This window comes from Peromyscus maniculatus, chromosome 1, assembly GCF_049852395.1.
Source record: "Peromyscus maniculatus bairdii isolate BWxNUB_F1_BW_parent chromosome 1, HU_Pman_BW_mat_3.1, whole genome shotgun sequence".
Classification (NCBI taxonomy): domain Eukaryota; kingdom Metazoa; phylum Chordata; class Mammalia; order Rodentia; family Cricetidae; genus Peromyscus; species Peromyscus maniculatus.
In genome coordinates, this window is record NC_134852.1 from 57,941,862 (window position 1) to 58,230,219 (window position 288,358).

General features: G+C 41.4%; 4 protein-coding genes and 1 non-coding gene across 17 annotated transcripts in view; 3 read left to right on the top strand and 2 right to left on the bottom strand.

Annotated features, from left to right (window-relative positions):
• The window catches only part of LOC143266994 (STAM-binding protein-like), an 86,730-nt gene extending 37,761 nt beyond the window's left edge, over positions 1-48,969 (bottom strand). Inside the window, exon 1 of one of the 3 annotated variants that reach the window (XM_076543178.1) lies at positions 48,446-48,969. The gene's annotated coding sequence lies outside the window, so the exon portion shown is untranslated. Of the gene's footprint in view, positions 1-8,176; positions 8,687-48,445 lie in introns of those variants that run through there. The other 2 variants (XM_076543180.1, XM_076543181.1) reach the window with 2 other exon arrangements.
• Positions 7,691-7,822, top strand: LOC143271222 (small nucleolar RNA SNORA13). The gene has a single exon (XR_013048446.1). It is a non-coding gene; the product is annotated as a small nucleolar RNA SNORA13 (small nucleolar RNA).
• On the top strand, positions 48,894-55,887 carry Svip (small VCP interacting protein). Of its 2 annotated transcripts, none has more exons than XM_042276889.1 (4): positions 48,894-49,121; positions 51,194-51,244; positions 51,695-51,805; positions 55,698-55,887. In XM_042276889.1, exons 1-4 carry the CDS (start codon positions 48,909-48,911, stop codon positions 55,710-55,712), a joined length of 390 nt encoding a protein of 129 aa, XP_042132823.1. In that variant the 5' UTR covers positions 48,894-48,908; the 3' UTR covers positions 55,713-55,887. The 2 variants fall into 2 exon arrangements, with proteins under 2 accessions (XP_042132823.1, XP_006990272.1); XM_006990210.4 differs by lacking the exon at positions 48,894-49,121 and adding an exon at positions 49,248-49,454.
• A 9,051-nt stretch (positions 55,888-64,938) lies between these two features.
• Gas2 (growth arrest specific 2) lies at positions 64,939-208,145 on the bottom strand. Of its 10 annotated transcripts, none has more exons than XM_076543205.1 (9): positions 206,794-208,145; positions 205,824-205,930; positions 175,435-175,599; positions 165,428-165,549; positions 136,790-136,931; positions 126,351-126,414; positions 119,824-119,965; positions 112,824-112,931; positions 64,939-66,154 (listed from the first exon to the last, which is right to left on the bottom strand). In XM_076543205.1, exons 3-9 carry the CDS (start codon positions 175,580-175,582, stop codon positions 65,936-65,938), a joined length of 945 nt encoding a protein of 314 aa, XP_076399320.1. In that variant the 5' UTR covers positions 175,583-175,599; positions 205,824-205,930; positions 206,794-208,145; the 3' UTR covers positions 64,939-65,935. The 10 variants fall into 10 exon arrangements, with proteins under 10 accessions (XP_076399320.1, XP_042132791.1, XP_015863998.1 ...); XM_042276857.2 differs by lacking the exon at positions 206,794-208,145 and adding an exon at positions 95,650-95,703 and having other exon boundaries at positions 205,824-205,912; XM_016008512.3 differs by lacking the exons at positions 205,824-205,930; positions 206,794-208,145 and adding exons at positions 95,650-95,703; positions 184,270-184,307.
• Positions 208,020-209,531, top strand: Fancf (FA complementation group F). The gene has a single exon (XM_006990213.4). The coding sequence runs from the start codon at positions 208,025-208,027 to the stop codon at positions 209,042-209,044; it is 1,020 nt and encodes a 339-aa protein (XP_006990275.4). The 5' UTR covers positions 208,020-208,024; the 3' UTR covers positions 209,045-209,531.
• The last annotated feature ends 78,827 nt before the right edge of the window (positions 209,532-288,358 follow it).

Genomic DNA, 288,358 nt, shown 5'->3' on the forward strand with positions numbered 1-288,358 from the left:
ACAAATTTTTTAAAAACATATATAAAACAAGGTTTTATTAACATTAATCAGACAGATATCAGTTTGCAGGGAACACTGAGACTGTTGATTATTGAGTTTAAGAGTGAACCTTGGCCCTGGGTATAATGACTTCAATTTTGCTGTTACATACACTTACTCATTACTGGTGATAGTTCTATCACATGGTATGTAGCAATACCTTCATTAGTAGGTTCAAAATACACATTTGTTTAGCTTTATGCAGGGACTTTGGAGCTGGAGCCTGGATATTGTTCATTTCTCTATTTAGGTCATTCCTCTCTGTGTTCATTTCTTAGTTAGGTCACCAATTCTTGTTGGCATTCCCAATTGCCATTCTCTGACTCTTGTGTGTGAATTTGTGTGCTCAAATATGTTTCTTAACATCACCAAACTTATTTCTAACAGTAACCACTAATACGTACATAAACATCACTCTGGACCAAGCACTACTCAAGACATTTTAAATAATTCTAATATTATAAGTACTTTATTAGTCAGTGCTACCATTTCCCCATTTAAACAATAAGCAATTGCATCTATTTTTTGATCAGTCAGACTCTATAATTTCATGCAATTCTATATTTACTCAATAAGAATTTTCTAGGCCCATTCCCTACAGAGAAAAAAGTACTGACTATGAAGGACACAGTAATGAACACACACTCTCTGCCTTCACAGAGTGTGTGAAAGAAAGCAAACCAACAGACACAGAATGAGTCACAGTATATGTTTGCAGAGAGCACATTCTGGTCACAGAGGGGGTCAGACACAGCCACAGGAAGTCTAGAATACCTTGGGCACAGGGAACATGCGATCTGAATCTAGACAGACCATGTAGGAGTTACTTTTTAAAGTATGAGGGGCAGAGCTTGTGGGTTTTATGAAAGGAAACATAAGCAAGCAGATGGCATTGAAGCCAAATAAGACAATGTGTGCAGCAGTGATTTTACTTATCTGTAAGCAAATTTTAGATCTATAACAGTTTGTGATGTTGACAAAGTAGAACTGATAATCGAAAAGCTAGTGTGGTGGGGTGGGTAGTTAAGTAGTAAGAAAGCCTAACTTAATGTTCAGATGCCTGCATCAAAGATGTGATGTTTCACCCAAGATTGTCTGTGTATCATCAGTCTTCTTGTGAAATAAAACAGTATTTTATAAGCTGATGAAAACCGTAGTAAAAGTCAGGGTTTTGTGTCAAGGGCATTGACTTAGTAAATTATACATTTTAGAAAATGGAGAAAGAGGGAGAGGAAAAGAGAAGTTAAGAGAAATAAGAAGAGGCTAGAAATAGAATCTGGATAGATGGAGATTTTATTTGGAATTATTTGAGAGTTGAGGAACACTGTGCTCATCTTGTTGACAGGGAAATGTAGCTGGAAGTGAAATCTCTTTTCCAGTTTGTTGAAGTGTTAGGATCTAACTGCGTCTCACAGATAGATTCTTTTCCTGATTGTCTCTGGTTACCAACAGCAGGCATAGAGAGGTGTCTGTCGTTGAGTAGGCAGGTATATTTGTTTTGTACATTTTCTCACACAGAGTCTGCATTTCAGGATCCTAGCAGTGTTCAGGACAGAATTCCATGGCCCTCTACCCACTCTTAGCATTTCAGTGTCACACCAACCAGCACAGCCATGTCCCTCACCAGAAGCCTCCTGAGGAATCCCCTCTCTCCTTCTTTCCTTTCCCAGTACTGGAATGGGGCTAAATTGACTTTATCAAGACTAACTTGTATGTCTATGCTCTATGATCTACACTAAAGCTCTCAAGGAGGATCTTCTGATGGAACTTAGCCAGAGGATATCACACTGTCACTCTTCATCTTGGAGGTCAGCAGAACCCCTCCAAGCCTGAGGAGAAGATGCCTCTCAACAACAACCTACCCTGTCTTCATCCATCCAGAGTGAGTAAAGAGATCCATATTTGATGGGTCCCTCACCATTATAAAGGGATTCTTGTGTGATGGGTCTCCCCAACATTATGAAGAGACCAATATGTGATGGGTCCCCAAACCTTTATGAAGGGACCCATGTGTGGTAGGTTCCACCACTTTTATAAAATGTGTATGGCTGTGAGAAAAGTGTTTGGTCTTAAACTCTTTTTTATATTCTCAAAGTTCATTTTCTCCATGGTATTACATAATATTTAATACCAAAATACAATTCATCCAAATTTTAAATAGCATTTCTAGAAATCTCTAATATTGTTAGATTTTAAAACAATATTAAATTGTTTCTCAGAATGTATCCTCCAAATATCACCAATAAGTTCTTAATCCTTTCTGTTTGGCAAAATCAACTGCTTGAAATACATTGAATAAGAAGTCATAAGGAAAAAGCATGTTTATAAATGAATCCTACACCAAGGAGACTCAAAGTCATCTGATCCTCACAATAAATTGTTAAGGCCATTATCAATATATCCTGTAAAATGTGGTCATTCTTTTGAAAGTAATTATAATCCATTTAAAATTGTTATTAAAACAGTTAATCAGCAAAATTACAAGTTATTTATAACAGTTAATAACTTTAAACAAGTAACATAATCCAATATGAAAAATAAAGTTTCTTGCTTTTGTAGATGTCTAATCTTTGGCATGAAATCCTGGTTTATAGTTTTTATGACTTTCAGCACTATAGGTCTTGGGGATGGATGATGGTAGGCAGAGTTCTAGAATCTCTCCTGGAGTTACAATGGCTGCTAAGACTATTCACAATCTGTGTGGCAACAGAGAGGGTGGATATATTCAGTCTAGCCCAAGTTTCACTTTGATGAAAGTTACAGAAGTTTTCAATTGTCTAACACTGAGATTTCAAAATTGTTTACATGTAGCTGTGGTTCTGAAATAAAGCATGCATATCCATCTTGCTGGCTTAAAAACACAAGAGTACCAAAATTCCAGGAGCTAATCACAAGCTTAGCTCCATAGTTACAGGAACACAGGCAAATATAGGGCCAATGTTGTAGTAACACGGGCAGTCTCAGAGCAGAATCTACAATGATGTAGGCAGTTTCAAGGCAGAAGTTACAGGGACCTGGGTGAGTTCAAGGCCAATGTTACTGAGGTAAATGTAGATTCAGGGCAGAAATGAAGTCACTCTCTAGACATTAGTAAGTATCCAGGCACTGCTTGAAACTTAAACTTCTTTACTGATAAAATTGTTAAATGATGTTATTTAAGGGAGTCTTAAGAAAGTGCAAGTTCAAACCAGCAAAGCATGGGCCGAAAAGAATGAGAAAACTCTAGAAAACTGAAATCTCTACAGCAGTTTATTCAATAACCTAGTATGAGAATCCCCATTTTTAATTATTTAACAAGGAGTAGAACACAGTTCCACTTGAGGCCACGGATGTGAAACGTTGAGCTATCTAAGTGGATTTCACCAATTTCTCAGGAAAGAAAAACAGATGGAAATTAACATTGTGGGTCTTTTCTGTCATCACATGTTTGGGTACATCAGTAGCACCCAGATCATTTCAGTTACCAGCATGAAGTCTTTACAGCATGGCTCAAACCCTCATTAATTAAGCTTGATATGATTAATTTTAAGTTTATTTCTATCACACAGACTGGTTACAAAGAATTCCACAGCTGGATCTCCATTGCCAGAGCACACTGATTCTACTGGAGACTTCTTTAGGCCTTACCCACCTCACTCCCTGCCATGGAGATGCTCCTCATTTCCAAAGCATCTCAGGTGGAGTGGAGTTAGATGTTTAAAACAACTTGGGTAAGTTGTATCTTGTCATATTCCAAAAGAAATTGATGCTTGTAGCTGGAAGTTTTCCTGTGTCTCTCCCAGTCCACAGCTGCTCAGACGCAAGTAAAAACACACGGAGGCTTATATTAATTAAAACTGCTTGGCCATTAGCTCAGGCTTCCTACTGACTAGCTCTTACATGTAAGCTCAGCCCATTTCTATTAATCTATATGTTGCCACATGTTCCATGGCTTTACCTGTGTGCCATTACATCATGCTCCCTGGACAACAGGCTGGCAGCTCCTGACTCAGCCTTTCTCTTCCCAGAATTCTCCTTGTCTGTTTATCCTACCTATACTTCCTGCCTGGCTACTGACCAATCAGCATTTTATTAAACCAGTATACATAAGCATTATGCCACAGCAGATGCTTAAGCATCAGAGTCCAGCCTGTCAAAGGGTTCTTGGGGTGAGGAAAGAGGAATGAGAAAGTATTAGATAGAAATACAGACTAAGACAACAAGAAAGACAGAGTCACATGATAGTTTTGGAAGGGCCCTGGGTCAATACCCAGCCACCCAGAGTATTATTCTAGTGGGCTTTGTATACACTACCAAAGGGAGAGGCAAAAGACATCCCCCTTTCAAGATTAAAGTACAGTCAAGTGTAGACCCTTCAAAACACATGGTACCCACACCCCTGGCCAAATTATCCTATTATGCATCCCTGCTGGGTAAAGCAAGCTCAGATTCTCTGACCTTGAGTAAGGCCTTACTAGGGAGGTTCTGTGGGTAAGCAAAGTAATAATAGACCCAACAATAGTTCAAATATAAACTTGGAGTAGGAGATATGAAAATCAATATTTGATTATTCTCTCAGAGCAAAGATGAAGTAACTAAGTCTAACAGCACAGCCATGAGCTTCTAATATGAGGAGAAAAATGAATACAACTAAGGGTTTTCATCAAATTAAGATCAGACTCATTAATGGAAACTTCACTTATTTTATAATTAACAGTGATTTGGTTGCACTACCTTTGGCATGAGATGTTTGCCTCTGTCTGAAAAACATACCTCAGCAAAGCAGGTGTGGAGAATACAATGGGGTTCCTGTAGGACACAACCTTCTTAGTTTTTATGTTGCCCCAAAATTAAGCTTTTAGGATATAAATCTGGATTTCAGATAATTGATAGTGTCAGTCCAGATTAAAATGATGATTAACAGTAAGATTAAATGTATATCAAAATGGAGAACAGTAGATGCAGTGCAGTGATTGACATCATTTGTGAAGTATACTATTGATGGGCTGGTAACTTTCTATTCACTGAAGAGGAGGTTTTCTGAAGAAGCAGCACATTCTGGAGAGTGTGCCAAGAGAGGTGCCAAGAGCACGTGCTGCTCTCTTCCAGAGGATCGAGTTCAGCTCCTCTGCAGGCATGCACATATGTGCTCACATCCACACACAGACACATGGAGACACATAAACAGATGATAAACATTGAAAAAAAGCAAACGAAGCACAAACATACTTATTTCACGCAAGTGTGGTGACACACACACCTGTAGCATTTAGTGGGATGAGATGGGAAGATCATGTGTTTGAGCCCAGACTAAACACAGTAAGATCCTGTATCAAAAGCTTAAACAGCCACGTGCTTTAGATATTCCAAATACTGAAATTCAGATGAGATACAATTTAGCCTCCAAATACTACAAAATATCAATAAAGGTGACTTTTAACTTGTATAAAATATTAATTAGCTTTTAGAAAATACATTGTTAATCATTACAGAGTTCATTGCTCTCCTACCTGTGTGAAGCTATCATGGCCAGCATGTGCACATTTCTGTACCTATGTTTATAGAAACCTAGAAGCACCCTGAGGTATTTACTATTATAAAGTCATCCTTAACTTCATTTACACTGGCTGTCAACACTGGGATATATTGTGAGTAACCATAAACTGGGACACAAAGAGAAGCAAAGGGGACACTGGGAGTTACAGGGAACACATAATCCTGCATGGAGAGCTGTCTGCGCTCATGGTGGCTTTAAGGGGGAAAGAAATGTCAGTTTAAGTAATTTGCATTTACTCCTAAACAAGCATGTCTACCTTTGGAGCTAGGCTTGTTCAACAAAACAGTGTTGTTTACAGGACAAGCCAGGAGAACTGTCAGTGCACAGGCCATTGTCTCTTACATCAAGGCAGATAGTATCTAAAAGTGTCTCCCTTCAGGAAGAATGGAGTTATTTACATGCATGTTTGTCATACCAATCAAAGGATAGCTACAATTATCTTCACTAAATATTAGAGGTCTGTGGCACATAAGAATATTCTTTTAGTCAGGGTCTGCTTTGCACATTGAAGACTTCCTAGAATTTCTGACACTCCCTGCTCAATACCCATTGTGCTCCAGTTGTATAGGTGGTGATATATACTCCAACAGAATAAGCACTCCCTGGTGGTTATGAAATTCCAATTGAAAATAAATACCCTTATAGTAAGTCCAGTTAAAGCTTAGAACCATGACAATTCAGATATCAATATTAAGAAGGCTTCATCAAAATGAAAGCTGCAAATTCACACCTGGTTTCTTTTTTAGGCATTTTCTTGGCACCCCAACTTACATTGAACTCATTGATCTTCCCATTCTGGTATTCAGTGTGTCCTTCTATTTTAACACACACCTGCCTTTTATCCCTGTTCTTTCCTGGCCTCGGAAGGGTTTTTATTTACAAAATCTGAGAACTAATAGGCTCTAAATGTAGTCTTGCATGTTGTGGACAGACCTGAGGATATGTGCACATTAGTGTCCAACAGTAGCATGAATATTATGGAGGTAACATGTGCTTTCTCTTTGGGTTTGGGGTTACCTAAACAGGAAGGAACTCATGTCCGATATAAACTTGATCAAGATCTGGTGCCTGGGAAGATAACAGAGTCTAGAGGGGAACTCGTTACTATTATTTTCTAAATGGACATGTGAACAGTCTTCTAACTGTAGCCCAAGTTTATATAACATAGAGCTACTCTTAGCCTTCACCTGAGAAACTTTGTATTATGGAAGGTAGCAGTCAACACAAAGAGTCCTAACCTATCAAAAGGCTAAGAACAGAGAAAGGTGGAGCCCTCAGCCCTAGATTGGTTCTCTCTCTCTCTCTCTCTCTCTCTCTCTCTCTCTCTCTCTCTCTCTCTCTCTCTCTCTTCTCTCTCTCTCTCTCTCTCTCTCTCTCTCTCTCTCTCTCTCTCTCACACACACACACACACACACACACACACACACACATTCTAAGGCTCAGCGGTGAATGAACAACAAAGCTAGAAGATAAGGATGTGTGCTACAAAACAACATTTTCCGGACATGACGTGGCAGTTATACTTATGAACCTACCGTACCTGTGTATACATGCAAAAGATTGAGCCTGTCAACATTTCATTTTGGAAGGAGGAAGGGTGCATGAGGCTCCACTTTCCTTCCTTCCTTCTTTCTTTCTTCCCTTCCCTCCCTTTCCTCCCTCCCTTCCTTCATGCACCCTTCCTTGAGAGACTATGGACAGTTTGTTGTGGCTAGTAGAAGGGTTGTAGCTCCTTAGTAGTGCAGCCCCTGACAACCTGGCCATGCTGCAGTAAATAACTTCCTACCCATTCTCATGTTAATACCCTAATTAGGCTCATGGGATCACACACACATATAAAGACACGAAAGCAATAGAGGGACTGGGTAGGAAGAAGAAAATTTTCAGTGGTAAAGGGAGGAGTGAAGGAGAAAAATGGGATTGAGAATGGATAAAATTCACTATATACTTGTACAAAGCTACTAAAAAATAAAATTGTAATTATTGGTATAGTTCTGCTGCAAAAAATTCTTCATTAAAGAGTTAATAGATAAGATAGTCACTTTTAGGGAAAGACTAAAATAGGTTTGAATGTCTTTTATACAAAAATAACTTAAAGAAATAGTGATTATTATTAGCCTTTGTGCTGCCCATTCACCTTTTGTCACTAGTGAAAGTGGTGTCAAAAGAGGCATAAGTTAATGCTTGCAGCCTTTTCTTACCCTGGAGTTTGGTATCTTGGAAGTAGGAGCTGCCTAAGTAGCAGAAAATCTACCCTAACTTGTTTATGTAAATGAATTTACTGCCCAGTGCTGAGAACGTTGTTTCTTTTAATTGGTTCTTATTCATAAAAAAAGGAAGGGAGGGAGGGAGGGAAGGAGGGAGGGAAGAAGGAACAAAGGAAGGAAGAACAAATATAATATGCAGACAATGGCTTGTCTAACATCAAAATCTAAATGGGCCATGAAATACTAAGTAGCCTGAATGAATGAATGAATGAATGGATGGATGAATGAATGAATAAATGAATGAAACTAAAAATCTCATTTAGAGTAAACTCTCTACCTTTCTTCCACCATTACAACTATTCTATACAACTATTCTCCAGGTAGGCATTATGACCTGCACTCTCTAGGTAGAAATTATGACCTCCACTCTCCAGGTAGACATTGTGACCTTCACTCTCCAGGTAGACAGTATGACCTCTACTCTCCAGGTAGGAATTATGGCCTCCACTCTCCAGGTAGACAGTATGACCTCCACTCTCCAGGTAGACATTTTGACCTCCACTCTCCAGGTAGACAGTATGATCTCCACTCTCCATGTAGACAGTATGATCTCCACTCTCCAGGTAGACATTGTGACCTCCACTCTCCAGGTAGACAGTATGACCTCCACTCTCCAGGTAGACAGTATGACCTCCACTCTCCAGGTAGACAGTATGATCTCCACTCTCCAGGTAGACAGTATGACCTCCACTCTCCAGGTAGACAGTATGACCTCCACTCTCCAGGTAGACAGTATGATCTCTACTCTCCAGGTAGGAATTATGACCTCTACTCTCCAGGTACAGTATGACCTCCACTCTCCAGGTAGACAGTATGACCTCCACTCTCCAGGTAGACAGTATGATCTCCACTCTCCAGGTAGACAGTATGACCTCTACTCTCCAGGTAGGAATTATGACCTCCACTCTCCAGGTAGGTATTATGACCTCCACTTTCAGCTGATGTAACTGAGGCTCAAAAATCTCATATTTTACATCTTTTTTAATAGGACTTGTGGGAAAATAAAATTGGCTCTTTCCTAATTATTTCACTTCCCTCTCTTACACACTATCTCTTTCTGGTTTTTCTTGTAGCTCTCCTTCCTCGTCCTCCCCCTCCTTCATCACAATAGTATCATTACATTGCAGACAACTAAAACAACATATTCTTTCTGCAGATGAACTATAGTCCAACTGTAAAGTATACCATGCTGGTGGGTCAGAAGGCCAAATGAAAGGTATGAACCATATTTAATATTGAAGAAAATCGTTCCTCTCCCCATGTTCCCTGTCACCTTGGGTAGCTGACTGAGGAAGCTGAATGAATGATATATTCCCAGCTGACACAGCTGATGTTTCCCGGTGGGTACAGGACTAATTTCCTCAACTCCTTGACGAAGAAGAAACAAAAGGAGACCACTTGCTGTTAGGATTCTGTCGTGTGCAGATTAGGGGTCTTGTCTGTTGCCTTACATCATCAGCGGGCGACTGCATCCCCACCTTAAAAAGCCACACATGGACCCCACTCTCTCTCTCTCTCTCTCTCTCTCTCTCTCTCTCTCTCTCTCTCTCTCTCTCTCTCTCTGCCTCCCCTTCCCATGTTTCCTCTCTGTGTCCCTGCTCTGTCCCCTCCGTCAGGCCTGGCTTCTCCCTCCTATTCTCTCTTCTTTCTAATAAAGCCCATTCTAACTCTGGTAACCATGGCCTGTGACTCTTCGGCCAACCCACCAGCGCATTTCATGCTGTTGCATGGAAGTTGTCAGACTCTCAGCTACTTCTCCAGCACCATGTCTAGTTGCACACCACCATGTCCCACCATGATGACTGAACCTCTGAAATGTAAGCAAGCCACACCAATTAAATGTTTTCCTTTATAAGAAAAAAGGGAAAGACAAAAGAAAATAGAAATGATGTGAACAATTCACAAAAACAAATCACCAAAATACTCTAGCCTCTTATATACTGTGAAAAACAGCATGTCCTGACTCAGGTGGCTCAACAGAATGACAGTCAAACTTCATCATGCTACACAGGATTAATTAACATTGTAACCATCAGATAACAATATAGCCCAACCAACTAAATTCTCTTTATGAGAAGATCATTACTAATAAAGTGAGGCTGTGAATGAAGGTATGGAATTATCAAGATCTAACCTAAAGCAGGCTATTATATAATTTGGACTTGGCCAGGTGCCACATAAAGGTCAACAGAAAAGAGCACATATAGCAACTGGTCCGTTCCATGGCATGCAGGAAGTTGAGCAATCACACCCACCCACAAACGGAGTAAACTAGAAATGAGAGAAGGCTATAAATTCTCAAGCCCCCCAACCCCGCCGAAATACTTCTTCAACAAGGTCATGCCTGCTGAAGGTTCCATAACCTTTCCAAACAGCATAAACAGTTGGGAATCAAGTATTCAAATATGTGAGGTCATGGCAACATTTATCATTCAAATCACTACATCACTTAAAAATAACCAAATGGTATGTGTATTTACTACAATAAAAAAGTTAAAAGGCACATGTGTACACATGTATGTATGCACAAAGGACTTCATGAATAAGGATGTTCAGATGTTCATCCAAAGAAAAAATAGGTATTGGGCAATAAAGCTTTCTAATAGTACTTAGGGTTGGGATTTCTACCCCTACTACATTTATTATAATATCCCTTGATCATAAATCTCACATCGTACAAAAATAAATTCAGTTCCCTAACTATCATTCTGAAGCTTTTCTTACAAGATTGATCTTAAGAGAATATAATCTCTTTTTAGTATAATCAGGGGAATGTTTTCATATATGTGTTCTTCAATTTAAAGTATCTAAATAATTTTATATTAGTTTATACAGATTACATTTGGGGTCATGTTGGTAAAAACATCAAAAAATTATAATAAAAGGTGGTAGAGCTAATATGTTAGTTTATCAATTTCTTAAAAAACAAGTTTAATTTTATTGTATAACTATGTACTAGCAAAAAAAATGTATATTAGATAAAGGTCTTGGAGCAATCAGGAATACAAGGAACATACCTAAACATAACAAAGACAATTTATAGCAAGCCAACAGCCAACATCAAAGAAAATGGAGAGAAACTCAAAGCAATTCCACTAAAATCAGGAACAAGGCAAGACTGTCTGCTCTCCCCATACTTATTCAATATAGTACTTGAAGTTCTAGCCAGAGCAATAAGACAACATAAAGAGATTCAAATACAAATTGGAAAGGAAGAAGTCAAGCTTTCCCTATTTGCAGATGACATGATAGTATACTTGAGTGACCCCAAAGATTCAACCAAGGAACTGATACAGCTTATAAACACCTTCAGCAACATAGCAGGATACAAGATCAACTAAAAAAAAAATCAGTATCCCTCCTATATTCAATTGACAAACAGGCTGAGAAGAAAATAGAGATACATCACCCTTACAATAGCCACAAATGATTAAAAAAAATACCTTGGGGTAACAGTAACCAAGCAAGCGAAGGACCTATATGACAAGAACTTTAAGTCCCTGAAAAAAGAAATTGAAGAAGATGTCAGATGCTCATGGATAGTCAGGACCAACACAGTAAAAATGGCAATTTTACCAAAAGCAATCTACAGATTCAATGCAATGCCCATCAAAATTCCAACACAATTCTTCACAGACCTAAAAAGAATAATACTCAACTTCATATGGAAAAACAAAAAACCCAGGATAGCCAAAAGAATCTTGTACAATAAAACAACCTCTGAAGGCATACAATCCCTGAGTTCAAGCGCTTCTATAGAGCTACAGTAATAAAAACAGCTTGGTACTGGCATAAAAACCGACATATGGACCAATGGAATCGAATTGAAGACCCTGACATTAATCCACACACCTATGAACATATAATTTTTGACAAAGAAGCCAAAAGTGTACAATGGAAAAAAGAAAGCATCTTCAACAAATGGTGCTGGTATAACTGGATATCAACATGTAGAAGGCTGCAAATAGATCCATATCTATCACCATGCACAAAACTTAAGTCCAAGTGGATCAAAGACCTCAACATAAATCCAGCTACTCTGAACCTGCTAGAAGAAAAAGTAGGAAGTAGTCTTGAATGCATTGGCATAGGGGATCACTTCCTAAATATAACACCAGTAGCTCAGACACTGAGAGAAACAATAAATCAATGGGACCTCTTAAAACTGAGAAGCTTTTGTAGAGCAAAGAATATGGTCAACAAGGCAAAGCGACAGCCTACAGAATGGGAAAAGGTCTTCACTAACCCCACATCTGACAGAGGACTGATATCCAGAATATATAAGGAACTCAAGAAATTAGACATCAAAATGCCCAACAGTCCAATTAAGAAATGGGCTACAGAACTAAACAGAATTCTCAACAGAGGAAACTCAAATGGCTGAAAGACATTTAAGGAATTGCTCAACATCCCTAATTATCAGGGAAATGCAAATCAAAGCAACTCTGAGATACCACCTTACATCTGTCAGAATGGCTAAGATTAAAAACACTAAAGACACCTTATGCTGGAGAGGATGTGGAGCTAGGGGAACTCTCCTCCACTGCTGGTGGGAATGCAAGCTTGTAAAACCACTTTGGAAATCAATATGGCGCTTTCTTAGAAATTTGGGAATCAATCTCCCCCAAGATCCAGCTATACCACTCTTGGGCATATACCCAAGGAATGCTCAATCATACCACAAGGGTACTTGCTCAGCTATGTCCATATCAGCATTGTTTGTAATAGCCAGAACCTGGAAGCAACCTAGATGCCCTTCAACTGAAGAATAGATAAATAAAATGTGGATGGAATGGAATACTACTCAGCACAGAAAAACAATGACATCATGAGGTTTGCAGGCAAATGGATGGATCTAGAAAAAAATCATCCTGAGTGAGGTATTCCAGACTCAGAAAGACAAACATGGTATATACTCACTCATAGGAGGATACTAGATGTGGAACAAGGATAACTGCACTGCTACTCACATCACAGGGAGGCTACTTGGAAAACGGGACCCCAAGAAAGGGGATCGCCCAATGACAGAGAAATGGATGAGATCTATATGAAGAGCCTGGACGTGAGTGGGGGTAATGAAGGGCGAGGGTCGAGGGAAAGAGAGCTTGGGGGAGGGGGAGATCCCAGCTGGATCAAGAATAGAGAGGGAGAACAAGGAATAGGAGACCATGGTAAATGAAGACCACATGAGAATAGGAAGAAGCAAAGTGCTAGAGAGGCCCACAGAAATCCACAAAGATGCCCCCACAATAGACTGCTGGCAATGGTCGAGAGACAGCCCAAACTGACCTACTCTGGTGATAGGATGGCCAAACACCCTAATTGTTGTGCTACAAACCCCATCCAATGACTGAAGGAACTGGATGCAGAGATCCACAGCTAGGCCCCGGGTGGAGCTCCAGGAGTCCAATTGGCGAGAAAGAGGAGGGTTTATATGAGCGAGAATTGTTTAGACCAAGGTTGGATAAAGCACAGGGACAAATAGCCAAACGAATGGAAACACATGAACTATGAACCAATGGCTGAGGGGCCCCCAACTGGATCAGGCCCTCTGAATAGGTGAGACAGTTGATTGGCTTGATCTGTTTGGGAGGCATCCAGGCAGTGGTACCAGGTCCTGTGCTCAGTGCATGAGTTGGCTGTTTGAAACCTGGGGCTTATGCAGGGATGCTTGGCTCAGCCTGGGAGGAGGGGACTGGACCTGCCTGGACTGAGTCTACCAGGTTGATCTCAATCCTTGTAGGAGTCTTTGCCCTGGAGGAGATGGGAATGGGGGGTAGGCTGGGGGAAGGGGAAGGAGGTGGGAGGGGGAGAACAAGGGAATCCATGGCTGATATGTAGAACTAAATTATATTGTAAAATAAAATAAAATTTTTAAAAAATCCAAAAAAATGACAAAACATCATTAAATTTGAAGATGGATGTAAAAAAATGTATATTAAAAAATATAAAGCCAGGCGGTGGTAGTGCATGCCTTTAATCCCAGCACTTGGGAGGCAGAGGCAGGCAGATCTCTGTGAGTTCGAGGCCAGCCTGGGCTACCAAGTGAGTTCCAGGAAAGGCGCAAAGCTACACAGAGAAACCCTGTCTCAAAAAACCAAATAAATAAATAAATAAATAAATAAATAAATAAATAAAATAAAGCATATAATTTATAATAGCATAGAAATATAAAACACTAAAACTTAAGGTATAAATAAATCTGTCCCTTGAAAAAATACACCTATACGTGGAAGTATATAAATGGAGTAAGAAATTATTTCATGTAGAAAATTCAATATAGCTAAGAGGTTAGTGTTTCCAAAGTTTATTTCTGAATTCAGTAAAGTCTTTGTTTCAACCCTAACAAACTTCTTTAGAAATGCAAATTTCTAGAGCACCTAAGCAATTTTTTTAAGTTCTGTCTTGGTCAGGTATAGTAATGCACACATTTACTCACAGCACTCCAGAGGTAGAGGTACATGGATCTCTATGAGCCAAGGCTAACCTGAGCTACATAGTGAATTACAGGCTAGGCAGGGTTACACAGTAAGACCCTGTTTCAAACAAAGAATCAACACTTTAGACTTATTTTTATTTAAGGATATGTGCATGTGCACACACATCTATGCAGGTGCCAGGAGAGATTAAAGTGGGTATTGGATCCTCTAGAGTCTAGAGCTAGAGTTACAGATGGTTGTGTGCTGCCTAGGATAGGCACTAAGAATCAAAAGCCTGTCCTCTGAAAGAGCAGAAAGTGTTCTTAACTCCTGGTCCATCTCTTCAGCCCAACCTACAAAGTTTTTTAAAGAACAAAATTGAAGACTTCTACTTCATTTGTACGTTTCTGTTGCAAGTGTATCCATATACAAACATATTCTCTACACAGCACAATAGATAGTCTAGAGGTAAGCATATATGCAATGCCTTCATGGGATGCCTTGACATTTGCAAAACTAAAGCATGTCTAGTGCCATGGTCCCAAATATTACAACCAGATTTATTCTCTCCAGAACCCATGGATGAATGGGGAAATGTTTCCATATGCAGTCAATAAAGCAACAAAAAGGGTCTATGGGTATAAGAGATATTGTATCAGTCTCAAAAGCATTTTGTTAAGTGAGGGAAATTAGATACCAAACTGTTTTATAATGTTGAGTTAGGGGCTTTTTAAAATATAGTAGTTAAAGACTGATGGTTTCTGGCGTTTGACGAGTAAGAAGGGGCTTGCCTGTGAAGGGGTGATTTGAAGTGATAGAAATGTGTTACACCAGAATTAAGACAATGGCTGTAAGAGTACAGTCATTAAAATTCATTGAGCTGGACACTTAAAACTTTTGTTGTGTAGATTACATGTTAAATTTAGCAGTTTTTAAAATTATATTCACTAGTTCTATGGTTTAAATATAAGAGCTTACATATTAATAGGAACAATTTAAGACAAATCTTTAGTGCAATAAAGAGTCATTAGACAGACTGGAGTCATTAATGTCCTGTGATATTTTTCAAAGTAATTGACTTTCCAATATATTGGGACTATATTTCTTATGCTAACAAGCATCTGTTTCTAGTTACTGCCAGATGTTCTAGGTGACTAGTGAAAATTATCTTTTATAATTGGACTTTGGTATATACTCTATTTTATATGTACATATAATTGATCTTCCATTTTCAAGTACTACATTAAATATTCCAGTGAGTGTTTGATATGTGCAAATCTCCCAAAGGCTCTTTCAGTGGTAGCTAACACCATAATTAACTCATTAGAATAATGATGTTTGTTAATGTTAAGGAGATTTTTATTAGACTCTTATGGATATTATTCTGTCTCTCATTGCAAAATAGCTATGCATTCATTATAAAACATAATAAGATGACAATTATTTATTTGCCCCTATGACTGTACTTGAAGTTTTATGTATGTCTGTGTTCATCATATATACAATTTTGTCTGTTTAATTGGGGACTGAGATTCTTTCCAAGTTGTAAAATTACTTTGTAAATGGTAATTAGCCTATGATCACATTAACTTTCTTTTACCATACAACATAGAATAGCTATCTTGAATCAGTCAAGGAAGTACTGCTGAACCTGACCTCTGCCATCAAAGAGTCTCTTGCTGTTCTTACACACCACAGTTATTAGACTGTTATGTAGAAAAACACACATTTATTTTTGTTAAAGCAGTTTTGTCTTACTGTGTCATTTTCTCTGTGGAAATGGTTCTGAACTTGTGCCTTATAAACTTTATTTATGCATTAACCTCAGTCAACCCAACACATCCTGTGAGAATGGCTGGGGAGGAAGCTAAGCCCTGTCTTGGGAGCAGAGCCTCTGAAGAGCTCTGAGAAAAACATCCTGAAATAGCCTCTCTCCTCCCCTGGAGGACACAAAGTTTGTTGTCACCTCTAAATGTGTTTTATTGGTAGCAAGGTTCTATAAAAAAATTAAAACACAAATGGGAGACATAGTGAACCCTGATTGCTCAGGCTTCCAACTGTAATGCAAAGTATTCTCTTAATGATGGGAATGCTCAAGCCTGTTATCTGAGGCACATCTTCTTAGCTGAAAGTTACTCACAAAGGGAGACTTCTTATTGGAAGAATTTTATGAAATGCTCAGAATTAGAAAGGATGTAGGGGGATATGTGTCTTATGTTGGAAATCACCAACAATCTATTAACAGATCTGGAGAAACATCAACTCTCTCTCTCTCTCTCTCTCTCTCTCTCTCTCTCTCTCTCTCTCTCTCTCTCTCTCTCTCTCTCTTTCTCTCTCTCTCTCTCTCTCTCACACACACACACACACTGTCTTTCTATTGCTCTGTCTCTGTGTCTCTGTGTATCTGTCTCTGTCTCTCGCTGTCTCTGTCTGTCTCTCTCTTTCCAACCTCCTTGAAAGGCTCCACAGCAATATTCTTTCTCTGTCCTCTATTCTTCTAGTATGACTACTCACTCCTCTTCAACTCAATTTGCCCTCTTTTGATTAGTCAATGTCATGGTCATTTTGGGGTGGGGGCTTGCACCACAGATCTCCTGCTAGCTTAACTGTGGGTTTTGACCATGAGACTCATAATGAGAAATGCATTTTTCATTTATAGTTACCCTCATATTACATCAATGAAAGGGAAAATATTTCCTATGCTATCCCTCTTACTGGGTGAGATATGCTCAGCTCTAACTCATTCTCAGTCAGTTCCTTTTGTTATTATTGAAATATAATTGAGTTTAAAATACTTTAGAAGGTCATGATAATTGTAAAATTATAATAATAAAAGATCACTTTGGGTCTTGATGGAGCTCCCAGTTGAATGTGACCTGTGTACCCAGCTGCTAAGCTCACTCAACTTATAGGCTAAGGACAGAATATAAGTTGTGATGTAAAGCTAAGAAATGAGAAACAAACATGTGGCTTGAAGAGGCTAAACTTTGTTCTCTATTGATTTTGTCAGACTTCTCTCAATTTTGAGGTCTCCCTAATGGTTTCCCCAGAGAGTAGCTTTGATTCCAGTGTGAGGAATCACTTCTAAACGCATCAAAAGATCACAAAGTGGAAAGACAACAGACAACTTTCTGATATTCTCAACTGTAAGGGAAAGGACAACAGCGGATGGGCAGGCAGCAAGAGATAAAGCTTTTAAGACTGGATTTGAAATCATGGAGCTCTAGGTGCAAGTTTTTCCCCACTATATTACAATGCCATACTAGCAAGCACCCACAATCTGCACCTGTAACTTATACCAAATGGATATCAGAAGAGCACACTATCTTTCTTATAAAATATTTTTGTAATAATGAGATTTTTGTTAACTGAAATAATATCCCTATATCTAACTTCTCACATGAAAATCAAAATTTCTCAAAACACAGCCGTGTAAGTGTACACTCTCTGTTTATCAGAGTCCTACAGCTCTTACTACTGTGTACTTCCCCAGATGTAATACAATTTCTTTTACCTATGCTTGTCCCCAAAGCATGTTCTCTCTCTACATGCCTCTGCAGACAGAACTCAGATATTCCCGTGGATCCCAAGAGGTTCTAAAATTGCTTTGGTCATCAAAATATCACTCTTGCAGAACAAAATATAATACACTATGGCAAAGCCGCCAAAGGTAGATTGGCATGTCTCAGTTTCCCTGAGACAACCCCCAGAGGTCCTCTGTGTGCAGTTGTGTATTAAGAAATGGCTCCCCTCTTCTCCACCTCCCAGTGAAGGAAGAAATGCTTGCTCCATGTTACCTCCTCTCTTTCCTGTATGGGAGAACACCACTCTCACAAGTCTGTGTTCAGCAGCAGAGTTGCCCTCAGGTACAGAACAAAGAAGACACAACATCAAAGTGAGTAAAGGAAAGAGAGAGGACAGTGTCCCTGCACCACTCTCCAGGAAGGTCATTGCTGGTTGTGGTGGTTTCAGTGAGAAATGTCTCCTATAGTCTTGGGCATTTAAGTACTTGGCTCCCCAGCTGGTGGTCCTCTTACAGCAGGTTTAGAAGCAGAGCCTTGATGGAGGAAATGCATTACTAGAGTGGGCTTTTTAGAGTAAAATCTCCACCTACTTCTAGTTTCCTTGCTTTGCTTTGTGGTTGTGGTTCTAGACATGAGCTCTCAGCTTCCTGCTCCTGCTGCCTCTGCCCTACCATCATAGACTCTAACTCTCTGAAACCATAAGCCAAAATAAATTATTTCTTCTATAAGTTGCCTTGGTCATGGTATTTGTCACAGTAACAGGAAAGTAAATAGGATCCTGCTCTAGCAGCACACAACTTTCAGGCCCAGGCTTGAAGAAACAGTCAGGAGCTAGTCACTGCATTAACTATGTGTCATGTTGGCTGTCTGTGCAAGAAATAGGATGGAGTCCTTGTAAAAGCCGTCCAGGCATCTCTGAATCTTCTAGAAGCATGGACTCAGGAAGAGAATAGCATCAGCAGCTAGCTATTTTTGGTGAAAATAAAATATGTTCTTCTAGCTCATCTATATATCATGCATCTCAGTTTCTTTAAAAAGTTCCTGACAGAAGTGGTGTAAAATTGTTGGCTATGGTCTATGAAAATAAAAGAAATAGGGTAAAATGTCAGGGACTTTGACATCCCTGCACATTTGAGCAGTGATGCTGTTACTTATTTTTGTTATCTCTGGTAACTACCATTTCTCAGAGCTAACTTTTCTTGCTGGTGATGTGTGTTTCATCTTGTCATTTGTCATTTCTCACAAAAGAAAAAGAGCACTGAAGCAATGGGTGAAAACTAGGACACAGCAAATGAAGAGCAAAGTGACCATCTGCTGTGAGGTGGCCCAGGTTGAACCTGAATAAAAGGACCCTTATGTGCTTGCATCGGAAACCAGCTCCTTGGTGGCCTCTGGGGGTTTTGTGAAACGGGTGCAACACTAGCAGTTTTTGTTGCAAATTTTCCTGGTTTTTTTCTTGGCTGTAGCAATAACAGACCTTCTAAGCAGACTTTCTGTGATGTTCCCAGAGTCTAAGAGGATGTGGTACAGACATGCTGTTTGTCACTAGGAACCCAACACTCTTTCTCTATACTTGACCAGTTATGAGTCTCCACAATTACCACGGACCACTACAAAAGAAGCTTCTTTGATCAAAGATGGCAGCAGCACAGTTTTCTGCGCCTTGTTATCTAGAAGGCAATGTGACAAACACATGACGTCCATTTAGCAAAACAACAGTGATAGCTTCCTCATTATGGTCTAGGGCCTCCCTAGCCACAGGCTTTGGGCCAGTTTTGCAGTGCACATGTGACTGCTCTCCTGTGGAGTGAGCATCAAATCCAATCACAACGTTGATACATTGTGAAAGACTTGCCACTGTTACCCCAGTTGCCTCACCTGGTGAGACTTATGAGTAGCTGTCACTCAGTGGCCCCAGAGGAGTAAGACTATGGAAAACAGTTCATCTCAGCAGTCTGCATAGCACATTCCAGCACTGCGAAATCTACCCAGCAGGAGGGAAGCCTCCAGCCCAGTTCCTGCGTGATTTCTCTGTCCTGAAACCAGATCTATGGCACTTTCAGCAATAAGGTCTTGCTGGGAGGGCTATCACCCCTACCTGCTTGCCAGGAGACCATAAACAATGCAGGCAATTGCTACCAAAACAGGATCTCGTGTAGCCCAGGATAGCCTCAAACTCACTATGTTACTGAGGATGACCTTGAACTCCTGTTTCTACCTCCGACATGCTGGGATGCTGGGAGAACAGGCCTGCAGCTTGTTTCTACAATGCTAGGGATCAAATCAAAAGCCTTGTACATGCTAGGCAAGCAAGCACTCTACCAACTGAGCTACATCTGCACCCTCTGTTTAATTTCTTAAAAACCAAAGTTAGAAAGTGCAATAACCTACTTTGAGGCTTAGCAAACAACATAGGAAATATACTATTACTGGCCCCTGAACTTCCTGCTGCTGTACTTTTATGTCTTGTCCCATTACCCATCTTCCCTCATCCCTGAAGATACTATCCTGCTCTTAGTTGTTTGCCAATATCTTCACTTGCACTGTGTACCTTTCCCTTCAGCCTACAGTCTTCATGAGAAATTGCATCACATGACACAGTGCCCGAGCTCAGAGGGGTCCCATCACAACAACAGAACTCTATAAAGCAAGAGCGGCCAGTTCCTGGGATCTGACAAATACAGCATGGCAGGGCTACTCAGCTGTGGGGGAACTGCCAGAACACACATCCACACAGAAAATTCAAGGATTGAAGCTTCTCAGAAGTCTGGAGCTTCGTCAGACTGTTCATGGGAACAAGAGCAAAGAGGACTTGGAAGCAAAGGCACATGCCCTGATCTTTATGCGTCAGTCATCACTAGTCTCTGTCTGCAAGACCTGCACAAGAGAAATGGGAGCCACCTGCTCTTTATCTTGCTATGAGTCATCTCCTCCCCCTGCTCCTCACAGAAGAATGTTAACATAACTTTCTGGTTTCATTGCATTTATTCTTTTTAAGTAAGTGCATGTGACCTACAATAACTTATCAAAAGAAACTTCTAGTCCTCATCCTTTTAACTATCTGAACATACAATTCCACTGGCCAATGGCAACTGGCTCTGACAGTCTGACACAGATGTTTTGGTGTGTTTTAATGCATTCACACGGTCTTCTTTACTCTGTAAGATGGTAAAGTGTTGCACATGATGTGGCTACTTGAAGCTTCCTTCAATGAAACACATACAGTGCGCACATTTTAATATGTTAGGTTACTCCCTTCATCTAAATGGTCACACTTCACTGCATGGATTTAGTTTGAAACTTTATTTTTTTAGTTGGGGTGCACATGACACAGATAAACATAGAGGTGGGAGTCCATTCTCTCATTCAACTGTGGGTACAAGGAATTGGACTTGACCTCAAACTCTTTTATCCAATAGACATGCTCACTGGCCTTGAATTATTCTCTTATTGGCCATCTTTATAAATGTTCCCTGGTTTAGATTTTTGAAATAATGAAGCTGTCTGTATTTTTATCTAATTTTGAGTTAGTACATTCTAAAAAAGAATGTTTCAAGGGTACACTTAATTTGGTATTTACATTTTTAAAAAAATATCCACAATCTTCTGACACAGAAAAAACAACTCTAATCGATGAAAATCCAAAGAACTCATTAGTAAAATTTGGAGCAGGAGATAGTCCTACTCAGGAAGGAGCATACCAACTGTTTCTCCAGTGCCAATAGATCAGTCCTGAAAACATATTAAAATAACATTATCTGAACTCAACAGGTTATATTTAGGAATATATTTATATATGTATATTTGTGTATATGTGTGTCTGTGTGTGTGTGTGTGTGTGTGTATACAATAATAATTGACTAAAAATAGCCATGAATTTGAAGGAGAGTGGGGGAGGAAAGTGAAGGCAGAAAAATTTTACTTAAAATACAATATGAGAAAATACTTTCTAAATGTTATGTGTGAGAGAATACAAAAGTACCAGAAAGAAGCATAAAGAGAACAATGAAGTCAGCATGAGTTTGTTGCAAAGAGCCCAAAAGCAAATGGACCACATCAAGCTAGAAAGCTTCTGCAAGACAAAGGAAACAAAGAATGCCGAGGCAGCACATGGGATGGGAAAGCTGTTTGCAAATACTGCATCTAACAAGTGGGTAATATCTAGATTGTACAAGGTAGTCCATCAACTCAATAATAAAAACAACCAAAATCCGATTTAAAATGGGCAAGTCTACACCTCAATGAGATACCACCAAGCTGCACTTAAAATGGCTAGTGTCAAAAAGACAAACGATAGCAAGAGTTGGTGAAACAGGAAGAAAGGAAACACAGGCTGTGGTGGGAAAGCACTTTAGAAAACCCATTATGGAAAACACAGCACAAGCTCTTGAGAAATCCCAAGATAGTGTATAGAGCCAAAGGAAATAAACTAGTACATTGGAAATCCATCTGTCCCTTGGCCATTGCAGCACAAACAAAAAGTGCCAAGTGAGAACAATCTAGGTGTCTGATGACAGATGAGTAGATAAGATGATGTGTTGCACTTACAATCACATTCTTGCATACAATGGATAAAATTCGGCACTAACAACAAAGTGAATCTAAGCCGAAGTCATGTTGTTAAGTGAGATAAAGAAGACACAGAAACACCAGCTTGATAATTCTCTCATACCTGGAATTCTAAAAAAGCCAGTCTTACTATAGACAAAAGAAAAAGGTTTCCAGAGGCTGCAGAGGATGGGGGGGGCTCAGGAGAGGCTAGCAGATGGCTGCTGAAGGACCTATGGAAAAGAACAAAAAATTGTGATGGGTCTGTCACACAATGGAAGGGCTAAAAAGAGTACATATAAAAAGTACATATTTACGCTCTAGGACCCAGGTCCTGGGACACATCCAGTCCCCAGGAACCCCCACCCAACTCTGACCCAGTTGCCAGCCAGCAGGGAAAACTCCTGTGGGAAGGCTCCCACACACACCAAAACCCCCCATCGGACCCTGCAATTTATAAGTTCCTTGCCCCACCCCAATTCCCATCCACCTGGGACCCCAGTTACTTCTTGAGACACAGAAACCCAACTGCCAACTCTCAGTGGACCAAGAGGTGAGTGACTCTTCTCCCACCCAGAGAGTCCTGCCTCTAGGACCCAGGTCCTAGGACACAGCCAGTCCCCGGGAACCCCCACCCAACTCTGACTCAGTTAGTTGCTGGCCAGCAGGGAAAAATCCTGCAAGAATCCCTTCCCCCACCAAAACCCCCCATCGGACCCTACAGTTTACAAGTCCTATGCCCTACCCCAGTACCTATCCTCCTGTGACCCCAGTAACTTCCTGGGACACGGAAACCAAACTGCCAGCTCTCATTGAACCAAAAGATGCTTCCTGAGACACAGAATCTATCAGCTCTGACTGGACCAACAGCCCTGATAATACCAAGAGCAGCTCCGTGAGCCACAGAATCAGCTATCTTGGATTGGACCAAGAGCAGCTCCCAGAGATGCAAAATCTGACAGCTCCAATTAGACCAAGAGCAATGATTGGACCCACAGGGGCCCCCTGATATACAAACACAGCAAGCACAGATTGGACCAATAGCAGTTCGCTCAGACACAGGCACCTTTTGTATCTATTGGAGGAAGAGATGGGTAGACACCAGTGCAAAAATGCATACAACACATAAGGAACAATATGGCATCACCAGAACCTTACCCAGACAAGCCCTTATCCAGACTAACCAAAAGGCAGAGAGAGCATCCGATTAACAAAATCAGAAATAAAAAGGGAGAGAAAACAACAGACAACAGGAAAATCCAGAGAATCATCAGGTCATACTTCAAAAACCCGTACTCCACAAAACTGGAAAATGTAAAAGAAATGGACAGTTTTCTGGATAGGTACCACATACCAGAGTTAAATCAAGACCAGATAAACCATTTAAATAGACCAATAACCCTAAGGAAATAGAAACAGTCATTAAAAGTCTCCCAACCAAAAAAAGCCCAGGACCAGATGGTTTCAATGCAGAATTCTATCAAATCTTCAAAGAAGAGTTAATACCAATACTCTTCAAATTGTTCCATAAAATAGAAACAGAAGGAATATTACCAAACTCCTTTTATAAGGCTACAGTTACTCTGATTCCCAAGCCAAACATAGATACAACAAAGAAAGAGAATTACAGAACAATCTCCCTCATGGACATTGATGCAAAAATACTCAGTAAAATATTGGCAAACAGACTCCAAGAACACATGAAAAACATTATCCACCATGATCAAGTAGACTTCATCCCAGAGATGCAAGGATTGTTCAACTTACAAAAGTCTGTCAATGTAATACACCATATAAACAAACTGAAAGAAAAAAACCACATGATCATCTCACTAGATGCTGAAAAGGCATTTGACAAAATCCAACACCTCTTCATGATAAAGGTCTTGGAGAGATCAGGAATAGAGGGAACATACCTAAACATAATAAAGGCAATTTACAACAAGCCAACAGCCAACATCAAATTAAATGGAGAGAAATTCAAAGTGATTCCACTAAAATCAGGAACAAGACAAGGCTGTCTGCTCTACCCATATTTATTTAATATAGTATTCAAAGTTCTAGTTAGAGCAATAAGACAACAAAAGGAGATACAAATTGGAAAGGAAGAAGTCAAACATTCACTATTTGTAGGTGATATGATAGTGTACATAAGTGACCCCAAAATTTTGACCAAGGAATTCCTACAGCTGAAAAATACCTTCAGTAATGTGGAAGGATACAAGATTAACTCAAAAAAATCAATAGCCCTCTGATACAAATAATAAATACAAATAATAAAAGGGCTGAGAAAGAAATTAAAGAAACATCACCCTTTACAATAGCCACAAATAATATAAAGTACCTTGGAGTAACTCTAACTAAGCAAGTGAAAGACCTATATGACAAGAATTTTAAGTCTCTGAAGAAAGAAATTGAAGAAGATATCAGAAAATGGAAAGATCTCCCATGCTCATGGATAGGCAGGACTAACATAGTAAAAATGGCAATCTTACCAAAAACAATCTACAGATTCAATGCAATCCCCATCAAAATCCCAACACAATTCTTCACAGACCTGGAAAGAACAATATTCAATTTCATATGGAAAAACAAAAAACCCAACATAGCTAAAACAACCCTGTACAATAAAGCAACTTCTAGAAGCATCACAATCCCTGACCTCAAGCTCTATTATAGAGCTACAGTAATAAAAACAGCTTGGTATTGGCATAAAAACCGACATGTGGACAAATGGAATCGAATTGAAGACCCTGACATTAACCCACACACCTATGAATGCCTGATTTTTAATAAAGAAGACAAAACTGTACCATGAAAAAAAGAAAGCATCTTCAACAAATGGTGCTGGCATAACTGGATGTCAAAATGTAGAAGATTGCAAATAAATCCATATCTTCACCAAGCACAAAATTCAAGTCCAAGTGGATCAAAGACCTCAATATAAAACCAGTTACACTGAACCTGATAGAAGAGATAGTAGGAAATAGTCTTGAATGCATTGGCACAGGAGACCACTTCCTAAATATAACACCAATAGCACAGACACTGAGAACAACAATTAATAAATGGGACCTCCTGAAACTGAGAAGGTTCTGTAAAGCAAAGGACACAGTAAATAAGACAAAATGACAGCATACAGAATGGGAAAAGATTTTCATCAACCCCACATCTGACAGAGGGCTGATCTCCAAAATATATAAAGAAATCAAGAAACAAGACATCAAAATAACAAACAATGCAATTAGAAAATAGGCTATAGGGCTAAACAGAGAATTCTCAAAGGAAGAATGTCAAATGGCTGGAAGACATTTAAGGAATTGCTCAGCATCCTTAATTATCAGGGAGATGCAAATCAAAATGACTCTGAGATACCATCTTACACCTGTCAGAACAGCTAAGATAAAAAGCACCACAGACAATTTTTGTGGGAGAGGATATGGAGCAAGGGAAACATTCCTACACTGTTGCTGGGAGTGCAAACTGATACAGCCACTTTGGAAATCAGTGTGGCAGTGTCTCAGAAAATTGGGAATTAATCTACCTCAAGACCCAGCTATACTACTCTTGGGCATATACTCAAAGAATACTCAATCATACCACAAGGACATATGCTCAACTATGTTCATAGCAACATTATTTGTAACAGCCAGAACCTGGAAACAACCTAGATGCATCACAACTGAAGAATGGATACAGAAAATGTGGGACATATACACAATTAAGTACTACTCAGCAGAGAAAAACAATGACATCATGAGGTTTGCAGGCAAATGGATAGAACTAGAAAATATCATCCTGAGTGAGGTAACCCAGACTCAGAAGGACAAACATGGTATGTACTCACTCATAAGTAGATACTAGATATAAAGCAAAGGGTAATCAGGCAACAACCCACCACTCCAGAGAAGCTAACTAACAGGGAAGACCCAAAGAGGGATGTATGGACCACACTGGAAAGGGGAAATAGATGAGATCTCCATGAGTAAACTGGGGGTGAGGGGTGGGCAATGGAGGGTAGAGAATAGGGGATAAGAGCATAAGGGGATGGGATGATTTAACTGAAAAAGGGAGGGAGGGGGAATGCAATGAAAGAGATACCATGATGGAGAGAGACATCATGGGGATAGAGAAAAACCCAGTGCTAGGGAAGTTGCCAGGAATCCCCAAGGATGACCCCAGCTTGTACTACTAGAAATAGTGGAGAGGGTGCCTCAACTTAGCTGGCTTGCCCCAGAGATCAGACCGGTGAATACCCTAACTGTCATCACAGAACTTTTCTCCAATGACTGATGGAAGAAGATGTAAATACACAGCCAATCACTAGACAGAGCTCTAGGAGTCTAGTCAAAGAGAAAGAAAAGGGATTCTATGAGCAAGTACTTCAGAATCATGGTGGGGAAGCATGCAGGGACGACCAAACCAAACTAGTGGGAACTCATGAAAGTTGGATCAATGGCTGTGGAGCCTACATGGGACTGGACTAGGCCAATTGCATGGTGAAACAGTTGTGTAGCTTGATCTGCTTGGGAGGGCCCCTGGAGGTAGGATCAGAATTCATCTCCGGTGCACGAGTGGGCTTTGTGGAGCCCACTACCTATGATGGGATGCTTCGTGCAGCCTTGAGGTACGGTGAAGGGTTTGGACTTGCTTCTACTGAATGTGCCTCCCCATGGGAGGCCTTGCCTTCTTGTAGAGGGGAATGAGTTAGGAGGGGAGGCTGGGGGCAGGAGGAGGAAAGAGGGGTGTAGCTGGAGTTTTCTCCAGTCCCACCTGGGGTCAGCAGCTGCTCAGAACCAAATAAACACATAAGAGGTTTATATTAAAACTGTGTGGCTATTTGTTCAGGCTTACTACTTACTAGCTCTTACATTTAAACTAACCCATAATTCTTATTTATGTTTAGCCACATGGCTTGGTACCTTTCCTAAGTTCTGCCTTCACATCTTGCTTCCTCTGTGTCTGGCTGGTGACTCCTGACTCAGCCTTCCTGTTCCCAGAGTTCTCTCTGCTTATCCCACCTACATTATATTTCCTGCCTGGCTACTGGCTAATCAACATTTATTTATCAACCAAATCAGAGTAACACATTCACAGCATACAGAGTGATATCCACAGAAAAGGGAGATCTTTGATTGGTGTGGAAAATAAATGAAAATTTTTTCTTAATAAAAAAAGAAAATAGATATTTTTCTCACATAATATATCCTGATTACTATTTTCCCTCCATCTGCTCTTCCCATTTTCTCCCCACCTACCATCCCACCAAGATTCACTACCTTTCTGTTTCTCATTAGGACACTAACAGGCTAATAAGGGATGGTAAATAATATAATAAGACAAAACAAAACTAAGACATCTAAATTGGACAAAACAAACAGAAGAAAAAGAGCCTAAGGGAAAGCACAAGAAGCAGAGATCCAAAACACTAAACTGGAAACCATAAAATATACACAGAGGACCTGATACAGAGCCATGAAGTACCCTGTGCATGCTGCTGCAGTCTCTGTTAGTTCCTATGTGCTTTGATCATGTTAAGTTAGAGGACATTGGTCTTTTGGTGACCTCCAATCCCTCGGGCTCTTATACTTTCTGCCTTCTCTCTTACAAGGTTTCCTGAGTCCTGGGGGGCGGGGTTGATAGACACATCCATTTTAGGGTCAAGTATTCCAAGGTTTCTCGCTCTCTGTATAATGTCTGGCTGTGGGTCTCTGCATTTGTTCCCATCTGCTCTAGAAGAAATTTCTCTGATGATGTCTGAGTAAAGCAATGATCTATGTCTAATACCATTAGGAGTCATTTTATTGCTATGTATTCTGTCTTAGTTTGTTTTGTTTGTTAAAATAGCAATATTTGGGTTTACTTTAAGTGTCTTGGCTTTCTAGTCAAAGGTTATTGGTCACCCAAACAGTGTCAGGTATGGGTTCTATTTCATGGAATGGGCCTTGGGTCAAATCAGGCTTCTCAGGGACATCCACCAAACACAAGCAACCTGAAGGAGGAGAAGGGTCACACAAGTAGGCAAAAGAGTAAGAGACAGGCCCTGCTCCCACAGCTTTCTTTTTTCCATTGTATATTTCTGGCTTCTTTATTAAAAAAAATTTTTTCAGGTGTTAATAGGCATGTGGACTTATGCCTGGGGCTTCTATTTGATTCCATTGATCCACATGTCTTTATGCCAATATCATGCCATTACTAGAGTTCTGTAGTATAGCTTGCAATCAGGAATGGTGATATCTCTGGAAGTTCTTTTATTATATAGGATCGTTTCTTAGCTGCCTTGGATTTTTTGTTTTTCCATATGAAGCTGAGTATTATTCTTTCAAGGACTGTAAAGGAATTTTTACAGGACTATTGGAATTTTTAATGGGGATTTCATTGAATCTGTAGATTACTTTTGATAGAATATCCATTTTTACTACATTAATCCTGCTGATCTATGAACATGGAAGACCTTTCCATATTCTTGTGCCTTCTTCAATTTCCTTCTTCAAAATCACTCACTTACTTACTTAAAGTCACTCACTTACTTGGTTACAGTTATCCCAAGATATATTATTTGTGGCCATTGTGAAGGGTGTTGTTTCCCCAATTTATTTCTCAACCAGTTTGTCATTTGCATATAAACATTTTTAAAGCAGTCCAGACAAGAACAGTTTCTTGCCCAAATGGCTATTTTTGCCAAGAAGAAGATAAACTCCATATGGAGTGTCTTCAATGCCCATTTACCTCTTTGAAGTAAATCGGTGCTGCCAGGAGCAAATGTGTCTCATTGTCCAGAAAAATCTAAGTTTTTAAAACATTTTAAATGCCATATTCTGTAGATCTTTGAAATGTTTGAAGATTACCTACCTAATTGAAATATATCTATGTATATCTAGAAAACAAGCCAGCCAGGACAAATCTCTCCCACTTGCATCCCCCAAGTAGCACACAGAGGCTTGTATTAATTATAACTGCTTGGCTATTAGCTCAGGCTTATTACTGACTAGCTCTTACACTTAAATTAACCCATTATTTTTATCTATGTTTAGCCATGTGGCTTGGTACCTTTTCTCAGTTCTGCCTTCACATCTTGCTTCCTCTGTGTCTGGCTGGTGACTCCTGACTCTGCTCTTCCTCTTCCCAGAATTCTCCTTGTCTGCTTATCCCACCTATACTTCCTCCCTGGCTACTGGCCAATCAACATTTTATTTATCAACCAATCATAGCAACACATATTCACAGCATACAGAAAGAAATCCCACAGCAGGTAAGTGACTGGTCTCCCAGCTAAACTGCCCCAGTCCCTAGGCACTAGGCACTAGGCTCCTACTCCCATCTCAGCCCCAGTAGGTAGCCAACAGGTAAGAGCCCTGCAGGCAGGCCACACCACCATTGCTACCACCCACTGGACCCTGTAACTTGTAAGACCCACCAAGGCCATCATCCTCCCCCTGGCCAACTATACCCTGAAAAGTCAGCAGCCTCTAGAGGCATAAGAACCACCTGCACCAAATGAAAGAAGAGCAGCCTCCCCATAAACAGACCACTCCAGCAGCATCAGCAGATCCTGTAGGTACAAGCACCACTCACACCAGTTGGAACAACAGGCACAGGCACAACCTAAAGAACAGACTCCATAGGTACAGGTACAATCCTACCAGTTGGAAGAACAGACCCCCTAGGCACAAGTAAGGCCCACACCAGCCAGAAGAACTGGACAACATACTGGATCTAGGAACCCAAATGCCCACAAACCTCAGCTGAAACAACCCTACTTGACCTGACAACCAGCCAATCACCAGAACTCTTGGCCATTCAGGCCAAAAGACAATAAATGAAACAGATAATAAAGGAACAAAAGACTCATAGAACAACGATAAAACAAGAGTCAACAACTGTTCCTATAGTTATCCCAAACCCAGATGTGTAAATAGCACTGTAAGGATACATTCAACAACATAAAGATCAATAAGGCACCACAAGAACCCAGTTTTTCTGTAACAGCAAGACCTGAACATCCCAATGCAGATGAACCAGTAGAAAATGATCTTTAAGAAATAATTTTATGAATATGATAGAGGCCCTTAAAGAGGAAATGAAAAATTCTCTTGAAGAAATTCAGGAAAAGATGAAAAAAAATTGGAAGAAATCAATACATCCCTTAAAGAAAGCCAAGAAAAAAAACCAATCAGACAGGTGAAAGAAACAGTTCAAATTGAAAACTGAAGTAGAAGCAATAAAGGAAACACAAACCTAGGGAATTCTGAAAATGGAAAATCTGCATAAATGAACAGGAACTACAGAGCCAAGCATAAACAACAAAAAGAGAGACTCTCAGGTATTGAAGATACAATAGGGGAAATAGATTCATAGGTCAATGAAAATGTTAAATCCAACAAATTCTTAACAGAAAACATCCAGGAAATCTGGGACACCATGAAAAGACCAAACATAAGAATAATTGTGATAGAAGATGGAAAAAAATTCAAGATCAATGGTACAGAAAATATATTCAACAAAAATCGTAGAAGAAAACTTTCCCAACCTATAGGACATGCCTATAAAGATACAAGAAGCTTAGAGAACACCAAATAGACTAGACAAAAAAAAAGTCCTGTCACCAAATAATAATCAAAACACCAAACATACAGAAAAAAAAGAAAGACTATTAGGAGAAATAGCAGAACTAACAGATATAATGATGCAAAAGGGCTTAATAGACATCTATAGAACATTTCACCCAAACACAGAAGAAGAAACCTTTTTCTCAGGACCTCCTGGAACATTCTCTAAAATTGACCATATACTGCTGTGGGACGGTCTGTATGTCAAATTGCTCTGATTGGTCAATAAATAAAATACTGATTGGCCAGTGGCCAGGCAGGAAGTAGGTGGGAGAAGGAGAGAGGAGAATTGTGGGAAGCAGAAGGCTGAGGCAGAGAGACACTGCAGCCGCCGCCATGACCAGCAGCATGTGAAGACGCCAGTAAGCCACCAGCCACGTGGCAAGGTTTAGACTTATGGAAATGTATTAATTTAATCTATAAGAACAGTTAGCAAGAAGCCTGCCACGGCCATACAGTTTGTATGCAATATAAGTCTCTGTGTTTACTTGGTTGGGTCTGAGCGGCTGTGGGACTGGCGGGTGACAAAGATTTGTCCTGACTGTGGGCAAGGCAGGAAAACTCTAGCTACAATATACTCTGTCAAAAGGCAAATCTCAACGGATACAAAAAAGTTGGAATAACCCCGTGTATCTTATTGAATCACCTTAGATTAAAGTTAGAATTCAACACCACCACAAATTACAGAAAGCCTACAAAACTCATGGAAACTGAACAACACTCAACTGAATCACCAAAGGGTCAAGGAAGAAATACAGCAATTAAAGACTTCCTAAAATTCAATTAAATGAATGAACAACATACCCAAACTTATGAGACACCATGAAAGCAATAAATGTGTACATAGAGAATGTGGAGAAATATCACACTAGCAACTTAACATCACACCTGAAAGCTCTAGAACAAAAAGAAGCAAATGCACCCAGGAGGAATAAATGACAGGAAATAATCAAACTGAGAGCTAAAATCAATAAAACAGAAACAGAGAACAATACAAAGAATCAATTAAACAAAAAGTTGGTTCTTTGAGAAAATCAACACGATAGACAAACCCATATCCAAAATAACCATAAGGCAGAGAAATAATATCCAAATTAACGAAATCAGAAATTAAACAGGAAAGATAACAACAGACACTGAGGAAATCCAGAGAAATCATTAGGTCATATTTCAAAAACCTGTACTTCACAAAATTGGAAAATGTAAAAGAAATGGTCGATTTTCTGGATAAGTACTACATATCAAAAGTAAATCAAGAAAAGATAAACAATTATAACAGACCAATATCCCCTAAAGAAATAGAAACAATCATTCATAGTCTGGCAACAAAAAAAGCCCAGGACGAGATGGTTTCAGCTCAGAATTCTACCAGAATTTCACAGAAAAGCTAATACAAATACTCCTCAAATTCTTCCACACAATATAAACAGAAGGAACATTGTAAAATTCTTTTTATGAGCCTATGTTTACACTGATACTCAAACCACAAAAAAGGCAACAGAGAAAGAGAATTACAGACCAATATACCTCATGAACATTGATACAAAAAATACTCAGTAAAATACTGACAAACCGAATCCAAGAACATATCAAAAAATCATCCACCATTATCAAGTAGGATTCAACCAGACATTCAGGGGTGGTTCAACATACAAAAATCTGTCAATGTAATACACCATATAAACAAACTGAAAGGAAAAAACACGTGATCATCTCATAGATGCTGAAAAAGCCTTTGAAAGGATCCAACACCCCTTCAGGATAAAAGTCTTGGAGAGATCAGGAATACAAGAAACATTCCTAAACATAATAAAATCACTATACAGCAATAAACACTATACAGAAATAAAACAAGACTCTCCACTCTCTTCATATCTATTCAATATAGTACTCAAAGTTCTAGCTAGAGAAATAAGTCAATGAAAGGAGATCAAGGGGATACAAATGGGAAAGGAAGAAGTCAAACTTTCACTTTTTGAAGACAATATGATAGTATACATAAGTGACTCCCCCAAATTCTACCAGGGAACTCCTATAGCTGATAAACACCTTCAGTAAGTTGACAGGATACAAGACTAACTCAAAAATATCAGTAGCCTTCCTATATAAAAATGATTTTTAAAAAAAGCTGAGAAAGAATCAGAGAAATAACACCCTTTGCATTAGTTAAAAATAGTATAAAATATCTTGGCTAACTCTAACCAAACAAGTGAAAGACCTATATGACAAGAACTTTAAGTCTTTGAAGAAAAAAATTGAAGAATATATCAGAAAAATGGAAAGATCCCCTACGTTCAATACATACAATTAACATAGGAAAAATAACAATCTTATGAAAGGCAATCTACAGATTCAATGCAATACTCATCAAAATTCCCACACAATTCTTCACAGACCTCAAAAAAACAACACTCAACTTCATATGGGGAAAAAAACAGGATAGATAAAACAATCCTGTACAATAAAGAAACTTCCAGAAGCATCACCATTCCTGACTTCAAGCTCTACTATACAGCTATAGTAATAAAAACAGCTTGGTATTGGCATAAAAACAGACATGAAGATCAATGGAATCGAATCAAAGACCCTGACATAACCCACACATCTATGAATACCTGATTTCTGACAAATAAGCCAAAATTGTACAATGGAAGAAAGAAAGCATCTTCAACAAATGGTGCTGGCATAACTGGATGTTAGCATGTTAAATGAATGTAAATAGATCCATACCTATTGCCATGGACAAAACTCAAATCCAAGTTGATCAAACAACTCAACATAAATCCAGTTACACTGAATCTGATAGAAGAGAAAGTGGGAAGTAGCCTTGAACGTATTGGCACAGAAGACTACTTCCTATATATGACACCAGAAGCACAGACACTGAGAGCAACAATTAAAAAATGGAACCTCTGAAAACTGAGCTGCTTCTGTAAGGCAAAGGACATGGTAAATAAGACAAAATGGCAGCCTACACAATGGGAAAATATCTTCACCATCCCCACATTTCACAGTAGGCTGATCTCCAAAATATATAAAGAACTCAAGAAACTAGACAGCAAAATACCAAATAATCCAATTAAAAATGGGGTAAGGATCTAAACAAAGAATTCTCAATAGAAGAATTTCAAATGGCCAAAAGACATTTAAGAAATTGTTCAACATCCTTAGCTATCAGGGAAATGCAAATCAAAATGACTTCTGATATCATCTTACATTTGTTAGAATAGCTAAGAGAAAAAACACTGATGACAGTTTGTGCTGGAGAGGATATGGAGTAAGAGGGAAACTCCTCCACATCTGGTGGGGGTGCAAAGCTTTACAGCCACTTTGGAAATCAGTATGGTATTTTCTCAGAAAATTGTGATACAATTTACCTCAAGACCCAGAAAAACCACTATTTGGCATATACCCAAAGGATGCTCAATAATACCCAAAGGACACTTGCTCAGCTATGTTCATAGCAGCATTATTAATAGTAGCTAGGACCTAAAAACATCCTAGATGCCCCTCAATCAAAGAATGGATAAAGAAAATATATATTTACACAATGGAGTATTACTCAGTGGTAAAAAAAAAATGACATCATGAAAAGATGGAAGTAGAAAATATCATCCTGAGTGAGATAACCCACACACAGAAAGAAAAACATAGTATGTACTCACTCATAAGTGGATAATAGATGTAAAGCAAAGGATAATCAGGTTACAATCCACAACCCTAGAGAAACTAGGTAACAAGGAAGACTCTAAGAGTGACACATGGATTGTCCTGGGAAGGGGAAATAGATGATATCCCCTGGGTAAACTGGGGGCTGGGGACAGTGGAGGGAAGAGGATGAAAAATGGGAACATAAAGGATCAAGATAATCAAGTTAGTGGACAAACAGAGAGAGAGAGAGAGAGAGAGAGAGAGAGAGAGAGAGAGAGAGAGAGAGAGGAGGGAGGGAGGGAGGGAGGGAGGGAGGGAGGGAGGGAGGGAGGGAGGGAAAGAGAGAGTGAGAGAGAGAGAGAGAGAGAGAGAGAGAGAGAGAGAGAGAGAGAGAGAGAGCAATGAAATAATTATATGGATAGAGGGGGCCATTATGTGGTTAGAGAGAAACCTGGTGCCAGGAAAACTCCCAGGAAACCACAAGGATGACTAAGACTCCTAGCAATAGTAAAGAGGGTACCTGAACTGGCCTTCTCCTGTAATCAGATTAGTGACTACTATAATTGTCATCACAGAACCTTTCATCCGGCAACTGATGGAATCAAATATAGAAATCCACAGCCAAGCACTGGGCCAAGCTATGGGAGTCCAGCTGAAGAGAGGGAGGAGGGATTATATGAGCAAAGGGGAGTCAAGATGATGAAGGGGAAACCACAGAGACAGATGACCCAAGGTTGTTGGAGCTCAGGGACTCTAGGCAGATAGCTAGGGAGCCTGCATGGGATGGACCTAGGCCCACTGCATGTGGGTGACAGTTGTGCAGCTTGGTCTGTTTGTGGGACCAGGATCTGTCCATAGCACCCAAGCTGGCTTTTTGGAACCTATTCCGTATGGTGGGATGCCTTGCTCATCCTTGATGCAAGGGGGAACAACTTAGTCCTGCCTCAACTTGATATGCCATGCATTGTTGACCCCTCTGGATGGCAGGTAGAAAGAAGGTGGGGGGAGGAAATGGGAGTAGAGGAAGGAAGGGAAACTATGCTTGGTATGTAAAATAAATGTAAAAAGTGGTCACAGCATTAGGAAGGTTGAGAACCTCTACACTAGTTTATCTTGCAGGCGGGACACCACTGTAGATGACAGGGTTATGTTTGGCTTGGTGCTTACATTTCTCTGTTAGTAGTTTGCAGAGTATCTTTAGGTATCAAAGATGCTAGAATGTAGGGGTGAAGGCTCTACGTAGACACCAGCTCAAAATCTACATGTTCAGTGAGTTGTTTAGGTATTGTCTTTAGCGGCCTTGCTGTCAGCTTGTGGAGAAGAACCTATACTTGTTCTAATCCTGGCAACAGCCTGGGTTGTTTGGGAGCTAGCAAGGGACTTCTGTGGCCAACTCAATTAGATATAACCCATTCACAATATTGGAAGCTTCATTTGGTTACAAAAGGTGGCCAGTTTGGACTGTCTCTCTCATTATTTGACAATTTCAATTAGATTGCCTTCATAGATATATATATTTTAGGAACCTTTTACTTATTAGGGGTTTTTTTGGAAACTTATTAGGAACATTTTTGGAAATGTTCAATTTCTGGCTATTATGAATAGAGCAGCAATGAACATGGTTGTGCAAGTCTCTCTGTGGAAGAATGAAGTGTCCTTTGGGTATATACCCAAGAGTCTATATGGATCTTGAGATAGATTGATTCCCATCTTCCTGAGTAAGCACCACATCAATTTCTATAACTTATAAAGCATGAGGCTTGGGGTGATTGATATGTTTGTATTTGAAAACTCTGGGTTTTGGTCTCCAGGTCAGGAACTGGTCAAGACTTAATAAAAATCCTTGCCCTTTGTCCTAAAGTAAACTAAGAATGAAACCATGAAACAGAGATCTCACTGGTACTTTACATATATATAAAATTGAACAAGTTAATATATTTGAAATATAAAATGTACTCTACCACTCAAAAGCAATTTGAACATGGTTTATGAACCAAGCCCAAAAAATACTCCTATTTTATGAATGAGGCAGAAAAATTTATAAGAAAATGGCAGTCATTTGAAGTGAACAGTCTCAGTTATCAGAACAACATAGCTGAGCAAAGGCTCGAGTTATCACTCTCTCAGATGATGTCCCATCGGAGCAGATGGCACTAGCAAACCAGAGGCCTTCAAAGTCCTAAACGTGTTAATTCCAAGGCTCTGCAGAGGCTCCCCTCACTCAGCACTGGCCTCCGCAGAATCTTGAAGCACAAAGAGACATTGACATTCACCTGATTGTCCCTCTGACATCAAATGCAGCATTAATTACCCTTGAACACCTGTCATTACAATTCCTTCTCCATTTATCACAGTTTGTTCTATTTTTATATATTCAGGTTTCTTTTTTTAAATCTTGGGTTAGTTCTCCATATAAACTCTGATCTTAGACAGCCCTTGGAGACAGGAAAAATAGACATCATTGCCCTTCTGACAGCCTTACAGGTACCTGCTGACAGCCACCATCTGATACCTAAGCATTCTTGTAGGGAAAACATCCTGCTAATGGGAGACAGCCTGACTCCTACAAATCAGTAACATGCCAGTGTCCTCTCAATATTTCTTTGTTTATCCATTCCATCAGGTTACCAACATTTGTCAGGGCCAGTAAACCTATCATGGAAATGTGACAGCTAAGTATATACTTAAGCATAATGTTTGAGGAAGAATTTGGACATAAAGATTGGGACTCATTTTTTACCATAAACTGAGTGTATTACAAAAGGATGCGCCACTGAGAGTTTCATGGAGCCATAGGAGTACATGGCATGGGCTCTGCTACTGACCTCAGTCACCTGGTGGATTCCCTTGGGGAGATGCCTGCATCTCATATGAAGAATATAAGATCCAGGAGGGAAAACAGCTTCGCCAAATCAGAGTATGTAGAAGACCTGTACATTCACAGAGCAGCCTGAGAAAGGTCCTAACCCAGAATGTAGACAATGGCAAGAGTGACATGAAATAGGCCCAGAGAAGTGTCTTTGGTGGATACTCTGAGCTGCTGTGTTTAGGAGCATTGGAAGTTCTTAAAGTGGAAGATCATGGATGAGATTATCACCTGTGCAATTGTGAAAATACTTCTCAGAACTCATGACAAGAGGTTGGAAGTTGGGGAATATAGCAGGAATAACCTCATAAGAAGGCACTCTAAAGGCAGATCAGGTGCCCAACTTAGGGAAATAGGGATCCATGACTGCTGACAAGGGTACATCTCAGAGGTGCTTAACACAAAGGTATTGAGAATTACAAGATCTGAAAACTAATTTCAGAAAATAGAGTTTCTGCTGCTAAGTATAAAGCTTAGACAATGTTATGAGCTACTTACATATTTCCCTACTGATGTGAAGTAAAGACTTGCATATGATCTAGAGAAAGAGCAAAGAAAATAAAACTGGGTAGTTTTTGAAAAGATTACAGAGTACAATAGAAAAACTTTCCAAGACATTTTTCCTATTGGGACATGTCAGAAAGTATAACTGCAGGCTCTCATGGTCTCTAAAGACTGACTTGTCTCCCTAAATGTCCTCAAATAAAGAGTGGGAGGAAGAGAGAGGAGAGCAGAGTGCAGTGTCTGATATACACCTTTAAAAAATACAATCTTAAATCATATGAAAGTACAGAAAAGTTAAATAAGAAGGTTTAAATTTTTTTATCTTTAAAAAGACCATTGATGATAAAATTTCAAGTAGGGAAATATTTCTTTATTTAATGAGGTGGATGATTTAATGGGGTGGACTTCATTTATTGTAAAAGTTACACATTCAAGATGCTGAAGGCACATTCTGTTTTGATACTCAGATGATCAATTTGGATTCAGAAGAATTCACTTTCTTCTAATGTGATGCTATATTTATATATTCTTCTCTCAGATACTACATTTGAACTACTATTTCCCCTCCCTCCACTCCTCCTTTTCCCCTTCCCAAGATCTACTCCTCCTCTGTCTATAGATATGTTATGGTTGTGTAGCTTGGTGTTCTTATAGGACTCCTAACAGTGGGAATGGGGATGTCTCTGGCTCTTTTCCCTATGCTAGGGACCCAATCCTCCTACTAGGTTGTCTCTTCCAACCCTGATATGAAGGTTTGTGCCTATTCTTATTGTAACTTTTTATGCTATGTTCCGTTGATGTTCCTGGGAGGTCTGCTTTTTTTTTTTTTTTTTTTGGAAAAAGAAGGATTCACCTTAAAGATGGATCTTCTAGTGCCACCTTCTGGCTAAATAATAATATTTATTCCTTCTAAGAGTACAAAATTTTACTTTAGTAATTTTTGTGGATTTGGTGCCATCTGCTGGAAGCTCTAAGAAGACACACTAATCAAGCTAAGTACTTTTATGTCACCTTGTTAAGGAAACAATGTAGTAGCTTCCAAAATAGGTAGATTCTGGCTTCTAAAAGTTTTTGAAAATCATTTACAAACTTTCAGGAATTATTTCAGAGAGGCTTTGTGCCCTTGGGTGACTCTGTCCTGTCTCTATATAAACCTAACCCACATGAGAAATCACCTTCACATAGTTTAACAAGACAACAACCAACATTTGTGCATGCTTGAAAAGATCATTCCTGAGTCCTACAATTCTATACAGCAGTATAAGCTCCATATCATCATCTAAAATTGGAGATGCAGGGTATCTATCTATATCTAAAGCAGAGCACAATAAAATCCTTAAAGTAGCTGGAGAGAAGGCTCAACGGTTTAGAGTACTTACTGCTCTTGTAGAGGATGTGAGTTCTACACACACACAACTGCCTATGACTCAAGTTCCAGTGCACTGAACACTCTCTTCTAGCCTCTGCAGGCTGCTGCATGCACTTGGTGTACATGACTTATAAACAAATACAGATATGTAAATAAACTTTATTTTTTAATTTTTGAGCCAAGAAGACTGTTCCATACTGAAGGACTGGCTTCTCCACATTGTCTATTTTCACTGCTACTGAAAACTCGGATAAGAGTAGATAGCATATAATCACAGTGCTGTGTAGGATATGTAGACTCTGCACGTTTTATTCCTGTTATTGAAATTGGAACTTAGTGTAGAAACTCTATGATAATAAAAATTAAATAGTATATAAATTTTTAAAAAATATAGTCTCTACAAATGTGAGTGGAACTGTCTGTGACACATGAGTTTGAGTACATACACTTTTTTTTTGTCACATCTCCCTCACAACTTGAGGTTTTAAGAATTATGAGTGTTGCCAAAAGGAGCTCTTTCCATCACTAAATCTTAATTAAAAGTTGTGCTTTTCTCAAATAAATTCAACACTGAAGTGGATAGGATTTGGGAGGAGTTAGGGAAAGGGAAAATATAGTCAAAATATGTGAAAATTTTAAGTAAGGCAATCTATATTGGAAATACTTAGCAATAGCATCTTCAAATGAGTCCAGATTTGTCCCCCAAACTGACAAAATCTCCCATGAGTAGAGCACCAGGTGCTGTGATGTCCCACAGAGGACAGTGGATCTGAAGCACTGCCACTCCTCATGTCAAGGCATACCCCACACTAGTCCCCAAATGCATCTGCCTAATAAACACACACTTCACATTTAACACTGAAGTCATACCACATGCAGAACGAAGAACTCAACACTGCAGGACTGTCCTGATTCATTGCTAATTCTACCTTTCCTTGATTTTAGCTTATAAAAACAAAAGCTAGGTACTGAAATTCAGAATAACTCTCCCTGCAAGGTGTTAATCGTCACTCTAATTAAGTCACCCACCAGTGGTCTGTCCTTAGCAACACATCATCCCTGAAAGAAAGTAAAAAAAATGTAGAGAAATCCAACAAAACTCAAACTTCCATCCCATTCTTTTGCATCTGGTTATGTTGTGTGCAATATGAACTCTAGAATTCATCTAAGTCATCTTTAATGTTACAGTAAAATTAGGTTGCAATTTTTTGACATGGAGTGTAGCATAAAGCAAGACTAGGTTTCAACAGGATATCTGAAAATAATCTGTTATAATAAGGATGAGATTCATAGGACATAATTACCACTTCCAGTGGTAATACAAATTGGTTCAATGTGTAACAGAATAAACAGTCAACCAAAGGCAAACTGATTGTGATCAAGGTAAAGGAGCTCTCTGTGCTATGCTCCAGAGAAGGAAATCACCCATCTCTGGTCCCCATAGACTTCCACCACAAGTTTGGAGGATGATATGGCATGCTAACCAGTCACCATGTGATCTGGAGGGGAAGAATTGAAACATTTTCTAGGGTAGGGAGAGAGCTCAGTTGCATACATGGAAACAAGATTTAAGATCCCCAGAACACATATAAAAATCTCGGTGTGACAGTGCATGCTGGAGAGGTGGGGACATCCAGATTCCAGAACCTGACTGGCCAGACAGTCTAGCTGAATCAGTAAGCTGCATGTTCAGGGAGATTCTATCAAAAACTTAAAGGTACAGAATGATAGTGGAAATATAATAGAGATTACCTCTGTCCTCCACACTTCTGAGCATACATGAGCATATTGATATATGTGTACACACACACACACACACACACACACACACACACACACGACAGGATAGAATAATGAGCTGAATCTAAACAGGTGCAATTGAATAAATATCTGTTAAATGTTCTGTAACCTAGATTCCATAATTATCTCTAGGTACAGATAACAGAAAGTCATGTCATACAACTCTTACATGGCAAATTATATTGCAAATAAAAGATACTTAAGATATTTAGCAATATTACATGCCAATAGTTGATAGAAATAGAAACATGAAATACCTACATACCTAGGCAATTTCTTACAAGGTTTGTAGAGTGAATTGAAGACTACCAACCTCACATATAAGTCTAGTGTAAATTTAGAATTCAGTGGCAATTGTTCAACAAAAATTATGAAACTGTTTACATCACAGCCCAAGCAGTAGTGAAGTACTTGCCTGGCACATGGCACATGCTGAAGTATGCTCCCCAGCATGGAGGGGGAGATTTTATTAAAATACTACAGTAACAAAGCACTAACCCTTCACTTTTATGAGTCCCTGTGCAACACACAGGACATACACTCACAAAGCCATTCCTCTGCTAGCACTACTTTACATGGGATCCATTCCTATAATTCTGTTATTCAGAGAAACTTTAACATAACACACAGCCTAAAATTAAAAAGGCCCACGGTTGACTTATATAATTACAGAATGCACTGAAAAAGTAGTAATAAATCTATTCACAAATGGGAAATATCAACACAGAAAGAACATATTTAAATATAAAAATGGGTATGAGATATTTCAACCTCAATACTTGGGAAAAATTATTTTTCTAAGCTCACTCATCCAAGAGAAGTTCTCAGCAGTTACTAACATGTTACAAAGGCCATGCGGTACAGAGTCCAATGACTATTGCAGAAAGAGAGTCAATAAATGTTTTGAGGCAATAACCAGTGTCCACTGAGGGCTGAAGCAGCTGGTATGAGACACGACTTAAACTGAATACAAGGAAAAGGAAACAAGAGGTGCAGACCAATTTACTATTTACTTAAGAGACAGGATAAGTGACCGGGAATGTTGGAAGAGTGCTTGCCAAGCATGCATGAAGCTCCTGGATCAACCTCCATACCACATAAGACCAGATGTGGCTCTCACGTAAAATCCAGCTGGGAGGAAGAGGCAGGAGGATCAGAGTGCAAGGTCTTCCTCAGCTACATCATGAGTTCTAGGCTACCATCAAAGGAAGGAAGGAAGGAAGGAAGGAAGGAAGGAAGGAAGGAAGGAAGGAAGGAAGGAAGGAAGGAAGGAAGGAAGGAAGGAAGGAAGGAAGGAAGGAAGGAGAAAATGATAAAATTGTTACTCAAAGGGGTCTTCTATCCATTGTTAGTATGAAAATGAGATCTGAGGATGGGGGTTTATGTGTTTAAAGAGATGATGGTGAAGAGAATGAGCCTTCTGTCCAGTGTAATCTCTGAGGGAAGTTCTGGGCAGAAATGACATAGAAACAGAAATGAGATGTACCTGAGACAGAGGGTCAACAGTGTTTTCCGCTTCAATGAGACTACATGGAAAAGGACGATTTGGACACAGTCGAGGTTACAAGTTCATAGATGGCAAGAAAATTAGATGGATCCAATCTGGGCCCAGAGCAATAGACAGCACACACTCTGAGACTGACTCTCACCTGCTTGCTCGCTGTGAACCTCAGGTACAGTATTAAGGATGCCACTATGTCTCTTCCCAGACAACACTAACCAGGCACTTAATCCTTTGACATGTCTAAGGAACTGATCTGTTAAGAAGTATAACCAATTCTACCCCTGCTGAGCACAATGAACTTTTCCCATGTTTCCACTGTCAACATGAAGTTCTATCTTGCTAGAAATGGCTCTGAGGTGGAGGTCCAGAGACTGTAACAGAGAAAAGACAGCATGCTGCTTGAGATTCTATTGTCAAGTTGACACAGCCTAAAGTAATCCGGAAAGGGAAACTTCAATGGAAAAACTGTCTTTATAGAACTACTCTGTAGCGATGTCAATGAGGAATTATTTGCTGTAGCATGCCTGGGAGGGGTGACCCTGGAAGAAAGCAAGCTGGACATGAGCCAGGGACCAAGCCAGTAAACAGCATTCCCCCATTGGTTCTTGTCTCTAGGTTCCTACCAGAGTTTGTGTCCTGATATCCCTCAATTGGCTGTGACATGAAAGTGTAAGCAAATAAGCTTTTTCCTGCCCAAGTTGCTTTTGGTCATGGTGTATCCTGGTTAGTGTTCTACTGCTGTTCAGAGATACTATGACCAAGGCAATTCTTCTAAAAGAAAGCATTTTATTGGGGGTCTTGCTTATAGTTTCAGAGGGCTAGTCCATTATCATCATGACAAGGAGCATGAGAGCAGGCAGGAAAGAATGATGCTGGAGAAGTAGTTGAGAACTTTACATCCTGAAAGTAAGTTAGGTGTAAAACTTTGAATTCACTAAGATAGGATCAATAATGCATTATTTTCTCTAAATATGCTAACTAAAAATGGACAGAATATTGTTGATAAATTAGTTCTTACTTGATAACTGTTTTTGTTGTTCTACTATGTTAAAGTTAAAACCTTTCATTTCAGCCAGGTAGTGGTGGCACATACATTTAATCTCAGCACTTGAGAGGCACAGCCAGGCAGATCTCTGTGAGTTCGAGGCAAGCCTGGTCTATAAAACGAGATCCAGGACAGGCACCAAAACTACACACAGAAACCCTGTCTCGAAAAAACAAAAATCAAAAACAAACAAACAAAACCTTTCATTTCTGTTTAAACAAAAAGGGGGAAATGTAGTAGAATATTATTTTTAAGGTGTGTTACTTTTGTTTATGTTGCATTTGTTTAACTCTGTGAAGCTGTGTTACTATGCCTGTCTAAAACATCTGATGGTCTAATAAAGAACTGAATGGCCAATAGCAAGGCAGGAGAAAGGATATGCAGGGTTGGCAGCAGAGAGAATAAATAGAGGAAGAAATCTGGAAGAAGCAGCCAGAGAAGGAGGAGGACATCAGGGGCCAGCCAACCAGCTACACAAGGAGCAACAAATTAAAAGTAAGATTTATAGAAGTAAGAGAATGGGAAAAGCCCAGAGGCAACTTATTCCAGTGGGATAAGTTAAGGAAAGCTGGCTCGAAACTAAGCCAAGCTAAGGCTGGGCATTTTGTAATTAAGAATAAGCCTCTGCGTGTGATTTGTTTGGGAGCTGCATGACAGATCCCCCAAAAGAGCCAAAAATAAACAACAACATTATACTCTAGTCAGAAATTTAGTAAAAGACTCAGTAGGTTCCTGTCTTAAATTTTTGAAACTTGTTATGACTCTGAAGAGGACTCAGCCTCCCAAGCTCTTAGGGCACATAGATAAACTTGGTCAAAATACTGAGGAGGTCCAGAAGCCTGCTCAGCAGATGATGAGGTGCTCAACAGATGATGTTCCTTCTCCGTGCAACATATTTATATTCATATTCAATGGTAAGCCTCAGTTTTGATTTCTCTCAGCCTGAAGTTCATATTGATCATAATTATGTACCTCCCAAGTCAAAAATGCTGAGAACTAGTGTATACTCGGGACAGCTGCTTATAATCATCTGGCTTATTTAAATTCATGTCTATATATTCTAATATTGTATTACATATGGAAATCAACATCTTTCATCTCGACAAGCAGCCCCAAACTGCTGAATAGTTTTAAGTTCCTGCAGATACCATACTGAAGTCTAAGGAGGATAAGTCACTGCAAGAGCCAAGACTTTGGATTGTTCATTCAGCCAGCAATCAACACAACTTGCACAAAGCTCTGAAAAAGAATCTGAATGTGGTGATGGCTGAGATTCACTTTCTAAGCTATATTGGTCAAGCAATGCATTCAAGGATGGGTAAAAATCTGACACCAAGAGGATGTCTTCACACTGATCACCTTCTGGTGCCTTACTGACTTCCTCCTTCTTGTCAGATGCATCCTCTTTTGTGGCACAGCAAGAATTTATATCAGTGCCTTGATTTCTGCCCTGTTCTTATTTTCCATTCTATCTCAAACTGCCACTAGAAACACTTGTAGTGCCTTAAGTATTTTCTCTCCCCTAGGTAGGCACCCATTATTGCCGTAATAATAAAATAGAAAGATTCAGACAAGGAACGTCCAGTTCTGAGGGGTATGTTTTCCAAATACAAGTGTTGCAGCTCTGAAGGGAAATGTTTCCCTAGTGGAAGTGTTACAACTTTGAGGGGAGAGGTTTCCTCTATGTAAGTGTTACAGCTCTGAAGGGAAAAGTATCCTGGCAGCCTAGAGCCAAGAAATACCACAAAGTCACACTGCACAACAAATCTCACCCATAAGGGTGGGTGCCTTTGCTCAGAAGAGAAGTAGCAGGGAACTGAACAGGAGACAGACTTATACAGTTTCTTGGGGGAGGAATTTTCCAGGATGAAGATTTCCAGGGTGGGAATTGGTGAGATTTCAAGTCAAGCCCAGGGATTGGTGGGATTTTGAGCTTTGGGATGGGCTTTTGTGCTCAGGAAGGTATGTTTTGGGGCTCAGGGATTCCTGGGTTTGGGTTGGTTTTCAAACCCAGAAATGGGTTCTAACCTTTTAACCTATACTAACTTCCTACCTCCATGTGTTATTCAAAGCTCTCTGCCACAGCTCTAGATCAACGAGCCCCTCTATAGAAAACCAAGGATTTATTTGTAGGAACTCAGACAAAAACGTTTCTAACTCCAGCATTTGCACTTTGATTCCTCTCTTTTTCGGCAGGCACTTTACCACTTCTATCTGAGTTACTCTCTTACAGACAGAAAATTTCCAATTCTGCTCCCTGGTTTCCTTGACTAGGGGGTCCCGGGACAAGCACCTAATAGGAGACCACAGGAGTGCAAACTCTTTAGCAGGCCAGCTCCCCGGCTACTCGCACTACTTCAGAATTCAGTGTTCTCACTTTTGGCATACTCAGGAACATGGTGTGCCATGCTTCTGATGTAGAAGCTCAGTGTGCCAGGTAGGTTGGTTGCCTGGTCTTGCCTTCATTTTCTCCTTTAGAAAAGATTGATAAAACACACTTCTAAGCAGACTTTCTTAAGCCCATAACAGCAGACAATATCAAATGCAAGTGTAGTCTTTATCTACTCTGAGTTGGGGGTGTCTCAGTCTGCTTTCTGTTTCTGTGTTAAACACACGACCCAAATAACTTGAGAATGAAAGGGTCTATTTCAGCTTACAACCCTCAGGCTATACTGTATGACTGAGGAAGTCAGAGCAGGAACACAAGGCAGGAACCTGGAGGTAGAAAGGGAAACAGAAGCCATAGAGGAGTGCTGCTTACTGACTTGCCCCATTGGCTTGCTCAGCCTGCTTTTGTAAACACCCCAGGACCTTGTGTCTAGGGATGGAACTACCCACAGTGGGCTAGGCCCTCTTAAGTCCATCATCATCGGTCCATAACATGCCCCTTAGACTTGTCTAAGGACAATCTGATGGAAGCATTTTCTCAATTGCAGTTCCCTCTTCCCAGATGCAGTGTCAAGCTGACAAAACTCTAACCAACACAGAGAGTGAAGCAGTTGTGTCAATGAGGACATTGAGCACACAATGAGCATGTGTCACAGCTAGGCAAAGCCCCATGTTACCTAACAGGAGACTAGCCGACCAGCCCAGCTTCCACTCTGGTGCATCATTGTGTTCCTAGATAATAAGCATATCCACTTCACAGAAAGCTTCTCCAAGTTCTCCACCAGAAAACTGTCACAGGATCCTCCTGCGGACAGCTTCATCTGAAGGAGTGAAAGGGTTGGAAATACAATTACTTTGCATTGCAAATTGTTTCCCTCCATTTTATAGTAAATCAATTGAGAACCTGATATCAAAGAAAAACTGTAATAGAATTAAACAAGGAAGTACTTACATTAGGAAGGAGACAGAACGTAAGTGCATTGCAACACAAGGCTGAAGTGATTACACACCTTGAAATTACTGTGTTAATTTGCTTTTTTTGCTGTGATAAAACACTGACTAGAACCAACTTGGGGAAAAAAGGGTTTACTTCATGTAACAGCTTGTGGTTCATCATCCAGTGAAGCCAAGCCGGAGCTCGAGGGAGGGGCTTGAACAGAAACCAAGGAGGAAAACTGTTTATTGTCTAGTTCCAGGGCTGAAGCCCAGCTACTTTTCTTGTATAACCCAGGCCCTCCTGCCTAGGGGTGATAGTACCACCCACAGTGGGCGGGGCTCTCCTACATCAACTGTCAATCAAAGAAATGTCCCACAGACGTGCCCACAGGCCAAAATGAAAGAGGCACTTGTTAATTGGGTGTGAAGCTGGTAACCAATATTAGCCTTCACAGTGACCCAGGGAAAAGGAGCTGGAAGACCTTAGGATACAGGATACACCACACCCTTGAACCACCTGCGTCTGCTGACTGGGACTTAAGCCAAACACTCAGGGTTCTACAGAGATGGGGAACTAGAGGTGCCAACCATTTCTGAGTGTCGTATTTCAGACATGACACTCTGGTCCTTGATAAAGGTCTGTGCTATAGAAGTGCTAAGAGGCTAGGAGGAGAACACCTGAAGGAGACAGGGGGCTAATTTAACATTTAAAGATTTCTGACGCAAATTCTCTAAGAATAGGGAGGTCAGAGATGAGCAGTTAGGAAGAAATAGGAGTTTAGTCAAGGTGAAGCAAATGTGAAAGCCATGGTGATCAGTAACCTTACACATGAGATGAATTTGTGTTAACTGTACGTTGTAGTTCTGTGAAATTTATCAAAATATGAAACCAACAAAATGTGAAAATTCTTGAAAATGGAAAAACTGAAAATTCTAAGTCGATATTGTGGGGGTAAATTCTCACATGTACCTATAATCAATAGAAATATGAAATACATTTGTACTATTTTGAAGCACAGCAACTTCAAATAATAGTTTGTTTACCAAAATAAGTGGAAGCATTTGTCCACTTGAATGTAGTATGTGCGCGTGCTAATCCACGAAGAGGCCAGAAAAATAAAAACGGATAGAGAGAGAGAAGGGGGAAGGAGGAAGAAAGGAAAGAAAAGAATGAAAACAAGAAAAGGAAATGTCACCCCTTTATAGTCTGGCAGACAGAACCTATACATACCATGTCCCATCTAAATACACGTGCTTTTTTGAGGGCACACAGCTGCATTTTGGAAATACTGGCTGTCAGAATAACCGCAAAGCCTTGGTGTGGGGAGACAGAGACATACATTTGACACGAATGTCAGGCCGGGGCCTAGCGTTTCTAAATCTAATTTTAACCAGATGCTAGGAGAGTCTTACGGTTATTAAAATCTGAGCCGCTCTTACTGAAGTGTTTCTGAGTGTCCTTGTCCTTGGACAGAAACGTGGGTCGCGAGCGGCTGCCTCTGAGACGGGAATCGGTGGCGGTTTTCTCACCCTGCTGGCTCAGTGACACAGTACTGACCCCACTGAGAGGCAGACAAGGTAGCTGACAGCAAACTGAAATGCCGATTTCAGGGCCTCAGAGGCCAGAATTCCTACACTCCCAACTGCAGTTTCAGCAGGTGCTGGCCAACGCCTAAGCACGCATGCGCAGAGCTCCTGGGCCGGACTGGGCTCTGCACAGCCGCGGAGGGTGAGAAATCAGCCCCGCCAGGAGGGGTGGAGCCTCGAGAGCCGAGGGTGGGGCGGGGTGAGGGTGGTGAGGGTGGGAGAGTGAGAGTGTGGGAGAGGGGCGTTTTCAATTGGAGGGGCTGACAGACAGCTAAGTGTGTCAGGTGGAGCACTACTGGAGGGGCGGGGCCTAGCGATGGCGAATGCACTGGGGGCGGGGCTTGACGCAGATGGGTGGAGCTTTGCCATAGCTGGGTTTCAGGGCGCAGAGAGAAGTCCGTGTTTTCTGCTGCTGTTAGGCCCTATTGGGTGGGAATTAATACAGAGGCGGGGCTTGATGCTGGAGTGGATGAATGGGGATTGCCGCCGGGTCAGGTGTAGCAGGTTCGCACTGGAGGCGGAGCTTGCGGTAAGCCTGGAGGGGCGGGGCTTGTTGCTATGTTGGCTAGGGCGGGGTTTGCCAGAGGCCGGACAGGGGTGGGGCTCGAAGTTGGGCGGAGCTTTTGGGGGTGCTTGCCGCCCGGTGGATCTTGACCCTAAGGTCGGGACCGGTCTTGCTGCCAAGCAGATCTTGTCGCAGGGCGGGGCTTTGCCTCGGGTCAGGTGGGGGTGGGGCTTGTCGCTGGGAGGGGCCTGCGCTAGCCCCCTGTGAAGATCTCCGAACCAGGCCGGGGGTGCCAGCGTCCCCATGGGGCTGTGCTTCCCATGCCCCGCGGAGTCCGCACCGCCATCCCCGAGCCCGGTGAGTAGCCAGCCTCGCCTTGTTCCAGCTCGCGACGGCCGTTGTGCAGCCGGGAGGAAGGTGCACCTGCCTGGCCACTGGCCACTCCCCGAGGCTGTCCTGAGTACCCGCCTTGGAAGGGACAGGTGGGGGCTGGCCTGTCCCCGGGGGCTCCTCCAGACATGTGCATCATCTCGTGTCTGTACCAGCTGTACAGAGAAGGTCCTGGACGCGCCGCTCCCCGTGCCATTTAGTGGATATTTTATGAACTCGAGTCTTGGTTTTACTCCGTTTGTAACAGCTGGGGCCTGACGAGCTTTGAATCGCACATAAACAAGCAATACGTTTTAGGTGTAGACGTTGCCAGGTGTGCTGTATTTGGGATGTATTTCTGTGGAGGCAGTCATTATTTCTTTGAAATTCGAATATAAGCAAGCTTTATGTTGTACTCTAACAGTACGTTTGTGTTAATATTTTTACCTGTATTTCATAACATAACGATCTAATTTTTGTCTCTACATCGGTTCGTGGTGTAGCTAAAAATTAGTTGAAGCGATGAGGGGTTTATATTCCTTAAGCCACTAGGTTATAGATACTAAAGTGACTGTTTAGTCAATGTGGGAAAGTTGAGCTTTCCTTTGTGGCTGCTGTTGATTTTAAATGCTAATTTTGTTTAGCTCATGAGAAAAATACCATTCTGCCAGCATTTGTTAAGCCATCTGTCCCCGGCACCATCGTTTTCCCTTAACCACAGGGCACACTGGTGCATTTCACTTAGCACCTAAGACGTCCCTGACCACCTGAATAAATATGCTGTAGTCCAGCAACCTCCCTGCTATTCCTCACCCACCATGGTCATATCTCTTTCTGAGTAGTTACTTTCTTCAGACACTCATGTGTATTTGCTTACAGAACTCAAGCTTTGTGTGCATGGGTGTCTTCATTTCACTGCTGTGTTCTTAGTGCCTGGAAACGATGGTGGCGATCATTGGGATGGATGGATGTGTGTGCTTCTTATGGAGAAGAGATGGTGAAAATAACACCCCAAGAGAGTGCTACTCATCTCAATGTATTTAAAGACTTTTTAATTAGGAAGTAAGGGGCATAGAAAACAACATGTGTTTCCAGAGGTGGGACAAGTGCCCCTGAGTTTTAGGCTGTATGTATCTCCCCCATCCAACACAGTGAGATCAGCCCATTGGTTCTAAATGTTTCAGCAAAACTCCAGCCTGCTGCATCCTCCTTTTTATCTAACTTCCAGATTATGTTTCCATCCCCATGGTTTAAACACCATTAAAAAAATTGTCCCTGCTGGCAGTCCATTTTTATAAGAAGGAAATATTCTGTAGGCCAACTTATATTGATTTCCACATGTGCTAATTTGGTATGTTGGTCTAGAGAATGAAATTCAGAAAGGCAAATATTTAATATCCTAATACTGATAGACTTCATGATTACTTTGTTTTGTTTGGGTGAAGGTCTAGTCTTGCCATGTTGCTCAGGCTAGCCCTGAACTGGGCTCCAGCAATCCTACTTACAGTCCCTCACATGACTAGCATCTAGGAGTGTAGTTCCAGGACACCCTAGTGGACTCTCACAGTGACTTTCTTTGTGAGGCTTTTGCACCCATACAAAGTTTCTACAAACTGTTTCAATGTACACATTAATATTTATTTTTGTTGCCTCTAAAGTAAAGGTGAGTAAGGGGTCTGTGATGTCTGGTTTTTCTCTTGAAACATGATATGTAATTTTTTTTTTAGGAAGAGAAAAGAGCAAAGCTGGCAGAGGCAGCAGAAAGAAGACAGAAAGAGGTGAGAGCAGAGTAGTGCGCCTGTTTGATAAGTGATTTATTTCATTTCCTACAGTCTGTCCTGTTCCTGTGCTGGAAAGTGCTCGATGACATGCACAGTTTTAGTCTCGAAATGCTGTCCAAGTATCCATGCCCTGCGCACATTCACCTCGTGTACCATGAAAGCCGCCCCAGATGACTTTGGCACGTGAGCCTGTCCTGGGATAGCATTTTTCCTCAGGATCAACCCGTCATGCTGATGAGTGTGAATGAACTAGGTTTCGGGAGGAATTCTGTGTGGTTGAAAAATGACTTGGGTTCTATGCCAGGCTGGTGTAGCGTAAACGTCCTGTTACCCAAACCAAACCAACTTCCCACCCCCAAAGGAGAAAGCGAAAAAGCAAAACAAGCACCTTTGGACCCAGATACTTTTGGTTTTTCCTGGAATCTGCCTTTGTTGAATTTCTTAAAGGCAGCATCTCGAGGGATTTTGGATATTCAGTCGGTGGAGGCAAAGAGGAAGAAGAAAGAACAGCTAGAGAAGCAGATGGACACGCCGGGGCCGCCAGCAGGTGGACTTAGGGTGAGTGGCACATGGCAGTTCATGCTCTAACCCCCTGGAATTGCACTTGAGAACGACTCCAAGTAACTTGAAAACACACAAAGCCGAGATGAGAGGAAGTGTCAGTTTGTTTTGATACTGGAATAGATTTGCTTTCTTCTCTCCCCGCCCCAAAGATAATAGATTTCCTTCTAAGCACAGTATCTTAGGTTTTATATGTAATGCTAATCATGTGTCAAAAAAACAACAAGCAATTTAGAACAGTATTGAAAATGTAAAGCTCCACCCAACCTTGCATTTTGACAGGTGTGAAATGTCTACTTGTACATAAATGATGAAATTTGGTTCTTCTGAAACTTCTGATGTGTAGATTAAATGTCCTTACTCCAAGGTTTAGGATCTTTGGTTTGTGCTTAGTTTTTTGAGACATGGTCTCCTGTAGCCCAAGCTAGCTTCAAACTCACAATATAGCTAAGGATGGCCTTGAACACTTCAACTCCCTGCCTGCACCTTCTGTTGAGATCATCCAGGCTTTAGGAGCCTTTGATCCCTCTGTTGATGCTAATTATCTTAATTATGCAAATGTGAATTTAGACTATGTTGTGGGCAGCAGCAGTGAATGGTGCATGTTCCTCCCAATGTCTGTGTTTCTGAATCGACCCTGGTTGTGTCCTGGTGGAGAGGCTACGTGGTGGAGGCCCTTCAGCTGGAGACTGTAGTCTAGCAGGCGTGTAAAGGTTTTATCGTACGTGTTGCTGCCCAGGAAAACAGCAGTTCAGAAACTGTGATTTTATAAATGCCTTTCACAGGAACACTACCTTCAGCATCAGGATAATTGTGAAAAGCGTAGTGCCCTCAATTGCTTTCAGCTTCTTGGGTAATTACTCTCTGAAATTTCATTTGGATTTGTCTCAGGACCACATGCATCCATACTCTCAAGCATCTATGTCTGCATGGCCAGAACTGTGGGGTAGGAGGCTAGGACCACCCTCAGCAGAGTGGGTTCTGGCCCAGGAATGCCTCTTCCAGAGAGCAGTTACCCCCGCTGTCCACCACAACAAGTTGCTTCCTTAGTTTCAATTACTGAATTAAATGAAAAGAAAAACCGCATTTCCTTATGGCCTGCTTTTAATAATTTATAAAATAATTGAGTTCAGTATTCAGCTATGTCATGTGGCCATTTTTAAGGATGTCATTTCCTAGATTTGAAAAGAAGACAGTAGTACATCTAGTGTAATTTTGGTAGATAATGAGATCAAATCATTATCAAAAAACATGTTCTTTCTTTTTCCTACTAAGATAAAAAGCTGCCACTGAGCTTAAGTCAAATAGCGTTCTCAAAACCAAGAAAGGTAAAAAGTAAGTCAGCACTAGAAGTGACGTGGAGATCCACTCATTCCTGGTAGGAGCGAGCAGGGGGGCTAAGTTCAGAGTGTTGGCCACTGAGTTTGCTTGAGCTAGCCATCGTTCGTGCAGTCAGAATGAAGAAAACGCTTATTTCACATATTCTAGCCCAGTAAGCCTACCATTGGCTCTTCAGGTCTGTGAATCAGGCTTTCTTCATTAACTCTGCAGTTCCTCACTCCGAGGCTCGCAGATTGGAAGGATACTAGGCTTCGTGTTACTCCTGGGCCTCATGTTACTTCAGGCTCTAAAGAGCTTCAGGCTCTAAAGAGCTCAGAACCAAAAACATGTCCGTGGTTACCCTTTCTCTCTTTGTGCTGTTTCTTTTACAAAATCTGTCTGACTTCCCTAGTTGTGAGCATCAAGCTGAGAGAAGCTGCGGGTTGTCTTAAAAGGGATGACCCGCCCCCATGCTCTGCTGCTGCCCATTGGGTGGTAGTCCTGGCCACTCTTAACCAGCAGCTTCAGGGAATGTGTCCCTGTGCCTGTGCCACCTGACCAGCACTCAGAGCAAGAAGGTCAAAAGGAATGTGTGGGGAGCCCCGGAATAAGGAGAGGAGAAGTAAACCGTAGACAGTGGCTCGGGCCTCTTGCCTGGGTCCTCCAGTACCGTCTTGGTCTATCACAGCCTGGACCCTATAGACTAGGAAGATTCTTGTCATGAAGAGAACGTTTCCCCCCATTATCATATATCCATCATTTGTCTGTCCCCTGAGGTGGCATGGATAGTGTTCACAGTCTTACAGAAAGGGGCTTACTGGAAGAAGCCCTGTGACGCCCATAGCAGGGTCAACGCCCATGTTAGGGTCTATGACCCCGCCAGATCCATAGTGGACATGGTAACAAATGGCCAAAGTACAGTCGTGAGGTCTCAGCCAGGGCTGTGCCTGTTCATTTGAAGCATCACTGAGGGTGGAGTGGTACACAGGGATGTTTATCTTCCCACTGTAGTTTCAGTTTAAAGCCAGAGTGAGATTTTCCAATGTCGTGTTAACACTATTTGTAAAAGAAAGTTTTGAATAGAGACATATATTTAAAAATCTTTGATAGTATAGAATAGATAGTATAGAACATATTGTAGGCTGTTCCACGTCATTTTTGAACGGCTTATTTTTATTATTTTTAACTATATATGGGGGGTATGTCCAATTGAGTTCAGGTACCCTCAGAGGCCAGAGGCATTGGATCCCCTGGAGCTGGAGTTACAGGTGGTTGTGAACCACCCAGTGTGGGTGCTGGGGATTGAACTCGGATCTCTCGGAGAGCAGTGTATATGCTCTATACCACTGAGCTTTCTCTCCAGCCTGTGCTTTTCTTTTGCAGACTACAAGACATGATATTGAGGCCTCAAAGAAGTCATGTAATAAAGAAAAGAGAGTTAACTCCTATCAACCTTAAGTTTTCAAATGTATTTAAAGAGTGTAAAAACATCTTTAGCACTCAAATTTCTCGGACACAGTTTGAAAGTAATACTTAGACAACTGTGAATATTTATTGTCCTTACTTGAAGGATTTTCTAGAACTTATTGTCACAGATTTTATAGACTTGACTAAACAAACTGACACATAGATTATTTTCTCACTCAAGAAAGGGAAAGATCTTTTTTTGTTGTTGTTGTTTTTGTTTTTTGAGACAGGGTTTCTCTGTGTAGCTTTGGCCTTTCCTGGATCTCGCTCTGTAAATCAGGCTGGCCTCGAACTCACAAAGATCTGCCTGCCTCTGCCTCCCAAGTGCTGGGATTAAAGGCCACCACTGCCTGGCAGGAAAGATCTTAACACAAAATTATTTAATAAGTGCTCTTTCTTGGGTCCTGGCTCAAGAAGAGAAGAATTCTTTTTTGGTTTGGGTTTTCATTTTTGGCCTCACTGATGCTGTTTTCCCCTTCTCTGGGCTGAGTGTTTTGCATGGAGCTAATGAAGCAAGCTCAGTGTTTGCCAGCTTCTGAGTCTGGTAAACAGCCACTCACATATATGATCAGGTATGTAGCATGGATTTATTACTTAGGGGCAAGCTTCCTGGGACAACAGAAGCCTGGGGATTACTTCTGGGTCAGGACAGCTTTTCAGGTCAATGGCATCTGCCCATTGCAAAGCAGCCCATTCTGGGCCCTATTTCTGGGGGACAACATGACACATGTAGTCACAGCATTAAAGGAGACCCAGGGTACTGGCTTTTCTGTCCAGCTCCCACCTCCATTCCAGGATATTAACATGCCCAGCACAGACTCTGGCTGCTCATGAGGGAGCCTTGGGCAGAGACCAAATGTATTCATCCAAGAGAACTGGGTTCTTCCAAGGTGGCCCTTTTATCCACTCCAAAACATTGTCTTGCCTGTATTTTTAAGCTGCCCTCCTGTTCAGATTTTTGTGTAATATAAAATTGTATTACTCTTGGCTACTTGCAAAAAATGGTTTTGTCCCATCATTTTCTTTTTGTTTGTTCATTAGAATATCATTGCACAGTCTAAGTCAAAATTTGCTGATGCCTGTGTGTTTTGACTTCCTCTAGTGGACGGTGTCATGAAGCATCTCATCCTGCAGGAGAGTCCTGCAGCCACAGCAGCTGCAGTCGGATGGATTTCAGCTGAATGTCTCTTCTTCACACTGATGAAGAGTCAGACTTTGTATTGTTAGTGCCCTTGAGAGCAGTGCGAAAACTATGCTAAAAATTTTGGTAAAATTTTTGATTTCCAAACTTACCGAATGACTCATCTTTTCATTCAATTTCACTTTCTCTATATTTATTTTCTCTTCTGCCAAAAGTAACTTTCCATTTTCTTTGTAGTTTAACTATGGCTCCAAAAGGTATATATGCATGGTGTGCTCTGGTTCCACACATATCTTCAGTGTTGGATTTGCTGTGTAAGTTACCTTGCCACTTAGGGCCATGCGGCACAGCCTTCTGTCTGTTTCTGTTTCACTGTATAGAAAGACTGCCTTCAACTTCCAGACTTAGTGCCTTTAAGTTGATCATCAGGGACAATTCTAAAGATGCATTTGAAGGACTTTAGGTGAAGGAATTCTTTATTTTTTTTTTTTTTTTTTTTTTTTTTTTTTGGTTTTTTTCGAGACAGGGTTTCTCTGTGTAGCTTTGCGCCTTTCCTGGAGCTCACTTGGTAGCCCAGGCTGGCCTCGAACTCACAGAGATCCGCCTGGCTCTGCCTCCCGAGTGCTGGGATTAAAGGCGTGTGCCACCAACGCCCGGCGGAATTCTTTATTTTTATAACCCACTAAGAAATTAATATTTGCAGGCAAATGTTGACTTTATGCTGATTTATTTTCTATACCCATGGCATATCATAGTAACTCGAAGTTACATGTCAGGAGTACATCACAGTGTGGAGACCTTCTAATGTGTCCTACCAGAAGCATGGGCATCTGTGCAGGGGCTGAATGAGGACAACTGAGAAGCAGGTTGGTGATGAGTGATAATATATTTGTTAAAGTTCTATGAGCATTTTTATTCTTTTGTATTTTTAAAGGATAATTGTAAGATGTATATAGACATGACATTGCCAATGAAAGTATGAAAGAGAGACGCATAAGTTCTGTACTTGGGAAGGTCGTCTTCAGGTGTGCCAGGATCAGAGACAACTTGGTGTGATAGTCAGACAAGAGGTCTGAAGATCTCCCTTCATTAGACTTGATTTATGACATTGCGGCTTGTTTTCTTCTTACTACACAATAATTGAAGATGCAAGGCTGCTGCTGCTGTGGTTTGCAATGCCAACACCTGATTCCCTACCTTAAAATTATAGATTCTAAATGCCAGTCAGGAATCTGAATGAGTTAGGCCAGGTCAGGCCACAAAAGGAAACTGAGCCTCCAGCTCGCCTGTCCCTCCGACAAGGTATTGGACAGTGTATTGAGCATGTTCTTTTTAAAGAGTTGAAGCTATGATATGGGCCTCATGATGCCTGAAGAAGTACTTTTCTATTGTTCAAAATATTTTGTGAATTTCTAGGCAAGACATATAATTGTATCAGCTCAGTTTTCTTCATTTATAGATTAGTGATATGTTCCTTCATAAGGGATAGTGAAATTCATAAATTGAATTTTGGAAATCATTTTTAGTGTATTTTGATATTAGTATTTGTAGCATAGCTGAATGCAGCACACACCATCCTTCGTTATTAGAAGCCTTCTTTCTTTTAGCACAGACGTCACGTTCTCTTCACTTCATCTTCAGGAATTAGAACTTGGGTTTTGCAAAGAGAAGGCTTGCTTTCTAGAGGTAGTCCTGCATTTGTAACCAGCTGGCATACTTACCTGCTCTAGAGGCACACCTGACATACAGGGATATTGCTTGCTTGGGATACGTGGGATGCACTGCTTTTACCAACTGTCGGCTGCCTCTGCCTTTCCAAGGCCATGTGCATGGCTATGGCCTGCTCCATGGATGTGATGATGTGCTCAGCCTTCCCAAAGGCTACACATGCCATAGGTACTAAATGGTGACTTGAATTTCATGAATATGATTAAAAAGAGGAAACAGGATGCTTGATAAGAAATGATGAAATGGTTATTAAAAAGCACATAAACATGTAAATATTTTGCTTAGACTATGGATAGTGGCATAGAGGCAAGATTTTTATAATTTAGAGACTAAATACCAAAACATTATAATGTTAACATCTTCCAAATGTTATAACCAAATTACTAATACATAAGAGAAACTATCAGATGGAGAAAGATAACCAACATATACAAGCCATAGTCTTAATTCTAATTCTGAAACTGATACAGCTGATAATAAAAGAGTTACATATATCATTACAGAACATCTCTGTGACACATTGCATGTTTTGGAGACATCTGTAAGTGGCTCTTTTATCCAGTTTGTGTTATGATTATATCTGGAATGTGATTTATTAGTTTTCTAATATGTTACGAGTCTACATGTTATATATTCTGTATTGTCTTTGAGTATATGAATATACACCTTTCTATATAAAAGTTCTCTCTGGACATCTCTTTAAGTAAGTGTCTTTACTACATCTTAAACAAATTAGGAGTTGTCTTTGCAGTTAGGGACCCTTCTGTGTTTCTTGGATTAATGGAAAGAAAACTAATGACTGTCTGGAGGGGGCATGTTTCTTTCCTCATCCTGTAAAGAAGAAATGTTATTATATTGTTATTATTCCTGCCTTTTTAGATAAAAAGCATTGTAAAAAGGCTCTGTGCATCATTTCCAGAATCCTGGGAAATTGATATGAAATTTGAATTTATTCTTTATACAAAAGTTTGACTTATTTTCACTGATAAGAATTATACTGTGACCTTGGAAGATGAAAGTATATCTTGTCAATTTTGAATAAAGTATAATTTAACAGATTGTTAAGAGTTAGGTGGATGTGCCTGCCTCCTGTTTTGAGAGAAAAGGGATATTTCTTTTTAAAAATATTGTATTAATTCTATGAGAATTTCACACAATGTATTTTGATTATATTCACCTATGTCCCCTGAGATCCACCCCCATCTCCCTATCCACCCAACTTTATATCCTGTTTTTTCTTTTCTAACCATGGTGTCCAGTTTGTGCTACCCCAATACTCTTGGTTATGGGGCAAGGCATGGTTGACCTACCAAAAGTTACACTTTTAAAAATGACTCTTCCTCGCCCAACATCTCTCAAATGCCGTTAGCTGGGTGAGACTTTGTGCTCACCTTCTACACTGTGCTCGCCTCCCACACCGTGCTTGCCTCCCACACCGTGTTAGCCTCCCACACTGTGCTCACCTCCCACACTGTGCTCACCTCCCACACTGTACTTACCTCCCACACCGTGCTCACCTCCTACACCGTGTTAGCCTCCTACACCATGCTCACCTCCCACACCATACTCACCTCCCACACCGTGTTAGCCTCCCACACCATGCTCACCTCCCACACCGTGTTAGCCTCCCACACCGTATTAGCCTTCTACACCATGCTCATCTCCCACACCATGCTTGCCTCCCACACTGTGCTCACCTCCCACACCGTGCTCGCCTCCCACACTGTGCTCAGACTGAGCTTGCACGGGTCTTGCTTAGATGTGCAACTTCCCTGCTCTGTGCAGAAAAGCTTCCTTGTCCTCAACACCACCTCCTACTCTCACAATGGCTCCACCCATTTCTTTCTTTCTTTTTTTTTTTTTAACATGGCTTAACATATTTTTTTTATTTATTTTACAATACTATTCAGTTCTACATAATAGCCACAGATTCCCTTGTTCTCTCCCTTCCTGCCCCCCTCCCCTTCCCCCCAGCCCACCCCCCATTCCCACCTCCTCCAGATCAAGGTCTCCCCCGAGGACTGGGGTCGACCTGGTAGACTCAGTCCAGGCAGGTCCAGTTCCCTCCTCCCAGATTGAGCCAAGTGTCCCTGCATAAGTCCCAGGATTCAAACAGCTAACTCATGCAACGAGCCCAGGACCTGGTACCACTGCCTAGATGCCTCCCAAACAGATCAAGCCAATCGACTGTCTCACCTATTCAGAGGGCCTGATCCAGTTGGGGGCCCCTCAGCCTTTGGTTCATAGTTCATGTGTTTCCATTCATTTGGTTATTTGTCCCGGTGCTTTGCTCCACCCATTTCTAATGGTGAGCCATGAGCCATAGGGGGCAGTGTGGAAGAGAGATCCTATTTACAGCTGAGCATTTTGTGGATTTTGTTAATCACCATCTATTTCCTTAACTACTACTACTACTACTTCTTTTTTTGGTTTTTCGAGACTGGGTTTCTCTGTGTAGTCTTGTAGTTTTGATGCCTGTCCTGGATCTCGCTCTGTAGACCAGCCTGGCCTTGAACTCACAGAGATCTGCCTGGGATTAAAGGTGTGCACCACCACCACCCAGCCTCCTTAACTTCTTTTCTAGGTCAACATCTCATATTCCCTTATACATACATGTACACGTGCACACACACACACACACACACACACACACACACACACACACACACACACACACACTGTATTCAGATATGGTTATGAGCCCTGTGCATCGGTTTTTTTGAGACCATCCAATCAAACCTAAAAGAAAAAACAGCGTCACCAACCAAACCCCACGTATACCAGCCCGAGAAAGTCTGCATAGCAGCTTTGGGAAGCAGCTTTGTTTTTGTTGCAGAAATTTGTGTCATCAGCCCGAGCCCTCAGTTCTTCTTCAGTGCGGCTTTTTACTACACTCTTCTTCCCTTTATGGCTTAGTTTGCAAATATTGTGCCACGGTTCAAGAACTAAATGCACACAAACTCCTTGGCTCGAGTGTGACATGTGAGACCCTGAAGAGCACTGGCTGCTTTCATGGTACAGCCTTTGACTTGTGTTTGAATTTTAAGGGAAGAACGAGAAATTTTTTTCATAGTGACACTCTGTCCAACAACTTATGAGTGAGCATTACAACTTGGGAAATTTTTCTCATACTGTTCCTTCCTTTGAGTTACATTGATGGGTAGAAATTTCTGCTCATTTACCCTGTGTCTATTCTTTTGGCTAACCATAAAGCAATAGCTAACCAAGCTAGCAAAGAATTCCACAGCAGATTTATTGATGGTAAGAACGAACACCTGAAATCATTCATTCTCAGTCGCCAATTACTCAGGTCTCTTTGCCATCTGACCTGCAGGGCTCTACAGGTCTGCCACCCTCCTGTATTTCTGCGACTCTCTTGAAGGCTGGCCATAGCCTTGACTCCACTTGCTTACTTGAGTACTTCTTTCTATAGGATTACAGGAATATTTGGATTTTTAACTCTTTTTCCTTTTCCTATCATCTTTTCTTGGATGTTACCCTAGCTGAGAAATTGATACCAGACCTCTTGAGTCTTCCCATTCATGTAAGAGCCACCTGTATTTGGTCAAGTCCTTATGGGTACAGTCCTATTTTTCCATACCCTCCTTGGTATGGATTAGTTAGCAGCTAGGCAATGTCAGTCTTGAACATGTTCTTAGACATACTTGAATGACCACAGTGGATATTCTACAAATCTAGTAATCTTCTAGGTCTCCCAAGTATGGTCATATCCTAACCTTAGCACTCGGAGTTGTTTTGACTTATTAAGGTATTTTAAAAGGTTAACCTAGGGAGAGTTGATCTAATCCAGAGTCTTAAGAACTGAGGACTTTTCCAACCACTGGCCATAAGAAGAGATGATGAAAAGAGAGAAGAAGGGTCTGAGTAATGAATGCCATGCCATGTTTCTGACCTTACGCCAAAGATTGCAGGTCGCCTCTGCAAAGTAGAAAAGGCAAGAAATGAATTCTCTCCTGAAGTCTGCAGAAAGAAATCCAGCTTTGAGGACACTTTGGCTTCAGCTAAGCAAGTTCATGTTGCTTCTGACAACAGAATTACCAAATGATAACTAATACTGTAGTGGGATTCATAGTCTTTTTTGTTAAGATACACTTATTCCTAAGTAAATTTTCATTTTTAAAAGAAAAATTTACACATAGAGGAAAGTTTTGAAAGAAAGATTGCCAATGACAATGAAGAACTTTAATTAAAATATTGATTTTAATTGATGAAGTAAATATTAAGTTACTAAGTGTCATAAGTTTGAAAAGACACTAGAGTTATTTATTACACCAAGACCATTTTACCTGGCACAAAAGCTGTAGGTTTTTATTTATTTTTAGTTTTGCCCTAACATGCTTTTCTAGACCCACACACGACACTTCCCAGCACCATAGCCTGCACATGCCTGCTAAAAATTTCCCCATAAACAGGCTGGATGTTTGACTGAGTTGGTCCCATGACATACAGATGCTTCCTCAGTGAAATTTTGGAGCAAGGAAGATGAATTTTTCTTATGGAAAAAATAGTGAAATAATGAGTTAACTCTACCATTGAAAAACAAAATTCAGCCAGGCAGTGGTGGCGCACGCCTTTAATCCCAGTACTTGGGAGGCAGAGGCAGGCCTGAGTTTGATCTCTGAGTTTGAGGCCAGTCTGGTTTACAAAGTGAGTTCCAGGACAGTCAGAGATGTTACACAGAGAAACCCCGTCTCACCCACCCCAAATTAAATAATAAATAAAATAAAAATTTTCATGGTGACACTGTCTTGGGGTTTCCATTGCTGTGAAGATACCATGATCACAGCAATTATTTTTTTAATTTCTTTTTATTTATTCTTTTACATCATGTATCTTGATCCCTTCCATTTTCCCATCTGCCTGCCAACCCCCCCCCCCCCAAATAAAAAAAAATTTAAGAGGAAAAAATAAAATATCTCGTCATGGAAGCTGCAGTGTGCCAGTGAGTCACAAAGGAAAGCCCTTTGTCCGTATATCTTTACTTGCAAGTGTTCGTTGCCAAGAGTCATTGGTCTGATTCAAGGCCTCTGGTTTCTACTACACTATCAGTGCTGGGTCCTCACCAGGGCTCTTCCTGGGTATCCTGTTGTTGCCCTGTGTAGTGGAAAATCCTGCAGCTTAGGGTCTGCAGGTCAGGCCCCTTCACATGCTCCAGCAGGTCATAGATGGGGTGGATGCTGAGGTGGGCTAACTCATAACCCTGGGTCTGAGCCTGGGGAGCTGCAGGGTTGGTCAGCCCACCAGCTCTCCCCTGTCCTCCCCACCAGGTGGGCTCTCCAGCGTTTGCCCAGGCTAATCCACCTCATGCAGCAATGAGTGAGGGGTGGGGCCGGTTCTCCTTTTTCACGCTTTCAGGATTGGCTCTCCCACACCTACACCATTAGGGCCAGCTCTGTTGTGTTGGTCCAGGGACCACTCCCCGGAGTGTGTTGCAGCTGATGAGGGGTAGGGATAGCTCTCCCACTCTTAAAACCCCAGGGCCAGCTCCTCCACCTGTCTCAGGTGTTGATGGGCAGGAGGTGGGGGTGGGGAGGGCATCTCTCCTCTGCCCATGCTACCACATGTCAGATGAGTAATGGGGACAGCTCTCCTTTGCTCATGACATTGGGGCTGGGTCATCTTCACCTCCAACATCCAGGCAGCTCTGCTGTGCTGCCCATGTGAGCGGCAGAGCCTGTTTCCCGAGTGCTGTAGCGGTTAAGGGGGGGGGGGCGGCTTTCCCATCTGTTGCTGGTGGTAAGAGGTGAGGGGTAAAGAGGAACATCTCTTACCCCCACCCCCACATCACCATGTGACAGAAGAGTAGTGGAGACAGCTTTCTCATGCTTATAACTTTGGGGCTGGCTCCCCACTCCTCTGCCAACAGGGTCAGCTCTATTGTGTTACCCAGGTGAGGTGCAGGGTCTGCTCTCCCAAATGTCGCAGCCGGTGGAGGGCAGGGACAACTCTCCTGCTCTTGTGACCTCAGGACCAGTTCTCACACCTGCCTCAGGCACTGATAGGGGCAACTCTCCCCCACCCACCCATGCCACCACTGGAGAGATGGGTGATGGTGACAGCTCTCCCTTGCTGGCTTCAGGGCCGGCTCACCCACACCTGTGCTCACAGGGCCGGCTCGCCCACACCTGTGCTCACAGGGCCGGCTCGCCCACACCTGTGCTCACAGGGCCGGCTCGCCCACACCTGGGCTCACAGGGCCGGCTCGCCCACACCTGGGCTCACAGGGCCGGCTCGCCCACACCTGTGCTCACAGGGCCGGCTCACCCACACCTGTGCTCACAGGGCCGGCTCGCCCACACCTGTGCTCACAGGGCCGGCTCGCCCACACCTGTGCTCACAGGGCCGGCTCGCCCACACCTGGGCTCACAGGGCCGGCTCGCCCACACCTGTGCTCACAGGGCCGGCTCGCCCACACCTGGGCTCACAGGGCCGGCTCGCCCACACCTGGGCTCACAGGGCCGGCTCGCCCACACCTGGGCTCACAGGGCCGGCTCGCCCACACCTGGGCTCACAGGGCCGGCTCGCCCACACCTGGGCTCACAGGGCCGGCTCGCCCACACCTGGGCTCACAGGGCCGGCTCGCCCACACCTGTGCTCACAGGGCCGGCTCGCCCACACCTGGGCTCACAGGGCCGGCTCGCCCACACCTGGGCTCACAGGGCCGGCTCGCCCACACCTGGGCTCACAGGGCCGGCTCACCCACACCTGGGCTCACAGGGCCGGCTCACCCACACCTGGGCTCACAGGGCTGGCTCTAATTGTGCTGCCCTGGCAAGGTGCAGGGGCAGCTCTCCTGAGTGCTGCAGCTGGTGGGAGTCAGGAACAGCTTTCCAACTCTTAGGACCACAGGGCCAGCTCTCCCGTCTGCCCCACACATTGATGGGGGGCAGGGGGCAGGTGGGGGTGGGGGATAACTCTCCCCAGTCCGTGCATGGCAACTCTTATAAAGGAGAACATTTAAGTGGAATAGCTTGCTTAGAGTTCAGAGGTTCAGTCCATTATCATCATGGTGGGACATGGCAGCATGCAGGCAGACACAGTGCTGGAGAGGTAGCTGGGCATACTATGCCTTGCTTGCAACAGGAAGTGGTCTGAGACACTGGGTGGTATCTTGAGCATATATGAGACCTCAAAGTCAGCCTCCACAAAGTGACACACTTCCTCCAGAAAAAACCCACACCTACTCTACAAGGCCACACCTCCTCAGCGCCATTCCCTTTGGGTTTACAGGGGCCAATTACATTCAAACTACCACAGACACTTAAGGTCCTTCCCATGGTCTAGTTCACACTCTTTGCTACTGAGAATAAACACTACCTCCATTCCCCTTCCCCATGTAAAGGTATTCTACACAGCCACAACCTGGCACTCTTCTTATTTGCTAGGAAATTAGGAGTTTGAAGATTAACTTTATTTTAGGTTGAAGCACTGATACAGAGACAGATAATGTGTGTTTTTTTTTAAATTTTTCATTTTTAATTCTTAAATCAGTGTGGACAATATCTTGCTGTTCATTGGTACAAAACAGCCCTGTCCTGGGTATACAAGTCTGTAACATCATTCACTACAGTGAATTTACTTCATGAGACAGCATAGCAGAATAGGACTAACTAGGATATATTTTAATAAGAAAATGCTTGAAATAAACAAAATCACAAAGCTGATGAACATTTGACTGTGCGGTCTGCACATCAACATGTGAATGTATGCCAGCTTATACATGTGAATTTCACTAAGTGATCCTAAACATAGCTCCTGTGTGTGTGTGTGTGTGTGTGTGTGTGTGTGTGTGTGTGTGTGTGTGTGTGTGTCGGTGTGTGAAAGATACCTGCTATTCCTAAGGGGCTGCACAGGCAACATCCAAAGCACCCCAGAGGTTGGTTTGGTCAGGGATCAGAGATGAACTTTAAGGCAATCTTGCAAGTGAATGTAAACATCTCTGAAGTGGCCCTTCCAGTTAAGTATTATGGCTGTGAAGACTCTCTGTACTGTATAGTGCTGCTGGACAACTTTAGTAGCACATTATCACATTGTCATCTTGTAAAAAATAGCTATAAAATCCCATTATAAAAGTGTCTGGGGTGCTTTAGCTCATAGACATACAGCAGGCACTTTCTGTTGACCTATCCATACATGCTAAATACAGTCTCCTAGGCATGTTCACCTCCAATGGCTGTAACTAGAACGGAGTTCCTAATACGGTTTGTTCTAAATACTATGTTCACATATTGAAAAATAATGATTTGCTTACAATTTGTCTGATTTTGTTCTGAGTTTAGAATTTTGTTCCCTTAGGCGAAGTTCTACAGATGCATTAAAAATAAATAGTGCTACCTTTTGAGACCTTTCCTGCCTGATGATGTGTGTGGCTCTCAGAGCATGTGAACTACATTGGCTACACGGTAGAATGGACACAGGCCATTGCATGGGTCCCCTTTCAGGGACCAGTTTCATTTAATCTCCTTCTTAGCCTTGTAGCTGGCAGAGACCACCAGGTAGTTATCTGGATTCATGTCCTTCAGGGTTGGGGATTTGCTCTGGACAGGGGATGTTTTGCCGTCCACACGGGAGATCTGCAGCATGCGGCAGGGGTCATGCTTGAGCAGATAGCCTGCGAAGGTCTCCCAGCCTCCTCCCACGCGGACCATCACATGCTTGTTGTGCAGCATCTGGAAGGAGAGACCGGTAAAGCAAGTCAGGTTTTTGAGCGTTTGCACCAGACCTCGCAGCAACCCCAGGTCTAGTAAAAGTAGCGTGGCTTGCCTTACTTCCACGACCCTTGTTTATTCATGTTGCGCACAGGGTCTGCTTGGGACAAGGCTTGTGAAAGAAACCTTGTGTGCAGATGAATCTTGGGAAAACATCTGGAACCTAACTTTCATGTGTCACAGAGCACCCATGGATATTTCTGACTAGATGTATATGAAAGCTTCTCTGTGATACACAGTGGACCACTACTAACGCTCCTCACTGCCTCCACTCACATCCGTGTTCTGTCCTTCCCACTGGGTCATTCTCCTCTCAACCAGAACCTAAGAGACCAGGGAAGTCTCTGGTAGTGAGTTAATGTTAATAGATGATGTTAACAGCCACACACATTTGTCTCTGGTAGTGAGTTAACGTTAATAGATGATGTTAACAGCCACACACATTTGCTGCAAAATACAAATGAAAACATACTCAGAAAAAAATAAGATATGTTCAAGTCATTGAGCCTTCCAAGGAGTGATATATTCATTTTCCATTGACACTAGTCTTCCCAATTACTTCAGAATACACCTATTAAATCAACTAAGCCAAAACAAAAGTAAGTACACACACACACACACACACACACACACACACACACACACACACACACACACACACGAAAAAAAAAACCCTTAAAAACCCCAAACAACAACCAGACAATAATAAGCACAGCAGAAACTGACCTCCAGTCCGGGAGCCATGCAGAGCTCCAGCCTCTACCTCTGCAGTGCTACACTCACAGAAAGAAGGTGCCATCACATCTGGGGACATGGTGCTGGGGCCTGAACCCGGGGCATCTTGCACGCTACCCACCTCAACAAACTCAGCTCCATCCCCAGACCCAAGAGAGTTTCTAACTCTGGGAAAAAGTGAAAAGTCCTTTTCAGCCCGGAGTACTTGCATCATGCAAACATACTCTGGAGCTTTTATAACAAATCTGCAGAAGCTTGCAAAGTGGAAACATGGAAGATGAGCTACTGAGCATGAGGAACATGGGAAGGGAAAGAAACTGTCCTCTTCTGCAGCCTCTGTAAATGGGGATCTGAGCACAATATTGCTGCCACAGCCCACAGCTGAGAGTTACCAGGAAATACCTTGCAACTCGTCTAGGTTGGCGTGGTCGGGGAAGAGTGCCTTCAGCAGAGGAAAGTGTGTTAATGACACCACAATTGAAGCAGTCAGTTAGGTTTTTCCAGGGTCTAAAAGCTTTGTTGATGAATGATTATGAGGATTGGGGTGGGGTCCATATTTTCTCATGTTGAAATCTGACCCTACATTCCTTACTGATCTCCACCTTTGTTTTTTTATTGCATTCTGAGGGCAATCACAGGAGAGGTGACTCCAAAGCCTGACTGGCCGTCCTCCTGCTCCTAAGCCATTAAAAAAAAAATAGTGAACAGATGCCATCACACATGCCTCTATTTAAACTTGCTTACCACAAAATTATAAAAAGATTTCTCCCTTTTAAAAGCAGCCTATTAAATATTTGTATGGATCTACATCAGAAATTGAGGTACACTTGTCACCACAAGAATTAGGGCATTGTTCACACAGGGGTCAGTAGCTTTCAGCTGCTTTTGTTTTCTTTTCATTTCTCGGAACTGTGAAATGCTTCTCTTTCGACTTGAAACAGGGTGTGTGTGTGTGTGTGTGTGTGTGTGTGTGTGTGTGTCTTCTGCCACTGACCCTAGCTTTATCACAAGTAACAACAACAAAAGGAATTAATTCATAAGCAAACAGCAGCAGCTCTGAAAGCTTCCTTGTGGAAGTTTCATTAGAGCTCTGAACACACATTTTTACCTAGAACACTTCACACTTCAGAGAATCCTGATTCACACTGAAGAGGGGGAGGAGGCCTTGAGTGCATTATCTTCTCTCAAGCCTCAGTTTCACCACACCTGGGAGTTAGAGGGTTTCCCCACAACACTATTAGGTTTCTATGACAATCCCCACCATTATATATATATCCCAAAGTCTGTGAGATAAGAGGCTCAGGACTGTCTTACGGGAGGTATTCTTACATTTAGACCTTACCAGAATGTGCTAAGAAGTCTGTGGGCAATCCTGGAGTTTCAGGTATGGGATTAAGATTTTAAGGTCACAGTGATGGATAACTGATTACAGATATTTAAATTCCACGCCCCCTTTAAGTATCTGCTCATTTTCAAAAGCGAGTCTTGTGCCACTGCCTCTCCATGAACAAAACCCCTATGTTTCAACCGAAAAACAAATTAATCTACTATAAGCCCAATTACTCTGAACGTGTTCGTCCTGGGAGCTCCGGCCTAGTCCTTTGATGGATTCGTCACATGACGGCATTATTGAGAGGTGATCAAATACAGGAGTTGGGCCTTGTAGAAGAGGTGGGCCACTAGGGGCCCCTTCCATATTTCCTCTCTGCGTTCTGTCCCCCATGAGTCCAGCAGCCATGGCCACACACCCCGCCCTCCATAGTGCTCTGCCTCACAGGGGCCAGTTCAACAGACCAAGGACGTGACTGTAACATCTCAGGCTCTGAGCTAGAGCAAGCCCCTCTGTGGTGCTTTTCTTTGCTGTTTGCTGGTGTGTCAGGAGGGCAGTTAGCACACAAGTTCCCTTTGTAACACCTGGGCTCTCGGTGTGGGGATCACATTTACACACTCTTACAGACTGCCAATAGCATACTCACATGATGCTCTCTCTCATAGGCTTTACTCACTTTGCTTAAATAATGATGCTGTCGGCAGAATGCCTCCTGTTTCAGAGATGGGAAAGCCAGGCTTTTAGAAAGCAAGCAACCTGTGCAAGGCTATGAAGGAGTGGGCAGCAGCGGCGGGGGGAGCAGAGGGCCCTCTCTTAACCACTCACTGTTTCTGCAGTCCAGACTGGTTTACATGCCCCCTAGTCACTAGCCACTGAAAGATATTAGCCCATCACAAGCATCGTCCATATCAGAAATAGCAATAAGCGCTTTGAGCAGATTAACTGAGCCCCCTTAAAATAATCTATAGGGACACCCAATAGACCAAGTTTAATTTTAGAGAACTGTGTGGCTATGGCTCTAATTATTCCGAAACAAGCGTCTCAAGGTTAGTGACAGGATGAAACACACTCACAGCCAGGTGTGCACATGTCTCTGCCCCTCCAAAGGGCCCAGGCTAGAAACGAAGCTTCTCCCTCTCTGATTACCCAGCCTGGAGAGCAGGCAGGCAGGCAGGCAGGCAGGAATCACATTATGCGTAGGTACCAAGAGCTTCAACCAAAAAGGCCCTTCTCTTCTCAGAGACACTAATTAGTGCTTAGAAATAGAAACAAACCAACTCACTTTTCCTTTCAAAGGGAAAGCCTATATTTATGTAGATCACAGATAATGACATGTTTCACTAAGTGACAAAACCAATCACATGAAACATCTAGAGAAGTATCAGGGTTTACTAGTAACACACTTGTGCTTCAAGGTGACCAGGCTGTGTGCAACTGGTCAAGGTGACCAGGCTGTGTGCAACTGGTCAAGGTGACCAGGCTGTGTCACACAACAAACAAAATGGCCTCAGAAAAAAATGAAGAATACCAAGTGGGAAACAGTTTTCAATGAGCAAAATTTAACATTAAAGGCTTCATGCCCATATTTGATACATTCGTTTAGTGATACCTCTGGCAGAGGTCTGCATGAGTGACCATGTCTGTCCCAGCCCCAAATCCCTATGAAATGCTTCTCCTCTTGGGGTCAACTGCCAAATGTGCTTTGCTCCACCTCTGCTCCTGTCAGCGCCTAGCAACATCACGATCAGCAGTGGTACAGGTCGAGTGCTCAGAGCCGTTCCTCAGGACGCTCCTGTCCTTGCTCTCACTAATGCACACACTGCCCACACGCTGCCCCAGAGGCACGGGAGTCTTTCCAACAGGAGCATCTCTCCACTCCACTGCTTCCCTCGAACCTCGGAGAGTGGTTCTGTTCTCCACTGTCTGCTCTGCTGCCCCGGAGGCTGCCGCTCACCCTCCTGAACGCAGCAGGTGTGCTGCCAGGCAGGGATGGAGTGGCAGCATCGGTCCAGGCAGAGTTAGCCTCTGCAGGGTGGCAGAGCCTTGCAGACCTTTAACAACCTTCTGCCCATCCTGATGCCGCCTTCCTCCCCTTGGCCTGCTGCACCTGGCACGTGGGTCACCTGAGGCGCCAGCTGCCAGTTCTCTCATCCTTCCTCACTGCTTCAGGTCACCACAGCACAGCTGGTGCTGAAAGTCCACATTTTCTGTATTAGTCTGAGATATCCAAAACCTCACACACCTTTCTACATACACGCAAGTTCTCCACACTCTCAAAGAGAAAAAGTCCATTCCTCCTTAGGCCATCCAACAAATCTCATTGAAGGACTCAGTGAAGCCCTTGGGACTCTTCACAGCGTTAGGAACACAGTGCCGATCAAATGCATTTTAAATGCATATTGAGTGAACAATGCTTATCCAGTGAGTTAACAAGGTTGGCGTTCAATACTGCTCCATCCCAGGATCACTCTGCCTGTTTGAAATATACCTGGATTAGTCATGGGATGATGGAAAGGGGGACGGTGAAAAGATCTGTGTCCTTCTTTTGCAAAGTCTGGGCGTGAACAGTAATCCATGTCACCCTTTGTGTAGAGAGCACTTCGTTGAGGGAAAGACAAATCCGGAGTCTGAAAGTGAGACATCGAGGGGCTGAACAGGGAGGAAGGAGTGGGATGGCCACTCAAGATGGCTGTGGATGGAAGGAAGAGAAGGCGGAGAGGGTGGGAAGGAAGCATCATGACGGGTGCAGAGAGCATGACGTCACTGTGCTTTGGGATGATCCTTCAAGAATCCTCCTTACCGCCGGGCGGTGGTGGCGCACGCCTTTAATCCCAGCACTCGGGAGGCAGAGCCAGGTGGATCTCTGTGAGTTCGAGGCCAGCCTGGACTACCAAGTGAGTTCCAGGAAAGGCGCAAAGCTACACAGAGAAACCCTGTCTCGAAAAAACCAAAAAGAAAAAAAAAAATCCTCCTTACCTCTAACACATTTTTTTTAATGACAAACAGTAGCAATAAATTGTTCAACAAAGTTTCCATACACATGCCCTCCGTGACGCTTAAGTGGGCAAGTGCCATTTAGCCTGGCTACCCAGCACCTCTGTGGCTCTCACTGAAAGCCTTTCTCCTCTTAATGGATCCCGATGCTCGATTTCAACATGGTCTGTTAACTGAGCTCCACTGGCATGGGAGGCAGCTAACTGACTGCCTACAGGAGCTGAGTCACCAAATTTAGAATCCAAGATATCATATGCATGCTAACACCTAGTCAACCCTGTTCACTGTGTTTCCACAAGGCATCCTAACATGAACACAAATATTGTTTTTAAAAGGCAGTCATCTGTTCTCCAGAGAAAGATATCACATTGATTTACAGGACTGCAGACTCTCTCATAGTTTCATATCACTCTGAAATGGCATATGTTCCAATGGGACAACTGGGAATTCAGCTGTCTGCCTCAGTTCCCCGACACATTTAGGGACAAGACGGCAGATGCTCAGCAGATGGCTTGACACCAGGATTTTCAAAATAAGTGATAAGGTTAGAAGTCTGCCAGGTAAACTGAGGCTCCAGTGACAACACGTGGTATTTGACACCCTCCTTGTGAGAGCTGAGGCTTTCACCTTACGTTTTCATAAAACAGCTCATCACAGCCCAGATAAAGAGGCTCCTGAAATCAGCCCTCCATGTTTATCACCTCCATCACCTCCCCAGGGTGCCTTTGATGCACCCCACCCTTTCTGTCAGAAACTTCTGAGAGGTGAGTAACAGGAACGTGAGAGGGAGCTATTATATGCCCCCTCTCTACCAGGAGTGCCAACTGTAACCACCAGTAACCGTGACCTTGACAACTGCACGCATTCTCTCGTGCCTCAGTTTTCCTTCTGAGCAAGAGATATTTCCTCCTAGAGTCACTGAGACAGAGATACTGATGTGTAAACGTGAAGACACCATGCCTGGAACATGGCGGGTACTTAATGACTGCAGGAAGCGGAGTGCTTTGTTCTGGCAACTACAGAATCACACCTTATCAAGACACCGACCTGTTTCAGACCTGTTTCATTCCGTTATCACAAGGGCTCCACCTTGGCAGGCTGGTATTACTGCTACCTCTATCTGGAGGGACCTGGAGCCTCAGGCATGACTTAGGACTCACAGCACACTTGGCTTCTGATGACCAGTGGTGTGGCCCAGCCTCTTCTGTAGAATTATACATCGGGGTAATATAGCCCCCCATGCCTTTATTTGAAGGCTGAACTATTGCAATGTCCCAGATAGTGAGAGCCAGTCCCCCAACAGGAATAGGGCTTGTGTCAGAGATTCTACTGAGGCTTGAAAGGAAATATATCTGGCCTGTTGTTGTTGTTATTATTATCTCCTTCTGAGAAGAAATGTAAATTTCTGAGGCTCATTTAGAGACACATGGCTCCAGAAACTTCTTTCTGCCAGCAAGTATGAGACAAGCAGCTCACAGAAGACATATAAGTGATTGTTGGGAGAATGTTCCAGCCGCAGCGGCTGGAGACTGTGTGGGAGCACTGAGCACCAGCTCCTGTCATTTCCTGCTGCCTCCCTATGTAAGGCATCCATCCTTCTTCCCAGCTCTGGCCCAGATGCAATTATGAGGGCTTAGCTGCAATCTAATTACAGCTACAGAGAAGACAATGTCATAATACATATTTTATAGGACAGTCAGCACAGTGAAAGCAGAGAGGTGAGAATATCACTGGTGGGAGGGGAAGGGTTGTCTAGAGGAAGGGTTTGTAGCCAGTTTATTCCAGAGTAGACAGGAATTCAACTGCTGCAAAGATAGAAATCTATTCAAGGACTGGAGCCAGGCTCCAGCAGCAACATAGACAGACAGACAAACAGACACAGACACACACACACACACACACACACACACACACACACACACACACACCACAAAACAAAATATTCCCTGGATAACACCATATTTTGCTGATACAACCCCAATTCCATAATGTCTTCTAAACCCAGCGTGAGCCAGGGAAGAGCCAAAATTCAGTGCTGGGCAACGTTGCTGCTCAAGAATGGTGTACAGTTGGCACCTGCTGGTTCTCGAATGGGAACAGCAGAGTCTGTAGCACAGATACTCTGAAAACACGATGGACTTGTCAGTGGTTTCAGTTACTAAAATGGAAATTTGAGTATTTCTAAAAGCATCTAATTCTTTGCTTTGACAAAATGTTTGAAAGTGTCCCTTCCTTCAATGACCCATCCAAAAGAAAGGCAAAGAATAAAATGCTATAAAACCACAAGGAGAGAGGGAGAGGGAGAGGGAGAGGGAGAGGGACAGGGACAGGGACAGGGACAGGGAAAGAGACAGACTTTGGGATGATAAAATTTCAAATTAGAAAATGGACACATTTTCAGAACACAGAAGCCAGAGGTAAAGCTACAGATGTGGGCAGTGGTAGGGTGCTTGCTCAGTGTGCACGAGCCCTGGGTTCCACCCTCAGAACTGCAGAAAGAGTTTAACTTAAAGAGGATGAGACAGGTGGTGCTACAAGCCCGCAGGGGAGACTTTCCAAAAGAAGCTAGACAAATATTCCTGGAACTACTTAGGTTTTAGAACGGCCTGCTACGTCCATCAGATGAGGACGGAAGAGTGGCTGAAAAGATAATGGCATGGCACTCTGTGTAAGGGCTGTTTGTTCCCACAGACTGAATGTGCTCTGCCAAGCAGGAAAGAGAAGGGCGACATCTGCAGAAATGGAACCAGAGTTACTCCAACTTGAGATTGGGTGAGTGGGGGAAGGCAGAACACAGGATGGAAGATGGCCTGGGGATCCAGAGAGTAAATGCAGTCAAATGCTCACTGCCAACCCAGACAGTGATGATGTGGGTCTTCACTGCTTAGGACGTGAGGAAGTTTTTCACATTGCGGGTTGGAGGGAAGATTCCACAGTTGTGCTCCTCTCGGGCCAAGTTTCTCTATCTTCCCTGAGCTACCACAGTCACCCCCTTCTTCCTGAGTATATTCTCAGCTTGGCAGTGACAGTTAGGATGCAACTTCTCCTGAACTCACCATGAACTACTGACGCTGCTGGACCCCCCTTAACACACTTGAGTTTTGGATCATGGAGCAATCTGACCACCTAACCACAAATTTATTTATTAACAGGTCAGTTGGAATTTGTGGTTACAAATCCTTTCTGATACTGCTTATTTTAAGATTATTTTTAATATTCTTATCATTTGAATTTTCCCATCAGCACAGAGACCATCTCAGAACCCTTGGATAAGTCCTTGGCATGGCTGATCCAGTGCTTTACCCTCCCATTTTCTGGAAGATGCATCTTACATTATACCTCCAGGGCCTCTCTTCCACCCACCTTCATTCCAAGACCAGGATTCCTATTTCTCCCTACTGTATCACCATGTTTTCTTTAACCCTATTAGGTACCAAACAAGCTTTCTCAGGGTCAAAGTTTTCTTTTCTGTTTACCTCCATCTCTAAATCATTTTCAGCCTAGAATATTTTTTTGGCAAATTCTTCCAAAGTCTTAATGACTAGATAGTCCATGAGATTAGAAGAAATTTATAAACCATTCTCATTAAGCAATGAATAGGTAAACAATTCCTTCATATATATGGTCTTTCAAAAGTACTTTTATTTTTTATATTTTCTAACCAGCTGTAAAGTCTATGAGCCATAACCACAGCCAGAAGAGCAAGATATGCCCAAGGATGGCATTCGTTTCTTAGGGGTAACCAGCGGCTGTCTAATTGGACTTAAGGCCCACTCGATAGGAGGGAAACCATGCCTGGCACCGTAAACTTGGCTAACTACCCGTGGCTGGTGAGAAGAACCTACTCTTGCCATTCTGCCACCTTCCTAAACTAGCATAGTTCCCAACTGCATTCTAAATACTTGTCCTTATACCCAGAGAGAAGTGTGTCTCACACCTCCTCAAAGAAACTTCTTTTTGCAGCAGGTGGAGACCATCACAGAAATCCACAACTTGGCAACTGGTCAAATGCCTAAAATGATTGACCACAGGGTGTCCAACCCTAGATGACAGATGCATAACAAAAATCCTTTGTTTTCATCTTCTACACAGTCCAAATCATTGTCTCCTCTACAGAGTTTTATCGGCTCTGAATCAAAAGTCTATTGAATAGTCATATCTCACCATTCATTCTCCAGAGGAGTAGGTAGAGATTGGAGGCCTCTCCACATTGTTCTGTCTTCTTGCATCTGAAGTATAGAGAACTGAGAATTCATCCCTGTCTGCTCTCACAAGGCTGGTCACATGTTAGCGTATAAATGAGACTTCTGTTCCACATGGTCACTCAGTCTCCCACAGGGAGAAAGGCACAGTCCTGTTTATAATGCTGCATATAACTCAGGCCCTTAGGAGGGAATGCCCAGAAACCCAGTGCTCACTTTTCACACACAGGCTCTCGGAACTGGCGCCCTGACATTTTTGCTCTTGAATTTATCTTCACCTTTAGAAGTTCTAGTCAATATTGTTATTTAGAAGTGTGCACTTTCTGCCAGGTCTTCTATTTTGTGAGTCCACAATTTTTCATTTCTGTATTCCCCTGTCTACACTTTTGCCCATAAACTCCTCAAGTCAGCAGTCATGTAACACACATGTGTGCCCTTACAGAAATGCTCCACATACATTCAAATTCTCTACAGTAAACATGTACATATATGCAGACAAGACACCCACATACACACAATAATAAACAATTAAATGTCCATCTTATAACTCTTTAAAAATATTTCTTTTCATATTTAATCATGGGCATATACGAATGTGTTAGTGTGTGCATGGATATCTGAGTACAGACACCCTCAGATGCAGAGAAAGGGTGTTAGATCCCTTGCAATTAGAGTTAGAAGCAATTGTTATCTGCCAGAGGGTGGTGCTGGGACCCAAACTTGGGTCCTCTGCAGAAGCAGTACTAGCTTTCAACAGCAGAGCCCTCTTTCCAGCCCCCATGTTACAAATCTTAAGGCATGGTTTCCCCACCCACTTCCTTTTTCTCCCCAACAACCTACTCCATGCAACAAAAAGTACGTTTCTGTTTGCAACAACTCAGGAACTTGTCAGTGAGAAACTCCCTGCAGGACTCTGTCTTCTTCAGTGAGTGAAGGAGCTTTCCTGTGTCCTGTTCACTGTGATAATGATCAGGGGGAACACTCATGTCTCCACGTGACTGAGCATGTTAGCCATTAAGCTTTCCTTCCCACTCAGCTGGCCTCAGCAATGTGTCTGTTCACTTAACAGCCTCTTACAGAGACTCATCCTGGCTTGCTAAAAGAACTCTCCCATTGTTACTGCAGGAAACCACACCCTTGTCTGTAGCAGAAGCCTTGGGTGAAGACAGCATTGGGACCAATTCACTTGGATACGTTCTCCTATTATCTCTTTACATTTATTATTTTTAATTATGTGCCTGTGTACAGGTACATGCATATGAACACAGGTGCCTGCAGAGGCCAAATTAATTCACCTGACTCCTGGAGCTGGAGTGGCAGGCAGTTGTGAGCTACCCAGCATGGGTGCTGGGAACTGAGCCCTGACCCTCTGCAAGAGCAGTAAATGCTCTTAGCCACTGAGCCATCTCTCCAGCCTCCCTCTTATTGTCTCAGTGCATTCTTCTCTTTAATTTAGTGTCTTTAAGTTTATTTATATAACTTTGAGTCATGATGTCTTAGTATCTAGCCAGCTCATACAACAAAATTAAAGCAAATGTTTTATAATTATGTTAAAGTCACTTTAATAATTTTCATATCTAAGATCCCCTACTTTCTTCTTTTGGGCATGCTACTATTAATAGAGATTTCTTTAATGGGCATGACTGTTGCATCCTTGGGCCACTGGTTCTTTTACAATTAACATCATAGCTGTTGGTCCACAAGACCTCAGCCATGAGATCTGGTGGCTGAGATGCACCTTCAATGGACACCCATAGGAAGGGCCTTCATCCTGTGACACTAGCAGCTATACGCTTCTTCACTTTTCTGGTGTCAATGCAGAGGATGCTTCCTTTCTCCACCTCTCCCCCCTCACACAGTTCCACAGAAATCCCCACTGTGGCCGGGCGGCATTGTCACACGCCTTTAATCCCAGCACTCAGGAGGCAGACGCAGGCGGCCTCTGTGAGTTCTAGGCCAGCCTGGTCTACAGAGTGAGTTCCAGGATGGGCTCCAAAGCTACACAGAGAAACCCTATCTAGAAAAACAAACAAGCTAACTAACTAACTAACTAACTAACTAACTAACTAACTAACTAACAAAAACCCACGGTGTAGTCTCTCAGTGTCTTCTTCATCTATGCATTCTCAAAGGTCAACCTCACCACCCTTTCTTCCACATCTCTCCTATGCCCCATGAGGCCTTTGGAAAGGAGGTTAATTTTAACTGATCCACCTTTTGTCCCTTTTCATCTGGAATCTATCTGATCTCTGGCAGTTGTTATTTCTGCCTGAGTTTCTTCAGCACTATAGTTTTGTTATTACCTCTGCTCTGGATGCTATTTTTATTTCCCTTCTGAAGTCCATTTGTATAGCTGTTTTATTTCCAATTTCCTTTGATACTATACAGCAAAAGTAGGTCTCTCTGTATGGACCATATTTTAAATTTCTTTTTATTATAACGTAATTTTAACCATCTCCTGCATACATGTGTCGGGCTTGCTCCGATAAACCTTTGCACAGGAGGACACTGGGAATATATTCAGATTAGTCTGTGAGGGTGAAAGGTCTTGTGTGTAGAAGCTCCAGAAAGGAAGGCAGATCAGTTGAAAAGGGGACACCAAGGATCCAACCTGAGCTATGACAGCAGGAACGTAGAAACCTGTGGCAGAGGACTGAAGTCCACAGGGCTTGATAACAGCCCAGCCTGAGGTGGCTTCTTGACTTCTCTGTCTTCTTCCCAACCTGTGCAAGAGCCTTGTTCAGGTACATAAGTTGAGACATTCCACAAAATCCCTTCATTCTTTACTCAGACTCCTAATTATGCATCTCCAAGAACAAACTTCCAAATCCTAGGATTCCATAAACCAGAAGTGGGTGCTGGTGGTATTTCAAGGTCAGGATTTGTAGCCAAATGCTTCTAATTTTAAGTTGTCCCTGTGACAGCCCACAAGGGTCAGTGAGTGGATAGGTGGCTTACGCAGTTCCTGGGAGGGGACGGCACAACAGGAAGCCCTCTGAGGGCCATTCCTATCTTCCAACCCAAGCCTCAGCTATTTCCTCCTCCTCCTCGGCTGTACTGTGAGGTAGAACTGCCCTTCCCTGGAAAACCTTCCACCGCTGTCTCTACTTTAGGAAAGCGTCTCATCACGACTTCTCGCTTTCTTCCCTCTGTGTGACAGTCTAACGCAGCATCAGACAAACGACATGATTTCCTGGTCACTGTCATTCCCCCCTGAAGAGAATATAATACTTCCAAGGACATAGAGAATGATTTGAAACCTATTTATGCTGTATTTATTTATTTATTTTCCTCTATCTCCTAAAGGACAGTGGAGACCACAAAAGACGTACTTATTAGTACAAGACCACATATGTCTACCTATCGAATGCCCAACGTTCGGTGTCTCTCTCTTTATTCACTCTTCAAACAGTATTTACTAAGCAACTATTGCCTAACAAATAGTATGTTAACTCCTGGGCCTATCACAGAGAAGATAGTGACTCCATCCTCATCTTTATTGATTCTAACAGTCCATTATGTAAACAGACCTCAGCAAGTGGACACACATGAGTAAGACCATGGGTGGCAAGTCCAGGAGCCGAGAGATGGAGACTCATTTTGAGTCTTTGAAATGCATTTTAGGGTCACAGACTCACACCTGATCTTAACGTCCTCTCCTTTGGTTTCCATTCTAAAGGAGGGGAAGTGAAAGACTCAGCTTCTCAGGTTTCTTCGCAGCTGGGTAACCATGTGGCACTCCTCACCCACAAGCCATATGGAGATGGCTAGAAGGAAGTCCTGGTCATCTCTATTCCTTTTTTCCATTCTGAAACTCAGATGTGGTGACTCCAGCTCCAGCTTGCAGCAGCCACATAATGGAATATGTGAAGCTAATATTATACTAAGAATATGAAAAATAATATACTAGGAATATGAAGAAGCTAACATTATACTAAGGACAGCAGAACAGAACGCAGATAGGTCCTTTGTCTCTAATAGGTCACTATATCAAGGAACCATGGTAGCCACAACTGATCCCTGAACATTAACTGTGTTATACATTTAACCCACAGCAAAAAAAAAAAATCTGTTTCATGCAATTTCATGAAGTATGTCCAATGGAAACTAAAAACTGCAGTGACCACCAAGCAGCCTGTGCAAGAGGAATCTTTTTCTAGCAAGCTTTGTGTGGTGTGTGTGTGTGTGTGTGTGTGTGTGTGTGTGTGTGTGTGTGACAACCAGGCAGTGGGAAGTGACCACAGGCATGTGACCGAAATATAACTCTAACATGATGTGTTAGGCTCCCTGAAGATGGCACAGCAGTGTGCATGGTGATGATGGCTAAGAAAATGAAAGAGACCTTGTCATCAGAGGCGCCCAGAGACTGGGTGGAACCCTGCAAACCTAAACTCATCACCTGCTATCATTTGATTCCAACTCCACCACATACATGAATCCTTGAATAATTGAGTAGACTGATGGAATTTTCTAGCAAGTCACTGGATCATACAAGATGTGTCCCCAGTTACTGCAAACCTTAAACTAGTTGAAATATAGAATTACTCTTTATATATACTTATCACAGAGAGATTTTCTATTCTAGTTCTCAGCCAAGGGGGGCAGTTAGAAATCAATCAATTAATCTCTCTCTGTCTTTCTCTCTCTCTTTCCCTCCCCCTCTCTCTCACAGCCCAGAGTGTCCTCAAATTTGCTATGTAGTCAAAGAAAACTTCAACTCCTGATCCTCCTGCCTCTAACCCAATCTCTGTGATTATAGCTGTGCACCACCATGCCCAGTTTCTACAGTGTTAGGGATGAAGCCAGGGCTTGATGAGTGCTAAACAAACACTCCAACAATGAGCCATAGCCCCAGCCTGGCATGTAGCGATGTCTGCAAACGTTTGACTCTCCCAGTGGGGAGGGGGGACGACAAGATATGTACTTGTCCAACAAGGAACCATCTGTACGTCAATAGAGTTTCAACTCCCAGTTTGGCAGCAAATGAGTGAGTGCTTCATATGGAGGATTCCACTTGTGTGGAAACCTTTCCTGAAAAGCATGCACAATCTACATCTTAATCTTCCCAACCTCAACCATCATTTTGTTTCTCATGCTTCCTCATTTCTCTTTGAGGGTCACTCATACTCTTTGAGATAATTATCACGCAATACTCAAAAAATAACATTTCAACAATATGGAAACAGAAAAGATGTAATGGCACAATCCTTTCTGAGGTAGAGCAGGTGGGCCTTGTTGGAAGGAGGCCTTCTTTCTAGCTGTAAGGAGATGCGTGCTGTTTCACCTTAGAGACACTTGGACTCCTTACAGAATGAGTCTCATAACCAGCAAGAAGCCAATAAATACCCTGAACCAGCTGCAGATTCATTGTTGCATATTTTAAAAAGAAAAGCGAGTCAATACACTCTCACAGACACATCCACCAAAGTAATGGCTGTTTCAAAAAAAAAAAAAAAAAAAAGCAAGGCAAGTCCTGGTGTAGTGAGGATTCAGAGAAACAGGCCTAGTGTGATGAGTAAGTATCTAATAACTGGCTTTCTGGCTTTGGTTTTGCTGGGTCGTGTGGTGTTTTGTGGTTTGCATCTACAGTAAAATCCAGGGCCTCACATCTGCTAGGTGAGAGCTCTACCAATGAGCCACATCCCCAGGCCTAATAAGAGACACTTTGCATTTTAGAAGTAAGGGGAGGGGGTGGCCCTGCTGAAGCTGAAGGGGGAGGGGGAAGGTTGATTATGATCAAAATGCATTGTACTCATGTAGGAGATTCTCAATGATGAAATTAAATTAAAGGAAGGAAGGAGAGGAAAGGAGGGGAAGAGAGGGGAGGAAAGGGAAGGGAAGAGGAGGGGGAGGGAGGAGAGAGGAAGGGAGGGAGACAAACAGGTACCCATAAGCTTTCTAAGAGTGGTCACAGCAGAACTGTAGTTACTGAGTCTAAGCAGTAGGGGGCAGCAGCACATAAGTATGCGGGTTTGTCCATGCGCAAAGAAAAAGAATTAGTGCTGCTTTGTTGAGATTCTGTCTACTCAAAAGAAGTCAACAGTCATCCCTCAACGCCTCTCACCAGTGCATCATTGTTTGTTTTTACTGAGCTCAAACGCTTAAGCTATTATGCTTTCAGAGTGAATCTAGTTTTCACTCCTGAATACTTCTTTGTGTGAAAGCAAATGTATCTATAAATAAATACAAAATATGTAGTTTAATGATATATGTGCACATGTATGTAAACTGTACACATAACACATAATTAACTCTATGATTACAGTGAACGCAGTACCGTAACTGCAGCATGGGTTGCTTAGTACGGAGCACTTTATCCCAGCCGACGCTTTGGTCAACATCAAGGGAAGGTGCTCGCTGTTTCGTTTGTGGTTTAGTAGCTAAGGGTCAGAGTTATGGTGCAACTTGATCAAGCTCACATTAACTGCAGCACTGGAATTCATGGCTACAGTTCAATGTTCCGTCCGAGTAGCTGGGGATGTGGCTCAGTCCCACAGAACTATCCATCATGCATGAAGGCCTAGGGTCCATTCTCAGTCCTAAGAGGCACAGTGTCTTAGACATATCTTTACATGTGAGTTATTAATGCTAACTTTACCTATATTACTCTTACCAAATGCCAACCCTTCTGCATACTGGACAGGTGATTACTTCTTGCATCATGAGTAAGTGGTGTCTGTCTGCGAACCAGCAGACAAGGGCTTGGGTAACTTATGAAGTGACGGGACACAGGACTAATCTGATTGCTTAATCCTGAAAACCCACTTCAAGGAACTCTTAGACTATCCATAGGTGTTTCTAAGGCTCGTGCTTAAAAATAACCTTTATAGTGTTAACTTGAAGTTCCTTTGTGCCTTTTTTAACTCAACCAGTAGGAATGCAGATGTGCTTTCAGAAACACAAACCAGCAAGCATGGTGATTGCTGTAATGGGACTAAGATGAAATGATGGGTGTTTTAAACTGCTGAGGTAGAGCTCTCACCAGCAGGATCTATCTTTGGGAAGACAAGACTGTAAGTTTCTGGGGTTGTGGTTTGGCCTGCTTTAATTTTAACTAAATCTCTCCATGGAAAACTACCTCCCGAAAGTCTCAGGGAAGTCTGACATGTATGACTGTAATCCTCTCTGTTAAGACTCAGTTAAGGTCAGCACACACAACATTCTCTGTATTACCATAAAAATCAGTTCCCATTGTATGATATCTCCCCCATAACAGTAAATCAACCCTTCACAAGTTCTTGGCTGGTCACCTTCCTACAGACTCTTATTCCCCGAAGAGGGGAACTGGAAGGCTTTCTGAACACCCGTCAGGTGGAAGATGGCCCTTTGTCCAGTACTTTAGGTAGCAGAAATCTGAGCCAAACACCCAAGCTCTGCAAAAGCAATCACAAAGCCAGGGTGGAGGCCTCTGTAGCAAAGGACCTTGTAACTCATACAATCTGCCAAGGCATAGGTGTGGAGGTGCCTAGGCATTCCTGACCCCCAACATACCAACAAAGTCCTAAAATCAACAAGTCCATTGCTGTATGCTGGCCTAGCTCATTCCTGAAGATTATACATCTGTGGTTCAGTGCCCTCTGGCACTCCCTCTTTATCTCTGCTCCAGTAGAGTAAGATGTATCAGGAGAGAGGAACAGCATTTGCCAATGGGGTCATGCGTCAGAGTGAGTCAGAGAACAGACTCCCTCGTCCAGGATGAGGAAAATGAGGGGGTGGCAGAACACCACAGGCCGTGTGCACTTGACCTTCATTTCCTATGCAGACTAGAGATGCACTTTGTGAGCTGAGTGGAGGTTTTTGTTGGTTTTGTTTTTCTGATTGATTTTCTTCTCCCTTGGCGATGATGTAATCACCAACACAGGCTGTACTTGGATGAGAAAGCACCCCCAGCTCACATGAAACAAGGCATTTTTGGTGTTCATTCAATGGAGACACAGCATTTAGAGCAGTGGTTCTCAACCTTCTTAATGCTGCAACCCTTTAATACACTCAGTTCCTCCTGGTGTGGTGACCCTCAACCATAAGATTATTTTCATTGCTACCTCATAACTGTAATTTTGCTACTGTTATGAATTGTAATGTAAATTGTTGATAAGCAGGTGGTCTTAGGTGACCCCTGTGAAAGGGTCATTTATTTGATCCACCCCAAAGGGATCACAACCCAAAGGCTGAGAACCACTGGTTTAGAGTATGATAGAGCTCTTCTATTTTTACTTTCCTCTTTTCCTCTATCCATGAGGGTGTTCTCACAGTGTGACACGGAATTTGTTATATCAGGCTTACAGCAACCTCTTAGTCACCCTAGAAGATAGAGTAGCCAGCAAATAAGTCTAAACTGTGACCCCAGTCCTAGCAGTCAGAGGCAACAGTGAGTTTAGGAAATCAGGTGTAATGGTTAAAGGTCTAAAATGGGAGTAGAAGACAGAAGACACACGGAAGTTCTAAACAACTTGAGAACATTTTAGATGGAATGTTACTCTGAGATTAGGACTGAAGAAATGCTCCAGAACATGAGCATACACAGTTGGGGCTACTAGCATGTGAGTAACTTAGCAAGCTTTGACTGGGAAGAAGGACCAAATGAATCTAAAGTTTAGATGATGCAGCATGAGCAATTTCTCTGACATGCTTGGCTCTTTATGCCAAATAGTCTGAAAGAATGCTATTTTGTATCTATTCTATAAATAAGAAAATTTAGGTTACAGAAGATCAGTAGTCTGCCACACACCACTGTGTATGGCTGAGCTGAAGAGATTGAACATCAAAAATGTAAACTCTCCGAGTGTGAAAGTACCTTAGATACCTTCAATTCAATACCAACCCCTTGAAGTTGACTGTAACTGTATATATAAGGTTGAATGTAACCTTACAGGATAATATTCCCAAGTTGGCTTTTTAATAGAGACTGTAAACCCAGACCAGCTGGGTCTTAACTTTATTGAGCATTAACAGTGGTTATCGATTGGTTAGGAACTAAAGGATCCTTCTACTTTTTCAACATGGAGGTTTGAAGAAATTAAGAAGATAGTGATGATGGTGATGGCAATTATTATGATGGGGATGGTGATAATGAACATGAAGACAGTGATGGTGATGACGATGAGGAGGGAAATAGAAGTTATGGTGGTGATAATGATGGTGAAGGTGATAATGATGGTGATAATTATGAAGGGATGATGATGGTGATGATGATGCTCACTGTCCTTTATAAGAGTCTCCTGAGTAAAGCTACAACCTAGCGTCTCCTCTGATTTTCACAACAATATATCCTAGATATCATGAATCCCGCTCACAGAAGTTTCAGAACTTACTCAGGTTGACAAAACAATGCCAGGTCCACATTACATTTTAGTAAAAATAATTGTGTTATTCTACATTATCATGGTGAAAGAATTTCTCAGCCAAGTTCACTTCTTAAGAAGTAACATAGTCCTTAATCAATCAAAAATGTGCACAATGTACACACCATGCAGAATACCAACTGACTTGCATTAGGAATCAATTGCTGTTTTAATCTGACCCAATTTTTTTTTTTTAGCCAAAGCATCCTTATCATTGGTGAAATACAAATGCGCTTTATTTTCTAACCTAGGGTCCCTCTTTCTCCAAGCTCAAGACCAAGAATTATGCAACTTCAATGGGAGACGATTATAAAAATGATTTCCTGCTGATATTTTGTTTTTGACTTGATCAATAATGTATTATGATGAGTTCAAAATAAACCTTGATGCTTATAATTCCCTTATCTTCTGCTCCGAGTCTGCCCACCGATTATGATTTTCTTTCTTTTGAGATTCCCAGTACAAACCGACAAGTTATCGAAGGATCGCCGGAGCCCTCCTACAGAAACAAAGGCAACACAGCCACACGAGAAGGGCTGCACACCATGCTTTTTTCTCTGACAGAGAAAAATAACAAAATAGAAATGATAGACAGCTCTTGCTAGAGATTTTAATTAAAGCTTGAATAAGAAATTCTAGGTCAGGCCAAGCGGCAGCTGCACCCATGTGCCTAGCTGTAACAGCCGCACAAGGACCTGTGCCAGGAAACATTCTGTGACAGGGGCCATCGTGCCCTTCCATGTCATTTAATCTTGCTCTCTACCAGGGCTAGTTCTGAAGAGCCTTCGCGGAGACCCTCCGCCTCTGTGAATAGCTCAGAGTTCAGAGCAAGCTGCACCTGGTTGCTTGGTGACACCCCAGGGTAGACCACAGGGTGGTGAGTGCAGGGTTTCCCTTACTTATCAAAGGCAACATGCTCTGTCACCCTGCCCTTCTGTCTTGTGTAGTTATTAAGCCAGACTCCCTTTATAGCCTGCCTGAGAACTAGCTATGCATGTAAATCTCACAGACACGTTCCCTCCTGAACTGCCTGCTTCCTAAGAAAGGGACAGAGGAGAGGCGTCATTTTTTCCCTCCACTCCTCTACACTCCCCTCTCAGGCTCTGATAGGTTCCTCAGGTCCAAAGAAAGAACGGGGAGTTAATACCACGTGAACATGGTTCAGTCTTGACCCTGCCACTTACAGATCATCTGTCTCTAGGCTGATTGTTCATGTCTCAGGCTCCCATATGTCAATCTGCCTAGGCTGCAGGACACACTGTAAAATCACATGCTCTAGTCTGCAGTGCCTTGAAAACCACTAGATATTAAGTAACAGTAAATTTTTTGTGAGAATTCTTTTATTATTTCTCAATCATACTTACTATTTCATTAATATCCTATTTAAAAATTATAGACACAGATAGCTGACCAGATTTAGCCTTGAGTCCAAGTTACAATTAAGTTGCTTAAAAGAGAATACATTTTACCATAAATACATACCAATCCTTATTAAAACCATCCTTGACTGGTATCTCTCCTACATGTACTCCCCCAAAATAGCAAAACAAGACAAAAATAAAGAAATAGAGGGCACTCAAGGGGCTAGAGAGATGGTTCATGGGTTAAGAACATGCACTGCTCTTCCTGCTCCTCCAGAGGAGCCATCTTTGGTTCCCATTACCCACAGTCAGCGGCTCACAACTGCCTGTACCTCCAACTCCAGGGAAGCTGCCCCCTTCTAGCTTCCGAGGGCACTGCACTCACATGCACAAACACACACACACATACATACACAAAACTAAAAATAAAACCTTTAAAATAACGTTCAAAAGAAATTGGTTTGACTATTATTGACTCTCATCCTTTTCATTTCTGTCACGAATCATAGAGTCAACACCTTAACTCCAGGGTTGAGGTAGTGTTTAGTGGCCAGCCACATAGTCATTACAGGTACCTAGTCACTGTGGTGTCCTTCCTGGACTTCTGGTAATGATCAGGCAACTCCTGGCATCATTTTTCTTTCTCCAGATGCAGATCAAAGCCTACTTTTTACTTTTAAACTTTTCCCATGATGTCAGCTAGATATGGCCACAGGCTTTGGTTACAGTGAATTAGATGGAATCAGAAAAGTGACATTTCCAGAACCTTCTTTTGGGGTCCACATGTGCTCTTCATCTTTCCTCCTAGACACTGCTACTCTGGACCATATATGTCTAAGACCCACCAGCTCTATAGAGTGGTGAAGGGAAGAAACTGAGTTCCTGGATTCTCTGGAGAACAGTGTCACAATCAGAAACTGCATGATAAAAAATACATTTTATCTTCTCTAAGTCAATAGTACTTCATTCATTTATATCTGCCAATCCTGGCCCTAGTCATTGACATGATCTTGCCACATCTTTATCTTCACAGTTCCAGAACTTTCTAAAGTTCTCTATTGCATCAAGTACATAAGTACATATTGCTTCATTTTAGCACAACTCATTTAATATATGATTATGAATTGGTGTGGTGCAAAAGCCGGGGTGCAGTGAGGAGACACTGAAATAGAACAGAACATTCATCAAGTGCAATGAAGACTGAACCTTAAATTCTGCAACACTGAAAAACAAGACCACACCATCATGCATTGCAGCATCATGAATGTCTTCAAGAAAGGGTGAGGTGTCCACTGCGAGGAACCCTGGAGCAGAGGCTCCTCTAATGAAGCCCCAACCCAGAGAAACTGGGGCTTGCTGGAGGAGAGACAGGTTGAAATAACAACAACAGCAATACAAATAATGTTGATGACATTGGTATATGGGTACATGGGCAGACAGAGGAGACCCACTGCGGAAAGAAGAATGATTTCCCCAAGGCACTTCACGTGGAAACAGCATGGTATGCTGGATGGAGGCACCTAGCTCAGAGCCAGGGTCTGGAGGGCTAACCCTCACTCTTCTCTGCCTCCCCCATCACTTTCTCCACTAGGGGGATGGGCTCCACAGAGAATGTGGATCAGGGTGTGGGACAGAAAGCATTCCGGGACTCATTTTTCAGAATCTTTTTGTGGGTGAGGAGAAAGAATTTATACCCACACCACAGAATAAAATTATTCTCTGAATCTAAGGTGGTTTTTTTTTTATACTGCCAAAGAAACAATACTAAAGTGAAAAACAGATAAGCCTTAATGGGACCATTGTCTCCCCTAGTTTATATAATGAGCAGACCGGACTGAAACATGCAAGTCATCTTGCCCAACAGAGCAAGCTCTGTTCTTGCTTCCAACTCCACTCGGCTACGAAAATAAATATATTTATCCTCAGGAAAACAGTAGCCACCATCCCAGAATTGCTTCTCATTCTTTTCCCCTTCAGTAAAGAATATGAATGCATTTAACAGAACGTCACTGTGCTCCTTGGTATAGGCAAGGGGCAGAGACCCGCCTGTGAATGTGTGTAGTGACCGCTGGAGGCCACTAGAGGGCAGCATCACTCCTGAAGCAGGGATTGTTAACCTCAGACCGAACCAAGTGTTCACAGAGTGGGTTTGTGTGCTTCAGTTGGCAGCGTTGTCCAGAGATGCTCAAATACAAGTGGCTGTTTTCAGATAAACCAACCCTAATCTTTATTTTTCTTATTACATCTGAGCTGATTTTTTTCTTAAGACAAGCCCCTCCTCAGCAGATGACACTTGTCAGGGAGAGGCCACCGGTTAGGACGACTGGGTCACTCTAGAGCTCCTATCTAGTTGACGAACTACTTCCTCTGACCTCATCAGAACCTTAGATGACTGTCTGTGTCTGCCCCTCAGCTGCATCTCTATTGGAAGAGGACCTCTTAAAGGCTGGGGTCCTGTCTTTTCACAGCTCAACTCTTAGGAACCAGAAGATTAATTTGTGGATTGTCGCTGATGAGTGGATGACCAGCCCTCTGAAAAAGGGGTGTCACAGTTTGCAATGGAGACAAGGCACAGACAGAATGAAGAGCTTGATCAGGGTCATGCAGCAAACGATTGGAAGAAGCACACGACCTCAGAAACCAGCTGCACCAAATGTCCACGTCTTTACTTGTGTGTAGGGAGTGGGCACGTATACATGCCATAGCGTACACTTGGGAGTTTGAGAAGAATGTTTAGGAGATGGTGCCCTCCTCTACCACGAGAGTGTTGGGGGTGAACACAGGTCATCATGTTTGTCTTGGTGACAAACATCTTTACCTGCTAAGTCGTCTTGCCACCCCTGAACTATAATTTATACACACCTCTGTCTGGTTATTTTCTTTCAACTTAATCATCTCTCTAATTGTGGTGTAAAATCCACACATCAGAATGTCATTTTATTGGCTTTACATCAAGTTCCTCCACACTTATCTCTAATCCATCTTTTTCCTTGCTGTGGTCCGTTCTCTCCCAAACTGATGCTGAGTTCTGTCCCTACCGTATGTTATAAATATGGTGGAATATTAACATGATGGCAGTGTTTAGAGGGCAGTCTTTTCGAGGACAGTCAGGTTAAGGTCATTAGATGGAGACCTGGGAGTCAATACTGGTGGCTTTCTAATAAGGAGAGAGAGGAAATGACACACATGTGAACTTCCTGTTCCACGCGACACTGCACCACCAGAGGTGACTCCCCGACCCTGGGTCTCCAGAGTTATGAGTGACAGGAAACAAGGCTGTTTGCATTATACTCCCCTTCTTTGTGCATCTACAGAGAACCGACGGAGACACAGCGCCCTTCTCTGAGTTCTCCCCAGCTTCACTAAACGGGCCCCCCACTCGGACTCCGGCGGGCGGCACTCTCCCCAGATTCACCAAACAGCCCCCCCACTCAGACTCGGGCGGCACTCTCCCCAGATTCACCAAACGGGCCCCCCACTCAGACTCGGGCGGCACTCTCCCCAGCTTCACCAAATGGGCCCCCCACTCGGACTCCTGCGGCACTCTCCCCAGCCTTTGCTGCTTTTGAGTTTACCCCATTCCTTAGACATACATACTGCACTCCTTTCAAAAAGCTCTCTCCTGCATCAGATCTCAAGATACTGATAGATTCCGAAACCTTTTTTGGGAAGGCTTTCCAGACGAATCTTCTATACTTTGGTCTCACAAGTCTACGTCCATTAATATCTAAAACGTGCCAAGTCTATTCTAAGCACTCAGCAAATTCTGTCAAGAAAATGAATGAATCTAGTTCAAATCAGCCGGGCACCTTCACTTTCGGTCTTATTTCTTCTGTGTTCATCTTGAGTCTCTTGCAGATGGGTCCGAGTCTTCTAAAGTCACGGAGCTCACGCAGCTCCTTACACTCAGGAGATACCTCCTGCCTTCGGACGTCAGCCTCCCAACACAAACGCTGCACACCATTGTTAAATGTGAACCCTCCCTCGGCTTTGCTTATGGATCAGCACTTGACGACAACTGCACCCACAACAGAGAGAACCCCACAAATCTCGTCAGAGAGATGTGAATTGCAGGAGTATGTCCTTCCTCTCCCTTAGTTAATGTGGCACACATGCCCAGCCGGCCTGGACTGATGCACTGTACAAGGCAGCCATGACTCTGAGCTCTTCTTAGAATCCTAGCAGTACTTCCTTTGAACTTTCCTGATCCTCACAAAATGATGACATGATAGTCAGAATGCATGAACAGCAGGACAACAACAAATGAGGCAGCCAGGACAGAAACCAGACCAAGCGCTCTCCACAGGTCCACCATGATAGAGCGGAAAGAGAGCCATCGTGGTAAAGGTTGCGTGTCCTCAGTGATGGTGAGAACCTCATTCTGAATGCAGAGGTAAGCACGGTTAGTGATGACTGAGGCTGCCTAGAGGGCTTGTTTATGAAATTCTCTGCAGTTACAGAGTAATACTCATTAAATCACTGACTTTTCCACATTCCATGGTTCCTGCCTTCTCCTAATTCTGTAGTGTCTAAATTTCATAATTTTACCTACATTTTAAGGGAAAAATAAATGAGCAATGTTGACAAAACTTCTTTCTTCATGCACCCAAATTGCAGACCTCCAACCATCAAATTAGTGATCCACAGTCCTCCAAACCACCCATCAGGGTGTCCCAAAAACCTCCAAAGCATCCAATTAGAGCACCTACACACCTCCAAATCACTAAATCAGAACACCCACACACCTCCAAACCACCCAATCAGAGCACCCACACACCTCCAAACCACCCAATCAGAGCACCCACACACCTCCACACCACCCAGTCGGAGCACTCACACACCTCCACACCACCCAGTTGGAGCACCCACACACCTCCAAATCACTAAATCAGAGCACCCACACACCTCCACACCACCCATTCGGAGCACCTACACACCTCCAAATCACCCAATCAGAGCACCCACACACCTCCACACCACCCAGTCGGAGCACCCATACACCTTCACACCACCCAGTTGGAGCACCTACACACCTCCAAATCACCCAATCAGAGCACCCACACATCTCCAAACCACCCAGTCAGAGCACCTACAGACCTCCAAACCACCTCCCAATTAGAACAGCCCACTGATCTCCAAACCACCCAATCAAAGTGACCCACAGACCTCAAAATCACCCATCAGACTGACTGTGGTTGGTTCTTCTATTCCTGTGTCTTCTTTCTTACTGGCATTTAAGATGACATTGGTCAGTGATCTATGATAGAACATGAAAGACCATGGCCAGAGGACAAATCTGGCCCATCATACTGTTTATAAAATATTATTGGAACATGGCCATGCTAACTGATTACCCATTATAGTTAAAACAAGAGAATGGAGCAGTTGTGACAGAAACCATGTGCTTTGAGTTAAAAATCAGTATATCTGGACTTTGACTCTTTGGCCATCGATCTGGGTGTTGTTTGCCTTTCTCCCACTCCCTGGAGATGAAGACATGCCTTGTTCACTACCCTGTTCATAACACCCATGCCAGGCACATAGTCAGTGCACAATATCTGCAGGTTATGAACAGTTCGCAGACTTTCTAAGAGGAAAATGTATCAACTTCTATGTGAAGCTCTCAATTCAGCCACACATCTGGAATCACTGCTTCTGGGTATGTGTATAATGAACTCATGTTGAGAAATTTGTAAATGGCTGGAGAATACTCCAGAGAGGATTTTTGGCACAAGGCAAAGTTTTAATATAAATGCCATGGGCTTACTGTGGAGCTTAGAGGGGGCAGAGCAGCACATTTTTTATAGCCATGTTATGCTAAGCGAAACACATGCTAAATCACCAGGCAAATTGGGACTGCATGGTCTGGGCAACATCTGGAGAAAAAGAACTTGGAGTAAGAAACTCCTGAACACTCGTTGATAGGAACGTCACTTTATGATGATTTCTGTTAATTTATTTGACTCTTGTCAACTGATGTTACCCAGAGATTAAAAAAAAAAAAAGTTCTGGTTCTATAAAGAATAAAAATGCTATTTTCGACCATTCTTGTTTTTAGTTTCTGTGAGTAGTCAGCAACTCTATTTTGTGTAAAATTTTCACCAAAGCATCTCCTTACTGGAAATCACAACCTACTGGAAACAGCCAGTTACAACCTGCCAAGCAGATGGGTGCAGGAGCAACCAGTGCCAATATGTTGTGTCTCAGGTGTTGGTGAGGTGCAGAGATGGCCCCAATGGGTTCCACATTGAGGAGCCCCCATGTTTAGGGGGAAAGCTGAACCTATGGGATTGTGACACCAATTTTAGTGTGTGTGTGTGTGTGTGTGTGTGTGTGTGTGTGTATGTTCAGGCATGTGGATGGAGGTCAGAGGACAAGCTGGTTCTTTCCGTCCACCTATGGGTCCTGGAGATCAAACTCAGCTCGTCAGCTGAAACTCAGGTCATCAGTCTTGGCAGCAAGCACCTTTACCCACTCAGTCATCCTGCTGCCCCTAGAGAGGGAACTTTTATCGGCAGGAGATCCTGGGTAAGAGGCCACAGTCCTGATACACACATTACCCAGCCCAATATGGCTGGCTAGCATTTCTCCAGCCTCCACACTTCTGGTTCATTCTCTACAATGCGACCAGACTTATGGACAATCTCACCTGTTCATATTTTTCTGATTCTATAAAGTTCTCTAAACTCTCCATATGCTTCAAAAGAAAGTCAATGTTCTTATGGCAAAGGAAGGCGTTTGTGAGTTCCCATGTGTGTCTGCCGGGCTCTTATCTCCCTTCCACACTGGTCTCTCATCACCCCTCCTCCCCTGTGCTCTGGGCTCAAGGCTGCTCTTCAACAGGCTTGATAAGGTCTGATTGTATCTTCGTATCCCTTATTCCATCTTTTCTGTCCTGATGGGTCTTTCTACAGGACCTTTCCAGCCCTGATGGGAACTGTCTTTTCTAGGTTTTGACTGCCATCTGCTTTTCCCTTGAGCATATTTTTAGGCTTTATCTTTTCCTAATGGCCCTTCCAGACTCCTCATAAAAACTCTTCTGGGACACCCACCAGGAATCTAACCTCAAGAAATGCATCACATAAAAGACTAATGAAGACACATCTCAAGTTTAACCCTCAGATGTTATGTTGATGTCTCTCCCAAGGAAACCCTGGTTCCTGAAGTCAATGCACCAAATACCACTGTAAGCACTCTCTCAAGAACTTCAACTGGGGGCCACTTGGTTAAATACTAAAATGTTCTGCTTTCAAATCATTTGATTAAAGTACTTCTTATTTTGATTTAAAACACACCTTGTAATGAAATCAAAATACATCTTGTTATGAAAGCCATTCATTTAAAGAAAGTCAGAACAATATAAAGATAAGCCACATGGCGTGGCTCTCTGTGTAGTAGGCGGAAAGCACAAGAGACTCTGAAGGACCATGTGAAGCATAGAAAATGGACCACTGATATGCTAACTGAGAATGTCCAGGCAGCAAGAATTCCGAGACGGGGCCATGCCCTGCTGGGTCAGCTCAAGGGAGGGTTGCTGCTCCAGCCCTGTACAGACACGGCAAGTTCATGGTGGCCCAGACAGGAGGAGTGGATGCTGAGGGGGCACGGGATCTAAGCGGCAAATGAGTGGAGTGAGTTCAGTCTGTGGAAAGTGGTTTACCATGAAGCATAGAAAACAGGCAAGTAGGCAGAGATGTAAGGAGACCTAGAAATGAAGAGACCCTGATGAGCCTTCCACGGAAGCTGGAAAAGTTCAATGGTCAAGCCAACTCCAGGCCACAGTGCAGATGCCCACAAAGGACAAGCTGCAGTCCACAGCTTCCAGGACAGGAGGAAGAAGAGTCAGGTGGCTGATCCTGTGCAGAGATTGGAAAATTAATTTCATCCTTGGGCTCTACAGTGTGCACATCTTCATAACCATGTTTATTGCCCACTGTGTAGGAAGCTCATGGCATTCTCTTAGCTTCAGGTTCAATCCAGAGAGAGCTGACCCAGAAAGGAGTGTTGTAGGCCTAGAAGAGGGCCAACTCTTGAGTCTCACCCCCACACACGTTTTGAGCATAGCATGGTCTCTGGAGAAGAACAGGAAACAGCCTTGCCTCTGATCTTAGTAACTTCCATAAAACACTACTGGGATCATCATTCGGTGTCTGTGCTTAGACAAAACAGTGCGCAAGGCATCCAGGTCAGGGTGGAGCCCTTCTGTCGTCATCTCTGGGGGAAACGATGGCAGAGAAGCAAGAACAAACAGATCCTGCACATTGCTTAAGCCCCAAAGGGATCCAGCTGCTGCCAAAGAACCAAAATGCCACCTCCACTACAAACTTCCCATACACAATCCTGCTTTCTTAGAATCCATTCATTCAAAGGCTATCTCTAAAAAGGGAAAAGTCCTAAGTTTTCATATTACATTCTTATCTCTCTAGTTCAATATGCACATTGTTTAAAAAGATATACACACACACACAAACACACACACACATATGCCCTCATACATGTACTACTCATGCACACAGCCATGTGCACATGGATATGGACAGCTAGGCACACACACATGCATGCACACACATGTACACATATGCACATGTGCACACACATCCAATAGCACATATGCATGCACACACATACATACATAAGCATGTGTACATGCACACATACATACGGTAAGCAAACAGAGGAATGTGTGATGTATGGAAGAGGCATTTAACTGTTCTCTCTAGAAATTAGTTTTCTCACAAATTAGTTCTGAGATACACCAACTGCCTCATGAAAAGAAAAATTACAAGAGTTTCTTTAAGAAATATTATGTATTTCTGTGAATGAGACAGAGCTCTTTGAAGTTTACTGTTCTTTTTAGATCATATTCTTGTCTAGAAAAAATATAGAAAATGAGTTCACTGGCAAACTCAGGACTTCAACCTAGAACCTGTTCCTTCTGAACCCCAGAAGCAACATGACAGTCAGGCCAGGGCATGTGTGCGCTGGGAGAGCATGGTGGCAAGTGTGACGGCTGCATCCGAACTCGGAATGGTGCTGGACAGAAATGTGACAAAGCCGCACCACGTACGTTAGGGTATAGAAGTGAATTTGTGTACACGCGTGGAGTAGAAACATTCCAATTAAATGGTGTCTGTTGCAAAAGTCTGTTATTTAAATGTCAGCAAAAAGTAAAACGATACAGTGTACAGAAGCAAGCCCCAGGCTTACACTTCCAGATGACTTGAGTAATAAGGTCTCTAACTAAGAGCATCTGAGTGAGGAAGTCTTGCTGAGAAGACAAAATGTGGCCATGCTATTACCTTCCACCTACCTACAGTAAATTTCTAAAAATTTACCAATATGGAAAATCAAGGAAAAACAATGTTTTCTATTTGACTGAAAAAAATGTATGACTGTCAACCCTGCATGCCCAGCTGCCCTTGTCTGATTGGAGGTCAAGGCTCTACAGTGAACGCAAAGGGGAGAGGTGCGGTCTAACCATCTAGGAGATTACCTTCAGGGTCTGCTTCGCTTTGGCTGTGGAGACATAGGCACAACTATGCAGACCCTACTGAAACAAGAAGATACAGGTTCATCACACACTCCCCATCCCCACTGCAGACGGTGAACCAACAGCACCTAAAAATGCAAACCGGTCCTTTGGGACAAGATTAAAGAAAGCTCTTGGTTAGGTTCAGTAAGAATGACTATCATCTCCTTAAAGCCTGCAGTGGAAGATGTTTTACAGCACTGGGGGTCACAGTGGCTGAGGAAAGAGAGGCACTCCTTCTCCGGGGAGCACACACTACGTTGAATCTCGGTGTTTCAAGTGCAATGTCAGGACAGCCCCTTTTCTGGAGTCCCATGGTCTCCTGTTCCAAAACAAAGGAAGCAAGTGAGGATAGAATTTCCCTGGGGGCTAGACACCAGGTGTAGGTCTCAGTTCCACACACACCACCACAGCCCAGAGGATGCCTATAAGAAGTCTAGGAAAGACGTTAGGCAAAGGATCATGCCACCATGGTCGGATTTCCTGCCCCACCATGTCAGACTCCTGCTCTTTGAAAGGCCCCACACCACAAAGCTGGGTGCCATGTAAGTGTTATCTCACTTCTTGCCCTTCTGTCGTGACGCAAATGTATTTTGGGACAGTCCAAGGTCATAAGGGCTATGAGGAGACATCTGTTCTATCTGAAGAGCAATTTGGTGACGAGTTCAATGGGAGTGGGAGTTGCAGTTAGCAGCCCAGGCTTTCTGCATAAGCACAGTGTGGGAGGAAAGCTGAGTCACCTCTGGGAAATGAGACTTTCCATTCCTATGACTGGATATGAACGGGCTGCAGTTCTATTGGTCGGCTAGCTGTCAAGGTCACCTTCCACTTTACTCTCTGAGCATTTCATCTTTAGTCTTCCCTCAGTGGAAACAGGCATCTGTATTACTCAGCAGATCCACCAGAGTTCGGCACCAGCCTCTGAAGAGCCTATTCATATCTTTGGTGCCAAGATAACCTTGAGATTCCGGCTCCTCTGGAATGCTAAATGAATAATAATTCTGTTGTTGTTACAACATGTTGAGAAAATGCATACAAGAAGAACGTGATCCCTGCGTGTGGAAGGAGATCCTCCTTGCTGAAGACCCTGAGTCACGTGTCACGTTAGCTGTGAACATTTGTGAGTGGAGCTTTAGGACATGTGCCTGGTTGTCTGCAAAGCCTCCCTCTGTGAAGCTAAAGTCTGGCTTACACTGAGTCCTTCAGCACATGGGCAGTGGTGCTTATCCTGAGTCCTCTCAGGTAGTGAGGCAATGTGTCACCAACAAAGCCGCATGCCCAAAGAGAGCCTACATTTCCCATAATAATCCAGAACTTTAAAGCACCATGAGTAGCCAAAACAACTCCTGGGCTGGTAACAGCCCTGGATGATACATATGTAGATGGAGATAAGTTGGCATAGTGTTGTATACAGTATTACTGCTGTGGTCTGGAGCTTTGGAGACTTTCTGCCCACTGCAAAGGTTTTGAGACAAATAAGAAACCTGGTCTGCCCTTTATCTGCTTTTCAGTGAAGCCTGAAAAAGAGTCTATTGTCTCTGCCCTCCATGGTCTGTGAGAATAGATTTTAGGGAAAATGTGGTGAATGCCAACACACAAAATAAAAGACAGAAATTTTAACCAAGATGGCTGGTGGGAAAGAAACAGAAACATTGGATGGGTTGGCTTAAAAAAAAAATCTAAAGAACCCTTTAAATGGATGCATCTCAAATGCAATTTCACACTGAATTCATGGTTCTCTTAATGTTGTTTATATCATAAACTATCCTGTAGGAACTCTGGGCTAGAAAAAGGCATTTCTGTGGCATTGGCAAGGGGCGTAGCCAGTGTGCAGCTGCGGGATCACAAGCCTCTGGGAGAAGCTAACTTGGGGCAGCTGGCACCACCAAGGGAGCTGCACTCAGCAGAGGATTCTTTACTACAGTGGTTACCCTGTAGTGCTTTCTCGGGGAAAATGGGAAATACTATTCGTAAACTTTTTGTTCAATGTTATAATTTCAGAAAATTTAAGCGACTGTTGATTTCTCGTATGGACAACTGATAGTGAATATAATTGTCACCTTGACTGGTTTTAGAGTCACCCAGGAGATGCACCTCTAGGCACATCTGTGAGGGCACATCTGGAGGTTTAACTGGGAAGGGAAGGCCCACCCTGATGTGTGCAGCGCTGTCGCGCTGTCTGGGGAATCAGACTGAGGGCTGAGTATAAGGGAGAGCAGAGACATGGCTCTGACCCCCAGCACGGATGCCTGTGCATCCTGTCTGCAGACACAGTGTAACTGCTGCTCCCTCTCCTCCACGCCTTCCCCCACAGGGAGGACTGTCCTCCTAAACTGTGCCAGAAGAAACCCTTCCTCACCACAGTAACAACAAAAGGAACACACAGATATCCAACTCAAAATTTTATACCCGTCCTTCCCACAGTCTACAGCAGTGGTTCTCAACCTATGAGTGTTGATCCCTTTGGAGGTCACCAACCCTTCCACAGGGGTTGCATTTCAGATAGTCTACATATCAGATATTTATGTTACAATTCATAACAGTAGCAAAATTACAGTTATGAAGTAGCAGCGAAAATAATTGTATGGTTGGGGGTCACCACAATGTGAGGACCTATATCAAAGGGTCACAGCATTAGGAAGGCTGAGAACCACTGAAGAGTTCCTCAAATTCTTGCCTCTAAGACAGTGGTAGGAGACTACTTTGTAATAAGATATGCAATGAAATTTTAAATGATTACTACCATGTATTGGTTGCTGGCAAAGTTAAAAATATCAATTAGTATGAATGATATTGATATAAAAATATCAATTAGCTAAGAATATTGGAACGGGCCCCTCTAGCGAGCTGCACTGCAGGGCTTTGTGACTTAAGGTGAAAGGCACCATCTGCATTCAGTACAAGATAGCCAGGTTTTATTCTTTTTTTTTTTTTTCTTTTTTTTTTTTTTTTGGTTTTTCGAGACAGGGTTTCTCTGTGTAGCTTTGCGCCTTTCCTGGAGCTCACTTGGTAGCCCAGGCTGGCCTCGAACTCACAGAGATCCGCCTGGCTCTGCCTCCCGAGTGCTGGGATTAAAGGCGTGCGCCTGGGTTTTATTCTTATTCAGGTTGTAGAGGAAAATGCAAGGCAAGGACTGAGGGACCAAGCCAGAAAGAAATTTGACTTTTTTTTTTTTTTTTTTTTTTTTTTTATCTGCAGAGGAAACAGCATTAAATGGACATACTGTTACTGATTACTGGAAATACTGTGACACTTGTACCACCCCCAGTCTGTCTGTGTTCACTCACTACAAGCTCTAAGATGGCCCAGGCTGAGTGTATTTCTTCATGGGTCTCCTGTGTTCTGTATATGCAGCCTAAGCCCACCCCCCACCACCCGAAGGACTATTCAGGACTTATAGAAACAGATAATTCACGATTTCCCCCCTCAGGCTAAGCGAGTCTCATCAATAATTCAACAACATAGAACACTGTATGTAATAGCTCCATTTCCTTCATTCCTCTCTCTTCTACACAATTCACATTTAGACCAGCAGAGATGATTAAAACCAAAAACTATTGTTGTTGGAAAGACCACAAAAGGAAGAAAAAAATACCAACTTGTAATTTCATATTATCATGTAATGTTCATTTTGTTGTTTAAAGCAAATATCTGACAATTTTTTGTTCTTGTTTTTGTTTGTTTTGTGTTTTTGAGACAGGGTTTCTCTGTGTAACAGCTCTGGCAGTCCTGGAACTCTATTTGTAAACCAGGCTGGCCTCGAACTCACAGAGATCCAAATCCCTCTGCCGCCAAGGATTAAAGGCATGTGGCACCATGTCCAACTAAGTGTTTTCATCTTAAGGAAAATGTCAAAGAGAAAATTTATTATGTAGATTAAAATATATGAAATTCAGATATCAATTTTTTTTTTTTTTTGGTTTTTCGAGACAGGGTTTCTCTGTGTAGCTTTGCGCCTTTCCTGGAGCTCACTTGGTAGCCCAGGCTGGCCTCGAACTCACAGAGATCCGCCTGGCTCTGCCTCCCAAGTGCTGGGATTAAAGGCGTGCGCCACCACCGCCCGGCTCAGATATCAAAATTTTATACATGATTTAAACTGGGTTTACTGCTTCTGGCTGGATTACCTCAGCAAGGTCACTAAACCTCTGTTAGCTGCCAGTGGGATATGTAAATCAAGGTTCACATTGGCTTTTCTAAAAGAGTGGTAACAGTACTAAAATGAGATCATGTGTAAGCCAATGTCTTTGATAAGTCCTATCAAAATGAGATAATTTTTTATTATTTTATTATAATAAAATAATATTTGAAATTACTGAAGTAAGATGTATAAGTCATATCACAGTGAGCAAACCTCTGGAAAGATGCTACACTGTGGAGGGATGCTACACTGTGGAGGGATGTTACACTGTAGATGGATGCTGTGCTGTGGAGGGATGCTGCACTGTGGAGGGATGTTACTCTGTAGATGGATGCTACACTGTGGAGGGATGCTACACTGTAGATGGATGCTGCGCTGTGGAGGGATGCTGCACTGTGGAGGGATGCTACCCTGTAGATGGATGCTACACTGTGGAGGGATGCTACACTGTAAATGGATGCTGCACTGTGGAGGGATGTTACACTGTGGAGGGATGCTACACTATGGAGGGATGCTACACTGTGGAGGGATGCTACACTGTAGATGGATGCTGCACTATGGAGGGATGCTGCACTGTGGAGGGATGTTACCCTGTAGATGGATGCTGCACTGTGGAGGGATGCTACACTGTGGAGGGATGCTGCACTGTGAAGGGATGCTACACTGTGGAGGGATGTTACACTGTAGAGGGATGCTACACTGTGGAGGGATGCTACACTGTGGAGGGATGCTACACTGTGGAGGGATGCTACACTGTGGAGGGATGCTACACTGTGGAGGGATGTTACACTGTGGAGGGATGTTACACTGCAGATGGATGTTACACTGTAGATGGATGCTACACTGTGGAGGGATGCTACACTGTGGAGGGATGCTACACTGTAGAGTGATGCTGCACTGTAGAGGGATGCTACACTGTGGAGGGATGCTACACTGTGGAGGGATGCTACACTGTGGAGGGATGCTACACTGTGGAGGGATGCTACACTGTGGAGGGATGCTGCACTGTGGAGGGATGCTACACTGTAGAGGGATGCTACACTGTAGATGGATGCTGCACTGTGGAGGGATGTTACCCTGTAGATGGATGCTACACTGTGGAGAGATGCTACACTGTGGAGGGATGCTGCACTGTGGAGGGATGCTACACTGTGGAGGGATGTTACCCTGTAGATGGATGCTGCACTGTGGAGGGATGTTACACTGTAGAGGGATGCTACACTGTGGAGGGATGCTACACTGTGGAGGGATGCTACACTGTGGAGGGATGCTGCACTGTGGAGGGATGCTACACTGTGGATGCTACACTGTAGAGGGATGTTACACTGTAGATGGATGCTACACTGTGGAGGGATGCTACACTGTAGAGGGATGCTGCACTGTGGAGGGATGCTACACTGTAGAGGGATGCTACACTGTGGAGGGATGTTACACTGTAGATGGATGCTACACTGTGGAGGGATGCTACACTGTGGAGGGATGCTACACTGTAGAGGGATGCCATAACTACTACAGGGAGATGTACCACAATTTTTTAATTCCCCTTTCAGGCGTGTGCTACAGAAGCATAAGCTGTTGTGCTAAAGGCTGAGTTTGTACTCAGTAATGAGTTTACACCAGCTCTTTACTCTAGTATAGAGAGGTGTAAAAGGCAGCATTTCCTCTCTACCTTAGAGAATCACTCTGTACAAAAATAGATTAAAGGCATTTAACCCTTATGAAGCCATAGTCAATTATAAATGCAAACATACAGCTATAATAAATTGAGACTATTCCTAATTTTTTTTCATTCAGAGGATGTATGTTCGGTTTTGAGGACTTTCCAATCACAATAAACACATTGAAACAAAAATTATTTAGCTTTGTGGGACGTGTAAAATTCACTCCTTTGGGATGCTTTGTTTTTTATTACTCTTTTGGGTTCTTTTAATAGAGTCTTTAAGGAGTACTGGCTATGACATTCTGTGATTTGACAGATCACACAGGTAAAGGAAAATGAAAATGCTAGATCTAAATAAGGACTAGTTGCTAACAGGAGGCAAGGGGTTGAGTGGAAATATATAAAACGGTACATGGTGACCTAAGGATAACCTTGCTGTGACAGATCTGAGAACTGTGGACTCTGAGCTAAAGTCCAGGGTTAGACAAGGGCTTCCACACTTAGTACTTGTGTGATCCTCACAAGTAACCAGCCCTCTAGGAAGTAACGTCTGTGTTTTTAAAATGAGGGCAACAGTGGGGTATGGACCAAGAAAAGTGTTTACACAATTAACTAATACACAGATAATGGTCACTGGATGCCAAGTGTGTGTGTGTGTGTGTGTGTGTGTGTGTGAGAGAGAGAGAGAGAGAGAGAGAGAGAGAGAGAGAGAGAGAGAGAGGAAACATTTTTCACACAAATGTCTTGAAAACTGATTAAAATGTCAAATTATTAGACTAAATTGTCAACTAAAGTACTTTTAATACATGCAAATGTAGGTATATATACCCACACACGTAACGTATAAACACATTCTCATAAGCTTCTTCATGGCAGGGAGGCTAAAGTATGACAGAAATTGGGAGTACAGAGCATAAGCATTGCATTTCCTCAGTGAAATAACTAGATTTTCCAGGATTTCCTAAAGATTAAACAGTCCTGGGGCTGGAGAGATGGCTCAGCAGTTAAGACCACTTTGTTAGCTATCCCAAAGTGACAGATCTTTAGTTTCAGCTCTAACTTACTCAGTTCCCATTAGATTTACATTTCAAGTCAATGGGAAGAGAAAAATGCTATGCATTAAGGATCCAGAGACCTGTTTAGACTTATTAGCTATTCTTTCCAGCCTAGCAATAAATATTAAACTTCATTTCTCTCATTTTAAAGGTGATCTAAAATGTATATAGTATCGGGCTATAATCCTGGAAAAAAAACTGGTTTGAATTTTCCATATTTGAAGGTTTTCAATCTCAAAAATACACTCCCCCCCAATAATGCCAAAATGTCAGCTGAGTTCTTTCAGTTGGGGCACCTCCTTAAGTAATTATTTTGCATTTCTCTACCATACATTACTTCCTCAGAAAGAAAAGGCTAACAGGATGTATTATTGTTTGTTAAGTGCTCAAGAGACATTTTTACCAGAGTGCCATCTACACCCTGTTGTTAGCCCCAGTGAACATGGGTAAATGACGAGTTAAAATTCTTTAAAGGAGCAAACACATTATCTAAAAGAAGGGAATTGAAATGCTGGGTTTCCTGCATGCATTATAAATATTTGGGGTTCCTTTGCCTAACTAAACCAATGCTGCATGGGGACAAATGAACTAGAAAGGGAGGTGTTCATAAATGCTCACTGTCATTCCCGCCCATCTGAACACTGTGGCCATGTTCTGGGATTTTACAGACAGAAACGAGGCCTAAAAACAAGCATAACCTGCCCTCTCGTTCTGAAAACATAATCGCCACTCTCACAACTTTGCAGGTTGGATGGAGGGATACAAACGCGGGTTTCCCGGCCCTGGGTAATGGCTGCTCCTGCGATGCTCGCGGTAAGACAAACGGAGGCTTTAATCTCGCTCCCTACTAGTCACTACTCCGTGTTTTTGCACAACAGTATGGTGGTATTTTATTTGTATTTGTATTCTTATTTAATAAGACGGTTGGTTACATCTACACAACAGTCCATTTTTTAATCACCAGGAGGTCTGCAATTTGAGTCTGGTTATTTGTTACTCCCAGTAAATCGATATGTGTCAAAACAGCAGCAGGTAATAGGACTCTCTCATTGGACCTTCCCTCAGAGTCCCAGAAGACACTGCCAGGGGCGGTTACTATGGCAACGGATCTAGGCACCTCTCTGGCTTATCCAGCCATAGTGAGTTGATTTTCACCACACAGACTTAATATTCTGAAGAAATTTTAGGGCAAAGAAAAAATTCTCACAGAGTCAATAAGAGCATGTGTGACCTTTCTATTGATCTAAGATGAGTCAATTCAAAGACAGTTTGCAGAAGGTGCCTCTCTACAAACCTCTCTCCTGACTGCCAGCTACACTATTCATTGTCTCTTTCTTAGGGTTCCTGTGTATTTCTTAAGATGAGAAATAAAAACCTGGAACGATGAGACTCTTCAGGATGGAAGAGCATTAAGTTGTACCAACATGCAGACATACGTTATGAAGATGTCTCCAAAGAAAACTCTTGGACTTTAAAGTTTTCCGAAATTACCATGGGAGACTCAACAAGATGATTCAGGCAATCAGAGAATTTTCATTGAGTTCTGTTAAGGGACTCAAGCAGATAACGGCATATCTTAACTGCACAAAGCTCTCTTCCATTTTGACAGCAGAAAGAGACAATTTTGAGCAGTGCCATTTGGTTAGCGTCTCTGGTTGTAGTAACGGTGACTAAGGCAGGCCGGTGATGGATGAGTTGCTTTAGACGGAGTGAGCCCTGTTGGCCGTGCAGCTGAAACCCTGTATACTGAGGACTTCAAGGGAAAATGGCAGAGGGTGATTTATTATAGCCGAATTGTAAATGTGTCGGAAAACTGGACAGATCATTTTAAAAAGGTTAATCTAATTTGAAATAAAGTCTCACATTTTCTCAGCTAAATAGCAAGTCTGAGGATAACCCCCCTACCACCTTCTGATCCTTTTGCCTCCACCTCCCTCCCAGGTGCTGGAATTACAGGTGTGCACCACCTTAGCCACTTTATAGACGACTAGCATTTGACAGCCCTTCTCTCCAGAAGGCTTGGAGTGGAGTGTGCTCTCCCAGAAGTCTGGACTTGAACTTTGTATACAGAACACTTACTTGAAATAGTAAACACTCTTTTACCTACAGACAAGATTAAAACAATTTCCCGGCTACATGAAAGAGGTGAATCTCTTAGACACAGTATGTGAAGTACTTGGGAAATTCCTAGCACAAATGGCACTAATTAAACTTCAGTTGTCTTTCCTACACAGTTTCTCTGCTCGGTTCCTTGGGAATCACTTCCAGACCAAACTGAGCACAGACTCAGTACTTACAGTAAGGGCCCTGAGAAACATGTATTTTAAAACTGTGGTAAGCAAGTTCTAGACAACTTGCATGTCAATACAATTCTGAGTTTTAAATAATTTAAAAATTTTGTTTCAGCTCATAATGTCTTTCCTAAAATGTGTTTTCATTTAACTTGTCACCCAAGATGACACTCTGGGAAAAACACGGGATGGGGAGCAATTCTAAGGTTGACTATACTTGGGAAATGCTACTGAGGACTTTCTCTCTAGAACATTAAAGAACACACACTGAGTGCCTCAAGGAGCAGTGGGTAAAGAAAGCAGCGTCACTTACTGGTAAAGGGTTGGTACAAAAGGTGAGCTGCTAGGGCTTGGACCCCAGTTTCACCAACACTAATCAGCAATTTAGGAAGGTCTGAAACAACTGAGACACAGTTTCCTTTTGTGCCCAGGCACTTTAGTTTCACTGTGTATCTCAGGCTGGCCCTTTAACTCAGTCCTCCTGCCTCAGTCTCACCAGCACTGGGTCTGCAGGCATGCGCCACCCTTGTCAGGTTGTGTGACGTCAGAAGTCACTCAAGTCCTGTGTCTTAGCTTCCTGGACTTTAAAATGGGAATGGTAACAAACAAAATTTATCCCGCTGTGGTGAGGAACTGCGGTGAGATATGCTAAGTGTTCAGAAAAGGCGAACAGAGTCAGCTATCAATATTTAGAGTCATTTAACAGGCTGGCTAAACTCTTTACTGTCCATCTCTACAGATGTCTTGATCAGTTTTCAGAGTGGCTGTTGTTTAGAATCTACTTTGAACAGCCCAAGTTTACTATGTTAGATATGGGAATGCATTCTGGTCAACTTTGAAAACTCTCATGTTTATGCGGTGTTATCTCAAAGCATATGATACCCTGTTCGCACACAGCGCTACAGGAATGTTGTTAGGTGTGGAGATTTCACCCCATGGGAGTTCTACTGGCTTAGCTGTGCAGTTTGCAACCATTTCATACACCAGCAGAGATTCTTCATACTAATCTGTATCGTGATCTATTTCCATGTTGCTAAGTTTTATAGGGATGGGACACCAAGTTACTAAACATTAATGATCAAAGGGATTCTGGATATAGCTCACTGCTGGGATCTGCAGAGACAAAACACAGTAGTCAGAGAGGGAACTAATATTTGAAAGTTTCCTAGGGATAATCATCAACAAAGTAAGATTTCAAAATAGAGAGGGTACATCAAACATAATCAGATAAGAGCTTTCTCCAGGATTTACATTTGCTGTCAACAGGAATAGATTTGGAATCACCTAGGAGACACACACCTGGGCATGTCTGTGAGGGCATTCCCAGAGGTAAGACCCAGCCTGAGTGTGGGCAATGCCATCTCCTCAGTCGGAGGTCACATCCCCTGCCACCCCTGCCACAGTGGGCCTCATACTCTTAAACTCTAAACCAGAATTAATCCTTCCAATAGGCTGTCTTTTGCCAGGCATCGGTAATGAGAAAGTGAACAGCCATACCGGACAAAACATGTAAGAAGTTTTAAACAAACTGCATACTCCTTCCTGGCTAAATAACAGTAACAGAATTGCAATGCAGTCTCTTATCTTCCTCCAGGAGACGAAAGCTCAGAGAAAGATCCACTTAAACCAACAGTCAGCTAATTAAATGATAGCTTTCAAAGGATCTTTAATTATTTTTAAATTTATAATTGTACCAGTTTGCTGACTTCTCTTGGGTCATATTTTAATCATCTTCATCAGAAAGAAGAAAAAAATTTCACATTCATAATTCTATATTCTCAGTAACTAAAAAGTGCTTTCAATTTTTACCATTCTATTCTCACTTTGCTCATATGTCATTTCTACATAAACCGTTTTGCATAACTGAAAAGCTTACTTTGACTTTACCATGTATGTTAACCACCCCCACCAAAAAGACATAAATGTCTTTAAAATTGTCCTTTTCTGGAAGCTGGAGAGATAGTTCAGCAATTAAGATCACTGGTTGCTCTTCCAGAGGACCCAGGCTCAATTCTCAGCACCTTTAAGGTGGCTTACAACCATCAGTAACTTTAATTTCAAGGAATCTGATGCCCTCTTCTGGTTTCCATGGGTACTGCACAAACACGGTGCACAGACAAACACCCAGGCAAAACACCCAACCACATAAAATGAAAATAAACGTTCAAAGAAAAGAAATGATAATTTTCTGTATCTCAAGGTTAATGTTCTTTTGTAAGGAGATGTGTGTGTGTGTGTGTGTGTGTGTGTGTGTGTGTGTGTGTGTGTGTGTGTGTGTGTGTTTCTGATTGTGTAGCACTTCAGTGAACTTCTTCCTATAAGGAACTCTTTCTCTCTAAAGATTCATGGTTTTTGAGCTCCAAGACATACGTTTACCACTCACAGACTTGTGGAAACACGAGTTGTTTGACCCTAACCTTAGAGTTCCTGTTTCTCTCTGAGAAGGTCCAAGAGTCTGCATTGTACAGGGTTCCCAGACATTGGTATGTCTCCCCTAGGGACACATTCCAGGTCACAGTAAGACTGCACACTGGCTATCCCATGGGGGTCCTGAAATCCTCCCCCTGGCTTATACATTGTGCTACAGATGAGTTTTCAATGTGGGAGGCCCCATTAGACAGAGGTGATGGAAGGGAGAAGGGCCATGCAGGAATCCAGGCAGCAGCCAGGAACCTTTGGCTCGCATTTCAGTGAAGCATTGTCTGGCTGACTAAGTATCTCTGTCACTGTAGAAATTGTTAGAGATTTTTTTTTTTGTCATGAGCATCTAAATCCCAAAATCAATGAGATTTACCTTGGATGACAGTAAGGTTCTACCTTCAGAATAGATGCAAAGCTGCTTTTAATGAAAAAACAAAGCACCAAAAACTCAATTGAGGGCTTCTGGCAGGGGTGTGGGTGGAGAAGGGTTCAGTTCTCTTTAAGGGGCTGGCTGCTGGGAGTCTGACCATGCTCCAGTGAGCATGTGGGTAAACATAAATTGGACTTGTGTTCATCTTTTTTTCTTCGTGTTTTTCAGGGGTCAGGGAGTCACGGGGGCGGGGGGAGGGGGCAGGCCTGAGAGGAATGGGAAGTGAGTGTGAACAGGGTGCATGATGTGAAATATCCAAATAATCAATAAAAATATTATGTTGGAAAAAAGTACTTTGTGCATATATGCCTGTGTGCATGGGCACATAGGTTCCAGTGTGTGACCACAAGTGCACATACCACCGTGCACATCCAGAGGTCCCCGAATGACCCCAGGGGCCTGTCCTTGTTTTCTACTTCATAAACACAGGTTCTCCTTGGCATTCTGCTGCTGGTAAGCAGGCTACCTGCCCTGTCTCCACCTGCTGAGGTTATAGGCACAGGCTACCAGCTGCAATTTTACCTGGATTCTGATGGACCTAGGTCCCCATGCTTGTGTGGCAAGTGCTTTACTTGGTGAACGAACTCCCCAGTCCAAATCCCCAAAACAACCCCAAAATTCTGTTCATGAAAAATACAAGGGAAAATCTGGCTTTGAGAAATTGTTGTTCATCAGCTAGAGACAATTTCTTTTTTCATTTGAGAGATGATTACTAAGATTTAGATTAACACCAGAATAAAAAGATTACAGAGTTTGTTCTCTGTACTAAGGGTTTCATTATATTTATATCTGGGGAGAGACTAAGTCAAGCCTCTAGACCAGAGGGTCTCAACCTGTGGGTCATGACCCCTTTGGCAATCCTGTATCTCTAAAAATATTTACGTTATGATTCAAAACCATAGCAAAATTACAGTTATGATGTAGTAATGAAATAAATTTATGGTTGGGGGGGGGTCACCACACCATGAGGAATTGTATTAAAGGGTTGAAATGTTAGGAAGGTTGAGACCCACTGCTCTAGACACTTGCACATATGAACAAAGATGTCTACATAAGCATCCAGTGGCATCTACTGAAACGTGCATTAGTTATGCTGTGTTCTAGAAGTTCACAGATAATACATATACTTAGCAGAGACACTGTATAAGGCACCTTCCCGGATCTTTCTCTGAATGCCACACACATTCTTACCTATTTTTTTTTTTAAAATCTACTATAACATTATTGTTTTTCTTTCAATGTACAAAGAGAAAACATGCTCATGCATATATCCAACCACAAAATGGTATGAGGGAAGAGTTACTGCACTGGGTATAATTATCCCGTGTAGGACTTGCTGATTCTTTCTGAACCTGTGCTTTGATCACTCAGATACCTTGAAGTCTGATGATTTCACCGGCCTTACATGACTCTGCATTGTTCTTTGAATTCAGCAGGTTCATTATCTCCTTAGGAAAACAAAGCTGCTCTCAAGATGGGTGAATAATGGAGGATGAAGCCTGAGATAGCATGTTTCACTGTCTGTATATTTTATACAATAATATTCATAAATGTATCAAAGAAGTTGTATTAGACAGCTTCAGGCGAAGTTTAAAAGTTTAAAATATGTTCATACAAAAAATGCAACTGAGCTACTGGAAATGGTCACCTGGCTCCTGTGTCTGAGGTTTCCACTATAAACACGTGCCCTTTAATCAAGTGTTCAGAACCACAGTTAAAATACCACCTTCTACAGCCATAAGATCAACACCACTGATTTCCGAGTAATGACTGCCACTTCCTCACACAATCAGAGCGCAATGACAATCCACCATGTGAGGCCCAGCCAGACACAAATCTAAAGCATTAGTCAAAGCACATGTTTATCAACGGGCTACAGAACATCTCCTCATCCAACACAGTGAGAAAATAGAGAAATATACAGTGTGGGGTGCCTCAGACTTCAGTTAGGAAGTCTCTAAGGACAAGCAGAAGTTGTCTCAGATTCCAAGAGCACTCTATCATGGTGGACACAGACTCATAGGACAAATATTCTGTCTTTGAAAGCTGTTCTGTGCAGTAGATGGCAGTCATTGCAGGGACAACTGGTCACAGCACAGAGAATTAGCCTGTGTGAAGTTCTTAGCCATAGTGGGTCTCTAGATCACGACCCCTGACCCTCAGACTCAGGAAGCATCAGGGGGTAGAGAGACGGGAGGACGGAGAGGGATGCTGTGAAATGGTGTCTGTTGGACACAGTGGCCACTGCACTCGGGAGCTCCCGACAGCTGTGGCTGCATGCACACAATCCGTCCAGCCAGCAGTTCAGCATGGCTGAGGGAGCGGAGCGGAGCAGCCACTGGAAGCCGATGGACACTCAGGGAAGGAATGAGTTGTTTTCAGGTAAGTGGCTCTAGCCAGGTTGACCACGTTCCGCTGATGGCCCCACACGTGTGTGTGTGTGTGTGTGTGTGTGTGTGTGTGTGTGTGTGTGTGTGTACAGGCAACACTAATGTGGCCCAGTGGGTTGTTAAAAAAACGAGACATGAAACCGGAAGGGGGTGCAGGGAGGAGTTGAAAGGAGAGTAAAGTGGATACGGTGAAAATATGAATTCTCAAGAATAAAAATACTAAAAATATCTGTGAGTATATGGTCATGGCATTTAACTTCGTGAAAAGATTTAGTTTTGCTGGCATTGGTGGCGCACGCCTTTAATCCCAGCACTCGGGAGGCAGAGCCAGGCGGATCTTTGTGAGTTCGAGGCCAGCCTGGGCTACCAAGCTAGTTCCAGGAAAGGCGCAAAGCTACACAGAGAAACCCTGTCTCGAAAAACCAAAAAGAAAAAAAAAATTTAGTTTCCAGTTTAAGCAGTGATACAAAGTTTCCTTAAAACTATACCATTTGAAAAAAGAAAATCAATTTTCACATGAAAAGTGTTATAAAAGAGTAAAACTATGTGAAAGTACGAGATTCATGGCTAAGTGTCACTAAAAACTGCTGAAAGCGGGCAGTGGTAGTGCATGCCTTTAATCCCAGCACTCAGGAGGCAGAGGCAGGCAGATCTCTGTGAGTTCAAGGCCAGCCTGGGCTACAGAGTGAGTTCCAGGACAGGCTCCAAAGCTACACAGAGAAACTCTGTCTCGAAAAAACAAAACAGACAGATAGACAGATAGATAGATGATAGATAGATAGATAGATAGATAGATAGATGATAGATAGATAGATAGATAGATAGATAGATAGATAGATAGATAGATAAACAAAACAAAACAAAACAAACTGCTGAAAGCATGTCCTAACAGCCTGTTGCTATACCTTGCTATCAGTCAGTGAGAGACAGTTCTGTGGGTCACAGTTTTACAGGCTTGCCTGAGTGTGAGCGATACTAAGTGTAAACACTATCACTCATGATAAAAGTCTGGATTTTTCTATAAATGATAGAATAAAATTAGCAGGAAGGAAACGTTTCCTGAAAAAAGAAATGACCGTCAGACACTAGCTCACCCGATAGCTGCTATAAAATGTTACGCAGTTTGTAAACATGGAAACCAAAGTCTGACAACTGAACACACATGAAGATCAGACGGACACAATTAAGTATGCACACTGGATTCTTTTGCCTGTAGATCCTAGGTGACATCTGAGGAAACAGTGTCCAAGTTATTAACATTTCTATCACAAAAAGGGAAGGCTGTTTAATAAGGCCCTTTGTTTTGACTGTAGGCTCTGGGGTCTCATATTCTAATGGAGGCTGATTCTCAACTGAGCAATCAGCCTGGTAAAATGTTAATGCATCCATAGAGACTCTAAAGCATTGTTGTTTAATGTGGTGATGGGAAAGCAGGCAACGGAGCTTTAAAAATGCATGTTTTCCTTGCAAGAAAGAGCAAGGCAACAATAGTGACCTGGACGCCTGCCTCTCCAGCTGAGGCCCTGGACCCAGGGTGATCACCTCTAACACTGGTCTATTTATGTCACAAGGCTGACATTCCCAAGCAGAAAAGCCATTATTACCTGGATTTGTTTTTATCAAGTAAACATTAATCTGAATATAAGTAAAAAAATCTGAAATGATTGACATAGTTTAAGATAAAATTAAGATAAAGATTTGTTTATTCATGTTGCAGATTCTTAAAGAGGCCTGCTGTATTAATACATTTCAGTTGCAAGTTAAAATGAATAAAATTTCACACTGAAAAGTCTCCTATGGGTCATCTCAGATGGTGTCTGGTGTTCCACGATCTCACCTGATACATACGTTAAGATGCTTCTGTCTACGAGGAGGCAACCAACAGGATGCTTTCACCAGGTTCAAAGGAGAAGCGAATAAAGCGTGCTTTCTTTAGGAAGAACACAAAAGGACACAGAAAAAGTCCTTTTCTGAACCAAAGCTTTCTAGGAGTAGATATATGTAGTTATATTTTCAGTTTTTTAAAGAAGATTTTTCGCCCTTAGCAAACATCACAAACTTGTTTTGAGACACAAAACTCTCTTGACTTAGCAAAGCAGATTCTGAGTGAAAAGCTTTAAACTCAACCTTCCAGAGCCCTGTCAGCCCCCAAGGACACTGGCGATTTAAGTTGAGGCCATTCTCTCTCTTCTAACCCAGGTGGGAAGTGTTAGTCACTGTTAAGCAGAATACTGTAATGAGGTGATTTTTGTGCAGTTTTGGGGATCAAACCCAGGACCCCACAATGCAAGGCAAGACTCCTCCCATCTGCACTCCATCTCCAGTTCCCAGACAGAGCTTTTCAATCTCATCACATCCGTCCTTAATCCAGACTTGTGGAAAACCCTTGCTGAACTAATTTGTCAAGCTGCCCAGAACCAATAGGGCGATAATCTATTTCCACACTATGATATATGGAAGTCCTGGAAGGGCACATTTTCATTCCATTCTACTGAAATGAAATGAATACAGGAAACATAAATGGCTAACTTTTTCCATGGGAGCTGATACCTCTGTATGTATAAAGACATGCTCTGTTCACCCAGCCTTTGGTAGCATATTATCATATCTACTGCTCTGCACAGGTCCACACCCTGCAGCCACAATGACACCAGAGGGCATTCCTGGCCAGTTACATTCCTTGACATTTTCTCTGACTCAGGTTCAGAAAATGCTCATGTAGGACAAGATGAGAAAGAGAAAGTGGACTTTACCCTGATGAAGAGGATCTTCTCTCCCACTCGATATCGACCTTGAGAGAGCCGCTCCACACAGAACTTAGTTGGGCACTTGCAGGGAGGGTCTTCAGAGATTCGTTTTACCTGAAATAGAGTAGCACATTCATTGCCCCCAGTAAAATCACATGTGATTCCTCTCCAAGATTTCAAACATGGCTGAACTGCTCATCATGTAGACTTGTTCTTTATCAGAAACGATGTGAGCACAGGGACTATGGTGGTTTGAACAGGAGTAGACCCCATAGACTTGTGGTTGAATGCTCGGTACATACGGAGGGATACAATTAGGAGGTGTGGCTTTGTTGGAGGAAGTGCGTCACTGTGGGGGTGGGCTTTGAGGTCTCCTAGGCTCAAGCTAGTGTGGCAGTCTTTCTGCTAACTGCAGATCAAGACGTAGAACTCTCAGCTCCTCCTCTAACACCACGTCTGCCTTCATACCACCATGTCCCGTCATGATGATAATGGACTGAACCTCTGAAACTGTAAGCCGCCTCAATTAAATGTTTTCCTTTATAAGAGTTGTGGTGGTCATGGCGTCTCTTCACAGCAATAAAACCCTAACTAAGACAGGGTCCTGGGGGAAGTGTGAATACCAGGGTCTGGAAGCATCTTCTGAGATTCTGAGCATATGGCTGACGATGACCCTGATGAGGAGGGAGGGCATCAGATAAGATTAGCTGTCATGACATGTGTGTGGGGTCCACACAACAAAGGCACTGAATGGTAAAATAAAGTGTGCCTAGGCTAACCACACTGAAAGCTGGGGCAAATTCATGTGACACAGAATGTTTCTTCAATACAACCCCATTCCACTAATCTATTTAGGTTTGAAATAAATGAAAAACAATTTTTTTTTGGAAACTCTTCTCTTTTTTTGTTTGAAACTCTAAGATTTTCCCCTGAAATTTTACTACTGGATCACTCAAAATCATCTGCATTTCACCCCATCTTGGGTATCAACTATTGCATTAGCTGACATTTAAAATGAGTAATTAAAACACGACTTTGATTAATATTCTTTTGGAGTTCTCATGAACATGCATGAACACTGCAAATCTTAAGAATATTGCTAGAAAATTCACTTGTTTCATAATCCATGCAACTTCTAGAATGTTTTTAAATGAGAAAGTATTTTTCAGACAATCCAGAGTAACCCAAATATATCATATGTTCAATGTCAAATACTTCAACCATAATTTCCTTGAACTATAATCAGCTGTTAGTAGCTACCATATAAAGATAAAATTAATTCAACAGATAAGAAATTTAGGATACATACAGTGGTCATCAAGAAATCCAGCCATTGTTCATTTACTTATTCATTGACTCTGTTTATAAGTATGTCAATGTATGGTGTATGCACACATATGTTTGGTGTGTGTGTGTGTGTGTGTAGGAGGACACCAGGTGATCTCTTTCGTTTCTCTCTGCCTAATTCCCTTGGGACTGAGTCTGTCACTGAACTAGGGAAGCTAGTGGAGCTTGTGACCGGCATTCTCTCCAGAGAGCCTCCTGTCTCCACCCCCATAGCACTGAGGTTATGGGACAGTGTAACCAGGTCTTCCTTTTATGAGGGTCTTCATGCATCAAGAGTAAGCATTCTCAACCCCAGGCCATCACTTAAGACCTCAAACATTATTTTTAATGATATAATGACTGGAATTCAATCACTCTTTTACCAAGCAAAAACTACAAGGAAAGTAATTTATGAACTCCCTTAATTTTTGTTACAAAAGAATTATGCAATGGTTTTGTTAGAGTATGGAAGATTCCAGAAGTATGAAAGCAAAACACACCAGAGTAAAAACCACGAATGGTAGAGGAATGCAAGGAAAAAATTATCCTAAGAACAAGCAAACTGTGCCTCAATGACACAAACAAAATAACACTGTCTTGAAAGTGAAAGAACTAACTCAGGACACACACGCCCATCAGTCTCTTCTTCCATCCTAAATTTTTCCAACAACACAAGCCTAAGATTCTGAGTCGTTACTGTGACAGAAGCCTAGTGAATCAATAGTGGTTAACCTAGGAATCTCCTTGATGGGTTTAGTTCCCCAAAGGCTAAGATAATATTTTATTTCATCTTGAACCCAAACATAAAGCCTAACACCCTAATGGAATAGAAAAGAGTTCAACAGATGGACACCGGACACATACATAAAATAATCATACTAACAATGGAATGGATCTTCACAGGAGACACAGGGAAATCATTGGAGCAGAGGAAGCCTAGATCCAGACAGCCTTAAAGATGACTTTCTCTGTAGAGTGAGGGAACATCTATCATCCAGTTAGTAATCAGGCCACGGATTTGAAATCTGAGCTTTTGCCATCTTGTTATGGTAATGTTAAAGCAAGTGACCTAAATGATGAGAAATAGTGTAGCAATCCCTTACAGAGCAGACTCGCATTCTGAACTAGCCATGAGGTCAGGGGTCTGGAATGCACCTATGCACTATTTTTAGTGTTTTCTGTGCATATCTCTTCCTACAGATGTTTGTAAAATGTCCATAGACATATAGCATCCTACCATAGGGGCTTTGAAAAAAAGAGTGAGGATAACATAAAGGAGCTAGGAGACAGGGATGAGATCTTTGTCACCTAGGAGACTAGAGAGCAACAAAACTTACAGCCTAAGGCACCAAAACTTACTGGGCAAATTCTCTACTGACAAAGGGCAATCCCGAGTCTGTGTGGGCAACATCTCCTCCATCTTGCAGGATCCTCAGAAAAAATACAGACCCTATTAGTGTCAAATTAGCACCAGGAACATTTTCTCAAGTGGCCTGCCCTTTCTTCATGCCTTCCTCACTAAAAAATAGACTTATTTGTTTGTTTGGAAAGCGAGGCCTTATTTTTCTTATTTCATTTATGTCAGGGGCAGAGGAAAAAATAGAAGGGAAAAGGCCAGACCAGGGGCATTGGAAACACATTGTTAAGTTAATGGTGAACGATGACAGCCCTGCTTCTTACATTACCAGGAGGTAACTCCCTGCCAGGTGCTCTGTTCTTGGCTCGGAACCCAGCCAGTTTGGGGCTGAAATGTGATTTCAAGAGGGGCCTGGTGACTCAGAATTCCACTATCTTTCATCCCCAGCCCGAGGAAGTTGATGAAGAGAAGGCAGACAGTAAGAGCCATTTCTTAGAACTGCATTCAACTCCCCGTGAGAGCAGAGCGGGCTTAAGACAAGGGAAGGTAAAGAGGTGCACTCAGGCCGCCCCCGCCACCGCGCCTATCACAGCTGGATCTCTGCATCAGGACATAGGGAATAAAGCGATCCGAATGGACACCACTGTGTTTCCTCTGTGCGATCTTGATTAAGGAAGGGGGGTGGTATTGTCCACAGAAAAGGTCGCCTATTCCCCTGCAGTTCCCCTAAGACTCAGACTAGAGCATGTGAGCAAACAAAGGTGCTTTCAGTCCGGCTCTTTCTGAAGTCCTCCGCTGGAACGTGATCCTCCCGGCAGGCTCCCCTTTCCTTCTGTCTCCTCTGTTCCTGTTTCCTCGGCTTCTTTCCTTTACTCTTCCGTACCCTCATCGTTCTTCTGTTTGGGGGGAGGGGGTAGCGGACGATAACTTTGTACGAAACAACCCAGTGCTAATTACACACAGAAACTTTTAAATTCCTTTCCTGGCTACTTTTATTGAGTTACATCAAGTTCAGTTCCAAATGGCTACATGTGCGTGGTGTATGGTGAAATGGTTGTAATGGTAACTATTTCCTTTTTACCTTAGACAAAAGGGGTCTGATTTAAGCCATTAATGAGATTCAAATTACTTTTCCTTCTGTCTCACTGTCTTTGAGATAAAATACTTCAGTGAGAAACCATCACTTAAACACAATGCAAAGAATTCAATGTAGTTTACAAGACTGAAGAATGTAAGAAACTATCACAAAAAGGTTCATGTTCTAGTATATTTGAGAAAGTCCAGGTCAACTAGATCTTTTAAGGGAGCTCAGCACAGTCTGTGTGATGTTGGCAAACTCTCTGAATGCCAGGTAGAGACAGCACTACTTTGAATTTCTTACACTAACCTAATCTTTCCCCACAGGGTATTGTAGTGGTAGTATTTCTTCAAACATTCCTTGAGAAATGCTAGTCTTCAGATTTATGGGGCACAAGAGTTCTCACTGGTAAGAGGCAGATGTGTCCACTTAGCACATTTAATGTGTCCTCCAATGCACATTCCTTCATTAAACAGATAGTTATATTCTCAAGATTCCTCTGAAGTGCCCACGTAGCTTTGACCTGGAAGAACAGTCCTTAGAGGCACAGGTTGAGGGGCCTGCAGTCTTAGGTCTCTAGACCACTGTTCTTTTGTTCTGAGTTGGTGGTATATTAGTGAAATAGCCTCTAATCCCTCTCAGAGTTATTCTATACCTTGGGGGGGGTTTCTCTTCCTACTTCTCCCCTTCCCAAGATGAAGACTGGCTAGCCATGAGACAAGCTGGTGAAGAAATGGGAGCATTGTTGCTCCTTGGCCCTGGTTCTGACACATGATCTCAAATGGCAGCACCTGTTTCATCGACAACAGGAAGAAGAGCACTTAGGGCCCATGTTAGAAGACATGATCGAATACAGAGGACAGAGAGGAGACTTCTCACTGAGTATCTATACCAGGGAGCTGGGGAGATGTAGACCAATAAAGCACCATACTTGATTGTGAAAATTAGACTGCATCTTGAGAGGAATGGATATTTAGGCCTCATTGACAACTGCCCCATTGCATACTTACAAACACTTTAGACAGCAATAATTAAGCTGCAACATTGGTGAGAAATGCCAAGAAAAAGCTTCACGTGTGGGCTGAGGAAATGGCTCTGTGGGTAAAACACTTGCCATGAAAACCTGGATTTGGATTCTCAACAGACATGTCAAAAAAAGCCAGCACATGTCTGAAACTGGGTGGGAATGGAGACAGGAAGATCCTTACAGCTCTCTGGCCAGCTGGTTGGCCTGAAACAGTGAGCTCCAGCTTTAGTGAGAGGTCCTGTATAATAATTTACAAAAAGAAGGTAAAGAGCTAACAAAAAGTAGTTAGGCCTCTAGCCTCTGCAAGCATGAACACACACGTGCACATACAAACACGCCACAAGTACACATGCACACAATGGAAGGTAACCCAAGCTACATATTAAAATATGCATTTCAAAGAAAAGTCTCAAGCAATACGTTGAAGAACTAACAACTGCTCCTTTAACATGAATGAAATGGTTCAAAGGACCAAAGAGTTGGAAAACACATAACAAGGAGACATGTGAGGCGTCAGTTGGGCAGGGCTTCAGGTGGATCCTAGAGGTGCCTACAATAATTCTAACCGAACCACACTTACATTCTGTCACAGCATGTTGGCTGCAGGGGTACTGGCAGAGAGGAATTTCAAGAATCTAGTGGTAAAACAGGCACGGACCTCATAGTGAGAGCTGAGAAGTCCCCCGGGCTGGGCTGAGGAATTAGGAAGTAAAGATAACACTAGCCAGACACTCTTCAGGCCTGGCACCAGAGTATAGGGAGGGGAGAACGTTAGTAGATGTCACAGTGGAGAGGGGAAGGAGTCAGAATGGGTATGGCAGCCCAGGGACACATTTGTAAGAAGACTGAACTCACACTAAGTCTAAAGAAAAAGCATAATGCACTACGGAAAAATTACTCTCAACATATAAACAGCATGCCTTTAATATTATACAATATCATCCAATTACTGAACAAAATTTGAAAATGAAGCTTTATGAGAAGCAAGGCATGTGACTGATCCTAAAAGGGTTCCAAAACACCTTCCTGTGGTAGGAAAGCTCCCTGGCTATTTGTACATTCTGAGTGGACTGAGCAGCTACCAAAAAGAAATCAGATAAAAAAATGTACTGTATGAGACACCTTGGTGGGCCAAGCAGAAGTTTGCTGCCTTTGTGGGGACTCACAGCTGCTTGGGCAGTTGTTAAGGTTCTCCTTTTTTAAATCTGCCATGTGGAGACAAGCAAAAGACGGGTGCATGTCTTTTCCTGCATCTGAAAGTGTTCATCAGCCACCCTCCCACTCTTTCTCAGTTCAGACCCTAGAGAGGGAGGCCTGCAGTCCTGGCAGCTGGTATCCTATCAACAGCTGGCATCAAGATCGCTGGTAGTCTTCTGAGGACTTTGCTCGCTCGGGCAAGACATACTTCAGTCTTATGCCTCTCACACTCTTGTGTCCTATAAGTTTGCAGGCAATTACAATCCATAAATGTAAACTTTGCATAAGTAACATCAAGACAACTCATGGTTCCTCTTGTTTATTAATGTCTTCATGCATTTAAGATATGAACATGATAGCACATGGGAGTAACTGTCCAATACATCACTCTCATGAGCAAGGATTGTTTAATATCCCTAGGAACTGCTTATCCTTACAATAAGGCTGTCATGGCTATGTCCTAAACACTAAAAGCCTGTGCCTAGAGGACTGCAGATTAGATAAACACCGATGGATCCTTATCTCCTCTCCTCTGAGCATCAGGAAACTTCCCATTTCCACCCCTCTGCAAGCAACCTTCCTCTCAGAATTAAGAGCTCTCAGGAAGAGATGGTCAACTCTGGCCAGCACGAGGCAATCAATAAAGTGCAGTCATCTTTCTGTCAGAGGCTGTGTCCCCTTCCTCAACAATCCTCAAGGTTCTGGGCTTCAAGTTTATCTCCATGAAAGGAGGAATTGGGAACGAATAACAACAGGTTTAGGTGTTTTCAAAAACCATTGTCAAGGAGTTGACTCATTTCCTAGGGTTTCAGCTACTGTTCAATGGAATTAAGTGGCACTTTATTTTAAACCACTGTTTCGGCTTTGAGTTTCAGGATGAGCTGTAGGAGCACAGATTTGCTTGTCGGAGTTAAAGTGAATTTAAAGGAACTGAAATGCAGCAAGGTCAGAAAGATCTGAAAAGGCAGGTAGGTTTTGTAGTTGGAAAAAACCTGCTGTAAGACTTGTAAACTCCACTCACTGCGTCATCCAGTAGGTTCCCAGTGCTCTTCTTTCCTGAAGACTTGGACGAAGGAGAAGGCGAAGGAGACGGGGCAGAAAGTGTCTCTTCTTGTTCAATTTCTTTTTCCAGCTTTATCAGACCAGGAGGCTCCACACCATACCTTTCAAGAACATGACACTTATCACACACACATTGCAACAATATAATAATGGTACAATATCTGGGATTGTGAGTACCATAAACTATTGCCTTTTACAATGGCATGAACTCTCTGACCTTGAAATGGGATTAGCATTTGTGAATTAGCATTCTTGGAGCAGGGTAAAAAAAACATGTAACTGCTGTGTATAAGTGCATATGCATGGAGGTACATGATGCAAACATACTCAATTTAGTATATTTCTGTCTCAGCAACCTGAACATCCACAGGGAATTTATCTTGAACTTTTTCTGTAACAGAATTGATGATATTAGTGCTATAATTAAAGCCTTATTTAAAATATGTTTGTTAATGATATCTTTATCATTAACAGAGGTTTTATTAAAACAGAGGGTTGATATCAAAATTAAAACATCAGAACCCTAATTAGAAAAAGAAGTAACTGATTCTACACAGAAGAGATTCATTATGAGCTGTTCAGTCCTTATATACCAAGAGCGATGCATGTGTTGCACAATGGACAAGCTAAGCCCTGCGGAATAGCACAAGGAAAGCACAAACATTATTATAGGGAGAGGACACAAGAATAATTCAGAACAACAACATATAAAAGGTCTGTAAACTATACATGCTCAGGAGACTTGGAGACAGAGGAGGAGGGATGGATGGGCAAGAGAGAACGTGATAGTGGATGTCATCATTGTATCTCCTACAATCAGGTTTTCCTTAACTAAAACTTAAAGATGTACTGAATTTTATAGGTCCATATCAACTGTGCTTAGTAGGGGACACCACAAAGATAATTCTAGAACTTGACAACTATGAGGCATTTAGAAAAAAATCTAGGCATACACTTATTAACAGAAAGATGAATGTCTGCAGAAGACGGAGACAGGACAGAGTCTCAAATACAGGCTTCTGTTGTCAGTTTGTCTACATTTTCTGATCAGATGATTGTTTATTATAAAGGAGAGGAAACACCACTTGGTGATTAAAAGGTTGTTGTGAACCAAGTGTGACAGCACACACCTGTGATCCCAGCCCTTGGGAGACAGAAGCACGAAGACGTTAAGTTTGTGGCCAGTCTAGACTAGTTGGAGAGACCCTATCTCTAGACTAAACAAGAGAAACCAAACAGTAGGTTGTAGATGAGATCCTGTTCAAATAGTCTATGAGCAGAGAGGAAATGCTGACATGTGCTCACTGCTTTGGCTGAGCGCTGTGTCAATTCAGCAGCCAATGGAAACCTTGTGTGTGTCCTCCTGCTGTGCTCTGTTACTTTAACAGATGCCATGGCACACAAGTGCAGTGCAAATTTCTAGAGAGGCAGTTTTCCTCCTGGTGATGCTTTGTTCTGACAGAGGGGGGTCCAACTGGTTCAGTTCCTGGCCTCTTTGCTCATTACCCACTATCCCCTTTGAGAGGAAAGGACATAGCTTTGTTGATCAGGCTTGACTTGGTTTACACCTCTAGGAAAAAGGACACAAGCCCCAAACTTCTTTGTCCTTGCTGATGGCCTGATTCTAGAGTCCAGTCATAGGCACTCAGTAGGCCTGGTAACTTGGGCCTTTTCAGTCATAAAGGAAACACTTGATATTTCATCTGCCCCTCTTTTTTATTTTTTATTTTTCTCAGAATTTGGATAGTGAGAAGGGTTCTGTGTATCACATGCCTTTTGAGAGCGGCAAGGCTTATGTAAGAATTCAGTACAAACAGCTTACCATGTCACAACAGCCTCTAATCTATTAAGCAAGTTTTGTTACTACTTAGTGAGAAAACAGTTGCTATAAAGTATAGTCACTACATTTCATATTTCTAACCTTTTGTACTTATAAACCAATCAATGAATTGTTACAAGACACTTGGTACCCTATAGACTCTATTGTGGTAGAGAACACCACACCTGATTCCCAACAACCTCAGCTTTGCTACTGACAGGCCAGAGGGACTTGGGAAGGCCACACTCTTAACTGCTCTAGATGTCTGTGGATTCTTAGCTCCATCAAGGTATAAATCTTGCTTGTGTTGAATGTTCTCAAGAGAATAATATAAACCTGGTTGTAAGTCTGGAGGAATCCAAGACACTGTGATCACAGCAAACTCGGTATCAATTATAAGTGGAAACATCGTATTTGAAAAGGTAAGTTAAATAGATGGGAAAAGATTTCATTTTCAACTGAAGGTGGGTGCCTCCTAAGAATAAGATGTATACACTTTTTCTTAAAAAATAAAACAATAGCAAATATGCTATTAGAGCGGCAACAGGCTCAACTCATGTCCAACACAAAACAAACAGGTCGGCTTTGAATAAAACTGGTAAGAGACTCATGCATGGAAAATGTTTCCTTGGAGATCCTTCTTTACCTGGGAAAGCTGGAAACTAGCTGTGCCATTGACACAGAGAGCAGCACTGAGCCTGGAATTGCTGCTCACAATGGCATTTAAATTCTTCAAGCTGCTCAGGGTAGAGTCAGCCAGTACTGGAATGGACGCTGGAATATGATTCACTGGCTTCCTGTCAGTCGGGAGGGGTCAGCAGGCTGTAAATCATGACCCACCTCCAAGGGTGGAGACTTGTACCTGCAAGCCAACTTAGTCATCTGATGCATTGTTCTGTTCTTCAAAAGGATACCTTGGTTTAGTATCAGTGATAACTTCTATACCTCTTCACATGTCCATTCTTTCTATAAGGTTTTCACAAATTAATGTTTCCCCTTCTTTCCAAGAACAGGGTGTTAGAACTTTGGGGGTAAGGGGGTTTCCTTTTATCAACCCCAATAGGGATCCAACTGGAGTCATTAAGAAAGCTGAATTCACTAAAGCTAAGTCCTGATTCCTGCAGAGCCCAGAAATACAGATATAGTATAAATACTGGGAGGCTAGATACTTACTTTCATTTCATTAAAAAGTAGCAAGTTAGGGAGTCTTGGGATTGGTGACTATATGGGGAGAATATAGGAATGGGTCTTTCATTTTTCTGGCTCAGGATATGGTGTTTGGGATTAAGCTAACTGAAATTAATGCACTACCAAATTCATTCCTGCCCTAGAAAATATATTCAAACTATTTAGTAGACTGTACTTTCCAACAAAAGACATCTGTGTTCCATTGTAGTAGGGTCAGGGGACAAATTTTACAGACTAATGAAACTCCCTCTTTCTAAGGCATGTAACAGATGGTTTACAGATTCTTGCCAGATAATTTTGCCCCATTTTCCCTATTTTAAGGCAATGTAAACTTAGATTTATATGTGGAAAATGCCCGAGCCATGGGAAAGGACACATAAACTCCCAGCAGTCCTTGCAGGTCCTCCAAGTGAGTCAAGTAGTGATCTTAACACACGATCACTTTTCTTTTAAGTAACATTTCATTAGACCATGGCTGAAAATAAGATTAAAGAAAATGTTCTCAAATATTTCCTTTGAATAGTTATAAAGTTGTTCTGGATCAAGGGAGCACCATAACCCACAGTCATGAGATGATGTGGTGTGCGGCTGACACCCACCCTTGCCACCACACTACCATCTCAGAAGCTGTCATTTTCACGATGAAGACAACTCCAATCCTGCAGTCTGAAAAGATGCTGAAATCACAGTTGTTTATTTCTTCACTTTGTAGAATTAACACTAAAATACTGGCTAAAAGAATCTTTTGATTTTGTTGAGTTGGTTTGGTCAATGTCATGTTTCTTGCATTCAGAAATGTATATTTTTCTGAAATATTAGCAGAGAAATTTGACCATCCAACAATGACAGCTCTGTATAGTTAAAAACTAAAAACTTTTGCAATGAGAACAAAAGTACGGTCACCACCCCAGAGCCCAGATTGGCTCCGGTTCTTGAAGGAGTTCTACTGAGTGTCTCCAGGCGGAAGAACAGAGCAGTGGCTCAGGAACACGCCCAGAAGCATTTATTAAGTGATGTTGGTGCTCTTAGGAGCATACATGTGAGATCTGCAGGTACCATGTAGAGTGGAATGTAAGAAGGCATCCCCTTTCAGTGCAAACAGCAGAAAACTCAAGGGACTTGAGGAATTTTGGTAAGATCAAGGGCATCCTTATAGGAGAAGATGAGTGTGGTTTCTGAGTGTGGGCTGAAGCTGCTCAAATGCGCTCAACTGTGTGATCTCCAGCAGTGGACACGGGAGGCGGGAGTGACTTCAAGCATTTAAATCTAGATCTAAACCAGAGGCAGAGTTTCTACGTGAAATGGGACTAGATGGGGTTGGGGAGCATCTCTCCTTCATGCTGTCCTACTTCAGGAGCCTCCAGTAAACCAAACAAATAGCTCAGATGTGTTCAGAAGGAAACAAAAAGGCATTTTACCTGAATACCAGTTATCTGACTGGCATCCCTTCAATTGTTTAAGGTAACAGCAAGAGGAGTGCATTACCCCATTTTCTTTTGTACTGAAAAGCATATACTGCTTCACAAGACCCACTCACCTGAAGGAGACAGAAACACAATCTACAATATCGCAATGCTGAGGCAAGCTTAATGTCAACTCTGCCATGAGATATTGACTCCGATGGTGTACTTTCTGGAATTAATTCAGCCTTGATCTTAACAAGCATGGTCATAAAACGTACAGAGCAATACAGAATAACCACTGCCTTAACTATCTGTGCTGAACTTTAGATGCAGCTCAGCACATAGTATTTGTGCAACATGCCAAAGCCCTGGGGTGGGTCTCCAGCACCCTGTGCTCCTCATGTGGGGGTACATGCCTGGGACCCTAGAGCTGGGAAAGTAAGGTGGGACACCAGGGTCACTCTCCACTATAGAAAGAGTGGGAGGCCAGCCTGGCCTACTGGGGACCCAGTTTTAAAACAAACTGATTGACTGACTAATGAATTAATTAACTAATTAATTGTATCAAAGGGGAAACTATTCATATGACATTGTACATTGAAATTGAGAAAAATTATTCTCTTTGTTAACCAAGATCTGTATTAATTTTACATGCCTGTGTCGAAGGTAATTGATGTCAGGTCTAAAGCTGGTAGCCAAGCTTCACCTATGGTGTGGTAACCATGACTAGAAATGTTCTTTCTGAATTAATGTAGTCATGTCATAAAAAATAGTTATGGAATAAAAATTTTAAAGCAGGAAAATAACTATCAGCTAGATGAGGGATGCAACAGCCCCAGCTGCTGTGTGGAGGCAGTCTTCCTGTGGTTACTCTCAGTTCTCAAAACTTGACATCCAACAAATCCATTTGGACTGTTTCAGCACAAGGTAGAAGCTGGCATTTTTTCTCATATTTGTCCACATAATTATATCACACAGTGTTTTCTTAATAAAAATTCTGGACTCTCTGAGTTCCTTCTAGTTGAGTATCTCTGAGGTAGCTGTGGGTTGATTATGCCTTTTCTTAGTGTCTGTTGCTTCTAGGGGCGAAGGTTGTCTCTAGTCCACTCCTCCGGCTTGGGCAGTAGGTCCAAAGCTGGTGGAGGAGGCCTATCTCTGCACGCAGCAGTACCTCTGTCCTGTGCCCTCTCCCACCCAATTCAAGGATGCAGCAGAACCCAAGGGGTGTGGCATTCTGACTGGCCAATGGATGCAAGCTTGGACTGTGTCTGGAAGGTAGAACCTTGAGTGTCCCCCAAAGCCTTTAGACAGTTATCTGGAAGTGGTTTGGAGCTAGGGAATAGTTCCCTAGCTTCAAATAGTTCATTTTTTCCTTGTTGGGAAACATATAGTAATATTAATTTTAATTAAAAATTTTGAATCAATCCTTTTCACTGTAATTACTGAGATAAAGTAAAAAATCTTATATATTGCATAATTCACTAAAAATTTATTGGCTATAGTGATTTAAAGACCTCGAGATTATTTCTAACTATTAAAAAAAAGGATATGTTCACTGGCAGTGTTTGTTAATGGCCTACAGTTTTACAATGTAAAAAGTCGGTGTTTTCTTTCTCCTAATTTTCTACATAAATTCTCTATTTAACCTCACCCATTGCTGTCTCTTACTCTATTTTACTGGCTCACGTGATCTCAACACCTACATGCACATAGTGCATGTACAGACAAGCAGGCACAGAATACAAACATAAGTAAAAATAAATGCATAAGCTTTAAAGGCATAGAGGATTGCATTCCATGCTCCGTCAAAAAAGATATGAAAGGAAATAGATTTACTTAAATGGTATCAATGACAGCTTAGGCAAAGACTGTCCTGGCCACATGACTGCAGTATTGAGAGTACTAGAGGTGTACGTTTAATTTTAACTATGGCTTTCAAGATGATCCAAGCAATTCCATTTGCTAAATGGTTTCTTTGAATCCAACTTGAATTTCAGTATGAGAAGTCAGTATGCTTTTGTTCCCTGAGGCTGAGATGTGTCTGTGCCTTGACATGATAGAGGAGGTCTTACCTACCTGGCTGCGATCCGGCCAAGCTCTAGCAAACAGAGACACACTTCTCGGGGCTGCTTGTGCAGAACTGGAAGACAAGACAGACACACCTTTATGATGGAAAAGACTGTAAAGTACCTATGGGTGACAAGCTTGCCAATGTCCCTCCTGTGGCCCTCACAGTCAGAGATGAGCTGTATCTCATTCTGGCATTCGTAAGACTCATCCCCAATTCTCAACTAAAGATGTACAGTACTTTCTGAAACTCCACCTACCCTGTGTCCCAAACCCCACTGGTCCAATGAACTCTCACTATAAAAACATTGTCTTCAATTAGTTAATATTAGTAGGCCCATACTGGATACACATGTAGTAGTAACTATGATATAAGAAAATTAAACATATCACACACAAAACTATGTAGCAAGGATTGACTTTTTGAATATATTGGGTACATTCCTGATTCTTACATCAAACTGAATTAATTAGGATAAAAATTTATAAACAATGCTTCTTTGTTCACCTCCAAATAAAGGCAGATGTCAAATGGGACCTCCAACTTCCTAATCAATAAGTGATACGTTAGAAAGAGACACACCCACTGACAAGATTCTTAAGACGTGTGAGTATAACAAGGGCCCATCAGCCTTCATGAGATGCTATTATATTATATGACAGTACTACATAGTAATACATCCACATTCTGTGACTAGGCTTGGGCAGTTCAGCAATGCAGACAATACATACTTGCATTTCTGAGCCCACAAGAAAAGCACATGTTGCTTGTTCTATCCTCCTAACCAAAATTGGGGCATTTAAAAATGTTATATTCAACACTGAATAAAATAAATAATGTAACAAAATTTTGCACAGAGAAAAGTCTTCACAAAGTTATTATTCTATTAAAACAATATATATGATAATATAATAACAATCTTGCTCTAATTCATAAAGCTAGAATTTTATAACAATTCCAGTTCCACTATTTCTCTGTTTACTTAATCTAAATATTGTAATTTATTGTGTCTACTCATTATGTAATAGCAATATTTAGTCCAAAGAAAACAACAGGGTTTGTTTGTAGTAGATAAGAATATTAAATATATTTGTATTGGGACTATTCAAATTTGTGATTTCATCTGGTTTAAATGGATTTCAAATTAAGTATTATTTGGTTATAAAATGCCGCTTTTAAACTTAAGAAAAAAGCTCATCAGAAATGCTTACTAAAAACATAATTGATCATAGAAACCTGAGACAAAAAAATATTCCCATTCCCAATAAGCAAAGTTGAGTTTTAGTTGACCAATGGAGAACTGCCACAGAACTTAACTAGGGAGCCTTGAATAGTTTCTAGTTAAATAGTCTTTAAATGAATATACTACAGCTTCCAAGTGCAAATGTGCCAGCTGCCTGTTGCTAGGATGACAGGCACCTCATGAGACCTCATGTGTTCAGCCAGCTTCAGTGCAGTTATTTGGAGATGGTGACGTTATGCCAACAGCAATGTCAAACAGAACAATAACGGATGTCACAGAAACAGAAGCAAAATACTGAGGTCAATCTAAGTCATCAATTTCTTCAGATACTAGCTTTTTAAAATGGGGTACTAAAATAACAAAATGGAGCTTTGAGAGGGAGCAAGAGCAAACGAAAGTGAGGAAAGGAAGACATTTCGAGCCCCATCTTCCGTCAAAGCTGGGAAAACAACATTAAATACCAGCGGCAGCAGAAGTGTGCACTCACAGGCAGTGACTACCTCTAAAAAGCAACACCCAACCCGATTGTCGTGATGCTTTAGTCAGAGGAGCTTGGCATCCCCATGACGTGGTGTGTGTGTCGGTGTGAAAACAGGAACATTACACAGAAAACGAACCTTGTTTTGAAGAGGACAAATGATGGGGATAATGTGAGAAATCTGACATGAGGGATGCATTACCATTATGCACCTCTTCCTCACTTGTCAAAATAAAACATTTTGCATGTCACACTCAAATGTTGACTCCATGTGGACAGGTGAGGAAATCAGTTGACAAAGTGGAGTAAGTTCAGGGCTCCCATCATCGTCTTTACAGAACTGGCCCAGAGACTAATGGAAACAAAGCTCTCTGAGACGGGAGAAGAGGGTGGGAGAAGGGGATGAGTGAAAACAAGGAAGGATAGCCAGATACATGTGTGTGTGTGAGTGCCATAATAAAATCCATAACTTGTCTGCAAACTTAAAAATTAATGTAACACAGAACGACATTTCTTAGGAGGAATTTCACAGAAAGACTGGGTTTTAACCTCAAGTTTTCATGGAATTATTATCCTTTATAGAGCAATAGTAAAATCACTTCAAATTCTTATGGTTATAAATTATTGTCTTCTGTCATAATGGCCTTCCGAATATTGACTAGACTCTGACTAAAATGGCCAAAACCAAAACAAAACCAAAACCAAACAAACAAAAACACAAGCAGACAAAGGAAACACAGTGAATGACTTGCGGACCTCATTGATATGTTCGGTTGCAAAATGCAGCAGTCTCCACCATATTATGTGTTAGAACAGTCTCATGGTGATGATTAGGATAAAAAAGGCTAAAAAGACAAAACTGCCTAGCAATTTTTAGAAATGGCGTAAATTTAGTTTTTTAGGTAAATGCTTATTGAATAAGCAAAAAAATCACTTTCAGCACCCACTGTAAACTTGGATTTAGATGGTAGTATAAGTGTGTGTATGAGACATAGGAGGCAGCCTTGACTTTTCACACCGCAGCAAGCTCTCCTCTGAAGGGAACAGACCGAGTGAAAGGAGGCTATGGATGTATATCCACGCTGAAAAGTGTGGGTGTGAGTGTGAGGCCTCATGGGTATTATCTGTGTTATATGGGGAAGTAATTCTGTAAGTTCTCACCTTTCTAAGGAAAAGCAACACTGCCTATCTCATAACATCTCTGTGGTGACCGAGTAAAATAATACAGTGTTGCACACAGTACTTAGCACACAAGAAACACTGGCCTGAGGACGGCTTTTCTCTTCATTATTACATTTTTGTTGTTATTAATTATTTGCCTCGGAAGATTATCTTCATTTGTTTGAGTCAATTAACATTAATCCACTTTTGTTTGTTCCTGTGATCATTTTATTGTGCCCCTGTAGTGAACCAGTTATTACATTCAGTGTTAAAAAAATATTCTAGAATGAGAAAAAAAAAAAAGTATGTTTGGGAAGTGCTAATTTAGAGCATCCTATGACAATCAGTATTTTTAATTTTATGAGCTGATATAATATATATTATATAGATATTATATAGATATATACATAATACATACTTTGGCTATTACAAGTTTTTGGCAGTTATAAGTCTAAGTAATAATTACATTTACACAGAAATCATGTTTAAGACCTAAACACCTTGACATTGATCTTCTTAAGAATAAAACAATTCAGTAGAGTCCATTTTCAATAATTGATATGGACATATTAGGTGCATGCTGAGTGTTCTAGGAACCAATGAACTGTATGTCTGTCTCTAAGACAGCTTAGCATGCAATATGAGCTAAGGGTTCTGCCTTTGGTACCTGCATTCCCCATTTCAAACGTATTTCCTCGGCGGCCTTTCAACAGAAACTCCTACTGAAATTTACAGTAGGAGAGTTTTCCACCACTCTGTCATAGTGACAGTCTGGGCCTTTCTTTGAGTTAGTGGTAGAAGCAGGATTTCTTACTGTCTCTTCTCTGAAGGGGGTCCTCTTTAAAACAAATAAAACAGCTCTCACTTTGGCGGTGATTACTATATGAAAAGGCTGCGTCATCAGAGGCTTTTACAAAATACTCAAAGCCTTAAGAAGGAAAGAAAAATCTGACACTGAGCTTCCCTAGGAAAAGCAGCCCAGATTGCAACTCAAGATACATGTGAAGCAGGAGTGGTGGCACACACCTTTAATCCCAGCACTCAGGAGGCAGAGGCAGGCACATTGCTGTGAGTTCGAGGCCTGCCTGGTCATCTACAGGCCAGCCAGAACTAAGTAATAGTGAGACCCTCCCCTGCCCCCAAGAAAAAAAGCATGAGAGACTTTAGTTCGTAACCTAGATACAATGCTGCTCACCCCAAGAACAGAGCCTGATTTTAAATGTCATAGAATCTTCAAGAGCAAAGGACACAAGACCGTGTGTGTGTAGTTTAGCTACCGATATTAAGCTTTAACAGATGGACAAAGAAAGAGAAGTGCAGAGAGTCTGATGTGCACTTGGGTTTTGTACAAGTAAAGGCTACAGTATCTAGGGGGGCAATGCTTAGTTTTTTATTTAAGAAGAAAAACTGAAACAAAATATTATTGGCATCTTGTTTTAAAATTAGGAACATCTCATAAATTTATGGTGGAATCCCATCTCACAGTAGAGAACAAGTCCTGATAAATCAGAGGGGAAGGTGGGAGAAGAAATAAACGGAAAGGTAGAAAGGCAGGCTCTCTACCCAAGGCTGCTGAGAGTCCAAGGAACCAGCTGCTGTGTCTTCTACTTCCTCTTCCTTCTAAAAGAATCGCGGGGCTCGGAATCAACGCTAGCGTCAGTTCCTTGATAGTGGGATGGGTCCAGAGGGCAACAGCACAGGTATCCTGCGGGAGGTTTCCGGAACATCCCACCCTTACTGATGACCATCTATTCTTTCCTCACTCTTTACAGGTGATGAGTGACCTGGCTGCTGGAAGCCCGTAGGATGGAAGGAATGCAGTGAAGCTGGGTGAAGAAATGTGTTGAACACAGGTTTCCTTTCCCCAGCACATGGTCCTCAGAATGGTGATCAGGGCCAGGGTAGCTAAGTTAGCTTTATTCACATTTATTTATTTTCCTTTTACTTAAAATAATCCTATACAACTTTATAAATTTATTCAAATTATTCATTTCTATAAGGGGATATAGTATTTGGAGGTGAATAAAGCAGAATTCGAATCTTGGATCAGTCACTTAGCAGTGGTAACATGGGGTAACAAGTGATTTAATTCTCCCTGTCACAGGCTTTTGCTTGTGCCGTGGCATCGACTGGCAGAGGTCAGAGGGTAACATCTGTGCTGTGCTTAGCTGCCCTTGATGAGCACAGAGATATAACCATCAAACCTGGGCCAATGCAGACCCTACCCTGGAAAAGCTACAGAGTTGCCCACTGTCCTTTAAGTCGACTTTGATTCTCTGAAGCCCCTGAAAACTGCTACCCAGGAAAGCAACTCAACCATCTCCATAAACTCAGTATTATTGTCCTGGACATTTTTCTAGGCACTGTGCAATAGTTAGTTCTGAAAGGGATGCCTGAATTCAAGGACAAGCTGACTTGGGGATGGTGATACACAGCTGAGGTCCCAGCACCTAGAGGTGGAGGCAGGAGAGTTAGGAATTCCAATCATCCTCAGCTACCTAGGGAGTTCTGGCAGGCTGCCTTGGACTACTTGAGACCATTCTCAAGAAAGAGAGAAAAAGAAGAAAAACAAACAAAACACAGTGAAATAAAGGCATGCATTAAAATGCTAAAATGGTATTTTTTTTAAATAAAAGAAATTTCTAAAGGAAATCTAAAATAAAATGAACCTAGAGAAACAGTACAATTAAAATAAACAACCTGGAGCTAACTCAGTCCCATGGAATTGCTACCCTATGCTAACACTAATAACTAGCAAGTAAGAATATTGGTTTGACTTAACCCCGACACGTTCTTACAGTTCTCAACAAGACAACAACAAACACAAGGACCGGAGGGGAGGGCGCACCACACAAGGGATGCAGGCATCAAGTCCTTTTCTGATGCAGCCAGTGACCACGCAGGGCAGGCAGTGCAGGACGGATGTTAGTCTTGGACTCCTCAGGGTCCATTTCTTTTTAGTGAGGCCACAGGTTTGCTACAGAAACAATCTGTACGAAGCCCTGCTAGTCAGTGGTGCATGGGAAGAACAGGAGACACACAGCACACACAGACACGGGGAACCAGAATTAAAGAGGGGCGGTCACAGGAGTCACACGGTGCATGCCACACAGCAGACAGCAAACCCGTCTCTCGGTGGGCAGATTCTTTCTCTGAGAAACAGATGAGCAGTCACTGCGCTCCGGGTCCTACAAGCAGCCAACAACATGTTGATATTGACACAGTATGGCAAGCAAAATGTGCGCTTTCAGAGTCCCCCAATTCTCCCTCCATCGCCCAGATAACAAAAATGCGTACAGAGATAATCAAACATGTCTGCAAAAATAAAGTTGACATATTCTAAACCAGTGTGCTACTGTGGGTTGCAGATACTCCTTATAAATAGTATTAAAGAAATGAATTACACTTGTAAAACCTTAGAAAAATCACATAAGATCATCAATTTTATGACATAATTTAAAACATTTTAAATTGGGGATAAATCAAATATTTCTGACATTAATTAAATGACAAAATGAATCACATAAAAATAACCGGTGTTATCTTAAAGGTGGTTAAAATATCCAAATTGACATTTGAAAATTCATTGATTGCCGATTTGAGTATTATTAACAAATACAGTCTACTAATCTTTATGTATCTCTTTGAAGTAAAAAAACAAATATTTTCACACCTTTTGTGTTCTAAACTGTGTTTTGTTATTCCATGATAAAGTCCACTAAAATGACAAATGGGGAATTATTCTGCTACTGAGTTGATGAACAGTGAACTTTTAAATTCAAGAAAATATCCACAGCCATCAATTTTCATGTCAAGCACAATTATAAACACTGTGAAGGCATTCCAGGCAGGCTAATATCAGCGTGGGTGAGTCAGCCGGGTCAGGGTAGGTATCAGACAGACACAACCAGAGCTGGAGTTCCACTGAGGATGCAGGAACACAGGCTTCTGTGCTACAGTTCCACGCAGTTCCCAGCCACCTGGACCCTGCCCAGCCTCAGAGTGAAAAGGCTTTCATAGTATGTGGATGTATGAAATGTCAATAAATGATCCTATGTAAATTGCTGTAATTTCTTCTTAAGATACATCAAGTAAGTCCTCCATGTTTCCAACCACAAGCTGCAACTGTTTCCTGCCTGGCTTGTGAGAAGTGAAGACTGTATCACTCACAACCCAATTACTCTCCATTCTTCTGCCATGATCTGAATGTGACCTTCTTTGTCATAAACAGATCTAACCATGTCCATTGTTCACCTTGGGCCTTATGTCCCCATTCCTTACATGGTCTCAAGAATATGACTTTGATATCTCAGACCTTTGTCCCTGTTTCTCATTTTTGAAGCAACATTTGAGTACAGTTATCTTATCTAAAACTGACATTTACAGAAGAAAATTATCATTCAGAGTTAAAGTAGGCCAAGTGTGGTGGCTCTTATGTATAATGCCAGTGTTTGGGAGGTTGAGACAGGGGATCAAGAGTTCAAGGTCATCCTCAGCTACAAAGCAAATTCAAAGCCAGTTGGAGTTACATAAGTCTGTGTTTCAAAAAGGAAAAAAAAGAAAAGAAAACCAAACATAATGACCTACAGGTCATACCCTGTGTGTACTTTGTGCTGTATACAATGTTGTTGTTCAAGAACCAGAAACGCAACCAACAGGAGCGACCTCCAGGACTGGCAGCTGCTGCTCTCCCTGTTCCCCCCACGTGCCCCTGCCACACACCCACGGAGACTTCTTGACATTTGCTGTCACGGCACGAGAACAGACTGAGTCAGCCAGGAACAGTGGAAAACTGACAAATAACTGCACACTGCACTGCCGGGGCACAGAGCAGCTACTGCTGCCACCAAGATAAGGAGGGTTTCTCTCTGCAGGCTCAGACCTGAGCAGCATGAACAGAAGCCTCTTCACACAGGCAGCGCCGCCGCCGCCGCGGCCGCGATCTAGTTTATCAGTCACTCAGACACATTCTCCCTTCATCAGGGCATCTTTGCATTTTGCTTTGTCTTCAAAACACTGGGGCACAAAGGATGTTCTTCATGGTGCAACGCTGAAACGAAATCTTGAGGTAGGGCAAAAAAAAGGAAAAAGAAAAAAAACCTTGCCCTAAATTCCCTTTCAAAAGTGAAGCATGAAAGACTTCAAGCAGAGCACACAGCACTCTTGTGGAAAAGGCCAAGGCCAAGGCCGGCAGCAGGGCTCTGCTGCTGAGTCCTCCACAGTGAATAACAACAATAATAAAAACACCCAGGGAGAAAGGCCCCTCCAGGAAATGAGATTTCTCTTTGTCCTTCCTCTTTATTGTCATTAATATCCACGGACCCAGCTGTTTCCTTTCTCCAGCTAATCCTAAATCAATGCTATGATACTGACCCTTTTTTACTGAGTCCCCTGGGCCTATGACACATCTCCTTATATTCGCTCTGAGCCCCAGAAATTTCAAATGTCTTTTTAATTGAGCAGCAAAAAAGAAAGCCTGATTATCTGACTTAGTTTGGTACTGATCTTAAAAATAATTTTTAAATTTTAAAAGGCTTGAAACTTGGATTTAGTGAATCTACTTGGACATTTAAATACCTTTTAATTTGAAGTCATAAGCTAAGATACAAAAGATAATCAAAATCAAATGTTTAAGTAACAGAATATGTAATATTTCTTTATATATAAATTACCACAAACCCTCTTTCCATAATGCCACACGGTTTTGTAAAAAGGGAGATGCAGGCTGTCTAATTTTTCTTTATGTAACTATACAGTTACACACCAAGCTCATGAAATCAATTACTTTGGTGCCTACACTTTCAGGATAAAATGTATTATTTATGACTGAATTTGGGTTTTTCAAGCATTAAGATACACTACAAAATGCAAATTGCAGTGGTATTTTCAGGAGGAATCTGGTACCACATTGACTCCTGCTGGATTCTACTGAAAGTTCTGTTAGTCTAGGCAGCAAAATGACGCCACTCAGAGGAAACCAATCAAGGCCATAGCAATATGCAGAGCTATTTATAACCCATTTTTTTTTTTACTGATAAGTGAAAAAAAATGCATCTTTAATGAAAACCTGTACAAGAAAAAATGCATAAATTAATGCAGATCTAAAGCAGTTTCTCCTGTGTGGCCATTCTTTGCCAATTTAGGGGGTCACCTCATAATTTAAAACATGTTAACTGTCTCCACACTCATGAGAGACATACAATGCCCTCTTCCTGACTGACACTTGACTGACGCTGTATGGAGAGGTATTGTTAGACATTATGTTTGTTTTAAAATCACTTTTCTTCATTTCCTTCTTATAATTCTCCATTACAAAACCTGACATACCTAAAAGCTAAAATCTATCTGGAACACTGAACTGGGCTGAAGGGGAGTTATCATCAGCAGAAGCTCACACCTGTCACCAACAATAACCAATGCCCATGTGTTCAGTGAGCCTTCAGGGACACACTTCTGTATGTGCCACACTATTGTGTAACTATTCTGATTCGTCTGTTTTCTTGTAAATGTAGAATACCCTCCCACACTGAACTGACATTGGTCTCTTCTCTGCTGAGGAAATTCTCAGACATTTAATGGCCCTTTCTCACATTTTATCCCCTTATCTCAGAACAGGTACAATGGCCTCAGCCTATGAAATGTCAAGTCCCCACTGTGACCATGTGCTTGCTGGGTTAGCAGAGAAACACTGTTATCCAAGGCTCAGGGACAAAGGCTCTTTTAACTGTTTAAGTACACATTCTCCAAAGGATGCTTGGCTTACTTAATGGTAATATTTGGTATTATGTGATTTTGGAAATTGATTTTTAGAGCCCTAGACAGAAACCAAAGCTTTTCTTTTTTCTATTAGAAGTCTCTATTCTTGACTTTGCTCCATTTCACTGAGAGTGTGATTTAGTTCCAATATTCTTCAGGTTAGAATTACATTGTAGGGGGACTTCTGCAGTAAGCTTGGACATTTAATCCCAGAGTGTTAGGCAGTATGGAAACACTCACTAGTTCAATATATTGCATGTTTCCTTCCAAGAAATTACAAATCTCATTGTGTGGTCTGGAAATGTAATTGCCAAAATTGAATAGAAGAAAAAATGCCAGGAAACAGCAATCCGGGAAGGTATTCACCGAGGTGTCTGTCTTCTGCAGCTACTTCAATAGCCCCATGCACACCTGATTTTCAACCCTGAAAACAGTTAAATACATAGACTAGTGAACTGCAGTCCCAACAAAGAAAGAACTGAAGTTTTCACCCTTTACAGAGGCGGCAACACTTGAGTTCTCCGTTGGTGGAGCGCAAACACTCAGCTTGCTTTGACAGCACTCAGCCCTGGCTTCGAAAAGTACCACCATTCCTGCTCCTGTATTTTGTCAGCCAAGTGACCAAGAGTAAGATGGCAGGCGCATTTTCTACCTCGACTTGTTAAAGTTACAACTGCAAGGTTTCAATTTACTCCCAATTCTTTAAAATAATCTGAAAAATAACAGCACACAAAATCTGTCGGCAGATACACTAGGAGAAAAGGCCGTGAGAGTACCCCATCCACTCAAGTCTTGAGAGACATACATACCAAGGCCTTCAGATTCGAAAAGGCATGTTTCGTCCACCCCCAAGTCCCGGCACCAGGATAAGAAATTGGCTGTGTTGTCTCGGGCAAAGAAGGAGCCCGAGGGTGCACTGGCTTTGCAGGGAATCTTCTTCAGTGGCAGAGTCTGGAAAAGAAAGAAACCTCAGTCTGGTGGGATGTTGGGCAAAGTCATCACAGACACATTAAAAATGCACTTACACTTTCAACAAAATGCGTTGGAATTTAACTCACGCTGATAAACATGTTCGTGAAAAACAAAGAAAAAAGGTAATATTATGAAAACTCAGGAGACAGGAAGGCTATGCAGCTCCCACACACCCTCATCTCAGGAACACTCACTGTAAATGCACAGGAGGCCTTTCCCTAATGCAGACTGATTTTTCTTTTTCTTCTGAGATTAATTTTGGGTTTTGTTTCAACTAAATAATCTATCAGTTTTCTTCACAAAGTGTGTAAAATGTATACTAAAATGCAATGAATGTATCCTATGATGCATGCAGATACAGCATCAAGTTCATAAAACACAGAAAGTGTGCATGAGCTGAAACCAACAGGCAGCAGAAGAGATCTCTACCTCACATCTCTCCATGCTGGTATCAAGAAGATATATTTAAAGTCTTTAATGATAACATGATAACGATCTGTAGAAATCCTTCCAGGCTCCTTACTTTTAGACAAATAATGTAGCATGACCATATAGAAATAATTCATATCTGAACTCCCATTTTTTACCTTCAAAGGTACTATTTACATTTTATGTCACATCACTTTTGACTTAAAAGGAAATGCTTAGGATATGAATGTCTGTGAAGCAAAGAGACAATCCTGCTAACATTTTCCCCAGAAATCATAGCTGAGAACCGCTGCTTGGCACTTCAGCAAGTGCTACAGGCTTTTTCTCTTACAGAGCAGAACTAGTTTGCAAACACTACGCAAAGCCAAGGAAGTCATGTGATGTTAGAACCCAAGTCACACATTTGGTAGATGTGTCACTTGGGACCTTGCTGAAAGAGCACAAAGATCCAGGGAGAACACTTTGTCATTTAGACTTGGAGACAGGCATGTCCTCTAGTCACAGAATAAGCAATGTGCAGTGGGTTGCTTAGTGCATTTACAGGGCAGTATAGCAACATGAAACAGTGGCCTGATCGAGTTGGTGAAGTTCACACAGTTCTTCATACCAAGAGGTTCTATGGCTATGTAATAAAAAATGTCTGTTGCTGTAGCCTGGAAGGGCCTGCTATCTGAGAGGCACATCTTTCCACTGAAGATTAAAGTTGACGCAGTATACACACCACTGACATTTTTACATGAATAAACAAGTATGCATATTTTAGGCACTGGTGTTATGTTAAATTATATATGCATATATTAATAGATGTTATCCATGGGGCTGCCTATGTGGTAATCACTCTTTTTGCTTTTCATTGGTGTATGTTGATTGTATAAGATGTCAAGTTACACTGTGACGTCTTCATGCACGCATACAACGTATTTGACCATATTCACATTGGGCATCACCCTGTTCCCCCTTCTGCTGTGGGATGGTCTGTATGTCAAATCTGCTGCTCTGATTGGTCAATAAATAAAACACTGATTGGCCAGTGGCTAGGCAGGAAGTATAGGCGGGACTAACAGAGAGGAGAAAAGAAAGAACAGGAAGGCGAAAGGGAGTCACTGCCAGCCACTGCCATGACAAACAGCATGTGAAGATGCCGGTAAGCCACGAGCCATGTGGCAAGGTACAGAGTTATAGAAATGGATTAATATAAGATATAAGAACAGTTAGCAAGAAGCCTGCCACGGCCATACAGTTTGTAAGCAATATAAGTCTCTGTGTTTACTTGGATGGGTCTGAGCAGCTGTGGGATTGGCGGGTAACAAAGATTTGTCCTGACTGTGGGCCAAGCAGGAAAACTCCAGCGACACCCTTCCCCGAGTTTGCTCTCTCATCCCTAACGCCTCTTCCACTCTCACACGTTCTTTAAAATCTGGACACTACACATGCAATATGTGTCCTTCTGAATCTGGCTTCTTTTGCTGAATATGCTGATCTCCAACTCACCCACTTCCCTGCCAATGACATAATCCATTCTTCTCTATGTCTAATTCTCCAGTGTGTAGCATATATCACATTTTCTCTAATCACTCCTTCATGCCCTCGGTGGACACCTAAGCTGAATCCCTAGCTTGGCTACTACGAATGATAATATGATAAGCAAGGGCGTATGGCCATCTGCGTGCTATGCTGACTGACTCCTTCCAGCACATGCCCAGGACTGTTTCAGCTGGGTCATGTTCAATTTTTGTTTTGTGAGGAATTTCCTTACTGATTTCCATAGCAATTGGACTGATGTACATTTAGCACTGACACGGTATGCTGGTTCTTCTCCCCCACTCCCTCTTGCCCCACCCCAGCCCTCCACCACACCCTACCCCCACCCTGCCACCTTCCCAGCATTTGTTGCTTTTCTGCCACATAGCAACATCTTGTTAACTGATCTAGTTCAGGTATCAGCAATGGTTTTCAAAGAAATGCCTCCACATAGGAGTCTCAAAAACAATCATGCCTCTCACAGTATAATGTTTCCTTTATAAACTATTTATGAACATCAATTAGTATTTAAGTATAAAATCAAAATATGCGTCTTTAAATCCAGCAGTTTAGTTCTAAGAATATACACTATTCAACATTGATTAAGTAGGAAAAATAGAAAAAAGAATATGTCAAGGGAGAGCTGGTGGAGTAACAGAGTATATAAATACAATGGATTTCATATGATCATGTAAAAAGAATAAAACATACATGTACAGAGGCATAAATGTGATCAGAACATACTCTTAGGTATGTTCTATGTATTTACATGTATGTACTATGACTTCATTCTATGATGTATATAGGTATGCACAGATGACCTAGAAATAATGTTAAATTTCATATAAAAACATTACAACTTGTATATTTATAAAATAAAAAATACAAATATGTCAAGAAGAATATGCATCAAATTGAATAGTAATTACCTTTGAAGAAGGGACTTGATGATTAAGTAGGATTTTGAGTGTGGTGAGCATGGCTAGGGAACCAATTCCTTTCTACATTTTGATTAACAGATTCTAATAGGCACATGTGGATAATGGTCATCATATTGAATAGCAGATCAGGTGAGAAAGCAAAGCTTTTAGCTGATGTTTCATAAAATGTATTTGACTACTTGTCTACTTTCCCTCAAAAGAGAAATAATATCTCCATGCCTCCTAACCCTTTTCAAACAGGGTATTTCCCATGTATAATAAAGATACTCAATGGTACATGTTAAATATTTTACTTGAGGGATGAACACTCAGCACAAAAATGGAGTTGTTATAGCGTCAGGGTGCTTAAGCTTCAAAGGGGCAGCAGTGACCACTCTGTGACACTGAGTGTCTCTGATGCCCACAGTGGTCACGCACAGGAGATACTGGCTCCACCCCTGACACATGATGGCATTAAGAAGGGTAACCTGGAATCTACAGTGTCTATCATAGGGGAGGCACATGATACATGTTTACATATGGATCTCTCTACTAAAATGTTAAACACCTTGAGTTAAGTAATTAACAGTATGGCATCTCCATCTTCCGGATGAAAAAGTTGAGCTTGTACACAGTTCAAACTAAATCACCCAGTTTCACATCCCCAAGCTTCAACTATTCCATGATAGCTCAAATTTGCTTTAAATTCAGGGTATTTCAGCATGTGGTATTTCCCAAATTTGAGCCAAGTAAGGTTGAAGAAGAATTAGGTATTATCCATCACCCATTCCACTTACTAAGTAAAGTAAATCAAAGGAACTAGGTAAATTAAAAGAACTATGCTATCTTTAATTTCCTTTACATTGTTAGCTGAAATTTTAGTTCTGGCAGTTCAAACAAGATTTTTTTATTCACAAAAGCTCAAGGCAGACTCCTATTTTTAATTACATCAAGTAGACATTTCAGATATAAAGCAGAAGATGATGTGGTACTGGCCAAGAAGTAATATTGTTTCTTTTCCAAAAGGTATGTGGAGTGTGCTGTTGAAATATATGGGCAATGAAGTCACTTTTTCCACAGTGGAAGTAACGTTTCCATTGGCACCCTGTTGCTCTCTGATTCCCTGCATACTTGATTGAAAAGTAATCTCTCCCAGTAAAATGTTTTTGCTGACGTTTAGAGTATCAAGGTGTGTAAACTCAAAACCACACCACTGTAGAGAGGATGAAAGTGAGAGCTGGGAAGATGGTTCAGGTGGGAAGGACACTGGCCTCCAGTTGTTATGATCCCCAAGTCCCACATGATGGATGAAAAAAACAAACACCTTCACACATGTGCAGTGATACATGCACACCCACACTTATATACATACAATAAAGAAATAAATGCAAGAGATTGAAGAGATACTCAGAGATAAAGAGCACTTATTGCTCTTGCAGAGGACCCAGGTTTGGTTCCTAGCACCCACATCAGACAGCTCATAGACACCTGTAACTCCAGTTCCAGGGACTCCAATGCCTTCTCTGGCCTTCATGATGAGCACTGCATACATTTGGTGCACATAAACTCACACAGGCACACATACATACATAAAAACCCACCATTTTAAAAGGATGAAATATGCTCTTTAAGATAAAAATTATATTCAATTTTAAACAGAAAAATTAATCATTTTTGTCATTACATTCTTCTTAAAACTAGGTAATAGCACCTTGTACTTCAACATTAACTGAATACAGAAGAAACTGAAAGCATCATGCTGGATTTCTAAATGACCCTCTACTTCCTCTCTAAGACAAATTGCACATGATTGAATTCTGGCTTTTGATGTAAATTCTGTTGTGGCCATCATGCTGTGATATCACAAAAACACTCAATGAGAAAAAAATGCAGAGGTTTCTGACAGTATAGTCTTGCCATGGCTTTCATCCTTTGAAATCGTGAGGATAATTGCTTAAAAAGTCCGCCACACTCCAGGGTAAGGTCCCACAGCCAGAAGGAGTATATGGACAACACAAATGCGAATCCAAGAGTTATGCATTTAAGAAATAAAAGTCACAAAGTTGGAGGGTAGGCAAGAGGTGGTGTATCTGTGAGGAGCAAAATGGGAGGGGCTGGGGTGAATATGATCAAAACACATTGTGAGAAAATTGCTAAAGAATAAAATATTAAAAATTAGAATTAAATATACACATAGACTTTTTTTTTTTTTTGAGACAGGGTTTCTCTGTGTAGCTTTGGAGTCTTTCATGGAACTCATTCGGTAGCCCAGGCTGGCCTCGAACTCACAGAGATCCACCTGCTTCTGCCTCCCGAGTGCTGGGATTAAAGGTGTGCACCACCACTGCCCGGCTACACATAGACCTTTACAGTTACTTGGAACAAATCTCTGTTATTACATAAAGTAATAGACAATGAAGATCAAATCTAGAGAGCCAAGCTCCAGGCTTAAAAGAGACCTGAGCAAGCCGGGCGGTGGTGGCGCACGCCTTTAATCCCAGCACTCGGGAGGCAGAGCCAGGCGGATCTCTATGAGTTCAAGGCCAGCCTGGGTTACCAAGTGAGTTCCAGGAGAGGTGCAAAGCTACACAGAGAAACCCTGTCTCGAAAAACCAAAAAAAAAAAAAAAAAAAAAAAAAAGAGAGAGACCTGAGCAATAAAAGAGTATTGGTAAGTTAGCAACCTCTGTCTGCTGGAACCCTGCCCAGGAGTTACAGACGCTCATTCATAATTACTAACAAGGAAGCAACCAAGATGGCTTCAGGAGTTGAGGTAGGAAAGGCTAGACAACAAAGTATTAATCAGTAATTAATTAGCAGAAATAAGCCATGGAGAAGCATAGAGAGACATTTAAAGTCTATTCATAAGTAAGAGATGCCAATCAGAAGTGCTGAAAAGACACGTGCCAATCGACTCAGCTACATAACAGTCTGTAACAGGCAAGGTCAGAAAGACAGCGAAAAGATTTGGGAGGCTGGAGAGACGGCTCTCTGGTTAACACTTGCTGATGAATCATGAAGACACCAGGCAGCTCCCAACTGTCTCTAACTCTAGCTCCAGGTGATCTGATGACCTCTTCTGCCCTCGAGTACCCAAACGTACATATGTGCACACATTCATACAGACACATGTGTATATACACTTACATAACACTTACATAGACACATGCATGTACACCATAAAATGTATTTTTTAAAAATCTGGGACAGTGGGCATGGGGAGAATCTTAGGATTCTAAGGTCAGTGAGACTATTCTGTATGGTGCCATGTTGAGTAGAATGTGCTACCAGATGAGTGGACTCTAGTGATCTTGTGTGCTGGTGAAAATGTGTTAATGAAGAATCATAGGTGGTAACAGATATACCAGCCTGGTGAGCTTACCCCAGAATTTTAATTTAACCCCAAAACATCTCTAACATTTGGAATCTGTAACAGCCAAACTCTTCAAGCAGAAAGTAGAAAACTGGGCCCTGGTGGCTTCAGGGGAAGTGAGAATGGGAGACATGGCTTAATGAAGACTAAGTACAAGAGACAGTTGATAAACCAAGATGCTCAGAAACAGGCTACGCATTTGAAAACCCCTGAGAGAGGATCTGCCATGTTCTCGTACAGAAAGTAATGTGATGCTCATGTTAACTACTTTGATTTTAAAATTCAGTGTGTACACACATCTGTGCTGTATATTGAAAGTCACAAATATGTACAATTTTTGCCAATGACACCTCAGTAAAGCTGAAAAAATGACTTCTATAACATGTTTATGTTATTCAGTCACTTAAGAAGCAACAGATACTTTTCAAAGGAGAAAAACACAGTTGCTTTTTGTTTTCTTTTGTTTGAATGCAGTAGGAGAAAATAGATAAAGATATGTAGATATAGATATATAGATCTGATAATAATAATAAAAGAAAAACAATTTTATATACTTTGGCAATGAATACATTGTTTCAATTTCTGTTCATTTGATTTTTTTGAAAGAGGGTCTCTCTACTCTGTAGTCTTGGCTGTTCTGGAATGTACTATGTAGACCAAGCTAGCCTCAAACTCACAGAGATCTGCCTGGCTCTGTCTCGCAGGTGTTGGAACTAAAGGCGTGCACCACCACACCATGCTCTCTCAATGTTTATTCATCATGCACTCACATGGGACTCCTTACACAAGAGCTATCTGTGAAAACCTTCTGTTCTCTCTTCCCACTGCTTATGTAGTGATCAAGAGATCAGCTTCTTAAAAGCTCTGGAAGTCTACCTCTGAACTTTAAAACTCAGTAGACAGTTAATCTAATTCAGCTCACCCTGTCCTTAGCAAACCACAGCTCAGGGGTAGCTGTAACTCTCCCTGGTGAGGAGTGAAAGAAGAAGAGACGTGACCAAGGTTCTTTCTACTCTCCACTCTAGCTGAGGAGTCAAGACTCAGATCACACAGGAAGAATTATAGCCGAAGCACAAGCCGTGGTCTAAATTCAGCTCTCGGGGTCTGTAACGTACTAGACCTAACTCTGGGGAAAGGCTGATGGCATATTGGTGGTGGAACATCTTACTGATGATCAGCCACTTATAGAGCTGAACAAGAGGCCAGTGCATTCCAGAAAGTGAGTCACAAGACAAACTTGAGCAAGCTGGGCATCGGGAAATGAGGACAAGACATGAAGCAACTGGAAATGCTGACCAGGAAGAAAACAAAAGGTCTTTATGCCCAGAAAGTATTTATAAAACTGTATTCTCAGCCAAGGTCACAAGCTCCTGAAGGCCTTGCAGAGGCCGAGAATACATAAAGATGGGAGTGGCCGGCTCCGAGGTGCTATGAGGATGACGACCCTGGAAAGGGGGGGCTCACCCAGTGTCCAGGAGGGTAGACCTTTTCATTCTTGTAACTCCCTGTATCTGTAGAGAACTATGGTCCCAGTAAGGTTCTGTGCTTAGAGGGACATCAGAAAATGCAGACTTTTAAATGTGAAAACCCCTGCTTTTGAACAACTGGATATGTGCGCAGGAACATGAGGTTGCCCGCTGACAATCTCTGTCCATAATGCAGAATAATAAAGGGATTATGACTTTAAACCCAGAGGCATCCCGAATGTAAGTGAGTTCTGGAAGATACCATTTTTCTCAAGGGCAGATTGGAGAATAAAAGTAGCATTTTAAAGATAACTTATAAAGTATAACAGCCATTTCTTTCTCTCCCTCTACCTTTGGGAAACTTGTATGTCATGGGTAGATCATCAAGACTGCACGTGTGAGTTGCTCAGAGAAGTGGACATTTTGGATACCAGAGTGACAGCTCCCCAAGTTCTCAACAGAACAAGTAATCATTAATTATGATGGACAAAACAAATGGTCAGCAGTTTTTAAGTGTTTTCAAGAATAATATACATCTATTTTCAGTCATTCTTCCAAACAGAGAATTGGGCTACAAAATTCCCTTAAGAATAGATATTAAATTTCTCATTTCCCATAAATACTGTGTATGCTCTAAGAAGTAGTCATTTATAAATATTGGTAAGAAATTTTGAGTTCACAGTGAGTAATCCCACTGCTTTTGTAAAAGTTTCTTCTCAGTACCCATCTCAAATTAGTAAAAGCAGAAGTACATCTTCAGGAGCTCACAGCTCTTCTGTGGCTGTGCTCTGGCAGCCAATACATATTAGTGAGGGAGGTAGAGTCCCAAACACACTGAACAAGGGCTATGTTGTTCCATGTGTGTTCCTTAATTTTTTAATTTCAATGAATTGCAGAATATTTTGGAGGCATACCACCTGTGCCCATCAATCAACTAGATGGGGCCAAGAACAGATATTTAATCTATTTAACCTTTTTTTAAACTAGGGTCCAACATTTGTGTTGAGGATTAAAAGAGATAGCATGAAGAGTACTATTGTAAGTCCCACATTAAAGCTTATTTTCAACAATAATATCCTTTGCAAGTACATGTCTAAACTCCTGGCCATTTACAAAATCCATAATAAGGATTAAATAGTATTGATACTATCATGCCTGTTATCACCATAATAAGCTAACATATACACAGGAAAAATTAAACCTTAATTTATTTAATTTAATTTGTTTAATACAAACAGACATTTTCTGTTTATAGAAATTACAATTTGCTTCTTCCTTCTTCTGATTTTCTCTATTGTGTTGTGTATTAATCTCTTATTTCTATTCTAATCACAGGGAGGTTTTCAAAGGGCAAATCTGGTTGTTTCTCATGCTTAAAATCTTCAGTGACTCCCTAGTGCATATGGTACAAAATTAAACCTTTCCAGAAAAAGGTTTCCACAGCTTGGAAGAGCCTGGCCCCTCCCATTAGTAGAAGATTTTCTCTACCACCCTGCCTCCCATTTCTCTTCTAGTCATGCTGGGTCTGTTTCTACCCCTGCGTTCTCTGCTTGCTGCCCCTCACTGCATGCTGCTCTCCAAAAGTCCTCTCTGCCACCCACACATCTCTTGCTCAGCTAAATGTTTTCCTCAGGTCAAGTGTCAGGCAAAATGTAACCCTTCCTGTTTACTTTCAGTGGAAGAAAAGCCACATTATACCTGCAAGTTTTTTTCAGTCAACTGACTTTCCTTCCAGACTGTAAGTTTTGAGAGGAACAGGATAGATTTAGAATGGTTCTGAACTTTATCCCAGCACCTGATACAAAACCTACCAAACAGAACTCACCAGACACTGACACATAAACAGGATGTGATGTGTCTGCAGCTAAAATGCACACACACACACACACACACACACACACATACACACACACATACACACACACACACACACACACACGAGAGAGAGAGAGAGAGAGAGAGAGAGAGAGAGAGAGAGAGAGACACCACACACACACACACACACACACACACACACACACCACACAAACACACATTGCACACACACAGAGATAAAATCAGTCCTAGCAGTTCTGACTGTCCCTTTGGGCTTTCTATTTGTCACTAATGAGCAGCCACCCCGGCTCACAGTACTGACACTCTTTAATGTCTTAGGCATTAAAAAACCATTAAAATTCCAAAATGTCCCTCCATTTCTGGGTTAGGTGGGTTGGGTCTCTCCACACCGCCATCAGATTGGCCTTCTGAAGTGCAATGCTGCTAGTAATTCACCAGCTACAGACTGCAGTTCAAAGGCTCAAAACCTGCCAGCTTCGCCATGTCATGTGCAAAATAATTTCCCCATACACTCTCCACAGCAACACTAAAATATCAGAAAAAACCTTTACTCATTTGCTTGTACATGTCTTCCATCAGTAAACCAATCTGTGATGTGAGAGGAAGCCACGGGCTATCTGACATGGGCATATCATCTGTGATCGATCCCCAGGCTTCCACTTGCTGGTGGCAAACCAAGATGTCTTTGTAACTGAAAGTTTTCCTGTGTCCACCCGGCTCCCACATCCTCAAGGTCCTGCAGCCGCTCAGACCCAAATGAACTCACAGAGGCTTGAATTAATTATGAACTGTATGGCCTATTGGCTCAGGCTTTTCGCTAGCTAAATCTTACATCTTAAATTAACCCATTTTTATAAATCTATACTTTGCCATTGTCTTTATTCATTTGTTTCCCCATGCCCCAAACACTGGACTAGTCTTTGATTTCCACACTATAATACTCATTTCCAGATTACTGCAAGTCCACCTGGTCTCAGGGTCATGCAGAAGCCACCTACCTTTCAGTTCCTCTGTCAAAACCTTACATAGTGTGGCAGTTATTTCTCACCTGGTCTGGACAATTCCTTCGGGTTCATTCTCCACAGTCAGTGTCATTTATAACAAGATCTTATCACACTTGTGTTTAAAGTGCTTCAACAGCACAAGTCTCAGTTCCTATCTCAATCCACAACTTTTCATGCTCCACTCTCACATGCAGACACATTCTGCTCCCCGTCTTGGCTCCTGACTAAAACACTGTACTCTCTCTGCTTGCTTAATTCCCATTCACACTTCAGAATAATCTAAAAAATCTATTTTCTTCAAGACTATACTAGGTGTTTCTCTTTGTCATTTTCATTTCTCAACAATTTTTATGAATTGAGATCTACTATTTGTTCAATTATTAGCTTACCGTGGTTATCCCTTGCTAGACTACAAAGGCAACACCATGTTGGCAGACCTGCCCTTATCATAAAACATGCAGTACACACATACACTCAATAATTTGCTGAGTATCATAATATACAAATAACCAGCAGCCTGTCTGTCATTATTTTTGTATTGATGAGTACATTTTTATTCACTTAATTAAGCAAGGGGCTCTCTAAAAGGATAGAGTATTGTTTTAATATTTCTACTTATCAATATTTTGTGCATAATTAGCACTTAAATGCTTATCAGCTACAAAGCATCTTTGACCTAATCCAAGGGATAACATCTGGAGAGTGAGGAGGAAGTCTCTTTTACCTTAGGAAGACAGAAGAACCTTTGCAAAAATGTTCTGATGAATTCACCGAAGAAGGCCACCTTGCTGTATATAGCAAGGGGTCATAAGGGGAGGTCATAGGAAGTATGATCAAATGGGCAGCTGGGGATCAGAGCACGAAGGTCTCCAGTGTAAGCAAACATTTTGACTTGTCTCTAAGCAGTGATGGCTCCAGGGAGAATTCTGATCAAAGAAGTGATGTCGGCTGACTTGAGTTTTAAATTACCCAATGGTCAGACCAGCATTCGGTAGAAGAGCCACTCAGAAATGTTTGCTTTATTTTATCAGGGCTCAAGGTACTAAGTGTGAGGAGGGTAGACTTCAACTTCCAGTCAACAGCTTCACATTGGCAACCACGAGAATGTGGAGCCGGGCGGTGGTGGCGCACGCCTTTAATCCCAGCACTCGGGAGGCAGAGCCAGGCGGATCTCTGTGAGTTCAAGGCCAGCCTGGGCTACCAAGTGAGCTCCAGGAAAGGCGCAAAGCTATGCAGAGAAACCCTGTCTCGAAAAACCAAGAAAAAAAAAAAAGAGAATGTGGAACAACATACAACTTATTTCCCATTTGTAATTTACTATTAATAAAGTTACACATACACACATGTACACATACGTGCATACATACACACTTGCATATAATTATACATGAGTGCTCATACATAAGCACACTCATGTTCATGTGTGTACACACCCACAAATGCACATTCTGCCCATATACATATGCATGCATATACACAGGCACACATGTGCTCTCACACACATGCACATACTGCATGCATGCATGTAGATATACTCACACATATGCACACACTGATGCATGCATGCTCACACATGAGTACACACACATATGCATATTTACACACACACACATGCACATACACATATGAAGAATATCCTTGTCCAGAAAGCTTAGGGCTCTTGGGTTTCAGATTTTCTTAGATTTCAGAATATATTCACAGATATGAGAGGTTATTATATACTGAGAAAAACTGAGTATAACAAGATGCTCATCCATGTTTCATACACATCTCATACATACAGTCTTTGTAGCTGTGATTTTACTCTATCTTCAGGGCTCCTGCTTATTGGATATGGCTGGTCACATGAGGTCAGATGTGGGATCTTTTCCCCCTGTGACATCATATCAGTGTGGAATGCTCCAGTTTCATATTGGAGAAGCACAACCTCTTTGTACACACACACACACACACACACACACACACACACACTTATATACACTCATACATATGACACATAAATGTATACTTAGAAGCATACAAAAGTATGCATACATATTCACATATATATGCATAAATACATATATACATACATAATATGCATAAATGTGTACTATATATTTGCATACTCATAATATAGGTAAAATTAAAAAATCTACTTTCCTCCTAAAAATATCCAACTGTTCTCATTTATTCTATAAAAATCTGTGAGGTCTATATTCTTGACAGCTCTCCCCACCAGATAGACTCAGTGCATACTCCTGGTACGCACTGGGAGGACCCTGAATTTGAGATGAGCAAAACTGCCTTTATTTTAGTAAGCTCTAACGCAAGTTCATCATTCCCCTCCCCAGTGTAAAAGAAAAAAAGGTGTCTTCCCATCAAGTGCAGATGGGGGTTCGTTTGTAAAGGCAGCAGACACTTGGAAATGTTACTCCCTGCTCGACCTTAAAACTCTAGTGTTCATTTCAACTAACGTCAGATCACGGCTTTAAAAGGCTTGTTTCTGTTGAGCTTCTGTTTATTTAAAATATTGTGAAGACAGTTTCCACTCCTAGGATCTAGTCAATAAGGTTGCTTTGGCTTGTGTTGTTTGTGGAATTATGTCTTACTTCATGAATTTAAAAGGCGCGTCTCAAGAGAATCTGGGCTGTCCACCCACGGTCAGAAGCGTGACACAAGAAGCCCTAAGGACTTGTGGTCTGGAAGGAGGACTTGAGCATCCCTCAGGAGATGGGCACAGAGCACACACTGCCCACGGTCATCCCAGTGCAAAGTTCTCCTCTTCCTCCACACCTGGGGATTTCATTCTTCATCAGCCGTCATGACTGGGCCAGTTTTCTTGACCTCCCCCCAACTTGGCTTCAATGTATCACTCTATTATTTCGTTTTAATGTGGGGCAATGATTGCAATCCATCCAGTAGACAGGCAGGCTGTGCTGGTGTGAAATTAGACATGACCATGGAAATAATACCAGCACAAAACGCATCCCAGACAGCTTCATGCATGGTATAGAATGCATATCCAAACTGCTGACCGAAACAAAGGAAGCATTCACACAACAGCCCCGGAGGACTCAGGAAAGTGCTGGAAGCTCTGCACTGTAAATGACCTCATCTGAAAACACCGTGCCGGCTCTGTGATGGAACAGAGTACTTTCCCTGGGCCACACACACAGAAATAGCATGAGCACTCACATTTTAAATTACCCAGAAATCCTCAGACACTTGTAAATGAAGAAATACCTCTTTTCCTTAATTTTCAGCTCCTTATAAAAAAGGCTGTCAATTTAAAAAACCTGAGTGTTCCTCTTTTTACAAAATAGCTTGCAAAGTCACTATTGATTTGTTCAAATGCCTTGAGTTTCTCCAAAGCATTTAGAAACAGCTCATTTTCAAACAATTAATTTCTCATTTTCCATATGGGGAGAGTTATTTTTCTTGACACCGTATTCTACATTCTCCTGCCTTGAAAGCAATGACTAAAATTAGGGCTATCAGATATCATGGAAATACCGGAGTCTCTTGCCAATGGGCCTGAATGTGGTTAAGGCAGGAAGTGGGCCTGAAGGTGAAGAGATGATGTCATTGTGGAAAAATTCAGTAGATTTATTTCCTGCTAAGGAGCAAACTCTGCTAATGCTGGGAAGTCACACAGATGAAGTATGTGCATGTGTGTGCTCATGGGTCTGCATGTGTGTTTGTGCCTGTGCCTGTGTGTCTGTCTATGAGTCTCTGTGGGGGGGAGGGCAGTATATGTGCTAGTATTGGTCTGTGTGTCTGTCTGCATGCACTTGTGTATATGTGCATGAGCATGCTTGTGTGTTTGTCTATGCACATGAATTTGTGAGCTACTATGTGTTTCACTTTTTTCCAACTTGGAATGTATTTGAATTTTTAAGTTTTCTGAAGTGTTAATTTGTTTCTTTTTCTGTTCCACATGTCTTTAATGGAAGCTATCTACACTACCAAACAACAGTTTGTCGTAAGACTGGCAGCATCTCCTGAGAGGTGGCCCTTTCCCAGTAGATTCACATGAACCTGAATCCACTGGAATCTAGGCAGGTTTCTGGGGCGGATGTTGCAGTCGCCAACCCCCAACTGTCCTTTTCTCCCCTTTCTCTGGGAGGGGGGCTCTCAGTGAGCATAAGATAGAGCTGGGAACTCTCTCTTGACATTGCCTGGCTCAGAGACCTCATCAGAAGCACGCTCACAATAAACAGGACCTGGGAAAAGGGACGTAAGGCCTCTTTCTTATTTAGCAAGGCTGTTCTTATGGGCAGGCTGCCATCTAACTATGCAACCAACAAGAAGGAAGATGAAGTGCGCATGGTAGGTGAGATCTACTCAAAGGGAAATAATACCCAACGGACACTACTCTGCTTTAACACCCCCGTGAGTTCAGTCACAACATCAATGTCCCCTCTCTCATAGTTCTAGCTCTTCGTGCATTGGACTAACTTTTCTATAGGCTTGTGAGCGTTGACTCAGGAACACTGCGTTCTCTCAGTGCATAGTGAGTATCCTGAGAGTTGGCTGTGCCTGTTTTCACAGCACCTGTATTTCTAATCACCAGTCACAAGCACAGAAATCTCCTCACCAGAGATGTAGCCCTTGTTTCTAACATGCACCCATCAACCAACCTTCCATCACATTTTAAATCGCAGCTATTGGATATTTACAGCTGATAACATTCTGATGCTAAAGGTTGATAAAATGAGGACCTGGGTAGGCTACATTTTTATCCCCTTGCCAGCTACCCTTAGCTAATAAAATCACACATTCTCAGAGAGTTGACAGAAGTTGTCGCATGCAGACCTGAGCATGGGAACGCTCAGGCTCTCTTCTACACTTTCACACCAACTGCTCTTACCTTGGTTGTCAAATGGTGCTTGGGTGGATGGCTAATTAGGGACCCTAAAAAGAAACAACCTCATATTCCTGTCACACTCACTATTTTATAAGGCAATCAGGATCAATTATGGAAAAGGTATATGAAAAACAACATTATCTCATCTCTATGGTTCCTTCAACAACTGAATGGAAAGATCCTTAATTACTGTAATGAATGATGCCTCACTTCAGGTCAAAAGTGTCTCCTGAGGACCTATCGGACAAGGCTCTGGCAGTCATTCTCCCTGTAATTCTCAGAGCCGAGTGGCTGTACTCAGCACTGGCTGCCCTCCCTCACCTGCTCATCACGGCATGGAGCTGTGAAACAGAGCAGTAACAGACCTTAAATCCTCCAAATGAATGGGCCGTGTCAATCCTACTATGTTCACTTCTATCTCCGTTTTCACCTTTGGGCAAACTGTGAGCCCTTCAGCTGTGCTTGGCCAGCCAGATTCACACAGTACAGATCAGACCCTTGTCATCATCCTGAAAGCATCCAGTCTTCAGTCATCTCCTAGACTTAAAATGTTCGGGCCTGAGATATGGCTCATAGAGTAAAGGAGCTTGCTGCCACCTGACAACCTGAGTTCAATCCCCAGCACCCACCTGGTAGATGGAAAGAACTGACTTTCACAAGGTGACCTCCACCCTTTACATACATATGTGGTGTGCATATATGTGTGTGTTTGTGTACACACACATACACACAAACAAACAATCTTTTTTTTTAAGCAGGGAAAAGTTATGCTGAAGGTGTAGCTCAGTGGCAGATCACACTCCTGGTGAGGGAGTGGTCTGAGATACAATCCCAGGTACCCAAAAAAGGTAAACTAATTCATAAAATAAAATACGGTAGATACTAGAATCATCACAAGGCACACAAAAGCCACATAACCTTCCTGTTAATGGTGCCATCGAATACTATTTTTCCTTGTGGATTTTGGACTTATATTTCTTAATGCTGCTTCAAAAACAAAATTTGGAAATTTTCACGTAGTCGGAATAGAAACACAGTGGGGTAATTTCTCTAACATGGTCAATCAAAACAAAAAATCTAATATGTTAGAAAAATCTTTCAGTTTTATAACTCATTATAGGCAAATGTAAATTTTGAAATTTACAAAAATTCTGTTGTCAATTTTGCAGAAATCAGTCTAGTTCCCATTCCCAGATGAACTGTCAGATGTGGACACATTTTCCACAGAATAGGCGTGCTCTAGAACATGTGGTTCCACAGAATAGGTGTGCTCTAGAACACATGGTTCCACAGAATAGCTGCTCTCTAGAACACATGGTTCCAGTACACATGTTCCACACAATAGCTGCGCTCTAGAACACGTGGTCCCACACAATAGCTGTGCTCTAGAACACGTGGTTCCACAGAATAGCTGTGCTCTAGAACACGTGGTTCCACAGAATAGGTGTGCTCTAGAACACATGGTTCCACAGAGTAGCTGTGCTCTAGGATGCACTTTCCACAGAATAGCTGTGCTCTAAGAGAGGAGTTCAGTAATGTGACTCAGTTTGGATGCTGTCTCCTGGCCTTTGTTCAAAGGCATGCACAAGCTTTAGACACCGCAACAGGACATCACCACCCACAAAGTTAAAAACGGATGCATGAATGAAACTCATATTTAAATAAGAAAATTTATGATTCTGTGTTAGTTCATATTCACAGCCACCCTGCGGTACAAGTAACCCACAGGCTGCAGGTTGAACATGCCAGACCCCTGGACTAGGTCTTATCCTAACCTGTCTATTTTGGAGCAGGACACAGACTGGAAGATGTGGAACTCAGTCTCCAGGAGCAGGAAGGTGCTAGGAGGCATGCTGGTGCTGCCACTCCTGACACGGATAAGAAGCGGGCATCCATGATGCTGGGCTTCCCTGGGACTGTGGCTCAGGACTTAAACCTCTGGACTAGCCACAGATCTAAGAACCTACATTTCAGGCCAGAGCTGACAAGCTCACAGGTGTCAAAACACTGCAGCTGAGCTAGGAACGGATTATGTTTCATCTCACAGCAAGACTCAGAAATTCCTGGCAAGCTGGTAACACACCCTCAATATACATTTCAAATCTTGAGCACCACAGACTGTCTTTCCATACCTATGAGTGAGATCCAGGACTGAGAGTCTGAAAGAGATAAGCAATGGTTGTAAGATCGGTGCAGCAGTGGACTATGACTGAGCAGCGAGCTGCCCTGAGTGCACTGCCCTTCCTAGAGGAGCCGGGGATGGCCCTGCAAGCACTCCCTACACTAGCTAACGCCCGTGCAGAACTGAGGCTGGCACCCTCAGTGACATTAGCTGATGTTATAGTGGGGGAAGAATGTCAAAACCCCGAAAACATAATGTGACAGTCACGGTACAATGCACGTCTCACCTGGGCGTGGGTGAGGTCACTCGGTGGGATTCAGCAAGATTGGCTTTACAGGAAAATTTCGCATTAGTTGCTTTTCTTGTGCTGTGAGCAGATGACTGACAAGGGGCACTCAGGGGAAGGGCTAGTTCTGGCTCATGGCTTATGCAGAGATACAGTCCATCATGGTTGGGAAGGCATGGCTGCCTGTGCTGTGTGTGAGCGAGACAACTGATGTGGAGAAAGAGAGGAAACAGGAAGTGAGTCCAGGCTATGAACATCAAGGCCTGCTCCCAGTGACCCACTTTGTCCAGTGAAGCTCCACATCCTAGAAAAAGTGCCACCTGCTGAGGATCAGAGCTCAAAAACGTGATCCTGTAGGGCACTCCACATGAGACCGCTGTAGAAGAACAGGACTGTATGGAGGGGACAGATCTCTGACTGAGGTAAGTTCCTTAAATTTGAATACAATTGGAGAGTCTCCGAGTGGAAAAATGCATGGATGTGTGTAACTCTCAGAACAGAATTAGGCCAATCAGCTCTGTTAAAATGTCTGGACCACAGGAAACCTAAATGTGCTTTAGAAACAATGGCTTTTAGGTGTAAATTAAAGGCCAGTGCCCTAAGTTGCTCCATACCACCACCACCACAAACGGAAGATCTGATCTCCGAGCCCATCTGTGGAGCCTGAGTCCAGCAGTGAACAGGTGACATCATCACTTCCGGTCTCTGTTCCAAAGCTTCAGTTGTGAGCCACCATGTGGGTGCTGGGAACTGAACTTAGGTCCCCCGGAAGCGCAGCCAGTGCTCTTAACCACTGAGCCATCTCTCCAGGCCCTGTCATCATGGTATTTCATATGTGTCCTTATTCTCTGTTTAACCTGCCCTTATCCCCCTGGTAAGGGGACTTAATTATACATAAACACAACATAAGTAGTAAATACACAATAAATATGAAATGTGAACATTAAGGGCATATATACTGAAATATTCATATAATTATTTCACAACTCCATATGTAAGCAGGAACATTTATGCTGGTACCCCTCCCCCATAGCTGGTTCCTCTCCTCTCCCCAGATAGCTCCATCTTCTGCCTTCATGTCACATGTTCCATTTTCCTCTCTTCTTCTCCCTCCATTACAATTTCTTCCTTCTCTCTTCTGACCCCTTTTATAGCTTCATGACCTGTAAATACCACACACACACACACACATACGTGTAAACACACATACACAAACACATACACACACATACATATATACACACACCACACATACACATATACATACACACACACGTGTAAACACACATACACAAACACATACACATATACACACACCACACATACACATATACATATACACACACACCATACACATACACACTTAAATCTAGGTCATGGCTACTTTTCTTGAGCTGTTATTTCTCACCTCAATCTGTACATGTAGCCCATATCAAGCCTTGTATAATCAGCTGACTAGGAATGAAACACGTCAGCGTCCTTCGCTCACTATTCTTATCCCTCTCTATGGCACAGCGCCATGTACTACTTGGCTCTGAGCTCCATCACGGCATCTCACTGTAAGACAGTCAGGACGGAAATACTCCTGGTAAGAAAAGCTCCAAGCCAACAAGCAGCTGCTTGGATGGGCCATGGTCAGAAATTAAGAAAACAGAGAGAGAGAATCTTAATTTATTGGAAATTATTTACTTTAATGTATTTGTGATGTTTTTACTTTGTAAATCTTGAGGAATTAGAGTTTATCACTAACTTTTCTACTCGAATATTTTCTCTTTGCCTCACCCCACATAGTTAATTTCCACACATGCTTACCCATATTCCTTCCAGATCATCATCCAGTTCACTTTCTGTTTGGTCCTAGTACATCACATTCTGAACAAGACATTTTTAAGTTTAAAGTTGTTTTATCTGTTTTTGGTTTTTTTTTTTTTTTTTTTTTTTTTTTTTTTTTTGTGTGTGTGTGTGTGTGTATGTGTGTGTATGTTGCTGGGGGGGGGGAATCAAACTAAGGTTTCACACACACTAGTCAAGTTCTCTTCAACCTAGCTAAACTAGCAGTTAATATTATAAACATATACATATGCATACATATACATAATTAAATGTGAATGACTCTAATTTAATCACAGCTGAAGTTTCTCTTTCTTTAAAATATCATATATTGCTTTCATCATACTTTCTTGTCAGAGTTATCAAATCAAGACTAGATTTCTCCAATGTTGAAGACCTCACAGGAGTGAGTTGAAGCCTGGTACCAATGAAAAGATGTTCTGTAACAAAAAGCACAGGCGGTTTTTTGTTTGTTTGTTTAAAGAAGGAAAGTGTTCACATTTATTGCTTATTTAACTCTGGGGTGCACAGAATCCTGTGGTAGTGCTCTCCTGCAGTTCAGGAGAACAGGTTCTCTTTATGGAGGCAGGGTGTGACCAATGCCTCCTCTGACCAGGGTGCCCTCTCCCCTGAGCAGGGATTAAATGTGGGAGGTTCACTTCCTCCTTTGTACTTACTGTAGCCTTCTCTTACGTAAAAGGACTTCAACCCTCCCCCTCAACACGTGCTTCAAACAGATCTGACCACCCAGGAGCCTCTGGAGCCAGAGAAACACTGGTGTCCGAGGCAGCAACTCTTAAATAAGTAAGTGGAAAAGAATGTTGGGAGCCAAGGGGACTGGACCCTTTGAATACCTAGCCCTGGGGAGACACCCTGTCATCAGTCTTATACACAAATCAGTAGAATTGTGACTGGTGGGAAGGAGCACAGGAAATACACAAGGAAAGCCTGCCTGGACCAGGATGTGCAAGGATCACCCTCTTTACTGGAGATGCCAAGTTTGGGCACTGAACTGAAGTCAGAAAGCATGCAATCTAATCAACAAGCGTGGGCTTGTCGTCTGTTAGTTTCATCCTCATAGGGCAATGGAGGGTTGGAAGGTGGCTCAGTGGGCCAAACTCAGCACAAGTGTGAGGATCCGACTTTGAGTCCCAGCATCAACGAAAAGGCCAGGTGGGCATTATGGTCCCCCTGGAAGCCCAGATCCCGGGAGTCAGATGCCCCAGGTCAGGCCGCCCAGCTACACTAGCTAAACTGAGGCAAGCTCTGAGTTCAAGTGAGAAACACAGCCTCAAGACACACGGTAGAAAGCCATCGAAGAAGTCAGGCATAAATGTACACACACATGTGAACATGTTGACACACACTATCGACATTGCACACATTATACAAGCAAAACCAAGATCTGAAATATAGGATATTAGAAAGATTAGGTTGAGATTTCATTTCATTAAGAACCTCAAATCCTGTGATGTTCAGACTGATATTGAAAATTTGTCATCTTCTGATACATATACTAATTAAATCAAATTTTACATTAAACTGTCAGAGACGTGGCTCACATATTTTCATACATTTACCATATGATTCTGTTATCTCTATTGCAACCATACTATGTGAGGAAGCCACCTACCAAGCAAAGGCAGAACTTTTAACACCCTAGAGAAGTTGGTTCTAAACTGAACATATTGATGCTCTTAGAGGTGATTTACAGAATCCAATTTCTTCATAAGTGGAGTGTCTCACCAAATGAAAGCAGGCATGAAAGATTCTCAGTCTACAGCTGAAACATTTTCTATAAATTGCCTATCATATATCCAAACTTGCTTTCAGAATTGAGAGCATTAAATAATTCTTAACATAGAAAACCGCGATGTAGCAGATTTCACACACTTGCTCAAATATGTTTACCCAGCTGTAAAACTCCCAAATGAACCATAAATAAAGAGAAGTAAAAAAAAATGCTTGGAAACGAGAAGATGAAATTAAAACTACTAGAAGAATTCACTCAGGGCTTCCTGGATGTGATGTCATTAATTAATTCAGAAGAAAAGCTGACAAGCTCATCTACTGACATTGTCATTGTTCCTAATTCAGTATGAAATGTAGGGTAGTCATCACACACACACACACACACACACACACACACACACACACACACACACAGATAAATACATGCATACACTGACATACACACATGCATACACTGACATATCCATTATACATACATATACACATATATACACGGACACACACACTGACATATATATTATACATACACAAACACATATACATGCAGGCACACTCATATACTGACATATACATACATGTACTTACATACAAACACACAAACATACACAGATATGAAACACATATATACAGTACACATATAAACACACACACACAAATACACAAACACACATATACAACATACATAGGCACATATAACACACACATATACACAGACACAAACATATACATATACAGACACACATACATGCAGACAGAAACACAGATACACACCAACACTGACATTCATATACATGCACACACACTCATACAAAGACACACACCCATATACACATATGTACACAAATACATGCATGTGCACAGGACACATACACACACACACTTACACACCCAGACTTACACACATACACAGATTCATACACACACACACACACACACACACACACACACACACACATATATATGTATATATATATATATATATATATATATAAACACACGCATGCACAGAGACATACACACAAACACAGAATAGACATAATGCTGTAGCACAATTGTTATATATGCACAACTGAAAGGATTTTTTTCCCCCTGGGAAATAGTCAATGTAGTTCTAACCCCTAGGTTTTAGTAAATTCATTTTCATTTACTATAGACTTACACTGAATAGTAACAAAATGTTGTACAATCTAAGCAATCTCCGACTCTCCCCCTTCCTCCCTCTCTGTCCTTCCTCTGAGATACTCTTGTAGTATCTTCCTCTCATTCCTCACGTAGCCCAGGTTGGCCTTGAACTCTACATACAACAAGGATGACTGTGAACTCCTCGTCCTGCTGCCTCTACTTTCCAAGTGCTGGGATGGTGAGACGTGTGCTAGAGAGGTACACGCTAGAGAGACGTACACTAGAGAGACACGCGCTAGAATGCCCCACCTCGCCTATGTTCTGTTTTCATGATGGAGAAAAGCTGCATTTAAAAAAACACAGTTTGACAAAAAACATGTTTATGAATAATAATGGTCACCGTGACAGTAACCATTTTGATTTTTATCTTTTGAAAATGCTGTTTTGTTCACAGGCCAAGTGGTGCATGCTATTTTGATTTAAGAAGTCCCTGTAAAATACATATATTCTGTCAAAGACACAAAGAAAATTCAGCCAAAAACTACTGTGCCAAATGGACTCAGATTAAGCTAGAGATCTCAAGCAGCAGCTGTGAAGTTACGCTAAATTTTAATCTTCTCTTTAAAACCCAAAGCTATGTTTGTGCACTAAAATAAGTTTATCACAACCACAGAGAAAGACTGGCGTTGAAAAAAATCCAAATTTTATAAAATCTGACTTCAGGTCTCATGAATTTGCAAGATATTTTTTATTTTGTTACTTTGGCTTGATAGTTTTATTTTAGAAATAGGTTTCAAAAGAAAACAGTTATAAAACTCTTGACCTCAACGCTCCCCACATTGTCTATACATTTCCATGAAGACTGGGGTGCATGTCTATAGATGTGCTCACAGCGGCTGTTATGCTAAATATGGGTATTTACAAAGCACTATTTTTCTTTTGGTTAATCTAAAATATTCACTAAGGGTCTGTTAACTCTCCATGTAGGGAAGGGATGTTGCCAGACAGAACAGCAGTTTTCAAGCAAAAACATACTTGTGAATAATAATTGCCACTGTGATAGTAACAATTTTGATTTTCATCTTTTGAAAATGCTGCAATTGAAATCTAACTTTAAGCCATGGTGGCCTGATAAGATACAGGAGGTTATTTCAATTTTTTTGTATCTGTTGAGATTTGCTTTGTGACCAAGCACGTGGTCAATTTTGGAGAAGGTTCCATGTGGTGCTGAAAAGAAGGTATATTCTTTTGTGTTAGAGTGGAATATTCTATAGATATCTATTAAGTCTATTTGAGTCATAATGTCTGTTAGTTCCTTTATTTCTCTGTTAAGTTTCTGTCTGGCAGACCTGTCCATTAGTGAGACTGGGGTATTGAAGTCTCCCACTACTAGTGTATGAGGTTTGATATACAATTTAAACTTTAGTAATGTTTCTTTTATGAATGTTGGTGTCCTTGTATTTGGGGCACAAATATTCAGAATTGAGACTTCCTTTTGTCGGATTTTCCCTGTGATAAATATCTAGTGTCCTTCCCAATCTCTTTCTTTTTTTTTTTTTTTTTTGTTTGTTTTTGTTTTTTCAAGACAGGGTTTCTCTGTGTAGCTTTGCGCCTTTCCTGGAGCTCACTTGGTAGCCCAGGCTGGCCTCGAACTCACAGAGATCCACCTGCCTCTGCCTCCCGAGTGCTGGGATCCCAATCTCTTTCTATTGATTTTAGTTTGAAGTCTATTTTTTATTAGATATTAGGATAGCTACACCAGCTTGCTTCTTAAATCCATTTTTTTGAAAAGTCTTTTCCTAGCCTTTTATTCTGAGGTTTATTCTGTGTCTGTCTTTGAAGTTGAGGTGTGTTTCTTGTATACAGCAAATGGATGGATCTTGTTTTTGTATCCATTCTGTTAGCCTGTGTCCTTTTACAGGTGAATTGAGATCATTGATATTGATGAATATTAATGATCAGTTATTGTTAATTCCTGTTATTTTTTTGGTGGTAGTGTTGTATGTTTCCCTTCTTTGGTATTTGTTGGTATGGGACTATCTATTGCCTGTGTTTTCATGGGTGTATCTAACTTCCTTAGGTTGGATTTTTCCTTCAAGTGCTTTCTGTAGGGGTATATTTGTGGAGAGATATTGTTTAAATATGGTTTTATCATGGAATATTTTGTTTATTCCATCTATGTTGATTGAGAGTTTTGCTGGGTATAATAGTCTGGGTTGGCATCCATGGTCTCTTAGTATCTGCATAATGTCTGTCCAGGACCTTCTGGTTTTTAGAGTCTCCATTGAGAAGTCAGGTGTTATTTTTATGAGTCTGCCTTTATATGTTACTTGGCCTTTTTCCTTTGCAGCTCTTAATATTTTTTCTTTATTCTGTATGTTTAGAGGTTTGATTATTATGTGGCGAGGGGACTTTTTTTGGGATCCAGTCTATTTGGTGTTCTGTAACCTTGTATTTTTATAGGCATTTCCTTCTTTAGGTTGGGAAAGTTTTCTTCTATGATTTTGTTGAATATATTTTCTGTGCCTTTGAGTTGGTATTCTTCTCCTTCTATCCTTATTATTCTTAGGTTTGGTCTTTTCATGGTCTTCCTTAAGACCCAGTTGTACCACTCTTGGGCATATACCCAAGGAATGCTCAATCTTACCAAAAGGACACACGCCCAACTATGTTCATATCAGCATTATTTGTAATACCCCGAACCTGGAAACAACCTAGATGCCCCTCAACTGAAGAATGGGTAAAGAAAATATGGCACATATACACAATGGAGTACTACTTAGCAGTAAAAAAAACAATGATATGAATTTGCAGGCAAATGGTTGGAACTAGAAAATATAATCTTGAGTGAGGTAACCCAGACTCAGAAGGACAAACATAGTATGTACTCACTTATAAGTAGATCCTAGATGTGAGGGAAGGGATAGTCAGACTGTAACCCACAACTCCAGAGAGGCTAGCTAACAGGGAAAGACCCTAGGAGGGACACATGGATGACCCTGTGAAGGAGAATGTGGATGAGATCCATATGAGTGGACTGGGTGTGGGGGTGTTGCAGAGGGCGAGGAGTGGGGGAGGAGAACATAGGGAAATGGGAGGTCAAGCTGGAACAGGGACAGAGTGGGAGGGCAGGGAGGAAGATACCATGATAGATGAAGACATCATGGGAAAAGGAAGAGGCAGGGTGCTGGGGAGGCTCTCAGGAACCCATAAGGATAACACCACCTTGGACTACTGACAGTGGTCCAGAGGGTGCCTGGACCTGTCTTCTACTCTAGTGACCAGCCTAGCAAATAACCTAGCTGTCATCATAGAGCCTTTGTCCAGTGACTGATGGAGTCAGATGCAGAGATCTACGGCCAGGCACCAGGCTGAGCTCCGGGAATCCAATTGATGAGAGAGAGGAGAGATACTGCAGCAAGGGGCGTCGAGATCATGATGAGAGGACGTGCAGAGATGACCGGCCATACTAGTAACTAGAACAGCCTATTAACTGTGGACTGGTGGCTGTGGATCCCCCATGGGACTGGACTAGGCCCTCTGGATATAGAAGACGATTGTTTTGCTCCAACTGTTTGGGGGGCACCCAGGCAGGGGGATCGGCATCTGTCCCCAGTCTATGGGCAGACTTCTGGTATCCAGTGCCTGTGGTGTGACACCTTGCACAGCCTTGGTGCAGTGGTAAGGGGCTTGGACCTGTCTAGGCTCAGTGTGCTGGGCTCTGCTGATTCCCCATGGGAGACCTCGATTTGGGGGATGTGGGGATGCAGGGTGGCTTGGGAAAGAGAACTGGGGAGTGGGAGGAGGGAGGAGGGGGGGTGTCTGTGGATAGTATGTGGAGTGAGTAGAAAATTTCTGAATAAAAAAAATGAAAAAAATAAAGAAAATGCTACAGTTGTTCATACAGCAAAGTATATGCTATTTATCTAGAGCCGTCAATTACTAGGTTATAAGTAATTGGTACTAATTCCATATCACAGATAGGAACTAAGACTCAGACGCAGCCAATTAACAGAGCACGAGCTATCTCATGCTAACCCAGGACACAGGCAAAGTCCCTGAACTTCAGACCCACGCTCTGAGCCCGTCTCACACCCACTGTTGCAGGATTACAGCTCTGTGCATCTTCGCTTCTGACAAACAGAACCAACCAACTCCATAGTATTCTTAGCAGAGTAGTTTTCCTCTGTGTGATCCTGACCTTGGGCTCTGCTCTTTTTCTTCCCAACAAAAGTGCAGGTTGGCAGCACCTGTACCTCGTGGGATAGGACTGCCAATGAAGCCTAGTCACAATGTCATCTTCCTCATCGCTGACTGCTTTAAAGGTTCTGTACAAACTGGCCTCCTTCCAGCATATGCTTTCTCACTGCTAAACTAAAGGGAGGTCTGCTCCCTTACAGCAAAGCTCACAGTATAAGGACAATTGTCTAATATAAAGCATTACATGAAGCACTTTCCACGATGAAGCAAGAGCATCTAGAACTGGACCCGGAAGGAGCATGTCTGTTACAGTTTGGCTCGGATGCTTCCTAGCCAGAGGAGCTGTGAAAATCCCTCAGAATCTGCAACCTTCCAATCGAAAGAGAAAAAATGAGAAAAGGAAAAGCATCAGCTTTCATGCAGCACAGAGCATGGGTCTCCTGGGTAGCTTTTGAGGAATGCACCCAGGAAGCATCCCACAGGGAAGCAGACTGCACATTCAGGCAGGGTTACAATCTAACAACAGTCAGGTGGTACTCAAAGTGAGAGCGTTTGGAAGGTGCTGGATTAATTGACCACATCACAGAGCTGCTTTAAGAAAAGCCACTGGGACTCAGGGTTGGTTTAGTACACAATAATTTAGAGTGATATAAAATAAGAAAACACCATCGTGAAACCCATTCGCATGCATAATCAACATCTGTTAATAAAAACTTAAAAATACCCTCAACAATAGAAATACATTTACATGTGTATAAAAGTCCCATCCATCAAACTAAGTGCCTGATGATAAACACGCACACACACTGCGCCTCTGCGCCACCACAGATGCAGGGACCATTTTTAAATTGTGTGCTTCATCGCCCTGTAAGCTGTCTTCAATATTATTATTTTTATTTATTTGTTTTTCTTCTTTCCCTTACACATTAGAAATCAGAAAAATGATTATTCATCTTGTTTATTCAAAATTAACAAATATGGTATTTTCTCAATGTTCTTGAACAGCTAGGAAGATTAGAACTAAGACCCCAAAAAGAAATTGAGCAATTAAAAATGTAAAGTAATTTGCCTAAAGTTACTTAGTTCAATGATCCTCCTTACTAAAACACAAAAATTGCATTTCAGATGGCTTACAGCAGTATTCTGACATTCTGCTTTTGGAAACAAGACCTCTTTAGCTAATCTTCCTGCTTATTTTTTTCCTATTGCCCGATAATACAGTTATATCTATACTGTTTGTTGACAGCATTTCAGATGAACCCAGTTTGTACACAATGCCCTCTCGAAATAGCACCTCTTTTCCATAGCTTTCCTTTAATTAGACTTACTGAAAGGATTACATAATTTATATCATTAAGAGGGAGATTACATGTTCCCTAATTATAAACTAGCTTCTGTGCTTTGTTGTTACTGCAGACTTTGATGCATTCACGTTCACACCCAATTCTCACATTGAACCCTATTCCTAAGTCACTGCAGGACTAAATACCTGCTCTGGGCAGAGCTGTCTGCACAGAGACCCAAGCTGCAGGGGACCTGGCTTGAAGCAGTACCTTCTGCATGGGGACCCCACACCCGGGAGTACCCACCTCTCACCAGCGCCTTCTGCATGGGGACCCTACTGTAGGAGTGCTCATCTCTCAGCAATGAGTTCTGCATAGGGACACTGGCTTCAGGTGTACCTGTCTCTGCAATGTCTTCTGCGTGGAGACTCTCCACACAGGAGAACCTGCCTCTTAGCAGCGCCTTGTGCCTGGGGACTTTACCTTGGCAGGCTTGTTGGCATCCATGCTCTCTTTGAATTTCTCCTGCACAGTTGCTGCAAGCTGACAGAGCAAGGCACCATTATCCAACTTCTCCATGAAGGTTTCTGCTGTTATCTCTTTCCCTGAAATAACACAAAAGAGTATCACAAAAACATTCTTCCCCTAGCATGGGCATCAGAGTCCCACTGAAGAGCAGAATTTCATTAGGAGCTGCTTCTATTCATTCCTAGCAAATTCCCCGAAGTGGGGACTGACTATAAGAATGGTTTATTTAGCATTTTATGTTTCCATTTTATGGCTGGAATCTCAACATTTTATATTCATTCTCATAGTACAAAAGTTGTATTTCATGTTAATTTGGCAAAATTCACACCATTTAGCAGCTACCAGACAAAATGAAAACCAGTCAATGAAACTCAAAGAACCAGCCTTCTGAGGAATTCTAAATTTACAGAAAACAAATGTATTAGAACCAAATGCATGTTGCCTCTCAGCATATAAAGATATTGGGTCTCTCTGATTTGTTCATTTATCATCCTTGGTAGTCCATTCAATCGTTTTGGCTTGCAAAGCAGACTGGTATTTCATATCTGCAATATATCTATTTATAACAACCATAGCTCAATTGTGAGAGTACCTGTTCAGCACTCATTAAAGCAGAAATTCACTCCTCAGCAACACATAAGAACATCCATGAGTGGTGGCGCACAACTATAATCAAAACATTCAGGAGGTAGAGGCAGGAGGATCAGAAGCTCCAGATCATCCTTGGCTACATCTGAAGTTGAAGGCCAGCTTCAATAAAAAGAAAATAAAAAAGAAAAGAAAAGAAAATCAAAAGGGGCTGAGGAGATGGCTCAACTGTAAAGTGCTTGACATGCAAGCATGGGGAACTGAATTCAGAGCCCTAGCACTCATGTTAAAAAAAAAAAAAAGAATGAAAAGGAAGGAAAGAGAGAGGAAGGGGAGAGGGAGGGAGAGAGGGAGGGGGAGAGAGAGTGAGAGAAAGAGAGGGGGATGACTTATAAAGAAAAAACGGAGGTCCAGGCCTTTGACCCTGGCATTGAGGAGGCAGAGGCAGGAGGCTCTGCTAGCACCTGTTTAACTGAATCCGTGAGCTCCCGGTTCAGTGGGAAACCCTGTCTAAAAATAAGTTAGAGGGCAACTGAGGAAGACATCTGATGTGGATCTCTGACCCCTCCTTAAGCTTGAGCTTAGGCAAACACACCCATGTGAACCAACCACCATACAGGCATGTGCATAAACACACACACACACACACACACACACACACACACACACACACACACACGAAAGAAACAAAAAGCAAACAAACAAAAACTCTTTGGTTCTTTTTAAACAGAACAATAGTACATGAACTATCACTGACAACTCTAATAAAAAGGCCACTAAACCTCATCCAAACTATATTAAAACCTCATTTCTAAACTGTATTAATGCAATACTCTTGATTAAGATTCAGGTAATATTGTTGCAAAAGATAAAAATCTAAGTAAAAGAATAAAAGCCACTTGAGCATCCCCCTCTGCAGGCAGCCTTGAGATGGCAATTCCAGAGCTCCGCTTTGCTCCTCCCTCCCCACACAGGTGGGAGGTGGCCTTCACAGGGCCACCACTACTCTTACAAGCTTATGGTCCTCAACCCATCATCTCCACACTTGACTGGATCCCAGGTAGCCATTTCCTCTTCTGAGATGATGCCCAGAGTGTATTTTCTTTCTCCCTATTTATTTTCATTTTGAGATAACTTTAAGGAGATCTACTCCATATATTTTATTATTTGCCATTTTAATGTATATAATTCAAATGTTGTACATCTATTCAGAAACGTACAATCATCAACATAATTTCCGAACATCTTGTTCAACCTCCTTTAGCTCCATGAACCCCAACCATGGAAGCAGAACCACCACTTGTGTCTTTCCAAGCTGTCACAACTCATCTTTCCTAAGACCTCCCCTTTGCCTGGGTCCTCATTGTCAGGGCTTTCTTGCTGCCTTAATTTCCCACGAGTTGAAAGTCACCAATCCTGCTGTTTCAAGCTGTCTCTTTTGCCCGTGCCATCATGGTCTGATGACTGACATGATGACCACAAGAATAGGGGCTATTTCCTAGGTCTGTAGTCACTATTCAGTGCTATACACCATCTTTCCTCATTCAGTATTCACTCAGACACCTTTACTAATGCTCTTGATCCCACTTCTACCTTGCAAAAATTATCCATCCAATATATCCCAACCCAATGGCCTCCATTGATGCCTCTAACCACATCTGTGATCAAATGATTCCGTCTGCCTGTTGTCCACATACAGCCTTGATCAGACACCTCACAGACTTTCTACTCTTTCTGGCATGCCTTCAGTGTCCTGCTCTCTCACTGGATGAGTTCCATCTCCCCTTACTCTGCCTCCCAGAAGTGATTTACCAGGGCTCACTACTCTCTTCTGTATAGTCATTCTCACAAACAGTTTTTGTTTTAGGTGTATATCAAGCATTTTCTTCTTTTGCAAATAATATGTTTTGTATAAAGCTCTACTTTCCTCAATATGATATAAACCTCTTAAGATGTGTCTTTTAAAATCTCCTATAGGACTAGAATGTAGCTTGGTTGGTACGGTGCTTGCCTGGCATATACAAAGCCCTGGGTCCCACTCTGAGCACTACAAACAACAGGTTGATGCTGCACAGCTATATCCTCAACGCTCAGAAGGAATGGGAAGAAGGACTAGTTCAAGGTCAAGACCTTGTCTACAAATACATACATTTTAAAAATGAAATCTCCTTACAGAGGTAAGCATTGTATGTTGTGATGGGCACTGGGTAAATGCAATCAGCAAGCATGTAAATTAACAAATAAAACTTCTAGAAAAACCTTGACAAAACATTGGGGTACACACAGGCCTATTTTCTTATCTTAAGAGAAATGCAGGTGATGCAATTCCATAGACACTTAAATATAGCCCAAATGAGACACAGATAAACCACTTATTTAGACTGACAGTATTCGCTGTTTGAATTTTAAAAACATCTGTTTGAAATGACTTTTGTGCAATGTGGATGGGGGTATATAAGAGGGAAAAGGAGTCAATTCTTACATTCTCTTTTTCCCTGCTGGATAGCTCACTTTTTAGCCTCTGGTTAAGATAATGACTTCTGCAGGTGGCAAAGCAACCATACTCTATGTGCTGACCACAGAGGTCAGCCTGTGCAGGCTGCTTTTACTTCAGAATTGCAGGGAGTTCAGTCAACTCAGAAATGAACATAGGAGTCTTGAAACACAAAATGCAAGCAGGACAGATTGTACGCTATGCTCCCAATATTAGGCAAATAATATTGAAAAGAAAGTTATCTTGCAAACAGGCATGACACATAAGTACCAGAAATAGTTGCCTAAAACTGTCAGTTTACTGAGATGTGCTTAAGTATCAAAATGAACAAATTTGACACCCAGTTCTTAACTGATTTTGTTGAATGATTCTTCTATGAATTGCTTAGAAGATATTCTACCTCTGGAAGGGAGCTTGATGTGTTCTCATTTAGTTAAACTCCACAACAATGTAAAGATTCCTCCTCATATTTTCAAGTGACTACATGATTATAATAAATTGAAAAGAATTTTTAATAAGGAAAAGAAACATAGTTTTCATCAAAGAGCCATCAGAAATTTGCCCAGAGTTACACATTTCACTTGATTTGCTTTGGAACTCACAAGTGTCCTTTGTCCTGCTCTCTGTGAACACTTGAAAAAAACTTTACACTGAACATCTGTATCCAATGAAGAATATATTAGGTGTCAGCTTTCAATTCTGTGTATTTTATAGCCTAGAAAGGTGGGTTTTTTGGCTAAAACAGAGACTGTTATATACTTTATAGTTGAAATGGACTGCTTCAAATGAAGGGAAAATGCAAGACTGAGAAGTTCTATTTTTAAAAACCCTTTACATGTAATATATTTTCCATCCATCTATTAAGACTCATTAAATATATATTTTCAATGTGCTGTATAATTGTAAGAAGTCAGTTGTAACATTTTATGGAATGATACACCACTTCACTTACATTCCACACATACCACTAACAGGGTTTAAGGAAAAGGCAGGGTATAATGCCAGTTGAGATTGCCCATAACAAATCCATATAAGCAGGCTGTGAAGAATGAATTCCTTAGGTAAAATTAACATGTAATTAATGATCCCTGCTTCACGAATCAGGCCTTCTTTATCCTGCTGTGTTAGGTAACTCACATATCATAGTATAAACACTACACAAGGTGTCTCTGCAGTCAGCACACTGCCACATTCTTAGTAGCAGTTGCCCTACCTGTCCCATGTCAAAGCATGCTTATAGAATCAAGAGTGATAGATGGTATAACTGAACCATCTTACATTATCAGATGCTTCAGCCCATATGTGCCATGGGCTTGAAGGTCAATATAAGGTACTCTGCTCTTGGAGTTGTATAATTATTTTCTGAATCGACAGTAGTGAACTCTGATTTTGCATCCTTTCAGTAATGACTGATGGCTGGCTGGCAGATAGGGACCGAGGAGTCTGACTGAGTCCCGTGGTTGGTCACTGCCCCTAGAGCAGTGGACTAAATGAATGAAATTAGCATCAGCCTCAGTATTTTTAGGGAGGGATTGGGTAACTAACACCAGCACGAGTGCTCATATATGTCAATATACAATATCTTCCAAAAAATCGGACATAGTTTGCATAAAGACTGGCTCTCAATCTATAAACTGTTTTAGACTGGCACCACCTGAGTATGGGGGCAAGAATCCCTTTATCTTCCACAGTAAAAAGGGTTGTGTTTTTCTCAAAAAAAAAAAAAAATAGCAGTACTAGATTCCCAAAGAAGAGACTGTATCTAATATTCACATTTGACATTTGGACACAATGCGGCAGGCAGGCATGGTCACAGAACCGTAGAGTGCATGTTACTATTTATGCCCCTCCCCCCTTTTTAGACAAATCCACACATTAGCACATAGAGGAATTTCAGCCTTTGACCCAAGCCTTCCAGGTTCAAAGTCTATGCTCTCAGCCATTCGGCTTGACAACTTCAATATTTACTGACCGTACAGTGACTATTCCCTACAGCAGAGCATTCTCCTAAATGAAATTGTTATTGTTTCCTTTTCTTACACAGAAACATCACAGAAGTCTTCTTAGAAAAAGATGATCTTGGGACTGAAGATAATAGTCTGTGAAACGAACAGGGAGCCTGGACCATGGCTAAGAAGATCACTAAGCCATGTTCTAATGTCTGCTTTGGAACACTGCAGAAGAAAGCTGGTATAGTCTCAATTTCTAGAGATAATCCTGATGCTACAGTACCAAAATCCACTCTAATCCCCTCTGCACCTTCAACATTAATTTATTTTTAATAGTAGAGAACTCAAACATGACTTATTTTCTAGTGCAATACAAATTATTAAACATTTTTGATAATGAGTACCTTATCTCAAATTACTTGGTATTTTCAATACTACATTTTGTAGCGTGTGAAACAGACTCGTTATTGACTTAACACCAAGAACATGAGGCTCTTGGAGGAAAAGAAGCCAATAAAGGAAGAACCTCCTGTCCCAAGCCTACTGGATGGCAGCTATGTTTAATTAGCTTCAACAGATAGATGTTTACTTTTTGATAAATAAAAATGAAATAGATTTTTAGAAATAACTAAAAAATTAAAACACATATCACTCATGTTAAACTGGGAATCACTAAATTTTCTTTTCCTTGTAGAAAAGTCAGAAAAGGGAATTTGCCATAGTATCAACTATCAATACATTTCATTTTTAAAAATTATTTTTTATTTTTTTGGTTTTTTCAAGACAGGGTTTCTCTGTAGCTTTGCGCCTTTCCTGGAATTCACTCTGTAGCCCAGGTGGGCCTCGAACTCACAGAGATCCGCCTGCCTCTGCCTCCCAAGTGCTGGGATTAAAGGCATGTGCCACCACTGCCTGGCTCAATACATTTTCTTAATATAAGTAAAGTCAATTCAGCATAACAGCTTTTGGAGTAACTTAGAAATTACTCAAAATCCCTAGGTAGATATAAACACTTAAGTCTTCATTCTGAAGGCCTACAACCATTAATAAAAATGTCGACTCTTTTTGATGCAACTAAGTCTTGATGCAACTCTTTTTAACATACAAGTCTTTCTTAAAAATACAGTACCAATTGCTTCCCTTAGTATCATGAAACAAAAATAATATATGACAAAGAGAAATCATCATTTTTTAAAATATGTAAAAGCTCAAGTGAGATGAGCAATTTGTTAGTACATTTGTCTCAAAGTGAGATCAACAATATCCTCAGAAGTCCTGCTACAAATCATAGAGTTAGATGTGCTTAATTCTACATCATGGATTACTGTTATCACCCGGGGCTGGCTGTTCATTTACTAACACTCTCCACGCTCAAAGCAATGATTAAAACTGTCCTCAAGATTTGCTGGCATAAGCTTTTGGTATTATTGTATATTGTAGAGACATACATAATGGGTGAGTAACACTTGGTTCATGAGTAAAAGAAACAGAGTTGACAGCTTACAGTACAGACAGAACATGTGTATTTAATGTTAGCAGTGAGTAACAGGAGTCACCATGTCAGTGGCAGGCCAGGACACATTCTTACTGAAGATGGTGGGATCTTCAGGACCCAGCTCTGTCTTTTCTAAATGTTTATTAAAAATCTAGTCCACGGTCCCAACTACTATCAGGAAATTAGGCAGAGTTACAGGGGGGCACTTCCTGTAAGATACTCAAGAACATGTGAGTAGGTGAAAATAACATCCAGTGACCTTCTCATGAGTCATGTTGGCCACTTCAACTAGCATGCTGCCCATAGGAAAACCAGTATTAATATATAAACTGAGGTTGACTGACAGTTTATTATTGTATCTTTATCTCTATGCCTACAATTCTACAATGGTATTTATTTTTGCTACTGATTAAGCAAGATTACGGTATCTGAAAATTTTAATATCTCAGGTCACACTGGAGACATGAACGTGAATATTGGTCTATCAGCAAAACAAGCATTCTCTTACTCATCAAACAATTTTTGGTCTTTAAATAATCTTAAAATAAATTGTCCTTTAAAAAATTCATCACCAATTGACAGTTTATGTGTAGGATCAGAAACATCAAAGTTAAATCACTGACTTTCCTTAAAAAGCATATTTTAAAAGTTACATTTTAAACAAATATCCTAAAATAGGGTCAGGAAAGCTCTCTGCAAGTATGACCCTAGGAGAGCAAAAATCTAAAAGCTTTACATCTCTGTCTCCCTAAAGAATTTGGTGTTTTACATGGAAACAGGACCAACATGGAGACCGTCACCAGGACAGCTCTAGGTTCCAAGTACATAAAAGCTAAGACCTGAGAGAGAGAGAGAGAGAGAGCTACAGAATAAAATAGGTGAATATTTCTCAGTTGGTAGAAAGATAATAATTTTTAAAGATTTAGTTATGATTTTTATCTATGCATATGTGTGTCCTTGTGTGAGTTTATGTGTACCGTGTGTGCAGTGCTCACAGAAGCAAAAAGAGGACAATATATCCCCTGGAACTGGAGTTATAGATGGTATGAGTGCTGAGAACCAAGCCCAGGTCCTCTGCAAATGCAATAAACGCGCTAACTCTCTGAGCATTCCAGCTGCAAGAATAAATAACTTTACATTTGCATTTCCAATGCAAGTGCACACTAAGAGTTGTTACTACGTGTAAGAAAGCCATCTTCTAATAAAGCCATTCGTCTGTTCTTCTCTCATTATTATACAAAACATATTTATTTTCCTACCTCCAGATGTTTTACCATTTTAAACAGTCTCAAGTGTTTAGACTCCTTTCCAAATTATCCTGAAGGTCTAAGACCCCTATGCCTTGGGGTCTAAGTCTCTATCTATTTCAGGTGAATTCCAGCCCACTCAAAGGTAATATTCAATAACTACAGTTTTTTATCCCTTCAGGATCCCTTGTCTGGAAAGTTTCACAAACCATCAATTTCATTTGCTACAACTACTAATAAATATTTAACAAGTTAATCTTAATCTTTAAAAATTTATTCATTTATAATTCTTTTGCTTATTTATGCTTATTGTTGGCCTAAACTGACCCAAACCAAAACCCCAGACTCAGATTTCTTTGAAACTTAGATTTGGGGAGCTGGAAAGGATATTAAAGAGCACCCCCTCCAACTCTTTCATTTATGGTTGAGGACAGCAAGCCCAGAACAGATAGCTGAGTGACTTTGGGCATGTTTCCTACCAGCGGAACAGCCAGAAGCTGAAGCCAGGTCTCCTGATGCCCAGAGAGGAGCCAGGTCTCCTGATTTCTAATCCAAGGATCTTTCCATTACACACACTGACTCTGTTCTTTGAGGCTGTGTTGGGCTGCTCACACTGATCAAACCTCTTTGAGAATGGTCACATTGGTTAAACAGAACACCTTGATGACCTAGTCACCCAACACTGGGTCATGCCTGTGTAATCAGGCTACAGAGTTCAGGGCCAGGAAGCAGCAGTTGGAAGTCAAGCATCAACAGATTCTCTAGAGCTGTGCTCTGGATTTCTGCATCACAATTCCAAGGACCATTCGAATCTGCAGCAGATGGCTGGAAGTTAATAATGACTAACTTAACAGTCGTTAGTGTGCCCTGGAAAGAGAAAAGTAAAGGAGGCAACAACTTCCTCTATTTGAGGAAGTCTCTTCCTTGTGTTAGAGATAGCCCCGTGGTGAGGTGGAGGACCTTGCTGAGTGGAGGGGGGTCCTGAAAACCTTTCTGAAGGGTATATTGTCTATACCCACATCTGGTCATTCTGGTTAAACCATAAAGTTGGTCAAAATGCGGTGCTTATGATACAGAAAATGTAAATACCTCCCACAGACAAAGATTTTCTTTAGAAAGCAATTAAGTATAAAAGCCAGCCAGGCAGATCTCTGTGAGTTCGAGGCCAGCCTGGTCTACTGAGCAAGATCCAGGAAAGGCACAAAGCTACACAGAGAAACCCTGTCTCGGAAAAACCAAAAAAAAAAAAAAAGCCAGGATGAGCAGAGAGAATTCTGCCAAAGGCTAATGGGTTCCCAGTCTTTGCTAGAGATTCATCCTGAGAGGTGCTGTCTGTAAGCCCTGACTTCCTAGCTAGAGAGTGAACCTGTCCCTTGCAGGATTGCTTCAGTGCTAAACAGTGTAGGCAGGTCCACTCGGCCAACCACACAGCACCACACAAGCTCTGCTTACTCCACAGTCAAATCTTATATTCTGAAAACTCTGTAAGAGCATAAAGTTGTGACTCGCGCTTCTCTGGGGAAATCCACTACTGGTGATGCTGTGGCTTAATATATGATGAGCCTTTCAATGTACAAACCTATACCCTTCGCTGCTGGCGCCTTCATCCTCAGAGTTCACCAGACAAAAGCAAAGGCACCTTCAGCAGGCAGTGTCATTTCCCTCAACAACGACGCTTTTTCAAAAAGGCACACTAAAAAGAAAACAGAATCCAGTTCAAAGCTAAATTACTCGGGTCAGCCCATTTGGACAAAGCGCAGGCATTCTCCCTGAGTTCAGGCTCTGAGCAGCTTTGGAAGGTGCGCTGTAAAAGTAGGGCAAGAAAGACAGTTTTAGAGGCAGATTTCACAGAGCCTGCAGCCTGAACCAAAGCACGGGTCAAAGTGTTCAGCTGAAAACTGACGAGTCAAAAATAAATCAGACAGAACAGAAACAGTATAAGCAACTCGACCACAGATTTCCACATTCCAGCGCAGGATGCTGGAATATGAAACACAGCTAATGTGAGAGGCACTGGGAAATTCATTTAAATTTCCACAGGCTTCGGGTTTCCCAGATGAAAAATCCCAATAAAGAAGGTCTTTCTTTCCAGGTGTTGTCACATGCTTGGGAGAAGGACACTATGAGAGGGGGTAAAACACATAAGACACTGTTATCTTTGCTCACAGAGTGATATCTTATAACCTTACCTAATAGATTGGTTAACCACAAGGCCAAGTCTTCTTTCATCGGCAGCAAATTAGCTTCATGTCTGCTGGCCAGCCACTGGCTGTACTGATGCATATCAGACAGGCCCGGTCCGCTGCGAACCTTGGGGCTCAGGGCAGTGCACATCATTTATCCACTCCTAACACCTGGTGGGGAGACAGAAGAGCAGTAGCTTTTCATACAGGTTAAAACTGTAAAAATGCCACCACGACGACATTGTAATAGGGCCCATCCACGGGCTTCCATGATGTCAGAGCAGGTTATTAATTATTAAACCCAGGAGACATTAGTTGCTTTATTCGTCTCACTTTTGGCCAGCTACCTGGTAACGGCACCAATCAAAGGTCAAGGAGAACACCAAACAGTAAATGCTGAGCTCGTGTAAAACCATGTATCTGGAAAGGGCCAGCTTCCAGGGCAAGAAAGCCCATCTATGCAAACACAGTAAAAGGTGGTTAAACTGAGATTTTAGTGTCTTTTTTTTTTTTTAAGCCAGAGGTGTCTACAGATTTTGAGTGCTGAACACGCACACGAACAGTATTCATACAATTTTTAGTAAACACTTGGCAATTGTTGGTAAGACAGATGCCTAAAATATTAAGCACAGCATGCAGTTTGTTGGTGATGGTAGACTCGAGGACTCACAGTTAAAGTACTAAGCACTGGGGAGGAGAGGAGGGGGATTCAAATAGTCCCCACCACAATTCTGGAAGTCACAGAAGACCAAGACCAGAGGGGATCAGTAGCATGAGCAATCGATCCACGACGCCACAGTACAGTTAGGCTAGGATCTTGATCTTCAAGCCCCAAGAACTCTTGCTTGAAGACACAGTCTGACAGAATGCACCAGTGGAAGACACTGTTCTAACAACCGCTACTCCTGGGGGCCTTCGCTCCTCTACCATGATTTTCTCCTTTCGAGTTTGTTTGTAAACATTTTAGAGTCAAAGTACTTCAGTGTTTTACATCTACACTAAGAGTGGCAGGGAATTTGCCTAGCATGTTAGAAATCCTGTGTTAATGCACAGTACAATAAAAATAAATAAATAAAATAAGATTACTTCATAACTTGATCACTTCAGTGTATGGATAGCACAAATCTTTATTTGAATCATAGGAAAAGAATTTACAAAAATAAATACTTTAAAGTATGTAAATATATTTAAGTATTTAAATTGGCCTTAAGTATATTTTCTTTGTCTGAATTATTTTGGGGGGGACAGTCAAAAGTAATCCAAGATGGCCTCAAAATGCCATATAGCTACTATATAACTGAGGGTGATCTTGACCTTCTGATCCTGCCCCACCTTGTGAGTTCTGGGATTACAGGTATGCCCCACCATACTGGTATATGGAATGCTGGGAAACAATCTCAGGATCTCTTACATGCTAGGCAAGCACTCTCTTTGTGAGCTACAACTCCAGCTCCTGTATGAATTATTTGAAAGACCTGATGCTACTTAAGTAAAATAAGTATATTGAAGCTGTCTTTTATCTGATATAAAATTATTTCACTTTTGTTTACAATAGCTCAATCATTTCCTTTAGAGTCTACTTTACCCTGACCAGCTCTGGCCTGCAAATCAGTAGATACATAAAATAACCAAAAGAAGTATAACCAAGTGACAATAAACACAAGTGTATTTGTAACAGGCAAGTCCTTAGATGCATATAATATTCTAGATATTTCATCTGAGGATTTCAAAGTGACTAAGTTACATGCTCTCTTTGGTGTTTTATTCTTTCAGACTTTGTGCAGTATTCCTTTGTAGTTATTCTCAAACTTTATAATTTATTTAGGTTAATTTCTTTTAAGAGTTTACTTTTGAATAAATAATCTACTTCCATTTTTTTTAATGCAAAATGGAGTTATCACCAAAATCTTAGAAAAGACTGTTGGGAGAGGTAGTAGATACATAAAGTATATAATAAATACACAACTGAAAGATAAAATTCCATTTTTGATGCACTTACTCTTTTGACGTTCTCTAAGGATCTGAAATGAAGGCTTAGGAAGATGATCTGTGTTTACTACACCTTGTCATAGGCTACAAGTTTGTTAAAGTAAGAATTAGAATGTCGCTATTGTTTACTCTCTCCCAGTTAATAACATCACTGCTCAGAGTTTCTCTAAACTTCTGTGATTAAACGTCAAAGACACCTGAAATATTTTCAATCCCAATTTTTTAAAAATTATGTTTATACCCAGCAGAACAATACCTCTGTCTGTAGCTAATCAGGATCCTACAGGATGGTTAGCCTGTCAACACACATGTAATCAATCAAACACCTAAGCACATGAGTCATACATTTAAATAACTAATTGAAATCTTAAAAGGGTTACCTCTAAAATGCCTCCTTCTCCAGACACAATCTCTCCCACTACTTCCCTGAAAGTGAGATATGGTCTCACAGTAACTCTACCTACACCCTATTGTGTGCCCTGTGACTCCCATTGAAGCTTCAGAGCCCGGTGTCACGCTACAAAGGCAAGAGGACGCCTCGGGTTCTGAAGCTCATTGTCTAGCACAGAATCCATTGGGGATCGCTTACAGGGAGCCTAATGGCATGTAACAGTTGCGGTGAGTCAGAGGCACACAATCCTTCCCCTCACCATTTCTGAACAGTGAAGTTGTTATTGCCCTGACAGTAGCACCTTTATTTCCCATGCGATCTCTCTTGTGTTTCAACAGAAATGTAATCCAGACGATCTCCTAATATGAACAGATGAATCACTAAAGACAAATAAAGATAATTAAGCTAGTTTTATTTTGATATTTTGTACATAACCACAATTTTAGTAGAGATGGTCAGTAAAAAGGGGTCAGGTTTTCCCAGAGGCCAATGTGAGAGAAAGAAAGCTTAATTAGTAATTCAAATACTAGAAAGGTTAAAGAACTAAACTATGACCAATACAGAGGGACACAAAGGTATTTTAAGAGACAGAGAAGAAAGATGAGCAACCTAATTTCTCCTGCTCCATTATTCATATTTAAAATCACCACTATACTGAGCATGACTCAGTGGGCTTCCTTAAAGTCTCTACATTCAGGCCTTAGAATTGGCTGAAATCAAGCCAGAAGGTCGTGGTGCACTACTTTAATCCCAGCACTAGGGAGGCAGAGTCAGGTGGATCTCTGTGAGTTCGAGGCCAACCTGGTCTACAAAGAGAGTTCCAGGACAGCCAGGGCTACAGAGAGGAACCGTCTTGAAAAACAAACAAAACAAAACAAAACAAAACAAAACAAAACAAAACAAAACAAAACAAAACAAAACAAAACAAAACAAAACAAAGAAAGAATTGGTTGAAATCAGATAGGAAACAGAAATGGATCCAGCTAGAGGGAAGAAAATATGGAGTCTGAGGACTTCACCGCACGGTGAGGTAGACTCTCATTTAAATGACTGAACTGGAATGAATGGATGGATGGACGGAAGTAAGGAAGGGAGCAATCAAGAAAGCACACAGAGAGGGAGGGGAGGAAGAGATAGGAAAAAAGGCTAGAGATAATGACAGCAGAAGGGGGCTTGAGGGAGAGGAGGACAAGTGGAGGGGAAGCAGGCTACGATATTAGGAAATTGAGATGATCAAAGTATATTAAACATATTAGTTATAGAATTAATACATGATAAAAATTAAAAATAAAGATATGAATTGCTTAGCAAATAAAATCTAGTTTAATTCTTAAAAATTTTAAAGTTAATAATAGTTAAAAAAAGATAACTATGAAATTTGATCCTTTTATAATCTGTAATAAATATTGAGTGTGTCTAGATGAACTGTGTTATATCCTAAAGAGAAACTAAGGAAAAGATCATGCCTGTTCTTTGGAAGGCATTTAAAGTTTCCAAAACTATAAAACATGTCAGGAGTAGATTTAAAGACAAGAAAGAAAATGATCAATGAGACACTGAACAGAAAAGTCAGGATAAGGAGAACAAGTTTTCACAGCTTAACAATGAAAGATATTTTCAATAAAATTTACATAATCCAAATCTTTTAAAAGATCAAACAACAACTTTGTTAAGTATTAAACTCAACCAAATGGAAAGAGTAAGACCTCAAATATATATAGGAATTCACTAAATGGAAATTCCTGCAAGCTTTCTGTGACTAAACGTTGGTAACTGAACTGTAAGGACTTGGAATGCATAAAAATGAATCTCAAAGGGGAAACCACACAGACACGTATACAAAATCCTTCAAAGATTGTATATTTTCCCTTTCTTTCCATAGGAAAGGTGACTCTGGAATAACAATTATGGATGTGATGAGACCCGGGCAACCCCAAGGGAAGGAGAAAAAGTTAATGAGCCTGAAAGTAAAACATCACTTTTAAAGACTGTCTAGCCCATTACTCCAGAGTGCAGCTGAAGACATGGATTTTTACTCTGAAAAGAAAAAAGAGAGAAAAAAAAGAATTCTTCCATGCCACCTAGAGGTGTGCTGTGATTATGGCCAAAATGTTTTATGTTTTTTCCTAACTCTAGAAGGCTAGCATGACAAAAACAAACAAACAAGCAAAAAACCAAAAAACCCCAAAACAAACAAACAAACATACTGCAGTATTATATAGAAAGAAAAAACAGAAGCAAAAAAAAAAAAAAAAAGCATTATACTACTTATCTCCTGTGAGACTTTACTAAGGAAGGCTAATGAATGGATAGAATAAAGGAGATAAAATCCAACATCCTAAGGTGCAATAATGGCACCACAACCTCGCCATTTAGAAACTGCACATACCATAGAACTTTTCTCTTTGTATCTGACTTGTTCACTGTGTACTGTGGACACGAGCATTTCAAAGATAATTATGAAGATTCAACATTTATGACATTACTTGGCAAATATTTCAAGTTCAGTGTATTCCATATGCAATCTAAATCATCACCATTAGAAAACATGACAAAATAAAACATGCAATGACTTCTTTTGGGACGAAATTCTGTAACAAACTAGGACTTTCCCACATAGCTCCATTACTAATGTGAACAGACAGAAGAGATGGGAATGTGAGCAGGTAAAGCATGAATAAATAACCGCATGTCATTTGAGCTCCCAAACTCTCTTCATGTTGAGGATGTTGTACCCAAGCTTATGTGCGGAAGTTTAAGCAGCAAAATGAGTTTATATGGGGTTAAAAATGGTAACAAAGTACTGCACTTTGGTATGAGTTAAGGATCATAAGCTATTAATATGACAAAATTCTGTGCGCACTGAAACAAAGTAGGTGTCCACAGATACTACCCAAACCTCCTTTCTGTCTCCCCCTCCCCCTCATCTCCTTTACAAAAAGCTACTAAAAGCAGTGAGGCCCAATGAATGTGCAGCCAAGAGGCCCACCTTTAAAAGCAACCTTGACTCTCTTCTACAATGTTGCTCACTTTTAACCATTAAAGTTTATATGCTAAAGGTTCCAAACAAGGCAGAAACAAGATTTTAGATCAATAAGACTGTCTTTTAAAATTAAAAACAAAATGAATGCATCAATCCAAAAACTCTTCCAAAATTAAGCAGGAGAAGATGTCAGTTTTGAACTAGACTCAAAAAAAGTCCAAAGTTGATTTGTTTCACTTCCTGAAAATTTTATTGTCATGTGACTTATTTTGACCAACCAGTAACATCTCTACAAAATGTAGCTTCTCAACCAATATTCAGAATGTGAAATGTTTGCTGTTGCTATTTTTCCTTCTATTAAAAACAGATTATTTTCCTCATTAATAAAATCTGATTATGAATTCCCTTCCTTCTACTCCTCCCAGTTCCTCCCCACCTCCCCTTCTGTTCGGATCCACTCTTTTCCTGTCTCTCATTAGAATTTTGTTGCTATTTGACTGGCTGTGATTTAATTTGGTCTAACTATGTATCCTACCAGTCGACACCAACTCACTATGTAGTATACTAGCTTGACCTAAAATTTAAGTACTCCTGCATCAGCCTCCCAAGTGCTGGGATCACATGTCTGCACCCCCATTCCAAGTTATGAATGTGAAACCTCATTAAAAATGCCAAATCAAAAAATAAAGTCCATAATTGATGGTATAACAAAAGCAGTTTCAGCTCTTGTGACGGGGCTATAGCCTCTGCCAAGTGACTAAATCAAACAGAAATTGAGCAAACATCAAGCAAAATAACATGAAACTTTAGTTAAGTGACTGGAGAACAGACTCAAAAGGCCCTTAGCAAATCTGCATGGGAGAATTCTCATATATTCATAAGAGGCTGGTAGCCTATGAAGATATTTTGCCCAAAGTAATGGGATATTCACACCGTCATTAAATCTCTATACCCTCCTTGTACATAGACTGTACAAGAAAGGCATCTCTTTCTTAGTGACAGCCCCATAGTGACTTATCTTGGATAAATGATTACACACACACACACACACACACTTCTTCCTCAAGACAAAATATTTTTGGCACTTGAGATTTTTTTTTAAGTCATTGTTCCCCAAATCCTACTAAACCATTCTCTCAATCAGTGAAGTGCAGACTTTTAGAGCTCTCCAGATTAAACTGAAACACAATTTGAGTAGAAAACCATCTAAAGTCATTAATTGGAAATTGTAATGGCTCACATCAAAAGTTTATGAAAGTTGATTTGGCAAGCCTTAATTCATGAGAAGATTTGCATTTTGTTCATAACATAAAAATTTTATTTTAACTCAAATGCAGGAATGAACTATCAGAATTCAGCATTCTCTTCAGACATACATGCAACAAATATAGGTATAATATATGTGCTATATATATTACATATGTACAAGATAGATAGATATAGATAGAGGATAGATAGATTCGTCATGTAAAGAGAAAACAATAGAAAATCTCAGTTGAATTGCCCCTGAAAACATTTACTACAGGAAGTGTCCAAGCACCTTAACCCACCTTGGCAAGAGCTATTTCTCTCTCTCTCTTGTCCTTTCCTCCAATCTAACAACACTGAGTGGAAAACATCAGTAGCTGCTCAAGAAAACCGAAAGAAATTGGCTCTTGTTTGGGACACAATATCAAAGCTACAAAAATAATGCTGTAATTTCTGCAGAAAGTTTAAACAAATTTTCCTGGAAACACGTTGTTAGGAGCATACCAGTTGTTTTAACCAGCTCAAGTCTTCAGAGGGCTCCAGAACCTGCACAGCCGACCTCCAGTCTGGAAGTTCTAAAAGGCATGTTGTTGCAGGTTACATTAAGTCCTGAAGATTTCCCACACCTTCAAGCTCAAAGTTTAACTAACCTTGGTCCCAAGATGCTAGCAAACTCGGTGGGCAATCCCAAGTCCTTTGACTCTGGTGAAGTGAATTCTGCCATACGAATTTATTTCCCAGCAAAGCACAAGCCACAGCACAAACAAAGTTGGGTGCTTATCGATAAATGAAGCTTTTAGACACAACTAAAAGCTCGGTGGGTCTAAACGCAAACTCCCTCTTCGGGTCAGAAACTTCCCAGACACCCCTCAGCACAGGCTCCCTCCGCTGGGTATGGTCAAGGCACAGCACCCCAGTCTTGGTCCCTCTGGTTCTTACCTTCTCTTAAGCAGTGAGAACCTGAACACCCATGTTGGAAAGGACCACCACCACACTCTCCACAGCTAGACCAGGGCATTCCTTGAAGAAGGGCTCATTGATGGATGCCAAAGACAAGCTAGGCAAATCAGATGCGAGCTGAAGTTATGAACACAAGACTAAGAGGTTGGGGAAAGCAGCAAAGAGCACAGGGTTTGTTCTCAGCCCTGCCTCTCAGAGTCTCCTGGGACAGGTGGGAAGGGAAGGAGGACTTCCTGTGCTTGGCGGATACTCCCAACCTGTCTGAGCCTTTATTTAACATTGAGGGGGCCAGAGGGGTGTCCCACTGAACACGTAGATCCTATTTCCTCTTCATAAAATCTCGTGTGCACAATTCCTTAAGCTTTGTTGGAGAGGTTTGGGATAGTGGGTGGGGAGTTGATTAAACAAAACAAAAACAAAGTTGAAGATAGAGATAGAAAACACAAAGTCTGTGATTAAGAAACAGTAATTGGGAGAAAAACCCACCCCCACCTCAATGTGTATTGGAATACAGAAAAGAGAATGCTGAGAACTGAGTTTGCTCCCATTCCGATCCCACATTAGGAACTCCGAGATGTCTGCACCAAGTCAATCCTTTACAGAGCTGATGTAATTTAATTTTGCCAGGATAATTAACACCTCCAAAGAAAAGTTGACTCCTTTGCTCCCTAAACAGTTTCAGACTCCAGTCATCTCGGGCTGGGCTAATACGAAATACCACGTTGAAATACAAAATTATGGATAGATAAATTAGCATTTGTTCACACTCGTAAGAAGGTTCAACTCTACCCAATTCGTTTATAAAGTCACCCCAAAGTGCATTACAACCTCTCCCTCCTCCTGACTCCCACTTAACCAAATCTTCAGGAAGTGTGACTAAGACCGCCAAACAGCCCACGTCCCTCCCCCCACCCGCTCCCCACCCCCATCCGCATAACCGCAGAGCACGCACGGCATTACAGGCTAGCTTGAGCATCACGCATGTGTACATTTATGTCCACGCGCTAATGAGACTTCCTCACTTCCGCCCCTGGTTGGCTGAGCGGTCCCAGCGGGCTTCTGGCGCTGCTCAACAATAGGGATGGAGGGATGGAGGCTGTTTCCAGGGCATCAGGAGGTCCCCCACCGCAGTGAGCACCGCTCACCCTCTGTGCCGCGCTGCTTCCAGGCCCCTCCCCCGCGCCCTCCTGCAGTAGCTCAGCGGTGGGACCCCTCCTGGTTGCAGAGGGGGCGCGCAGGGGGGGGGGGGTGCGTCTGGCTGCGTGCTCACCGAGCCCGCTGCTCCCCACTGCTCGCTGTAGCTGCTCAGTGGCGCCGGCGCTCCAGGCTGCGCCTCTGCGGCTCCTCCAGACAGAGGTCTTGTGGCCCTGGCTCCCCGCAGCCCAGCAGCACAGTGGCGGCAGCTGTGGCCGCGCCGCCCCTCTTCATACTCCTGTGATGGCTCCTCTTGGTGCTGTTTGGGAAAATGATTTTAATCCCTCTCACCAGAAACAGATTTCCTACATTTCATCAGTCCACACGGACCGAGCGGAAGTAAAATGCTTACTTTTTTTTCTGCTGGACAGCAAACGCAGTTGACACTGATTTACCCTTCAAATGGGAGAGATTGTATTACAAGCCCTTGGCAGCAATTCCAAGTTGGGGCCAAGCCCCAGCCCCCTGTCTTTCCCCCAAACACTAACCTAAGAGAGAAGGGGTGGGGAGCAGGGAAAGGATCATATTTAACTTCAGGGTTTTAACAGTAAATGACTTTAGCACAATGCTAAAAATTGGGTGTTGGAGAAGGTTTTCTTTCCTGGCCTGTGAGTTTGCACACTCAGTGGCATGAGCTTTCTAGTAACTTGGGCCAGTGTTCATTCCAAAGAGAAGAATGTGATGTCTTACAATTCTGTTTAAATATCAGATTTTAGAAGGGTATGCATGCAGGGCTGTTTCTACTTTAGAAAGGAAATGTGATTCTGTCCTTCCTTCTCTCAGCTACACATAGTTCAGGGTTGTGCTGAGCATCACAATTACCCAACTGCTGTGTATTAGGACATGAACTTTAAGATGAAAAGCTTTGCAAGAAGTGGACAGATGTTGGGCTGTCTCATTCACCTCTGAAGGGCAGTGGCCTCTAGCTGAGTGTCAGGTTTCCACTTCCCACAGTCTCTGCTGCAAGGGATCACACTGTGTTCTTCACAAAATCAGTCATGTACTTCTTCCAGTGTGCATGACTGCAGCACACAAGTACTCTCTGATCGCCAGAGACCAGGTAGACAACGGAGTGAGGCATGCTCACACCTCTTAACGGAAAACAAAATCAGCCACCGGTAAATCCACAACAGCAAAACAATGCAGACAGTTTTAACTGCCATCGAAAGAGCATTCCACATTTATTATCGCTGCCATCTGGAAGGGTTATTTGTTCTAAAAGATCCAGAAATGGCACCAGTTATTTGCATGCAGGCAACAATGGAAAGACTTAGGAGACTGAAGGTTTTCATTTCGGTTAGGTTTACTATTGCAACTGTTGGGTCCACAGCCCTCCTTAGCACCCCAAAAGAAAAAAAGGATCATTCCTCACATTGAGAATGGAAAGCATCTAAAAATGACATACATAAAAAAACAAAACAAAAAAAAATGAAAACAGACAGAACTTGGTGAATTGGAGTGCATAAACATGAGTAATATTATTTCTCAGTTTGACCTAGTTTGAGTTTTCATTGAGTACCCCCCAAGATATTTTGAATTTCTGATCCTTTACATAAAAAGTTTATATCCTTGATAATTTTTATGACCAAAACATCATCATCCAATAAATGTTAATGTATGTGTTTTCAGCAGTTATTATAAGAGTTCAAAAGTTTACCACCCTGGAATTTAAAAATCTTTTATTTTAGATAAAATAGTCTTGTCTCATTGTCCATCACTTCAGTTAAAAATAGCAAGTTCTGAGGTATTTTTGCTGATCAGAGAATAATGCTAAACATGGTTGAGAAAACAAGACTTTCAAGGGCACCAAAAGCCTTAATCACACACACTCCATGGCTCACCATGGTCCATCCTTCCAGATATTTTAAGTTTTTAATTATGCATGGTGTCAGTCTCTGTCCTTCAAGGCAGAGGAGGAACAGAGGATTTGCATTGACTTCCTCAACACCTCACAGCTATGCCAAATACTCTTTTGGTGATGAAAGTAATACAGCACAGGTTTTCTGAAGAGGCACTGTGGTGGTTAGTTGCTTTTGTTTTTCCTTTTATTGAAAATAGATTTTTTTTTCTCACATATCATTACGGTTTTCCCTCTCTCTACTCCTGCCAGTTCTTCCCTATCTCCCCTCCCATCCAGATCCACCCTCTTTCTGTCTCTCATTACAAAACAAACAGGCTTCTTAGGGATAATAATACAATATAATAAAACAAAACCTAACATTGGAATAGGGAAAAACAAACAGAAGGAAAAGAGCCCAAGAAGGCGGCACAGGAATTAGAGACCCACTCATTTGCACACTCAGGAATCCTGTAAAAATACTAAACTGGAAGCCACAATATATACACAAAGCACTTGTATGTTAAAAAGAGAATAAATATGTTAAAACAAGTATTTTTAAAAAAGCTGGTATGACACCAGTTCAACTTTTCCATGTTCATAGAGTTGTATAGGTATGTCTTAAGTGATCGAGCCTTACCATCAACTTGTGGAGAGCAAAATATCGTCTTGGCAACAGACCCTTTTGACCAACAGCTCAATTAGATGTAACCCAGTCCCAGTACTGCAAGCTTCATTTGATGAAAAGAGATGGCTAGTGGGGCTCTGTCTCTCCCATTATTTGGGATTTCATTTAGACAACCTTCATATATGTATATACTTTAGGAAGCTCTACTGTATTAGGTTTCCATATTACCCCTTAAACGGCCCTTAATTTTAGCTGTCTCTTCCCATATTCCTTCCCTTGTCCCCCTCTTCCCTCCACCTCTCCACTTAATCCTCCCATCGCAGTCTCCCACCCCCAAGCATCCATAACTATCTATTTCATGTCCCTTTCCGAGGAATAGATCAGCCCCTTGACCCAAGTCCCTTACTGTGTATCTAACCTCTGTGGTTCCACAGACTATACCTTGGTTATCATTGACTTAACAGTTAATATCCACATATAGGTGAATATGTACCATATTTGTCTTTCTTGGTCTGGATCACCTCCCTCAGGATGATTTTTTCTAGTTCCATCCATTTATATGAAAATTTCATGATCTCATTTTTAATGGCTGAGTAATACTCCATTTTGCAAATATACCACATTTTCTTTACCTATTCTTCTGTTGAGAGAAATCTAGAATGTTTCCAATTCTTGGCTATTATGAATAGAGCAGCAGTGAACATGGCTGAGCAATGGTCTCTGTGGTAGGATGAAGCGTGCTTTGGGTATATGCCCAAGAGTGGCATAACTGAGGTAGATTGATTCCCATCTTCCTGAGGAACTGCCACACTGATTTCCATAGTTGCTGTAGAAGCTGACACTGCCATCAGCAATGGATGGGTGTCCCCTTGCTCCACACCCTCGCCAGGATGAGCTGTCACTTGTTTTACTGACATTGGCCATTCTGACTGGTGTAAGATGAAATCTCAAAGTAGTTTTGATTTGCATTTCCCTGATGAATAAAGATATTGAACATTTCTTTAAGTGTTTCTCCTCTTTTGAGAATTCTCTATTTGAATCTGTAGTCCATTTTTAAAAATTGGTTATTTTGTCATCCTGCTATCTAGGTTTTTTAGTTCTTTATATATTTTGAATATTAGCCTTCTATCAGGTGTGTAGTTGGTCAAAATCTTTTCCCATTCTGTAAGCTGCTGCTTTGTTTGAATGACTGTCCTTTGCCTTATAGAAGTTTTTCAGTTTCATAAGGTCCCATTTATTAATTCTTGATCTTAGTGGCTGTGCTAACAATGTTCTGTTCAGAAAGTCTTTTCCTGAGTCAATGAGTTCAAGGTTATTCCCCATTTTCTCTTCTACCTAGATTTATGTTGAGGTCTTTGATCCATTTGGAATTAAATTTTGTTCAGGGTGATAAGCATGGCTCTATTTGGATTTTTCTACTGTAGCTATCCATTTTGACCAGCACAATTTGTTGAAGATGCTATCTTTTTTTCTCATGATTATTTCTGGCTTCTTCATTAAAAAAAAAAAAAATCAGGTGTCCATAGGTGTACGGACTTTTGTTTGGCTCTTCAATTCAATTCCATTTATCAATGAGTCTGTTTTAATGCTAATGCCATGTTTTTATTCCTATAGCTCTGTAGTACAACTTGGGGATGGTGATACCTCAAGCAGTTCTTTCATTATTCAGGATTGTTTTAGCTATCCTGGGTATTTTGGGTTTACATATGAAGCTGAACATTGTCCTTTCAAGATCTGTGAAGAATTGTGTTATGATTTTGATGGGAATTTTACTGAATCTGTAGATTGCCTTGGTAAAATGACCATTTTTACTCTGATAATCCTATCAACCATGAGCATGGGAGATCTTTCCATCTTTTAATATCTTCTCCAATTTCTTTCTTCAATATCTTAAAGTTTTTATCATACAAGTTTTCTCTTGCTTGGTTAGAGTTACCCCAGGGTATTTTATACTATTTGGGGCTATTGTGAAAGGTGTTGTTTTCCTGATTTCTTTCTCAGTTTATCTGTCATTTGTATATGGGAGGGCCGCTGATTTCTGCGGGTGTCCTTTCCCTGACTGATTTCTTTCTCAGTCTACCTGTCATTTGTATATGGGAGAGCCGCTGATTTTTGTGAGTTAACTTTGTATACAGCTACTTCACTCTAAGTGTTTTTCAGCTGCAGGAGTTTCCTGGTGGAATTTTTAGGGTCACTTAGGTATACTATCATGTCATCTACAAATAAAGATTCTTTGACATCTTTCTTTCTTTGTATCCACTTTATAAAGATCAGTCATCTTAGTTGCTTTTGTGAAGACTTCAAGTACTGTATTGAATAGATATGGAAAGAGTGAACAACCTTGTCTTGTTCCCGATTTTAATGAAATTGCTTTGAGTTTCTCTCCATTTAAATTATGTTGGCTCTGAGTTTTTGTAAACTGTCTATTTTATGGTGAGGTATGTCCCTTGTATCACTAATCTCTCCAGGGCTTTTTTATCATGAAGGGGTTTTGGATTTTGTAAAAGGCCTTTTCTGCAGTTAATGAGATGATCATGTGGTTTCTTTCATTTCATTTATTTGATGGATTACATGTTGATTTATGTATATTGAACCATCTCTATATTTCTGGGATGAAGCCTACTTAATCATGGTGGATGATCTTTTTGATGTGTTCTTGGCTTTGGTTTACATGTATTTATTTAGTATTTTGCATCTATGTGCATAAGGAAAATTGGTATGCAATTCTTTTTTTGTTAGGCCTTTATGTGGTTTGGATATCAGGGTAACTGTGGCCTCATAAAATTAATTGGGCAAAGTTTCTCCTGCTTCTATTTTGTGGAATAATTTGAGAAGTACTGACACTAACTCTTCTTTAAAAGTGTGGTAGAATTCTGCACTAAAGCCATCTTGTTGGTGTTGTTGGGGACTTCTAACTTTGGCTTCCATTTCACTAGGTTTTATAGGTCTATTTAAATTGCTCAGCTTATGTTGATTTAACTTTGGTAAGTGGTGATTATCATGGAAAATACCTGTCCATTTCTTTTAGATTTTTAAATTTGGTGGAGTACAACTTTTTATAGGCCCTTATGGTTCTTTTGATTTCCTCAGGGTCTGTAATTATGCCACCCTTTTCATTTCTGATTTTGTTAATTTGGATATTCTCTCTCCACCTTTTAATTAATTTGGATAAGGGTTTTCAATCTTATTGATTTTCTCTAAGAAATAACAGTATTTATTTATTTATTTTACATACGGACTGCAGTTTCCCCTCTCTCCTGTCTTTCCATCCCCTCTCTGTCCCTCTCCTCCCCTCCCTCAATCCATTCCTCCTCTGTTTCTGTTCAGAAAGGGGCAGGCCTCCCCTGGGTATCAGCAAAGCATGGCATATCAAGTTGCAGTAAGACTCAGCACCTCCCTTATATTTAGGCTGGGCAAGGCAATCCAGTATGAGGAATAAGTTTCCAAGAGCCAAGGGCTGGAGAGATGGCTCAGAGGTTAAGAGCACTGCTTGTTCTTCCAATGGTCCTGAGTTCAATTCCCAGCAACCACATGGTGCCTCACAACCATCTGTAGTGAGATCTGGTGCCCTCTTCTGGCCTGCAGGGGTGTGTGCAGACAGAACACTGTATACATAATAAATAAATAAATCTTTAATAAAGTTTCCAAGAGCCAGCAAAAGCATTAGGGACAGTTCCTATTCCCATTGCTAGGAGTCCCACAAATGGACCAAGCTACACATTTGTCATATATGTAGAGAGAGCTTAGGTTGGTCCCATGCAGGCTCCCTGGTTGTTAAGAACCAATACTTCTGTCAGCTTGCAACAACCAAGAACCACATGAGAAGAGCTTCAATGAGGAATTGTCTAGATCAGGCTGACCTGGGGACATGTCTGTGGGTCAGTGTACTGACTGTTAATGTGGGAAGACAAGGCCCATGTGGGCATCACCATTCCCTAAACAAATAGTCCTGAACAGTGTAAAAATTGAGAAATTGATCTGAGTACAAGCAGCAAGAACCTATACATTTGTTTCTCTCTGTTCTTGTCTGTGGATGCCATGTGGACAGCTACTAGAATTATTGCGTTGATGTCCCCTCAATGATGGACTGTAACCTAGAATTGTAAGCCAGATAAACCCTTTCCTCCCCTAAGTTGCTTTCGGCCAGGTTTTTAATCACAGCAATACAAATGAAACTAGAACAAATGTCAAACTGTTTATACTCAGTTTACTTGGCACATGTAAAAATTTCCATTGGATTTTTGTTTCCCAAAATCAGTATTTTTTCTTTATGTATTCAAATCACACACTGGAAAATTTTCCAAAGATAACTTTCTGTTCAATTTAAATTATTTTTTTTAATTTAAAAGTTTTTTTTTTCATTTTACATACCAGTTAGTTCCCCCTCCCGCCCCTCCTCCCTCTCCCTTATCCCACCCCAATCCACTGCTCAGAGAGAGTAAGGCCTCCCATGGGGAGTCAACCAAGTCTGGCACATCAAGTTGAGGCAGAACCAAGCCCCTCCCCATTGCATCTAGGCTGAGCAAGGTGTCCCTCCATTGGGAATGGTATGCAAAAAGCAGGTTCATGCACTAGGGATAAATCCAGGTCCCACTGCCAGGGGCGCCACAAACTGCCCAAGTCACACAACTGTCACCCACATTCAGAGGGCCTAGTCAGGTCCCATGCAGGTTCCCCAGGTGTCAGTCCAGAGTCAATGAGCTCCAAGTAGCTCGGGTCAGCTGTCTCTGTGGGTTTCCCCATCATGACCTTCACTTGACCCCCTTGCTCATATAATTTCTCCTCCCTCTCTTCAACTGGACTTCAGGAGCTCAGCCCAGTGCTTAGCTCTGGATCTCTGCAGCTGCTTCCAAAAGTTACTGGATGAAGGTTCTATGATGACAGGGTAGTCATCAATCTGATTACAGGGGAAGGCCAGTTCAGGCACCGTCTCCACTATTGTTGGGTCATCCTTGTGGATTCCTGGGAATTTCCCTAGCAGCAGGTTTCTCCCTAACCCATAATGGCTCCTTCTATCAAATTATCTCTTTCCTTGCTCTCTCTTTGTCCCTCCTCCAAGTCAATCATCCCATTCCCTCATGTTCTCACTCCTCCCCCAACCCCCAGTTTACTCAGATCTTATCTATTTACCCTTCCTAGGGGGATCCATGCATGTGTCTCTTAGGGTCCTCCTTGTTATCTAGCTTCTCTGTGTTTGTGGATTGTAGCCTGGTTATCCTTTAAGTCTAACATCCACTTATGAGTGAGTACATACTGTGTTTGTCTTTCTGGGTATGGGTTACTTCACTGAGAATGATTGTTTTCTACTTCCATCCATTTGCCTGCAAATTTCATGAGGTCATTTTCTTTTTTTTTTTTTTTTTTTTTTACTACTGAGCAATACTACATTGTGTAAATGTACCACATTTTCTTTATCCATTCTTCGGTTGAGGAGCATCTAGATTGTTTCTAGGTTCTGGCTATTACAAATAATGCTGCTATAAACATAGTTGGACAAATTTCCTTGTGGTATAATTGTGCATCCGTTGGGTATATGCCCAAGAGTGGTATTGCTGAGCCTTGAGGTAGACTGATTCCCAATTTTCTGAGAAACTCCATACTGATTTCCAAAATGGCTGTACAAGTTTGCACTCCCAACAGCAGTGGAGGAGTGTTTCCCTTACTCCACATCATCTCTAGCATAAGCTGTCCTCAGTGCTTTTGATCTAAGCCATTCAGACAAGTATAAGATGGTATCTCAAATGTCAGATGGTAGCTCATTTTTTGTGTATTTCCCTGATGGCTAAGGATGTTGAGCAATTCCTTAAATGTCTATTAGCTATTTGAGATTCTTCTGTTGAGAATACTCTGTTTTGATCTGTAGTCCATTTTTAAAATGGATTGTTTGGTATGTTGATGTCTAGTTTCTTGAGTTCTTTATATATTTTGGACATCAGCCCTCTGCCAGATGTGGGGTTGGTGAAGATCTTTTCCCATTCTGTAGGCTGTCATTTTGTCTTATTGACTGTGTCCTTTGCCTTACAGAAGCTTCTCAGTTTTTGGAAGTCCCATTTATTAACTGTTGTTCTCAGTGTCTGTGCACACATGGACACACACACACATACACACACACACACACACACACACACACACACACTAGGGGAGAGGAACCAAACTAAAAAAGAAAAGAAAAATAAATCTTTATGTTTGTAAATAACTCTGATACAGCTGTTAAAAACAGCAATGCAGGCACGGGAGCATGTGGGCAAGGTACAAAAGGCAATATGAAGTCATGTGATGGACAAAAAAACCATGAAACCATGAAGTAAGTGGAGACCTTTCTGAAGTAAACCACCTAACTGCATTTTATTAAAGCACTTGACTAAGATAAAATACGTTCATCTCCCTGCCTGGCAGCTCTTGCTAGTCTCTCAACTACATTTCTCATGTAGATATGTGTGTGTGTTTTTTTTTTTAATGTTGTGAGACAAAGGAACTGAACTTTACAAATAATAATTATAAATCATGTCAGGAATAGGAGGAGCTGGATTCTGAAACCCTAAAATAAATCCTGCTACATTTCACCACATTCATGAAAAAAAGAAAAAAACCTACAAAGAATAAATCATAGAAATTCCATGTGAAAATTCAAAGTTTTCTCTGTTTAAAATGTATCTTATTTACATTCAGGACAACTTCAGACTTTGACTTGGCAGTGTAAGCACACCTGTTTCCTACTGTGTGATCCTGCAAAACATCTGAAACCTGTGGGAAGAGACTAAAATCTCCTTCAGAACAAGATGTTTGTCCTGGGTAGTTCACATACTCTGTACCATGTAGTCTGAGGTGTGGTTTTCCTACTTAAGCTGGAATTAAGTAAGTAAGCATTTCCTTTGTTATATATTTATAGTTTGTTTCTAAATTTATTTGAAAAAAATCTGTAATCCTAATTCTGAGAAGCTCAACTTAATAAAACTTTTATACTAAATATTTTTATGGTCATAACACCACGAGGCATGCAGTGGACACTGCATGTATAATCACTGAGTAAACGAATGTCACAGATATCAGTAACATAGGAATCTTAACATTCTTTGGTTATAGTTTTATGGATTTTCTCTAATTTTGTAAATTGAAACTCAGAGTAGAAAACTCATTTTAAAATAACGTTACACGTGATGGTTTCATTCCATGATGAAAACCATTTCTTCTGGTAAAATACAAATAGTGTTCACTAAAACAGATGCTGGCTGGTGTGCCAGACTGACAAATGAGGTCAGCCTGTGACACCTGCCACTTCATCTAAAAACAAAGTTGAACTGGACCCAATGTTGAAATGTAACTCATGTTTAATCATAACTCATGACTGCAATGAACAGCACGGAAATATTTCTACCATGATGGCTTTCAATATTTCCAAATATGACTCAAAATCAGAGGAAATGCTTTATGGAACAGATCCAAAAGCACACACTCAGACACACATAGCCGCTGGTAGTTACCTTTAAGTTATTGCACTGTGGTATTTTTCTCCTTTGTGTTATCCCACTGAAAAGCAATGCTCTTGTTGAATGGTTAAATCTGTTTCAAAAGCCACAGTTCAAGTATATATATATCTGTAAGGAATTTGAACTTAAGAGGAAATCAATCAAAACTGAGGAAAGGTATCAATGAACAACTTCATTATAAAATTTAAAGCCTACTGTGTCTGTCAATCATATACTATCACAAAATCCTAAACATCTAACACCTTCACGGCTCCTGGTCTTCACTGTAGCTAGCTAGCAAGAAAGGTATTTCCCGCTTTACTTTCCTGTTGAAGAAGTTTGTTCACCTAGAACCATGTAGATCCCCACCTCTCTGATTTCTTTGACCTCTGGAGAACCAGTTGTCCCCTGTGTCCTGGAAACTTAAGTTTTCTTTTCCAAACGGCATCACCATTTGCTTCTCTGTCTATCTCACCTACTAAACTGTAAGTTTGAGAAAGCAAGGGCGAGGGCTAAAGAGACAGCTCCCCCTTAAAGGGAGATTGAACCGGTCTACAGGAGAAACAGAGCAGGCAGTGATGGCACACGCCTTTAATCCAAGCACTAGGGAGGTGGAGAGAGACAGGATCTCGAGCCATTCAGTCTAAGGATTTGTAGAGGTAAGAAGTTTCTGGTGGCTGGTTGCTCTGCTTCTCAGATCTTTCAGTTTTCACCTCAATATCTGACTCCAGGTTTTTACGGTTAAGACTAATTATCATCTAAGTCTCTCAGTGGAAGACAGCACCAATTATTAACTTTGCATCTTTATTGATAAAACAAAGGACAATATATGTGAGATTTTTCTCTCTCATGTTTCCTGAAACTCGCATTTGTGAAGACATTAAACTTGTTCCCTTTTGTGTACGGGGCCATTTATAAATGACAAAAAAGATTAGTTTATCAAACCATAGTAAAACTTCTTGACATTTCTGTTATCAGAAATGTGGACCCCTTGCCCACTGCTGATTTACACAACAATCTGGAACAGGGACTTTTAAAATGAACTAACTCAGTATTTGTTGCACTGAATAGACCAGGCAGAACACTGCAAAGAGTAGCACTCTAAACCCAAGAACTACACAGGCAAGTGGAGAGGGTCAGTGGACACTGGTGGACTCTAGAACCATTGGCAAAGGAATTTTGTCAGCCACAATCTCTGCAAAGGCTGTCAAGAAGTAGGAGTAATACTTTGCATGAGTCACGTCTGCCATGAACCTTGACATCAGGAATAGAAGACCAGATTTGGAAAGAGACAAAGTGAGGTTAGCTTCTTTGCTAAAATTACCTACAGAACACTTTCTTAAGGTCTACAGGGTGGGATTAAACATTCACTTTATGACAGACATGTCTTGGGGTCACATAGAATAAGACATAATATTTAGTGTACTGTCTGATGAGTGACCCCTCCACCTTCGTACTATCATCACACCAGACCCCTGCAATGAAGATACTGCCATCTTCACAGCAAAGGCCCACAACAGGAGCCTTCTTTCTCTGACTCTCTCCTGTCGACTTGCTCTTGGACAGGGAGAGTTCCTTCCCTCATTCTCCCAGCTCTGTTGGCTAGGGGTTTGTAGATAAGCGCAAGGACGAGATCCCTGCTGACCAGGAGCTCACAGTGTCACAGGGGAAAATGACTTTAAAGAGTTTCTGTGCTATCACACGTCGACTAAGCAGGTTAAGCCGGGCAGAGCAGAGTGGCTCTAATACTTGGGAGGTAGCCTGGGTTAACCTTGCTTTAAAAAAAGTACATAGCAGGATTCAACTCATGGCTGAGTTTGATTGGTTAAAAGGTGTTTATTTGTTTTCCCACAACACAAATGTGAAGCGATTCAAAGCAACTTGTTTGAAGACACAGTGCCTGTCTACTTCCCTCCTCTCCTCCCATCTCTCTCCTTCCTTCCTCCTCTGTCCCTTCCTCCCTCCCCTTCTTCTCTCTTCCTTCATTTCATCTTGGCTCTCTTTCTTTTAAGAGGAGAGGAGGACAAGAACTCTTCTACTGTCTGAGGTAATACTACAATGAATTTTTATCCGAATGTTTAACTATGATAATAAAATTCCCTAAGGAAAATGAGGAAATACATTGAAAAGCAGACAGTTTCTCGTGAGTCACTCTGAACTGTACCTGTTGCTGAGCGCTCAGGGGCCCACAGAAGTCACTCCAGTACTCATGACATCATGGGCACAGTGGCAGTGCATCTGCCTCCAGAATTCAACCAAACCCCTTCAAGAAGTGTCAGTGGGTAGTAATGAAAAGCACACAGAAAAGACATTCAGAGAAAACTTCTGAATAGGAAATGTTGAGAGAAAGGGTCAAACTGTACACAGGAATAATCTTTCCTTTAGCTTTGCTCATGGGAAAGAGAGATGGGGGTCTATAGAGCATCTTTTAATTAACTCCAAGCCTGAAGAGGCTTAAATGCCAAAAAACTGAGTGATAACCCTAAAGAAGGTTTTCACCTTATCTGTGTTTTTAATAAGATAACTAAAAACTGAATGATTAACTCTCAAAAAAATTTTAACTTGAAAACATGACTTACATTAAGAACCTCTTGATCCTGTGAAAGACCAGAGATGGATTAGATTTTCAGAGCATTTGGCACTAGCGTATTTAATGAATAAGGAGAGCTGATCCAAAAGTTCACGATAGAAACATTAAGCCATTCTGTTAAAATTAAATTACTTTTCTTTTTAACTAAACACGCAAACAAATTAATTAAAATCAGCATGATAGAGAATGACCAAACTTCAAAGTTCATTTTAATGATGCCTCCATGCACAATTACAGATATTTTCTGAGACTGACTAAGCAGAAGCCAGGAACACTACTAAATGAATAAATATATTTTATCATTAAATACATATAATCAAATGAGTGATGCTTTCTGTAACTAAGACCAAAATAAAAATACTATTGATTTGGTAAAATTAATAGTTTTCTTCTAAATTAATGTTTTGTTAATAAATCAACTTATCATAAAATGTGATTTTTGCTTAGAATTATATCATTGATTACTATTACTGTTTACTATTACTAAGGTTAAAAATCTCTAATAGTTGTAAGTATTTGCCATTATATAGTAAAATTGCCTTTCTCTTCCTCCTCCTCCTCCTCCTCCTCCTCCTTCTTCTTCTTCTTGTGTTCTACCCTACATTTCCCTCAATAGTCTGTCTTGTTCTAATCTCAGAGCATTTTCTGTTACTCAGAACTAAACATGAAGGAGGAAAAATCTGCAGGAGGATGGCAGTACAGCCAGCATCCTGATAGACATGCTGCTCCCTAGTGAGGTCTTCGGTTCTCAGGACAGCAACATCAAAACATAAACACTGGGACTGGAGAGGTGGCTCAGTGGTCAAGAGCACCGGCTGCTCTTGCAGAGGACCCAGGTTCAGCTCCCAGCACCCACATGGCCCCTCACAGCTGTCTGTAATCCTAGTTCTAGGGGATCAAGCATCCTCTTCTGGCCTCCATGTGTACAAAGTATGAACACGGTGCACGGACATACATGCAGGCAAAATATCCACACACATACAATTAGAAATATTTACTTTAAAAAACATAAATACTAAAATAATACCAACTAAGCAAGGGATGAAGATGCCCCATATTATACAATAAAAGGCAGCAGGAGCATGTACAGATCTGTTAAATAATGACATGGGGACTTAGAAAATGAACACACTCATTATGTTCTTTAAAAGAATAAAATGAAAGAAAAAACTTAGCTATAAAATCATTTTGCCTCTAAAACTTTTCTCTCCTTTCAGGTGGCCCATCTCCTTTAAATGTGACAGGATATTCTTTGTACTGTCCCTTGATTTTCCTTATTTTTTATTTTATTTTATTTTATTTTATTTTATTTTATTTTATTTTATTTTGAGACAGGGTTTCTCTGTGTAACAGCCCTGGCTGTCCCGGAACTCACTCTGCAGACCAGACTGGCCTCGAACTCACAGAGATCCACCTGCCTCTGTCTCCTGAGTGTTGGGCATGGACGACCACCACCTGGCCTGTTTTCCTTTTTAATGAAACATTTATTTTAATTTTTTGAGAGCATTCTTTAGACTTAAATATTGACAATTAACTAAGAAGCAATGCTATATAAATGTTAGCCTTCAATAAAATGCATCTGTAATATTGCAAATGTTAGTTTAATCACTTGTTGGCTAGTTTCAGCCAGTTTATTTTGAAATACCAGGAATCTCTGGTGAGAACATTCCTTGACATTAATGTTATTAGCAGACCAGCCCAATCTCAGAACCCAGATTAGGTCTGGAAGCAATTAAATACAGCAGCTTTCTTGACAATTTCTCTTATATTTGCTACTTTGTGAGAGACTAATTAGGAAAATTAGATTCATCTATCATCCTGGAAATTAAATCGAGTTTGTGTATGCGTGTGTGTGCATACATGTGCATGCATTTTTCAATTTCCATTTGCTTAGCTTTATTTTATATATATATGTTAAATCTCCTAGGACGTTTTGGGCTATATGTCTGGAAATTTCAGCCATGCAGAAAAAAAGAAGGCTGAGAAATAATGAAAAAAATGTGCCTAAAGAATCCATATAAAAATTTTGGAGACTTGAAAATGAGAACCACAGACACTTAAAATTTATTGAACCAGAAACAAGAACTCCTTCCTGGCAGGTGCTCATACAGCAACATGCAATAATCACTGGACAAAATGAAGGAACACAGACAGTGTCACAGATCTACATAAAATCCAACTTCTAATTCAAAATAAAAACAGCTCATTCTCCGACTGCTTCTTTTTCTTTCTTATTCGACCATTAGGGGAAAAAAGTCATTAATTATAAAAGAAAAATTAAATATTTAAATATAAAAAAACAAAATTAGTTTAACTCATATATACTCTAGGGAAGTCCACTGCACAAAATACATGCAATATACACAGAGGATGGGCGTGTACAATGTGTATTGATAAAGACTTTTGAGGTGATTTGTGTCAATATGAAAAATATGAATTTCATTGCTGTCATTCTTAGATGGAATTTTTAAAGTGAACAGTTATCCAAGCAGTAGGAGATACATAAAAATGATAAAACTTAAGAAGCACTTCTTCCAGTGGGATTATCTCAAGAATTTAGTTTTAATATTAGCAAAACAAGAAGGATCAAGTTAAATGTTCAGGTATGAGTTGCAGTTACTTAAGGAGAGGGAGAAATTATTGTTTAAGTTGTCCTTTTCTGTGTAATTTAATGAATGTTTCTAGAAAATTATCTCATTCCTTCAGGATGTAGTTTGGTTGAATTTGAACTATTTTTCTGCTTTTAATAAACCTTAAGAAACACAGAAACTTTTTATGATTCGTTATTCTTTTATTTAAGTTTTATTATGTTAAATTATTTAGGGAAAATGTTAGGGGAAAAAAAGGGAGATAACATGAAGCCAACAGAAAAGCCCATTGGGGACCTTGGCTTGCACTGAGCAGTGGGCTCCACAGAAGCTCCTGGAAGCCGGGAGATGAAGCGTTTGCACAGAAGCTGTCTTCAGCATTCCAGTCCTTTCCTTCCTATTTGAACACAACTCCAGAGCCTGTCGTGGGTATTGAGAAGTTTCTACACTATCAAATGCCAGTCCTTTTCCTTCCTATTTGAACACAACTCCAGGGCCTGTCGTGGGTATAGAGAAGTTTCTACACTATCAAATGCCAGTCCTTTTCCTTCCTATTTGAACAAAACTCCAGAGCCTGTCGTGGGTATAGAGAAGTTTCTACACTATCAAATGCCAGTCCTTTTCCTTCCTATTTGAACACAACTCCAGGGCCTGTCGTGGGTATAGAGAAGTTTCTACACTATCAAATGCCAGTCCTTTTCCTTCCTATTTGAACACAACTCCAGAGCCTGTCGTGGGTATAGAGAAGTTTCTACACTATCAAATGCCAGTCCTTTTCCTTCCTATTTGAACACAACTCCAGGGCCTGTCTTGGGTATAGAGAAGTTTCTACACTATCAAATGCCTGTAGAACGCATTGGCAAGTTGGTGTCAAACTACAAAACCATTTTTTAAGGAGATAGAATTACCCTGTGTTCTATTTAGATTCTCAGATTCCCATAGTTCCCTTTGGTTCTAAACTTGACACAAACTTGGAGTAACCTGAGAAGGAACTTAACTGAAGAACCACCCAAACGGCATTAGCCTATGGTGTGTTAGTGGGACATTTTCTTTGTGATTGCTAATTGATGCAGGAGGGCCCGGCCCACTGTGGGCAGTGCCATCCCCTGGGCAGGTGGTCTTGGGCTGTTTAGAAAACTTAGATAAGTAGCCGTGGGGAACAAGCCAGTATGCCATGTTCTTTTATGGTTCTGCCTCAGTTTCTGCCTCCAGTTTCCTGCCTTGAGCCTCCTGCCTAGCTTCCCTTGATGATGAACAAAACTCTATCCTCTTCACGTTATTTTTGGTAAGCAACAGGTTTTATCACAGCAACAGAAACCAAGCCAGGACTCAGATGTGCCATTAGTAATATTGTCCTAAGATACTAACAAGACAAAATATGCATTGAGTTGATACTGATTGCTAGTCTAAACTGTCTTCTGAACTTCTTGTAAATGCATGTCGTCACCAATTTTCCATGCTATCATCTAATGTGTAAATCCAGGGCATTCCAAATAGTGTGAGGAATGACTAGATGGGAACTGAAGACAAGTTTGTGGGGAGTTTCAGTGAGGCCAGTGTTCTATTGTGAGCTTTTTCTTGCTCAGTCATTAATATCATCCAAGTCAACACTACGTGTATTTTACTCTTTCATTTCAGTGAAAGAGCACAGCACATCTCTCTGCAGATATCTACTAATTCAAGATTCTCCAGGAGCTAGAGAGATGACTCAGTGGCTAAGAGCAATTACTGCTCAATCTTGGGAAACAAAATTCAGATCTGAGCAACCATATAAGCTGAGGCCTCTCTTCTGGACTTTTCCCCACACACAGAGCCATACACACACACACACACACACACACACACACACACAAATTAATCTTAAAGAAAAATATTTTTGAAATCGGAGCCTCTCAAGGCCCTCCAAGTTTCTTATTCCACTTCTTCAAGGAGATCACCTCCTTGCTTACCAAGGCTATCTCAGTGTTATTAGCTGTCCAGCAAATGACAATCAATTCTCTACATTGTTTCATTCCAGATTCGTTCTATGTTCTAGTGCTGTGTTCCAAAATTAACAATAAGATTTGAAAGCCAACTGAATATTAAAAACAAAACAAACAAACAAACAAACAAACAAAAGACCCTGTATAAGGTATTCTATGGTCTTCGCCATCTGTATCCATGTTCCAACATCTCCACCATGCCCACTATTAAGGAATGCTTTGTTCACATCCAGTTAATTACATCATGGAATGACTTCATATTGCCTGTCATATAATGTCTGTAATGATGATTTTTGTCAGATTGGCAGCACATATGTCAATGACAGGTATTTGAAAATACATTCATTAAAGTACTCGTCACTATCTATATTAGTGCTGATGGAAAATGTTACGACTCACATGACTTAATAAAAAGGTTGAGAATGTGGGCAAATGTATCTATTCAGGTCCTGTCAGGCAATAAGGGCAGATTCATGAGACATTTTAACGATAAATAAACAGAAGAATATTAATAAGATTCTAGGCGAGGTAAAAAACAGTCAACAAGGTACGTCAGCATAAGCAGGAAGTCCAGAGGAGTGCAAGAGGGAATACCCTGCAGAACATGCCTGGAGCCTGGCAGACAGAGCCCACCCTGATCCTCCTGCTTGTCTGCTAAGGCCTCCTACCAGTTACTTCAGTAAATCGGAGGTCAAGGGAAGGGGTTGACAGTGTATATGATGATGGTCTAGCCTCTGCTCAGAAGAGAAAGAAGAAAAACATGAACGGGTGAAAAGGAAAGAAAGTGGCTAACTTTTCCCCTTTCTATTTACAAAATTCCAAGTCAGATAATTTGAAACACAATGTGCTTTCCATTACAATGTGGTGTGGCTTTGGCTTATGTTAGAGCAATGCTTTCAGCCTTTTCATATCCAGGCAGGAGACACTCAAATAAAGAACATTTGAGAGGCATGTATAAAACATTAGGCTAAAAATAAAACTCTTTGGAATATAATGGTTTAAATAAAAATCATTTCAATTGGTTATAAAACAATAGGTTCATTAAGACATTATCATGTGTCTATCATTTTTAGCATTTTTACTTCCGTTATATTCACCCTCCCACTGGTCTCCTTACTATCTCTATTAATTACTTTCTGTTTTTGTAATAAAATATCATGACCAATGCAACTTAAAGGAAGAAAGAGTTTATCCTGGCTTATGGTTTCAGAGGGACAGAGTCCATCATAGCAGGAAAGGCAAGGTATGGCACCAGGAGCAGGAACCTGGCTGACCACATTTTCAACAGCACACAGAAAGCAGCAAGGCGGAACAGGAAGTTGAGCAACATTACAAACCCTCAGAGCTCTCCTAACTCTGATATAATTCTTCTTCCAGCAAGGCTCCACCTCCTAAAGGTTCCATAACCTCTCCAAACAGCACCACCTACTGGGACCAAGTGTTCAAATCAATGAGACAATGGAAGAGCATTCTTACCAAACCCTAACACTGCTCTCCTAAATGACTGCCGGCCTACCTTCATGTTATATGTAACATATATTTATGTATTTCTTTAGTCTGGATTCTGTATAGTAGAGAAAACAGGCAATATACACCTTTCTGAGTTTGGCCTATTTAGCTTAACATGATGGTCTCCAGTTCCATCCACTAGCCTCAAATGACATAATCCACACGATAGACATCTTTGCTGATTCCATATCAAACATGGATAAGAAGGTAGAATAAAGGTTTTAAATATTAATTTTATATAAAAGTCCCAACACTTAAAACTGTATTTTAAGAGAGAAGTAAGCTTGTTTCAGATATGCATATTATGTGTGTCTATGCACATTTGTTTGGTACGTGAATGTAAGTATACAGATGCATAGATCCATGTGTATACATGTGGAGGTCAGAGGAAGAGTTAGGCATCTTCCTCAAACTCTCTTGAGATGGGATTTCTTACTGAATTAAAGATCACAGTTTTTGCTAGGCTAGTTGGTCAATAAGCTCCTGAGGGTCACCTGTTCCCTCCATCCCAATGTTTACTTTGGAGGAGGCATGCCTAGCCATGCCCAGTTTTTTATATGGGTGCTAAGGGGTCAAACTCATGTCCTCACGCCAACACAGCGAGTGTTCTTATTCACTAGGGCTATCTCCCTGGGCCCTGTAAGTGTAATTTTTAAAAATACAAATTTTTGTATTTGAGAGGATCAGTCACATTTCCTGATGATGACTTTTAAAAAGAACTGACAGAGGTGGGCAAGGAATAGCTGTTCCAGAAGGCTAGGTCTATACCAAGGTAAGATAATTAGCTTCTGGACCAACCTACAACATTCTAATCTCTTTACAGTACTGAAATTCTAGTCAGTCGATCTCTGTAGACACAGCTTCTTTTCAGGAGATTTTGTTAACAGTTCTACCAGTTTTGTGCATGCTTTTTGGAATCTATTAACTTAGCAGAACACTAACCTTCACCAATCCAAAAGCTCAGATAGCATCTTGGGCCTATAGGAAAGTTTCCCTCCTTGCTGTATCTGCCTTTCTGATGTACCCATCAGCGTATTTTAAACTTGCCTTTATTTATGACTTTCCTTTGTTTTGTAAAACTGTTGTAAAAAAACTTCAGGAAACTGCCTCCACATTGGAACATGGAATTTGGAGCAATCTAAATCTGTGTTTCTGGGCCATGGTTACTCAAAATGGCTCCAGAAGATATATCTCTTACTCCCCACCACCCAAAAAAGGATTCAATTCCTATTTTTGAGAGCCATCATTAACCAGAAATGATAGCACTGCAGTTTTGTTTTTCTAATGGCATTCAGAACTTGTAGAATGTAATTCTACTTAGATCAAAGTTCTTTCTGGTCCCTTTAAAAGCACTGCGAGATTAAATGTTACTGTCACATGTGAATGAATTGCAAATTCCAAGCAAATGGTTCTTAGCACCTACTTCAGTGTTGGTGGTGCTCTAATAGTCATGATGGGGAAGGCATAGAGGCAGGAGCCCGAGGCAGCTGGTTACCCCCAGCAGTCAGGAACTACAGAGCAGACAAGAACATGGCGCAGGCTATGAAACCTCAAGGCCTGTCCAGTGACTTCCTCCAGTAAGGCTGGGCTACCTAAAGATCCCCTAACTTTCTGCCAAAACACCCCCCACTGGGGACAAAGTACTCAAACACATGAGTGTGTTGGGGACATTTCACATCCCAACCAAGGCAGCACTAAATGACCGAGAGTGATGGAGGGTGAGCACACTGATCAGAAGGATGGTTCCTGTCCTCTGCAGGATAAAGCAGAATGGTGTGAGGGTTTTATCACACTCTTTAAAATGGCTCTCATTGAAAAGAAACTATTTCTGGAATTTCCCACTTACTATTTTCAGACTGTGGCTGACTTTGGGTTGCTGGAACTGTGCAGAACAAAGCTGTGGGTAAGGCAGGCTGAGTGGGCCCTTCCACTATGTAAAGTGACAGAAGTAGACACCAGACAGATTGCTTTCACTGTTTCTCAGCTGTGCGTTTGTGGATGTCTTGCCTACTGTGTATCTTTTTTTTTTTTTTTTTTTTTTTTTTTTTGGTTTTTCAAGACAGGGTTTCTCTGTGTAGCTTTGCGCCTTTTCTGGAACTCACTTGGTAGCCCAGGCTGGCCTCGAACTCACAGAGATCCGCCTGGCTCTGCCTCCCGAGTGCTGGGATTAAAGGCGTGCGCCACCACCGCCCGGCTGCCTACTGTGTATCTTAAAACAACCTCCCAAATTATACCCAATAAGGAATAATATCACCTCAAATTTTCAAATCAAAATACGCTGTTGAACAGTATTCTGTGATCAACTTCCTAGGACCAAGAGCAAACACTACAGGAACCAGCTGCATCTTTCTTTGATGAAATCTCCTCCACTACTGCTCAGGACAATGCAGAGGGCTACTGTCCTGTATTTGGGAAGAGTAGAACTGGAAGCAGACCGTGCCAAGGCCTATATACTGCAGAAGTACATATTAACAAAACCCAAACCAGCCAAAGTGTATGAGCCACACACTGTAAGACAGGGCTTGTATTAGCTAGGTACATTTAAATAAAATAAAATAAACCTCAGATTGTCAAATGCAATTGGAAATAGACAGGGTCCCACACTTGTAAGCAGATTTAGAGTAAGGACTGTGTTCATTCAATTTTTCTTCATGGGAAAGAAACTGTCCCACAAGCATGCCTAGTGTTCACTCAGCTTGGACTCATTTTAGGATATGAAAATTCTTTCTGAATCCTGTAAGCCTAGTGACTGCAGGTACTTCCTCTGGCCACTTCTGAACTTATTTTAGTTAGTAGAGAATGTTATATAGAGAGAGGCTTAAGGATGGATTCCTAGACTAATCAGTAAATTAAGACAGGGGTTCATTAATGTGATCAGTTAACATTTTCTGGCCCTGCCTATGGAGCTCAGCTAGCATCCACGCCCCAAAGCACAATGGCAGTAATGGGAAATTTGCATTAGTTACTTTCAGTTGCTATGATAAAACATCATGACCACGGCAGTTTATAGAAGGGTTTATTGAAGCTTACGGTTCCAGGGTTCCAGAGGGGCAAGAGTCCACCATGGAGAGGAGGCCCCCGCAGCAGGAGGTAAGCACAGCAGCAGTGAAGCAGGAAGCTGAGAGAGGCATGCTCCCCTGCGAACATGAAGCAGAGAGAGAGGAAACTGGGAGCAGGTGAGGCTTTAAGCTCTCAAAGCCCACCCTAATGACACACTTCCTCCAGCAAGGCCTCACCTCTTACATCTTCTCAAACAGTGCTACCAACTAGGGACCAAGTGCTCAACATCTCTTACTGAACACACCACAGAGCACATATTGAAAGTAAGTAACAAAAATCCACATGGTATGTGACATATATGATTTCCATTCTCCCCCGAGCCCTCGGAGGTACGTGCTTTGTGAAAATGTCTATTCCTTAGTTGTTTATGTTGCTCAACTCCTGTGGTTTGAATGAAATGCTATTTTAATAAAAATTTCCTAATACTGGACTTCCATTTTCTGTTATAATTTACCACATATCAGGAATTTGCAGAGCATAACCAGCAGGTGGAAGATTGTTCCTGGCATTCCCAGCACACATCATACACTTCTTACACTTACATTTTAATTTCTGTGATTTCTCTACTTGATTTTACATTATTCCCTGATAGTGCAAACATTTTTGTGGGATAAATCAAAGGCCAGTCTATAAAACCTTCCAGAACTTTATCCATTTCCAACTGGTTTTTAAAAACACCATACTTGTAATTTTAAAAATACACAAAATCTGATTTGCATTATGCTTATGTGGGTTTGGGGTCCTCATAATTTCTGCCTCAAATGCATAGGTTTCTTGAAATTAAGGTATTTATCACCTTTCAACCTCTAGTTTAAGTTGTCTGAGTTTAATGGAACACTGGTTCCAAAATCCAAATAGTGCTTTCTTCCAATAGGAAATCATCATAGGCATGCATATCTGCTTAATAAAAATGGCTACTGTGAAATAAATAATTACTCACTGTGATGCTGAGATTTAATATAGAATCAGGTTTGAGAAGGTGAGCAGAAAGGCTTGGAAATGATGAAGTTTCTCTGCACTGTCCCAACCACTTGGAACTGATGCTGGTTTGGACTTCTCATCCTGGATTAGATCTGGTTTTCACTCTAGCATTTTAGGACACGTTAATGGTTCCAATGGTCTTGGGGCTTTTACAGAGCTGTGTCTTTTGGGCATTCAGTTGAAAAGAGAGTTTAACGAGGCTTTCCCTAACACCCAAGATCTAGTGACTCTTATTTTTATCTACCACATATGAGGTTATCAGTTAAATGTCGCTCTTAAATGGAATATTAGCGTTTCCTATGGAACAGGATAGCATTTAACTATTAACTTTATTGTTTTAGTCCTATATTCCACACACTATTACACAACGTGACTTAAGTATTCAATAACTGAATGAACCAGTAACAGCTACACACCTGCTAAAAGGTGGGCTGCTCCATTGGGTGTAATTTCTACCAGCCAAGCCAGGAATTTAAGACCTATCATACAGTTAGATTAAAATAAAATCACAAGGCCAAACAACATAGTCTGGGCTAATGGATAAACGAAACTTGCTTAACTATATGCTTTGATAATAACACCCAGAATTTAGTACAGACTCTGGCATAACTAAGCAGATTAACTTGAGCATAAACATTTCATCACGTGCTTGGCCCAGAGGCCTCAGGGGAGTGATGCCATTACTAGGTTAGTTGAGGCAGATGAATTGCAAGTTGAAAGGCTGCCTGCTCAATTGAGTGGGAGAATAATTACTCAGAATAAACAAATAAGAAAAAAAGAAGCCCGGGGATGCAGCTGTGTGGCAGCATGCTTGCCCAGCCTGTGAGGGCCCTGGTTCCACAACAAATACCTGGAAAATGGGCTGTTTTGAGAGCTTTGAGCTCGCACGCAGAACACATCCGCACTGCGATGAACGTCACCTCCCTTTCGGGGAAGCACTCAAAATGTCCACCAAGGCCATTTTCATAACAAAAAAGGCACGTAAAAGCCTGGCGCGCAAAAGCCCACCAATACGTTCCCGGCTAGCTGGAAGCTCGCAACTTCCAGTTTGTTTTTAGCGCCAAGGGACCCGGAAACCCTGTCGCGAGACTGACACGGGCGTCGTCCAATGGCAGGGCATGCTAAGGCGGGCCCTCGCCCGCACGCCCAATCGGCTAGCTCCTTGGAGCGGCAGGGCGGAAGTTGCCACCATGGAGCCGCTACTGCAACAGATAGATTGCTTCTCCGGGGTGCTGGCCGTGTCGTGTGGGGCGGTGGTGCGCTCCTGGGATGCGACGACCGTGCGTAGGGCGCTGCAGTGGGCGCGCTATCTGCTCCACGTGTACCGACGCTTCGCGGACCGCGGACGCGCGCGGGAGGCGCTAGAGAGGCGGCTCCGGTCGCGGGGCGGGCCGCCCGGGCTGCGCAGCTTCGCGGCGCTGGAGTTTGGGGACGCGCGCCTCGCCCTACGCCTGCTGAGGAACCGCGCGCTCGCGCCCGCCGCCGCCCACGCGCTGCCGAGCCTGCTCTTCCCCGGGCCCGCCGCCGACGGAGAGGACGACGCGCCGCAGTCGCGCCTGGCGCTCCTGGCCCGCCGCGGAAGCGCGCTGCACCTGCTGCTCCGCCTGGGCGGGGACGCGCCCAGGGGCGCGCTGCTGCGCACGCACGCCGAGCTGCTGTGCACGCGCCTGCACGAACTGGGCGGTGCTGACCCCACGGCCCGGCGGAAGCTCCTCGATGCGCTGTGGGCGCGTGGGCCTCGGGAGCACGTGCTAAGCGTGGCGGGCGAAGCGCTGCTGCGCGACGCAGACCCGGAGCCTACCCGCGCCGCAGACTCTGCGGGTGCGGATGAGACACAGGAACTGCTGCGGTGGCTTCTAGAAAGCCCCGAGGTCTTGATCGCTTTCTGCCGCCAGCTGCCCGCCACGCGCCTGGCCTCCTTGGCGGGCCGCCACCCAGCGCTGTCTCGCGCCTACCTGGGCCTGCTCACAACCTGGGCCACGCAGCTGCACTATGACCTGCCCAAGGGCTCCTGGGTCCCCACGCAGCCTGAGGACATGCCCTGGGACGAGTTGTGCCTCCGGCTGCAGAGCATGTGCCAGGCCCCACCACCCCTGCAGGAAGACGTACTGGAGACTCTGCGCTCCAGCAAGGCGCTGGATGGAGATTTCGAGGTTCCCGGGATGAGCATCTGGACGGACCTCCTGCGGGCCCTGCCTGGTGGTGCTTGACAACATGTGGGAAGAGGTTCTTAAGTCCCAGGCCGAGCATCTGGACACACCTGTCTCAGGGAGGCATAGAGGGGACAACAAACATACTTCTTACCCAAGCCTCTATTCTATGCACAGTGTCCTGCTGCAGCTTGACTGTACACTTTACAAAATGTCAGCATTCTCACCAATGCAAATGTCAGCATTCTCACCAATGCCCTGTACTATATCGTCCCAAAACCTAGTTATTTAGATGCCAACTTTAAGTGCTTCGTAATACAAATACAAATATTTTTTAAAATGATGTATGATGCCTTGAGTTTTCTAGATACTGGAAATAGTGTTATTTCCATTCTGGTGGTGGATCCAAGATCTTGCCCATGTTAGGCAAGTGCTCTACCACTGAGCTACAGCCCTACCCTTGGAAGAATTCTTCAAGCCATGGAATTATCAGCTTGTTTTGTATAAGGCTAATTTGTAAGAATAGTAAAAATAGATACACTTTTTTTTTTTAAAAGAAAAAGCTTTAAATTTTCCACGGCCACGTTTTTATCTGATTGATTTACTTGATTCCTGACATTCTCTTCACTTTAATAGTAAAAAGTTTTGTTTAAATGGAAACACGTGGTGGCATCAAATGTTAGTTTCAAGGCTGACTGGGCTATGGTCAGATGTACCTTCCTTAACCTGTTTACCGACCTTCACGTGCATTGAAGCTGTGTTGTTCGGAAAGTTTTGCCCCTCTTTTGTACACGTCACTGCTCTCAAAGTCAAAATGACAGGATGTTGGCTTAAAGCATTTCTTGACTACACACTGAAGTGTTTAGAGCACAGTTAATGTAAATATATCCTTTTGGGTATTTGGATTGGATAATAAAGGAATCAGACTAGTGAGTTAGAGAATCGAGGCTGTTGGTTTTCATGCGGCAGCACAATGTTATTAAGTGGTGCTGTTACCGGGCGAGAAAAGCAACGAGGCACGACAAAACCCACTCTAAGAGTTTTAGTAGGAGAAGGGAGAGACAGAAGAGAACATGACCAGGCCTGTGGAAGACACGTCCATGGGTGTGGGGGGAGGCTGTGATCTGCTTATGGATTCCTCTGCACATGTGCATATGGGCTCACGGAGTTGTGCCATGCATGTGCATAGATTTCGTGATCGTGCTGTGCCAAATTACACGATCATGCAACAAACGTATTATGTAGGACGTAAGGCCCCTTACTTGGCTACTAAACTGCGCATGTGCGGTCATGTAGGGCAGGGGGAGTGGCCAGGAATTCCAACAGAGGCCACTTACGCCATTTATCAAGTTAATAGCACCAACATGGTGCCATCACTAAGATGTTTAAGTACTTGACTCAGGTTTTCCTCGTGTTTGCTGGATGGAGACTATTTGGAGTGTTTTGTGACTAAAAACCCAACTTCATTTGTCTGCTTGAGTGTTCTAAACTTAGAAATAAGTAGTTTTTTTTAGTAAATAACTTTCCAGGGGTCAACATAACTTTCTCCATGTCTGAGATAACTGAGAGTAAGAGTTTTTGGTAAATAGGCATAACACAAAATTCTTAATTCTAGAAATGGAAATAAAGCAAAAGGACATATAATGTAGATTTTTTAATTCTGCGTTAGAACCTGAGTATAAATTATGACTAAGTACTTTCTAAGATATAATGCAATATCAGATTTTATTTCCCTGTGCTCAGATTCCTTTTTCTAACACTGATCTGTGTAAACCATCTTTGCATCTTCTGTATTCTGACAGGATTCCTTTGTGCACTTACACTGGAGTGACAGCCATATTTTCAGCGTTTTTAGACATTGTCTTACTCTATTCCAGTCACTCTCATCAAGGCATACATTTTCCTTTTTCTCCTGGATCCCTGGCAGCATTTATTATTATTTTTTTAATGAAGTTAGTCAGTATCTGAATTCTATTTTGATGTTTTAGGGTCTCTGTAGCCCAGTTAGCCTCTAACTCACTGTCTGCATATGCTAGCCTCAGGCTCCTGCAGGATTCTCCTGCCTCAGCCTCTCAATGCTGAGATTATAGGTGTGAACCAGCACATATAGCTAAGTCTGTGTATCTGTTTCCATGGTTTTGAAATTTTAATACTGTTGCATCTCACTCGTAGCATATTTTCTGCTATTTTACTTTTGTTGCAGGAGAAAACCAAGTTTCATATAGTAAAGTGCATCTTGATTCTCTTACACTTTTATCAGTTCATTTCAGATGATTGTGTGAGTTCCAAGATTGTGTTTCCATTCATTTACTTACTGGTTTTTGTTTATTTGTCTTGGTTTTAGGATTCTTTTGGGAAACACCTCATGGTGATAAACATTTGTATCTACAAATGCATGCCCGGTTCATGTTTGAAGGTGGTTTTGCTGTGCACATCATTTTCAGTTAACAATCGGTACGTCAGTTCACTCATCTCTCTTTCCTTATTGGTAGAGAAGGGAGTCCTCAGGCTGCAGTTCCTTTGTAAGTGGAGTTTTTTGTATTTTAAAGTGATCCTTAATTCAATATCTGCATCCCCACCACTTCCTCTATGTTCCTAATGTTCCTAATCTCGCCTGTGATTGGTTGGGCCTATACAGAAGGTTTATACTACCCAAACCCTAAGCTGTTTCCTGGCTGTCTCCATGTCAGTTTGTGCTGCTGTGGAAACTGCTGGTCTCCCGTGACCCATTTCCCACTACTGATGCTCTGCCCCAGTTTCTACCTGCAAATGACTCCCCAGCCTTGGGGGGAAAGTTTCCCAACTCCATTGCAGTTACACTGGTTTGGGGCACCGTGTGAGTAAGTAGAAGTAGGACCTATATCACATTTTCCCCTTTAATGGGCTGACATCAGCATGCTGCAGTGAGTTACCTGGTACCAGAGCTGGAGAGGTTGAAGGGATCACCTGCCTAGCTACTATGAAGGAAGAAATATGTTTCTCTTTCTATACGCCTCTCTTTTTATTCAAATGATTGTTTTGGGATGTAGGTACCTATCTATGTTATATCAGCAGTGCCTATGTTACTAAGTAGTATTGGCAAGGCCTTGGTAATTCAAGGCCTTGGTATTTAAGTTTAAATATCACTTGTCCAAAATTTCATTTGGCTTCCTCTAAAATTGCGTGGCATGTACTCATATATATGTGACATATCTCACATGCTTTTTTATGATTCCAGGATTAGTTTCTAGCATTGTTTTTTTTTTTTGGATTTACTTTATCTTTAAATGTGTGTATATGTGTGTCTGCATGTGGATGTTTGCATGTTAGTATAGATACCCTTAGATTAACTCAAGAAGACCCCCCACATACACCCAGTATCCTTCCAACTGCCCAGGTACGTGGAGAACAAAAGGGAAAGCAATTGCTTTTTGCTGCCTGCCTTGACCCTTGCTTGTGAGTACATATACTCTGTATGTGTCTCTCTGGACAACATTCTTAGTGAGAACAAGACCACTTCTGACTTTTTCTCCTTGAGCAGCCAGAACCACCTCCCACCCCCCAACCCCCAGGCTGCAACGGACACTCACAAGTAGCTGAGCACTATGCTTGCATGAATGGAAATAGGGCAGAGATTTGGTGAGAGCATTATCACCAGGGTCATCTGTCTAAGAAGTGTAAACCATTTTAGAGGTGATTCAGGTAGAATGAATCTGAACAAGAATCAGTTCCAATACATGGGGACTTTCTCAGATTTCAATCCAGCAGCCTTAAACGCTTCCCAGAGTTACTTTACTGCTTCAGAGTTGAATCTATGTTCATCCATGCCATGATTATGTCTGAGGGTAGCCTGGGCTACATAGTGCATCCAGGCCAGTCAGGGATGAGTCACAGGCCAGTCTGAGTTGCTTATGAAATCCAGGCTAGCCTAGGCCATAGTATAAGATCCATGACCTCCCCTCAAAAAGGCTTTTTTTTTTTCTTGCCGTGGAGGAATTTTCAAGTTTACTATTTCTTGCTCTCCTGTTTTTGATTCATGCTGTATGCTGAAGTTCAGAAGTAGAAACAGGTTATAAACAGAGTGATCCCTCTCCAAAAAAATTGTGCATATAAGATAGTCATTATTGACACAGTTAATTGATGTAAACACTCTAAGAAGCAACCATTGATTTTTCTCCAGATTTAACTGGAGATGATCAATTACTCTATCTGAAGTGTGGCACCACCTCATTTATCAGATGCTCATTGCCCTAGTGGGCTAGGGGTGCCCTTTTGACTTCGTCATGTCTCGGCCCTAAGGGAAGGAGCTTAAATCATTACGGTGATGGCTGGCTCCATCTGGCTCCGGGAGCTTCATTGCTCTTCATACTTCGGTTAGGTTTTGAATTAAAAGGAGCTTACCGTGTCTAAAGTCCCATTGTGGTTGTGTCACTGTCTTTTCACACAGTGAGTGATCTGAACCCCACCCTGAGACAAGTTCCACATGCTGTGACTTTCAAGTCCAAAGGAAACCCCAAAAGGCAGTCCAAATATTCCACAAACGACTTCTCAAAAATGGGAGCTGATTTTGTAAATTCCTGAGGAAAGCTGGCTTTTCCCTACCCACTGAGAACGTTCCTATAGTGTAGGTTGAGTTCGTTTCTGGATATATGGAACTCTGGAGTTTAGGGAATTGGGGTGTCCTTTGGATCTGACTGTGATCACAGGTTTATAGCATGAAAACCGAGTTTACATTTTATGTTTACCTCTGATACAAAGGCTCTGTTGAACTCAGAATATCATCTGTGGTAACCTCTAGATCCTAGGGTTTTAATTTGAATTGGCTTCTACACAATATTAGAAGACAACTTGTTCCAAAGGCAAATTCTTGTCTGTGTTTATCACAATATCCTTTATGACCCTTCACTTCTACATTCAAGTGGCAATATTTTATTCATCTGGTAAGCACTCTGTCACTCTGTTGTTGAGATTTAATGTGCTAAAAATTATTAAAAATCAGATTTCCATAATAAACTATTTTTGTGTTTTAAAGTGATCTTGCTGGGTTGCCCAGGCCCGACCTTGATCTCAGGGTTTCTTGGCTCTGTCTCCACAGCAGTGGAGATTACAGATGTGTGCTGCCATGCCTTGCTTATGATTTATCTATATTTATATTATGAGCCAAATGTCTCATATTTTTAAACACTATAGAGAAAGTAGAATGTAAAAACAGGTTTATTTTAGGTAAATACTAGGTCTGTTCATTCCTGCGCCCGCTCAAAGCTCTCAGACTTGGACGGCTGCTGAAATATTCATTACTGTACTGAGCTTTTGACATAATATCAATAACTTTGGTAAGATAGTCTGTGCGAGGCTATGCATATACTTAGAATATTGACACAGTGCCCTCAGGGATATCAGCTTGTGTGCTGTTAGCTTTCAGTGAATGTAGATGTAACCATGGGAGAAAATGGCCAGATTTCTTTGTAAGTCCCAGACACATTCAGTACCCTAAAAATCTCTGATGTTAGTTTTTAAATTGGCCTCACCAATGTCCCCAGTCCGTAGGACACTGAACAAAAACCAAGACAAGTAGAGGAAAGAGGTTTGTTTGTAGGGAGCAGGGGGGCTGGAGGGATGGAAGGGGAGTCGGGAGGAGGGTGTAGAACCCACAGTGCATATGTATGAAATTGTAAAAGAACAAAGTCTACCCAAACATGGTAACTGAATCTGTATCTACAACTGCACTTTAGACAGTCTTTAATACATTAACAATTAAAAAATGTTTAAAGTAAAACCACGCATATTAGTTGTTTTATCATCTCTTCTGAAAGTAAAGAGATTTCCTAATTTGGAATACTTCATAAATAATTTGGAATACTTTTGTAAAAAATAAAATGCAAAATAATTTGAGCAGTAGTTTAGCCAAATACTCGGCATTTTGCCTGAGCAGAAGCAACAGTGAGTGGAATAAAGGTGCAGGCAAATGTGTGTTCATTTCTTTCTGGTCCGTTCCCCAATCAGTACAAAAGCATGGGTCTCTGACGGGGCCAGTTTGCAATTATTGTTGAAACAACACAATAAATGACAAGTGACTAATAAGCCATTTACAGCAGATACATGGCATAGTCCACTGGTCAGCAGATGAAGGTTGCATATGGGGTTGCTATAGTAACCAAAACTCATCTAACCCAGACACCATGTTCTAATTATAGCCAGGAAGCCCTGAACCCCGTGCGGTTTAAATTGGCCCCTGTAGATTTAAAATGATTTCATTGTTGTTACAGACGTTAGCTAAGGAAGAATATTTGAAGAATTTATATTATAGCTGGATTTACTGGCTCGTTCTACAAAGGGATTATTACCATGGCTGTCACGACATTATAATTCAAAAACGTTTTTTTCAAGAATCTGTTTTGATGTTACAGGAACTAAAGGGCAGAAGGAAACAAAGGGGTAGATGGTTTAAAAACTTGTTAAATGGCTTGAAAACCAGTTTTTTAGCACCATTTCTGGAAAAGCGTGGACAGTTCTTTAAGCTCCCATCTTGTTTGCATAGAGTTGGGCGCCATGCCATTCTTGGACAGAGCACCAGGACCATGGCTGTTCCAAACCTCCTTGTCACACTTTCTAGAACGGGGCTTTCGGTGACACGGGGCCTCTATCTGACAGTGCGTTATTACTTAGCCAGAGACACAACTTGAGACAGGCTTTCTTCTTGCCTCCAAAAGCTCTGTGATACTGTCTTCTCTTCCAGGTTTCTCATGAAAATTGTCATCTGCACTGGCTCTTTCTTCCACAGGTAAAATGTCAATTCCTACTGTTTCCACTTTTTCTTTGACTATACTTTGCGGAACTTCAATGCCGATGTTATTTTTGGATATAGTTCTATAGAATTTTGTCCTATTTAGTTACATATCATATTTTGAATCTATATATGGGGGGTTATCTTTTGCCAAATTTGAAGGAAAATGTTACCATTATGTTTTAGAAATTTTTTTAGCCTCACTTACTTTCTCTTTCCTGCACTCTAATATGGTGATGTTAGAGTTTTGTTTGTTTGGGATCAGCGGGTCCTTAAGTATCTGTTCATAGCACATATCCCCACCCCTCATCCACTCTCCCTTGTTCCATTTGGGTAGTCTCTACTGTTTTACCTTGGAGGGCATTGATTCTCTCTGGCCTCTTCATTCTGCCCTTGACCTTGTTCACTGAACTTGAGTTCAGTAATATGGCTTTCATTTTAAATCTAGACTTTAAAAAGCCATTGAAAAAGAAGGTGAGCTATTTGAGAAATGATGGGGAGTCATAGAGATGAATATGATTAAAGGGCATTATTTACATGTATGAAGAAGTAATAATGAATAGCACTTTGTACTAATACATACAATCATTATTTTTCTTTTCTCTCTGCATTGAAGTTTTCCCCCAGTTTGTTCCAAGAGTGTCTGAAATTCCTCGGATCGTTTTGGAGTTCTTGCTCTGAAGTCTCTGTTGGGTAATTGCAGCATGGTTGTTGTCTCTGTGCTAATCTCTCTGGGCTCTTTCCTCGTTCGTTTCCATGGGACACATTTATTTATTGTTCCACCTGAAGTAAGGAAAATACCCATCTAACCCCTCAGAGGTTGCTTAGCAGAAGATGTTTGAGACATTAAAGAAGATGAGAGAGTTTCAGCAGAGGGTATTGACCCGGCTCTCCGAGCCTGGGCCTGAGTTATCACTGAAGTCTTCAAAAGTGTGGCCTCTCTGTTTCTCACAGTCACTTTTATAGAGGGGGTCTCCACTGAAGTCAGATTCTCTGATGAGTAAATGTATGAGAATATGTGGATTCAGCCGCTCTGTCTGGTACTTGGATGTATATACTTTGTATGGAAATCAGTCCTCACTTGGTGACCTCAGCATGCTGGAAGTTGAGGTGGAGGATTACCACAAATTAGAAGCCAACCTGAAGTACATGGTGAGTTCTAGGCCAGCCTGGGCTATGGAGTGAGGCCATACTGAAATAATGTGCTTACTGAGAATTTTGCTCATAGAATTCGTACCTTAATGTATAAATAAATGTTCCTATTACTATTGGTAAGTTTATAAGTAAAATATCTAAAGGAAACATTTAAATATATTTAATACAACAGACCATTTTGACTTTGTGCACTAATCTATAGTTATAATTAATAAAACACAGTTTCTTGTATACATGTTTTACTTTGAGTCATTTCTAGTCCTTATGTCTTATTCTAGGGGGAAAATTATTATGTAAGACATATTTCTACTGAGTATAAGTGACTAAGACCAAGTGTAGAATTTGAGAGAGCTTCTTTGGTCCCAGATTTCCAGAAATGTATGCCACCAGTCAGATCCTCTCACATTTAGCTTTACCTAAAGCTTTTTTGTCAAGTCATGCAGACCATCCATCACTATGATTGACCACTATGTGTGGTCAACACAGTGTTGAGTGTGAATGTTGTCTCCACATAATTTTGGCCAAATCCTCATGTTTTACAAATCAGAGGAAGTATGAACCATACAAACATGTCGTCACTTATCCTCCAAGCTCAATGGCAGGAGATGTCTACATCAAGACAGATCTCTTTATCAAAAAGAATGGAGTTTTCTTCAATCATTCCTGAATTTAGTCCTATTTCAGCCAATCTATAGCTTCTGTGGTATAGTACTCTGAGCATGATAAGAAATTAACAAGCACCTAAGACAAATATTTTATCACATAAAGATTTATTCCTTCATAAAAGCCATGTTAACTTTTGAATTACTCTAAGAATGTAACATACAATAAACTACATGATTCCAAGTTGCTTATTCCATAAAGTTATCAAAAGCAATTTCATTCACTCATGAGGCTTAGAAAGCCATGATCCACTATTATTCATTTTCTCACTGCATCTGTAATCAGGACTCAAAGTTACATGTTTTCTAAGTGTTTAATATATGTCAAATGAACTTATTACTTATTTGATCTATTGTTTTTCATACAATCCTGTTTAGGAATTTGTATGTTAATGTGTAGATAGTAAATATGATATACTAAGGCCTTAATCAAGTCATTGTTTCTTCAACTCTTAAACTAAAGCAAAATAAGCACATATGCCTTGAGCTTAGGCCCTAACGTGATAAAAGCCAGAAGAGGTCCAAGGGTTAAACTTTGCTGTTTGTTCTGATATCATGATGTTTCTTTCCCAGTGTGTTGAAAAGCAGATGAGCTATGGTAACATACAATATTTGTTGACAGTTTCTATAAAGAAGAAGGCTGGTCTTTCTAACTTTGAAAACACAATTAAAATTAAAATTGTTTTCAAAAGAGAATTGGCAAACTTTGAAGGTATGTTTTCAATCTAGAGTCCTTAAAATACTGGATGGATCATTAACTTCTCAGCACCCCATTTAATTCAGAGTGTATATAGCATGTGTAATGACAAAAATCACAGGATTGCAGAGAAAATACTTCTTTATTGACTCTGATTCTCTTACTAGTTTCATAAGCTATCAAGATTAAGCTATAAAAATTATCAAAACTATGAAATGACCAAAAACAACAGAAAAGCCACATATCTTCAGCTACAAGAAACATAGCCATGGGGAGAGAGATTCAAATCAGATTGGATGCTTTGACTTCCAGCCACACTGGTGACATCAGGCTTGATTGATAGCACCTGCGTGCAGGGTCGCATGCTGGGCTCAGTGTTTGCTGATTGATTTCCACCAGCTCCGCCTATGGGGAAGGAGAGCATGTGCCCAAACTGCGCTACACTTTCCACTTGGAATATTGCTGTGTGGATCACCAGGAGAACAAAACAGTCACAGAAGGTCTGCATAGCTACCCTATTAGTTCAGCTGGAGTTCTGGCTGAACAGGGCTTGGAGAGAGACGGTGGGTGTGACTATCCACATTTTTACCTGGCATATGGTTCCTTGTGGAAGCAAAGAAATCCCTCCTGCTGGTTTGGTTAGTTCTCATGTTTATGGCATATAGGAGTAGGCTCAGATGGTAGAGCCATACAAAGCAGTCAATCGCAAATAACTTTTAAAAATGGTTTCCTTATATTAGTTCCACATTATATAAAATGCATTGTATATATTCTGCCCAAGTTATCACATTTATCATTTAAAATCGCAGAGGTTCTGGGTATGCTTTCTTCCTTTTTATTTTCAGTCTAAACTAAAGCTGAAGAAGCATTTTTATAATGGGAATTCCATATGTATAAGCAAAGGTTTCTGTTCCTGTTAGCCCTGGCCTCTCAGACTTGAAAGACCTTCCCAGCATTGCTGCAGCCTGCAGAGCCCTGCTCAGCATCTGTCTCACAGTGGAACCAGGCAAGGACCCTCAGATACTAATGTCTTTCTGAGGACTTCGGGGATATATCTGTCTGTCACGACTCATAACAATATTTAAATTTTCAAAGTTTAAAAATAATTTAAATCCATACAAAGAACCAAAACACTGAACTTGGTCTCATACTGCCAAGTCACCTCTTTGTGACCACTAGTCATTACCCAGAAGTACTCAGTTCTAGCAAACTATACAGTTTCAAGTACAAGAGAAATTTTCAATAATATATATATATATCCTAATATCCTTTTTTGTTATTTTGAACTTTTAAATTATGTATAAATTACCAGCTCTGCTCATCACCACCACCACCTAATGCATTACCTCTAATGCTTACATAATGCTCTATAATAGGAGACATAATTATATATTAAGATTCAGAATAAGATGCATAAGTACACATATCCTATATGATCTCTGTGTACATATCCTGTATCATCTTCATGACAAATAACTAAATTTCCACTTTATTGCTGTAAAGTGACAAATCTTTTTTCAAACTTTTTTAGAATTTGTTTATTCTTTAATTGTCAATCAAAATGTGACTGGATACATGTGTACATCTGGATTATGACTGGATATGTGTATACATTGTGAAAGACTAAATCAAGAAGCTGAGCACATATCCTACTTCAAATTCTGATTTTGGTGATGGAAATACTTAACATTGCTGAGCAGTAGTCAAACCCATAGTGCGTTCTGCTAGCTGTGGTCAGCATGGAGAGTTTGAGCTCTGTTATCTCTCTCTGCGATTTTTTGCCTTTTGATACTGTCTCCAGCCTCCTAAACTTCAGTATCTATTAACGATCACTCTACTGTTTGCAGGAAATCAACCTTTCATACTCCACATAAAGCGAGGTCATGTGTAAGTTCCTTTAACACCATCTAGTACCATGCTGGTCTCTTGAGAAAGCATTTCAGTCTTTTTAAGGGTCAATTAATATTAATTGCATATGCACACATGAGCATATCTTTTCCATTTTGGGTCTATTCATATGTATATATGAGCTTGTGTTTAATTAATTTAAAGTTTTTTTTTTTTAATTAATCTAAGCTTTTGTGTTTAGAGGGGCAAAGGAGATCCAGTCTTATCAACATCACTTGCAGAACACTGAAGCCTTCTCCTACTGGTCTGTGTTGTTGACTTTGAGGCAGGGTCTTATGTAGCACAGGCTGGCCTCTAACTCACTGGTCTTCCTGCTTCTAGGATTCCAGGCCACATATTCACCACCACACCTGCCTGTGCTGTTCATTCTTCATCATAACGTACTAGAAAAATGTGTAGGCTTTTCATTCTGTTTTTTAAACTTTCTGTCTTTATAATGTAAATTGATCTCTGGTAAGAGAAGATGTCTTGTATAATATTTTTGCCAAGATGTTTTAAAGTAATCTTCCATGGTTTATGATTTAAGTCTTACTCATTTGGTTTTGGGATTTACATCTTGGTGATTTATAACCATTCTTATCTGGGGAAATTGTTTCTTTTTTTACTTCAAAGGTTTTTTTTTTTTAATGATTTCCTGTTATATTATTTAATTTATCATTTATTTTAAATAACTAGGTTTTTAACATTACTTGGTAAATTGTTCTTATGCATTTTGAATTTTGACATGTTTCTAACCCTTGGTTCTAGAATATATTAAGCAAACCTAAATGAAAGGTGGCCACTCCTGTCAATCATTTTTATAATAAATTTTTTCTTGCTGTATGTAAAATCTTTGAGAGTATTCACACACATACATTTGTTGGTTTATGAAGCTTCTGCTGTTTGGACATTCTTATAAAATCTGCCTTGTATAAATGAACTCTCAAAATTTAATGGGAACATAATTAATATCCTTTTCTTCAAATATGAGTATTTTAGTAACAAACACTGAAGGTAGGATCTGGGTACTTTCATTTCTTCTACTTCATGTTCAGTTGTGGACAAGACTGAACTATATTCAGGTGCTTGACTTAAGGGGACACTGTTTTTACCCCAGGTGAATCTGTGCTTAGTCTTTACCTTTTTTGCAGTCAGGTTATTAGAAATGGATTTGCATAGCTGCTTTGGACATAACTCATCATTTCATTGACTCAGTTCTGCAATCATTCACAGTGGTTTATTTCAGAAAGTGAGAAGCCAAGTGAAAAGAGGGAATAATTGTTATATCATAAATACTTTAATAAATGTTTTTCATGATGAGGTACCTTTTTTTTCTCATTCCTTTCTCTGCTACACAATTCTAGATTTTACCTAATTTGGTCATAAATGGTCTTTATTTCAATGTTAAAGATATCCTGGTATTGCTGACACCTCCGGCTGTATAATTTACTGGTTCTGCAAGTTGAAAATGAATGTCTTAAAAATGCAAAATAATAATAAAACCAAAGAGCCCGTGTTTTGAAAAATACCTGTGGTTCTGAGGAAGCACTGGGTCTGTCCATTGTCTTACAGTGAGAAGCTGTAGGTCCTCAGCCACTCGTGACAAGCCTCTTTGACTGTTGCTGGGAATTGGATGTAAACAAGGAACTTCAACTCATGGGTTGATGGTTAGTAATCTGGCATCCATCGCTTTGTGTTCCCTCCCTCCCTCCCTCCCTCCCTCCCTCCCTCCCTCCCTCCCTCCCTCCTTTCCTCCCTCCATCCCTCCCTCCCTTCCTTCCTCTCTCCTCTCTCCAATCTCTCTCCTCCCTCTATCTCCTCTCCCTCTTCTCTTCTCTTCTCTTCTCTTCTCTTCTCTTCTCTTCTCTTCTCTTCTCTTCTCTTCTCTTCTCTTCTCTCTCTCTCTCTCTCTCTCTCTCTCTCTCTCTCTCTCTCTCTCTCTCTCAGTTTGCCTTTGACCTCCCAGACCTGTGTCTCTTTTCACAAGACAGCCATCAATCACTGGGAGCTGCTTCCCTAGCACATGTAAGAATTAGAGGTGTGGGGTCATATGTTTATACTTCTCTCACTTCTCTGGGTGGTTTGTGACAAAGCAGTAAATCTCTAGCTCTGTTTCCCCACCTGTGAGATAATTTATTTTCTAGAGCAGTGGTTCTCAACCTCCCTAATGCTTTAATACAGTTCTTCGTGTTGTAGTGATCCCCCAATAATAAAACAATTTTTTTGGTACTTCATAACTATTATTTTGCTACTTTTAGTAAATAGTAATGTAGATATATGTGTTTTCTGGCGGTCAAAACCCACAGGTTGAAAACCACTGCTAGAGGGTCCCTGGCTACTTTTCTGCCGGACCTCACTAAGAGCTGAGCCCTGCTGGTCTCCTTCCCAGGTCAGTCCCCGACTCTGTTGCTTGATTGACCCCTTGGAATACATCTTTATTCTGCCTATCCTGAATCTTATCTCAAGGTCTTTATTCTTAGCAAGAAGACAGAAGACACAGAAGGTAGAGGCCATGTAAGTTCTTTCGTCACAGTCCCCGACACTTTTGGTCTCCCCCGGGAAACAGGTCGGGACACTGCATGTTTTCTTCTTTTCTTTGCCTGGAAGTAGATTTTTCTAGAAACCAATCCTACATTTTTTCATTACATTTGTTTCCTCACCAAGTCCCAACACACCTCTGGGCCTCCTCCACTTGTTAGTTTTTTTCAGGAGGTTGGGAGTTTAATCTCCAGAACTCACATACAAAGCCAGGTGTTGTATGCACGACCGTACCCAGCACTAGTTAAGACTCAGATAGGAGAATTGCTGGAGCCTCCATGCTACAGGCCTACCTCAGGTTCAAGGGAGTGAGGTAGAGGGTGAGAGAACAGGACATCTAAAATATTCCTCTGGTGTAAGCAAGGACTTGGGTGTGAGCACCTGCACATACGTACCCATACACACACTCATAGAAATGTGTGTGTGTGTGTGTGTGTGTGTGTGTGTGTGTGTGTGTGTGTGTAGCAGGAATCTTAAAAGTTCTTGTTAATAAAATCAAACCTGAGGCCAGTTATTGGAGTGAATACTGGAAGATCAGAGAGACAGAACAAGCTACAGCTAACCTCACCTGGCCAACTTCTCAGCTGGTCTTGTTTCCTCAGACTGGAAGCCTCTTTGTCCTCATATTCAAATGGCTTTCAGCTAAACTGTGCTGCTCAAAACCTAAAAGCTTATCCAGCAAAATGCTTCTAGTTTCTAGTCCTCACACCTTATATATCTTTCTGCTTTCTACCAACACTCACTGGGATTAAAGGCTTGCTTTCTGGGATTAAAGGCGTGAGTCACCACGCTTGGCTGTATCCTTGAACAGATGGATTTTTGCCTCTGGAATGCTAGGATTAAAGACGTGTGCTACCACTGCCTATCCTAATTATCTAGTGGCTTTTCTGTTCTCTGACCCCAGATAAGTTTATTAGGGTACACAATATTTTGGGAAACAATACCACCACATGTGTGTGTAGAAATTTAAGACATAGATTCAGTAGTGTTTCTGTCTATTTAACTAGTAAATGCAAGTGCTAAAGTTTGAACTCATGTCTGTGACTTCAGTTCATGGCATCACTTAACTACTCAGGAGCATCATCTCATAGATGTCCGACAATGAGGAGAAAGCTAGACCTGTGCTTCTGGGAATGCGGTCAGAAGGACAAGACCATCTCTGTTGGCTCTTGTAAATACACATTGATTGTGGGTTTTACCCTAGAGCTCCTGACTCAGAATCTGAGGTTTCAATATACTTGTTTGCATTGTTTTGAAAACATGTTGTTGTATATCTTTATTCTTGGTAGAAATTCAGGTGATTGGTAACATTTCACAAACTTTCACTGAGAATTTTGGGCAAACTTTGTATTAATTAGAAGTAGAAAAACAGATGCTTGCTCTTAAGGTATTTACAGTTGGATCCAAAGGAGTCAGCCAACGAAACAGAAGAGACTCTCAACCAAATTGTCAGTCTGAAAAAACTATAAATTATGGAGTTGCTTATGGAGTGAAGAGAGGTCTTCTTTGTAGAAAAGTCCACACCTGTTGTGTGCCTGCACATTTCTGTGTGCTCAACATGAGACCGCTAACAAACACAGTATGTGATCCTGGAGATATAAGCCCCAAATTACACCTGATTCAGCACCCTAACACCATGTCTAGATTCTAGCATGATCAGGCATGCACCATAGTTTATAAAGGAGAGAGAAACAGAGCTCATTTCCAACTTAATGCCAAAGGTTAAAATGGAAACTTACAAATACCTGTTTTAAGAGAGAAGATGGTGAGAAGTAATGATTCAGCAGAGCACTGATGTTTCAGAAGGTAACAGTCCCTAGCTATTACTGCCCTTGTTTTGAACTCCTCTGTGGCTTTAGTAGAATACAAGGCAGTTCTAAAACTCTTTGCTTAAAAGGAGGTCAAGGATCCACTCAAGTGTTATCTTGGACAGACGAAGTCTGTTTCTTTGAATTTTAAAGCTAAAATCTTGGACTGACTTGTGTCCATGAAAGCCACCACATTAACGGTGGGAGAGTTACAGAACTCTGCACTTCAGTACCAGGAATAAGGTTCTAGAACTCCAGATAACCACTGCCTTGCTGCTGCCACAGAAGTCCCTCATGCAGCTTCACACACAGCTAAAAGCTTTTAGAAACAAGTGTTCGTAGTTTGTCAAAGGCTGGCATCACTTTATGTAGCCTTCTGATATTCCAGTTAAGCAAGCTTGCTTGCTTGCTTCATTCATTCATTCATTCATTCATTCATTCATTTGCTTATTTATTTTCCTGAGTAGAGTCTTGCCATGTTGCCCAGATCCCCTTACCTTAACTCTGAGTGCTGGGAGTACAAGTGTTCCTCTATAGCCACACCAAGCCCTGATAAAGCTGTTTTGGAAGGAAACTTAGATTTGAATCTAAGTATAGTCCCCATGGGAGTGAATTTCTCTTTGGATAGAGGATACAGGACTCTTTCCCCACTGTAAATGGCAAGAGTCAAGAACTCTTTCTCCGCTGAAGTGCTGTGACAGTTTCTCAACAGTGTTTTTGCGTGTCAGCCATAGGTACTCCCATGTGATCGCCTCCACGACTGGGAACTGCGTTGACGATTCAGAGTAGGAATATTAGGAAGCTAAAACAGTGATCTCAAATTTTAAAAAAAATGTTTAATGTGAAGAAGTATTTCCATTTTTAACACTAGAATAATTTAAACAATGTATCAGTTTTAGAACTTAATCTGTTTAAAAGATCAGGAACAGAGTTTTGTTGGACGTAATGAATTTTAAACAATGCCTCTCTTACCATAGAGTATAAATTTTCTTTCTTTTCTTTCATTTTTTTACATTTATTTTTATATTTTTACATTTTTTACATTTTTTACATTTCATTTATTTACATTTACATTTATGTCTGTGAGCATTGTGTGTGTGTATGTCTGTGTGTGCACATGCATATATGATACATGCACATAAGCTAGGAGAGGTGTTGGAACCTCTGGAACTGGAGTTACTATGGTTATGCTACCACGTGGGTATTAGGACTGAATCCAGGTCCTCTGGAAGAGCACCAAGCATTCTTAACCACCGGACCATCTCTCTAGCCCCAAGTTAGCTACTATTTTGCAAGAAAAAAAAAAAAAGATCTGAGAACTCTAGGCCTCCCACTGTGGGAATAGACTGTTGGACCAGCGTGAAAGCCACTATGGAGAGCAACCCCACTTGTCCAGTCAGATTCGCTTGGCCTATGACATGAGTGACACTCATGAAGTGCTAACGGATCATATGGCTGAGAGATTGATAGTCACAGGGGTCCAGGAGATGGCTCAATTGGTAAAGGGCTTACTGGACAAGCCTGGGAACCTAAGTTCTGTCACCAGCAACCATGTAGAAAAGGGGTGGGCTGTGCTTGTAATCTCGGCACTGAGATGACAGGTGGATCCTTGGGGCTTATTTGGTGCCCAGCAATCTGAGCCCAACGGGTGAGGGGCAAGTTCAGCAAGACCCTGTCTCAGAAAATAACGTAGGGAGTTATTGTGGAAGACAGCACCCATTGCTGACCTGTGCTCCTCACATGCATGCACACATATACATACATGCAAGAGAAAAAAAAAGAGAAATAGAGTGAAAACTCTGGTTAATGGAAATATAACTGCATAAGCATACTATTGACAAATGTAGTTACAAACGAGAGTTCCCGCGCTCCACTGCACCATTACCCTGTTAAAGTCTTCCTATGGAATAATGAACTTCTTATTATGGGAATCTAACCTTGTAGCACCAGGATTCTGTGCATATTGACTACTCAACATTAGTGAGGATAAATATCTAACTCCACAGTTTCAAAGGGACATAAATGAAGTACCTGGGTCACTTCCCTGGCCACGGTCTTGCTCAAAGCATGGCAGCTGCATCAGGGGACTCTGGGCTTGCAGATAGGTATGCTTCGTGTGGTTGATTGTGTTAACAGTCTATTGAAGTAAGAATAAAGTGAAACTGCTTGCACCAGGAGGCCTCTGTCTCTGAGAGAAGGATCTGGAATGAGCAGTGTCAATCTGAGCTTGGCTCTTCTGCAATATGAAGCCTTATACATAAGTAGAGTTTTTAAGGAACCTATGTGGACATATAGCTTGAAAAAATAGGAATAAGTTAACAAAACTAGTGACTCAGGTGGAACCTTGAGTTGAAGAGAACTGAGTCATGAGAGCTACAGCTAAGAACAGTGAGAAGCTGACAGTGAAGGAGGAGGGAGGGCTTCCTGGTGTGTTTGTGCCCCACGGTGGCCTTTTGAGTCTGCAGTACAGTCTGCAGGACACAGTATGAGGTAAATGGGGGACAAAATTTACTTTTTTCTGAGAGTTGGAGCAAATGCAGTTCTTACCTCTGCAGGTTGTGGTGATTTATGGCCCGCTCCTTTGGATTTCGTGAATGAAGAGAACATTCTAGTGACTTCCTACATCTTCCCTAGACCCTCCCCACTGTGTGCGTCTGTGTGTCTCTATGTGTCTGTGTCTGTGTGTATACATGTCTCTGTCTGTGTAGATGTCTGTGTGTAGTCCAGCATTTTCTTTTCATTTGAATGCCAAACATTTGATTAGTGGCTCACTAATAACTTATATAATAACTATAACTTCATCTTTACTAACAACTTATCCAAAGACTCTTTTCCAAACAAGTTCATATTTTGAACATATTTTGGGGACAATAACGTCCACATAAAAATTTGAGGACATGTTTCAACACACAACATTGAGGTGTAGTTTCTTCCTTCCTTCTTTCCTTCCTTCCTTCCTTCCTTCCTTCCTTCCTTCCTTCCTTCCTTCCTTCCTTCCTTTCTTTCTTTCTTTCTTTCTTTCTTTCTTTCTTTCTTTCTTTCTTTTTGGCTTTCTGATGAAGGATGACTTAAATGTGCTTATAGAATGTGCTGGAAGAGAATGAGAAAATGCTGATGCAAAAGAAGAGGATAATGGATTATAAAACACTAAGCTGTCTCAAGATAGAACCATTTTAACTTTGTATTATTGTATCACACACACACACACATACACACACACACACACACACAATCTGAGGTAAGCAAATGGGAATAAGATCAAGAACTCACAGAAAAGTCCTGTAGAAAGAGTTGCCTTCTCTCCAGCAGAAGGGAACAAAGGAACATGTTAACACAGATGCTAATGGGAGGGCCTGGATTCGGCTGGGAAGAGCCAACTTGCCAGTGTGCTGGCTTCTGTTCTTCAGGTAAATTTCAAAACGGCATTTACATCCAAAAGTGAGGCTGAAAATGGAGGGCTTTGTGGAGAAACAAGCATTAAATAGCTGTCTTAAGAAACAGGAAAGGAAATCACTAGGGACATGTTTTAAAATTAAAACAAAGACGCTGCAGTGGGACTGGCTAACCTGTCATGATAGCTAGAAAATAGGATAAAACAGAATAGGAAACAAATTCAACAGAATAAGCTGGTGGGGAAGGAGCCATCGTGACTAATAAGGGAGATAGCGCAATGTCACACTCTATAAAGAGATTCTCTATAGTTAAGAACTCATACATAGGCTGACATACCTTTTTCACTTTGGAAATATGTGCAAAAGATGTTCACAGTATTACTTTTGTGGAAAGATCATGAGTGATACACACATACACACACACACTCATTTATACATACATATACACACCCTTTCACACATTATGCACACATAAAATACATGGAAAACATACACAAGCATGTGTGTGCACACACACACGCACACACACATACACACACACACACACATACACACACGTTAGTAAATTAGCTAAAGCCTAAAGTGGTTACGCAATGTGCCATGCATTTCCAACTGGAGTTTGAAATTAGGAACTCAGATTCCGTGGCATTCTCACAGCAGAAGGCAGTAGTGCAGACAGCAGATGCGTGTACTTTGGCTGGGTGCTAGGTCATAGTGTTCCCATCCTTCTGATAAGGATGTGTGTGATAATCCGAGTAACCTTCACAGAACTTTCAACTAACTTGTAGTGATTTATATTGAATTTAAATCAGGACCACTGTAGAGACTCCCGTCTCAGATTCCAAGGTTTTAACTGAATCATATCTTAACATCTTGCAAAATAATAATAATAATAATAATAATAATAATAATAATAATAATAATAATATAAATTGTGATCACTCTAAAATAAGATTAAACTAAATCACTTGCACATATACAGGCAATTACAGGAGAAATATGTAGAACTTTGAATTATGAGGTTTTTTTAATTAGTCACTGTCATTCTGCAATGTCTGAGACTGATTTTAAATCTTGTCTCCATTACAAACTTGCATGGTGTATATTATTTTTCTAGAGAGGAATTGAAGCACGAAGCCACACAGAACTGGTGAGTTTTCCATTTTGGGATTTGGCCTAAATCACCCAGATTATTTATAATGCACAAAGTAAAAATTAATGTCTAAAGAACCCCTAGGGCATGTCCCTTAAACTGTCCAAGATCCTCCAGTATTTCAGCATCCTGGCTATGCAAGAAATATATGAAAAATTGCTGTACAGCCTGGCCTGATGACTCAGGTCTCTCTTCAGGCAACTTAGGAGGCTGAGGCAAGGGCATTGAAAGTTCAAGGTCAGATTGGGCTACAGAGTGAGTTCAAGGCCAGCCTGGAGCCTGGACAACTTAGCTGGAGCCTGAGTCAAAAATTAATTAATTAAATAATTAGTTAATTAGTTTAATTAATTAAATAAATACATGACTAAATGGTCTGTAGATGTATTTATCTATAAGGTACTTGCCTAGCATGGTCTAGGCAACTTAACAAAAGCCTACGTCAAAAATAGATAGATAGATAGATAGATAGATAGATAGATAGATAGATAGATAGATAGACAGGTCAGGGATGTATTTATCTATAGAGCACATTCCTAACATGATTACCACCTAGGTTCGATTCCCAATTCCACAAAAAAAAATACACCCCAAAACTGAACAACAAAAATGGATTATATAATATATGCTTTGAGTATCATTAATAAAAACAACAAAGAGTGAGACAAATAAATAATTACAATTCTTGGGAGCTGATGACCCTAAGGAGCCTCGGAGTCATCAACTGGCTGAGAAACCCAGCCTAGCCCCTTCAGACCTGAGCAAAGCTCCCCTGATCAAAGGGGTGGCCTATTGGAGATATTTTCCCTTCAGAACAGCCCAAGAAAAGCTGAGTCATGCAAAGGTTGAGGGTAAAAAGTGTGATTTGCGCATTAATTTACATCAATCAACATGGAAAAAAAACTGAAGGAAAAAAAAAAGCAGAACTTAGAATTATGTTGACTTACAAGTTCTAGCAGTAAGCTCAAAGAGAATTATAGACAAGTGGAAACTTTTTACTCATGTTGTGTTGGGGGAACTAAAAAATATGCAATGCCTGGGGAGCCTGGGCTTCTAGCTGGTAGGAAGGCTCACTTGTTGTCCCTATGGGCATCTCCACAGGACTGATCTTCACAGCTATAACAGCAGCTTGAGAACTACTTTCTCTAATCTATTCTGGAAGACCACTCAGTGACACCTTTGGTGTTCTATTGATCTCACAAATCAGCCCTGCTTCTCCTGGGGACCACTTAGGAGGCTCATCACCATGATACCCAATTTCTTCTCCATCACCTTGGAATACAGCCTGTGAACTATGAGTAGATGCTGTGGGATGTTCTCTATGCTATGAATGTGTTGCTCTGATTGGCTAATAAATAAAGTGCTGATTGGCCAGTAGCCAGGCAGGAAGTATAGGTGGGACAAAGAGAGAGAATTCTGGGAACAGGAAGGTTGAGTCAGGAGACGCTGCCAGTTGCCACCATGAGGAACAGGATGTAAAGTACCTGTAAGCCATGAGCCACATGGAAAGGTATAGATTTATAGAAATGGGTTAATTTAGATACAAAGATACAAAAACTAGATATCAAGAAGCCTGAGCCACACGGCCATACAGTTTATAAATAATAGAAGCATCTGTGTGTTTATTTGGGTGTGAGCAGCTGCGGGATTGGCAGGTGAGAGAGATTTGTCCTGACTGTGGACCAGGCAGGACCAGGAGATAACCCCAGCTACAAGCAGGTGCCATTGTAAGGAGTCCTGGGCTCTAAGCCAAGCTCATATTTATGAAGCATAGGATATGTGTAATTGTTTCTATATGCCTGCGCACACGCAATCCTAATAGTATGTCATCCACATTCACAATGAAATGTTATTTAGAGATACTTGACACTTTTTGTTAATAATCTTATCATTTTATTTCATAAAAGGATCTGAACTATATTCACCAGGAATACTATTTATTAAACTCTTGACAATATACCAGCCCTATGCCAAGAAATGAAAGCATTTCTAATTTAATTTGCATAGTTACTGTATTATATTTGCTTTATAAGTTAAGAATCTGAGGGAAAAGACTATATACTAAAGATACATGAGGTGATGGGAATAAGATTTGAGCTTATAATGAGTCCAAACAAAAATTGTCCTGCTGAATTAATTGTTTTATTTATATTTCCCTATAGTACTTAAGTCACCAAACTTTATGTCCTAAGATCATCCTAGGAAAATGATTAAAGAACTAATATCAAAAATAAGACAGTTATGCCGGGCGGTGGTGGCGCACGCCTTTAATCCCAGCACTTGGGAGGCAGAGCCAGGCGGATCTCTGTGAGTTCGAGGCCAGCCTGGGCTACCAAGTGAGTTCCAGGAAAGGCGCAAAGCTACACAGAGAAACCCTGTCTCGAAAAACCAAAAAAAAAAAAAAAAAAGAAAAAAAAAAAAAAGACAGTTATGCTGTGGGATGTCTTTTTGTATGTTGCGTATATGTGTTGCTGTTTTGGCCTATGGCAAGTCAGCGTAGAGGCAGGCAGGAAATACAAGCAGAGAGACAGGAAGAAGAAAGGCAGAGGCAGAGAGAGACACCAGCTGCTGTCCAAGGAGCAGCAAGATGCCAACAGATTGGTAACGCTATAGCCATGTGGCAAAACATAGTTGAATAGAAATGGGTTAATTTAAGATGAAAGAGCTAGCTAGCAAGAAGCCTGCCATAGGCCATAGAGTTGGTAAATAATATCAAGCTTCTGAGTGATTATTTTATAAGCAGCTATGGGTCTGTGGGTAAGAGAGATTTTCCCTGACCATGGGCTGGGTGGGACACAGGAAATCTTCGGACTACACAGTTATCATTTATAAGCTGTAAAAACAGAGTGAAATGCACCAGGGAGTTTGGAGGAAAAGTAACAGAGCTAGAGGAAACCTAGCAAAAAATGTAGAGTAGGAAGATGGAAATCAAGAATTGTGTGATGTTCTTTAGGAAAAGTCCAGACTCCTGCTAGACATTTGGACAGAGTAAAAGTGAGCATCTAGTATAATATAGGTTATATTACATGCTGAGGAGATAAAGAGGTTAGCAGAGAGCAACAGGAAAAGCAGTCATGAATTCAGATTTCAATCTTAGTTACACCACTAGCAGTGCCATGTGGTGATCTCAGACTATATCTGAACTGTTTGAGTTTAATATTTAGATGAAATGGTAGTGATGAAATTATAGTAAAAATACCCTTCATTGAAGAGTTGCAAAGATTAAAAATATCAGAATTAATTTACCAGGGATATTGCTTGGCATATAGAAGACTGAGAAGAATGACTATGTTCTAAGCTCTACATTTAGTGTTAATACACACAGTTCTTTACTTAATTATTAATCCAAGTTTGGGTTCTTCATTTTCTAGCATATGGCATCAAGAAGTGTCAAGGGAGCTAAAACTATTGAAAACTGAACTTGTCTTTAATGTGTGGTGCTTTGACTGACAGCACCCCACCCCCACCAGGCACAGGTATCTGAACACTTGTTCCTTGGTTGGTGGCACTATCCAGGGAGGTGGTGCAGCCCTGCCGGAGGAAGTGTGTCACTGGGGATAGGTTTTGAAGCTTATTGGCTCATCCTACATCCAGTTTGCTCTTTCTGCTTCATGCTTGCCTTTGAAGATGTGAGCTTTCAGCTTCCTGCACCTATTGCAGGGCCTACTGCTGCCTGCTGCCATGCCTCCTCGCCGTGATGGATGCGTATCCCTCTTCAACCAAGAACCCAAATAAACCATTTCTTCCGGAAGTTGCTCTTGGTCATGGTGTTTTATCTCAGCAACAGAAAAGTAACCAATACAAGTGTAACTTCTCCAAAGAATTGAAAGGAAATGCACCCTGATAACTTATACACTCTACATGCCACCTTTATTAGAATTGTGTTAGAGCCTTGTTCTAAACCAAGAGACAAAAGATGAAAACCCATGGGTCTGGCCTGCCCTCAGAATACTTCACCTCCATGGGAGAAAAAGCATTACTCTCATTCAGGTTGGAATACACAAGCAATTCTTTTATATATTGTGGGATTAAAAGAGAAAACATTTTCATATGAAAATATTTATGGAGGCCTGTATAGTGGAACAAGAGGCATATGTTTTTCTATTTACTGTGTTTCATCCTGTTTTTAATAAATAATCTACAGTACTGAATACTCAATACAGAATACATGGTATGTAGATGGATACTTTCCAGCCTCATAATGTTGAGAGCATGTGTGTTGACCAAGGCCCACATATTCAAGTGTGTCCTTGCATCTAATGGAAATAGTAAGTTTTAGGTTACTAATGAAATATTTATGTTTATGCAAAACTAAGTTGTGCATGTATGTGTAATGTGGCTTGTTGCAAGCTCCTTAAAAATTGTTTCTCAAGATTCAAAATGTGAATAATTTTTAAGTATTTATTTAATGTGTATGTTTTGTCTGTATATACTTGCACTGCATGCATACAATGCCCATGGAGGCGAGAAGAGGGTATCTGGTACCCTGCAACTGGAGTTACATTGGATGGTGAGACACTATGTGAGTGCTGGAAACAAAACCCAGGTCCTCTGCAAAAGCAGTAAGTGTTTTCACTACTGAGACAGCTCTCTAGGCCTGTAAATGATTTTTTAACAACATTTATGTTTTTAAACTAAACTAAAAATCAGTCTATGTATTTGCTTACATCTGGTTTCTTTGAACAATATTTTTTTCAGACAGAGTATCATGTACCTCAGGCAGTTAACTCACTACATAGAGAATGATGACCTTGAACCCTCTGCCTCATACCCCCTAGAGCTGGGATTTCAGGCATGCACCACCATACCATTTCAAGCATCCCTGGGGATGGAACTCAGAGCTTTGTGCATGCTAGGTAAGCAGTCTACTCACTGAGCCACATCCCCAGCCCCTTTAAACATTTTTCTGAACATTTTCCATCTACTCTATGCTAGAAATAATGGTATTAGCATGGCAATCAGGACTGCTTATAGCAGGAAGATGTGTTGACAGAGTGACCAGTTGCATGATCCTGGGGTTGTCCAGAAAGCTTCCAGCCAGCCGCTCAGCATGGAAGGAAGCCTCTTCAGTGTCCTTGCATTCATACGAGGCTGGAGAAAAGGAGAGAGTTATTAAAACGCGATGGTTTGGTGGTGACAGGAAAATTAAGCAGCTGCGGCAAGATGAGCTGTGGACTCCAGAGAGAGTAAACTCACGTCCACAGTAAGGCTCTCCTGCTTTGTCGGGAAATAAATACGATTCATTGGGTAAATTTGCAATAGTGCGTAGTGTTCTATAGAAGGCTGGTTCACACCTGCTGACGACCGCAGCCGCGGAATAATAAAGAGCTTTAATCACAAAGATTGCTGATTTCCCCATTTATTCCAGAAGCTTGTAAGAAAAGTATTTGCTTGCTGTTTCATTTGGTTTAATGAAAAAGTGAAACCCAATATATAAAGAATTATGAGTTCGTTTTCCCCCCTTTTTTTTCTTTTTATGTAGACTTTCAGCACATAATAATTTACAATGCATTTCCTTCTAATTAAACTGGACTCAAATTTCAGGCAAAGCAGACAGAAGACCTTTACTGTTTTATTTTAATCACAACTGGACAGAACTCCAGCTTTCTTTCCATTGTAGGCTGGGGACCAGGTCCAGAAGGTTACAAGGAGGGGCAATGGCTGTTTTTATTTAAATGGAAAGCTCTTGTTTGGCGACCTTGCGCTCTAACGGTTTTTATGTGTGTGCAATTTATACCTTTTCCTGAGGAGGTAGGACTGCGTACTGTGGGGTTTCTCTCTGGAGACCTGTTCTCCTGGCCGGATAGGTATGACAGGTTTAGGCATTAAATAGCTTTAAGCTTGTCAAAGAAAGGTTATTAAAAATGTCCCTGCCTTTCAGGCTCCATGCTCAGTAGGAGACCAAATGCTGTCCTCTGGGGCTGTCTTTCTATTTAGTCATGTCATTTGGCTCTTTGCCTATAGCAAAAAGTGAGACACCATCTGTTATTTCTCACTAATGGCTGTCGGCTCTGAGCTTGCCTGGCTCAGTGCTCAGCCGCTTCCCACTAGTGGCTGGACACAGTCTCCCTAGAAGACTCTCGGCAGAAAAGTGTGTTTTATTATTAATGAGCTTAGAGATGGAGTGGTGTTTACACACCCTAAAACACAATTTAGATTTAAGCTATTGTCATTACTGTGTGACCACTGTGCAATCCATACCATTTGTTTTGTGTGATGGTGATCTGGATTTTATGTGGGAATAGCCATTTGCCGATAGTAATGATTGCTTATATTAGTTGACGGCACCTATAAGTCAACATTTAATTCTCAGGAAATCACAGAAAGTAGGTATTATTATTTCTTCTTTCTAGAAAAGCCAAAATCACAATGAAGTTATTTCACTTGTTAAATGCCACAGAAGCAGAAGGGTTTACCTAGCCCAAATCTTCCTCTAGAGCTGGACCCTCAACTACATATTAACCCTTCACAAAGCCTGTTCAGCTACTGGGTTATGGTTTAAAATCTCAAGGCCACTATCTGCTAGGAGCAAATTATTTCCTCTTGGGAAATTTTCTATGCTGGTGTTTATTTAAAAGCAAAGACATAGTTTCTATTTAACTTCAGGAGCTGTCAGCCTGCTACATATTGTTCTCTGCCTACACAAGCAGACTTCAAGCCCAGTGAGGACTCTCCAGTTCAGGCACTTGCAAGCAGCCACTGTTGAAAAACAATGGCATAAGTATCAATTTACACCTCCGGGGTATATATTTTCTGTTTTAAAATCTCAAATAAAAGTAGCAATGCTTTTGGCAACAGCTCGTTATATAGCAACAGGCAACTTTTTACAAAACTTCAGACAGTGCCTGGCTCTAAAGCCCAGGCTGGCTTCAAGTTCCATATGTAGCCCAGGCTAGCTTTGGCCTAGTTATTCTTCTGCCTCCACTTCCCAAGAGCTGCGACTATGGGTTTATACTATCACCCCATTCACCAGGCAGTGCTGAACCAGGCTAGAAGCTGTGTAATTATTTCAGCTAAGAGGACACATTTTGTAGTTGAAAGCATTAGATCATTGCATGTTTATTTAAAAACCTTTTTTGTTCTTGTGACTGATAAAATTACACAGAAATAGCAAAATAATAAAAATAATATTAAATAATCAGTTGCACTTTCTTTGTAAATCTCAAACAAAACAAAACAAAACAAAACAAAAACAGACTCCATAAGGATACACTGTGACTAATGCAAAGATGAGCAAGGATGAAATGATGCTTTCTTGTTGTACTGCTGGCAATTTGGAGTTTTAAAAATTGTTACAGAATATAAATCATTACCCAGAATGTCATATTTTCAGTAAGTTAATGCCATTGAACAAAAAAGTTTCACTGTCAAATATTTTTCAAAAACACTGCCTTTAAAATGCATGGGTCTTTTTAGTATCAAAAAAGTAAACAAGTCATTTTTTTTAATATTTAATATCCGTCATAAATCTCTCCAAACCTAATGTTGATGCATTTTCTACAGCTGTTTAAAGTGGGAATTGGTTTTGCAGTTTTCACATAGTTATTTGCTACTATGTCTTGGGAAAACCTCATCAAGTATATTATCTACACATTCCGGAGACTTCTCAAATTCTCTGTGCTCCCGTGTCTCCCTGGGGAGAGAGCCTGTCTCGCTCTTCCAGTTGTCCAAGTCAGAGGCTTCATTCATGTTTCCCTTTCTTTCTTCTCCAAAAGCAGACTAATTGCCATCTCTTTAACATTTTTCCTCTGAGCCGTTCCTTGCAAGGGGCCGCTTCCGGTCTCACCTTGTGTACCCAGCTGCCATCATTAATCTGTCCTTGTGTCTGCGCCCTCACGGTGTGGTGACTTCCCAGCTGGCTCTCTGTGGTCCATCTCTACATTTAGGGCAGAGAATACTTAATAAAACACAAACTGGGTTTTGTAAATCAGTCCCTGATATAACTTCACAGGTTCTCCACAAGGAACAATGAAATTCCCTTTCTCCATTGGCGTTTTAAGACCATTTGTGATCTGGTTCATGCCTCTGTCCCTTGCTGTCCCTAAGCTTTAATAACAATGGCCTGCTGGTGGCTCCCTGAACACTATGACTTTTTGGTATATACGTGATCTTCCTTTTTGACTTTCTGAAGCATCATTTCTTAAATGACCCTGTGTCTCTGAGGCTGTAATTAACCTAACCCCTTGCAAAAGCATTCTAGCTTCCTTAAATGCACTTAAACCTGTAACGAAGAATTTCTTCCCCGGGTGAATTACTCTACAGCACATTATTCTGGGAAGAAGTGAATGCAGAATGTGTCTCTTGACTCTGAAGGTGACCTCCCATGATCCCTGCCTCTTTGGATCATCTACCCTTGTGTTGTCTTCTCCCACACTGTGTCAGAGTTGACCTATATGACTAAGAGTACTTTACTTGTGTGGTGGCAGTCAGCAAAGCTGTCACACTCTTTCTCTGTCTCCTTGTGGATCACTCACTCCGAGTAAAGCCCAATGCCAAGTCATCATGGTTGCTCCTATGAAGAGACTCACACACAGCTGAGAACCAAGGCTTTCTGCCTTGGTCTGTAGAGAATTTCATGAGGTCTCTTCCCTAAACCAGTACAGTGAGCCATCTTGGATGTGTTTCTTCTAGCCCGAGGCTTTCAGCTGCAGCAGTCCCAACTGATAGCTTCCTTGGAACTCCACACGACCTTGAATCAGAACCACTCAGCCAAGTGGTGTTTAGATTCACTATCATGACCTTCAGTGAGGGCTGTTCATTGTTTTAAGACCCTAAGCCTTCAGTCCATTATTTATTATATAGTGGTGGACAAATATTACAGACCAGGATGTTCTTGACAGCATCCATGAGCTAAAAGGACTATGAGTCCTTGGTATGTGTACTGCTCATCCTCTGTCAGCTTTATCAATGAAGATTAGATCATCCTAGCATGCTTGGCAGGTGAGTCACCTGAAAAGAGCAAAACTTCTTTTATCATTAAATAATCAAACCACACCTACCCAGAGACTGAATACAATACAATATTTTTAAAAGGTTTCCTGTTTAAATGGAAGTTTGCCCTTTTTGGAGCTAGAAGTGAATACGTATAGAAGTTTCAGTCCACAAGCAGGAAGACAAAGACGTTCATCAGAAGGGTCTCTGGTTTGAGGGCTTGTTTGCTAAGAAGGGAAAAGGAATCTCAGGCTATGTGAGGCCTTTAAAGAAATTCTGTAGAGGAGACAATGTGAAAAACCGGTATGCATGGGAAGGCATTCGTTTTTCTTTTCTCTCAACAGAATTTGTGTCTCTTATGAGGTAAGAGTGAAAGGCAGGAGAACTCCAGTCCCTTCCAGGTCCTCAGTGGGTAAGGACACCTAAGGCTCCTGAGGTGGAGTGGGGGAAGAGGAGTATATGTAGTATCTGTGGGCACTTACCAGAAAGTTTTCGTTTTTAAAACAAAACAAGGTAATGTTACACAGATGTGGAGAACAGCATGACTCTTCACATTGTGCCATTTACAGTCAAAGAAAACTCCAGCCCTTCTGCCTTAGTTAAAACCATGAGCCAAAGGGAATGAATTAGACAAAAAGAATGGACACCTCAAGGTGGAGGTCTGTCTGCGCACACTCTGTTCTCTGGACACACATCACATTCATGAAGCTGGAAGCTAATCACAGGCAACTGTGAGACAGTCAGATCCCCCTCCTCGCCAGTCTACTTGCCTGCCAAGCAGGGCAAACAGGAGAATCACTTTCTGAAAGTACATGTGCTCCGTCCCCAGGGATCTATTAGTCTAGCCAGGACAGATCTGTAAAGGCAGCTGTGTGACCAGAAAAGATCTCAAAGCATTCTTTGTCTTTGAAGGAAATTCTTAATTTTATTTCCCTTCGTCAGATGTTTACCCCTAAGGACTAGTTTTTATTATTATTTTTTCTTTTAATGGGAAGTAAGTGACTCAAAAGCAGCCTCCACCTTGAGATGGCCTTGAAGAGTTATCCATTCTTGCACCCTTGAATTGTCTCCATAAAACTGTCATCAAGTTGTGATCCAGGCTGTAGCCAAGAGGTTATGGAGACAAAGCACATTGCTTTCAAAATGCTGAATGAAGTTTTCTCTTCTTTTGAGTGAAAAGGTCATTCTAGAGCCTCCAAAGGGCAAAACTACATGGGGCTGGGCCCTCGCTATTGTCCTGCACATCTGGAACACTTTACCTTGCCCAGCTTCACAAGGCTCTCATCCTTACGCACTCTTCTGGAAGCTAAATCTTCCTCTTCCTCCTGCTCTTGCTCTTCCATCTCCCTCCTCCTCTTTTCCTCCTGCTCCTCCTCTTCCCTCTCTTCCTCCTCCTTTCTTCCTCTTTCACCTCTTCCTCTGCTCTTTCTTTTTTCCTCTCCTCCCCCTTCTCTCTTCCTCTTCTTTCTCCTCCTTCCTCCGCCGTTCCTTTTTGTAGTTTTTACCTGGGCCTTACCATGGAACCACAGTGCTGATCGGGAACCTTGGGTCCTGCTGCTTCTGCCCCCCAAGTGCTGCAACTGTAGGTGTGTATGCCCATCCCCAGTTGGCCTCTCCTTGACTTAAGACTTCAGTGCAGGTAATTCTGAGAGCCTGGAATGTTCTCTCATCCCTTTACCAAGTTAGTGATCTGGTAATGATGGTAATCTGGTAATGTGGTCACTAATGTACTTCTAGTAGGATCTTCAGATATACTTTAAGGACACACTGCAGGCTTGAGAAGGTAACTCAGTGGGTCAGAAATCTTGCTCTGAATGCCAGTGAGTCTGATTTCATGCTACATGCTTCTTTCAGTGTGGTTCATCATGGTCTGTAACAATACATTGTGTGACAGGCAGAAAAATATTCGTATTCCTGTCTTCAAAATACTGTGTTAGACAGCTTGAACCACAAGCCTCGGTTTCTCACAGTGTTGGGATAGGAGAAGGTAAAGATGGAGGTCTGTAAGAATTGCTTCCTGGTAGGATATGCTTTCCTAACCTGTAGATGACTAACATGGCAGACAGGGAGCCGATGGCTGATGCGTTCTGAAATGGGCACTGACCCTCTGATGAGGGTCCACCCTCATATGATACTCTAATCAGAACTACTTCCCCCAGGCCTCCTCATGCCATCAAAGTATGCAGGGAGCACAGCGTCCACATTGGATGTCAGGGAAGACATGAGTGTCCAGTCCTTAACATTCCCTTACTAGGTTGTTCTACAGGACCGAGAACCCTCACGGCTCTAGGCACCATCTTGCCTGAAGCTCAGCACAGCCTAGGAGGAAGGAAAAACTAGGCACCTAGAGCCCACAGTGGTCTGTGATGGATCTCCTTTTGACTAGAAAGCAAGCAAGATGCAAGTAGGAGGTCAAAAGGAATACAAGGCCGTGAGGTTAACAGGATCACAAGTTCAGAAAAACTGGCCAACTCTAGAGGCACAGAATTACAGCACAAACAGGAATTTCCAGGCAACCACTCTACTCTGTATGCAGGTGAAAATGGAGGCTACTAACAGCAGATATGACAATCTGCTGTTACATGAATATGCAAATATGTATCTAGGTTATGCAGATATATGCTATACATATGCATAACTTGGAAGGTTCCCTGGAGATTTGTGCACACAGAAACTGGATCATCTAGATCAAGGACTTTTTGTGTTAATCTAGTTGTGGACTGGGGTGCTTGCTCTCCAACTTCCATCAAGCCATAGAATCTACTCAGATCTCCCTAGAGGGGGCTGGAGTTCTGCAACGACCAGGGGAGGAATCTCAACAGTAACACTAGAGGGAAAGAGTAGATGATGCTGCAGCTGATTGATTTATGGGCCACGTATTCAGGAAATCTATACGGGACAGAATGAAAGGTGAAGGCATTATAGTCTGTCAGATACAGAAGCCTAGGCTGCACCCCAGCCGGGTGTGCCCAGATTTTAACACTCATCCCCTCCAAGCTCACACTTCATCTTCTTCTTTAAGTATTTAGGAAACTCATTGTTTTTTATTCTCTGAATATTTTCCCCAGACCTTTGGGTTTTGAAGGCAAGTTTCTAGGAAACGGAATAAGAACACAAAAGAGAGTGTATGTGAACTTCTCTTTCATTCTTGGAAAACTTTTAGATATTGCTGACCCAGAAGCCCAGCAACACACCAAGGATGCAAAACTCAGATGAAAAATGAGGCAACCAACCACAAAAGGTAGCTGTGCAAAATGAGACGTGTTCCCGTGCTCCCCTGGGGATCACAGGGGGTGAGGGAGCTTTCAGAATTCACTCTCAGCTTCCTCTCTCATTATTCACAAGATGAAGCTGATCAGGAGGCTTCCTGAGGACAGAGTGTTTGTTGCTAACGATGGAAACTGAATTCAGTTTCACTGTTTCTCTAGAGGAATAGTGTAGCTTGAGTTTTCCGCCTTGCCCACAGTCAGGACAAACCTCTGTCACCCGCCAGTCCCACAGCCGCTCAGACCCAACCAAGTAAACACAGACACTTATATTGCTTTCAAACCGTATGGCTGTGGCAGGCCTCTTGCCAACTGTCCTTATCTTGCTAACTGTGCTTTTATCTTAAATTGATCCATTTCCATACATCTATACCTTGCCATGTGGCTGGTGGTTTACTGGCGTCTTCACATGCTGCTGGTCATGGCAGCGGCTGCAGTGTCTCTGGTCATGGCGGCGGCTGCAGCCTCTCTGGTCATTGCGGCGGCTGCAGCGTCTCCTTCTGCCTTTCTGTCCTTTTATCCTGCCTAGCCACGGCCGATCAGGTTTTATTTATTAAAAAATCAGAGCAACTTGACATACAGACCATCCCCCAGCACAGCCAAGTGCAGACCATCTCAAACACCTGCACTCAGGCCCATGGTCCTAATCATCCTCTATACGGACCTGCTGGGTAACGCCACAAAGAACCTGAGAATGGGCTCCCACAGGACCTACAGAACATCCCACAGCACTTCCTCTTTCTTTTTTTTTTTTTTAAAAGGAAGGTTTTAACTTTTACACATCTCCAAAGTCAGCTTGGTATATTTGGGAATTTGGGCGTAGCTTCTCTTAACTACTTCCTGCTGGAGGGGGGCGCTGTATCTTATGGGGATGCAAAGAAAATTTTAGGATCATGGAGTAGTCCGTGAGACCGTATCGTCTGAGCCAGTTGCCTTGAAACGATTCTGGATGTTGGATCATCTGGGCCATGGTGTCATCGGAGACCTTTCAGGTGGTCTTGGCTGGTCAAACCTGATGTATCTTAATCTGGAACAAATCCATAGCCTCTGGCTTTCTGTAGAGATAAAAGCAGAGTCTCCTTTCCAAAGTAACACATCCTTATATCCAAATTTTAAAGTCAAGATATCTTTAATATATACATATTGGTTTAACTCAACATCTTTTACGATCAAATGTTTTTCTGCAGTTAAAAATCCCAAAGACAATATAATCCAAACTCTCTGTGTGATATCCATCTTTACATGGCTTATTATTTTTTTTTTAACGACTTTATTTTTTTAAACTTTCTATTTCTTTATATAACTGTCTATGTTCCTTTTCCTCTCTCTTCCAAGCCCCAGGAACCCGCCAGTAACTCAAACCGGCGGCTGCCGCTCATTTGAGAGAGAGAATTAGGAACTGTGGGGCGTTTACCGACGTCACCGTTCCTGGAGAACTTACCGACGTCACCGCTCCATGTGTTGAGTTCTGAATCCTCTTTACCACCACGCGAGGATTCTTCTCAGATCACACTTTATTGGAGTGCCTCTTGGTTAAGGGACTTTGTCTTTAGTATTTTTTTTTTCATAACACCAGCCTTTATCCCTGTTCATTTGTCCTTTTTCTTTAGTCCCTTTTTTTTTCTTCCCTTTTTTTCTTTAGCCCTTTTTTTCTTTAGCCCCACGTTGGGCGCCAAATGTAGCTTGAGTTTTCTGCCTTGCCCACAGTCAGGACAAACCTCTGTCACCCGCCAGTCCTACAGCCGCTCAGACCCAACCAAGTAAACACAGACACTTATATTGCTTTCAAACCGTATGGCTGTGGCAGGCCTCTTGCCAACTGTCCTTATCTTGCTAACTGTGCTTTTATCTTAAATTGATCCATTTCCATACATCTATACCTTGCCATGTGGCTGGTGGTTTACTGGCGTCTTCACATGCTGCTGGTCATGGCAGCGGCTGCAGTGTCTCTGGTCATGGCGGCGGCTGCAGCCTCTCTGGTCATTGCGGCGGCTGCAGCGTCTCCTTCTGCCTTTCTGTCCTTTTATCCTGCCTAGCCACGGCCGATCAGGTTTTATTTATTAACCAATCAGAGCAACTTGACATACAGACCATCCCCCAGCACAGCCAAGTGCAGACCATCTCAAACACCTGCACTCAGGCCCATGGTCCTAATCATCCTCTATACGGACCTGCTGGGTAACACCACAAAGAACCTGAGAATGGGCTCCCACAGGACCTACAGAACATCCCACAGCAGAATAAGCAGAGGTCTCTGTCTGAGCCTGAGAGAGGCAGGAGAGGAGAAGGAGCCATGGAAAACTGCTTTCTGCTCTTCCTGCTCTGCCTCAAGGGGAATGAATAGTGCAGCCGTGGTGGTTAATTGTGACAGAACCAGAGAGCCGAGTCCAGTCTCTACTCTGCACATCCTGCCATATTGAGAGCATAACTCAGCCTTTCTACACCTCGTTTTTTGTTCATGTCACTTACAAGATTGCTTTTAAGTTTTAGCATTAAATGAATGGGTTGTCAAGTTCTTGGAATGGTTTGTGGTGCACAGTGAGTTCTCCACGAGTGTCTTCTATTACTCGATAGTGCTACCAAACTCTTCTGTCCCCCCCACCCCCACTTCAGCTGCATCAAGAGCCCAATATTGTTTCTCATAGGATTTGATGGATCCTGTAATCAGCCAGGCAATTGTATAAGAGCTGAAATCTGAGGTCGCTCTGAGAGATTTGAGCTAATGACATTCACAGACGTTCCCCAACCCATCTCACAATCTTCCCCAGAATGCTGTGTGCTTCATCTGATTTGTAAAAACAGATATAATCCAAACACTCTCAGCTTTCCCTTATCATCCTATGAGCTACGAAGGACAGTAACATACCATCCTTTCTAATATAAGCACCGCGATATAAAATGAGGTTACTAAGCAAGATTTCTGTTTAGCAGATGAATCTCTGTTTAGCAGATGTGTAGACTTTGAAGGCCTCAGGCCGATGCTGGTTGCTTACCAATGCCTTTAGATTCCTGGAGGGACTGAAATGCAAGGAAAATTCAACCAAATACATGGCCTGCTGGAAACAAGAATCCAAAAACGTATTCAACCATGGTACAAGCAGAAATCAGGTGAAAAATGAACCAGCCCAAGCAGGATTGTGAGATGAGACTCGTGGTCCTAGAGCAGCAATCATTTCAAAATTTATCTCCTGATTTCAAAATTATTCATTTTCTGAACTCACAAATTTAATTATAAACTATGTTGCTACCTATATCAAGACTGAGTATGTAATGTCACCCAGCTTTCCATACACCATGATAGGGAGCTGAAATTCCTATGGAGTGTATGATACCCTTTGGGGATGAAGGATTAGAAGAAATTATGCAATTGTGGAGTGTGACTTAGAGTCCTTTTCAAAACAACAGGAAAGAAAGAAAACTTGTTCAAACTTATTTCTGATCTTTTTCGTTGAAATTGCCACATTGGCTGACACAGACTGATTATACACAGAGTAACAACCTTAGCTTCTATCCTTGGAACCATTCCCCGTGGGATTTTTCTTTCTTCTTTTTTCTTTTTATAATTTTTCTAGACAGGGTTTCTCTGTGTGGTTTTGGCCTCTGTCCTGGAACTTGATCTGTAGGCCAGGCTGGCCTTGAACTCACAGAGATCTGCCTGCCTCTGCCTCCTGAGTGCTGGGATTAAAGGCGTGCCCCACCATTGCCAGGCCTCTTGGGATTTTTCTACTTCACAAAAGGTGCTGCTGTCCACAGATTTAGATAGACATTCCTTCCCTTTGGAGCTGTCAAGCTGACATTTACCCTTCAACCAAAATCTGATCCATCCATAAACTTAGCAAATGAAATATGCAGAACCCAGAATGATGTAATCACAGAATCAGGGCCTTGCTGAATGTGGGTTTGCAGGGTGAGGGTTTCTTTTGGAGTGGAGGTGTAAATAAAGAGGAGGGTAATCAATCATCACAAAAAGAACTTCAGGTGGTTTAACGTCATCTGCCTTCTGTGGAGATGTATAATTCATTAATCAGGAGGCCCCGGGAGGAACTGTTCATCATACTATCCAGACAGATGCTAAGAACCCACCTCTGCACCTGCACTTCCTGGTTTGTTGGAGATCAGTGTTTCATTTTGACCAATCAGCAGTTAAAAAAAAAAAAAAGTGTGACTCAAACATGGGGGTAGCTTGCATGAGTAATTTTAGTTGGTGTTTTATCAGTAGCATTTGACAATACATTTATAAAAATTAGAATGTCCCCAACATCCAAAGCAAAGCCTTGTTTCCTACATGTTTTGGGGTGTTGGTTTGTTTGTTGTGTGCTATTGTGTTTTGGGCTTTTTTCTTTCTTTCTTTTTTGAATACCATATTAATAGGATTCATCATTTAGGTCTGCTGACTTAACCAGAAGGCATCAGCTGGAGACTGTCCCCTGAGCTTCTAATTGCTTAATTAGCATTCAAATCCGAGGTTTTAGAGAAGGGTTAGAATTATTTTAAGTTATCAGGTAGTTAATTGCTGTCATGACACCTCTGAGGCTGCCATGCAGAAGCTAGAAAGAAACTCATTGAAGATGAACAGAGCTTGAAGTAAAATTTTAAAATCACAGTTTTAAAAATTATATTATTTAAGCCCATTTTTAAAGAAATCACAGATTTTTAAATTGTGTGACTATTAGCTGATGAGTAGTATTCATCTTCTACAAAAAGAATGTTTAATCATGAAATTTATAATTTGTTAAGCCAACTCAATGCATAGCTACTTCTTTGAAAAAAGTTTAATTTTTAATTTGTCTCTAAATCATACATATTGATGTGGCAATATGATGTTTCATATATGTGCATATTGTATAATATTTAGACCAAGAGAAACACATCTATATGCTTAAGCATGTTTAATTTCTTCTCGCTAAAAACACTTAAAGTAATTTATAAAACCTTATTCTGTTTTGCAGGAATATACATGAAGTGGTTGAGAGCTAGTATGTGTCACTGTACTTCTGAGTAGTGAAGAATGTCACAGGAAGTGGCCAGTGTGACAGAAGTGAGGCAAGGAGAGCCCGTGGCTAACATCCAAACGATCTGACCTCTGAGCAGAAGAGGGTCTCCCGAAAAAAAACATCGCCAGTCCTGGCTCTGTTGAATGGATGAATCTCATTTACATTGTAAAATTTTAAATTTAGCAAAAGTAAAATCAGTAATAGGTTATAAAACTACTTATATGAAATGAAAACAGGAAAAGTGCTTATTTGGAAAATAAAAAATCAATAAAGGAAAAATAAAGATATATACAATAGATGTATGGATTAAAAGTACAAATACAATATTCACAATGGTTTGGGAATTACTAATAAGAATACAAATAAAACAGGAAAGTGGGTAGTGTTCTTCTTACAAACAGTGATTTAGCAATTAAATTGTATGTTTAGTGCTCTGAACTTATGGAAAAATCTGTACATTCATAACTGGTCATAGCATACATGGATATTCACACATTTTATAAATTACCTGGGGGCTGGGAACAGAGCTGAAAGGGCCAGTACTTGCTCAGGATGCACAAGGCTTGAGGCTTGATCCCCAACATGTAATAAAAACTGTGGTCGTCATCATCATAATAATTTGGCAGTTTGTTCAAAACTACAAAACACTGTACATAACTTATCTGGCTAATTATTTGTTTTGTAATTATTTGTATTTATCTGGCCTATTATTTGGTTTTATCTCAAAGAAATATTTTTAAAGAAACAGATATACACAATAACACAGACTTTGAAATCATCTATAAGCGATATCACCATCAAAAACTATCTACTGAGTGGTTTTTGCTCTTCAGTTAATAAAATAGTAACAGTATCAATTAAAAATATTTATAAGATTGGTGATGGTAAAACTTGAAATTATATTTTAGTGCACTGTAAGAAAATAGATGTAAGGTAAAACACAGAGATGAAATTGCTGCTGCACTGGGCTAAATGAATTACAGCTGATGTTAAGGGGTGGCTGATGGCCGAGACATTTGCTGTCTGAGTTTGCATGTAAAATTAATTGCTTCCCGAGCCTCAGTTCTTTGCGATATGAAGTGACACTCACCTCATGAGTTTGTTGTCTGTGTTAACTGATCAAATATGTGTACAGTGTTGAACCGAGGCTCAGAAAACAAAAACCATTATACTCTGGCAGTCCTGGCATCAAATGAACAGTGAAAATAAATTGAATAAGTGTTTGTAATTCCAAGTTCTGAAACAGCGTCGGGGTCAGGAGACCTGGGGGAACGGCTCAAGAACTGTGCTCGCACGGAAAAGGCCTCTGAGAAGACAGTGCTTTTAAAAATGAAGCAGGTGAGAAGGACTTGGTGGACCTGGGGAGAGCAGTTGAAGGCCATTGTCCTTTGTGGGAGTTCACTGGCATTCTGGTGACTACCATCGACATGCTGTGATAATTTTGCCAGTAACACCTGACTAGGAGGCATTGGCTACTCATTGATTTAAAATAACATTTCCCTTGGTGCATTCCAGCAACAAAATTTTAAATGTATAAAATGTAATGGAGCAAAACTTTCTTTGGCTAGGAATAACTGTTTACATTTCCTGCATTGGTGAGCCTGTTTTAGTGACTGGGGCTGGCAGGTCTTATTGGCCTTGCAAGGCTCGTGGGATTAACTAACCACGATTGGCGGGCAGCTGTGCTCACATGCCTCGTATTTCCCTGGGGAGCAATTGGCATGGTTGTCTCATGGTCTTGGAAGAAATGCAAAGAGAGACTCAATAGCTCCTTTCAAGCATCTGGGCTCAGAGACCAGACTTTGGGAGTGAGTCCCCCTTTGGATTGTCTCAGGGACCTCCCTGGGTGCACCTTGGTCTTGTTTTGCAACCCTGACCCTTGCTTTGTCAACATTCCAGGAGCCACAGCTAACAATGGGACCAATCAAAGATGGAGTTTACCAGCAGGAGAGGTTGTAGAGCAGAGGAAATAGGGAGGCGGGGAGGGAGGGATCCAAGACCAGTAACCACTGATAGTCACACCTAGTAGGTTCTGAAGCATCTTATGAGGAATGACTTGGAACTGCATTTTAAGCAGTACCTATCATTTTATGTCAGTAATGTGTATTTCCCTGTATTGAATAATAAAAACACAAGGAGATGCTGACGTTAGTAGTATTGTGCCTTAAGACCAAGTTGAAATTAGGTAAAAGCAGTGAGTAAACATATTTCAAATTATACAGTTAATAATAAAATATTTATGCTGCCTAAAAATTCATTACAGGGTGATAAGAGAATGAAGTTAGAAAATATCAGTCATTGGCGTATGAACCAGACATTAACGTGAGACAAGATGGAAAGAGATTTTAGGGAAGTGAGAGCATTAGAAAAGCATCTCCAAGTCTTTGGGAAGTGAAAAGAGAAGAGGTCAAGAGAGGGCAAAGAGGAGGACACAAAGTATACTCTGTCTCTGTCACACACACACACACACACACACACACACACACACACACACACACACACACACAGAGCTGTGTCTGATAGGGCTGAAAGAGAAAGTGTTTCTCACACACAAAAAGCATTACCTTCATATCCCCAGGGGCAGAAACTTGGTATTTCCGATGCAGTATCGGTTCTGTGGAGCAATGACCAGTGGGCCAGTCTAGGTGTAGGCTACAGGAAAACTCTCTGTGCCATCTTGAAGTTGCTGGTAATTTTGAAGGTGTGCTAAAAATTTATTTGAAAAAGTTCTCCTTATGGCCCACAAGGGCTAAGCAGTGAGGAACCCTTCTGAACTCCACTGTACTTTTACTTTGGGGGCTATGGAACCTCCTCACTCTTCCTGCGCCCATGTGCAGCAGGTAGGATACAGTACATCTTTAATAAGTCATCTGTTGGATGAACACAAGCTGTTGTGCTGTGGTTTGAATGGGAAATGTCCTCCATCGTCTCAGGCATGTGAACACTCGGTCCTCAGTTGGTGGTGCTCTTTGGGAAGGTCATGGAACCTTTAGGAGACAGGGTATTGCTGGAAAAAGTATGTCACTGGCACAGGCTTTGAGGGTGTATAGCTTGACCTCACTTCCTGTTTTATCTTTCTGCTTCCTGTATGTAGTTGAAATGTGATTAGTCAACATCCTAACTGCCATTCACTACTCCAGTGGACTGTATCCCTCTGGAACCACAAGCCAAAAAAGCAATTATCCCCTAACTTGCTTTTTGTCAGAGTATTTTATCACAGTAACAGAAAAGAACTGATAACAGCAGTTTATAGACCGTCTTCATCCAATGTGTCAAAAATAGGTATCATTTGCTCAGCATTCCTGGTTAAGTGAAGGAGCACCGTTCCCCAGAACTAGTCCGAGGTATTCTCAGAGTTGATTCTCTGCTCCCCAAATGCCTAGTATCACCCAGGACTGTGAGCATTGAATGTACACAGACAAATTCACCATCAAAGAGAAATATTTATAAACTATGAGACTGGCAAACTCTGAAAACTCAATGAAAGCCTTCCCTGAAATTCTGAGCCCTAGGAAGAGCGACCATCTGCCTCTCTTGGCCAGGAGAGACTGTATTTGAATCATGCTGCTGGTTCCTCCTCAGACACCAGTCAAAACAAGCTCACCAGGCAATTGCTCTTTTAACTAGACTTTCCCCTGAAATGGCTGTGCTATATTTATTTTAGGCATTATTTAAAGTCCTCAAACTGCTCCCTCTGTGGTGTTCAGCTAAGGAAAGAATCCTGACATACATTATTCAATTGATGGACAAATCTTGGAGCCACCTTTGGCTTTCCTGGCTTTTGTCTCTCACATCCACTCAACCAGCGAATGATTGGGCCCATGTGGTGAACTAAATTCCAACCCCTCTTACATCTGTGCTGTCTTTGGCTGAGACACCATCTTCTCACTGGAGGAAGACATCTCATAAGCTCCCAATTCCACTCTTCCATTGTTAAGCTTTATGCTTTCCATTGCAGCCACAGGACTCCTTATGGTGCATAAAACTCTCTAGTAGATTCCAATATGCTTGAAATAAGTGTCAAAATGTCTCTGTGATTCTGTAACCTGACTACAGCAAATATGGATGAAGAATTGCCCCCTATACGTCAGACATATATACACCCCCAACACACACACAGGAATTTTGTTCAACCAGAACAATATTACATTGTTTTCAGGAAAAACATGTAGGCTTGTCACCATCATGCTAACCCAGAGAAGCCAGACCCAGAAGGACAAACACCCATGCTCTCTCTCATATGTAGAACCCAGAATTTTTTAAAAGACATGAATGTAGATGGGATAACATTTGGGAAAAAGAAAGGAACCAAGAAGAGGAGAAAATGACAAATAGGCAAGGGGTTACTTGCATAAATATGATCATGACACATGTATGCGTGCATGAAAATGATGCTATAAAACCCAATCTATTTATGGTTAATATATGCTAATAAATAAGCAAAGCCATTTCTCTATGACTCAAGAAATTAGATGATGGTGATAGACACTACAGACACAAGACCAGGTAACAATTTTTCTAAAATAAGACAAAAACCAGGAAAGCCAAAGGTGGCTCCAAGATTTGTCCATCAATTGAATAATGTATGTCAGGATTCTTTCCTTAGCTGAACACCACAGAAGGAGCAGTTTGAGGACTTTAAATAATGCCTAAAATAAATATAGCACAGCCATTTCAGGGGAAAGTCTAGTTAAAAGAGCAATTGCCTGGTTTATCCACAAGAATAAAATCCATGTCCATTAGTCTACCAGAACATGTCACTGAATGGGAGAGAACAGACAAGACAATGTGTTGAATTCTGCAATGGCCATGCAGACACTCTCCTCCCCAGAATAGGAAGATGCTCCCCCGGAAGTGTCAGATCTAACTGTAAGCAGAGTGTCAACATGGAAGATGCCCATGTGGAGGGACATTGACTGCTGGTCCCAGTGGAGTGACCCAGGGCAGCAGCATCAAGGATAAACCATGCTGACAGTATGCATCTAAAACATGATACCATAAGAAAGGCATGTTAATGCTTCTTTACAAGAGCCGGTAACTCCAATCTAAACAGAATCCAATCCAAGGTCAGTCTGAAAAATAGCTAATGTTTCTTAAAACACTTAAAAATCACCAAAACCAGAGAAAGTCTAATGAACTGTCACAGTCAAGAGGAGCCCACGCAGATAAGAAGGCTAAAGGAGAAGCCACTTACTGGGTAAGATCCTAGGACAGAGGAGGCGGTCATCATTTAAACATTTGAGAAATGCCAGTAAAGCTTGGCCTTTAGGACAGGAGTTTGGAGGAATGTGGGACACTGACAGCTAGGGAAATTGGGTATGGCTCACAGGTCAACTGCCCATCTCAGAGCAGTGACTTTCTTGGTATTTGTGTCTTACACCCTTTCTTTTGCAGATCATCCCTCTACAGTGCTTTTTAAAATGTGTGTGTGTGTGTGTGTGTGTGTGTGTGTGGTGGGTATAAGTGCCCACAGAGGCCAGAGATGTTGGATGTCCTGGAACTGGAGTTAGGGTAGTTTTGAGGTACCTGCCATAGGTGCTGGGAGCTGAACTCGGGTCCTCTGCAAGACAGCAGTGTGTTCTTAACTGCTACCCATTTCCTCAGGCCACAGTAACTCTGTTTGTGTCTTAGAATCTTCCTCTTGCCCAGCCATTTCACGGGGGCAACAGTCTTGACATTCTCCAGCCCACCCAACTTCTTTCTTTCGCTGATGTGTTTCTTCTCCAAGGGACTATCCTCCCCAACAACACATCCACACATGCCTCTCATTCACTCAGGTCCTTGGTTCAAAAGTCACCTCTGTAGACAGGTTTACATGGCCGCCTTACATAAAACTACACAGTTCATCGTTCTCCGGTGTACGCTATCCTGTTCACAATCCTTGGTTTGGCATATTAATTAATTCATGATTTGCCTGTTTGCTCATTGTCGTTCCCACTCACTAGAATAGAAGAGTCACGGAGGCAAGGGGCCCTGTGGTCGTCACTTCTGGGTCTCCCAGCTCTGGTTCAATGCCTGACACATCATGGGTATTCAATGCAGTCTCTGTTGGTGCGTTACTGAATCCTTGTACCACAGCCCTTCCATAATCCAGATATTTTCATGTATGATGCTGTCGGTCTCTGGAGCTCTCTTCTGTCTTTTACCTGATTGTACTTGATCGCTGTTCTGCAGATGATGTAATCGAGGTCAATAAGTGTTTTGTTTTATAACCAGCTTAGCTCACACAATGAACTTGTGACAGAGAGTACTCTTCTATTCTCTACACTCCCACACCTGGGAACATACAAGGGTGGGGTTTGTCCCCCTTTCCCTTTTGATTACACACACACACACACACACACACACACACACACACACACACACACACACACGACACAGAGTAATTGACAGAACAATTTATATGTTGGACTTTCCATATGAATTTTTCTTCCTCCTTAGCATAGCTCATGTGAGAAAATTCTAGTCCCCATCTAGGAAGGAAGGAAGGGAGAAAGGAATGAAGGAAGGAAGGAAAGAACTAATCGTTGTGGTCAGAACACTTAGATCCCAAGGAGACAGCTACTCTGAAGATGTCTAAACTTCCTTCTATCCACTTTAGAGTTGGACTTCAGAATGACTTAGGCCTTTGAATATGATCCATCCTTATGAAGAAATCTCTAAACCCACAAGATTTCCTCTTTTTCTTGTATTTAACAATCCTGTCATTAAATGTTTACGTGTCTGTAAGAGACTAGGCACAGTACAGGACATCTCCAGTGTAGGCTGAGTTGTCTACAACTTTGCTCACCCATCAGGTGTTCTCAAAGTCCACAATGCACCAGGTGATGGGCAGGGCACAGCGGGGTCTTAAGAAGTGTATAAGCTACTGAGATAAAAATGCTGGGAATTAAAATTAGCAGCCACACAGAAATCACTGCATACATTGTATTTCAACTTTCACAGAAGATGTTCTATTCTGCCTGTTAAGACTGAGGTCAATCTCCTGTAAAAACGAAGGGGCCCTGGTCATGAGTGCACTCCACACATGCCCTGACACTCTCTCTCTGTTTTGAAATTTACAGTTTGTGGTATGTTTTTCCTAAGAGCCACTGCAGCAGTCCCTGTGTGCCTCATCTTCCATTTTATCTCAATCCACCACTAGAGTGCACCAAAATATTTATTACAAGCTCAGAGAGCCAGGGACTGTACCTCAACTGTTCGTTTTCCTCTTTTTCTCATATTTGACAGCTCTGCCATTAAGTGGTTACACATCCTTGAGAGACTAGGCACAGTTCAGTACATCTCCATTGCGGAAAAATAAACAAGGCCAGTTGTTGGACTCAGGTGAAGATTATGACCTGATTTAGGAGTCAAGTTTGTAATGGATTCACAGTTTTTGCTGTGTAGATTCTGTGTTATAAGTTTGTGCTGGGAGCGGAGGAGGGAGTCTGTTTGGCAATCATAACAGAACAGCTTGGAATACACATAGTCCTGGTATAAAACTTGGCAGAGGAGACACCAAGGTGTCAGTGAGCCACAGCTGTTCTGCAAATTCTCAGAAGACTCTAGGAAACCTAAAATTCTCGTCACTATGCCAGTTTCATTCACCTCATTAACATCATCTCTGCTTCTACTACACACGGAGTCCTAGGTGTTCTCAGCTCGAGGGTGGACTTCGTGTGAATGGGCACGAGAGAGCAGGCATTGAGCTTTCGAAATTATTTCTCCCACAGCAAATCCTATGTCAGACTTGTTCTGTGTTCCATTGGCATCTCCCACTCACCTAGATTCATCCCTCTGACTTCCTCTCTCTGGTGGGAAGTCCTGCCTATCCTCTCCTGCCTAGCTATTGGCCATTCAGCTTTTTACTACACCGATCACAGAAATACATCTTCACACAGTGTACAAATATTCCACTATGTCTGTGATGGAGACTCACAAACTGACTGAATTTGTCAGTGCAGGCAGCCTCTCTAAGTTACACTTTGATATGTGACTATTTTTGGTTATTTGGTTAGTTTTTTGTTGGGTTTTTGCAGACATGATGCTTATGTGTACCCCTGGTACTCACTATGTAGCCCAGGCTGGCCTTGAACTGATGACAGCCTTCCTGTCTCAAGACTGCTGAGTCACACATAAAGGCTAGTGTCACGTTTTCACATAACTATCATAAAGTGTCTCAATAACAGTGTCTTGATAACTGCTATCTTTACTTTCTCTCCCTGTCTCTTTCAGTGTGTCTGTGTGTCTGTCTGTCATAAAGTACTTGCCTAGCATGCAAGTACTGAGAAAAGAAAAAAGGAAGAAAGGGAAGGAAGGAGTGAGGAAGAAAACCAGGATTTTTGGCTTAAAGGAGAGATTTCACAAATAAATGCTAAATATTCAATCTACAAGGGACACGGATAAAAGTTAAGAATCTAGAAAAGCTACAATTTAAATGATAAAAATGTGCTAGGCAATGATAAACCAGAAACCATGAGACTCTATACAACCCACTAAATAAACAGTCTATATTTTTTAGAGAATAAAATGTTTAATTACCATATGAAGAGAAGATATCTGACAAAAATGCAAAAAACTGCCAGCAAACCAGGGGTGGGTGGGAAGCAGGATTATGAATCTGTTGACAGATGTCAATATTTTCATCAAACATTATAGGTAGTGCAACGTTCAAAACTTTCTTTTAAGATTGACCTACAAATTAATTCACCTACTATAATTTTTCTAGCCACTGTGGTAATAATATTTAAAGGAGAAAACTATTAAAATTTGGAAAGAAAACAATTGTCATTTCTTATGAACATAAATGTCAAAAGAGTATAGTTTGATAATTAGAATCTTCAGGTTTAGGGATCAGGAAGCTGCCTGTTTATTAGACTAAAGAGTCTAATAAACACCAGGTGGTGGTGGCATACACTTTTAATCCCAGCACTTGGGAGGCAGAGGCAGGTGGATTGCTGTGAGTTTGAGGTCAGCCTGGTCTACAGAGCAAGGTCCAGGACAGCCAGAGCTGCACAGAGAAACCCTGTCTCGAAACAAACAAACAAACAAACAAACAAACAAACAAACAAGAGTGAAGATCAACTGCCTGTCTATCCTCTCTCTACCTCTATTCCTCCCTCCTTTCCTCCTTCCTTTCCTCCTTTCTCCCTTCCTCCCTCTCTTCTTCTTTCATTTCATTTCCTATTCCTTCCTCCTTTCCTCCTTCGCTTCCTTCCTCTCTTCTTCTCTCTTTCATTTCCGATTCCTTCCCTCATTCCTCTCTCCCTTCCTTCCTTCTTCCCATCCTCTCTTCCCCCCTTTCTTCCTGACCCCATGGCTGCATCTTCTTCAGTACAGGACGACTATCATTAAGTCTGGCTCAATTACATTTCTATACAGAGGAAAGAATATATACAGTTACTTAGAACTTATTCTAATGCAATTTGACCTATTAAAAGGCCATCCTTTCCTTTTCTTACACAATGACTGTAAATCAGGAGGCCATTAGAGCCCTCCAGCTATTCTCCTCTAAGTCAAAAGGAAAGGGCTTGATTAGAGGATCATCAATTTTTGTTAAGCAAAGAACTACTATAAAGGATAATTATATTTCCTAAAGATAGATTGTCTGCAGCATGAAATGAGAGTCTAATACCATTATATTTAATTTCCCTGCTTCTCTTTTCTCTACAAATAACCAAGATTTGAAATATTAATACTTACCACAAATATAAAACTTACCAAGACTGCCAGAGTAAGGGGACATAGTTCAATGACAATCTTCTGAAACTTGCAGACTGTTTTTGTGTTAAAATTTACCAAGACTTTCACAAACCCTTCACCTAGGTTGCTGATCTGAAATTATTTTGGAAATTTCCTTAGAATCAATTTAAAAGCATAATTGTTTCCTTCCAGTCTGGATAGTTAATATGTCACAATCCTCAATGAAATATTTAATAAAGTTCATTTGGTGTGACAATTTTTTTGCCTATAACAACACATTGACATACATTATTTGCTGACTCAGTTTTCTTGATCTATATTAGATGGTGTATTTAATTGTGGACTGTATGTCAGCTGTGTGTCACATTCATTCATCTGATCGGTGTTCTAGTTTGGACCTGTGGTACACTTTAGCGGTCAATGTGTTAAAAGCTTGTTTTCCTGGCCCAGGAAGGAGGAGCACAAGCTTTAAGAACTTAGCAGGAGCAGTTGGAACATTGTGGGCACAGTTTTAAAGAGGCTGCTGGCCTCAGTGCCCGGCTTTCTCTCTTTGAATGCTTTTGCTTTTTTTAGCTGCTCCCTACCATGACCCATGACCTTACCTCATTGCTATTCAGGATTATTTCATGAATAGACACTCCCAAAACTGTCAGCTGAAAACAACCTTTAGTCTTCCTAATTGTATTTCCTCAGCCAACCTGACCAATATTAACATGTTTCATGTGAGTCCCTACGAGGTGTTGAGCATCCTGTCACTTTCCTGTGAGTTAAGTGGTCAAGTACAGCTTTCCAGAAGAAGAAAGGTTGACAAGGACTGGTCTAGCCTGAGACCTATGCCACAAGAGTGGGCCTACTCCTGTCACTGCCTGGAGCACCAGGACCCAGAGGCTGGATGTCCCAGAGACCAGGATAGAAACAAACACAATTGGAGGGAAAAATGTCAGTGTAATGACGCCTTATGGTATTCTGCTATACTTGTAGACTGCTTCCTACCCTAATAGTCATCAGAGAGGCTTCATCCAGCAACTGGTGGAAACAGATAGAGAGACCCACAGTGAAACATTAGACTGAGCTCAGGGAATCCTGCTGAAGAGGAGGAGGAAGAATTGTAGGAGCCAGAGGGACCAAGGACATCATAAGAAAACTCACAGAATCAACTAACCTGGGCTCATAGGAGCTCACAGAGACTGAACCTACAACCAGGGTGCCTACATGGGACTGGCATAGGCCCTCTGCTTATATGTTGTGGTTGTGTAGCTTGGTCTTCTTGTGGGACTCCTACCAGTGGGAATAGGGGTTGTCTCTGAGTCTTTTACTGGCTTTTGGAACCTATTCCTCATACTGGGTTGCCTTGTCCAGCCTTAATACACGGGGAGGTGCTTAGTCTTACTGCAACTTGATATGCCATGCTTTGTCTATATCCATGGGAGACCTGCCCTTTTCTGAACAGAAACAGAGGAGGAGCAGACTGGGTGATGGGAACAGAGCGGGGTAGGGAAGGGACTGGGAGGAGAGGAGGGAGGGGAAACTGCTGTGGGGATGTAAAATGAATAAGGAGGAGGAAAAGATTGAGCTGAGGCTGAGGATCGCCTAAATTATTTAAGCAGTATCCGGGCAGCTACTGTGAGAAAACACTCAGCAGGCACTGAGGAGGAGGAGAAGGAAGAAGGGTGATGTTGCTAAAGCCAGAGACCAAGACAGAGAGGGCTACAGAGAGTCTGCATTTGGTGTCACCCAGAGAGCAAAGCCTTACGTGGATCCACAGAAGACGATAAGCTGGATGGATTATTCCCTAGAGTCTTTACAGAGCCTATGGCCTGGACAGCAAAGTCATTCACATTTGCAGACTCCAGGACTATAAGAAATGGATCTCTGTAATTTTCAAGCCATTCAGTTTAGGACAATATTTCATGGTAATGCTAGAAAACTAAGGCAGGAGCTATCACAATGTTGAGGGCCAAGCTGGGTCTACTCATCTGCTCTGCTTTCCCTTCCGCTGCTGTGACAAGATGCTCTGACCAAAAGCAGGGGGTTTACTTGGCTTTCCCTTTCCAGGACACAATCCGTCACTGAGGGGAGTCAGGGCAGGAACTTGAAGGCAGGCCAGACTGCTGTTCCATCCAGCATTACCTCTAACCAGGGACCTTGCTCACAGCCAAGGAACAGCAAAGAAGGCATGGAATTTTTCTTCTTGATGGTCCATTATCTGGCTAGCAGTTAACTGGTTTTCTTATACTGCCCAGGACCACCTGCCTAGGAATGGTACCACTCACAGTGGGGTATATCAGTTAAAAATTAAGACAGCCCCACCCCAGCAGTCATGTGCATAATCTAGTCAAATCTAGGCAACTCTTCAAGGGATTCTTTTCTCTCAGATGAGTCAAAGTTGTGTTAGGTTTAAATCTAAATCTAAATTAAATCTAAATAGGACACATCTTTCTTGTCAAATTTGTGTGTTGAAACTCTAACCCCCAATAATTCAGAATGAGGTTGTGTTTGGCAATGGGGCTTTTTAAAGGAGTGATTAAATCATATTGTCTGTTGTTAAGAGGTCTAATACAATCTGACTCGTGTACGTACAGAAAGGAAGAAAATAAGAACCAGGAGATTGTATGTAGAAAAGAAGGACCCCATGTGAGGACATAACAAGTAGTCAGTCACCTACAAGTCCAGAGAGTGGTCTCAAGGAGAAAGTAAACATGAGAACATCTAGGGCTCTTGTCAGAGAATAATAGAATGTACAGGGATAAGGACATTATTCAAGGGATAAGTAATGATTTTGTCAGAGAAAATGAACACTGTGTACCAGTTCCTGGTGTATTTGTGGGATGGTAAATTCTTCCACTTGACTGTACATTACAGGAGTGGAAGATGAGGCTGTATTTACATAGGAGCCTTGAACACTAACCTCAAGAATTTTATTCCTTGCTTTTTGTGTGCTGAGGAAGTATGGAAGGCCTTTGAACAGACCGTGACATCTTCAAAGTTCAGGTAACATGGGCTGAAAACCAGGAGAGGCTCTTATGATGGAACAGTTACAAAGCCAACTTGGACATTTATAAGTGAGCCTTGGCAAGAGAATAGAATGAGCCCACCACGCTACTCCCATCTCATCTACTTTTCTGTACTTTGGACAAATACTCACAAAAATCAAAGATATCAGAAGAATTATTTCTAAGGGTCTTCTGAGGAATATAATTATGTACAGGCTCCAGTGGATAGTTCCAAAGTCACGGACATTCAGACCACCCTAGATGAACACAGTAGATCACAAAACAGAAGAAAAGGCAGACATGTAGGGGAAGAAAGTCGGGAGTTGGCACGGGCAGGAAGGGGACAAGGGAGGGTGAAGGGTAAAACTGGCAGAAGGATGTATGTGTATGAACTTGTTAAAGAAGAAATTTAATTCATCCAAACAAACAAACAGACAAAACCTGGAGTTCAGATAGCATAGGTTTTTAGTTAGGAGCTATCCCAAATATCTCCAGTCACCCTAAACCAGAGTGAAGTTCACATACCATAATGATGGCCAAGATTCTGTGTGGCTCACTTGACTCATCAACTGGTCACCATTGTTCCAGTAGGTTGCAAAGATATGCCTGTGACTTGGATCCACATTTTCCTTAGAAATATATTTAGCACCTTGTGGGTAGGCAATGCTCCATGGCCTATGCTATTAAATATGATCTGGAAGTGTTTGAAGTGGGTGTTACTATGATCCATCCAGACATTGGGGAATAAAAACCTCACAACAAAGCAACCTCCTGTGATCTCTGAGGGAAGTTAATTATAAAATATTCTTCTATGGTAGCTGGAAGATTTGACCTGTATATCAGATTCTTAAAGGAAATAAAATTAAATGCAAACAGATTTTTTTAAACCAAATCTGATTTTGGTTTTAGAATATTGAGGTGTATCTCTAAACACAGCCAGTGATTAATGTAGTCTATTATTAGTATGCAGCTGAATAGTCATATTCCCATCATAGAGAGAAATGTTTGTCTTCCCATTTTCAGTGCTGATGCCTCCATGTTTGTGGCAAGAGCAAATCATTAACGTACAAACTTACAAGGAACAATGTGGAAGAAACATATTCCTGGGCTTTGTGCTGTTTGAAATCTCCCTTTCAGGATCATGACCCCCAGGATCTTAAGGTAAACCTGAAATTATGTTGATCTTATATAGCTATTTCCATAATAAAGTCCCAGGAGGTGCTTGTTCATACTAACCTATGAAATACTTTTAATTTCCAGTGTGTAAGTAGAACAGCTATTTATTACTTGGAATTCTTTTACTCAACTTTCTAGTGTATAACACACAGTATAAACATGTTGTCCGTCTTGGTCATCCCTTGAGAAATGCATGGTTAAGCTTTCATCCTGGGTGTTTTGAGTTCAGTGCTGTCAGGAGCTGCACAGGGTCAGAATCTTCCCCCTTTAAGATCACCTTCTCATCTTACACACACCACTGTCTCAAGTATTTTCTGTGTGTTCTTTTCCCACAAATGCTTTTTCTTTGGATGACATAGCATGGTGATGGGAATCAGAGAGAGCATATTCTCAGTGAAAGCTCTGCCTACTCTCTCCCAACTGTGGTCTTAATTAAACTACTTAAGGCTCCTAAATTTCTGTTTCATGTCATATAAAAGTTAAAGGCACTGCATGGCCTTACTAGGAGTGCTCTGTTAAGCAGTGTAGGTAGACCTTACAATGCAGAACCTGAGAGGCAGAACCATAGGTACAGAGGTTTATGCATGAAGAAATGGGTAAACTACACAGACAGTCCAACAGCTTCCATCTCCTCTGTGCTTGACGTCTGTGATCAGAATGAACAGTTACTAAAATGGTCAGGTGAAGAGAAACCACAGAAGTCATACTGAGTCCAGTGTCCTCAGATGCTGATGGAAAGTTACCAAGAGTGAACTATGCATAAAGGATTCAATAATTCTATTCACACGGAGGAACACATCTAAAGGACACAAGCTTTTCCATTAACATGACTTTCATGTCCTTCAAAGGCACACTCGATACAACGGCTTTAAATACAGTTATAAAAGCTTGCTTACCAGCCACTGAGTAAAATAATAGTCCACAAAACAAAGGTAAGATTACCAGCCTTTTATCTTGAAATGTTGATTTTCATATTTAAGTGATGGCTTTCAAATGATAATGATGATACCATTTACTCATAAATATTTACTGACCTTGTTTCCATTAGTGATATTTTGTAGTATCTATTAGGTATTCAACATAGTTTATTTAACTGAGTTCTCATCATAGTTCTGAAGAATGGGGGTTGTAATCCTTTAACAGAGAGATTATGGCTACTACTCATGGCACCAGAAACGCCAGGGCTTTGATGCCTGAGGAGCACCCTCCATACCACTTTAGGCTGCAAAGCTGTAGTTCCCATTACTATCATAGCTAACACTTGACAACGTGCCAACAGCCATGATGCAGACTCCCCATTTCAGAGACATTTGTATCTGACAACATTATCTTATTACTACCAAATTTAGACTTTATTATAATAAATAATATATAGACCACTCTTTTTTTTCACCATCACCCAGGTATGTGAACTAAGCCTAGTGAGTCTAATTATAAGCACTTACATACGTTAAGTGCACATGTAAGTTTAATCTGGGCTCCTATTCATCAAGACTGAAGTAACTGTATTTTAAGTAGAAAATACTTCTACTTTCCAATGGGTGTATGTGAGAATCTAGAAATGGTTGGCCACGTGGTTCAGATGGCTGGATGTCCAACTAGCATGCTTGAAAACCTGGGTACAATCCCCGTCACCTAATAAAACTAGGTGTGGCGATGCAAGGCTTGCAATCTTCCATGGTAATTTTTAGTTATATAAGGAGTTTGAGGCCTGTATTTGCTACATGAGACCTCATCTCAAAAATTATAAGGGGGGGGGCACCTAACAACGTATAGTTTTACAAATCTTTATAGAGCTCAACCCTTTCACATAGTCTGGGGGAAATATAAACTGTAAATCCATCTCCAGAGCCAGTTGACAATGTATCTTAGGAGATATTTACCCACATGCAGCTTGGTGAGCTAATGTGTCTAATTGGGATACTTATAGGAACATGGATAAAGGGTTACCTACAGGAGCATGAGCCACTTATGATAAAAAGTCCCTTCCTTCAGTGATGGTAACTACTTACATATCCTCAGGAAGATTTGGGCCTCATGCACTATCTCAGAAGCTACCCATGAGTGCTCCTGCCCTTCTTGTACCTTAGGAGTTTTTCCTCCTTTCTGTTATTAATAAAACCAATCTTGTAACTTGTGTTGGTAATCACAGCTGTTCTGAATTCAAGAAGGCACCAGCCACATCATGCCTGGGGGAAAGCATTCTCCAACATATCCATCTTCATCGATGTAGCTATGGACTTCAGTGATGAATGCAAATAGTTCATGACCGGGCTTTGGCACAAAGGCTCTATTTTTTTTTTTTTTGCTTGAGCCAACTGCCAGTCCCTGCTCTGAAGCTCTGTTGTAAGGACAGCAGTTTTCTCTGCTACCTTTGCTAAGCTGAAATGCAATGACCTGGCCAGTTTAGCCGACACCAAATCCCTCTGCTCCTGCTGTGGAGCTGAAAGAAGAAACGTGAAGTGTGTAGAGTGGAGAAAACTGTCCGAAATACCATGTCTGACACCATGTCTTCAAAGTCATGTCTTCCCAAGTGCCTCAGACTGGGGAGGTGACAAAAGGCAAATACAGGCTGAGAAGTTCTCATGATCCGGGGCAGTAGGTGAGACACAAAACCAAATGCACAGCAGGAGCTTCCTGAATAGAAGCTTGGAGCAGAAAGAGGAGGTTATGAATATAAAATTCAATTTGGAGTTTAGTTCATAATAATGTGCCTATGTCAGATTGTTAGTTTTGACAAATGAATGCTTGGTAATATTTAGTAATGAATGTTCTGTAGTGCAAGATGGTAACTCTGTTGATTGGTTTTAATTTTTAACTCGACACACCTAGTGTCTCATGGGAAGAGAGCTGCAATGGAGGATTGCCTAAAATGGCTTGGCTTGTGGGAATATCTATGGGAGACTGTCTTAACTAAGTTAATAAATCCTTATGTGAAATGAATTAAATAATTCTTAAATTAAAATAAATTTAAATTTTTTTTAAAAAAAAGTTAATAAATCCCAGCCCACGGTGGGTGGCGCCATTCCCTGGGAAGAGAGTCTTGTAGTGTTTAAGAGTAGAAAAATTCAGCTGAGAAGCAAGCAATCAAATGGGCATGTATTTATTCCCCTCTATTCTTGACTGTGGGTGTGATATTGCTAACTGCTTCAAGATCCTGCTGCCACGACATCCCTGATAAAAGACTGTACCTGAAATTATAAGCTGAAATAAGCTCTCTTCTCCCACAAATTGATTTTGCTGAGATAGTTTTAATCACAACAGAAACAAAACCAGAACAAAAATGATAAGGGAATTAGGTAGAGGATGTGATAGGTAAAATAATGGTCCCTTGAGGCTGTCTGAAAACTGTCAATACATTAGTCGTAGCATCCTTGTATGAAAAAGAAGAGGCTGTAGGAATCCAGGTCAGGATGATACAGTAGGGGGAAAGTATCTGATTTTGAAAAATCAAAGGAGGCTATATAAAGAGAACGCAGAAAGCCTCTGAAAACCGGAAAAGAACTGGCTGTTATCTAGAGCATCCAGAAGACACAACAGCCTTGCTAGCACCTCCACCGTGTGCAGTGGGCTCTGTAGCCTCACCAGCACCTCCACTGTGTGCAGTGGGCTCTGCAGCCTCACCAGCACCTCCACCGTGTGCAGTGGGCTCTGCAGCCGCACCAGCACCTCCGCCGTGTGCAGTGGACTCTGCAGCCGCACCAGCACCTCCACCCTGTGCAGTGGGCTCTGTAGCCTCACCAGCACCTCCACCGTGTGCAGTGGGCTCTGCAGCTTCACCAGCACCTCCACCGTGTGCAGTGGGCTCTGCAGCTCACCAGCACCTCCACCGTGTGCAGTGGGCTCTGCAGCCGCACCAGCACCTCCACCGTGTGCAGTGGACTCTGCAACCTCACCAGCACCTCCACCGTGTGCAGTGGGCTCTGCAGCTCACCAGCACCTCCACCCTGTGCAGTGGACCCTGCAGCCTCACCAGCACCTCCACCGTGTGCAGTGGACTCTGCAAACTCACCAGCACCTCCACCCTGTGCAGTGGGCTCCACTGCAGATCTCTCACCTTTGCAACAAATAGCAACGAGTTTATGGCATTCTTTATTATGACATCCAAGAGTTACAAGAAGTCTGTGTTTCATTGTCTTTGCAATCATCCCAAAGTTTGTTATAAAATTTAAGATTACTTTTAAAATGTTAGGAAAGTCACAGTGCATTGACAGCATTGATGCCCTTCAATGTTTCTTCAACCCCACACAACTCTGCACACTCAAATACATTTGGAGTTCCTTGGATGGAATCCAAGGTGCCTTGGTGCTTCCTTGTGTTTGGTTTCCCCACAGTCTGACACCTCTGTCAGATGCCACACCTGTCTGGGTAGGAAGCGCTTGGTACACTGCCCACACACCCATTTCTGACTCCACCTCTTCCTTGGGTGTAGCCTGGCCACTGATGCTGAAGTGTGACCGCAGTTGCTACCACCTCCCACTAAGTTTAGGCAAAACAACACTTTTAATGTGACATATTTCACTGAAGCTAGAAATTTGGAAAAGTGCTGAGCTGTATTGCCATGGAAACCAGACAGAATGAAAATCTAGTCATTTCTTTCATTTGAGCAATGGAGTGCCAGGACCACCATCACACCAGTTCTAGCAAGCCTTCTTCCTCACCAGTTTTCAGTCTATGTTCTGAAAAGACAACACTGGCAGTGTGAGACAATTGCCAGGTCACAGTGTTCCCTTGAGAAGTGGAGAGTAAGCACGTGAAAGAGGCCATCATGTAGGTACCACACCCAAAGCTCTCCTTTGGTGTCTGTCACTTATCTTGTTAGTTTGGATACTATTTACTCAAATATGATTATTATTATGACATTATTGTTGTATGTCTAGGTGTTCAAAATGCTGAAATGAGAAAGTCATACTTTAGACACCTCGGTGGGTCTTGGCTTTACCACTTCACATACAATCTGCATGTAGGCCAGTAAGTCTTTCAGAATCAATACTGTATAACAACTCTACTCACTTATCATTTATGCTCTTGTTGTCTTTATTTTAGATCTAATTGCCTTCCAATGTATCCTGTAAAATAGAGGGAATCCCATGAGCCTCAGTAACTCTAAACATACATAGGAATATTTCTCAGTTCTTTACTGTATAGACATGGGATGAAAGTTAGAAAACGCTGAGAACTTCCCAGGATCAGATTATCAATTACTGAAAGACCCAGGATAAAAAATTAAGTCTTTCAGAGCTTTATATCCCTTCTGTGAGCACAGAACTCTAGCTAGCACCCAAGTATGGTGAATAAAAGTGTTCTCAGTTGACAAGTTTTTAGAATCAAATAGACTGAACATATCTGGACAACAGATGAAATGTCTGACAGGAAAATCAAGACCTGAAATATTGTAATTCCTACCTCCATACCATTCCATTCCATACCATACAATAGCATACCATAGCATAGCATACCATACCATATAACACCATACCATACCATACCATACCATACCATACCATACCAGTGCATTTCATTGTATCAGAGCAGAAGAAAATGTATGAGTTCTTTTGCCCTGGCAGGAACCAAAGATTTTTGAATCTGGAATAGTCTTGAGTTTGCAGCTCTGGAGACTCAATTGTCTCTGGGACAGAGACCTATCAGTTTGCATTTTCTAACATGTGTTCTCTGGATCTGCATTAGTGAAGGAAAATTACCAAGAATATTCATATTATTTTATTAAAAATGGAGAAAATGTCCGCTGAGATTTGACGACATTTTCCACGTTTCTGTGTGGATTGGGACGGGTGGGGGGAATAGGGATATGGATCCGTGAGAAGTGCCTGTTGCACAAGCATTACGACCCCAGTTCAATTTTGCACACCAGTAAAAGCTGTGTGTGGAGTGTGCATCTGTTACCCCAGTGGTTAAGGTAGGGCAGAGAAAGGTAGATCTTCATAGTTCACTGACCAGCTAGTATAACCAAAATATCAACCTTCCGCTTCTATGAGAGACCTTGTATGAAAGAATAGGCTGTTAGAGTGATGGAAGGAGATATTTGAAGTTAACCTCTGTTGTCCACTGGAGCATTCGAGAGTAAGTACACTCACCCACATACCTATAAACACATATGCTTATCCTGCATATACCCAGGAAATCAATCAATCAGAACACTTTCCTAGCTGCATTTTCACAGGGACAAGAATTTTATCTAAGAATCTGCCAACCACTACTTTTGTTTGAGGTAGTCAGTGGCAGTCTTTAATATGGTTTTATTTGTGTTTTAATAAAGAAAGCCAGGATACAGACACAGAAATTTATTCTTTGAAATCTTTCTTGAAGTGTGAAGGATGAGAGAGAAGAGGGATGAATGTGCACACCCATCACCTCTGTTTGAATCTTAAAATGATGTGTCCTTCGATAAGCATTAAATCTTGTTATTGCTTTAAGGCAATAAATCTTCTGAGACATGGGGGAGGCAGAAACACCACTACACTAATGAGATTATTCTGAAAATGAAGCGGTGGATTAGTAAAATCTAATTTGGAAGTGCTGAAGTACATGTGATGTCCAAGTAATTATTCCTGCAAGTCGCATCCACAGGGAGCTGGGAGTTATTGGGCAGTGCACCGCGTTAATGATGCGGCTGCCTGACATTTGAGTGCATGTACCGACTGTCTGCTGTGTGGCCGCTCCCACTGTCAACATTCACAACTGGGTCTGGCAGCTGTGTCCAAAATGCTGCCAGAGAAAAGCTGGAGCTGAGCTTGTGTGTGTCTGTGTCTGCATGTGAGTGCATGCATCAGTGTGTAAGTTTGTGTATGTATGTGTATATGTGTGTAGATAGGTTTCTGTGTGTAGCTCTGTGTGTCTACATGTGTGCATGTGTCTAAGTGTATGCATGTGCATATATGAGTGTGTGCATCTGTGATGTATGTTCATTTGTGTGCATATCAGCATGGGCATGCATGCATACCAGTATGTGCATGTATGTTTATATGTGCATGTGTGTGTGTGCATATCTATTTGCACCTATGTCTTATGTCTATTTATACTTCTTAGGCTAGTGTTTTAAAGATTTTAAAAATTGGGCCAAGACAAAGTACTATTTTGAAAGAAAGCTATAGGTAGAACCCTAAAATCTGGTGTTTCTATTTAAAACTAAGACCAAGCACATCCTTTGAGTTCTTTCTGTCTTCACTGTCTTTCAAAAGCATAAAGCTGCCAGCTGAGATTAACTCAAGGATCAATGGGAATATTTCTCGTAAAGTCTTTCCCTCCTCTGTTCTTGATTATGGAGCTCTCTGGTCAGAACAGTAACAGAGAGGCTTTCTGACAAGTGAACCCTCTGGTTTTAGTACCTAACTAATTTGACCCCAAGTAAAATGAGTAAAATATGCCAGTGAAGTTGAAGGGACAACCAAACCTAACAACAAAGACATGCAATGAAGAAAAGCCTCTTGATTTCCAATGCATCGTGAGTTTAATGAAATTTTATTCATGTTTGAGGCCATCTGGAGGGCTGGCATCAGCAGTGCCAGTGAGGGCTTCTCAGAGGAGGGGCTGGAGTGGCTGAGAGGCCAAGGAAGTGGGAAAACAAGAAGTGTCAGATAGGAGATGACTTCCACAAAGGCACAAAATGGCCTTTCATTTGGGATGTTTAGATTTTATTTTTAAATTTCATTTTATTGCATTTATTTATTTGTGTGTGTGTATACATGCATGTGTGTGAGTGTGTGTGTACATGCATGCATGTGCATGTGTGTGCACATGGGCCAAGGAGCACATGTTAGGTTAGAGTATGATGGCTTCCAGAAGTCTGTTCTCTCCTTTCACTGTGCACATGCAAGAAATTGAACTTAGGCCACTGGAGACAAGTGCCTTTACGTCCCTTCTAGTAGGAGGCCCATCTATCTCTTCATCAGATGTCAAACCACAGCCTCCCTCACCCCGATGCCTGACTCCCGCTCCTGAGTGTATGACCTCAGCTCCTTCTGTTCTGCTAGTGAAACTGCTGGTCCGTGCCCGTCAGATCCAAACAGATATGATTTAGAAGCATATCTGAGATTTGCGAGCAGCAAGATAGAAACATTTGGAGGTAAAGAATAAAGCATGAAGTGTGGGGGCAGCTGTTACTGGTAGAAGGTAGGGGTAGCCCTGAGAGGAGATAGGGGGAGGAATCACATGTGAATATTATCAAAAGACATAATGCATCTGTGAAGAATTAATAAAACATTATAACAAGAGTAAACAGTGATATGACAGCTTTATTTTAAGGAAAAAAGGTAAAGCAAGAACAAAATTCTGGAGAACGTGAAAAATTGATAGAGCAGCCGAAGAAATGGAGTAGACAGTAAAGCATGGAGCAGCCAAGTTGAAAATTTAAGAAGTCAGATGGAGGAGCTAGCTGTTTCTTACTGAGCAGGATTGACATTGCATAGAGGGGTCCCTTAAGGCACCAGCACCAGGACTTCGCATAGATACAGAAACAAGAAAAATAGATGTTTCTCTTCCTTTTCTTCCTTCCTCCCTCCCCCTACCTCTGTCTCTCTCCCTTCCAGGTCAAACCCAAAGCTGCACAGGTCCTGACAGTTGATGTCAACCCAGAGATCATGCTCTGTAAGGTCCTGATTCTTTTATTTTATAGATGAAGAACATCAAGGCTGTAGGATAGTTTAAAAATGCCCCAAAGGTAAGATTAGTTATATGTGATCTAAGTCTAAGTTGAGTTGTGCACTCAATGATGTCATGAGGAGGGACAATTACATTCTTGTTATGCCTGCAGGATTTGTATTCTGAAAGTTCATATAAATGTGTGTGTGCATGCACATGTACATGTGTATGACTCTGTGTGTGTGTGTGTGAGAGAGAGAGAGAGAGAAAGAGAGAGAGAGAGAGAGAGAGAGAGAGAGAGAGAGAGAGAGAGAGAGAGAGAGAGAGAATAGCCTTGAATCCTTGAAACACTTGAGTCTAAACAATAAAACAGCAAATTTCTGAACTTTGCTACCTTTCTCAAGAGGAGAAGGTTGGAGAGCTTGCAGAAACAGGTTGGCCTTGACTATTCATGAAGCAAAAGGAAAAAATAAATGAATTCGTTATTCAGGCCTAAATCCTTTCTTTGTTCCACTTCTCAAGAACAAATTCAATCAATAGGTTTGGTGGGATTTAGACACAAAGAGCAGACATAAAGAACCACATCATGTGCTATCCTGGCACATCTCAGAGCTCCATGATTTAATCACAGGTATTTGTGGGCTGCCCATGACTCCCACATGATATCTCCATCCTAGCAGGTAAATATCAATCTTTCAAGCACATACACATTCAACTATGAGATTAATGCTTATTTTAACAAACTGTATCGGCTCAGGGCTATGGTAATGCAATTTTCATATATTCTGTCAATCAATTATTATTGCAAGACACGGAAGAGAAGTTTATCCCTGTCTTTATTCTCACAGGCAGGTGTCAGTTCACATCACCTGCAGGGGTGACTACCTAAATCTTGTCTGTTGGTGATAATCTGGATCTCCATGCATTCAGAATAAATGGTCCTAAACATGAATGCCTATCAACTTGTCCTGCTAAAACATACCACTCCTCTTACCCCAGGTACGTGGATACACTCCCATGATGGGGGAGGCTGCAGGCAGAAGCGACAGGGAGTGTGCGGTCTTTTTGTCACATGGGCACCACTTATTATGATTAATCCATGTGAGTCTATTAAATGGGAACGGAATTTATTAAGATATAAACTGAGGAAATACACTCATGATTACAGAACGGAGTAGACAGCAGAGGTCATCCTCTGATCTGACTGGGAGTAAATCCACCTCTCAGGCAGGAGAAAAGGGGCAAGTGACTGACCAGTGCTCAGTAGAGGTCTGCTCAACGTGCTGGGGCAGCTATGGGGCCTGCAGATGGGACACGGAGGCAGCTTGATTTTTGGTGTTTCTGTCAGAAACACAATAAAGATGAGATAGCAGAGGAACCGTGCATTAGATATGACAAAACTGGAACTAACATGCATTAAAAACAGAAGTATTTGGGGTCTTGCCTGATACCAGGAACATGGTGGGAGATGAGTCTGCAGTGACTGATGGACTTGGTCTGTGGAGAAGAAGGATGTGGTAAGAATTTTCACTTTCCCACTGACAGCAGCCTATTGAAGACCACGAGCTTTCAGGAAGTGTATACACTCGTCAAACGCTGCAGCGTATCACGTGACTGGAGAGCAGTGTGAGCAGCAATGGGAGACAGAAGCAGGTTTGGATTTGAGAAGTATTTGGAATTAAAGGTACTCTTTAGACTTTTTGGTCACCCTAGAACATCCTCTGGTTTGTGACAGTGGACAGTGTTGTTCTGGTTCTATGCCAGGCTTAACCCCAACAGGCCCAGGCATAACCCTGTGGTTTGAGAAGGAACCTAATAATTTATGATTTTAGGACTATGATAACTCCAGCAGCTTCTCAGGAGCCTGCTGCCAACATTCTCCTGCCTCTTCCACAGGGTGTTCCTGCACTGCCTGGCAATGCACAAGCTGGTCCCCACTCCCCACAACCTGCTGTGGTTTCCATCTAGAAGCAATGGAGAAACACTATTTAATAAGCAACATATTGTGAAAGATGGTCTTTTAAAATATTTACTGTCTATTTTTGTTGATTATTAAAACATGTCTGTTCTCCAGCTTCATACTGGATAGCTAACCCGGGTCTCTCTGCTTACTGCTCACAGTCAAAAGCCTGTGTAAGACACATTTCTAGAATATTCTAGCCATATTACATCTATCTTTTCCTTCTGTATAGTTGACACTTTGTTCTTGCATGACCAATTGCCAGAGATGAATAACTAGATTATATTCCCTATCAAATTTATTTTTAATATATTATAATAAATATAAAGAGGTCAAGGTGTATTTGAGCATATTAAAGAATCAGCTATAATATTTATAAATAAAATATATTGATGACCATAATGTCACAGAATATCCCATTATACAACCTTAATGTAGAATGCCCATAGGAAATTATTTCAGATCTTATTATTGGGTATGTATATACCACCATGAAAATTTACAGATTATGTCTTCTGTATGTCATAAGTTTTAAGATTTCCTTCAAGTTTTTGCTTTGATTTGTTGGAAATTTGACTTAAATGTACAGCCTGTAATTAGAAATGATATTGGAGCCACCTGTGGTATATTTTGAGAACAGCTTCTTTCTTTAGTCTTTAATTTAATTTAATGTCACTGATCTCTCAGTCTCATTCATACACACACACACACACACACACACACACACACACACACATATATCTTACCCAGTGGCATTACACATACTTGTGCAAATTAGTGCTTCATATATGTTGGATGTTATAAATATATACAAATTACACAAATGTAATTTGTAGAATAATATTTTGCTTTGAATGTATGAGGTAAATAAAACTCCAGGCATCAGACTTGAGTACAGCATTTCATTTTTAAATTCTGAGTATCTCTCATTTGCCATCACTCTGAGGAGGTGTCTGTCACAGCTCTACATAACACCCTGAGGCTGTCACAAGTGACCTGTGAATTTACACATTCATAATCATTGGCAAGCACGCTACTGCTCCAGCATTCACCCAAAGCAAAGAGCTTGGCACAGGCTACATTAACCAGCCAGCACAACATGTGAGCTGAGCATATGGTCAAGTGATTTGAGGTTTAGAAAGGCGAGTTTCTGGAAGAGAGGTGGCTTCCGAGCCCCACTGTCAGCATGAAAAAGATCTCCTTATTTACCGGGGTGAAAAGAAAAGGGCGCCTTCAGTGACTTCACCCACAGCCCTACACAATGGAACAGGAGGAGAAATCACACACTAATAGACAGGGAAGCAAATGTGAGATCTTCGGAGGAGGCTGCAGAAAGCAGGCAAAAAGCAGTTTACAGCTCTGATTGGAAGTGAAAAGAGAAGACATTGGAAGTGAAGTCTCACAAATTAGAATGAAAACAGCAGTTCTGAGCTCTCAGACCTCGGTCTCCAGACCATCCCCCACGCTCTAATTGTCCCACTTCAAGCCTAATGAGTTGGGTTGGGAAGGCTGCTTGCCTGTAAATGAAACCGTTCATCATTGTAACACTCATTAGGTATTTGAGTACTTGTTATTAATGGCTCAAAATACAACAATAGAAATCAGTCCTTGCTGGTATCGTTCATATTTAGCAAACCGAGAAAATGGGTTTGCCTTAAGAAATGGTGAATTGTTAAAGGCATTGTCTTGGTTGCTGTTTGTTGTTTGTTAACTTAACACAAGCTGGAGTCATTTGAAAAGATGGAATCTTAATTAAGAAAACACCCCCATAAGATTGGCCTGTTGGCAAGACTGCAGGGTATTGTCTCGATTAATGTTTTATGTGGGAGGGCCAAGCCCACTGTGGGTATCCACCCAGCCAGGTGGACCTAGTTTCTATAAGAAAGTAGGCCGAGCAGGCCAGTAAGCAGAGTTCCCCCATGGCCTCTGCATCAGCTTTTGCCTTCAGGTCCATGCCCTGACTTCCCCCAGTGATAGGCTGTGTGTGACCTGAAAACTGTAAGATGAAATAACCCTCTCCTCTCCAAGTTTTTTTTTTTTTTTTTTTTTGGTCATGGTGTTTTGTCACAGCAATAGAAACCCTAACTAACACAATAATTGGTTGACTCCTTAATTTGCTTTTAGGAGGACTCAAAACTAGGATTTGATTACTATTCCATTCACTGTCATTGGCATTTTATTATGGCCGTTAGTTGGCTTCATCTCCTCCTGAAGTTGGGCAATTAGAGCCAAACCTCATCTTCTCTGTCTGTCTTTGCAGTTACATATACACTGAGGGCCCTCTCACTACTTATGTCAGAGCTATGGTGCTGACACATGCTGGCTGAAGAACCTGCTTAAGACAGTGTCTAGCACATGATAAATGTCTCACAATTCCTGTCTGCTATTATTCTTGAACACATAGCACCCACGCCCAACCTTCTGGACTAGGACTAACAGCGAGTCAACACTATTTGATAGTATAATATTATTCCTCAGTATTGCTAGATAAATAAGTAAATAAATGCAAATTAAAATAAGCAATCACCACAGAGGCAATACTGGCAAAGATTTAAATATTTACTGGTTTTTGTGTAATAGAGAAAGTAAAAAATAATTCTAATAATTGTAAATAGAACTGTTTATTAAAAACAAATTTTAAATGTCATTTGGCAACGTCCACCAAACTGTTAAATAATCAGGTACCTTGTCATAGGAACTTCTCTCGTAGGAATATTGATTAAGAGATCATTCCTTACACAAATGTACAAAGTCATGTGATTAACTCCTTACATATAGTTATTGTAGCATTGTATGTAGTTGCAAAAGTATTTGGAAATATATGCTAATAAAATATTCAAATAAATTACAGTACATCCAAATTTAAGCTAGCTGTTAAAATGTATAGTATATATTTATATATTTATGAATAATAAACAAGATAAATAAAATGTTAACAGAAAGATATGTAATAAGATACATAAACTGTTTGATCTATATTGACGCTCCTGTACTGTATACACATAGTAATCATCACAATGTAAACATTGTATGAGAATTTTGCAAGGTATGGTTGCTCATTACTGCAATCCCGGAACTTAGGAGGCTGAGGAATAAGGAGTTTGAGGTCAGCCCAGGCTTCATAGCCAGACTTTGTCTCAAAGATAAGCAGAACCGCAAAACAAAAAGCTATATGAAGATATTAACAGTTTCAAAAAAAGTATTTGACAAGCTCAATATCTACTGAAGATCATCAATGTGGACTGTATTTATTTTCATTGGGATTAATCGTGAACTTTATAATTTAGAAACCCTCCTGGAAGGAACTACAATAGAAATGAGGTTGTGACAGCTTTATGATAGGTAAGCATCTGTCTTCATGGTGAGCATTAAATTTCAGTTTGATATGTTAGAAACTTCATTTTACAGACGAAGTTTAAATTACCTTGAGCATTTTACTTAAATAGTAAAATAATTAAAACTTCCTAATGGAACAATGGGGAATATTGCTTTATAGCTTATTTTTATAATATGTTAATATGAATATCTATGAAAATATCATAATGGAACCCTATATTTTAAGCAGTTAATAATGCCAAAAAAGGTTTTTAAAAAACTTGAGACAGAGAGAGAATCAGTATTTGCTAAAAGACTAAGTGTCAATTGTCACGGTGGTCATATTATCATCAATCTTCGCAGTCCTGTAAAATCAGTGGAATATTGCATATTCTAATGACTCCTTGAAGTTTACACAGCAGGGGAGCAGTTAATCCTTGCTCAAATTCCAGTGAACTTGCACATGAGGCTCACATGCTATTGTTATTTCAAGGATTTATGTCTGATCAAGTATATGCAGTGCAGCTGTGATGGTATGCAGACCAACACTACACCTCGGGACGAAGGGTAAGACTCCTAGAGGAATCAAAACCCGTGTCTAAGAGATTCCTGCATTTTGGAGAGGTTGACGAAAGTCTTTTAGAAAGCTGAGAAAATTAGGCAGAGTCTGAAGTGATCATGGTAATGACTGCAGAGTCTTCTGATAATCAAGAGGAGATGCAAGGTTTCAGACTCAGTGTGTACTATAATGGTGCTGTGTCCAGAAGTTCTTGAAACAGAAAGGTAGGCAAGTAAAAGCAGACAAGCTGCTTGCATTGCCAAGATGAAAGATGCATTTTAACTCACCGTGTAAGTTATATCAAGTTAGGTCAACGATTGCAAGTTTTATCATGGATGCTAATTTTTGCTGCAACAATTAAGACCACCAACCAGAATGGAATAGACAGTCACCACCTATGGCAGAGAAGGTTGACACACAACACAGAGTCTGAAAAGTCAGAATGGTTCTCTCTGTATCACTTTAGTAACAACTGAAACATCAGAAGTCAGTCTGACCCGTATCATTCATGTGGGATATGGTTTGGAAACCATTCGATCAATATACACTAAAAATAGTTCTTGGCCCTGTGTTTCTGGAAGCCTCCAGTTGTTACTCCTGGAACCTGGGAAGCTACAGTTTTTCTTTGGCCCTCCAGTCCTTATTTTTATCTTTGCTTTAGCAAGCACTTGCTCCTCAAAATCCTGACTTCACCTGGTAACCCTGAGACATGGTGTGGTTTAATAAACACTTTTTATGTAAGCTATAACTCAATATTTACAAGAAAGTGCTCCACGATCATATTAATTTTGGACACACAATAAGCAACACTGAACGTAATATGAGAGGCTTCAGTAATGCGGTAGAATCCCTGCCCCCCACCCCCACCACAAATGCTAAAATAATTGATGAAGACTCTCCTTGGGTACTTTGACTACTGAACTTCACTGTCCAGTACTCTGAAGAGTTGGAGTGTCTCAACATGTATTTCAATAGGTGCTTCTTCAAATTCAGGTTTTGAACATGGTGGCAACAAACGGTGCAGGCGATGGTTGGCATTCTCCAGTTAGCTGTTCTCGCCTCTGCCCACCAATATCACTGTGGTCATAGTGGGAGAAGAGTACTTGGTAGGTGAGACAGAGTGGGGAGCATGTGGACTTCACCAAGAAATAAATAATATGGGTTTTATAACAAAAATGTGTGGTTTAGTACCTGTATATTAAAAACAAACACAGCCAAAGAGATTCTCTCACCTTGGTTTTATTTTGTTATCTGTGTTGCATCTGGCAAACTTACAGTCTTCTGGGAAAGAGAGGTTCATGGAAGACCCAAAATACATGCCTTGATACATAAGGTTAAATGTAAACAATTTTACAGTTTAAAGTGCTGGTACTTTCTCCAGCCTTGACTGGTAATGTTGGCAGGAGCCAGAAAAAAAAGAGTAGATCTGCTATCCAGAAGACTGCGTGAAGGAGGGAGATATGAAACAGGTTGTTTGACACCATCTTTTCCTCCTTTTTATACTAACAGTTTCCATGTGAGCCGGTGAGGTGGTTCAGCAGGTAAAGCTGCTTGCTGTGTGACTCTGGAAGCCTGATGTCCACCTGCTGATACCCATGCAAAGTGGAAAGGAGAGAACCATCAACTCCACAAAGCTGCCCTTTGACCTCTGCACTGCTGCGACACAGTGCCTCCCATCCCAAAATACTATCATAATAAATAAATACAAATGTTACAAAGGAATCATTTCAGAAATTTCAGAGAGGGAGAGAGAGAGAGAGAGAGAGAGAGAGAGAGAGAGAGAGAGAGAGAGAGAGAGAGAGAGAGAGAGAGAGAGAGAAAGAGAGAGAAAGAGAGAGGAGAGAAATCCATATAATTCTGATAGGGGTTGTCATCTCTGAAATCTTTCCTTTAATGGTCAAAGTTCTGGATAATTATAACTCAGTGGGAAATCCACTAGTTTGGGATCACAGCTCAATTCTTGAAACATTTTATTTTCACCTTCCCATCTTTGAGAAGATTCCTCTTCTAGGCATCTGGATTTTGGATCTGAGAGAACCTGTCACACCTTAATTATAATCAAAGCCACCCTCTTGCCATTTCAGCTGTGACATTAGTCTTCACACTTGGGTTGGCTGGGATTCTCTCTGGCTGGAGAGTGAGAATTTCGTGTGTTTTCTTTTCATAGGCAGACATCTGTATTCTGTTTAACACAGGGCTGTAAAATTCACAGAGCAGGAAGACCAACACGATATGATCACTGTGGGACTCATTCCTTCCAGGCCAAAAGCTACAAAAATCTCTTTACCATAGCTTCTAAAATTTTTTTTTTCACAGTAAATATCTAAGATAGAGAAAATGAAATTATGATAATTATAATCTTTTAAAGCCCCCTTTCTTTAATTATAGACACTTGAGCACATTGACTACCAGCTACATAAGTGTAATTATCAGTATGTATATTTTATGATAATATTTAACTGATTTTGGAACTGGGGAGACAAACATTACTAATTTATTGATTTAGAATTTAGACACATGTACTGAGTGCTTTTTATGGTGTGTGTGACAGGGGGAGAAGTAGAGTCTCACAACTGGTTTGGAGTTTTATGAACTTTAATGTATATTTATATTCAGTGTGTCATGTGGTTCTCATCATAGTTTATAAAGGATGGCATGGGTATTATAGATGGACCGAAAGGGGCCCAGAAAGTAAGTGGCATTCTGGACACACACACACACACACACACACACACACACACACACACACATTGATAGTTAAGTATAATATAGATATTGGCATCTTCTTAGCTCATGTGGTTGTACAGCCACATTGCCTATTAAAAGTGTGACTCCTAACTTAACGAGATAAAATGCTAACTAGAGAAAAAACAATACAACCAGGTACAAAATAAAAATCTAAGAGCCACTATGAAACTCTGTTTTTACTAAATAAATAAAGTCTTTTTGGTATTCATTTTCAATTTCTTCACCCAAAATATGCCTGCTACATTGGGCATTTAACACCATTATTAATACATGACCTAAAGAAATAGTTACAAAAGTGGTTTCAGACTGCATTAGTAAATGATACTTGCATGTCCTAACACAGGTGAATGTGTTCTCTGAGCTGACTGTACTCTACTCAGAACTGTCCACTGCAGTCCATCAGTGAGTGGTGGTCAGCCTCATGGCCATACTTAGGTACCCCTGTTTGGGACATGAATTGCTAATCGGTCTTATTAATAAAAAACAAAAACAAAACCCAGAGCCAGATATTGGGGTGAAAGCTGAAAGATCAGAGAAGCAGAACAAGCCAGCCACGTTCTTACCTCTACAAAATCCTCAGCTTCAAGAGAGAGACTTCCTGTTTCCTCACACCTTATATACCTTTCTTTGCCTGCCATCTTACTTCCTGGGAGTAAAGGAGTGTGTCCTTCCCAAGGAAAGGCATGAGGTCCCAAGTGCTGGGATTTAATGTGTATGCCACCACTGCCTGACTCTGTTCCCAGTGTGGCCTTGAACTCACAGAGATCCAGATGGATCTCTGCAACCCCCTCCCCCTTCCATAGGATTAAAGGTGTGTGTCTCCACTGCTTGACCTCTATATCTAATTTACTGGCTGGCTTTGTCCTCTGATCCCCAGGCAAGCTTTACTGGGGTACACAATATATCACCACCCCTGTTCTTCATAGAATGCCCTGGTTCTATGGGCATGGCAGCTGTATGTCTTAGAAAAGAGAGACTCGAGAGAATACAAATCCCATCAGAAATAAGAAGATAGGTACCATCAGAAATAGACGAGTGAGAATTCTGTTCCACATAGTGTTGGCTATTCTTCCACCATGTTCTCAAAATAGTAACCAGCAATGCTTTGAATATCACCTATAACCGTGAGGACAAGTTTATGTTTTGTTTGGGTTTATAGTTTTAAATATATGTTCTCACTATGAAGCCCAGGCAAGCTTCAGACTCTCAATGCTCCTCCTCAGTCTCCTGTTTGCCATCAACACATACAACTTAGGAAGATAGGATTCTTATATATTAACATTCACATATTCTTCAAAATTATTATTAAATTTCCATTGCACATTTTGTATTTTATGATCTTGAAGTAACCAATAGTCATTGGAACTTGGAAGTTTATTAATTAATCACATTTTATCTTTTTATCCAAACCCCTCAGTTTTCATGGAAACATAATGCCATGAACGTATAATGCATATTTTCATAAATTGCCTTGTTCCAAAAGTAAAGATTTAGCTGGGAGGTGGTGGCACATACCTTTAATCCCAGCACTCGGGAGGCAGAGGCAGGCAGATCTCTGTGAGTTTGAGGCCAGCCTGGTCTACAAAGCGAGTTCCAGGAAAGGAGCAAAGCTATACAAAGAAACCCTGTCTCCAAAAACCAAAAACCAAAAAAAAAAAAAAAAAACCAAAACAAACAAACAAAAAACCAAAAGTAAAGATTTAAAATTTGAGTTTGAAGTAAATGGAGAATTGGAATTTCATGGCAGTGGCTGACTTCATGTGAAATTCTTAACGTGTGAGTTGTTTCAGTGTCTTTCAATGAGTCCACAGTTCTCCAATAGACTCTCAGGGTCCATCTGATTCTTGTCAGTACACAAGTGAGATCTTTCCTACAGTGGATTCTTTACTGAAGGAATTGGGTAAATCTTGGGGCTGAGATACCGTGCACTTTCAGTGGGAAAAAGAACACTGGGGGCTGGTACACAGGAGGTGTATCATAGGAAAAGGAAAGCTGATTGGGTGGAATTACAGTGAAAAAGAGGAGACAGATAGAGAAGGCAGGAGAGAGTCAGAATGACCACACCCACCAGTTGCTCCAGTACTTGCTCTTTTGCAGGTGTTTTGTGGCCGTTGAATCAATCTGCATGTAATTGGGTGAATGAATGAATGAATGAATGAATGAATGAATGAATGAATGAAGTCGTGCCCTCTTAAACACTGTATGGAAGAAACTGCCAAAGGAAAAGAGTATGACAGAGGGGCTTTATAACCTTTAATTGCTCACTTCAAGGGCTTCATGGCCTTAGGAGGTATATAAAGACCTATAGCTAAGAAAGCCATTTCTAAGGGGAGACCATGCTTAGTATTGCAGAGCAATAGACAGAGACTGTTGATGGAGTGTGAGACAAACTCAGAGCCTTAACAAACACCAGCACTGTTGACCTAGCAGGAACAGTTCCTTTCTCTTTCTAGGGACTGCCCAAGCCTTTTCCAGTCTTCCCTTTTAATGCCCAAGCTCTTTTTCAGTGAACTCTGCTTATTGGTGTCTTCCCCACACTGCGTGTGAGTGGAAATGCTATTCCTTTTGCCTAGAGCACACTTTTACCCTCCTATTGTTTGTCACTTTTCAAAATTCAAAATTCAAAAAATTCATTTGTCACTTTTCAAAACCCAACTCCTCAAGTGAATTCCTCACTAAATCTTACTGTCCTTTCTCTTCCTTTGCTCTAGCCAAAATAATTTTTTCTCTAGTGTCACTCATGCTAGGAGCCACTGTGACATTTCTACACTAGCCATGTTGGTTCGAAATTACAGAGCCACACCCTTTTCTACTAACCTAAGAATTCTTTGTCATCTATTGTATCATGCCAGTGGGTGAATTTCTGGAACATATGGCATGCAGCATATAGTAAGTCTAATAAGTAAATAAATTGGTGCTTCTAAAGATGAAAGATGCTCTCAGCCTCAAGATAGGGACTCATGCAATCACAATCACTCATTAAATCATTGATTTAAACAGGCAAGAACTTACATTGGAAAGACACCCATATCATCATTTAGAAACATTTCTTCATTCTATTCAACTCATGAAGGTTGACTGTTATAGTTTACCTCATGCTCACTGCCCTCTACCAGCTCATCTTAGATGTCCTGGGCTGACATAGATTCCTTAGGCTGAGCCTATAGCAACTCCTAGGTTGCCCAGGCTCAGCCCACAGTAACTCATAGACTCTGGCCCTGGGCCCTTTGCTCTGGCATCTATTGGCTGCTGCATAGCTGGTAGCAATTCTCTAGGGAGCATGCCTCCAGATTTGATTTGTGCCTGAATGAAAACCCTGCAGCCATTTGGAGGTAAGGTCAGTTGTTGCGTAAGGGTTTCAGCTCTCTGACATCGTGCAGGGCCAGCTCGTGTGCTGGTGGCAAACTGCATCTAATAGCAGCTAATGAAGGCAACACTCATTCCTTTGGCAGGCATCTCGTTCCCTGCTCCTGTCTATTTGAACTACGATGCTTCCGGCAAGCTTAGCATGGCTCTGAGGAGAGGGCAGTCATGCCAGCTGAGACAAAATGAGGGCACAGCAGACGGCTACAAAGTGTCTTGTGTGTGGTTTGCATCACTGAAAACATGTTTCAAGTGATACTGTAGCGATTCCGTGCCATTGGAGTCACGATCCCCTTCCCAGGAAGATCAAGATTCTGAATTTTTCAGAGGACTCTGTTTTCCAAGCAGAAGATTGATGGGATGGTGTTACATAATCTTCCAAACAACTCTCTGAGCTACTATCTGTTATCATTGTATTATTTAGAGGTAGGAAATTGGGACTTGGAAAGATTAAAATCCTTGCCTAAATTATTTTCTCAGTGTTATAACACAGAGTTTTCATATATCCATTTGACTTTTACTGCCGGATAATAAACGCAAAGGTCATCCTTCTGACACCACTTTTCATCCTCTCTTCCGGTTGCCATTTTGAAAATGCAGTCACTATAAGTCATTCTGACCTATGGTTTAGTAGCTGTGGACCTAACATGAAAATTTCCAAACATTTAAAGTAATTGATAATCACAAGTTGGTCTAACATAGCTTCTGAATTTTCTTCTTACAGTCAATTGTGTCATTTTTTATTCTGCTTTTTGGAAAATGTAGTTCTGAAATAAATGATAGGATTCTACTAAAAGATGCCATGAAATTTATTGTGCATGAAACACAGTACAAGAGTATTCATTGCATTTTGTAAGCACACCCATGAGATATAAAGTCTACAGTATGGTTTAGTATAAAACACGCATGTAGAACGTGTGTTCTCATGTTAATGTAAGCTTTGTGAAGACCAAGACCTCCCCTTGTCCATCCTCCATTTTGTCACGTGATACTCGCCAGAGTCCTTGTTTAAACTGAAAAGTCTGTACATTTTTAAAAGACACAAAAATGATACTTCTAATGTCCATTTTGGGAGCCATGCCTGGTGCCTCAAACCTAGAATCCCAACACCAAGGAAGCTGAAATAGGAAGATTGTCACATGCTCTAGGCCAGCTTGGGCTGCAGTGAGACTCTGTCTCTGTCTTTGTCACTGTCTGTCTGTCTGTCTGTCTTTATCTTTCTCTCCATCTCTCTCTTTCACAGACACACAGTAAAGCTCATAATAGTACCATAAGAAATGTTGCTGAACTCAAGAAGAAAACAAAAGAGGATCCTGTTACTAAAGTCACCAATTTATCTATATAAACCCTAAATGTTTTTTTTTTAAGTACAGTCATTGTGTTGATACCATAACACCTTCAGTGTTGTCCCTCAGAAGCTGGTGCCATGTTGAAATCTTAAAGATACACCTACTTGTACTATGTTTTTTATTACAAATAAGGACACAGAGGCCTTTAGCGGAGGAGTGATTTCCTAGAATTTGTTGAGAATCAAATATCAAATGTCCGGTCCTGCTTCTCAGTATCATTTTCCTAATGGACTATAACTATTCCATTAAACCACCACGCCTGACACACACAGACAGAAAGGGAAGAATATATCCCATTTCAGTAGAATAACCCAACACCATTCTCTCAACAAATACTTACATCATACTAACATGTGAGGCACTAAGAACAGAATGATAAATTGAAACTTTCATATGCCCAAGGACCAAGCTTAACTCATTAGCTAGGCCAGCAGCATATACAAGCACACAGAGACAAGTCCTCTGAGGTGATTGAATATGGTTTCTGTCGAGCAGCGAAACACACTGGAATTTGGGTTCTAAGAATCAGTAAAAGGTAGGTGTCACATGAATAAAGACACCATAATAAGTTTGAAGCTCAGTGATCTTCAAAGAGTGGTGGGCACATAGAGGTCTGGAGTGTCAGATGAATGGTATTGGGAACAATTAAGATTTGGGTGGGGTCCAGGTTAACAGATGACGAAGGACCATGAAATTCCCTTTAAAGTTAACAAAGAAGACAATCCATCAAATAACAGTAATGAAAACAAAAAGAGCAGAATGTGTACAACATAACACATGTAATCTACATAAAGAATTAGATTAGATACTGTAGATATTTTTTTCTGTTGTCGAGACGTCTCCATCTTTACAGGCGAGGAAACAGACTAAGAAACAAAGGAATATGCCAATTAGTAAGTGGACATAGCTCTCCAGGTTTGTCTCATTTGAGTAAAAAGTTCCAGAAGAGAAATAACATGATGATAATTGAATTTTATAGGAGGGACTGAAGGATATGAGGTGAGAGGCTGACTCGGAATCCGACGGGGAAGCCACCAAAGGACCAGGTCAAACCCTGAGAATGGAGAAATCAGGTGAAGCAGAGGAGGAAAGGATTTAAATAACACTAAAAACAATTATAATTAATAATACAACTGTGTAAATTATGTAATGATGGCAAAATTAAGATACGGTGTCACTTGCCAAATTGGGATGATTTGGAAGTGAGAACCCACATGGTTTCTATAAAAAGACTCTACAATAAATGCATTTTCAAGAAGGCAGTGGTAGTTTGTAGGGAGGACTCCATGGTATTGAAATTTTATACAAGGATTGAACCACTTGGATTATAATTATGATTTTTTAAAAAGGTTCTTGATTTTTGCTTCATGCTTGTTTGCAATGTACTTGGAAATACTCGCCAGAATTTATCTCTAAGCACCCAATGTATTAAACTAATACATGTGTTAAAATGCATACTATACGTCTTATTTTGACTAATGAGATTTCAAATCCACCCTGATTCACTTCAGTGTACAGAAGGAAATTAAAAAATTGATTGGTTACTTCCCTCCCTGTGTATGGACACCTTGATTGGCCGGCTGCCGGTGGCTAGGCAACCAGGCAGAGGCTCTGTGGAGTCAGCCACGCAGACTTCATCTCGGCAGGAGCTGTGCAGCCAGAAGCTCTGGGATCAATTAAAATGCCAGGCTTTTCCAGGCTTGTTTCCAGAGCATCTGGGCATGATTCCACATAAATTTAAGGAATTAGCGATCAGACGAAGGTAAACATTTCTGTACTGTGCTTCGCTCTGATTTAGAGAGCGAGGACGGAATTCGCCACAGTCATGGAGCCTGGAGGGGGTTTTACACCTTCAGCAGATTTCTTTTCCCTTCTAAATTGCTTTATTATTTTAGGTATGCGGTGTTTGAAGGCTTCTTAAATCATCTGTGTTCCCTTGGGAAGGAAAAGAGAAAGAGAAACAAAAGAAAAGCCAGTCCTGGTTTCATAGACTAAACAGTAGGGTGTGACTCATTCGTTAATTTTATAGTCACACCTCTGAAAGCAGAATTTATTAAGTCTTCACTTCCCTGCTATTTGGCTTCCCGAGTCTGGTTTAGACAGAAAGCTCACGTGTGTCCCTGTAGACAAAGAAAGACAGTTTCCGCCTTAGAATTCGTGCAAGTCTGACCTTTTTGGTGGGACCTCTGCCCCTTTGTCTCATTTTATCCATCTCTGGGAGTCTGAAGCCCTGCCTGCCTCCTTCAGACATGTGGCCTGCCCTGCCTGTGTGCTGGGGGTTTTCTACCTGGGCAGAGGAGGAGGGCTGGAGGCAAATGGCTGGGTCAGCAAGCAGGACAACAAAGATGGCTTGGTAGAGGCGGACTCCGTTCAGACAGGCAGCAGGAAGGCTGAGAGAATACTGACACGAGGAAGAGTACATGGAATTCTTTTAAGCACCAAACAGACAGCAGTGTCCTGGTAGCACAGACATAGGCCACAGCTGTCTTTTTATTTCATAGCAAAACAAAGACATCAGCTTTGGCTATATGTCCAGTATGCACTAGGGTCTCCATGTCTATGTGAATTGGACAAACCCAGTATCTTCTGGTTTGCTTACATACTGGTAACACAGTTTTAGACCTTCAACATCCCTTCCAGCTTTATAAATATATAGCCGTATAGTTAATAATTAAATAAGGAAGTGAATGAACACTGGTTGACCTTTTAGGGCTGGGTTCCATACTACATGTCTGCTTTATGTTTCAGTCTTTTAGAACATAAAATAGTCTCTGTCCTCGGGTGGAGAACCTGGTGTTCTGTAATATGTCAAAGTCATAGACCAAGGAAAGATAAACCCATGTACTTCCTGTCCCCAGCTCCTCCAGAATCCAAAATCCTCTCACTCTCCAGAAACTGGAGCAATGTGTATTCTCTACACAGAGTTTGGCCCAGGCTAAATAAATTCTCTCTCTGTCTCTCTCTGTCTCTGTCTCTCTCTCTCAGTATAAATGTGTATATATATATATATATATATACATTTAAAAGTTATGCTGTTCATCTCCAGAGGAATATGAATGCTCAGGAGTATCTCAGTTTAATCATCTCCTGCCCTTTCAGCAGCAGAACTGTAAGATAAACGACAGTCTCCAAGCAGAACACAAAGGCATGGCAAAGTTGAGCCCTGGACTCCCGTCTGGAATTCCAACTCTGGGTGCCTTCAAAGTCATGGGTCACAGGTCTTCCAAGAGCACAGAAAGTATCTGAGTAAGAGAGTGAGAGGAGGATTAAAACTAAGCTACATGTAGAAGGGTATTTTAGATCCCCATTACCCTGAGTGCCTATAGTTGCTGTTGTTTATATGAGGCTACCGTATTTACGACCGAGTTTCCTCCTCAGATCCATTCTTCACATTTTTTTTGCCTATTAGCCATGCTCAGAGACCCTGGGGTGACTTAACTGCAATTTAGTGGAAACAGAAAATTTTGTCCATGAAGACATTAAGCAAGAACTGTTTCTAAAAATCAGCAATTAATTCTGCTATAGAGTTGGTATACATGAAATTTAGGAAATGCTTTATTTGTTGAGAAAATAAGCTCATTCATTTTTTTTGTTGATATTTTGTGAAGGGAGTTCTTCAGTAATAGAGTTACAAGTGGTAGTTATATTTCTGCCAGTTTGTTCCAGAATTTAAGTCCTGGCCTGGTCAGAGTCAGAACCCTGAATTTTCTGGAATCCCCACCCCTATAGCACCCATAGACACACACTACTATTTAGGAAAACTGATATCTCTAAATCCCTAAGGAAATATTGCCTTTCTTAAAAAAAATTATAGCAAGTAAGAGACCAGCCTGAACCACATAAATCCATCAAAAAGTAAGGAAAAGTTCAATCACCTCCTTAATGTTCTTTTCTATTTATAATGTGTCCCCCACACCCCCAATATGGACAAGGCTGAGTGTAGCTGGAAGTTTTCTTATGTACCACCTGGTCCACAGCCACTCAGACCCCAATAAACACACAGAGGCTTTTATTAATTACAAATGATATGGCCTATTGGTTCAGTTTTTTTTTTTTTTTTTTTTTGCTAGCTAGCTCTTACATCTTAAATTAATCCATTTCTATAAATCTATACTTTGCCACATGGCTCATGACTTAAACTTCCTTTTTGCTTAGCAATTCAGTTTCAGTCAATTTATCTGTTTTCTCAGTTTACTGTAAACCACCAGGAAGAACCAAACTGCTCTCTCTCAGTGCTGCTCATGAGGTCCCCAGCTAAATATTTAATTCATCACTAAAGATATTTCCCTCTAACAGATAAATCAGTGGCACAGGAGAGGCTAAACCCAGGAACTGAGGGCCCTGAGTAAAGACTGGCATTAATAGGACAGTCTTCAACAAAGCCAATGTAGTCTAGAGCAAAGCAAGAAAGCGCAACTCGGTCTCAGTAGAAAAACTAACCAATTAGCAACCCAAATAGGACCACAATGCTACAGGTGTGGAATAAGTTTCTGTTGGCTTCTCTGAAGCCATGCACTGTCAGTCAGAGAATACTTCACACAGAAGCTTAGGTGACAAAAATGTAATTTCTCACAGCTTTGAAGACTGGAATATCGGGATTCCAGCTCATTTGCTTCCAATGAGGGCATTCCTCCTGACAAGGCAAATATGTCTTCATGGGGCCTTCCTTAGTGCTTGTGTGGAGAGGGAGAGAGGAAAGACAAAAGGAGGAAGGAAGGAAGAGAGAGAGAGAGAGAGAGAGAGAGAGAGAGAGAGAGAGAGAGAGAGAGAGAAATTGGAGGAGAAGAGAGGCTTTAATGTGTCTCATTTAAGCACACCAGTCTTATCTGATTATGGCCTCATACCACAGACTCATTTAGCCTTAATTCTTTTCTTAGAGACTGTATCTTATTTGAGCTGCTAAATTTAGTTTCTTTACAGCAGATAATTCGTAAAGAATGGAAATTTACTCATTAAAAGGTAGTGAGGGATGGGAAGTTTAAGACCAAGGTGAAGGGGCCTGGGTGTCTAGGGTGAGTCCATCTGCACAGATGTATTATAGCTGTGCCTCCAAATGGTGAAGGGCTTGGTACCTCCTCTCTGACCTCTTCCAAAGCACTAATTCATCAGTGAGTGTCTTACACCAATGACCTAATTACTTCCCAAGGAGTACTCCTTTATACTAAGTGCATTGGGAACTAGGCTCCAAAGCTAAATTTTGATAACCGCAGATGCAAAGGCTATACAAGCCCTGTCCCCAAACAGACACATTAGGTCTTGAACTTCATTGTATGCATTTGCAGAGGAAGACAGAAATGTTGAGTCTTGATGAGGCACCTCAAGAAAATTAATTAATATAAATACTTTTTTTTTATGAAGAGAAACATCTGTTTCAACTCCCAGAGGAGGAGGAATATTAACAATAATATATACTCCAAAGTAAAGTGGAAAATAGGCAAAATTGAAATTGTAGGGCATGTTTTTTTTTTTTAAATAACAGATTGTAGTTAACTTTGACACAGAAAGAAAGGCAAATATCAAGGACCACAAATACAATTAAATCAGTGATGAAAAGTCCACTCTCAATGAAGTTATTAGGTTAAAGACAACAGAGGCCAGCTTTAACACTCTTTCGAGTACCAGTCATTGCTTCAAGCTAACTACAACAAAGAATGCTTCACACCTGTAATTCAGCACTTGTGAGATAAAGGCAGAAGGATGGATCTGAGTTCAAGGCCATCCTGGGCTACAGAGTGGGACCATGTCTCAAAAAGAAAAAATTGAAAGGAATATTCTTCCATTCTACAAACTCACATACATTTTGGTAATAGCAATTGACAGGAATTATCCAATTTTATTTATTAGACCACGTTGAACCCTAAGAGGAAGGTCACACCTTTATAGAAAAACACATCCTCACTGCTCAGACATTTAGTATCCCTTTCTTGTCATCAACCAAAAGATTGGCTTGTTTTCTGTTTCTTCTAATGTTGTAATGCTGACTTTCCTTAGTTCACTTAGGAGAAATTAGGGAAAACATAACAAAACACAGACAGTAGGAAAGGGAGAAAAATGTGTGTTCAAAGGTGAGATAATGATTTATATGAGAAAACACCAAAGGTACAATCTGGAGAGAATGAGAACCAGCAAACCACTTGTCCAGTTAAGTAACTAAAATATCTGGTTTCTGATACACTAGCCAACAGGGCCTCCTGGGAGGTAATTGGCCTTGGCGGCATGGTTTTAGAATTTGTGCTGGTTTGGGAAGTGACCTTGTTCTTCTGACAACAGAAGAGTGAGGCTGATTGTTTTTTCTGTTCCTCTGACATGTTTGTCTGCAGCCAAGTCACCATTATCACCAGTCAGTGGAATTGCGAGGCATGCAAACTTCCTTTCTTCTTATGTTC

Bases quoted from the DNA above. Each gene is read 5' to 3' on its own strand.
- Svip (XM_042276889.1), top strand. From the start codon at position 48,909: ATGGCGAATGCACTGGGGGCGGGGCTTGACGCAGATGGGTGGAGCTTT. The intron at 49,122-51,193 runs GTAAGCCTGGAG...TTTTTTTTTTAG, and splicing joins CACTGGAGGCGGAGCTTGCG to GAAGAGAAAAGAGCAAAGCT. The intron at 51,245-51,694 runs GTGAGAGCAGAG...AATTTCTTAAAG, and splicing joins CAGAAAGAAGACAGAAAGAG to GCAGCATCTCGAGGGATTTT.
- Gas2 (XM_042276857.2), bottom strand. From the start codon at position 175,582: ATGATGTGCACTGCCCTGAGCCCCAAGGTTCGCAGCGGACCGGGCCTG. The intron at 95,704-112,823 runs GTAAAGTCCACT...TTGTTTCAGTAG, and splicing joins AGAAGATCCTCTTCATCAGG to GGTCTGCATAGTTGTGCCTA. The intron at 66,155-95,649 runs GTAATCTCCTAG...CTCTCCTTCCAG, and splicing joins AAGCGAAGCAGACCCTGAAG to ATGCTGCACAACAAGCATGT.
- Fancf (XM_006990213.4), top strand. From the start codon at position 208,025: ATGGAGCCGCTACTGCAACAGATAGATTGCTTCTCCGGGGTGCTGGCC.